The sequence below is a fragment of the Myripristis murdjan genome, chromosome 23, assembly GCF_902150065.1.
Source record: "Myripristis murdjan chromosome 23, fMyrMur1.1, whole genome shotgun sequence".
Classification (NCBI taxonomy): domain Eukaryota; kingdom Metazoa; phylum Chordata; class Actinopteri; order Holocentriformes; family Holocentridae; genus Myripristis; species Myripristis murdjan.
The window spans coordinates 6,615,603-6,903,960 of record NC_044002.1 but is presented as its reverse complement, the minus strand read 5'-3'; the positions used below and the strand labels follow the sequence as shown (position 1 = coordinate 6,903,960).

Sequence of the window (288,358 nt, the reverse complement as noted above, 5' to 3'; positions counted from 1 at the left end):
CAGTCAGATGAGGTTGTACACCTGATGTTGCTCCACTTTTCTGTGGTCCCTTCAGAGTGTCACGTGGGTGGCAGTCTGATGTTAGCAAGTGAGTCCTCAGATTTTTTGTCATTGTAGAGTAAGACAGCTGCTTTGTACAGCAAACAGTCTTATCTTTGTTAGTTACTTTGCCATGTGCGGGGTACAACCCCAAATATTTCCACAGTCTGCTATTCTATTAACTTTTTTTCCCATGTTTGAACAAAAATTTGAATTTCGAATAAAAAGTGAGAGGCTTAGTCTCAGTCCGGTTGTTTTGGTCTGCACCTGAGAGCGATTGCTAGTTTCACACCTGTCCAAACGAACCGCACCAAGGGGGAAAACGCACCACAGTTTGATTCAGTTGGACTAAACAAGGCAGGTGTGAAAACACCCTTAGGTAGACTTAAACTTTTAATTGAAATCACTCCGACACACAATGGGAACAATCATCACAGCTAATTGGAGTGCACTAAGAGGGCATAAATTGATGGTAATAAGCAATTTGTGGTTTGGACCTAATTAAACACACATTCAGTTTTCAGCTTCTATTAAATCCAAAGTGGTAAAGTGTATATTTACTTTTTATTTGTATATGTCCATGTTAATGTTTTTTGTGTCTGTTCTTGATCACTGGAAGCTTTTCTATATGAATCCAAATGTGTGTGTGTGTGTGTGTGTGTGTGTGTGTGTGTGTGTGTGTGTTACACTAACAGGGTTGGACACAACGAGGTGATTGGTGTTTGTCGCACTGGGCCAGATGCTGAAGGTCTTGGACGAGATCACTGGAATGAAATGCTGGCATACCCGCGGAAGCCCATCACACACTGGCATGCTCTTGGAGAGGTAGAGACTTATCTATTTTTTCATCCGTCAATGTGAAAGAGGGCATCTGCAGAGCTTTCCAAAGGCGCATGCACTTTTTTCTCTGAATGTGAAGAAACATGTACACATTCTGTACAATGCCGCAATGCACATGTGAGGATGGCATAATAAAGTTGTCTGAATCTAATTTCAACTCTCTGGCTTCCTAGTTGAACTGCGACCTTCTTCACTTCTTTGGAGCTTATGGTAAAGTTAGGGTACCTTTCTTGCTATTTTTATTAACAATAGCGTCTGAGCTGATAGCAAGCTTGACTTATAATAACATAATATACATACTATAATTAACTGTACTGTGGTATAAACTGCCTGTTGTTGTAAATAGTGAGACACAGTGATATGTAGAAGCATTTGTATGCCAACATAAAGCCTCCAGCTTCATTCAGAACACGTTTTGTAGTTGAGACTTGAGATCAAGATTTCTCCTTCCACAACCTTAATTTTGGCATTATAATGACAGCTTAATTGAGACTTTTCAACAGGTTTGTCCCAAAGTGCTTTGCGGTAAACTAAGGACACTCATTCAGAAAGAAACAGCATATAATCAAGTAAGCAAGAACTAGAAGGCAGTGGGCACAGCACACACTGTACCGCCACCAGCTGTAAAGCTACTTTAGTTCCACGAATTGGATTTCGACCAAAAGAATTCATTCCTTGCCCGGGTTCCAAATTGTTGCATATCAGGAGGAGCACACATTTCCGCAATTCTACAATGGAACAAAGTGGAACATGAAATTTGACTGTAGCCACTTTTAGGCATTTTAGCTGATTATTGGAACAGCCCTTGGCCAATCAGCGCTGCATTTGTTTAGTGGCCATCAGGGCTTGATCTCCACCACTGTTGTAAATGCCATTGTTGACTTCTCATTCGCCTTTTTCCAGTGATCAAAGTTAACCGCTACAGGGTCAGGATTAGAGTAAGCCTGACTCTATTATATAGATCTCAAATTTGATTTAGTTTGATGACAGCAGAAATGAGTTTTATTTATAGAAACAGTTCACAGAGATGCTCTGGAGCTGAATTAAACAAAAAACACCTTAGATTTTTTTCATGGCTAAGTAATCTGAAGCCCAATAAGAACAATTCAGGCCACAAAAGATGTTGTTAAGACTGAAACAACAGGCTAGTCATACTTAATGAAAAAAAAATCAGCTCATACAATCTGATACTATAGGTGATCACCAGTCACTTTAATTTTTGCACAACTTGACTGGTTGATCGGTAAACACATTTGTAAGGGAACTGTTATTGCATTAATAGTGTGCTTACATGGAATGATAGTGAATAGAATGCATTTACATTTAAATTTGTGCATGCATTGGTAGGCCTAGTATATTTGAAGTATACTATGTTATTCCAATATATCACACTTGACATAGACTAAATGAACACTTAATTAGATCCACCTGCAAAACCTAATATAATCCAACTGCTGTGCCACAAAGTTTATTTTTCTGCTGCCTATAATGCTCTGGTTTTCTTTTTGTCACAGTAATAGAGGTGTTCATTGAGTTCCATGCTTGGCATTGAGCTCATAGTTAGTGCTGCTGTTGTGCTGGACTGCATTTTATTGAGACGTGTTTCCACTATTCTGACCCCCTTATGTATATAAATATGGAGAAAATGGACAAAAAATTATAAACACCTGTCAATTTAATGCAGTCCAGCACAAGACCTCCGCACACTACAACCTCAATAATAAACAGAGAATTAAATTTACACATTCTCCACTGTTGTACTGTTGTACTGAGCTGCATTAGATTGTACAGGTGGACCTAACAAAGTGGACGGGAGTGTGTAATTAATGACTTTGGTGTTGTTGACTGTGTTCTTGTCACTCGCAGTGGCCTGGAAGAGCAGCAAGTTTTGAGAGCCAAGGTTCATGTCCTTCACCCAAACCTCCACAGACACCGTGAGGATCACAGGTAGAGTGGTTACATCACCCCTGCTGTAAAGCCAAGCCTTGGTGAGATTTATTGAAGTTGTACTGCCATTTGGTCTTTTGTGACAATGTTGTATGAAAACTGAGGTCACACTATCATGAATGCTCCTGAAAATTTTTCAGAAAAGTCTGAAAGTTTTTCTGATTTTTTCTTTTCTTTTCAAGTTCTTCAAGTGCTCTAAAGAGCTGGCTATGCACAGCACTTATTGTCATTAAATACATTTCAGTCACTTCGGTCTTATATTGCAACATGACAAAGTATTTGTTTTCCATACTGTATATCTATATACTTTGAAATTTCATCTTAGTAGAAATACATTTTTGCCAAACTTTTACATAGACCACAGGAATCATAGCACTCAGTGCAAGGTGTGCTCTGTGGAACACTTTCTGGTTGGAAATAAATGCCTTTCAGTATTTAGTGAAACATTTTCTGGCCTGAGACAGCTCTTTAGTCAGTTACCATTTTCATCTGAAATGGCACAATGTAAAAGGGCTAAGCCGCTCAATGTCAAGAAAACCTTTGCTTAACAAAAAAAAAAAAAAAAACAGTTGATAATCCAGCGATTCTGAGATCCAGGTTTTGATTGTAGAAAGCAGGTAATTTAGCATCTCAAAGGGCTGGGTAAATGTCTCAGAAAAATTCATCAGTCATAACCATCACATATGCATACACCCAGCCATGAGAATATTCAACAGGAATCTGTAGCTGATGCATGTAGCAAAGAATGATTATTTACTGGAAAAAAAAAAAAAAAAACTCAGTCGATAAAAAATGTCTTTGAGTCAGTAAAAAGATCCAACAATAATAATCTTTCATTAATGTATATGCCTCTAATAACCCAGATGAACCTCACTGGTGAAATGAAGGATAAACATGATCCATTGTCTAATTGCTGTCATAGTTTTATATACAGTTTGAATTAAACTATTGTTTATTCAGTACTTCATGTTGAAATGAAAAAAAAGTGACATGATGAACTGCAGATTGTGGGCTGATTCATCAAGAATATTGTATGTGCCAATGAGAAAAAAAATCTTACTATCTATTATGCCTTCTGTATCAACAAAGTGATGATTATACAGAAATAAATATAATAATATCTAGCTTAATAATAGGATCTTGATGGGGGGGAAATGCACATGAAGTTTTCTTCACCAGTTAGAAATAATTCAGGTGATTTCAATACATAAAAGAAGCTTTTGTGAGATGTCAGCAAACAGTGTCTTTCATCCTTACACACTCTTACACACACGCACCCGCTACTGCTCAAGTTACAGGACTTGCATCGAGCTCAGACTTGAGTCTTTTATATGATGCGTTTGAAATACGCTGACTCAGCTTCTGTTTACATGTGAGTAATAAGAAACCAACATAGCAAATAGAAAAAAAGGCTATGTACTGTTAACTTACTTGCACATGCGTAAACTGATCCCTCTCCCCCGCTCTGCCCTCAGTATTAAAAATGTGACTATTTTTACTTATAGCATGGCTGTCACTATATATAAAAAATACTGACTGAGGGAAAATGTAAGTATATGTTGAAGTATTTCCAATTTCTAACTGTGTTTACATTTGTACATATGCTCGTCACTGGCAATGTTTGTATATATTCACACGTGAAATTTAAAAAAAAAGTGTCGTAAAACTGCTGGAAATAGAGACAATACTATTACTATGTATTTATATTGTTTGGTGATAATTTGTACAGCTCAGACTTGTAATGGAGTGGATTTTTACACGTTCTGTACTCAATGTGAACAATTAGTCACTGAAGCCAGCTCTAGTTTCTGGAGATATTCCATGTTTAGGAATTTAGCGCTTTGAGCTGTAATTGTTTGCATATTGGTTGAATCTATATTGGGCAAAAACAGCAAATGCAACTACCGTCATGAAGTGTACAGTTTGTGATAACTTTTGTAACAATTTACAGTAAACATTTGGAATATAATTTATTGTATCTGTTTCTTATGTATTTTAACTAAATAAAATAAAGAAATTAAGACTTGCACACGTTTCTGTTTGTTTAGAAAGCTGCAATTACCATTTTCCTTCTTTAAAAAAAAATGACTATAGCTGCTTTATCTTTCAATAAGTTTTTTTTTCTTTTTTTTCTTTTTTTGCTTAAAGCATGGAATAACAGCATCTTCCATGTATGAATTTGTATTCCCTGAATATGAACAGGAAAAATAATGTTCAGGGTTTGCAGTGAAAGATATGAAGACAATGCATAAATATTAAAAAACGTGTTTATGCATTGACATATTAGTGTTAGTGTTAGTGTTTCTCAACATTAAAACCACATCTCCCTTAAAGGCACAGTTGGCCCATTTTGAAAAATGTGACATTACTTCACTTCCCCCCCAGCTGTTCTGTAGGACAGTAGTGGTGCTATCTTCCTCTCATTGTTACTGAGTGCTGGATACTGGCTGGATGGTCCAAATGCTAACTGTTAGCCTCCTGCCATTAAAGTGGACTTCCCCCCAGCTAATATTCTTAAAATAAGTACTTTATTCCACTCAAAGAAGGAGTAGCATCACTTTGCAAGCACAAAATGCACATAAAACTACCAACACCACACTGATGATAGTTTTGCTCAAATTAGTGTTTATAGCTGTATTTCTCCTCTTATCAACATCCAGAAAGATCCGGTAACTTGTGCACTTCCCATATCACTACACAGCAGAGGAGCAGCAGCCACCACAGAGACAGAAGTAGACTGCTTGACTTTGCTATGATTTGTTTTCTTGTTGGAAGACAAAAATAACAACTTTCTCCAGAGTACTAAAAGATAGCTGGCAAGTGATGTTTCAAAATGGGTGAAGTATCCCTTTAAACTCAAAGTATCCCTTAAAAGCTCTGCTGCTTCGTGCTCCAAAAGAAATGTTGCTTCTTCGGTCAAAGTTTTTCTCCTTCATCTCAATAAAGTGATATTTCACTGGTTTCATCATCTTCAACTTGTCCCACTGAGTTTCTAGTCAGGTTTCGGGAAGCCTCATTTTTTAATCAGCCACTGAACTGAGAGCTTTTGCTGTTTGCACTGCCAGAACAGCGTCCTCCTCCTGTTTTGTGGCAGAAATCGATCCCACAACAGCCGACACCCGGGCAGACAATGTAAAACACAGTGCAGAGGCGATGAGAGGCTGACAGTCTAATCGTCTCACGAGCAATGTGTTAATGATTTATTGGATGTTGAAACGCTACATACACAGCACATTTTCAGCAAGTCGTGACCTAATCAGCAGTGGGTCAGGGTCTGGGTGCACACTGAGCAGGGATTCAGGGTGTGTTTTTTCCCCATGACACATTTTTGCATGTAGCAGTGGAGAGATTACTTTTTGTTTTGTTGTGGTGGGATGTTAATCACCCATTCAGCACAGTTGTGGAAAGCAGCCCACAGAATTTTCTTATTTTATCTTTCTACTTTTAAATGTTTACAATTCTAGCTTTCTTCCATTTCCTCCAGGCTCCTTTAAAAAAGACAAATGAAATGACAGGGGGAAAAAAAACTGTGAGTCACTGTTGGATCTATTTCTTACCAGTGAGTGATTCAAATAAGTGAGTTATGGCAGTGCTGTTACATCACCATTAAAACCTGGAATACCTTCACTCTTCTGCTGAATCTGTTTCCATCAAAGCTTGCAGTTGGTATATGGTTCTCCAGTTTCATTTAAAACTGAGTGTCAGATTCTGTGATGGAGAACCATCGGGAATGCCAGTGTCTAATTTAAAGATGTAAGATGGACAATGATTAGTATTACATATCATTGCATACTTGCACAGCTATGGTTAGAAAAACTATTATCAAAGTGTTCTTTTTTGTGGACTGTACATCTGCCTTTCTATTTGAAGAACCTGCTTGTCAGACTTGCAAAGCAGTGAGCACAAAATTGTCATGAAAATACTGGAGGTTAGGTGCTTGAAATGTTCGCTGGTTGTCGAATTTGAATGCTTGAATACTTTTTCCTGATTTCTTTTGCTTTTGTAAGCGTCTATGAATGCAGCACATGCAACACATTTATATTTACACAGATACAATTTTTCATGTCGTGTGTGATCATGAGTGTTGTGTACAATCTCAAACTGAGCACAATCAAGAAAACATCAGGTATGACCTCCTGAATAATGCAAAATCAATAACATTTGAAATTCATCCTCACGTACACAGTGCTTGCTTCAAGAATTGCATCAGGGACATTTGGGGTTCCTCTGGAATTTTAGCCAGAGAAAATCACTCTCCCTGTTTGGACAGGATTATTAATACTTGAAGAGGTCTGATAATGTAGTTTTTACTGGAATCACTCAGTAATTATATTTTGTGATCAGCTTTATATGTGATTACAGCAGGTCTTCTCCCTACAGGAGATGAAATTGCAAAGCAAAAAATAAGACTACTACCACATCCTCTCTAAAAGTTTGTACCATCTCTATCAATGGTATATGATTCATAAATTACAAATAATGATGGTAGATGTATTTTGAAATCTGGCAAGAATGACACGCCCCACGGCAGTTAATGGGTAGAATATACGTGCCATCCAAATCCGACAAAAACATCAAATTGCAAATTATTAATGTTGCCAAAGGAATGTTACTAGATGGGATGCACATTATGGATGGAATAAAATTCTCCTTGACCAGTCTAGTCCAATCAAGTACTAACACCGAAGGAAATCCAGAGACGGTTCCAACTTGGGATAAATCACCAAATCCGAGGACTGTCACCTGCATCCAAACTTAACCATCTGATCTGGTGGGTCAATTGCAGCATGCATTCCAAAAATACAGTTTGTCGAAAAAACAAACTCACCCTGACATATATGTTCACCTGGAGGCGGTGATGTCACACTTCACCCTGGCTGTATTTCAGGAATAAGTGCTGTTGTTAACCCACCAAATCAGATGGGTAAGTTAGGATGCACAGGAAATCCATCCGTGGACTGTCTCCTGCATCTAAATTTAACCATCTGATTTGGTGCATCACTTGCAGCATTTATTTCAAAAACGCAGCTGGAAGGTGATGTTCACCTGGAGGCGGTGATGTTGCATGCCACCCCAGCATCCTCTCCAACACAATTTACAAAACAAGTAGGCGAGACAGTTGTGTGTGAGGGTGAAATTCCATCAGCTGGATTGAAGGCAATCCAGTAGATTTTCTGTGGAATCTTACCTGGAAACACACAATGTGAAATTCAGTGTAGAAGCTGGTACACACTTTCCTGGAGCCTGTTGAAGTGTTCTTGAGCAAGGCACTGAACCCCTAACCGCTCCTGATGAGTAGCTTGGCACCTTGCATGGTAGCGTCTGCCATGAGTGTGTGAATGTGAGGCAAAAACTGTAAAGCGTTTTGAGTGGTTGGTAGACTAGAGAAGTGCTAGAATTGCAGTCCATTTACCATTTGAAATGAAATAAGTTTTGTGGACATGAAAAATAGTCAATACCATTATCCAGTCATTATTGTAGTTCTAATATAGAACAAGACTGGGCTCTGTGAGGTAGAAACCACAATGTCACAGGTACAAAAGCTGTACCTTGGAGGATACCGCCCCAGACAAGCCATTGTATTCCTAAAGACACAATTATGTGCTTTATTTTCTGAGAGTTAATGGTAAATACGCCAATGTCTCGGGAATCATACGGTAAAGATTTATTGATGGTGTCTGAGCCCGCATGGGCTCAGGCAGCATCAAGTGTAGAGTGTGTGTGTGTCATACCAGATGCTGAAATGAATACCTCTGCCCTAATTCCTCCTTTGAAAGCTTAAATGTATGATTGTAGGTGGTGACATCAGTGAGTCACCTTGGTTGACTGTTCTCGCCCCGTCTCCTAAGCTGTGGCCCGCGGGGCAACCCCCACTCCACCCCAACCCTCGCTGTGTTTTTTCAACCCCCCCACCACCCCACCGTCCGTCGATACACAGGGCTGTCACTTTAATTGTGGCTCTGTCGCTCACGCTGGCCAGCGAGATTCCATTTATTCTCTAGTGCCGAATTCTCCTAGTGGCGTCTGACATGTGCCCCATTGTAACGCTTTCTCAACACACTGACAGGCCACTAATAACAACGACTTTTCTCTTTCCCTTGACTGGAGAGCAACATGTGTTGGCCTCAGTGGCGATGGCATAATTGCTAAGCCACTTGTGTTCCTTCGGGGAGAGTGCTTAGCAGTGTGGGAGAAAAGAAGTGGTGAAAAGAGAAAGAGGACATTTCTTACCACCCTTTCCAACAAATGCGGTCCGGTGTTTTATTTCATAAAGGTCAGCAAAATGTACAGTTCACAGAAAAACGGGGATATAAAATCTAAATTAGAAAAATGCCTGCACCTCGAGTTTGTGCAATGCTTCTCAGAGTGATATGACCGAAAAGCACATCAGAGAGCTGGCCCCCTCCTTCTCATCCTGCATCTGTTTGATGGTGAAACATTAAGTGAACATTTTGATCTCTTATGTAGTGTAAAGGACAACCTCCTTTTGATCTATGGTATGGACAGCGGTAGACTAAAAGGGGGTGTTAGTTTAGTTTCCTTGGTAATGAAAGCTTCCCACTCCCTAAACACTAAACCCATATTTAGAGTGTAGTTGTATCTTTAGCCAACATCGGCTAATAGCTCCATGTGGTGATGCATGTAATTAAAGCTTTGTCATTTCCTGAATGGTTATTTGCGGTGGGTATTTAACACCGCTGCTTTATGAAGACTTAGGAGAAGATTGGACTGGCCTCATGGCTCACGTCAACAATGCACCTGCAGGATTAGTTGTTATTTGAGGGAAATAATCGTTCCCATTTTCAATGCAAAGCACCCGCAATCATCAATGGGGCAGAAATGGATGTAAAAGGAAGAGCGGGCTATTTTCTACAGCGTGAATAGATATCTTGCTTGAATAATGGCCCTTTGCAAAAGCTTTAATTAGCCTTCACGGGCTCATTCAAGAACATCAGTGATAGTCTGATCTTTATACTCTCTCTTTAATATCTACAGTAGTAGGTCATGACATTCTCATGGTCAAAACATATTTTCCTCAACTTTATAGCTGACAGCTGGTGCCATCAAGTCTTGAAAACATGCAATATGGTGTATATATGGTGTATTTAAGAGATGGTTAGTTTTCCAGATGTGTTTAGGATAATGAGAAGAGCCAGATGTTGTTTACTTAATGATATAAAACGTTATTATCTCCTCCTACCACTGTCATTCTTATGCAATCTGCACCAGTGTGTAGTTACATGACCTGAGCTTGTTAATATATGCCTGAAATGATCATGTGAGCGCCTGATTTTTACACTGGCCATGACAGAATCATTATCCTTCTAAATCCACCCTGACAATCAGTAATGTAACTACTGTCAAATGTCAATTATTAGCCCAGGCTTCTATTTTTCTATTTGATTTAATCATCAAAAGTGATTAGCCTGTTTTTGGGACCTGTGTCTATTTGTCCCATGTCAGACCCATTTGATGTAACCCGCTTCTGTTAGGGACATTTATTTGCTTGTAGCCATACAAGTAAAAGAGACTTTTGGAATTCAATGGTGGTCGTATTACATAAGAGCCACACTTTGCAGCTCAAGCCAAGAACAGGAAGACCTTCTATATTATACTTTGATTTGCCATGACACATTGGATATGTAATGGACATGCTCTGTGCCTTAGGGTTTTGCTCCACCTTGAAATCACTCCAAACACCCTTAGTTTCCCTACCTTTAGTTACATTTTCATTTATTAGTTTGTTGTGTTTGATTTTGGTTATTTTCTGCATAGAAGTCATGCCTAACTAGCTTCCTTAGTTGTGTTATTGTTGATTTGCCTCACTGCATTTTTTTTTTTTTTTTTTTTTTTACATTGTTGTTATTGCTGGGTTTCTTCTTGTGCCATGTACAGGACGGTGGGGTTGCTATGACCTTTCAAGTGGTGGATCCCCTTGGAAATCCTGTTGAATGTGTCTTCCTAACCTGTGTGTCCCTTTTATTCGTCTTGCAGTATGAGTGTAAGCAACCGTGTTTCTCATTATACTGGTGGTGGTGAAGCACTCTTGAATTCTCCCCTCATCCACTTATCTTGTGGGCTTCCCTGGCACCCTCCCTTGTACTGGTAATGCTGTCCGTATAGTAATATTTTAAAATTTTAGAACATTTTTTCTAACCTGGCCTCTTTTGCGGCTTCTGTCAGCCAAAGCAACAACCGTTATTTGTTACTGAATTTCAATACATTTTACTTATTTCTGTTTTGGAGCTTTGACACTCACATCTCTGCTCCTTCTCTTTGCCAAAGAACTTGTGATTTCATTGAGTGAAATTCCCAGAGTGGCACTGTCGGGTTTTTGTTCTCTGGGGTTTCTCTAAGTGCCTTGATCACAGATACAAAGGGTGAAAGGTCAACTCATTAATGGTGAGGAAGAAGGGCTAGTTCTATTCCAAGGGCAATAATAGATAAATGGATGGACAGTTATATAATGCCACCCTCCATTACAGCCTAACGGCCATTTTTATGGCCTTCCATTCTCCATTAAAAACTGCATGTGGTTTCTGGCATACGCTCACTGTTAATGTGCAGATTTCACGTATCTGGTAGAAACTGCAAATGATTTACAGCGAATTCCAAACAATACGCTATTGTCATATTATATATATATATCATACAAATCATCTCCTCTTTTCTCCTTTGGATGCATTGCAACCATGAAAAACAGCCAGTATGATTGAAAGTGAGTTCCAGAGCACAGGCACACTCTAATTTTCAATCCAGTCCTCCTGAGAGATGATGCATTCACTAATACCGTCTTCATAGGTCATCTTCATTGGCTAAATGTAACCCCCTGCCACCCTGCAGCATCTGCTGAGAGTCAGACGTTGCACTGTGGTTACTGAATGATATCTCTGTCTGGCAGAGTAACAGTAGCTCATCCACAAGCCAGCATTGATTTCCCATTAATACTCCTCTCGTGTCTTGGCATGGAGGGTGACCAGCTGGATGAATAATACATTAGAGTTGAGAGGTAATGTTTAGCCTGCAGGGCGATTAATAAAAGGATTAAAGGCAAAAACTGCTATTTGATCCCAGTTATAGTCAGGTATTTTAAGATGCTTGGCACAGCTTGAATTTAAAATGAATAGGCATTTGTTGAATTTTAAATTGAATTTGCCTATTGGTTTGAATTAGCCGTGTAGCCATATTTGCTTTGAGATAGTAAAGTTCATTTTCCATCGGGTTTGCTGTAATCTTCAAAATTTGATTTACCAGCCGTCTTGTTTTGAATATACCAAGCTATAAGCATTTTACTGACCAACAAAATATATATATATATGACAGCAAGGGAACAAAACTGAGAGCATCTAAAGCTGTCAGTGTCAAGTGCTGCTGCTGGAACCAGCCGTCACCATCACTGGCAGAAAGGAGATGAAAGGTTGTGAAGCTTGCTGTTTGAAGCATTAGAGGCGACACTGAGGGAAACATATTGATGCAAGTGGCTGAAAATAGACGCTTTACCCCATGGGTAAGAGCACAGGAATCCTCTTTCATTACCCTTACTCCTTGGATTGATTTGTCTTGACAGAAGCATTCAGCTCATGAATAACCATGACGTTAATTCATAATTAGTCCAGCCGTGGAAATTTTGCACCTCAAACGTTTGCATGTTTAAATTGATTTGATCATAAAGACTGCAGACTTTTTGTGTAAGTACATGGTGAATGTGGGTATTATTTCTAATTTCATGTTGTCGAAACTGATTTTGAGGGACATGCCAACAAAGAGAAGATTTAATAAGGTGCACTTTTCAAAATTGCCAAGGGTTGATTTAACCCTTTATAGGGCAAGTGACTATTTTTGGTAATTTCAGAAATTTTACATATCAGGCCCATCCCCTGTCTCAGTTAGTTCAATAATCATTTGGTCTTCACCCAGCCAATCAGCAAAGATCGCTCTACATCCCAGGTCACATGATTGTGGCATTTGACCAATCTCATTGGCCTTGATTTTCTATTACAAAATGAAAATTTTAGAAATTTTTTTTATAGAAGTAATAAAGTCCTGTCATGTTCTCTAATAACAGTCTAGGGTTGTTTTTTTGAATTTCAAAGTATTTCAATGAGTGCCCTATAAAGGGTTAAGTAAAGACCAAGACTGAATTGTGAGTTGGAAAAATGATGAGACGAATATAGACTCAATCATCATAATTGAGTCTAAACACTCACATAAATCGACGCTGGAAAATTTCGCATAGTACACCTATAAAGGCACATTCCTTGATTTTGGTTATAAGCCGCAACAATGCCCCCAGAATCTAAACAACTGAAATATTGTGCAACTGTACAGCAAAGACAACCAACAAGGGTGCTTGTTCTTGAGTTTAAATCCAAAACATTGTTTTTGCCTCAAACAAAGGGGGAGGGAGCACGGTTGTTCTGAATATCATCAGTCTTGTGCCAGAGATAATCACAGCCTTGCTGATAATCAGTATGACAGCACGACCTTGAGTACTGCTGTTAAACAAAAGTTTTACAAACTACGGCATTTATTAGCTAATAAGTGGCAACAGAAAATAATTTATTTAATCAATTTTCAGCACCGCCAAATCATGAACAGCTCCTTCAGAATTCAAACTAGCTTGCCTGGAGGTTTGCAGCACAGTGTCTGTTCATTGTACTTTGCTGGCCAGAGAGTTGCCTGTAAGGCAGTGCTGCCACAAATGAGGCCAAAAAACGCAGGCAGCAGCCATATCCAGGCTTCTTTCCTCCCCCTTGTACTCTTCTGACAATAACTGATAATTTAACTCCAAAGCTCTTTGCAGAAAGGTGTCTTTGTGCTGTCGTGGTGTCTTACAATGTTGATTGTGGTAGTTAATGTAATTAAGAGTTACTAAAGAACGCTTGTAAAGTGGAGTGATACACATGGGTAAACTGTCAGAGTGCTGGTGCACTGAATATCTGCACTCAGGGAATGCTTCTTCGCCAATCAAATCTCTCAGGTGAATCTTGGTTGGTTATCCTAGTGGTATGTCATTGTGTAAGGTATAATCTCCATCTATGAATGATACATTTCTTTTAAATTCATATACATTATAATTTCCATCATGATATACAAATTTCACAATACAAATATTTTCAGATTTTTTCCAGATTGTAAGGGCATGACTCCTGTGGTATACTGTAACACTGCCACAGATAATGACTAACGCTTTGAAAGCCTTCTAAGGACTTTTTGTCCCATGAGAATATCCCTGCTGCTCTGTTTGCCTGTCTCACAGACTTGTGTAAAGCCTGTCTCAGAATGCATCTGAGAATGGTAATTAAGGGCACAGGCAGCAGAGCACTTTGACTAAAATGGGAAACAATAGCCTTCACTGTGGCTCCAACAGGTGTGAGCAGCGGCACTATCATCAGCGGCTCCAGGGTGGCAGGAGGACGCGGTAATAACAGGTTGGAATGAGAAGGTTCTCCGCTAACACAACGCTCCGCTTGCTTTGTTGATTTACATGGTGAGCAGATGTGGAGGAGTTGGCATGAATCACCTCAGAGACAGAGAGGACGCAGTGCAAGACGTGAGCTTGAATCTAAATGGGGCCGTTTTTCAGAGGTGATTGATTCCGTCACAGTTATGGCTCATCCAGCAGTATGGTGATTCACATCCTGAGTCATGTCACATGTCCAAATGAAACAGGTGGGCTATGCCATAAAGGAAAGCACTTGCAACCTCTATCAGGTGTACAGGAACTAGGTGATGATGCATGAGCACAAACTCAAAATAAAAAAATTCTGGCAGACAAATGCACGCAGAAATTGTCTTCGAAGGTTCTATTCTGCATGTTTTACCAGTGATATACACCAGCTACATGTCTCAGTTAATTACAACTCAATATACAACTTCAATATGCATGCAAGATTATTCCTAGCCCTAACACTAAAACAAGCATTACTTTTGAAAGAAAAGTTCTCAAAGTACACTGTTACAGAGCAAAACTGGTTCGACTAAAGATCAAACCTTAAATTCCTGATAGAATTGAACAAACGCCTCAGGCATGCCCACACTCAGCCGGTTAAATTTGAAACCACAGTTTTTTTGTGTTTCCATTTTGGCTCTTCATCCACACTAAGCTGGGACGTTCATCCCACGAGAACAGGGCTTGTCGATGTGTTTAGGTTCGAAAACACAGGTCTGCCACTGCAGTGTAGACAGAGAAGATGGAGCTTTTCAGAAACCCAGATGTAGGATTGTCATGTGATCAAAGCCCTAGTCTAGTATGAAGAATGCCTGGCCATGCATGTATGCCTGTAACGCTTTAAAATACCCGTGTACTAATAAGCATTCATTAATGTGCAATTAATGCACAGATCATCATGAGTTAATGTATGACTCATGAAGAACTAAGCCATGCATTAATGTTAACCACATTAGCAACTACTAAAGACTCCATAGTATTAACAGAATGAGTCATATATGAATTGCTATTAATTAAGTCTTTCAGTATGGATTAATTCCCTATCAACATCTAGCATTTTTAATACTGTAAATTCATGTGTTAATTACCACAATGGGTTGAGGCCATGGATTTCAACTTCCAGCCGTCTGCAGCCGTTATGCCTTTGTACCAGAGGAACTGGCATGGGTCAGGAATATTCCTGGTGGAGGCTTGTGGTCCAGGATTCAAAGGCGGGACACTGAGATTTCAGTATTAGGAGCTGTAAATCACTCAGACCTCAAATATTAGTGTGGATGTGTGGCCTATCATGCAGTATCAAAAGCAGTAACCATAATCATATGTACATAATAATGAGTTAACAGTGAATTAATAGTCGTGCCTCACCAAGTAAAGTCATAACATAATGATATCTTCACAAATCATTAGCAAATGATTGAGTAAAACAGATGCTGATCATGATCTCAGGCTTCTAACCCATAGTTTTATTGTGAATTTTGTTAGTTTTATTGTTAGTTTTGCAGTTTTATTATGAGGGGAAAGTTCAAGAGTGCTTCACCATGCACCAGTATTATGAGAAACACAGTTGCTTACACTCACGCTGGAAGATGAATAAAAGGCACACAAAGGTTAGGAAGACACAGCAAAACAGCATTCAAAAGGATTTCCGAGGGGGAAGGGAAACCCCCCTCACTCAGTGATCAACCACCTGCAACCTAGCCGTCCTGCAGCTGCACGATCCGCGATGGCAGACATGATTAATAGCAATTCATATATGACACTTTACTAATGTGGTAAACATTAACGCATGGCTTAGTTCTCCATGAGTCATATATTCACTGATGATGATCTGTGCATTAGTTAAGCAATAATGAATGCGTATAAATGCACCAATTTACTGAGTTAAGGTCTGGCACACCTTTAGAGCCACATCAGTTCTGTGAGTGGACAAACAACTCGCCGAACAACACTCATCAACTTCAAACAAATTTCACTCAAAAATCAACACATAATGACACTTGAAAATTTACTTTTGACATGGCCCAGGGGAAGCTGTTTAAAACAATCAGAAGTGTTGAATTAACTGGTAGGTTTTGCCCCTTGCATTGTATTGACTATTAACACAGTAGTGCTGTGCATGTAATGGTGCATAATGAACTACACTTGTTATAACCTGGCAAATCCTCACAAACATATCCAGCCCACAGTCGACCTCAGTCCTCTTGGAAACACGACTCATCACAAACTGCATGTTTTGAAGTCAGTGGAATACGGTAGCTGTGGCTCAGTCTTACGTCAGTGCTGGCGAGCAGATGTGTGATGTCAGGCAGGGCTGTGTTTTGTGAATGAGTGGCCTGAACTTGTGCACTGAAGTGGTGAGTCATACTTGTGACCTTTGTCCTTACAATGTGCTCGTGGGCGCCGCCACCGGGAAGCTGTTAGGTAATGGAACGGGGTTATATTTAGTGTCTCCTCACATTCCATTATAATACAAGGACACACACACTCACGCACTTCAAAGTGACTCACTGGCATTGAGTATTCTACAGAAGTCTGTCTTCCTACAATCAAATAAATCTGCTTTTCTAAGACATTAACCTTAACAAGCAGCAGGAGGACACAAACAGGAAGGGTGTCCAAGAGCATCATCATCATCATCATCATCAGAGCTGAAGCGTTCAAGTGTCCTCAGCAGCAATCACCGGGACGCCGGCCACAGACAGGACACCTCTAGATTAAGCCGCTTGATAGCTCCTCTACTACAAACCTCCACTTAAACTGGGCCAGCATCACAGCAATTAAGCAGCCATTGTCACTATTCTGATTACAACTATGTGCTAGATTCTCACAAAAGACAGACACTGAGGCAGCTTGTGAATGCGCTGTGAAAGGGTCGCAACGAGCTGTTGATTGGATGCACAGTGACATAAAATGTTTATATAGCCGGAGGGATTGGTGAACTTGGAGGATGCCGAGGAGGTGCGGAGATTAATGCCCTGTCGGATAGGCTGGATCTTCTTTATACCTCTGGCTGGTACCAAGTCCCACCTCAATTTGGAGGAAGTTGGAGATAAGCCCAAATGGCACACTCTCCAGGGCAGGCTAATTTATCCACAGGCTAACGGCATCCAGAGACCCAAAGCTCCAGCATTCCTCTTGGATAGCCCCCCTCTGGCCTTCACTGTCAGTGTGTGACTACATCGTGTGTGTGTGTGTGTGTGTGTGTGTGTGTGTGTGTGTGTGTGTGTGCGTGTGTGTGTGTGTGTGTCTGTGTGGTGTTATCATAATATGACAAGATGGGGAAATGCATCTGTCATTCATTCTAAGGGAAAATACAACCCCCCATCCAGTGAACACTATTTTCCCATGTGGTTATGTATGGACATCGAGACTCATTAGCTTTTTACTTGATTTATGTGGTGAACTTCCAGTTTTGCCTGCCATAAAATCACCCCTTGGGTCAGTTCAATTTATATACGCCATTATCTGACTAATTAATTAAGTAATTAAACAGTAATTATACTATCACTGCTGAAGTAAAGTTACCTCAGCTGAACCAATTCAAGTGCAGCTAATCAAAGATTTGCAGATTTCAGTGGCCACATGTTTCTTTGGTCACCTCTGTATTATGAGTTGATCACATTGTAGAAAAGAAGAAAGAATAAAAGTTTTTTCAAGTCTTTTCAAAATGCGGTTTGAGTCGTCAGCTCCGTTGTCCTTGCACACCAATGAAAATAGTTACCGCTGAGCTCATCAAATGCAATAAGCCACTGCCTGTTTGAAAGGGAGTGAGCATTATGCATGCGTCATACAAAGTGGTGTAATGTGATGTAAATCCCAAACCAGGGCGAAAGAGTCTGAAAATATGATTTCCTCTCATGGTAAACAGGCATAATATAATTTAGTTCTCATTAAAGGATTCTCTCCATTACCGGTGTTTTAAATAATTAATAGGGACCAAGAGCAAGTTAAATCACACAGGCTCCTGATAACCATTTTGCCTGACACTGGGAGCCATACACAAAGGCATACACAGAAATATGGGATATCTACAGCCAAGCCAAGTCATGACCGAGGCATTTGGCAGGGTTCACTAAATATTGCAAGACTACTTTGCTAAAAAATTCAAACCAGCCGGCCATTCTCTTGCTATTTCAAATTAAGTTATATTTAATGATTAATATTGCAGCAGCATAAAAAACTCCAAAGGGAGCACAGCAGCCCATGTTCAGTATTTGGATCAGATTCTCAGAGATGGGCTGTGTTTTAATTCAATGTCACCAAAATACATATGAAATTAGTAAATTGTGTTTTGATGGAATTTGGGAATTTACTGTCTAGACTAGATCAGATGTGTATAAAATTAAACAGGCTCCATGAAATGCAGTTTGGAAGTCAGTTCATGAGGCTATAGCTCAGTGATGGATATGCTGTCAAGACAAATCACTGCCAAACTCGCATGTCTCATACCCTGATGGCTGTGCAGACACAGACACCCGCCACCTGGGCCAAGTTAGCCCGAATTAACTTAGGGCTTTTCATCTTAACTTTCAAAATAAAAAAATTTTAAAAAACTAACTTAAGTGAATGAGTTGCACACTGATCTGTACTCGTTGTGACTTTTATTTATTGCAATAACTTTACAGCTATAATGGTGGCACTGCAGCTATAAAACTGGCATGATGAATAATAGTCATACACTGTGCAACTCATTTACCTCTGTTAGTTTGTAGACTATGCCTTCTGCATTATTTGAGTAAGTAAAAGTAAAAAAAAAAAAAAAATGTGCTGCTTTTTTTAATGCTAACATACATGTTGCATTCATAATCATCAGTCACTTGTCATTTTGATTGTACTTGGTGTATGATTTTGTTTAGTTCAAATGTTTTAGCATGGTGCTGTGGGATGTTGTTTTGCTTGCACATCCACTGCCTGCTGCTTGCTCTGCTAAAAGATATAATAAATGGTATTGTAATGGAAAATGAAATCAGGCCATGGAGCATTGTTTGCACAACACTCATATTTTAGATATAATTCTACATGCTATGTGGGCTGCTTTTTTTTCATCCAAACATATACATGATGGTGGTAATCTAACCTTATTTGAATAAAGTGCATGCATAACAGCCATCAAAAACTATATTGCAACAACTGCTGAGCTATTTAATTCCTATGCATACGTGGACTCATTTTGGAATGATTTATTGACATATTTACCAAGAGAAAACCATTAGAGTAATCATGTGGACTGTAAATATTAATTCAATATTAACTACATTTTTGACATAGAAATAAAAAAGTCAGAATTTCAGATTTTACAGTTTTAGTTTTGTATTTATTTATTTTACATTCTGGTGATTCTAATTGCACATATTTGCATGTATTTATGATGCAAAGCAATATTTGTGTGTTGCCATATAGCAGAGGTAATGTACAGATACTACTGTAGCATCTTTACAACTCCCCACCCGTGAAACCCACCTCCCACAGAGAGACAGAATACAGTTCAAACCCTGTGGGATCTGTTGGCATTCTGTAAAATACACATCAAAGTGACTTCTCTATTTTTACACTGTCAAGTGGCTGCCATAAAACAAAACCTGTGTCTACCCAACATGAAACTCTGCCAAGTGCAGTAGAATCACAACACTGCCATCCTTCCACTCTAAGTGGGAATGCCTGATGACCGGTTTCTTTGATGTTCCCCGCCGGAGCAGGAATCCATCTGTGGCTCTAAAATCCACACTAGAGAAAGAAATCCATTTGAGGAAATCATTTAGACCAGTAAGAATCCTTGAAATTGCATATACACTATATTACCAAAAGTATTCGCTCACCCATTCAAATGATCAGAATCAGGTGTCCTAATCACTTGGCCTGGCCACAGGTGTATAAAATCAAGCACTCAGGCATGCAGACTGTGAAACAAGACATTTGTGAAAGAATGGGCCGCTCTCAGGAGCTCAGTGAATTCCAGCGTGGAACTGTCATAGGATGCCACCTGTGCAACAAATCCAGTCGTGAAATTTCCTCGCTCCTAAATATTCCACAGTCAACTGTCAGCTCTATTATAACAAAATGGAAGCGTTTGGGAACAACAGCAACTCAGCCACGAAGTGGTAGGCCACGTAAAGTGACGGAGAGGGGTCAGCGGATGCTGAAGCGCATAGTGCAAAGAGGTCGCCGACTTTCTGCACAGTCAATTGCTACAGAGCTACAAACTTCATGTGACCTTCAGATTAGCCCAAGTACAGTACGCAGAGAGCTTCATGGAATGGGTTTCCATGGCCGAGCAGCTGCAGCCAAGCCACACATCACCAAGTGCAATGCAAAGCGTCGGATGCAATGGTGTAAAGCACGCCGCCACTGGCCTCTAGAGCAGTGGAGACGCGTTCTCTGGAGTGATGAATCACGCTTTTCCATCTGGCAATCTGATGGGCGAGTCTGGGTTTGGAGGTTGCCAGGAGAACGGTACATTTCAGACTGCATTGTGCCGACTGTGAAATTTGGTGGAGGAGGAATTATGGTGTGGGGTTGTTTTTCAGGAGCTGGGCTTGGCCCCTTAGTTCCAGTGAAAGGAACTTTGAATGCTTCAGGATACCAAAACATTTTGGACAATTCCATGCTCCCAACCTTGTGGGAACAGTTTGGAGCGGGCCCCTTCCTCTTCCAACATGACTGTGCACCAGTGCACAAAGCAAGGTCCATAAAGACATGGATGACAGAGTCTGGTGTGGATGAACTTGACTGGCCTGCACAGAGTCCTGACCTGAACCCGATAGAACACCTTTGGGATGAATTAGAGCGGAGACTGAGAGCCAGGCCTTCTCGACCAACATCAGTGTGTGACCTCACCAATGCGCTTTTGGAAGAATGGTCAAAAATTCCTATAAACACTCTCCTCAACCTTGTGGACAGTCTTCCCAGAAGAGTTGAAGCTGTAATAGCTGCAAAAGGTGGACCGACATCATATTGAACTCTATGGGTTAGGAATGGGATGGCACTTCAGTTCATAGTATGAGTAAAGGCAGGTGAGCGAATACTTTTGGTAATATAGTGTATATATATATATATATATATATATATATATATATATATATATATATTTGGGTTTAGACATCTGGTATTTGTCCACAAGTTGATATTGTCCTCAATGGGCATCATTAAGAACTTTGAAACTGTCTCATGGTACCAGAATTTTTTTTTTTTTTTTTTTTTTTTTTTTAAACTTGTTCTAAAGATTTGAAGATTTTAAGACAGAGGAGCAAATCACTTGCTGAGATGGACATATTTTGCCAACTGTTGCACTGATCAAAAAATAAATAGAATAAATCTTTGTGATGCAAAACAAAAGAACTCTCATGAACTCAGTCTCAGTATATTTATAACACACATATCCAATTAAAACCCCATCCTAATTTGGATGCACTATATGGAAACTATGACATCAAGCATGGGTGGGGTGGGCTTTTGAGTAGCAGCAGTCACTCATGCTGTGCTTAGAGTATCCTCCAGTCTCTGCTGGGCACTAATGAGCTGGCAATGCCCCCCCGTTGAACCTGCAGCTGCTGTCCCTGTTGTGCATGCACGCACGCACACACACACACAGAAACACACACACTCGCGCATATCTCGCCTCTCTGATATGACTTGACACGTTTCAGCTCCATGTGCATCATATTAAAGTACATGCTTTCTTTAAAATATTAATGGGATAAATCACACACTGGGTGAGGCTCAAAAGTGAGGATCCAGGAGAGAAGAAGTAGATGAATTTATGCACAGACGGATCACTGTCCAGTTGCTATTGATTACCTGATTTAATTAGACAAATAAAACCCTACACACCTTAATATTAGGTACGTTTTATTCCCTGATGCTGGATGGATTGATGGGAGAACAGATGAACTCACGTGCCCCGATGGTGTCTAAGCATTTGTCAGGCCAGACATTTTTTACACCATCATCAATACAACCTCCACATCTTTCAGCTGAGGTGGTGAGGTGCTGGTGTGTGTTAGTCTGGAGAGATGGCCTCCCCCAGTCTCTATGGTAACCTGTTGGCATACAGCAATGTCCCGAAGGCTTTTATGGATTCTCACGGTTGTTGAGCAAAACAGCACTCCAGCATCGACAGTCCAAGTGAAAAAAACCACAGGGGAGAGAATTTTCCCTGTCCCCTCGTCTGACATATCTTTCACTAGAGTTCATTTGATTTGTTGTTGGAAAAAGTTTTTTTTTTTGTTTTTTTGTTTTTTCCTGCTGGGTGTTTGGTGAATGCGTTGCTGGTCTCTGACAGCTGTTCAAAGATGTGTGCTTCACCACAACTAGAGCGACAACAGCAGTGCATGAACTCCTTTGTATTTTTGTACTTTGCACTTATAATAAATTATTGTTATAATAAATTCTGACTTGAGTTGCACATATGATATAAAGGCTTTCCAAATATTTCAGAAATTGAAATCAACCAAAAAACACGTGTGCAAAACCTTTGTCTTGATAAAATCACATAAATGAGCAATGAGGAAATGTATTTCATAATTAGATGACAATATAATGTAACTTTTCCCACATTCCATACTGTGCACAGTAAGCCATATGCGATAAGTTGATGTTCTAGTGCCACCTAGTGGTTAATCAAAGTAAATATCTAGAGTGCATCAACAAGTCCTGACATTTATTTGACCTGGCACAGGGTGCGATTTGGGGACTGCTGTGGATTTGCTGGTGTAAAACATATCACATCTGGCAACTCAAAGCACTGAGGCCTGAATTTAGACTTGTATTTTTATCCTTTGACTCATGAGCCCACATCAAAACTTTTCTGACAGGATTTCAGTATTCAGACAACACAAAAACTGACTGAAAACTGGGCTAATAAAACCAAATCAAGGAGATTCTCATCGCACAGATTAGGATTTGGATGGGAAATCTAATCCTACTTTTAATCGGGTTAATATGTCTATGCAGTTTTGGAAAAATCTCACAAGCAGAGATAAAATATAAAATATATGCTTCCATCTGTCTATCTATCTATACATCGAATTATAAATTTCACACTCATAAAAAAGCCCAACTGAAAGGCTGGGGATAAAGAGATACTAAACTGAAACATGAATTATATAATACACAAGTTCTCCACATATCCCTAACGACCATTAAGTTCCTGTGTGTTGTTATAAATTGCGCCAGGGCCCAGTTGTTACATATCATGTTTTATTGAGACTATTTACAAACCATATTCAGTAAGACATTATGTTAGGCCCAGTGGTGTTTTTCAGGCAGAGATCAAAAAGACTGCAGAACCTGAAGCTCCATGGCAGCAGCAGGAGTCCATCAGAGCTGCCCGAGGTGGAGCAGGCGTCCCTGTGTGTGGAACAAGGATTTCCTGTGTGCGTGAAGGCATCCGTGTGTGCGTAACCAGCAGAGTGTAGGCGCGCAGTACTGCTGGATAATGCTCCCTTAAAATAACAATGACAACTCGCCACTGGCCTCAGAGCTGGTTTTACTGGTCAATCACTCAACTGCCCCAAGATAACAATGCACCAACAGTGTGCCTGACCACACCTCATTCTAACACCAACAGGCCTGTAGCAAGTGTGCCATTATAATAGCAATCCGCCAAGGCGCAAGTGCACATGCCTTTAAAGAGAATGGGAGATGGCACTCTGATTGGTTTATTGCATGTTACGCCCAGACACACCTATGATTAATTAAGAGACTAAGTGCAACCTTTTTGAACCATGCACCTGGCGTAAATAACTGTTTTCTCTCGCAGCAGATGTGGACTTGGACAGACACTAAATGCCATGCTCTTCACACCGTGCGCTTATCAGGGGTCACCTCACCTTCAAACAGAGAGAAGGGACTAATCAGTGAAATCACCTGGTGGAGTTTTTAGTTGAGCCTCTTGCCCTCTGCGGCACATGGTTTGACACATGTGGCTTTGATCATTAAAATAGAGCCCCAAGTCTTTATGTGAAGCTAAGACAAAATGCTACCCACAGGAGCTGAACCATGGTCAGCACAGAGGTGAAAATGGTATCAAACATTTTGTCTCAGTCTGAGTAAGTCAGAAAAAGGATATTTTTCCCAATACTTTGGAGTATTCTTTTAGCCAGACATGCAGAGACCAAAAATGAATTATAAAACATCTCTTTACATTTTTATGAATTGAACTGAAACAGCTGCAGTTTATTTAAGATGTTAAGATCCGACAATATTCAAAATCACATTTCAGATATTTCTTGAAGTATTTTCAACATGCACAAGTATTGTGCATGTTGTTCTCTTTCCGTAGAGAACTCTGAACTTGTATTTGTACATTTTAAGAGTCAATGAAGTCACTGATGAACAAAAAAAGAACTGAAAGAACTGAATAATATGAACTTTGTAGATGTGTTACATGTAGTCTATATGTTGTTTCAGGTTTCCCACTCTATGCAAGAAATCATTTTCCAGGATTTTTCAAGGATATATTCAGAGACTTATATGTTTGCTGTTGCTCATAGGGCTACTAAGAATTATTCAAATTAGACAACTTGACGAAACAGGTGGTAGACTGGACAGGTCAGTCTCCTGGACCTCAAACAAACCATTCAATATATATATATTTTTGTATGCCTATATTTTGTAGCCAGAACTAAAGCAGACACCTGGCCCTGTTGTTGAGAAAATAAAAACTTAATTATCCCATTACATTGAGTTATAAGCACTATACAGCAAGGGATACAAATACAGAAAAAAAAAAAATATATATATATATATATATATATATACACACACACACACACACACATATATATATATATATATATATATATATATACACTATATTACCAAAAGTATTCGCTCACCCATTCAAATGATCAGAATCAGGTGTCCTAATCACTTGGCCTGGCCACAGGTGTATAAAATCAAGCACTCAGGCATGCAGACTGTGAAACAAGACATTTGTGAAAGAATGGGCCGCTCTCAGGAGCTCAGTGAATTCCAGCGTGGAACTGTCATAGGATGCCACCTGTGCAACAAATCCAGTCGTGAAATTTCCTCGCTCCTAAATATTCCACAGTCAACTGTCAGCTCTATTATAACAAAATGGAAGCGTTTGGGAACAACAGCAACTCAGCCACGAAGTGGTAGGCCACGTAAAGTGACGGAGAGGGGTCAGCGGATGCTGAAGTGCATAGTGCAAAGAGGTCGCCCACTTTCTGCACAGTCAATTGCTACAGAGCTACAAACTTCATGTGACCTTCAGATTAGCCCAAGTACAGTACGCAGAGAGCTTCATGGAATGGGTTTCCATGGCCGAGCAGCTGCAGCCAAGCCACACATCACCAAGTGCAATGCAAAGCGTCGGATGCAATGGTGTAAAGCACGCCGCCACTGGCCTCTAGAGCAGTGGAGACGCGTTCTCTGGAGTGATGAATCACGCTTTTCCATCTGGCAATCTGATGGACGAGTCTGGGTTTGGAGGTTGCCAGGAGAACGGTACATTTCAGACTGCATTGTGCCGACTGTGAAATTTGGTGGAGGAGGAATTATGGTGTGGGGTTGTTTTTCAGGAGCTGGGCTTGGCCCCTTAGTTCCAGTGAAAGGAACTTTGAATGCTTCAGGATACCAAAACATTTTGGACAATTCCATGCTCCCAACCTTGTGGGAACAGTTTGGAGCGGGCCCCTTCCTCTTCCAACATGACTGTGCACCAGTGCACAAAGCAAGGTCCATAAAGACATGGATGACAGAGTCTGGTGTGGATGAACTTGACTGGCCTGCACAGAGTCCTGACCTGAACCCGATAGAACACCTTTGGGATGAATTAGAGCGGAGACTGAGAGCCAGGCCTTCTCGACCAACATCAGTGTGTGACCTCACCAATGCGCTTTTGGAAGAATGGTCAAAAATTCCTATAAACACTCTCCTCAACCTTGTGGACAGTCTTCCCAGAAGAGTTGAAGCTGTAATAGCTGCAAAAGGTGGACCGACATCATATTGAACTCTATGGGTTAGGAATGGGATGGCACTTCAGTTCATAGTATGAGTAAAGGCAGGTGAGCGAATACTTTTGGTAATATAGTGTATATACACACTATATTACCAAAAGTATTCGCTCACCTGCCTTTACATGTGTACACACAGGTGTGTACATATACACACCTGTGTGTGTGTATATGTACACACACACACACACACACACACACACACACACACACACACATATATATATATTATAACTTCAGACGAATCAGAAATGTCCTCATTACTCGTGGGTTTATCCATGACCTGTGCTTCATTAAGCAGGTTCTTGACAGATTGATCAAGCACCGTTGATCACCGTTTTGTGTTGTATGTGTTATAAAATAGCTTTCTCACTGCCTTTGATACACAACAGTGCAGTTTCAGTTATTATAAAATGACACTGATGTATTTTTGTAAAGACTCATACAAAACAATGTTATCTGTTGAAGCAGAGAAAATACCAATTTCACTCTATTGTCCCAACAATTATGCATGATGCATGCTGCTCACACTGCCAGTCTAATCAGGGTTACAAATGTCCTGGAACACAATTACAGCCAACAACAACAAAGGCCAACAAATGCCACCAAATGATATTGCTAGATTAGAAGTTTCTAACCCTCTCTAGAACTTATGTGGTTGTGTGGTTTCCTCTTTACCTAAATCTGTAAGTCAGTCTAAATGGACCTCAGATAGTCTGTGTTGGATTTTCTGGCATGCCAGGGGTCCCCCCAGGGTTACTGCACAAAAACAATAAAGTGGTGATGGTCACACCAACACCAACTCAGGCTTATTTAAGAATGCCAGCTCTGCAAAATGAAAAAAACAAAAATCTACCTCATGTGGCAACACCAGCATGAGCCTACGAACTAACAGACACAAAACAGAAAACATAGTCTGAGAGGTATACAAATTAACTTCCCTGCTCAAAACTGAACTTTGATAGACTCAGCCCACACCTTCTCACAGGCGCCCTCGCTCAGCAGATAGTGAGCTGCACCTAGAACACAGAAAGATAGGACAGACACACACACAAGCAAAACAACAACCGAGTGACATGTAACACTATTATGACATATCAAACACACAATATTGCAAAAGTGTGATGCCTGTTCCTAATTCTGGTATGGTTACAGCAGTCTCATTGGGGCACTGGGCAATATGTTTCTTAAGGAAGTCCAAGTTCCTCAAAAGGCAGCTGTGTCTCTGTGTCAAACTTTCTCCCCACTCTCACTTGGATTAAGAAGTTTGGTGTTCTGGGTTCTCAGTGTTGTCGCCCCTGTCTTCACCTCCTCAACTGAATTCATACATTATACAGGGTTTAACTTTGAGAATCACTGACACTGTTTCCTCTCTTCATTCATTCAGCTGAAGAAAAGTTATTAAAACAGTAACAGATATTATCGTTTTCTATAGGAAGTCATATTCTTGCCACATATTAACAAGCCTTTCCTCCAGGACACCTTTTCAAAAGTTCTCTCCGAGTCCTTGTAGACCTGTCTCTCTCATTGGCTATTCTGGTCCAGCTCACAAAGTAGTGACATAATCATCCAGATTTTCAATCATAAATATCAAACATGCTTGAAAATTCTGCGAGCAGCTCAAGAGGTATAAGATTGGATCTGTAAACCTCTCACATCACCAGATAATCTGGGCCAAACATCAGTACCGACCATGGACCCAGTCCGGATTTCACCTCCAATGCCAGCAAAAAATCCTCATGAAAGTCTCATTTGAATGAATGCGGCCCACTACCTAACATGAGTCTGACAGCCCTGTGGTGTACTGCAAAGTGCCACTTTTTTGAGCAGTAAAGAATGGATTGATATCCGGATTGCCACTTATTTTCACAGTAAGCCTACTTTCATTTAAAGTAACTTGCCAGTGTCAGTGCGGTCACCCAGTCAAAGCAGCTGCTGCCGCTCACAGCCTTGCTGATATCTGCTGAGTCAGCAGTCCAGCAGCTTCTGGCATCACTGGACATGGGCGGGGGTGCATGTCCCTCTCACTTCTGAACACTGTCCCCTGTGTCCCCCACACTTTATTCCACCTAAAAATGGCTGAGGTTGACCCAAATGCTAGGTAGTTCTGTATCTTTGTTTTTTCTCAAGTGGTTGAATTCCAACGTTAGCTGTTGTCTGACACGGGTGATCATATTTGTTGTTTTACCTTAAAATATGGCCCAGTGTTCCTCCAGATTTGTACTATACATTCTGAGTATAGTATATTTCTGAGTTGCTGATCAAAGCAGAGGTCTGTTTGATCCCAGTCCTGCTGTAGACCACCGGCTGAGCTCAAAGCCAGCCAGACGACAACGTATTTTCATGGTTGGATAAAATTATTATTATGCTTTTATTGTGTTCTGTCTCTCACTTTCTCTCAGTCCATGTCTCCCTTTCCTCCCCTCACCCAGTAATTACAGGTAAGCCCTGGATGAAAATTAATAACAGCAACTCAGTTTTCAGGGAGCCACAAAGTGCCTATCATTGTCATGCGGTGGCCTCTTCTATTCTTCCTGTTAAACCGGATCAGTTAAGCAGATAAATATCCTCCACGGTGATTATTACACATGAAATTACACATTAGTGCAACTGAATGTCCTTGCACAGACTTTGAACAAGTATTTTTTCTATGATTTGTATTGTTATCAGGCATCATGTTGTCTAATGTAACAGCAGACAGTGTCAGCGGTTTACAGGATTTTAGTTGTTCCAGTGAGAAGTGTCAGCAGAGAGCAGTACGCCACCAAGAAGGTAAAGTTACAGCTCAGCACACAATCATCGGGCACTTCAAACAGATGTGTCAGTACTGCAGCTCACAGAGTTTACACATTTTTGTCTATTTCTGTCTAGCTGATCAGTCTTTCTAACATACAGTAAGTCATGCAGTAATTTAATTTGTAATTTGAAAGGGTCCTTTAGGCCAGAAAAGGAGAGAGATGCCTGGTGGAGAGCTGCACTCTAATGAGTGCACTGTCCTTGTTCATGTTAGAACATGCATATCTATATCTAAAAATTGATTTATTGTTATCATGATTCCTGTTCCACCCGTTTATGTCACGTGATAAACAGTGAAAATAAGTCCCATCCTGCAGGAACCTGTGACCCACAGGATCCTGAAAAAAAAATGCCAGCCTCTGCCAGGAACAGCACAGTCCAAGTGCCCCAGCTGATCCTGTCCTGCAACTGGGAAAAATTGAAATAACAATAATTATTATCAAATTATGCCCATTTTCAACTTTGAGCACCTAGTCCTGTAAAGCTCTCTGCATGGCACTCATGTTTAGTAAAACCTGCCCTAAAGTAACAATCTATTTCTGCAAAAAAAGGATATTTTGGTTGTTTCCTCATTTATAGCTGTGACCAAAATCGTAAACCTCAAATTGTCCTTTGACTGTCACTGTCCCTCACTTGCTTTGTATTACACTGTATTAAAAAAACTTTCATAAAGACCAACATTCAAAAATGATGTGATTTTCTGGAAGAGTAAAGATGTTGATGTTTTCATACTGAGCAGAGGTGATGCCACAGTGACAGAATGCATCATGTTAATTTTACTAAATGTCTATGTGTGTGTGTTTGTGTGTATGATGTTATCCCATAATTTTTACATATTATGCAATACTATTTAAAGGTGACATTTTATTAAATGAACAATTTGCAGAGAACTACATAATTCTGATGTATACGGAAAGTTTTGAAAAAGTGGTCCTGGTTAAATAAAAGTCATAGAAGGCGTCAAGCGTCTATCTATAAAACCTCGGGAATTCTGGGGCTCCATCTTTCAGTCTGCAGCTAAATCCTGTCCAAACACTGCAGGTCGGCATTCCTCGTCTTGAGGTTGAGACCGAATTAGCTCCTTAAAAAGTCAGCTGTGCCACACCTGTTAGACCTCAGCTTTTCAACTCAGTCCCACCTACATTACCAAAAATGTCATCGGGACAGTAGGAGACATTTGATGCATCCAAGACAATATACAGTATATTTTTAACTATGTCTTAAAATAAGGTATATCACTCAGTAAGTGTGCAAACAATTTATTAAAAATGAAGTACAGACAGAAGAGACATTTTTCAACTTGTTTTGTGAGAAATAGGTTCTTACGTTTCAGAACTAGATTAAATGCCATGGATTAATTATTACGGATATTTTGCAGTGCACTCCATGATAAATAATAAAATGTTTCTGGCTGTGTAACATATTCCAAACATTATTTCACAGGTGATATTACTGTGTCAATGGTTAGGATAAAATAACCACAAAGCATCCTCTCGTGGAACAGTGAACATAAAAACACCAAACATTTATTCAAATTGAACAAAGTATTCAATCCACATCTTGTGAACAGGCAACCAAATTGGTTAATACCAGCACAAAATCCTTTCATTTCAATTAACTTCACTCTACAAAAAGTAAAACCAGCAAAGACAAAGGTGATGGTCAAAGGTGTTGTGGTCTGATTTACTTCATTTTTTAGAGTCCTCTTCCAGAGTAACGGAGCACATTTGCACACAATCCACGGGGAACAACACAACACGGTTTAATAGTCCACAAACAGAGGCCGTTCACTTGATGGGACAGTTGCTATGGCCAATTTTTGACCCTCACTTCCAGGAGCCAGATTTGCCCTTGGCCCCGCGGGTGGTCTTGGATGCTTTGGAGCCTCTCTGGTGGTCACTGACTCGGTTCCGGAGCACGTAGATGTCGTACTTCTGCCTCTTGAGCTTCTCTGCCAGCTCAAACTTCTCAGCGTGCAGTTGGTGGAGCCACTGCCAGAGGTCCCGGGCCTTCTCTGCCAGCTTGTCCTGGTTCAGATGGTCAATGTTGAGGGGCTTGCGGCGTTCCAGGAGCGCCTTCTTCTTCTCCTCGCGTGCCGTCAGTTTCTTGCCCTTCTTCGGATCCACCTTCTGCAGGTAGCCACCAAAGGACTTGTTGGTGAATATCTTCTTCTTCTTGGCTTCCTCCTCGGCGCGGAGCTTGGCCGCCTCTTCCTCCCGCCTGGCCCGCTCCTCGGCCAGCCGTGCTTGGCGCTCCCGCTCCTGCTCGGTGCGAATGCGTTGCTGTTCGGCCCGGTCGGAGCGGCGGCGCTCGATGCGGTTACGCAGGGCCACCAGCTCTTCCTCCTCCTTCTGACGGTTGGAGAAATGCAGCTCGATCAGGGTCTGGAGGTCATTGAAGTCTTTTTCCACTCTCTTGCGGTGCAGGTCATCAAAGTCCACCTTTTCACCATCTGGGAGCTTGGGAGGAGCAATATTTGGCACGTAGGTTGTCTTAGGCCGTGGTCTGGACTCTTCCTCACTATGCTCACCCTCCTCCTCTTTCTCCTCTCCTTTATCAACTGTGTCTTCCCTCTCCTCTTCTTCTGCTTCTACTACTTCTTCTTCTTCTTCTTCTTCTTCTACCTCTTCTTCTTCGTCCTCATCCACAACCTCTTCCTCCTCCTGCTCGTATTCCTCCACAAATTCCTCTGTGTCTGACATGATGCTGACCCTCTCTAGCGGGCACTTGAGGGAAGAGAAACCAAGCGAGATACACCCAGACCAGCTGGTGTCTTGCGCACAAGAGAGGAGTGAGTTCCCAGACTTGCAGCTTGGGGGGTTTTTAAGGGTTTGCCTTTACCATGTGACTGCGGCCTGACCAAAGTCCCTAGTCTATAGGTCAGCAGCAGGGGAGATTTCCAGACAGATGGAATGGAGTCTATTTTCTCCTTCACAAAGTCTTGTCCTCCACCCACACCCCCACTTATTCCCTAGACCCCTGCTCTCTACTCTGACCCTGGAGCGCACTCCCTGCTCATCATTCCTTTGTAAGGACAAGATGAGTGGCTATTTCAGATACACAACAGATGCAAACACACATGTTCTTTCCAGGCACACAAAGCAACAAGCGTCCATCATATCATAGGCCATTATCCAAAACAAATTACATCCATACAGTCGCTGAATTTGACAAAAAGGAAGAAGAAAAAACAAAACAAAACAGCAGACACATAAGGCACAAACACAGAGAAATAACACAGCTCCTTGCCAGTAAAGAATAATCCATGTTGTACACAACTTGGTAAACTCACTAATCCAGCATGACAGCTGAGAAGCCCCCTTAAGCATGCATTGCATTCCTTGATGCTTACAGGACCATACCAGTGATTTTGCATGTTTAGTGTAAGAGCTACAAAATGCATACATTTCTGTTAATCTTTTCCAAAAGCAAGTGGAACTCTGATATAATTTTTCGTACCGTTTATCCAGCCATTGGTTCCCACATGACTTTCAAAATGGTTTGTTGTGATGTAAAATGTTGGTAAATTGTAGTAATCGGGCCAAACATTTAAAATCACCGGTGTGGTCCTTTAAGAACTTTATGAAAGCAAATTGCAAGCCCTAATATAACCTGGAAAATGCATGTGAAAACCTATCATAATTTTAATGATCAGTACTTTTGTCGCATTTTCTAATTTAAGGTGTTACCTTGAATAGCTTGGGCACTGCAGCATCACCGAACAAACTGAATGTAGTTATACATGAAGTTATGTTAGAGTTAGAAAAATGCAACACATTAAGCATAATTGTGTACAAAGTTTGACTGTATTCACACTTAATGCCAGAGGTTTCGGTGGGTACATTAGGCAGCCAGCCAAGACATTTGAAATATGCATTAGTGTTTTAATAGATATTTCTATAAACAACATAATGCTCAAGAAAAGATGGGCCCCAAGTTTCATTAAGGACAATGGCCTGCAAGAAGAGCTCTTGCCTTGTCTGCAATGCGGAGTATAATTACTGCAAAACATTCTTGCTATTAGAGAGTGCAGCTTCCAGCACAGAGTGGATTAAATAGTAATTGCTTCCACACAGTTTTCTCCTCAGCTCTGATGAAATTAAAATACTGATGTGGAGCACTTGTGCACCAAAGTCTTGAGTTATTTTGGTATAAAAGGAGTGGGATAACTGACAGGGACAAACAGGTGGTGTGTCTCTGACTGACGCAGAGAAGTCCCTTTAAACTGCAGTCTGCGACATGCATCTGACGTCATTCTACATTATGTGCGTGGCTGATGACAACATATTGTGTTTCTAAAGGATTAAATTTTAATCTTACTCTTTCTAGTCTTGTGGAGCTTTAACTGGGTGAAGACGGGCTAATTAGAGGAGATCAGTGTCACCACACGGAGCGTGAGTTTGCACTGCTCCGTGGGCTGCAGCTATATTTCACTGTGGCCTTAGATGATCGAGAAAGGAGGCTGAAATTCTTTGAAACAGTCCCACGCATGTCACACCCCACAACAGACTTAACTTTACTGAACTTCAGGGCTGCTTGTGCATGAAGACAACAGGTGGCTCCAGTTTAATCAAGCCACTCATTGGTTGGTGTCATGGGACAACTGTGTCTATCAGCGAAGAAAGGCAGCAAATGACCACGCCTATAAATAGCCATACTCTCTGCTGTCTTACACGGTGCAAAATAAACAAACATGATTAATTTAACATAGAAGCAAACGGTAATATTGCATTTCAGCTCTATGATTAGTTTGACTTGAACTTTACCATGACATTCTAAAGTCAGTAAAGATTCTCAAAGAGCCTCTTCATAATTGTGCAAATAAACTAAACTTAGAGGTTCACACCCTGTTATAGGATGTTCAGTCAGTGCTTTACATTGTCCCGACCAAACACTGCCTCTGATGAAGCATTCAGAAATGAAAAGTAACAACTCATTGCTGTGGTACCTTTTATATTGTCAAATAATGCAGTTCATGAAAGGTAATGTACTTCAGCAGGCCAGTCTTTCCATTCTGGTTGCATAGCGCCCTCATGTGGCAAAAATACGACAGTGCAGCAGAGAATTCCTCTTGTTGGGGCAGAAAGGCCTCTGAAAACATCTTCACCAGCTGCTAGATAGAAATAGGCCTCTAATTTTGCATTTATAACTTGGTATAAAGCTGGAGGTAAGTCACATACTTTTTTTTTTTGTCACATCTAGATTTACTGAAACTGTGAATATAAATTATGAGTTCTGTACAATGCAACATGAGACTATAGACCACACTTATTTTGTAACTGTACATGTACTGTGAATCTTTTGGAATAATTTGGCTAGTGACAGAGAGGAAGTGTCTGACAAACTTTTTTATTGAAAAAAATCTTTTCCAGACTGTCAATATGTTGTTAACATGCTTATTACCTTTCTTATATAAATACAGAAATGTAAATTCATAAAGAAGCAATTCATTGACTTCCATGGCCACACACACACTTCCTACTCCTCATATTCAACCTCATTATTCTGCAGAGTCCATATGAAGTTTATGAAGGACATAAGAACACATGATCAGGTCACTGATCACCTTCCTACTCCATATATTGATCCCCATACTCAGCTTTGGCAATCTGTTTTCCAGGGCTCCAAAAGGCCTTGCAATAATCTGTTAGGATGACTGTGCTGTGTTGTATCATTGTTCGATAAAGAGGCTGCCATGACGGTGGTACAATGTGAGGACCTATGGAGGCGATGAGTAGGCCTCTGCTGCGTCTGAAGCCAGAGCCACACTTTGTGCATGCATCAAAGGGATCCTACAAGGACATCAGCCTAACATACGTCTTCTCTATAAGTGCCTGGCAAAGTCACTGTGCCAGTTTTTCTGTTGTGGCTTGACATTTGCAGCAACGTGCCCGCACTGGAAACTCCTTGGCAGGTGACAACATAATAGTTTTCGAAAGCAGACAATCCAGAATCGCAGCACTCGCTTGCCTAATACGTTTTATAACTGCTGGCTCACACTCACTGATCAGGTGACCGATACTTATGGAGGCTGATACTGCTTCTTGTCTGGGGCAATCTTTGTCCCTCCACCTCTGCCACCATCTTTTCATTCACTTTTGAACATGGCACAGAGTGGAGCCTGGCTCTTGTCATTCCCCTGTGGTCAGACTGGGCCACAGTGGCAGCTGTGTTTTCCCAGTGTCCTCTGAGTTTCTGTGATCCTATCAGACGATATGTTGAAGAGAATGCAAGTCTGATGCAAGGCAAGGCAAGGCAGTTTATTTGATCCATATGTTATGTCTCTAAAATTGTTTAAATTGCAGATGTGATGCTCAAATACAGTGGGCTGCTAAGTGTGCTGTGAATAAAATCTATGTACAATTCAGCTTCTCTCACACACACCAATGTGATAATACCAGGCCACAGAAATGTGTGATTTTTTTTTTTTTTTTTTTTTTTTTACCCTCAGATGCAGATTAAAATACTAACCAATGAACATGCAAGTAGAGACTAATACCACTTGACCCATCAACTGTTAATGTACCATTTGATGGATAGTTTAAGTAATTGAGGTTTTATTTGTTTGTGTGTGTGTGTGTGTGTGTGTGTGTGTTGCTGTTTTATGGTCTTTTAAAATGCATGCATGGTTGCATTTAAGTGTTCAGCTGAATTTGTGACTGTATGTGTGGGTGCATGTGTCTATGTAGAATCTACTTATATATATCTACATTGTAGATATATATAAGTTTATATTTTTATGATGTATAATCATGTCTACATGTTTTTCTACTTATTATTATTGTAAATTCTGCTTTTATTCGGTCATCTGTGATCATGAATATTAATAAACTAAAATTCAAATTCAAGCTTATTTCAGTACAACGACTGCTTCCAATTTTTTCTGTGATAATGTTCAGCTTTTATGAGACTGAGGGCCCACTCACATTGGCAAGTTTGAGCCCGTATCGTGCTAAAGCCAAAATCCCCCCCTCCCCAGTCCCCGGCTGGCCTGCACTCACATTACCTTTTTCCCAAACGCGCCCAAGCACGATTGCCCCCGGTGTGCACGTCATCACGTTGAAATACGACAACAGGCATGGCCCGACGTCATTATAAATCAATATTCTTCAAATACATTCATCATGTCTTCCTTTTAACTAAAAAACGTTTTTGGTCCTTTTAATCAGACATGGGATGTTTATTTACCTTGACAGTTTCGGAGGTAACTTCCTCCTTCTTCAGAAAGGTCCAACTGACAGCTGGAGCGGCACCTGTCAGATCCGGCAGACCGGGTGACCGGGTGGCCGCACACCGCGCGGTGCTGCGGCCAGTGCCGGCCGGTGCCGACGCGGTGCCGCCCAGCACCAGGTCTGCCGGATCTCCGCACACAGACTGCTGTACTTTCATTATAAACCGACTTTTGTTTATACGCGGTTGCAGCAGCACAACGGACAATGACACAGACAACATGGTTGATTATTGATTGCGCAACGCGGCCATTCGCCGGTAATCGCGCTGTGCACATTAAACAATTTTGCAGAGGCAGGAGGAAAGTTGCATGATTTACGTTCGCGCACTGCGTGCGTGACCGTGCATGTGCTCATGTACGCGCCCATAGTTTGTGTGTTTGCACAGCTGATGGGGATTCAGACGGAATAAATAAACACCGTCTCTCACTTTGCGCGGTTTTCTCCTTCACCTCAACTGCTACATAACAAGCGGCACGCTGGTACATCTTTTCTTTTTTTTTTTTCCTAGTATGGCGAAATCGTTTTTTTGCATTTTGGGTGGTCATTGCGGCTTGTTGGTTAAAGTTGGGGTTAAGGGTAGGTCTAGGGTTATGTTAAAGTTAGGCATGAAAGGTTAGGCATGAATCGGACATGGTTAACATTAAGTAAATGCTGCATAGAATGAATGTAAGTCAATTACGTCACACCTTCGCCATCCTAGAAAAAAAAAAAAAAATCTCCACCGGTACATCCAGATGGACCAGCGCACTGTATGAATCCTGTCGGTGTGCTGCAAGGGTACGCCCACCAGCTCTGTGATTGGTCACAAATTTATCGCACTGTTGCTCATTCGCTGAAACCAGCTACATGTTCCGCCCTCAGCCAATCACAACCCGGACCTTAACCGTGTGGGCGTGTCCTTCCCAGAGCTCCGGTGGGATTCGTCGCAGCATCCGGCTCATTCATGTTATGAAATCGGTGGGTGTGGAGACGTGAAGTAGTGCTGCGGCGGAGTGCACGGGCTTGGAAAACCGGTAAACAACCCGTTTTGCTATTCATTTTCTTAAACGTGTATATAGCCTTGTATTTAGCTTCTATATAGCCTCCATTTACAGGTGTGTTTAATGCGCATTGGGCTTTGTGTGTGAGCTGCAGATGTGTAGATCCATTGTTATGAGCGCTGTAAGGAGTTGCATGTTACACAACGAAGCTCCACCACACATGACATACACCACAGCACATGCTCCTGTACCAGGACACGGTGTTCCCGGGGCTCCAGCCTCTTCTGGACGAGGACAACGTCAGTTCACTTAAGCTACGGCAAAGTCCCTGCAGCCATAGGCTATCAGGCAGGCAGAGGTCAGCTCCTGATGGCTGACAGCATAACATCTGGTTAAGTAACAGGGTGTCACAGGCTAGAGAAACTCTGAACTCAAAGCTTTAAAGAGTGTCCGGTCATGGGAACTTGAATTCCTTTGCTGATGTCCTAAATAGTGTGCTACACTGAGGGGGTTTCCCTGGAATCAGCTGAGTTAGCAGCACCCTACAGGAAACCCTGAGGAAATTGATCACATATCCTCCCTGAGGATTTGTTGCATTCATGACTTCCAAGTTATACAGCTTTGCACTTATAATCATTTTTATTTATTTGCTTTAAGTGTGGGTATTATGGGAGCCACATGTTGCCATATCCAATTTGTGAAGGTCACTTCTTTCATTGGATGGTTATTATACTAGTTAGTTACTATTAGTTAAATGCAAACTAATGTGAGGTCCCTTATGCCAGTGGTGTCCACATGCAGTGCCCAGTCATTATTTTGGTGTTTTCCACACAGGTTCACTGCAGTGTTTCTTTGTCGTCAACAATGTTTCGTGCCACCACCGCCTCCTTGTGCACCTACTGCCAGAGAATGAGGGTGTTCATCCCTCCCCCTGCTGCCTCGTCCTCCACAGTAGCCTCTCCCAGCAAGAGACCCGAGAACCAGCACACAGTGGACTCGCTCTATCACCTGTCAGTGGACATCCGAAAGATACGCAAGTTCAAGGGCTGGGTTCTGTCTGAGAGCCCCACGTACGTGACGGAAACGGCCAGCTTGCTGAGGGACATGGGTGCAGATGCCGCAGCGATTGCTCGCGTCCTGGAGACTCACCCAGAGGCCATGCTGTGTCGGCCGGAGGACGTGGCCGCCCAGCGGGACCTGTGGGTGTCTGTGTGCCCCAACAAGCGGGAACTGATGAGCATCATTGAGAAGTTCCCGGCCTCCTTCTTCACACTAACTCACCATGGCAACCAGCGAGCCAACATCCAGTACCTCCACAGCCTGCGCCTCAACAAGCGAATCATTGGCAAGCTGATGGCTAGCGCCCCGCAGAGCTTCAGCCGGCCTGTTGAACGCAACCAGGAGGTCATCCACACGCTGAGGGAGACCTACCTGGACCTGGGAGGTGATGAGGGCAACCTGCGGATCTGGCTTCAGAAGCTCCTCAGCCAGAACCCGTACATCCTGATGCGGCCTGCCGAGGCCTGGAGGGACAGCCTGGGCTTTCTACGGGAGCAGGGCTTCACCACAGAGGAGCTGCTCAGCCTGGTCTCCAGCCTCAGGGCCTCAATCGCAGAGCTGCAGCCAGAGGCCATGGCCCAGGCGCTGGCCTACATTGAGGAGGCTCTCATGTGTTCAAAGGAAGAGCTCAAGGACATCGTGATCCGCTGTCCTGCTATTTTGTACTACTCCCTGCCCACCCTGCTCGGACGGTTCCAGGGGTTGATGGACGCCGGGGTGAGCATGGAGCAAGTGAAGGAAACCCCCAATGTCCTGGAGCTCACCACGCAGATCGTGCTCTACCGCATCCAGAAGTTGGCGTCCTACGGGTATGACGTGCGCGGCGGCAGCCTGGATGTTATTGTGGGGACCAAAAAGGATTTTGAGATGAGCTACGGCAAGCTGCATCTCAGGCAGCTGCGGCCGCTCTTCAACCCTGTAGCTCCTCTCAGATCTGCAGAGGAGTGACTGTTTGGCCGATCTGCAGTGATCATGCTTTTATTGTGAAGACAAACTTTGAGCAAGCCATTGTGAGGCACAATGTGGGTGAAAGTAAGAATATGAGATTGTGTGTTTTGTGACAACTTTGAAGATATCTAAGTATTCATATGGCATACCGGAATATAATGCCATGCATCGAACCAGAGGCCTATAGAAACATCTTTTTTCATAAACTCGGATTCAATTTTCATGCACTGTACATGGAACTGTTACTACTGTTAGTAACAGAGAGATCACAGTAGCTGAACATATCAAGAGTGGAAAAATAAATTCCAGCTGAAATTTTGCTGTGTCATGATATTGCAGTGGTCAGTATTAAATCTGCATTTCTTCTCAGTAGTTTGATCTATTAAAGTCATCTAAGTACTAAATGGGAAAAAACAAGATTTCACATACTTTTGTTTGAATGAATAATGTACACTATTATTATATAATGAACAATGTCCATCCTAATCTTTATTAGGCTTGCTGGGTTATTTTCTGTATGAAAACCAAAGGATCATTCAAACTGATCTCATTTCAACTACCAATACTGTTGGACTGGAAGGCAGCCTGCCCTGGAAATATTGGTTTGCTCATTTCCACACTGCAGCTCCAAATAACAGACTGAGAGCATTTTTTTTTTATATTTAACCAAGTTTTAATTAAACAAGCACAATGAGAAGGAACAAGAAGCAAGTGAAGCGGCACACTCCAGTGGTACATTTATTGGTAATTACACAGAGGGAAACCATGAAATGAAGAGTTTGTATTCCTGTCACCTTTTTCTCAATAAAAACTGACAAGGGCAATAACTTGATAGTAACATCACACTGATGTCATCTCTACAGTGGTTAAGAATAAATTTGGTAAAACTGAGCTACATGGTTCTGAGAGAGGTGGAAAGTAAATGATCAAATCACCGTTTGATGGACGGATTGGATGGTTTAAACAAAGACAGGAGAAAATTGGGAGCAGAGATACAGATAAAGATGCAGAGGGAATAAATGAGAGGATAGGCAGCTGCATTAGCGGAGAAGCAAGGTCTCTCACTATCTAAGGACTGGACTGTCAATAAATGCTTTCACTTTTATTGAAAATTTCAAAAAAAGAAAAGATCCATCCACAATGATTCTTTATATCAAAAATATATCAATGGGTCTATGGCTACACAAAGAGAGAGAAAGCACATACAATAACAAATATGTACAAGTTGTATGTGAGCAGAAATTAGCAAATTCATTATATACACAAGGATTTTAGTCCTGGCAATATTAACTTTCACAGCAGCATAGTGTGACCGTCTATCCAGTGCCGAAACACTGCGAGGATGTCACCACTGGCTGGGCTGTTCAGTCCATATGGTAATATACAGTCCGAGACGTAAGAAACTTGCGAATGTGCTTAATGACAAGACGATCTTCTCCTCTTGATGCTATGTTCACCCATTGTGTAACAACTTGACAGTGTGATGTTGTAACAGAACTTCAGTTTTAGTGTCCGTTTTGTTGTGGCTGTCCACACAGTACGACAGCAAGTCTGAAGAAAGTCCTGCATAGAGGGGGAAAAAAAGAAAGACAAGCTGCTGTATTTACAGTGAACATGTCCCGGCTATCTGATGCAGCAGCACACAGACAAAAACAAAAACACAAAAACACCACTAATTCTTAAGACTTGCATTGGTTACTTCTTCAGATAAATATAGCATTTATACTCGACTTAACATTGTGTATACTTGGTTTCATGATCAACATAGCTTTACGTTAGTGGAGAGATTTTTGGTCAGTAAATATCTTTTCTGTTTTTGTCTAACAACAGTCAACAATTAGTTTTATGCATGTTTTGTTCATTGCAACACAACAGTGGCAGTGTGAACCTTGTGTGCATTCTGTGTTTGGTGAATGTGTGACCAATGGGAAGTAAAAAAATCCAAGACAAAACTTAAAATGTACAATGATGACCCTCTTAAGATCTTGATCTACCATCACCCTCTATGGCAGTTTTGTAGTTTGATAACCTCAGCATAATTATTAGTGTGAGGATCCTGCAGACTCCATTATAGGTGTAATTATCTTTTGTGTTTATAGTCTCCTACTATGAACCTGGAATATGATTTGTGGTATATAAATAGTTGTAGTACTACACCAGAGGTGAACTAACCTGTTCAGTGGCTGCTGTGTCTCTTGACTTTGGAGCCAGTGCCATTTCCAGACTCCTCGCTGTGGCGTTTGCCACTGGTCTGAGTGTTGGTGTGGCGTCCAAGCCCTTAAACCAAATAACAGATTTGAGATATGAGCTGAAGTTACTTTTTATATTTGATAGAAAAGAAGCAGTTAAACATAAATGTGCAAAACTATAAACTCAGTTAATGTGGGTCTAGCATGCACTGCACATCAGTACTGACCTTGCTGCATTGTCAAGCCAGGAATCTGCTGGGTGCCTTGAGTGTAGCACATGACACTGCTGTTGGTGCTTGCGTAACCTGGAATTTCATGCAAGATTTTATGATTACTAGAGAATTCTTTGAGGAATGCTGCTTGATGCAACATACAGATGAAAAGTGCAGTTTAAGGAAAATAATTTGGAGTGAGGGGGAAAAGAAGCCTAAATCATTTAGGAAATTAATGATTATTTAAATGTGCACCAGCTGAGGGTCCATACCATGCTGATGGGTGCTGATGCTGGTTTGTGGGTCACCCTGGGAGTACACCATGACACCACTTTGCCAGTCTCCCTGGGACTGTACTGGCATTTGGTAACCTAGAAAAATAAGGAAAAACAATCTCTAGCTCAAATACAACTGAATTGCCATTGACTAGAGCATGCTATAAAGGACATTAAGAAAGAAGCCAAAAGTCTGGACTGTCAGAGCACCGGGTTAGTGTGCCACCCACCGGACGGAGCTGCAGCATCTTGTGTAGCCTCTACTGAGAATCCCATCATGCCAGAGGACGCTTCACCATTACCATTACTGTTGGAGGGAACTGTCGCCAAAAGGCCTTTGGACGCCAAGACACAGACAATGAGTATTTGAACTTTCAGGTTTAAAATTTTAAAACCCAGGTGGGCATGGTGCTATGTTATATCACAGACCGTGTAACTCTTATATAAGCAGTGTTTCCTTACCAAGGCCCCTGTAACAGGACAGCTGCTGGTAGATTTGTTTCATGCGTTCAATGTTGAGACGGCTTGCCTCTGCATGGTGCACCATGGGCTTAGGGTACTGAACTCCAATAATACATTTGGCTGCCTTCTGCACACTCTCTGGAGCGTTCCAGGGATCATAAATATACTTGGCTGGAAATCCTCTCAGAATAGGGAGGTAGCGCCTGAATTTAAAACAAGAACAAAAAACATACAAAAAAGTTTGGTAAGCATAATAAATAATATAGGATAGTGTAATTTCCTTCCACAACAAAGATCTCAGGCTGTAAAATACAGTGTATTGGCCAATATATTGGCCTTTTATTAAATAACAGATGTCAGACACAAAAGCTTGTCCACCTCTTGTATGATAGAGGTTCCTCCCGGACCACAGCTACATTTAAAAAACTCCTGTGAAATTTTACTTTCTTGGCAAAGATATTAATTTAATTGATCAATTTAGTTTTGTGTAAATATTCATGTAAAGGCCTAATGTATCTCTCTGAATAGGTGCTCTAGGCCACCTTGCCTTTAAGAGCTGCTGATCCAATTTCATTGAACTACGTTTGAGAGTTTGTGTTCTATTATGATCTGAATGTGGATTCAATGCTGATTTCTATTCTACCAAGAATAACATTCTAGGGTAACCACTCCATGCCCGATATTAAATTTTGGCATAAAAACATCCAATCTTTAAGATAATGGACACTGGCACAAAAGGTGGGCTATTGACAACCTCTGTCTAAAAACACTACAGTTGGCCTTCCAGAGTGTATTAGTTAAAATCACAACACATCACAGAGTTACAGATTCCAACAGGTATTGCAGTTTGTAAAGGAAATCAGATAAACCTCAAAGTATATTAATAAATGCAAGTGCACCGTATGTAGTCTCCGTTGGGGTCCGTGCGTCGGCCGAAGCCCACAGGGCAGTAGCAGTGGAAGAACTGCTGGAAGAAGGAGCTGCAGGAGAGCCACATCCAGCTGCCCGCATTTACACTCCAATCTGCATCCAGCAGCAGCTCCTCAAACACCTCCACACACACACACACAGACACACAAAACAGGCCTCATGTTAGCTTCAAAACATAATTATTCATATTTGGTTCTGAGAGGATTAAATCCTGCACCTCGGTATAGATCAAATGAATTTGTCTTTAGGTCTTTCCTCCTTCTTGCACTTCCTCATTAGCTCCTACCACTAGATTAGATTAGATGGAACTTACATTGGTAAGTAATAGAATCAAATAGAGAAAAAACACAATAGAAGTAATTATGAGTGAGATATCTAAAAACAGGAGTAGTTAGAGGGAATTCAATCATGATGCACATTCCACAATGAGCACACTGAGATAAAAGCTTCACGTCTAAACACATAAAACCAGTACAAATACACAAAATATATGGCATAAACATGACATTAAAAGGAAATTATGTCCCTTTATCATCCCATCCCTTCTTTCATCATCTCCCCTCCAATAACCTTCATGCCCTCCTCCCAGCTGATCCACAGGTCTCCTCTGGTCAGGAAACAGGCCACAGCGTGTCGGGCCAGGTGGTGAATCCAGCCCTCCTGCCTCAGCTGGGTCATGATGGCGTCGATCCAGGGGAAGCCGGTACGTCCCTCTGCCCACTTTGCCAGTGCCTCGGGGTTGCGGTCCCAGGGGATCTGGACGCAGATTGGGTTGCTCTCCATCTTGTCAAAGCGAGGGTTGTTGGTGGCTGCTGTGTAGAAGAACTCACGCCACAACAGCTGACCATAGAGGGACAGAGGAGGGGAGCTGTTCTTCTTCACCTTTGAGGGGAACAGAGAAGTAGAGGAAGAAGTAGAAGAGTGGGATGTTGCAGCAACTTGGGGTGGTTACCTTGTCATGATGTCATCAGTGTAATGTTTATATATTAATTTATACTCATCAATAAATGAGTGCTTAGTCTTTGTCTGTATTAGTGACTAAAAATTTTTACTATTTTCAACATTGGCCGATACTCTGCCATATTTGCTATGTTGACACACTTCTGTAATTAATGACACCAACTGGGAGATATTGGAGTCTACAAAAATATCCGCTATCCTACTTTTAATTACCACTGGGAGGCTTAATGTCTTTTCCCAGTCAGCAGTTAGTATTTAAAATCAGTATTTCTCCAAAAAGTTATATATTTTTTCAACAGTAGCGAACTAATTCATGTTCCATCCTCATGAGTATAAGCTGTGATCTTTAGCTAGCGCATAAATATCTATATTAAGTGTTCACAATTGAATGTGACTCAACAAAATTGGGCTCTGTTTTAAACTGACAGATCATCTTAATGGCCTACCTTCCTGTAAAGGTCAGTGAGTTTGAAGTAGAAGAGGCGACAGGAGAGACAGCCGAAGCGCAGGTATGGGCTGAGGCCTGTGGGGCTAGCCAGCAAAGAGTTGGCGTTCATCCTGGGACGCTCAAAATTGGCTACCCATGCCTGACAGCAACACAAAAGAATAAAATGGTAAAATATGCAAATAATGCTGAAAATTGACACTGCGTTGCATTATGTGTTAATTAAAAACCAAACAACATCCCAGCAATTGCACATCTGGCTCTGTATTATTGTATTCACTGTGTCCGTTTGAACAACATACAAGATGAGTGTGACTGACCTTCCTTTCCAAATGCCTCTCCAGTCGAGTGAGGGCTTCGGTCTCTCCCCCCGGCCACACAGCAGAGGATAGACCTTCAGTGTCAAAACCTGCAGGAAGCACACAAAACAAAAACACATGAGAGACTCACCATTTTGCATTTTACTGTTTGATGTGTGTGATCATATCTATATGCTCTTTTTGCAGAGGCAGTTTGGTGTCTACATTGTCCACAAAAATCACCCTGAACCCCTAATTGCTGGTGTGGGTGATTAAGATGTGAATTAAAAGCATCTACATCAACCAATCTCTGGCCTAACTCACCCAGCTCCTCCAAGGAGGGGACACCAAACTTGTCATCGTGGTCATCAGAGAGGGGTGTGGTACATTTCCCCATGACCTCCGCAGTGATGGACTCAGCAGGCAACTCCACTGCATCCATGTGACTGATGAGGGTCTGAAAACGCTTGTAGGTGAGAGGAGACTGACCTCCATTTAGCTCTATGATCCTACAGGAGGAAAAGAGAGTGTGTGAGACAAAGAGGAACTGACAGATGCATAAGGTAAGTTTAATAATTAATCTGTACTAATGTCGCTTTCACACCAGACATGTTTTGTCTGGCTGAATCGAACTCTGCTCTCAGACCATTGTTCATACATCCACAACCTACTTTGCTGGCTGCATTCAGGTGCTATCAGAAAAAGCAGAACAGACTTTCATTGTTTAGTTTCGATTTTTTAAATAAAACACGGCTATTACGTTGACACATAAGAAAAGAACCTCTTAAACTCATCACTTTGGTCTGCATGCCTAGATCCACTTTTATCTGAGCCGTGTGAAAGCTGGCTGAGCCAAATGAAAAAAGTGATGATGTATCAAACAACATGTTAGTCTGGACCATGCAAACAGACTGTTGGGTGTGACAGTGACCTAAAATTCTTAGTTGACAGCTAATGTAGTCCAGATAAACAATAGGACAAAGGGTTTTTAGGGGGTTTTTGTCAGGTCATACAAACCATGTATTCTGGCAGGTGTTTCAAAGCATCATGTTTTACCTCACTCCTTTGTGTCAACACATCATGATGCTTTAATTTAAAAACCTGCCAGCACTGAATACTTTTTCTATGACTTGATGAAGATCTCTTACAGGATCAAGCCCTTAAAGTGGGAAGCATGAGCTGAAGCTTCTCCTTTTTATTGATTTCACTTCATCCTTTATCAAAAAGAAAGTGCATATAAATCTACTTTTCTTTTTTACATTTACACATGTTTTTTATGTAGCTATGGTCAGGAATAATACAAAACAACCCAACATAACAGTGTAACCGTACAATAAGCCATGAAGAATGAGGGATGACAACTCACTTATCCAGGTCATAGAGCGTGTGTGAGATACAGACTGTCACCTCCACGCCAGCCTCGCAGGCCAGTTTCTTAATAGCTGCATCCCGCTCTTTCCCGAAGGGCTCAGAGTCATACTCATAAGACAGACGAGTGATCTTCCACTCCTGGAGAACAGTGAGTAAAAACACAACAAACTAAACAATAGAGTACTTTGGGTTTGCACAACTGTTTTGTGCACTTTGGTAGAAAATGTAAAACTGTTAGTTTGGTGGGTAAATCAGCTCAGCGTGTCACCTTGAAAAGTCTGGGAAAAACATCTGTGGGCTGGCCTCGTATCACAAACAGACGGGAGTTGAGCTTACGAAGGCTGGCGTCCAAGTCCTCAAGACTCTGCAAGAGGAACCTAAGGGACGAGAGAGATAAAGGGGGATGGAGGAAGAAAACAAGATGATCAACACAATGACTTATAAATAGTTCAAATATTAAAAGATTTAGCACACAGTGTTGGAATAATCTCACCACCTGGCAAAAAGATTGGCCATGTGATGAAAAAGTCAAATGTGAAACTAATACCTTGCAATAAAAAGCCAGGGGACAAGACTCCATCAAAGATTTAGTGAAATAATTCCAGTGAAAACAAGCCACTGAAACACAACTATTCTCATATTATTCAATACCACAAGTCACAAGTGACTAGATCCAAATGTATGTTCTTTCCAGACCAGGTGGAATGCGTAATAAAAGGTCATGAGCAGCTGCATCTAATTTGCAAGACATACCATTACCAAATATAAGCTGCATCCTGTACGGAGGAGTCATGTGGGTATTTCTTATGTAAGGTGATGATTAAGCATGCAGAGGATGTGTATAGTTAGGGCATGACTGCAGAAATGACACTTGGAAAAAAATGTTTCCGCTACACGCCTGACAGCAGGGGACAGCAGAGGACTGGACATCAGAGAAAAACTAACACTTCAAAATGAATGGGATAGGATCATACACTTCTTACGGTTTATGTTTTTGCCTACCCTGACAATTTTACACTTCTAGGGAGCCAATAAGCCAGCCATTGATCATTAAAAGACATACAATCCAATGGAGTATCAAAAACCCAAACCCACTGTGAGATTTCAGTAGATGGCCCAGGATCAAATATCAAATCAACAGTCTATCTCATACACCACAGTATAAAGGGGCAGTGGTGGCATATGAGGAATTGCTCATCGCTGTAATGGTTGCAGTCCCAGTCCATGTGAACAGAGGTCCTGCATACTTCAGCAGTGAACACATCTTGGCACAGCCTGGGTCAGGAAATTCAATTCCCAACTAAGGGAGCAATCCAAACTGAACATGTGTAAACGTACAACAATGAGAGGTGCCCTGGACAGAGGTATCTATCTATCCATCTATCTATCTATCTACTAATTACTAATCTTATTAACATGTCAAAAAGATAAGCACATGTACTGTAAATGGATGGCCTGTTCATGCTCGTGTCTCAACACTAAAATGTCCAAGGTGCAACTGAATTCTGGTTAAGGTGGCTTTTTCAATGGCTTCAGTGTGGGAACGTCTCTTAAATTATGAAAAGCATATGCTATTACTTAGCTTAGATCATATGACAATTATTGTTAATGACTAATAATTGCTTACACCCAATCACCAACTCCCTGAATGCCCACAAGCCGCAGTACTACAGAATAAAAGGAAATAAATATCCTTTAGAAAACCAATTTCCGTCCTCATTTTTCATGCATAAATCTGAAGTAGCAGCATTTAGGCTAGCTGTCCACTTTTCATGAACAAATCAGTACGACTGTGCTAAAATGCCTGTCTGTCAGCCTGTTTCTTTGGAAAAATATATGTAATTACATATATCACCCACAGCCTACTGTCATTCTGTTGATCTGTTCTGTTGAAGAGATATGTTTTATCCTTGTTCTTCTCTGTATTTCTTTTATTCTTTTTACCCAAGGACATGACACACACACACACACACACACACACACACACACACACACACACACACACACACACACACACATGCTCACACAGAGCAGCAGTAATATGCTGCTTCCCGTGTTGTTGCTATAGGTACCACTCAAAACTCGTAGGTGGAAACTTCCTGTGTTATCGAGGCCTAATCATGTCTTCCAACAACTTAAAAGCCAGTGGAGTGCAGAAAACTTTTCTATACAGTTAGCCTGAATGAATTTAAAAAGGTTTCCCTCCTCTCCATCTTTTCCAAACAAGATCTCTTATTAGCTCCCCCTTTTGTACTACTTATTACCAAAGTCCCTCTAGTCGCTGAGGGGTGTTAATGGTTCAGTTAGTAAATAGTGGCGCACTCACTGGGATGAATTTTTCCATCCTCCTGAACAAAACGCCTGAACCCTGATTATTCTGCAACCGTGTTAATGCAGGGATTATGAAACAGAAGAAGCCATAAAATGGAATAAAATTGTGGCAAACTGGTAAATTTTGGACATAAAACACAAATGCTGGAGACTAATTATAGGCTGTCAACTGAGTTCCCCCGCATTGTTGCAAAAATCATGTTTAAGCTACAATAGATAACATTGCCGGCTAGAAGTTCTAAATGACATCAAGAGTTAACAGAAAAATTGCAATGTTAAATATCCACAAATCATATGGCATAATGTCAGTTAAATTCACGCAGCTAATTCATGTTTACCAACCTGGCCACTCTGTGATGCTTTAAATTAATGGATAACCACAGGATGGTACAAGATATGTTTGTGTTTAGCTTTCTCACTGCTGTTTAGGAGACTGTTGGTATTTTGCTGTTAAGTGTAGATTTGTCATTTCACATGGGAGCAGAAGTGTGCATACATGAAACAAGAATCTCATTTGGTCAAATTGAGCAAATCTATGGCAACTCAGCCCGTGGGGTTAGAGACACTCCTCTGTCCCACCGCCCTACTTTGTGATTAAGAAGTGATTTATTTTGGGGGTGTATTTTAACATAAACGTATTGACTAAAGTAGCTTTAACTATATTTTAAGATTGCCAATTGTTGAAAAACATTACAAATAGAGTTGCAGATACATCCTCCATAGCAACAATTTCTTTCTTGAGGCCTGTTTATGGATCACTCATGAATGCATGAAACACACATGGTCAATATCTTTCCAGCAACCAAGACTATACTCTGATGACTGCAAGCTGACACTAGATGTAGGACTAAATCCTATCTGAGCTAGGACTGCAAGAAATAGCAAAAATGAATAAATGAATAAATAAATAGAAAAATCATATTAAACTTACTTTGACAGATATTGCAATTGTGATAATATTTGTGATTTTAGTGGGCGTGGTCATTTTTTCATTTAATTTTAACTGGAAAATAACTAGTAAAATGTGGATGATGTCATCAATTTCTGCAGTCTGCACCAAATCATCTTTTTTTTTTTTTTTTTTTTTTTTTTTAAGTCTGGCACTTTTAGCCTTTATCAGAAATATGCAGCTGCTGCTAGATACGGCACTTATCCATAATGCCACTTTGGTACAATTTCGATTAACTGTGCAGGCCTAATCTGGGTCAAGGCATGTCTCTTCTGTCGAAAAGCAGGTCACTGGCGGGACAAGCTGCCTTGCTCTCCTGACCTCCCCGGTCACTCTAATGGTCCAAAGTCAAACCCAGACCATCTGACTCTAGAAGAAAAGCAGTGACCTAATATCCAGCCTTATATCCGGCAAGGATATCTTTAGAAGAGCTGTACTCCACAAGATGACAGATGAGTGGCAAATGTCTGTCTGGTTAGTGGACTTTCTCTAAGCTATTCTTGACCATGGGCACTCCTTGTTCACAAAGCGGCGATAAAACACATTTCGCAGTCAGTGTGTCACAAACAACTGTTACAAACAACCCATACAAATCACAGCCTCGAGAACTCGTTTCACTTGAATCATCAGAATAGCAGTAAGACATGCAACACCACTCAGCTTCAATCTAATGTAATTTAAAGGTCAACAACGAAGCAGTCATATTCTGTCTGTCTCTGACTTGTCAGCCTATATTGTGATTATAATGCAAGTGTGTGAAAGCTTTTGTAGTGATGAGTCCGCCTGCTAATGACACAGATCCAGCATTTGTTTCCTCAGGAGTGTAGGAGAACTAACAACTCCTCGTTCCATTCACAAGCAAATGTTAATTCACCAACCATGGATCTGAGCCCAAAGTGACTGGGTGGCAATCACAGCCAGAAAAATGTCCGAGAGTCAGATAGTTGTTTAATCCAACAAAATGACTGACTCCTACAGAGTATCTTGAAAAGCACTAAACAAAAAATACATGATACCAATGATTATTTTCATTACTGATTAATCTGTTGATTGTTTTCTCAATCAATTCGTTGTTTGGTCTATAACATGTCATAAAACGGTGACAAATGTTGCTCACAATTTCCCATAGCCCAAGGTGACATCCGCAAATGACTTGTTCTGTCCTAACCAACAGTCCACAACCGAATGATGTTTAGTTTACCGTCACAGAGGACTTAAGAAACCAGAAAGAATTCACATTTGACAAACTGGAGTTGGGGGATTTGTAAATCTTCTTCATAAATAACATTTATAAAAACAATTAATCGGTTATCAAAATAGCTCATGATAAATTTAAAAGTTGGCAACTAATTGATTATTCGACTAATCACTGCAGCTCTATATTATTATTGTTATTAGCAATAGTAGTAGTAGTGTTTACAAACCCATGAGAGTCTGTCTCCATAGCTACCATTACTTCCTCATTGGCAGTGAGGGCTTTTATCAGAAGTCAGCATACCAAAGCAACCGCTCAGTAGCTCAAACAAAAGCCTTACAATAAAAACAAAACCATCAACCCTAACACACTGCACAACACTACCTGCAACGAACCACGGGACTTTACCTCAAAACGTCATAGCAGGGTTGGTTTAACAAGACCTTACTGTGATAAAATCGGTCTACTCTTACTGTGCCAACAATTTTGGCGCAATGGAACATAATTTTAATATGAAACAGCAGGTAAATACAGGTGTTACTAATGATGCTAATTGAGGTTCTGCTCCAGTTGGGTCTAACAGAGCCAGGCTCCTGCCGTTGTTTATGCTGGCTCACTGGAAAGGCTCTGCTGCAGTTTTAAATGAAACACAAACTTAAATCATGTTATTAGTAACATCTGTATTTACCTGCTATTTCATGTCAAAATTGCAGCTGTGAAAAAGATCTCTTTTGCAAAAACAAAACAAAACAAAAATAGTGCAGTTCCTTGCCTAACTATGAAAATATCTGAAGCACTCTGAGCTGATCACAGCAGTTCTGTTAGTGGCACACAGACAAGACACATATACCCTGCTTGCCATTTAAACTGAACATTACTGAGACCAAAGCAGCAGAGAGAGCTGGGGTATCTTGCAGAATCGGTGGTGGATAGCAGAAGTAGGTCAAAAAAGGCATGGAAGACAAGAGGTTTTCTAACACACTGACCCACTTGGACCATCAGTGGAGATGTAATGGGGAAGGGAAGGTTGTTATGATTATGTCATCAGGCCTTGACCTGCCTCAATCACACCCTAGATCCTGTAGACACGGCTGACCAATAGCTCATTCCGTATGCATTTATAATTCATTTCAAATAAGAGGAAATCAAGCTGGTTGAGTAGGGAGAGTAGCACTCAGAATTACTAAGGCTGTCGGCCACAGCAACCATTTTTATACCCTTTGGCAAAACCTCCTCACCTCATTACCACAATATTGCATAACTGTGCTGGCTTTTGCTTTTAGCAATGTGCACTGTAAAGATATAGAAATGGAGACATCAGTGTTGCAGGCAAAAGTCTAATCAAAAGGCTGCACACAAACAACTCAGACTCAACACTAATACATAACAATTAGGTCTACTTTGGCTCAATCACCATCGGATACAAGTCATGTTTAATATCTGAAGCATTCAACTGTATATCACTGCACAGACCTTTTTCATAGCAGCCCTTTTGACATCAAATAGTCTTTAGATAGTAATTGTAGTGATGGTACAGCTAGGACCCTGGTGTTGTGCGTGTTGGTTCACTGTTACGGCTCTGTGGGAAATGAACCTTAATTAATCTCATCAGTAAGACCTGTGTTTCCCCTTCTATTTAATGTCAACATGGCTGCAGTGAAAAGGATTAACATTTCATCTTGCTTTGAATAAAGAAGCTTGTACTGAACATTAAATCACCATCTGAGCCTGCACAGACAAAATAAAACTCCTAGGAGAGGGAGATGTGCACAATTGCTTGACTGCACAGAGCGAGGTGAAAAAAAAAAAGAAGAAAAACATGAAAAAAGAAATCAGGGCATACTGAGCTGTGTGTGTGTGAGCTCTGCGTCACCCCGGGCTGCTGTTACATAAGAGTTGAAGCATAACATGGATGCTCCATAACAGGAACACCGCTGCTACTGCCCCACTCTTCCACTGACGGCACGGGAAGTCAAATATAAACCAGACCACACTGCAGGAGACAACCAGCACACATCTAAAATCCAACAGCTCATTCTGTCATTGAGTGACTGCAGGCTCCAGCACACATCTATGTTGGTGTTGCTGAATGGATCTCCGGGTCACTAAGCTGGAGTGAGGCTGTGATTGGTAGCAGGCTGCAGACCTTTACATATTGTATTTGTCAAAAAGAGTTTCCACAACACCTCTGAATGTGAACCCTGACTGCTGGTTTATTCGGTTAAGATGGAGGATGAAGCCAGCGCCAGATAACAGTGGCTCACAGGATGGAGAATGACTTCACAGATACAGTATCAACCACAGCGCCACTGACTTTAACAGTCCGCACGCTTATCTCTGTCACTGAGACTGAAACTTTAAACGTCCTGATTAATTTGTGTGTGACCACCTGACTAAAACTGCCTCTTCCTCTCTCACACTACACAAGCACACACACTCGCTGATGTTTGAAGTTCACAATACTGCTTGTAGGCTACAGTCATTTGTTGAACCATGAATAATCGCTTAACTGATCAACCGCAGGGATATGGGTCAAATTCAGACTTGTGTCAATATGTCATCTGAGCAAAACAGATGACGCTCCAGAAAGGGAACAGAAACACATTTAATCAGTACTGTAGATGCGTGTTAATTCACAGTGCGACTTCATTATTGACTCTGTGGTCAAAAGTGGACTTAACTGGTGATGACAATGTACGGGACATTTAAGATCATCTTTTCACTTGTGGCTGCACAATTTAGACTAAGGTTGTTTCAGATCGGACAGCCACTGAGCCTGACTCCAGAGAGACCATGTTCATTTATTACTCTCTGCTCTGGCTAACCTGGAAGCCTAAATAAGTCTGAAGACCCAGACATTTCCCTATTTCTAAATAGGGACAATGTTTCCAAACACATTAGTTACTTCGGGATGTGGAAAGACCCATGTTTGCCAAGTCTCTAATCCCAATGGAATAATGGTCTGAGTATCATTTACCCTGCCAGGACAGTATCGTAGCGGCCAGCGAGGCGAGGCGAAGGGAGGAGAATGAAGTTTTTGTTTCACTTTGTTTGTCTGTAAGGGAGGGTAAACCCGCCATAATTAATTTACCAATCTTTTTATTTGCACAAGAGTTTACCTGCATTTTTAATGTTAACAATCTTTTATAATGGAGTAGCATAAATTATCCATCTGTAATTCCACAGGAAATCTTATCAAAATGATCTAAGTTACATAAATATAAGGTTTTGATAGCAAAACGCATGGGTTCGTGTTTTTCTTTAAGTATAATTGATTTTTGGTTTCTGCTGGTTGAGTTGTTTGTTTTATGATAATAGCCGAGTCAAGGTCACATTGGACTTACTGTTTTATCTACTGCTGCATCACTGGACATCATGGAACAGTGCACACCACTAAGATAGGAAATGTCAGCCCCACTGCAGTCCGGTCCAAACACGTTTCCACTGATTTAAAATTACTTCCCTGCGTCTGGTATTATCTGCCACAAAACTTTGGCAAAAAAAAAAAAAAAAAAAAAAAAACATGCCTTGGAAGCACTTAGGCATTAACTGATAACTAGCAAGGTATTACTGTTTGCTCAGTTTCATAAATTATTAGATCTACACCATTAGATATACACCACTTATATGGAACATTGGTTCTGGATGTGTTTTTTTTTTTTTTTTTTTTTTTTTTTTTTAAGCTTACAATCTTATAACATTTGAGTGAATGCAATTATTTTATATGACAGTATAAATTTAAATAATGTATTTAGTGGAAGATTACTTAGATTGAGGTCCCTTATCGATACACACAGGAGCCTTATATCACATGCGGTGCACTAGTGAACTACATGCAAATCGATTTCTGACCAGTTTTGCTCGATTCTTGCTCTCCATTATCTTGGCATCAACTATAGGATCAAAGCTAAGTACACTTAGGGCAAGGGTGTGCCAAGTGCCTACAACCTGAAACTTAAAGTGACAGTCATCCATGTTTTACTCACCTCCACCTGCTGATCCCAACGTTGGAAGATCCTGCAAACCAAGGGTCGAGGATGTAGACGCAGCGGACAGTATCCGCTGCCTGCAGAGATTCCTTGAGCGACGGGTTGTCGTGGAGCCGCAAGCCCTTCCTGAACCAGTGGATCGTATTAACGACCATTACTTAATTGGACGAGTCCTTTCACTTTTTTAATAATAGCAACAGTCTTTGTGTATGCTGTTATTCCGATAAACTGACGCTATTTCACGATGTCCAAGAAAAAGGCTGCTGGGTAATCCAATATTAAAAAGAAAAAGTGCAGTCCTTTATTTTTTAGGTAATACAGTCCAACGTTGCCCCTAACCCTGCTCTAATAGAACTTTTTCCATTTTGTCAAAGAATTCAGAAACTGGTGACAGCTGAACCATTTGGGCACGAGACAGCGTGCGCTCCCCGGCAACTGGGACTTTAAACGGCGGGCGTTAGGACCTACTCCACTCACGAGCACCAGCCTGACTTGTTGTATAACTTGTTTTTCTGAATGGCGAAAAATGCATAAATGTCTATAAATATGTGGGCTACAAGGCTTTTGTGTGCCTGCGCTCTACAAACATCATTTAAGAAGTGTCTAACAGCAGAAAAACGAACTGGCCTGAAAACTGATGCAGTTGGTGCCGCTACCGTCCACCGGACACCGTGGCAAGACCGGCTGCTCCTCGCTCTGAATACTGGGGAAAGCTGGTTATGTAAATACAATTTCTTCAGGATATTCTCAAAGCCGCCGTCCCGAGTGTAACACGGAGAAACAGGCCTACTTAAATGGTGTTGAAGTCGTCTTAATTCCGTACAAGTCTTCTTCCCCGCTACAGAGTCGTTGTTTTGGTGTGTATCTGTGATTTTTCGCCACGGCTGTTAATAGCTGTACAACCTCCCCACCGCACCTTCAGCACTGATTCCGCCCCTACAATGACGCACACACATTCGACGTTTTCTATTGGTCAAAATTGATGTGTGGCTCATAACGTAGTCACGTTTTTGCAGCGTGCTCGCTCGAAGAGGCTGGCTTCTCCGCGTCAAGATGGTTCACGCGTGCAAGTTTCTAAAATTAGTGTAACACAAATGAATGGGTAGCTAGCACGGTGATGCCCTTGGTTCATGCCCCAGGTTCATGCTAGAGTGCTTGGATTAACCAAATAAATCTGACGTATAAAAACAAATACTTGACTGTATGTGAAACCCACAGACTCTCTGACTAACTGCCAAAAATGAACCGATCTAGTGTTTCTAACGCGATACTGACGAAAACGGAAGTGAAGAGAAGTGAATGTTCTCGCTTCAGCTGCATGCTTTTTGTTTTATTTAAACTATGTATACCAACAGGTTGGTAATTTGCAGTTAATAAAATGTGGTCAAACATCTTGCCAGTTACGAATCACATATCATTTGTGTGATAGATATTTTTTCTAAAGAAAATATACTATATTAACATGAGGTAAAGGGTCCACCTGACTGTGGTTACTACGAAAGAACCCGGATTAGCACATGAACTCTGGCATGAGCGGGCGGTGACCGTACCTGTGTGTGTGTGTGTGTGTGTGTGTGTGTGTGTGTGTGTGTGTGTGTGTGTGTGTGTGTGTGTGTGTGTGTGGGCGGGAAGGTATAATTGGTTACTCTGCTCTACCTGTGTGAATGTGTACTAAGTCGGTTATTACGTACTAAGGACGCTCAAGCTAGGCTATAGGTAGTCTTACCCATAGATATCTATAATGGTCTTACCTCCCACTATAGTAAGTTATACATATATAAAGCTAAGGATCATGATCCTTAGCTTTTAAACGTGTTAGAGCGACGAGATGATGTATAATAATATGTATAATAATAACAATAAAAGAATAAACTATTATTATTCGTACTATTTCCACCATTATTACTATTATTGTTATTATTATTATTATTATTATTATTATTGTTGTTGTTGTTGTTGTTGTTGTTATCGTTGTCGTTTTAACGTGTCGCAAAGCTTTCAGGATGTTGTCCACCTTCCACGCGCTGATTTTTCGACTTGAGTCTCTTTGATGTCAGATCATAAGAAATGCGTCACAATGTGCCATTATATAAATAGGTGTCTAATTATGCAAGAAATGATGCAGCATTGGCTTCAAGGCTGGAAGGTGTGTTGTGTTTTGGCCACGAGGTGGCAGTAGGACATCACACCAGTGTAAATAATGAGCGTGCCCTCCATGCCTGGCGATAATGATGAACAACACCCACTGGAGGGTACACTCTCTTGTTATGTTCACTGTTTGATGCAATTCAAACGGTCATATACGCTCCAAAAGTGTGTTATCTTTCAACAACAATCAGTGTGTGAGAATAAAAATAGCTAAGTAGCAGTTGTAAAAACTTTATGTGAATAGCACTTTTTAAAGCTGTTTACACAGTATTTTAACAATCAAATGAAAGCAAAACACATACTTATTAAACAAGTATAAACACCAAGGCACTGCGAGATCAAGGATAAGATGTGAAAATACTCTACAGTAAAAATAGGAGATAAAAGATATCACCCAAAAACAGGTCATTAGGAATAAAAGATGACTAGTAACATCCAAATATTTTGAGTGTAGGCCTGTGGAATGATGAAGGAAACACAATTGCATGATTACACTCGTTCTTCTGGGAAAACATACTAATAATCTATCATCTTGGCTGCAAAACCATGATCATTTTGCTGTTACCAAGCAACCAAGGCTTAACAAGTGAGGACATGCTTTAGAGGACCACAGTGCATGCACAGAACCAGCCAACAGCTGCCCACCTCCACCACTCTCACCTGAATTAGTCAGCAAGATATGCTGCATTGCATCAAGAGCTCATGGCAGACTACTGATGAACTAAGTTAATGTCCTCTTTCCTACCGAAGGAATGTCATTTCTGCAGACTTAGGTTGGAAAATAGCTAGGGCTGAGTTCAGAGAGACATCTGCATGAATACAAAATTCACATGGACAACTGTGTAGAAGTGAAGAGTTCCTGGCCGTAATACATAACATTATCTGAAATATACCACTCTGGCTCTCAAACATGGGATTTTGGGTCCCCAAGAGGGCCTTGATAGGGTTTCAGTGGGTCCTCAGCAGAGAATATGTATAGGAATGACCATAATTATATTAATTATACATTTATATCAACACTTGTAAAATTAAATACTGAATCAAACACAAAAAAATCCTATATGGGTCCCTGGGGAAACAATACTGTCTGCAGGGTGTCAGTGTACTGTTTCTTTTAGTAGGTTTATGATATAAAAAAAAAAGGTTTGAGATCATCTGCTCTAAATTAAAGATGATCTAGTTTAGTATCATTTATCATTTGCCAATGACGGACATACCATCTTCAAAACCTGGCTTGGTTCCTTGTAAATTTTTTAGGAGTGGGCGTCACGTCTCTCAAGTGGTGGCCATCTCATTTCATTTCAGTGTAGTAAGCTAAGTTTCACCAGAGATACTGCAATGTCACGCAAAGAAAGTATCACAGGCCTCTGGAATGGGAGGCTGTGTGGACAGATGGTTGGTCCAGCTCAGACGTTCAAGGAGAAGCCCCAGCAGAAGGATGAATCATCAGTGTACCAACTGTTCCTCCCTGCATGCCTCCAGAATTCAACTCACTCACACTTTGTTTTTATAACCTCTCAAAAACACTGTATAATAGAAAGTAGGGAGTTCATTATAACGATGCAGTGATGCTCAGTCTTAATCCACGAAGAGAGAACGTAGGCCTGTGTTACCGTACATCTGAAAATGCTGGACATTGGGCAAAGTTCCATCTCTGATCTTAAAAAGCTCCAAGCTATGTGCTTTGGCCATTAAAATATTAATGTGGATCTGGCATGAAAGCTTTTGGAGTTCCTCAAGAAAGCTACTTTTGCTGCTGTTGCTGCAAAAACACTTTCACTTCTCACTTAAAATTGTCTGTGAACCCCAACAAATCTATGTGTAACAACAGCCTCAGAATTACATAATAACATATAATAATGTAATTCATGTTTTCATCACCTTATGTTTTTAATGACAACACAATTGGGGTTGATTCAAAAGGTGTGCATTTAGTCATACCCCATTCCAAAACATGACCTTTAACTGAAAGTCTAACTGAACTTTAATATTAGCAGAGCAAAATGAGACAGGACTGAGATTCAGTGAACTAAAATTCAAACAGGCATATTCAGGAAACTCATTATAATGTTATCCTCACTTTTAAAGCCTCTGAAAATAAAGTGGATGGAAGAATGTCAGTGAGTTTCACTGTGAACTTCATTACATTTGGCTCCAAACCAGATTTTCCCCTCAAGAGAATATTAATTCAAGTTGCTCTTGCTGACAAGCTCACATTACACTGATTAACTGACCCCAGCACTACTTAAATGTGGGCATATGATTATGATCAGTGATGTATTGGTAAATATAAAGGTGGGTTATATGAATGATTTATAACTTGAATAATCTAGAAACTAGTATTATACTCTCAATTTAATTTGTGCCAGCCTTAAAATGTGGGTAAACTCTCTTCTGCAAATTAAAAGATGATCAAACTGAGATTGTGTAGGCTAAACAGATGACAGCTCAAGCTGCTACAAGAGCAACACATTGATTGTTTTCGCATATTGTCGAACATTTTATTCAGAATACCTTACAGTAAGCTACCATGAGTGCCTGTTTCCAGCATGGTGGTGGCTCAAGTGGGAATCAAACCTCTCTCCCCTGCCAGTGTTTAATCGCTGAGCCTCACCACCACAAAAAACAGGTTTAGATGGTATAGAAAATATGTGTCTGTAAATCTGCTGTTGTGTTTTTACACCAGCAGGTAGGCTTTGCTGAAAGGTAACCGCTTATCCGTGTCAGTCAAGACAAATGGAGCCGCGGATTGGCTCCTTCCAGCCCGCTAGGCTGCTCGCCCCTCCTCCCCAGCGAAGTGCCGTGCTGCGCTTGTTGCAGTGAGCGCTGAGAGGGTTTGTGCGCTCTCGGGTTACGCATATGAAGTTGTGGGTAAGAGCAGATCGAAGGCATCCAGTCATCCGAAGAAGAAGGAAAGTAGACGTTCACTTCCTTCATTTCATGGATCAATATTTTTTTTAGCTGGGGAAATACACTGAAGTGCTCGGGCAGCGGCTGAGGAATAGCACCGAACGACTTTGTGGTATTTAATTGAAAAGAGCCAAGCATACCTAACAGTATGCGGTGCAGTTATGGCAGGCAAGGGTAAGACAGTTGTGAGGACGCTGGAGGATTTAACGCTTGATTCTGGTTATGGTGGAGCCGCGGACTCGGTCAGGTCGTCCAGCGTGTCGCTGTGCTGCTCCGACACGCATCTGTCCTACTCGCATGGGGGCAACTGCTGGCATCTGACTGAATCCATGCACAGCAGACACAACAGCTTGGACACTGTCAACACCGTCCTGGCGGAGGACACGGAGATATTGGAGTGCTCGGGTCAGTGCGCCAAGCTGCCCGAGCTGGAGGACGTGCCATGGAGCCTCGGCGAGGTGGAGGGCGCATTGAGCAAAGACCAGGAGCTGATGGTGGGGAGCCCGTCGCCAGAGGTCCTGGCCCGGCTGTCGGCTCTCATCAGCCGCGCACTGGTGAGGGTGGCCCGGGAAGCGCAGCGGCTCAGCTTGCGCTACGCCAAGTGCACCAAACACGAGATCCAGAGCGCCATCAAGGTGGTGCTGTCCTGGACCATCTCGGTGAACTGCATCACGGCGGCTCTCAGCGCCCTGTCCCTCTACAACATGAGCACCGGGGACAAGTTCAGCCGGGGCAAGTCGGCGCGCTGCGGACTGATCTTCTCCGTGGGGAAGTTCTTCAAATGGATGGTGGATAGCCGGGTGGCCCTCAGGATCCACGAACATGCTGCCATATACCTCACCGCCTGCATGGAGAGCCTGTTCAGAGAGGTGTTCAGCCGCGTCCAGCGCAGCGCACTGGTCGAGAGGGACAACGGCGTACCCAAGTTTACGCTGGAGTCACTGGAGCAAGCCATCAACAACGACTCGGAGATCTGGGGTCTGCTGCAGCCGTACCAGCACCTCATATGTGGCAAGAATGCAAGTGGTAAGAAAAGTTGAAAATGCAAGCATATATTACTGATAATTTGCGTGATTGGATACACTTTGAACCCCGGGGGTCCGTGTTGGATGCCCGCTTGTGTTGTCCTCCACTGCAAAAACATCCACGTCAATTTGCCATGCATAGTCATATTCAGTCTTCACATATTTCCCTCCTAAAACAAATGAAAAATTCAGCCACTGGTGTGGTAATTCACTTGTTTCAGGAATCTTCCAGAAACATGTTGAAACATGGCAGGATAAGTCAGATCAGTCGACTAATATCAAGAAAATTATGTTTTTATTATGCTTGGAGCAAGTGAATTTGCATTAGATAGCACAATTATTTCATTCCATTGGCAGATTTTTTTTTTCATTTGTCTGATAAAAATATGACCTCAAATGAAACATTTCATTAAGATAGATACCCTTTGCAGTTGACAAACTGAAATATACATTAGCCAGGAAATGGAAATGATCTGCTCAGTGTTTTAGCCCAGCTGGAAAAGTAATATGAGTATAATTGGATAATTATACTGGGGAATAACCACAGCTTATCTTCCTCATCTAATTACACAACCAAACAAAAGGTTTTGACAGGGTCTTGAATATTTATCACCCTCAGGTTGAACCTCAAGGCCTACCTTGGTAACAGGAACTGCCTATCTTTGTTATCAAAAACCCAGAACAACAACAGTCCAAATAGGTATTTATCTGAAAAGATCAAACATGTTCCAACTTCTATTTCTTTGAGGCTATTGTGTGCTCAGATTTACATAGGAGACAAGAATGTAAACTCCATCTTTAGGATTCAGTATTTTATCAAATCCAAGACTCACTCAGCATACATGATATGTGTGTCTTGATTTTTCAAAAACAGGCTTTGTGTTTATATTGTGCGTTGGCCTTGTTGGTAATGCTATTGCTATCTCACTCCAGAAGGTGTAAGCTGTCAGTGTGGGCTGGCCCTCATATCCAAAGCATTGAATGAGTTGGCTCTAACTATAAAGCAGAAGGGACTGTAAATGCTATTCTCTAACTGGGTGCCAAGCAGGGCTGTACAATATTGACCAAAAAAATCATATTGCAATTCCATTGCTAAATGTTGCAATGTGGTTTGTGGTCCACATGCAGACATCTTGTTCTGTCTAAGTTTGTTTTTTTAGCACTAATTGGAGGTGAAAACAAGGTGCTAATGCATATGTATACTTGGTTTCAGTGTAATGGAAGAATTCCCTAAATTTAAAGCCTTGTTTGTAGATAAGCTACTCTGCATTCTCAGTGAAAGATCGCCCCAGAGGCGGTCTGAAACACCTCACCATCTGATGAAATATTGCTGCCTTGTGTATTTTGTCAGTTGCAGTAGTCTGTAATTAAGAGTGTGTTTTGGTTAATTGTACAACCCCTAGTGCTTAACATGAAAGTGTAAGTCCAGCGGGAAAGATTATATGGTGACATGATTTATCTTTTATGGAACAGTTCCAGTATTTGACATTTTTCTGGTTGATATGAAATTTGAATTTGAATTTTCATTTGAATTCAGTGGGGTCGGTGTTAGGCCTGAGGATATAACAGGTTTTATTTTCCTTGATCAAATCCCTCTTGTCTTTGCAACATAGTAATCAAAAACACTCGAAAATGAATAGAAAATACATAATAAACAAAGCAGGGTCAGATATCTCTTCCCAAGCCTATATTGTCAACTTTCTCATCGCCATCATTAATCTCCTGTTCCATCCTCTGACTTCCAGCTCCCAAGCTCCCACACAGCACAAGTTACCAATAGTTCTCTAAAAACTACAAGCTCAGTAGGGGTTCATTAATTGATGGCAAAGTACCTAAGGGTAACCCACTTGCAAAACATCCCTAAAGGTTTCTTCAGAGAGCAGATCATCAGTTTAATGTCAGGGTTCACGAACCCTTTATCCAGGGATTCCTCTTTGTAATAGAAAAATCTCTTTGAGCTTTCTCAAAGCCCTTTGACTGTTTTGAGTGCACTTTGATTGAATTGAGGGCCTCAAAATGTGGCGGATCAATAGCCTGTCTGTTTAACTGGGCCACACAGGTGAGACATTTTAACATTTTAACACCACTATGCCAATACTGTCTTAATTGTGCGACAAGTATAATTTCAGTAAACAACACTAGCCTCTACAGTGCAATTTTCACTGTGTGCCACTGGGTAGGATTTCATGGAAAATCTGATGGGTTACTTTATGGCACAAAACAGGAAAGGGGGTGGTTGTGTGTTCCAGCACAAAAGGAGCGAAGGCTTTTAGTGTGTCTCTCAATGGCAGATATTATAAAGACAGAGCATCATCATCAATCACCTCTACCTCGGTCTCATTCAGTTACACCGAGATATTATTATTATTAATCTGACAAAGGCATATTGATGTTTCAAAACGCCACCCGTAACTCGTTTAATGAAATGGGTGATGTTCATCTTGGAACTGTGGTTCTAAACAACAGAGTAACAGGTGCTCTGCAGACAGGAAGCACAGCCAGGCATGCATCGCCCTCCACTCCCACCCTTGGAACACATCATTTCCTGATGGTGCAGAGGAGGCTGCAATTTGCACTCACACAAAACAGTGTGACCTCATTCCATGACTTGCAGTTATGAAGGCAAAAATGTGGAGATTTAAAATTGTTGTTTTTGCAACTCTGATTCCCCCCTCCCCCCAACAAGTGTTTTGATTTCACGAGGCTGTGTTCTTGGCCTTTATCACTCATTTAGCTTGCATAAAATCTGACAACTGAGTTCTGTTCAGTTTTACAACAGCTCTCCCCTGACTGCACTAAAAGAGGAGTAATTCAGTAGAACAAGAACTTTATTGTCAGACTAGTGTCTAAATAATTAAGTATCCTCATACATATTAATGAGACACTTAAGTCTTTTCTCTTTATGCTGTGTATAGGTAAGCCTCTGCAAACAAAAGCAAACAAAAGTAATAAAAAAGAGTTACATTCAGACACAAGGGAGGTGGGACAGGGCAGGGTGGTTCCTTATGGTTAGTAACTTGGGCCCTTGTCTAAAATGTTATCTCAGGCGCCAAAGCAGTGCAGCAAATAATGACTAAATCCATGTTCCTCTGCACTCCTACTGAACGAATACACACGTGACAGCATTTACGCTGTGACTAATGAGCCAGCCTAAATGGAATCTTGTCTTCATTTCCTTTATTTTCAGTGGTATATCCTCCCTAAAATCTGAAGGAAATCTTTCAGTTTTGTTTGTTCGTTAAAAACGTACATCTGACATCCATTAACATAGAAATGCATAGTGTGTGTATATGAAAGGAGCAATTTTGGGAGGTTGCAGATTTAGTTTGGACTTGACAATGTATGACACTCCCGTCACAACCACTGTAAAAGTCATGCAAATAATACCAGTTGGCTTACTAATACCAATACTGATTCTAATCGCACCTGTGATATCTCCGCCACAAGTGACTAGACTACAAGGTTAGACACGTGTGATGAGACAGGGAGGTGCGACCATTTTGATCATCAAAGGTCGCAAAGAAACCGCCTTAGAAACTGAAACCAAGAGCAGCAAAGACAGAAAAGGTAGACTCTTTTGAGAAGTCTGAGGACAGTTCTGTCTCATGTCAGATTAATTTTATATTTACAAAAGTGTAATGCACTGTAATTTTGTGTGATATTTTACCAACTGACTGAAACAGGGATCAAAGCTGAAACAGACATGCGGTCCATGGTGCGGCTAAACTCATCTCAACTCTCGCTTTTGGTACCAGGTACTTTTGTGGATTTCGTTTGCCACTTCAGATAGTAGCCCCTCAGTGTAGATTGTCATCCTCGCGACGTCATCTTCAATGGGACGCACATAGGAACAATGGAGGATATCAAAGGGATGATGTTCTTGATTCTCGGTATGTGGCTGTTTGTCACCACAAGGAGACAAATTTTATTTCAGAAGAGGCTGAAAGCAGTAAGACAAAAGACTGATAAAAAAAAAAAACAAAAAAAAAAAACAGGAGAGCTTGGGAAATCCTACGTCAGAGATTGTGCAATGATGAGGCAGTGACACAGTGATGTAGTGATGATTCTAGTGATGATGCTCTCTGACCAGTCAGTGGTCTGCAGTGTTTTCGTGTCATATTTTTGTCCTGGCTCAGCTTGTATGGAGCCTTGACAGAGGAGATACCAAAAAAAAAAAAAGAACCAGGTAACAGGTACTTATCCCCAACTTGACCCGATGGAAAACCAGAAAAGGCAAGTAGAGTGAAGTTGAGTTGAGCTGCAGTGGAAAAGCGGCTTAAGAGGTCGGAGGTCGGGGAGAAAGTGGGTGGATGTGTACAGCGGCCTCCAGCTCTGATGACCTGGACTCAATTCCTGACTCATGGGTCATGAAGTTTCATTTAGAGTTTTTCTTAGTTGGGCATGGCCATAACCGTAACCTTATCGAACTTGTCTTAGTTGCCTAAACTTAGGGCCAGGGGAAATGGACAAAATTAAATGTCACAGTGTCTTTGACTGAGTGCCTCAATATTGAAAGTGTGACGATATTGTAAGGATGACTCCTGTTGCTTTTGAATTGACAGGTACAAGATTTCCGATAATCAAAATGTGGATGTGATTACCTAGCGGGCAGAAGCAGAAGCAGAAGCAGAAGTAATAGAGCAGCTAAAGCCCTTGTCACACTACACCAAGCCCTGGCCTATGAACATGTTACCCCAGGCTTACACCTCCATTAGCCCTGGGCTTACTAAGCCCAGTTCCAGACCAGGGTTATCCCTGATGTTTTGGGGGTCTGGGTTAAGGTCTTCAGTTTGAATCAAATGTTTGTTGTCCGATCCAAACTGTGTGCCGAAGAATTTTAACCCAGGGTTTTGAGGTTCAAATGTGAATCCTTAACCCTGGGCTCACTGTAAGGCCTGGGTTAATAAGTATGAAACTAGCCAGTAAGTTTTAGGCTAGCCCAGGGTTTTGGTTAGTCTAGGGCAAAGGGATGCAGGTGTGTAAGTGACTAATTAGTCCTGGGCTAACAGTTGTTTTCCCCCCCGAAACTCAGAAAGTGGGATATCGTGGGTTGGGGTCTGCAGTGTGGATCAAGATTAGAGCAAAAGCAGCAGAATGTACAATCAAAACAGTGCTCCAGGTGTTCTGAAGACTTTAACCCTGGGCTTTGATAGTCAAGTGTGACTCCTTAACCCTGGGCTTACTGTAATGCCTCAGTTAAGTAGGAGTGTGAGTTGAGGCCTGCCAAGGGCATAGACTAGTGCTAAGAAAAGCAAGTGTGCAAAGGGCTCAATAAGTTAAGAAAAGTGCATCGAACCCCTGTATTGCAGCCTTCAAACCAAGAAATGACAACATTTATGCCATATCATGATACAGTGTCCAATGTCTCTAATAATTATATTGAGCCCTACCTAAACCTAACATTAGCCTCACTCTTGATCAGTTTGTATGGCATGCTATAAGTACATATATCAATCAAATGCATAGGTGTAGTATGAATCAAGGGTGTATAATGTTTCTTAAAATATCTCACCCATGCTTTGACAACAAATTGCAAAAGAATATCTCAATGGTATAAACCTCAGCCAGAATGCGCAACATTAAACTCAATTCTTCACAGTCCTTGTAAGACATGCCATGCTCCTCTAAAGACAAATGATGTCAGAAACAAATAGCATGGTCATCAGCCTTTAAACCTGCCGGGGGCAATGTTTAATTTTGGAATCCCAAATGACTTGATTGTATCTGATTATGTTTGTCATTTGGTGTGACCTACCCCAAGGATCTGATCCAAGCTCTGCGGGACAGATGACACAACATAATGGAATTGCATGGCCCGCCATAGTCAGCTTATTAAATTAGCACTGAGGTATTTCTTTCCCTCCCCCGTCCTTTCCCACTCTCTGTTTTACACCATATTTTGTTGTGTCTTCAGTCGGGTGGGGGTGTGGGGGGTTGGATATTTATTTTCCACCATGGTTTAATAAGCTCAGCTCATAACCACATGACTCTGGCAAATCTACTGTTGTCCATTCTGTTATTATTTTCTGCCTGTGCCCCCCTCCCTCCCCCCTTGGGGTGGACTCGCAGATGAGCCGACAGATTGCTATCATTCCGGTGGAGATGCAAGCACCCGCATAGGCAAGCTGGTTGTAATGTATTTTTATGTCATTGTAATTTTATAAGACCAAAGGCTGCGCTGCCCTTCCCCCGTCCCACCTCACCCGACCTCCCCACTCCATCTTTATTCTCAGGGAAAAGCAGCAAGGATCAGACAACAGATTGTGAAGTTGCTTTCCAGGCTTGGTCTCTCTCTGTTCTCCTTGTAGCTTTACTCTGTATTTTAAGAGCTGCATCCATTTTCACTATTCACTGGCTTGGGATAGCACTGACTGTAATTTCACATGCCTGTCAGTAATTAAACTGGTAAGGATTCCAAAAATGCCTATAACGCTCCCCCTGGGCTGCAGAGACTGTTTTTCTGCTTCAAGTTGATAGAGTGTGGATCACCTTCCACTTGCAGAAACTGTGTGAAAGCGTTGGTTCAGAGGGAGATGGAGAGATAGGAGGTGGGAGATTGCGTTGGATGCCTAATGTTGTGAGGGAGTAAAGTGAAGGAGGAGAAACCAGGCTGAAGTGTCAGCTGGAGGAGGTGGTGAGGGGGCATTGGCACCGGTTCCTCTGAGATATAATTACCATGCAGCTCTCATTAATTAACACTTGCGCTTATCTGGTAGTCATTAAGATTAAGAATTAGCAACGGAAAACACCAGGGAGATAGAAACAACAAAGATGATAATTCCGCTCATTCATTTTTAATACCCGTTGTGCAGAAATCCATGTTGGCATGTCTGATCTGATTTGTCTGTGTGGCCAAGATTAAATGCACTTCTAGACATTCTGACCTGCGGCCTGTCGGTACCCGGGGCCACTGGGCTGGAACAGACAGGACTGGGAGTGAAACTGACAACGGATGCATGTTCCCAGGTTAAACTTCTGCAACTCTGAAAAATAAATGCAGAGCATCTGTTGCATCCATCCTTTTCCAACAGAGGTGGACAGGAAGAGCTGGAAGATGGTTTCAGTAACAGGCTACTATATACATGTACACACACACACACACACACACACACACACACACACACACACACACACACATCTATAATATCTATATCTATCCATATCTATCTATCCATCTATCTATCTATATATATGAAATCTGGATATCCCAATCATTGATTTGAAAATGTGCTTTTCAGTTACAATCAAGTATTTATCCAAGCACTGGATTAGAAATGAACGAGAGCTGATATGTCATAGCTCTTTTGGTTTTATTTTATGTATGTAGCTGTTAGTGGAAATTTCCATGAAACAATAATGCTCCATCAGTCATCGATCAAATATTGGATTGTGGACATAACAAGTAGCCTAATGTTGGATGAGCATACCTTAAATAATACCTCAAACACTTAACAATACAATACTGAGATATTTCATGTTATCAAATTAAGATTCAAGTTAATAGGAGTATGGTGATGTGTGCAGTCTTTCTGTGAGAAGCTTGGAGGTAGTCAATCACAATACATCACTGCACAGTTATTAGAGTATTTGTCATATGGCCCAACCTGTTTTGAGGGTGAATTATTATGGAAATAGCATCAGAGATTGGGCTTTTAGTGAAATTATTTAGATCCAAGATCCTCAAGGCTGTCTTTGCCATGAGTTGTGACAAATCATGTAAAAATTTGGTAACAAATTTACTGTGAGCAATATCTATCTATCTATCTATCTATCTATCTATCTATCTATTTATCTATCTATCTAGCTATCTAGCTATCTTGATATAGATATAGATAGCTATAGATATAGATATAGATATATAGTGGAACCTTAGACTCCCCTTGCTTTGACTGTCTCTGCCTTCTAAAATGAAATATGACATTGTTGTCAGCAGCAGTTACCATCAGGATACAAGTCTTTTGGCCTTCCGTGTAATGTTGTACAGAGGATATTTTAGACCATGATGGATGTTTGTGTAACCTTAAAGTCAAGATTAATTCTTCTCCAAAATGTGTCAAAATGACACATTTTGCATACAGTACCACTGGGTAAGCATGTACTCTGGACCACTGTCTGTAATATGTTTTTATTGGAGAATAAGAAATGAAGAAAATCCCACATGGTGCACACTAACCTGTGCTGCTCTCTGCACTGTTTGTGATTTACAATGGTGCATGACCTCATGTAACTCCTAAATTCAGCCAACGAACCAAGATATTATGACATCATTTTGACCATGCACATGAAATGCATGAAAGCAAAACTGAACCTCAGTAGAGTGCTGGGTGGTGTAGTTACCTGGGCAATGCTAACTACACTACCCTTATCTACACGATGGTGAAATTAGCATAGAAAAACAGCTCCCAAAGAACTCTTAGTGCATTAACGATTAGGAGCAAAGCTGATTATGCAAATATAAAAAAACAAGTTTTTCAACCCATTTTTTGAAGTGTAATTGCAATTTGTGAAAGTACTGTTTTAGTACTACGCTGACGTTACCTGTACATGCCTCCTGCCGGATCTATTTTCCAAATCAAATAGGGAAATAAAAAGCCATCAGAGCCATTTTATTTCCTCAAAAGTGGGTATTGGGATTTTTTGCTTTTTATATTAGCATAATCTGCTTTGTCTGTGTTCGTTTATGTGCTAAGAGTGTTATTTTGGACCTGTTTTGTGGCACCATGTAGAGTGCGGACCAGGCAACATATTTTTGTCTGAACCCAAGCAGCCCGACCCAAACCATCATTTTTATTTATTTTACACTGGAGTTTCACTAAAATAATGCTGACGTGACCAAACCTGACCCAAAATTTAACATAATTTCTAAATTTTTATCCAAACCTGGCCTGACCCATTGGGCCATGATGGGTCCCGACGGGCTCCGGTCAGGTATCCACACTGGAAGTGAAGGACACACACAAATACAGTACCGTGGATTAGCAGCCCTGGAGAGCACAGAGCATCTTAATAATGCTATCTCACCACCATGTGGATTCCTCATGCCTAGGTTGCTGTAAAACCCAACACTCTTACAAAAGTTCAGTTTTGCTTTAAGGCTCAGAAAGGTAAACAAAAACTTCATCATGCTAACAGGCCTACAGAGAGATTGGTAGCTGTGTTAAAAAGCACCAAGATGTCCCGTGGGTATACACAGCTCTCTCCCTTCTCTCTCCATATTTTCACACCCTGCTTACAGCCATGTTGAAAGACATGCTGGTGCTGTTGTGTGTAATCAGTTCCATCTGTTGACCCTTGAACTGTGCTACGTGTGTGATGTCAGTACAGCAGGTGGCCTATGGGTATTGGAGCCGGTTTTGATGAGGTCATCCTACGCCCACACCTCAGCGGGTGGCCGTGGGGACGGAATCAATGGGCACGATGCAGCCATGTCAAAGATGACCCAATTGTCCATAGCTTGTATCGCACACACTCTGCACCAACTGGCACTAGCCGGTGCCAGCTTGTTGAGACTGTGTGACACACACACGCTGAAAGTCTGGAGACAGCATTTCTTATTGGGCTAATTTGACATTGCCAGAACTGGTCACAGCAGCAGTCAGAAAATGCTGTGTTAAGTTAATTTGTCAATGCTTTACTGTCAGCGCTAAAAAACTTCAATCGATCGGCTATTTAACTTCTATAGACGAATCCCTGAAACAGACAGCTTCAGCTTCCTTAGTAATCAGCGCAGATTTCACTTCTGTTGTTTTACTTTTGATATAATAAAAAAATAAGATTATGTACCATCTCTCTTAAAAAGGACTTTTGCATTTGTTGATTGAGTCAAAATAAAAGCCCTAATGTTGGAGGTGAGCACGCACTTAAGCAGGAAAGTTGTGTTGGAGGATGAGGGGTAATGTAGGGTCACCAAGGTGTATTAAAAAAATCATAAAACTCTAACATACTTGGAGCGCAGCGGAAGTGAAAAAACAAAGCCTTCAGCAGTTTGTAATCAAAAGTGAGCGCGCTGCTCGGCTGCTGTGGGGATTGAATCACGTAGTCTCTGCTGTTGAGAGGTTTCAATCAGGTACCTCGCGTCCGTGTTGGAAACCGCATTTTTTTCATCCGTTGTACTGTATGTTTTCCTCCCTGCGCTTTTAGGTTGGTTTCCGTTATCACAGAATATGCATACTCTGTTGCACTGGGCCTGTGGTTGTTCTTTGAATTTTTCTCTCCTCTGATGACACTCTGTACCAACCCCAAAGCATAAAGCATCTTCTGTGTTCTTTACTTCACAAGATGTTTCCTTGCAATTTGAGAATGTTTTGTGTGTGTATGTGTGTGTGTTTGCAAAAGAGGAAATGAGCCTGCTTGATGAACAATAAAGCAGTGATGCACCAAACCACTGTGGTATGATCTTTTGCACAGTAAAGCTCACCTGAGATTTGAGTTGCTGGAATGCCCTTCGTAAACAGATAACTAGTTTTATGGGTTTCCTGACAGTACCGTGTGAGTCAAGCTTTTGACCAATTGTGAAACTGAAACAATAGCCAGGCTGTTGACTGGTTGTGAAATACTTGACTGCCTTTTTCTGTAAAACTGATGTCATTCTCATAGAGGGAATGAGGAAGCTGGTCTTTGGAAAAGATTATGTCTTCAATGCTCATTTAAAAATCTGGAAGTTTTTGTGTTCTGTGGGGGATTTTACTTGGTTGTATTTCAACCAGCACCCGGTGTCCTAATCACTTGGCCTGGCCACAGGTGTATAAAATCAAGCACTCAGGCATGCAGACTGTGAAACAAGACATTTGTGAAAGAATGGGCCGCTCTCAGGAGCTCAGTGAATTCCAGCGTGGAACTGTCATAGGATGCCACCTGTGCAACAAATCCAGTCGTGAAATTCCTCGCTCCTAAATATTCCACAGTCAACTGTCAGCTCTATTATAACAAAATGGAAGCGTTTGGGAACAACAGCAACTCAGCCACGAAGTGGTAGGCCACGTAAAGTGACGGAGAGGGGTCAGCGGATGCTGAAGCGCATAGTGCAAAGAGGTCGCCGACTTTCTGCACAGTCAATTGCTACAGAGCTACAAACTTCATGTGACCTTCAGATTAGCCCAAGTACAGTACGCAGAGAGCTTCATGGAATGGGTTTCCATGGCCGAGCAGCTGCAGCCAAGCCACACATCACCAAGTGCAATGCAAAGCGTCGGATGCAATGGTGTAAAGCACTTTTGTGTTGTTATTACTCATTTAGGCCCCTTATGTTGTTGAAGGTGAAGGGGATTTCTATAGCAAGAGCACCCAGCTAGCCCACAGGTTAACATCACACAAGCCTTACATAACACAAGCTCTGGTGAATGATTTGAGGAGAATAACATAAAGCCAAAGCCTAATCAATGCCCTCTTGAGCTTAATTATGTACTGAATACATTCTTTGATAAATCACGTAATATTTCTCGATGCATGCAACCACTTTGTCTCAAGGATATATTCTAGCCACGACTGATTGCTCACCAGTGGCTTTTTGATCTTGCTAGCTTTCCCTCACCTGTGTGCTGTTGACTTGTGGGGCATTTCTGCAGGAGGCAGATGACTTACATTGTTCCAGTAAAATGAAAAGCACCAGGCATCAATCAGCAGCTCCCCCAGAGCTTAATATCCTCCCCCTGCTATTATTTCACACACCTACCAGGCCTCTCTGGGTTGTTTGTATGTGTTGGTGCATGTGTGTGAGGGTGTGTGTGTGTGCGGAGGAGTGTGGGGATCTACACATGCCTTTATGCCAACAGAAATCTTTCTTGTATGGCAAGCCATTTTCTAGATACAAGATATGTGCAGCGCAGTTTTTATTAGTCATAATATAGCCACACTGATTTTGACTAGTCTCAATGCCAGGGCGACATGTCCGTTATGTAATTTTGACTATCGTTATATATTTTACCATCGACTTACATGGAATCTCATTCTCACTTGCAGTTCAGGTTTTCTTGGAAAAACGACAATTTAAAGATATCTGCAGTTACATTTTTACTAGTACAAATTATAATTCCAGATATCAATACTGTTATTTTGATGAGTAAAAATCACATCTATGATTTAATACTGAATAGCAAAAATACTCATTTGACATGTCTCTAATTTAGGTATGACTAGTTCTGAGAAGCATATGGGATATTTGTAGTTTCAGATCTCTAAAACAGATTTGTGGAAATCTAGAATCCAGTTTTGACTTACCAGAATATGTATTATTGATATCAAGAAGTAGCACAAACAGCCAGTCAGAATATGGCAATTGATAAGTGACAGTTCAGTTTCTTGACTGAAAATGTAATTGTAGGTATGTTTAAGCAGGCTTTGTAAGAGCTGAGCTGCAGAAGAGAGGTAATTGGATTACATGTAAGTCAACGGTAACATATGATTAGTCAAAATTGCATTATTTAGATGTCACTCTGGCATTATCGCTTGTCATAATTGCAGTGTGGATACTTAGATCTAGTATTAGGGCAAATATAAATGCCATTGCAGATATATTCAGTTGTTTTTGTGTAAAATTTGAGTCATGACTTGTACAGAAAACAGCTTGCCAATAGTCTTGTTAAAAACAAATCAAACCAGGTCAAATTGTTTTATGAAAATCCTCATAACTGCAGTCCCTCATTTGTATTCTCACTACGTGCAGTATCTGCTTATTGTAGATTTTTTTTTTGTTTTGTTTTGTTTAACTCCGGTGCACCTCCTCTCTGCTGACTGCACTTCAAAACGAACAAAAGTGACAGATGCACACATTTCCTCGACTCCTTTGCTCCCGTCTCCCCCGCTCTTCGCTGTCCTCCAACCTTTGCCTCACCTTCTCTCTACCTCTCCGCCGTTCCCTCTTTCCTCTCCTCCATTCCTCGATTCACTTCCCCTCACATCTACGTCCTGTCATCCTGTGAGCAGACACTTCTTCTTCTTTGCCGCGGCCTCCGTTTCCTGTAAATCGGTTGAAAACTTCCTACTCGCACAGGAAGGCTTTTATGTGCCTCTCCCTCACCCCCGTCAACAGTGTCTCCTACGTTATTCAAACTTAGCTGTGTCTTCCTCTCACTTCTCCGATGTTGTCTCGTAATGCCCTCTCATGGCGGGTCACATTTTTATGCAGTGTGAACGGTGATAGTAAACGCATGTCTCCCAAGAGCCTCAGCACAGCTTACTACAAACTATAACATGATTACTTGGCCTCCTCTCGTCTGCCTCTCGTGTTCGAGCAGCCATGATTAAAGGCTTTGCAAGAATCAGCGAGAAAGCTTTTGCACATTGCTTTTCATGCTTGTCCACATTGAGACAGGGCCCAATCCAGCGAAGTGCGGCAATTTCCCATTTCATGTGTCCCAACAAGTAAAGCTACAGTGTTTTTCTTTTTTATTTCACCGACTTATGACAGAAAACCAATTCCATCAAAGGGCAATAACCTTTTTTTTTTTCGGTTTACTTGTATTTGGCTGTAATTTAAGCGAGATGGAGCTGCACTAAGTTAGTTTTAGGGGATCAAAAGCGATTTAGGGCTGAATGTTCAATTCCCACAGTTGGAAGATTTCATACAACACCTCGCAGATGATGTCTTTCAGCTGGTGGCTGGTGGATTTCAGTTACACAGTCTCATCCATACGCTTAGTAAGTACACATACTGATCGCTTGCCTGTGTCTGTGTCCATGAGAGCCTATGTAATTGTATAATGCTCTGTACTTGCCAAAAAAAACTTGTAATGTCTGCACACTCGACAGTTTCTTAAATATAATACATCTCTTTTTCGAGCTCGCAGTCTGAATCTAAGCACCGATGCCAGTCTGCATAAACAAGACATATACTCTTATAATGAAAATATCATTATGATTAGGATGCGGGCCAAAGTGATTGCTTTCGTTGGTAACGAGACTGTTTTCTTTTCATCTCCTGTCTGGTACACAGATCTTCCTCAGACACAATCTATTTACTGTTAAACTGGCTGAATTCACAGCAAGCACCGTGACTGATGCTCTTATGTTAACCTTTCGGTCGTGAGTGACGTGAGATAGCCCTTCTCTACATTCTTTGGTGGCACACTTTCGCTCCTCTATATTCATCATGAGGTGGAGTGACAGGAGAGGAAGGACAGAGGGTGGGGAGGGACGCAGCCAGTCAAGTGGGCACAAATAAATGAAGCCCCTGGCGAATGTCTTCATCCTCCTGTTTCCCACGCACTGGAGTCGCCCGCAAAACACCGCTAGAGTGTTGCGTTATATCCCAACAGGCAGAAGACTATTTCATGCCATTACAGCATGCAACAGTTTAATTAATGGGGGTTGAGTGTAGGATCAGTTTCTGGCTGTTCCCAGGTGGCGATGGGAAATTAGGCTTCTTGCGCTGTGGAGAGCCATCTGGTGTCACAGTGACACGAAACAGGCCAATATTGGGGATGCTTGGCATTCTGGGGAATGAAGTCTAGGGGAAGCCCCTTGGTAATTACCGCTGCAAGGACCTACTCTTCTCTGGCACTGGAAACTCAGCCACCCCCTCCATGCATCTCATTCTCGTTCTTCCTCCCCTGTCCTCCTTTGTTACTCATCACCGCTGCCGACTGCACCACTTAATCCTGAGTTGACAAGTGTAGCGCCGACACACGGAGCCCACACACCAACAAAAGGAACGCCAACTTTCTTTCAAGAGCCCGCCGGTCCGGGAGGCGACGGCCACCGCTCACTGAGAAGCGGCGAGAGCGAGCGAGTCCCGCCTCTCCTGACATTTGGAGTCGCTCACAGCTCGACTGACATGTTCCGCTTGGGAATGTTTGCGCCGTAATTGTGACAAGACCTTTGGCGTGGCTCCCTTTTTGAGATGAAGATAAGGTCACGGAAGAACATGGGAACAAATGTAGCAATTTTGTTCCCCCTCCAATGTGTGGGCAAGGAGCATATCCTCCCACTGGATGTGAAGCGTTTCCTAACAATTACAAGACAGGACCTCAAATGTACAGCCAGGTGGAGGATTTCTTTTGTGCCGAATTGCTCAGCTGTGTTTTTCTCAGCGCATCGTCTTGCCGCGCTCGCCGCTCAGCAGCAGCTCCCCGTGGTGAACGTTCCTCCAGAGGCGTTTGCCTGCCTCTGTATCATGTGCCGAGTTCCTCATCATCACACTATGTAATTAGGCATTTGATGGCATCCCAGTACTATTGCTAGCCCTCTCCACTAATTACTGTTTTCTTTTCCGACTTTGGAGTAAAAAAAAAAAGGACAGCTTTATTGTATTGTGCCAGGCTAATGCCAGAGTGGCACAAAACAGCCATTTCAATTTCGGGGGTTCATAGCGGCAGGTAAAGGTTGCCCAGCTGGCAGCCTCTTGATAAACAACGATCTGTAAAAAGATTTCACTCGGTGTGGTGTGAGAAAAACATCAGTGCCTGCTTTTTTTGTAAGACTGTTAATGTTCTCCACTGTTTCCCTCTCCTCCATTCCCTGTTACACAATACATAACCTGTACGACCTGAAATATTACGTTACAAAATCCCGGCCTGTGAAATGCTGTATATTTCATTTGACCCATCTCATAGTAGGTTTTCCAGGTTGCACAGCCAAGTAAAAGTACTTTAGTCAGAGTGAACAAATAATACCAAGTAATACCAAGTCGTGGTGATTTCATATCATAAAAAGAGTGCATTAAGTTTGAGGGGGATCAATCAAACTGCCACCAAAATCACCCCTGTGTCCGCTCCATGCTGACATTAGGATCCATGCTAACAGTGAATTCCAAATGCTTTGGGATTCAGAAAAAGAAAAAAAAGTCACCATGGGGGTTTGACTCGATGGCAATTTATTTCTTAAAAGTTTTTATCTACACCATATAATAAAACAACTAAAACATATTCCTAAAAGGTCCTCTTAATATGGATAATGCTGTTTAGTTGCTTGCCATCAGCATTATGCTAAGCTGCTAGTAAGTATGCTGAAGTGTAAGCGGTAGTGTAAGGGATCTATTGGGGTTAAATGGATGATTTTGGTGTTTATGTTCAATGTTATATATCTGGTCCAAATAGATGGACTACCAGGAAAGGAAGAAGAAATAATGAGGGAAAGGAGGAGAATGATGAAACAGGCAGCCTCAGTGTTAGCACCGCTCTGAGAGACTGTGTTGTTTTCCCACCAAGGGCTGTCAGGCCTCCCAGACAAATCCCCAATAATCAGCTCCAGCGGCCTCGACTGCACAGACTCCAATACAGCATTTTTTTCCAAATAAGCCACTGAATGAAATATTAATTTGCCCCCTGTGTGTGTGTGTGTGTGTGTGTGTGTGTGAGCGTGTGAACTACCGTTGAGTCTTTTCACCATGCTCAGTCTTGCGCATCCTTGGTGTCATTGTACAGCTTTTAAATAGTTTCTTTGTCCAAAAAACGTGTGTCTGCAGCCATTACGTGATACTACATGATAACAGCATCGAGAATTTCTTGAATTGTGCATGTATTTATTTTGCTTTGCAATGCCACCTGTCTCGTCGAACCTGTTCTGTGTTACGCTGCGGCCTTTTGGGTGACGGGACAGACGTGCAGAGGCAGGGAGGGGTGTAGTCATGTTGCACGTAAGCTTTTGTTTACCACATCCTGATTCATTGCCAGTAACATACATGCACACACACACACGCACACTCATGTTTGAATGCCTATACTTGTGAGGACCTCCAGTGGTTCCCACAAGTATAGCAATACAGGTAGACTCACAAACACACACACACACAAACACACACACACTCGCACAGGTTGTGCCAGCTAACAGCCCCGCACTGTCACTCACCCATTACCGCTGCTGCTGCACCCAGGTGTGGCCAAGAGAGCATGTGCAAATTCATTATTCTATTTCTGTCTGTAATGTTACAATATTATCGTTTCATATCAGCTAACTCAACAGAACATATTTAATGTCAAAGCCATCGTAAAGCAGAGCTGGTGTTCTTGCATATTGAGCAGTGCCAAGTTTATTCTCCAGAGGACTCATTCACCTGTGGTAATGCACACCCACACACAGGAAAATGCATACCATCGTTACAGCTTCCGCACATTCAAACTAGATAATCCTCAGGCAACAGATTTTTTTTTTTTTTTCCCACACTCCCAAGCCAGACACCGTGTCATCGGTACCTACAATTCATCATAATATCCCGGAGGCTGCGTGGTGCACTCATCAAAATCTAGTTTGTTTTTCGCTTATTTTTCACCTGTGAATGTATCGTCGGGTGGCGGTATCGTCTCTAATCCCGACTTGTATTTTGGGCTGCCATAGTTGGAAAAGCCTGTTTTTGCAAGTATGAGTCAAACACATCAAGAGTCAGTGTGAATCCACATGAAATATACATTTTGAATGTACAAAATGGCAGCGACGTCCTCCGGATATTGTGTTGCAGTGTTGTTGTTTTTATAGCTATCTCAAAGCTTGAAAGGCCTTCTCTAACTCAAAAGCCCCTCTTTATTTACATTGTGTCCTTTGTGATTGGTACAGAATTAATAAATGCAACCAGATCGGGTTTGTAATGGCTTTTACCTGGATGGATTCACCCCATCAGTGTACTTCATGAAAAGAGTAAATATCCTTTTGTGTATTCTGTGCATATAGCTGAATAAAATGTGGGTGTGGGCCATTGAAGACGCAATTTCATGCCTGGCCGGTGGAGCTGAAACTGAGAATCAGATTCAAAGACCTTGTTAATTCCCACTGTTGGCTATTTACATCTTATTTTGTGCATTGAGAGCACTTGCAGACTTTCACAACTTTAGGTGACAGTATGGAGGAATGTGCTCTTGGTTTGGCGCTTTTACATAAGACTCACCTCACATTCATATAAGAGTTTGACTTTGTCAACAGATGACAGGTGTCCTTTTCCTCATCCCTGTATTTCACTCTGTCTGCCTCACTCTGTCTCTCTGCTGGAAGCCAAGGGCTGTGATATTGCCCAGGAAACATCAATCATGTGTTGGTTCCCCAGACAACCCCCACCCCTATCTGTGCCTCTGCTTGGCTCTCTTACAAGGGTTTTCACCCTGGCTGTTCTTATGCCGCTATCATTTTGAGTGCCTGCTCCGCTGCATAAATCCCTGTGTCCTCATGGGGGAAGAGAGGGGAGGCTGATAGAGTGCCATGCTATAAGTTGTTCCTAACAGGGACTGGGCTTGTCCATTTTCCCAGTGCAACATGTTTTGTGTATTTATGCGCTCTGAAACCTCATTCCAAAGGCTAGCCAGAGTTAGGGAGAAGAGATATGGCAGATAGCAGGGGCTTTCCCTTGCCTGAAGATGCATTGGATGGATGCAATCCCCTATCCGGCGCCATCCGTCTTTTGAAGATTGGTCACTCATTGCACGGTAGCAATAAGAGAGCGAGTTGACCCGTCTTAAATAATCCCAGCATTTACAGCTTGCTGTCAGGAAGGCTGTTGTAGAGACAAACAATCTGATGCTGCAGCGTAAATTGTACGCAGATAGTGGAAAATGATAGGGGATGTCGCCTTGATGTGCATTTGAAGTAGCCAATTAAATATTTTAGCCCATCCGTGTGAAGTGTTCATTTTTGTGTGCTATGTGTGCACGTATATGTGTGTGTGTGAGCATGCAAGCAAGAAAGAGAGTGATCTTTAGCATGACAATCAAATTGCCAGACCAGATGGGCCAGAGGATGTGCTCGTAGTCTCAGAGGGACCATTTTCTACCGTCATTGTCTTATTGTGTGTACTCCTCTGTGTGTGGGTCTTTATTTCATACAGATAAATTGCCATGTATCACCATTAATCTTTAGAATACACACCCACGAAGGGGATGATGTGTATTCAGGAAAAGGCTATGCCAGGGGATATAAACAACTTTCCTCAATAGAAAACATGACAAACACATTCTATCATAAAGCGACAGACAGCCCAGCAGTCACTCAGAAAACCAATCAGCTTTGATCACCTTTCTCAGCAGCGAGACGTAAAGAGTCAAGCATCTCAAAAAAAAAAAGTCTTTTTTCTCATCTTTTGAAACATTTCTACTAAGGGATTCATTGAGAATTCATTGCAATCCATCACATCAGTGCCTTCAAAGATTGTTAAAACTCATAGAGGCATGCAGGATTACAGTGGAAGGTTTCTGTGGCGAAACTGGAGGCTGTTCCCAAAGGCTTATTAACACCACAGATATGCCATTTAACCAAAAGCAAAAAAGATTTGTCTGCGCCTGTTGTGCATGTTTGGCATTTTGGATTTGCACATGTAATTTTTGGCATTGAACTTTTGTTTCAGCCGGTGGAGGATTATCACTGATGTGCACATTGTCCGGTGTTATTGTTTGAGCTGCATATTGTGTCTGTGTGTGCACGTGTGTGTGTTTATTTGTGTGTTTTGACCAACTGGATTGAGATCCCTGCGTCATCATGTCAACAAATGATCAGTTTTTGAGGTGTGTGCCTGCATCATTTGTCATCTGCTGAATGAGAGGCTAAATTGATTGGCGAAGAGGAAACTTAACCAACAAAGACGGCAACATAATAAACATCCGAATAACACAACAGCGTCTCATGACTCACTGCACTGTGGGCCTTTACCACATGACGGTCATCAGCACAGTCTGTCATGCATATTGAGGTTGTGGGAAATGGTTCATATACTGTGGAGAGCTGATTTAAAGGAACATTTCACCCAAAATACAAAAACAACAACAACAACAACAAAAAGATATTTTCCCAGTTGCCCCAACGTAGTCTATTCATACAGATCCAGCTTCTATGCGATTTGGTGAGGTTTCCACTTTGCTGTGGTCTTCTCTGTCTCCTGGCAGTCTGATCAGCGGTAAATTGTATCTCTCTGTGCCACAATTTGGTCAAGTCTTAGGTCCCATGGGCTGTGGATTTTGTTGGATGGAAAAAAAAAAATCATAACGTGATTATTTTGACAGATTGACCATTTCTTTACGTCTGTAAAATATGATTTGTAGGCCATGGCATCTCTGTAGCTCCATAATACTTAAGTTATTTTGCTATGCTGCCATATTTGACCTTTATCAAAAAATTGAAAATGCTGTGATTTTGATATTACACTTACCGATACTGCGATTTTGATGTGATTTCGATTAATTTTGCAGCTTTTGTATCTGTGTCTGTGTTTCTGTGCTGTTGCCTTTGAATCTGTCATATGTGCATTTTTTGATGATTTGAGCTTCACAAAACAATACGCAACCAGATCCAAATCACACACGTGTCTGGATGGATAGAATGCCCTATAGGGGGAATAGGAATTAAATATATATACTGTATATATATTAATTTATCATTATCATTCTAATTATCATTAGTGTTATTAATAATACTATTATTATTTTATATTTTAGGGAACTCTTCCTTTAAGGTTCAGATAGCTGGTACAGGTGTCATTGCTGTAGAGGGCATTTCTGAGTGTCACCAAACAGAGTTAATAGAAGAGGCTAGTAAGAATTATGTAACTTAATATACAGATCCCCAAGCAGTGACAAGGATGTAGTTCATGCATTTTTAATCCACCTCTGCATTAGCAAAACATAACAGTCACACAGCACACGCCTGCATGCACCTGCTGGCTGGCCGAACCTGGATATAAACACATTTCTAGGACATGAAGATGAGACCCACGGCATTATGAGGGAATTTCACTAGAGCTGGGTGATATATTGATATGATATATAGATATAGTGATGTGAGACTAGATATTGTCTGGCTTTTTGAGAATATTGTGATATGGCTGCATAATAGTAAAGGAATGCAATTTTCTGGATTTATTAGACTGTTTTAACTGTTATATTATTTGCCTCAACCTGCTTAGTCATCAGAGCCACATAACTAAGGACTGTTTATCAAAATCTATTGTGTGTAAATATCTTATGAAAGCACCAATAGTCATCTGTACTGTATTGTCACAGTATTGATATGGAGGTATTTGGTCAAAGGCATTGTGATATTTGATTTTGTCCGTATCACCCAGGTCTGGATCCCACCAGTCGTTCCATGTTTGCCGTTTTGTAAAATCTGCGCCGAAATGAAACTAAATGAAATACCAAAATATCCTCCTCTGCTGAGTGTTGATCCCATTTCTTTGAATAACCTCTTCATTCTGTTTATAGAGCCTGCTCTATCTTCTTGGGGAGGGGAAATGTTGTCCTTGGAGTTTCTCTCCCATTTGCTTTTCAAATCACTTTAATAAGACCCGTCTCTTCAGAGTCCCTCATTGGAAGTCTTGAAGGCAATAACCCCCAACAGTGAGAAACGGCTAGAAAAAAAAAAAAAAAACGGGACTATATAAATTGACAGCGTGTGTCAAAAAAATAATAAAACCTCAGCTGCAAAAGCTAATTAACGTGCGTCTGTGCGATGATCTTTAATTGTTAGCATGACTCATGACTCAGGGCTGTGGAGAGCAGTAATTGGGGCTAGACTAATGGGAAGGGACTATTCTGAGGTCTAGTTAAGCAGTATGTGGGACAGTATGAACATGAGCTTGCATCTTAGTTTGAGTGTCAGCTTAGGGAACTTGCAAAGCGGCCACTTATCACTGAAATAACTTCAAATGGACACACAGAGAGATGCAGAGAGAGAGAGACAGAGTTAGATTGTGTGTGTGTGTGTGTGTGTGTGTGAGAGAGAGAGAGAGAGAGAGAGAAAGAGAAAGAGAGAAAGAGAAATTGTTGGATCCACCTTCATTTATTCATTTTTGAGCGTGGGAGAGCGTTCCCTTATTGTTTGCTGAAGGATGGCCTGTGTTGTTCATATTGTTCTTTGGGATTATGCTGAGATTGTAAGGCGTGTTGTAAACAATACTACACTGATTTAGGTCATCCATAATTTATTGCCTGAATATGCTGTAGGTAAATACACAGAAATGACATCATTATTAGGGACATCTTCCTGATTTTGAGCTCCTTTTGCACAATCTGCAACTCCGTCGTCTCCGAGCTGAACGGCTCTGCTTTAACTCGTCTGCTTCTCTTTATCTGCATCTCCTCCTTTGTGATTGATGTCGATGGAATAATGGAAATCAATAGGGAATAATGGTTTTTACCTGGATTCACCTCATGACTGTAAAAGAATAAGTTCCTAATACTTTGTGCTTGGATTTATGTACAGTTAACAGTCACTTGTAGAGATCTACATTCAGGAAGGCAATTCCCTTATAGTCATACAGCTAAAGAGCCACTTCACACACATGCACACATATTTCCATTAAACACTATTCATCTCGACATTTTTTTTTTTTTTTTTGAAGCAGTTTACCTTAAAGATGTTAATGTCTGCAGGCAAAACATTCCAGTAAACTAGCATCAGTGCAGTTTCCTCCACAGAGTGGCCGGACCCTGGAGAAGGAACTCATTTCATCATCTTCTGATTGAACAACAGGCCTACACAAAGAGGCTTTGGAAGTGAAAGCAGTGTTGAAAAGCACCGCGCTTGCTGTCATACGCCCACTCAGTCACCCTCATGAAACCCACGTGTCACAGCCACAGATGATGGAGCTTGCTGCGGTTGCCGGGCTCACGCTGTTGTCATGCTGCCTTCCCGGCTTTGTGTCATGTCCCGGGTGACATGGCACTTGTCAGAGGTTCATCAAACCAACCCCGCTCTTAGAAATGACAATCCTTTTATCCCTGCATTCATGTGGTGGAGCCCCGTCTCTGGGTGAACACAATAATTTTGGCACCTAATTGTTAAAATTGGTGATTAATTGAAATAATCTGTTACTGTTCACTTACTGTACACTTAAATGAGCTAGTGGCATTGTCAGAGATGGTAAAATCCTGAACAATGAGTATCTGATGTTTTTGCTTCCAAAAGGAATATATTTTAGAACAAGACTGTATCCAACAAAAAAAATCAATACCTCGCCATCAACATTTGCCTCGTGATGTTTTTACATTGCTGCCTGGTGCCGAGTAAAATCTCCTCCTTTAATTATAATATAATTACAGAATGTGCTTCCTCTATGGTTAATTACAACTGCTAGGCTTGGACGAGGTTCCCTCTTGGCTGGGAGGAGAGTTGGTCAGGAAGAGGATGTTCAGGAGAGAATTTATGTTGAAACGACAAGAAAAATCATGCAGTTATCCTGAAAAACATCTCACTGTTGCTGCAACGTGAACGTAAATCACGGCTTGTGCCTTTTAATTCCATAGAAATTCTGTAACTGTACTGTTATAGAAAAAATATGCTTGCAGACGGTAATTTAATGCGCTGATGCATGTTTCCCCTCAATGCCTATTTGGGCCATAGACAGGCTACTGCCGTCCAAGTGCCCCAAATGACCACTGTTGCCTGCTGTTCCCATGTGTGTGTATGAAAGGCCTGTGATTTAGCTGCAGATGGGGTCATGACTTCGGCAGACATTGCGGTAAGTGCAAATGGACCACAAGGCAGTGAGGAGGAGGGCTTGCTTTAGATGATGCAGCCGCTGAGTGAGTCCTCCTCACCTCGTCTGGGGGGTGAAGATACCGCGGCTCACGGGATGGGAGGTGAAGGCTGGATGCATTTGGAGAGGAGGGGCCAGGCTAGTTCAGCCTGTTGGTTATGCAGACTGGGCTTTTAAAGTAGGCCAGCTCATGCCTGGGAGCAGCCTTGCCAAATGAACCTCCCTGGCCGCTGTGAGAGGAGGCGTTTTGGAGGAGCCTCCAGGGAGCCGGGGCTGTCAAGACAACAAGAAGCACTCTGAATACAGCAGCTCTGCTTTGAAAGGAAACTCGCTAGGTCTGCTCCTTGTTTGTGGCGGAGGAGAGCTTGTGCATTCTCCAGAAATTAGCAAAGTAAATAATAGACATTGTAGTGCGTGCCCTGCGCTCTGTGGGCAGTACGTTTTGTACATTTACTCAGCCACTGCACATTTGAGGTTTCCCCATTTTACAGAACTTTATCTCTCATTTCAGGTAAAATATCCTGCTTGTTACAATACACACTGCACAAGTATGTTTTTCTGACCCCTGCATACAAAACACAGACGTTGAAAGCCTTTGTGAAAATGTTTGACAATTGTAACAGCAAACTGTTAGAAGAAGCAACCAGAGCCATTTGAAGTGGCCAGCTAACAACTTCAGCATTAACTTAAGATCAATCAATCAAGGATGCATCATGCACGGGCATACACTTCTCTGACAAACCAAACCTCTTATAGAATATCTCTACTTTTGATATTTCCACAGTCTTAATAGAAAACATTGAAGCCGCTGTACTGGAGAGTTTTATCAGAGGCATATTCCTTTAGGATATCTTTGCTTTCACGTAAATAAAGGATTTGCGTGCATTTTTTTTGACACTGCTCACAGCAGGGACCTTGCATCCACGCTTATTTAACCGCCAAAGCCCGCCAGAATAGTCTTCAACAGTTTCTATGATGAAATGGCAATAGCTGTTAAACAGTCAGGGAATCCCATGCTGCCAGACAATAAAACTCTTTTAATGAAAATCTCATCTTTTCTCTTGTGAAACCCCGGTGTGCAAGCTTGCAGCCTGGGGGGACGCTTAGAGACTATCAGCACAGTCACATACATACCAACACACTTAGACACAGTCACACACATGAACGCTGAACGCATACTTCATGGAGGGTGATCTGTAGTGGAGCTAGGAGGGCCGAGGGGAAGAGGAAGTTGAGAGGTGACACAATGTGAGAGAAAAATGGGGGAGTGCAGTAAGTGGACTGAGTGAAGGGGGAACGGATAAGGGGAGACAGAGGAGAAGTGAGAAGAGCAAGAGGAGCAGGAGGAGGAGGGGGTGGCAAAGGCCCGAGTGGCAGGGGCCCGTTCCTGCCGAGCAGGCTGGGATAATCAGAGCAGGGAAATGAGCCGAGTCCCACGCAGTCCTCGCCAACCGCCCCGGAGCGACTGATGACAAGCCTGATGGATGACAGCGCACAGTGAGCACACTCCACTGGGAGCGAGGGAGGAGAGAGGAGACGAGGGGAGGAGTGAGAGGAAGGGAAGGAGAGAGCTGCAGGTGGTTAGGGAAGTGGCCAGACACCAGGAGACCAAAAGGGAAGATGAGGGATAAAGCAGGAAGCAGTCAAAGTGGGAGTCATATGTTTACTAATGAGGTAAACCACTGAGAACCTTACACCTGGTCAGGTAGGAGTTCTCAAAGTGACAGATTAGAGATTTAGTTTTGCAAACTTTTCATGACGAGCTTTTGAGGCAGCTGCTCTGGAGGCAGAAATAATCTTGTTGGCTGAAACTAAAGAACCACAGTCTTTCAGCATATTTTTCCAAAGTAAATGAATGGCACCAATCTGTCCTCAGCAGTTTATTGATCCAACCAGCTGCACTGGAAGATATGAACACAAGCAGGCAGAGTGATTTTGATGTGTTTTTGTCTGTTTGCTTTAAATTTGCCAGAACTCCACCGCAGTCCCATGTCCAAGTAACATGATTTTTATTAGAAAAGTGACAGTAATCAAATTACAAAACTAAAAACTTATTAAAATGTTAGTGTGTTACCGGGAAAAGTAATCTAGCTCCCAGCACTGAAAGTAACAAAGGGAAGCCTGACCGAAAAAGTAGTGCTATACCTATAGTGGATTGTACCTTGAGGAGACCTTTTTGACAGCAGCCATTTTGACATGAAATAGCAGGGTAAACACAGGTGCTACTAATGACGTTAAGGTGTGTTAGACCTAAATGGAACAGAAGCTTCATTATTATCATTAGGTAAATTATTGCCCTGCTAGGTGCATGACTAAACTGCATGATGGACAGCTTGGCAGCCGAATGAGATCAGCGGTGTAGAGGCACGGCACAGGGGGCCCATGCCAGCTACAGCAATGTCGCACTGCCTCTCCCTCAGGTTGAATACCATTTAACCATAAAATCAACCAATGAGAATGTTTCTGCCTCTTAAGCAGCCCTGCCTTAGAGAAAAGTCTGTATGTCTTAAACTGCAGTAGATCCTAAAATGGTGCCCAGGGACCTCCAGGGCTCCTTGAGGGGGCTCCACAGAGTTTCCAGCAAAATGAGGAGCGAGGAGCCTGATTGCACTATTCACTGGAAATTACCCCCAATTAGAGAAACCATGATAAAAAATAACTATTATAATCATGTGTTCATCTCTTACGTCCACTATCTCCCCACATACAGAATAATTTAGGCAATTCTACAATTCTATATTCAATCAGCTACAAAAATCATCCCATATGGGTGACCTTGGGACAGTTTTTTTTAGCAAATAGGCCTGCAGTTTAATGTGTGTCTATGTGGAGGTTCATTGGGAACTAAAGGTTTCCAGCAACACTACTGTACATGGATGAAAAAAATAAAATATAACAAAACAAAACAAAAAAACTCCTACAGTCACGTGGGCAACAGACATAACACTGCCCACCTGTGAGCAGCACCAAAACAATGATTCACAACAATCAGTATTTAATATCTTATTAGGCTATAACTAATCAAAAGCTGAATTTAGTTAAATTTTCAGGACAGGATTTGGGGTATGGGACAGCTGAATAGAAGAACACACTTAATTGTTAAAACCATAGCTTCCTTCAGGGAAGAAGGCTCCCTGCCTGCCCTACTAATCCACACACCTTGCAAAGAGGCCGTCGGCTCGACCTGTGCGGGGGCTCATCACATGAACAATGTCTGAGAACTCCTGCTCTGACCCAAACTTGATCTATTGCACTGTACCTGCTTACGGTAGCCTGCTCTTTGTAGTGCTGCCAAGAAAGCCCTTGTTGATTCAGCTGTCTAGAAAACAGACATTCTCTACCTCCTCGTCTTATTCCCTCTGACACAGGTTCCTCCATAGCACAACTGTGCCCCACTTGATGAAATGTAAGTATAGTGTAAGTGGAGACGGACCAGACTGCGAAAGGCAACCTGAGCCGTTGTTTCCAATAGGCTGGACGGTGTCCCGGGCTGAAGTACACCTTCTGGGCCCATTGCTGGGAGATCGGCAGCCCAGAGAAATAAACAAGGCAGTAAACACTAACTACTGGGAGAAGACCACAAGGGAGGGCTTATTTTTCACTCTCCGTAAAAGCATTGCCCAGTCAAAATATGTCCAGCTTCCCACAAACTCACACCAATCAATGTATGTCTTGGAGTTTAAAAGGATGTGTGACAGCTCTGCCTATTTAGAAATTTAGTGTCACCCGCATAGCAGGTTTAAGGAGGGAGGAGGTTAGAGAAAATAGGTTGTTCCTCGCTTTTGTACAGATGTTGCAGTCTCGGATGTTGTTTAAATGAAACTGAAAAATAGTTTTGCTGTCTAATGACGTTCTGCAGCATGAATTTTGCAGCCAGAAAAACAAGCCAATCAGAACTGGCCCCAGCTGTTTTGCTACAACTGGGCCTCATCAAAGATCAATCAGTCACTTAGAATCTTAAATTTGCATCGGCCCACCCGTGCCTCAGCAGCCTTATGGGGCAGCAGCCATTGTTAATGCAAGGGAGGAGGGCGGAGCCGCCGATGCTACCAGCCGGTCAGCAGCCACTGGCTCATTAATAAGGACTGACTGGCTCCAAAACGACCTGTTGGAGCCCAAGACAATAAGTTGTTCAAATTATTTCCTTGCAGTTTTCTTTCATTTTAACTTAACAGTTATTTTTTTTAGAAAATAATTTGTTGTATAAATTCACCTCATCTCCTTTTAAGGCTAAAGTAGGAAACTTCTTTTCTGTAAGGATGTCTTTTCCCAAATGAAATTCTGGTTTTGCTGCAATTTGTGGCTGCTAAATGGGAAGCTACCTGGTGCAGTTTTAATGTGTCACATTATACAGGCAAGGGGCTTAAAATGTTTTGTTAGCGTGTTAAGGTGTGTGTGTGTGTGTGTATGTTTGTGAGTGTGTAAGGACACTCTGGGCACCGCTTGATGTCAGGTAGCACGTGTGTGTGTGTGTGTGTGTGTGTAGGAGGCCAGTGACATTAAATACAGCTCATATTGAGTGTGAAGTGTGTTGACTCATTAGAGAGTGTGATGCAGATTGCAAATGGAGGGACTTGCCAGTGCTGAGTGCAGCAGCGGATGGCAGCACGGCGCCGGAGCGCTAGGCGGCACCTCCATCGACAGAAGCAGCTCCGCAATGTCAGAAAGAACGCGTCTTGGCTGATGAAAAGTGACTGATGAGCATATCAAGAGTTCAATTTAAAGTTTCAGCAGGGGTTCAGCAGGAGCCGCCCACTACAGAGAGGTACATTAGCTTGTGTCACATGTCTGCTGTAATAAGACAAATAGTATCTGACAATGAAACCTTGACATGATGCTTTGTCTGTAAGCAGACTGACAGTGTGTGTACTCCCCTGGCATGCTGAAGTTCACTGCTTCATTCATTATGCTATCCCTGACACCGATGCATAGATTTAATTGTTATTGATTTGTTAGATTCACAGACTCTTGAGATAAGCCGGTTTATGCAGTGCACATATTAACAGCGCTGTATAAGAAATGATTCAGCGCTCTGACATGTCAAGGACTCGGGTGAGAGGAACTGTGGGAGTTGTAAAAATTTCAATGTGCTTCCCATTTGGGACCTCACGCTGCATCTGTGTGCTGCAATGTGAGAGTCAAGGGGAACCCGTCCATCACCCTGTTTCCTTCCCCCAAGGTCTTAAGCTGGTGTGTCATTCAGAGACAATGTGTTTTATGTGCATGTGTGTGCTCTTGTGTGTTACATTTCAGTTTGGGAAAAGTTGAAAAAAAAAAAGAAAAAAGAAAACCTGGGGAAAGCACCAGAAATAAGTTTTCTATCTGTGGAAATACTGAAAGTCACAAGCTCCTGGGATTTTGAAGATAAAAATAAGAAATGTTTTAAGGAAATGCTGCATGTTTTAGGCACAATACTCTTTTTCTGACTTACCCAGACTGAGACAAGATTTTTGATATCATTTTCACATCTGTATGCCCAGTGGTTCAGTTCCTATGGGTGGCATTTTGTGTTAGCTTAGCATAAAGACTTGAAGTCTATGGGAGTCATTAGCCTAGCTCCATCAAAGTGAAAAAACAAACCTTATAGCAACTCCGAAGCTGTCTTATTTACTCAGTGTATCATGTGTATTTGAAATACATGTTTTTTTTTGGTTTTTTTTTTAAATTCCAAGACGTGTATTTCAGACACACTGTGTAAATAAGACAGCATGAGAGTTGCTGAAAGGTTTATTTTTTCACTTTTATGCAGCTAGACTAATGACTCTCAAGACTTCAAGTTTTTATGCAAAGCAAACACAACACACTGCCCAGTGGATCCGAACCAGTGGACTACAGAGATGAAAATATTATCGAACATCTTGTCTCAGTCAGAAAAAAAGCATTTTGCCCAAAACATGGAGTATTTTTTTTAACATAACCTAGTAGAACAATTCAAATACTTCATGTTTAGAAGTACCTGGTTGAAAGAGCATTAAGTTACTTGTCCGTGCTACTGTACCTAGATGATGAAAATGGAGCATTGTGTGGTGAAGTGGCCGACTCACTGGTGAGAACAGCACCGGTGGGGACTCAGAGCTGAGAGGCTCTTTCTGAGGATGATAGGACTGGAGTGTGGCGGTCAGTGCACTAGCCTCAGAGAATACCCTTCCAGACCAGCAGTTAGACCGAGACGACAAGTGCCTTTGCCAGCCTTCCTGTGGAATAAGTGTGTGTGAAGGAGATATAAAAGTCAACAGCGGCCACTGCCAAAGGCCCCATGGACCGGAGACAGGCTCCAAAGAGTCATATGAATAAATGAGCACGGCAAAATGGCCTTGCCTGACATCTCTAATTCTCTAATTGACCACAACATGGGCCCCAAGGCCTGTTCTTGAGATGATGTGGCCTCTGTGTTTGGTGATACTCACACCTGACCAGGCATGCATGTGATCTTTACTGTAAATGGCAAGCACAGCCCTCAGCTGGGTCAGTCCCAGCCACCCTCCACATTTAAACTCAGTGATCAAGTGGATGTGGAATTATATGGACGCACATGTTCATTATTTCGGGCAGGTCACAGAGGTGAACATTTTCATTTGAATTCCAATTTCATATTTACCAAAAAAAAAAAAAAAAAGGGTCTACAACTGAAATGAACATGCACACGAAATAAACATGGAAAGCAGGAGAGCTGAAATGAGGCAAACTGCAGAAATATGAATCACATGAATTATGTAAATCCAAATAATGGCAAAACAGCACAAAGAGATGCAGCCATATGTTGTAAGCATAACCCATGCAGATTGTTCCCCTTACCTGCCATGTGGCTCTGGTGTACTGCGCCCTGAAAGCTGCCCGAAGTGGTGCAGATGGTACTTGGTATGCTGTGCAGAATCCCCGTTTCCAGCTTCATCTACCCTCATTCCAACATGAGACTGGCCCCTTTTGGAAGAACTTGCAGCTGTATGTATCCTCTGTGTGTGTGTGTGTGTGTGTGTGTGTGTGTGTGAGCAAGAGCCCTTTTACCCATGTACTTTTTTGTTCCTTGCCCTTCCAACAAAATGTGACTTTTACGTTTACTAGCCCCTTGCTCATCACCACATGGAGCCATTAGCTTTACCAGTAGCCAACAAGCCACTGCAGTGACATAAATCTGTGCCTAATGAGGTGATCTTGTATGCCATCCATGCTATCTGTCTGATTAACAACAAGAGAGCGCCGCTGCTTAGGCCTCTCCAGCATGGCTTGATGCAACACTTGAAAAGTTTCAGCCATAACAAGCAAATGAAAGGTCGTTTATAAGGTCAGTCGCCTGATTGGGAATATTTCCTCAGGAATGTGATTTGCTGCCTCGCTCACAGCCTCCAGGTGGATTACAGTCATATTTGCGTTGAAGCAATCAACCAAGCATCCCATAATCACAGCCTGCATCAGGTGCAGTAGAGCCTGCCCAAGGGCTCATAAGAGATACCTCGCTTATTTGCAGAGGTAACCTTGAACATCTGTTTAATTGTGTTGAAGTTGGCAATGCCTTTTAGAAAAATTTCATGTATTCTTCATAATATGAATAAAGATAAGTGTGTGTTTAAAAATGCATTGGAAAAAACAATTAAATATCTGTGTGTGTGTTCATAAAAAATATGTTTTGGCTTGTTAAAGGACCATACCAGTGATTATGTGTATTCATGTTTCTGTTAATCTTTTCCCAAAGCAAACAGTTTTAGAACTCCCATTTCTTGTATCCAGCCATTTGTTTCCTTCAAACTTCAGACTTCAAACTTTCTTCTCATCAGTATTTCATCACTGTAATTAAAGTCGACCACACTAGTCTTTCTAAAGGCAGCTGCACTGTTGTGTTTTGGTGATGTGAAATTGGGCGGAGGGAAACGATACCAGAAAATAGTCCCCTGAGAAACATTTGCTTTCCAAAGGGAATCATCAGTTCTGTGATTTATGGATGTTCACGCCTTTGTTAGCTGCAGAAGCAGAACATTATAAGGTGTGTGCTTCAGCCACAAATTCATCAAGAGATTTTGATTCTTTAGTGCCCCTGCACAATTTGCAAAATGGCTAAATTGTTGGGCCAAACTGGTATGGTCCTTTAACATCAACTGCATCTAAATGTATTCCTTAGTGAACACACTTTATTTTGTTTTCCTCATGGGATCTAAGATTTTTTTTTTCCTCTTACATTCCAGTTCCTCACTAGCCTCAGACAAACAGGATTTGGAGGGAAAATAAGATAATGTGGCAGTCTTGTGAACTCCTTCCCTTTTCCAGATCCACAGGCATTAAACAGAAGTTGTGCGCCAGATCCTCCCCTCCCTCCTCTCTCTCCCTCTCTCTCTCTTTCCGCTCTCCCTTGGTTCCACCATGCAAACTATAAGCAATGCAGAGGCTTTTGTACCTTGGGGACTGACATCGCTGTGGAGGAACGTTGCCAAGCTGGTACAGTAAGATAGGCTTGTAACGCTGTGCAAGTCATAGGAGATAAACCGCTGATAGACACCAGAGAGGAAGCAGGCAAGAGATGGAGTCTAGCATACTACAGGGGTCAGCGGCTCGATTATCTCCCCACTCTGAGGCCCTCCATTGTTGCCTAGGACCCATCTTATCTCAAGGCACTAGATCTCTGACACAAATGAATAATCACGTCTCGTATGAGCTTGTGGGTTCACTTCCATCCCGGGGTTGCAGTGCTTCATGGGAACAGGGAGAACAGCCTCAGCCCTTAATCTCTGGTAGAGTATAAATGTGTGTGTCTGCGTGCATCAGTGTGTGTGTGTGTGTGTGTGTGTGTGTGTGAGAGAGAGAGAATGTGTGGGGAGGCCTTTTGGAGAGTTAGAGAGAATGATTACAGTGTGATGGACATTTGTTAAGCTAACAGTAATGACCTTATTGCCCTGAGCAGGCCACCAGTGTAATTTTCCTGCTAGTCTTTTATTGACTGACTGTCATCGTGGCCTGCAACTATAAAGGGCCGCAACCATCTCTCCTATCGCACATCTAGTTATACTTACAGTACTGCAGCCCAGTTCAATTGACACATCTACTGTGCAGCCACTGGAGTGGCCTTTGCTGGCCGGGCAGAGAGTAAATTTTTAGTCCTAAGTAGCACTTTAGCAAGATTCCGTGTTTTTGATTGCCTCTACTGTTGCAGAAGCTATTTCACTGCACATTGCATTAGCTGAACTAACCCCGTCACCCCTGCTGGTCCCATCAGTGGGTTCATTACAAATGCATGCTGCGTGGCTGAGCTTTCCTCAGACCTATACAGAACTTTATTTGAAATTCAAGTGAGAGGGAGAAGGGAGTAGAAAATGATCCACAAAACATGGAGATGTTTTCTGTGTGATGTAATGCTGTAGCCATTAAAAAAGGCATATTAGATTTGAATATTTCATGTATTAATAATGTAAGTGTGATGTAGCTTTAGTGGAGGGTTGCAACCAGCAGACATTTTCTTACAATATGGATTTTTGTTTTCCAACTTTGAACATACTTAAGGGGAAATCTAACTAATATTTGAAGTTCAAGGGGTTAAAATGCATAATATGTAGAATCTCTTGGTGGCCACTAAATAACTGTCGATACATCAAACACCATAGTCGGCTTCGAGTGTGCATTGGTTCCAAAAAAGGTGGGGAAAACAGCAGAGAGGAAATAATTTCACACACTTCCAAAAATCATTGCACATCAGTGAGAAAACAAAACAGTGATCAGAAGACAGCCTCCGTTGCAAAGAGGTAAAATGAGTCTGCTCTCATCCTTTCGTCACTGGTGAATATTTTTAACTATGTTTAGCTACACAAATGTAAGAATGTCACCAAAAAAATCTCACTCAGCTTCACGGGAAAGAAAAAGTGCCTGTTGCTTTGCACAACAGTATCGACAAATAAGAGGCATTACACATTTGGTCACATAATTTTTTATTGCCAGCTAGATGGCAAGAAGATTGGCGAGCAAGGCATGAGCATGACTGTAGGGCGTATATGCCACTTCCCTAAACTTTGATCGCAATGGCTATTTTTTGTTAATATCATTCACACTCTATTTTAATGAGTGTGAAAGGAATTTAAGGAAAACTGAAGTTCTTATAAATTCACTGCTAATGATTTTTATCAGTCAAGTTTCTTATTTATTCCTTAAGCTTCTCCAGTGGGCTTTCTACTAGGGGAATTTCAAATAAAGTGATGAGATGCTTTTAGAGCAAATCCAGTCATATCTGTGGTTAAAAAACCTGGCAAAACTCTGTTTACATATCATTGTGATGCCAGATGCAGCAGCTGCTACACTCCTCTCTCCAATGTTGTCTATTTTTCCAAGTTTCTTGGCACCAAACCTTGCTTTAGAGCAGTGAATCCGACTTTTATTGCTCATTTTACGTTATATTTGTGTGCCTATATTGTGTTTGTCTCATTTCAGTGTTGAATCCTCTTGCTTTTGCTGCTAATTTCCTCATGGGGAGCATTACAGCTTCATCAGATCTAATCTAAAAAGTGATGCTGCTGAACCCCACCAGTACTTACACAGCTTTTGTAATCCAGATGCTGTGTGTAAATTGCCTCATGGGATGGAACACTCAATGTTGATTTGAACAGGGGTAAAATTACCCCAGGACGTACCCATACACTACAGTGGGTAGTTTCAGCTGGAATTTTTGCTGTGGTAGCCAGAGAAAGCCATTGTCCCTGTCCAGATGGCATCATTATTACTATAGAAGGCCTGCTAAAGTAGTTTTTACTGGAATGACTCAGTAATTTCAATCCCATGTGGATCAGTGTCAATTGTGATTACAGTTGTGAAAACAATTGTGTGTCCCTGTGGGAGCGATAGTTACCATGCAAATAACCTACTCTTTCTCAGCAAACTCCCACGTCCATTGCCAATTTTAATACAATCTCTATTGATGGCATACGATTCATTAAGTATAAATACTTTGAGGTTAGCATATTCTGGAATCGAATTTTTCCACTTTCGTTACAAAGATGAAGAAGAGCCTTAGGAGGTGAAAAGGAAATATCGAGAGAGGGAAGGTAGATATTAGGAAGAAAGGCAGAAGGAGAGGCAGGGCTGGTCGCTGGAATGAAAAATAGAGCTGCGAGAGGGGAAAAGCACCCTGTTGAATGTGCCTGCTGAGCTGCAGAATGGATTCTGCCATAATGAAACTATTACCTGCACAAAGGAGCGAGTATGACAAAAAGAAAAGCAATTATGTTGAAAAAGAAAGGTCAATTCTACCACATATCTGCAGTTAACCCGGCCAACCGCCAACAACAGCCGCGGCGATGCTGTTCCATCAGTTTTTACAAATGTTTCAAAGAAAAACATGTAGCATGGTGCCATATATGTAGACACAGGCTAATGGAATTGTTTAACGTACATGTACTTCTGTCAAAAATATCATTTGACTCAATGCATGTGGATTTGTGCATGTTTCAAAGCCATATTGTCATGGCAAACTCAAGAGGAGTGCGCTTGAATGTGACTCACCTTTTCCCCTGAGTATGCACCGATGAAGCACGTGGCTTTTTTGTCCTACTTTGGTGCTTGGGGATGGATTTTTATCTCATCACTGAGAATGGCAACATCCCTTATGGCGCATCTTATCCTCTGGGTCTATCCCTCATCTCTCAGTGTTCCTTGGATGTGATGGAAAAGGAGCACAGATGGAAGGTGGGAAGGAAGTGACAGCTCAGGGGCGCCTCCCCCTTCTTGTTTGCCTGTTTACCCCGTTTCCCTCTGTGTAAGCGCTCCAAAGGCCCCGACTTTTATTACTTCAAAGCAATAAGCCATGGCATTATCATATAAATAAGTGCTTGTTTTCCTTGTATCATCGAGCACTAGTTCAAACTCCAGCACGGGGAGCGAATGAAATTTTTACATTTGCTGTTCTAAAAAGTTGTTGCCTTTCTCCAGAATAAAAAAAAAAAAAAAAAAAATTTCTTGTTTCCTGAGGTCAGCGTGTGAAAGGAGAGCTGCTGTCTTGTTAAGATTGATATTTTTTCCGAGGCGTCAGGCATCATCTGTCAACAGCATGTTCGATCAGTGGGCAGCGTTCAGACGCTTTACAGCTCCCGATGGTGTTGAATTAAGTCAGGACCTATTAAACCAAAATGTTGATAGAATTTAATTTGTCTGCGGTGTTTGGCGGCAAAGCAGCATTTAATAAAGACAGCGAAACTTGATCAAAACCCTGTAGCAAACTTCAGCAGTGATAAGTGCTCCTCTGTTTCTCTTTGCGACAGTAAATGAGGGCTCATAGACAGCCGCCGGTGATGCTATCTGCTCGCTCCTGAACACCGCGGGATCGCTTGGCAATATTATAATAATAGATAGCGCCGTGAAGACTTAATGAATTATTGATTAACAAGGTTATCTATTTCAGTCAGGGACTGTTGAGGTTGTTCAAGCAAATTATGTTGTTTTTTCAGTGACTTTAAACAATGCAAACCTCAAATAAAAAATACCATGAGAGCATAATATGTGTTCATATTCTATTGAAGCACAATATGCTTTGATAGAAACAGTATAATATGAACTGGGGTTGACACCATATATTTATATGGAAAGCTATGTTCAAATTTCTCTTTATTGTTGTTATACATGATAATAATAACCCTAACCCTAACACAAATGAAACTAACCTATCAAAATAAAACTTAACATGGGTTATATAAGTTCACCATGCATAGACATACATACTCCCACTGTAATCTTGGCATATATGTAATTTTTCCATTGTATAAATAGCTCTAAGGATTGTTAACTATTCAGCATAGGTGGGTTTACATTTGCTTGTGATTTACTTGTCAGTGCAAGCTTGAGAGTGATAGAAGCAGCAGGAGAAAGGGGCTCACACACACACGAAGACTCACAGGATCAGTCGGCGATACACCTTATGTACATGTAAAACTTGCATTTCGCCTCGTGCTCCACAGAGTGCAGCTGTTGCCAGTCTAATTGCGCTCCCAGGCAGATCAATAAGCCACGACCTTAAATCTACAGGCTGGAAGGGGGAGCCTCAACAGCTCTGTCCTGTAGGGGCAGGAAGTCATTGGTCAACCGTGACACATACACACTCAAGTTAGCTGACTAAGCAAACTGTCAGCGCGGAGCCACACACAAACAAACACAAAACCTGCGGAAACATGCCCTCGTGTGCTTCCCCCCGGCTTTACACGAGCACCTCTCCTGTTCTTGTGAGCCCGACAGCACCGGGCGATGTCGGGCAGCCGTCATCATTTTAACCACTCGTGTTGGTTTAGCGGCAGGCAGATGTAAACAGTGTTTCCAAGCTCTGTGTATACAATTGATGGGGTCAAATCGCAGTGATTGACAACATCCCCTCCGGGCCATCCAGTGCAGCGGTATATTGTTTGTGGACTTTATGTTTGCTTGTGCTCTTGGGGCAAATCAATAACAACCTAAGTGGAAAAATCATTCTGACACCGAGTCGGACCGGCAGTGATTGCTTGGTCCCAGAGTCGACATCGCACCGCGTCTGAAGGGATACAGCGAGCGGGGTTTCATTTGTAAACAGAATACTTGGGTGATAGTCTTTTGCAGTGAGGTTGGCTTGGTCTGTATTTTATCATGTTGCCATGGTGACTGCATTAGTGATAAGATTCAGCACAATCAAAGGAATGTTACCTTCAACACTGACAGTGGGAGTAGTCATGCTCAGTTTGGGCTGTCAGGTTATTACGCTGTCAGAGGGGATCAGCTTGAAGCAAGAAATAGTAAGATTACATAGTCTTTAGTTGTGAGATTTTCTTGTACTGACTGATGTGCATGGCAGGAATCTTGGCTTTAGAGCTGGCTAAAGTACCCGTGAAGACATATATGTTGCAACCGGAGATGCTTTCAAGATCAATCTTTGCTCATACCCTTGTTTCTCTGTCTGTTCTTCTCACCGTTCTCAGCAAATTCCCCCTTAAATTTATGGGCGTGTTATGGCTCCTTAATTTGAGATGCAGTCAGTTCTGCTAGCCACAGCGCAGTGCCCGTGGAGGAGGCTATTACAGCGGCGCTCTGGTTTTAGAGATGACCTCGGTCATGGATGACATCAGTAAGTCTCGGTGCCTGCTAGAGACTGCCAGACTGCAGCACCACAATGAGGTGGCAGAGCTGGCAGGGAGCATGTACAGTATATATACGCTTTTTCCACCATCATTTTCTTTACAGCTGAATAGTTCTTTAAAAAGGATTTTTTTTTTTTTTGGGTGGGGGTTGGGGGCAGAAACTTTATTGATAAAAACTTCCCCTAATTCAATTACAGAATAGAGAGGAAATCAAACATGCAAAATCAATTATCAGTTATAGAGCAAAATAAGTTGTTCTTTTGCCGGCCGGTGTAGAATAATGTACATTTTAAAGAGCACACATAATACTTGCAGAAACATATTTTAATAGGAAGACCACTGACGGCTTTGTTTTATCATTTCTGGGCTAAATTAAACTCTATGTTATCTGTGGTTATTATCTGTTGCTCAGCCTTAGGAAATAGACTCACAAGGAAGAAGAGGCGGGTTTAATCCCTGTGGTCAAATTGGGGATTTAAACTCAACATAACCTCATATTACCTCCACTGTGTAAAACACATTTTTCCAAAGTATATCTACACACACATACACATACACACACACACACACATATGGATACACACAATTGTGCGCTACCCCCTGCCTTCCCCACACCCTGCACCTCTCATCGCTTGCCATTACATCATGCAATTAAAGTTGAACATAGGAACTCTGGCTGGGCTTCTATCCAAACACAGTGTAACGCAAAATTGATTCCCCCCCTCCAGCACAGCCTCTCACTGGCATAAAAACAACCTTGTAGATTTTGTGATTAATGTTGCAGAACAGATATCACTGGCGCCTCACCACACTTGCTCCATATGCAGATAGAGCGCTCACCTCGTCACACGAGCTCAGTCATCATAATCAACTGAGTCGCAACAATGATGAATTACTGGTAATTATCAGGCTACTCTAACCCATCCAGGGAACACTCAGTATCAAGTCTCTATTTATGACCATTTCATGAATATTAATTGTTTTGTCCATGAATCAGAGGAATATCTAGGTGAAGGACATAATAAGTGGTGTGATGCTTAGATACTTTATAATATCACTATATTGTGATGTTACATAGCAATGCATGTTTGCAGAAGTTATGTCTCTGTACTATTCAGCAGGTTGCTGTTTTTGTTATATAAAGCTTTGCCAGAGGCAGAGCTACTCTCAAGGCTGAAGTAATGTGCATGGCTTAGTTAAGCCTGGGGCGGGGGGAAATGTAACCTGTTCTATAAAGGAAGCCGGTGCACTTTGGTGTAAATGCGTAATAGCCAAAGCTGAGCCTCTTTGTTCCACTCCCTGACAAGGAGGACAAACACTGCTCCGATAGAGTGGGAGCCAATGGAGGAGATGCCTTTTGCACCCTGAACTAACTGCACTGTCATGGAGATAGATTGTTAAATGATAAATTGTCTGCCTGTTTGATCGTCTCCAACATGTTTGTCATTACGTAATTAATTTTTAGTGAGTTGTAGTGCATGTACAACCAAAAAAAGAGCTTTTATGAGATTATGTGATCACAGCTGGTCATTACTAGCCATTACTGTTCCCCAATGATTAGGAATAAAAGTGAGCAGTCTCCTTATATCTTAGACCATTTCTGGATTTACTCTGGGGTTTTTTTCCCCCAACATGCACACACTATTTTACATTTTATAAATTTATACTTTATTTTATACTTTATACTGTAGCTTTTATGATTGTCTGCCTTGCAATGGGTTGTCGAACTGTCCAGGGTGTTTCCCTGCCTTCTGCCCAGTGAGTACTGGGATTGGCTCCAGCACCCCATGATCATAATTAGAACAGGTGGTTTGGAAAATAAATGAATGAATGAATGTTATGATTTTATTTGTTGTTACTAATGTCCTCCCTGTTGTTGGATAAGTATTGTTGTGGTTAAACATTTTGCAGCAGAGAGATGCTATTAGTGCTGGGCGATATAGAGAAAATCAAATATCACAATATTGTTGACTGAATACCCCAACATCAATATTTTTACAATATTGTGGGGATGACTGTGCTTTCACAAACTATTTACACAATGACATTTTTGATAAACAGTCTAATAAGTTCAGGAAATTGCATTCCTTTACTGTTGTGCAACCTTTAAAACCAGGAAAGGACAAAACTCATGTCATATCACAATGTTACAATAACCACAATCCCAGGTGATATCTAGTCTACATCACAATATATCAGAGTATCAATATAATATTGATATATTGCTCAACTGCCCTATAGGTGCTATAGACATAAAATTAGAAATAATAATACAAGCAAAGTATTTTTACATGATTACTTGATGTCACGTACCATATAATGCAGGAGTAGGCGATGTAAGACACTCACTGGGCTCGGCTCCTTGGCCTTTTCTCACTTATTAGGATGGCTGGCTGAGCAGGCAGACACCCTCAGGGAAGATGATGATGTTGAGGTGGTGGGCGGTGCTGGTCTGAATGAGACACACGAGTATTCCTGAGGATAGATTCTGGAGGACTTTGCTCGTCTAGGTGAGCGGGGTCAGCGGTGATGTATTTTGCATGCTTCCTTGCCTCAGCGTCGCGGACGGCCTCGTCGGAGGTCAGTTCTCCAGTCAGGGCTGCTGTCAGCACACCGCAGACTGCAGGTTTTCCTCAGAACAAGTTAATGAAACGAGGCTGTGGCGGAGGAGGCGCGGATGCTTTTCAGAGGAAACTCTCAAATCGGACGAGGGTGCTTTTGGTGAATTTGAGCCGGTTTCGGCCAGTGAAGGAAGAGCACCCTTTGTTAGGCATTCACTGTTAGAGTGGAGATTCTCATCCTGCTGAAGGACTCTGGAGGTGGAGGTCACCCTGGATTTGTGCAGCTTTATCACACTGCCAGCTGTGCATTTCTTGGCCAGCCTTCTTTCTGCTCTTAACCTTTTCTCCCATTTCACTTTTTTTCATCTCCTCACCGATTTTCTCTATTTTTCTGTCCTGCCAGTCATCATCCCCTGTTCCTCCCCAACATGAATAGTCAATTGAATTTTACCACTTGTGAACGGCATGTGTATAACACTAAATTAAGGTCAATAACTATTTGTCCTCATCCGGTGTCAAGTGAGCAAAGACAGTGTTTGCCATGTGGTAGTCAGTTCAAAAGCTCTGCCCTTGAAACCTGGCTAGCCCAGCCTGGTTACTATGTATGAAGCTCTAAGACTTGGTAATCATAGCGCCATAAATTTTAATAGAGACTCAGTGAGCAGCTAGTGATATTATCTGTGTGAAATAAAGATAATAATCATGCTGGTAGCCAGCTGCACACAGTTCTTCCCTCAAGCCTTCATGTGAACTGCATCATTGATCCAACAAGTGTTAGTGCACAGGCCGTCCATGATCAATGTCCCATGTGAGTGATTGTTACATTACTACCTCTGGGCAACAGACAGAGCTGGCACGGGCCCACTGCAGCAGGAATGATCCACTTTGCACAGAGGCATCATGACCACTGTTAGAGCTGATTGTGTTCGGGATCAGGCATGTTAATAACAAATGCACGTAGGAGGATACAATATACACGAGATGCTATTTTAACAGTGGATATAATCCAACAATTGCTGTGAATGGGAACGTGCAGAACATCAGTTTCACGTTGGTTGATGTTTGTGTGAGTTTTTTGTAGTGCCTGGTGTACGTGGACGTGCTGTGTTTCCTTTATTGGGCTGTGTACAATCTCATAAGCATTGAGCATGGCACAACAGCATTATAGAGGCATGCACTCTCATAGAGCTGCTCCTCCAGGGCACCTATAAAAATGTGATAGTATAAACAGGAATGGGCAGGTGGTCAGAGCAGTGTGGTCCACGTGCACGAGGGGGGAAGCAGGTTCCTGCTGATGGGCAGTGGCACTTGTTCTCATAAAAAAAAAAAAAAAACTTGGCAAGAGAAGCAAAACACGCCTGGAGTTTTGAATCATTGAAGCTTTTACTTTTTTTTATTTATTTGGACTCTCTGTGGACTCTGCCGTGCACTTCAACCAACTAACTCACCATTAGAGCGCGGTCGAGTGTGAGTCTGGTTCAAAAGACAGGAATTTCAGGATCCAGCATCCATGATGCAAAAATGTGGCCACTGAAGTTTAATTTACCTTTTTCTGTTTCATTAGTTTTTACCCTGAAATAGTTTGTGAAATAGTTTTTTCTTTCAATTTCAGTTTACATGATAAACCAAACCAAAGAAATACTGTGGACTAAAAAAAAAAAAAAGGGTGGGGGGGGGGGGTGGGGGGGGGGGGGGGGGGTTGTTGGGGCACATTGGCATAAGTGCAATTGCAAAAGCATCATAGGAAGGCAAGAGCAGGACTCGTCATGTTGTGGATGTCAAATCCACTTCTATTCTTTCTACCCGATTTGTTGCTACTTTCCTGCATCTCCATCTCAGAGAATGTCGAGTGAGCATGCAAGGCAGGCTCCGCTCGCTTGTTCTGCTGTGATATATTTTAAGATCGATACTCTGTTTTGTTTTATATCCACATCATATCAGTGACCTAACTGAAAAGGAAAGCTGTTTGTTTTGCTACAGTTCTAGACAATACCGGACTGAAGAGTGGAGGTTGCCTAAAGGTTTTCACACAGTTGGAGGGAAATCTGCCACATTCGCTCATCATAAACATATATATTTTTTTATCCTTTTATCTTTTTATTTGTTTATTTATTTTTTGCTTCAAACGGCAGCTAGTGTTGCAAAAAATCCCGCTGTATATATAGAGTTAGAGGATACACAGATAACAATACAGGAACAGATAGGAATTTGGCTTTTGTGTTTGGTTCACAGAGCCAAACAGGTTGCAGCTGATCATGAATTATGTGTTTATGTAGAATAATTTGTAACTTAATTGGACTGCCAGAGTAGAGAAAGGCAGGGTTAGGAATACTGGGGAGCAGAGAGGGAAACATACAGGGAAAAAAAAGCCAGATTCATACCTAAGATGTCACCCATCCATCCTTGCATCCATCTGTTTCCTAACCATTTATCCTAAGTGGCCACAAATCACTTTGTGGGGGCAACAAGGCAAACAAACCTGCACAGATGTCGTTTTCTCCAGCTCCCAGGAGATCCTCAGGTCACCCTGGACCAGCTGGGACATGTAGTCCCTCAGGCATGTCCTGGCTCTACCCTGAGGTTTTCCCCCCAGTTGGTCATGCCGGTAGACCTCTGAAAGGAGGTGATCATTGGGGCGTCCCTACCAAGCCCCATGTCCACCTCAACCTGGTCCTCTCACTTATTGTAGACTAATATCCCATTGTGTTTGTCCTTTAACCAGTTTTGTATTAAATTATCCGGGGTAGCTGTACCCAAAAGATGAGAGTTCATGCTCATATGCAGTGTCAATGCAGCAAAAATATTTTTCTTTCCATCCTCCCTCATCCTCTGTGGTTTAGCCACTTTTACTCAACTTCACAGGCAAGACAACATGACATTTCAACCTTCCTCATGTCCCCTGAGGAGGGCACAGATCCCTCCACTGGTCCCTGTGGTTATTTAAAAGCTTTGCTCCCCAGTCCTAGTTTAAAGCTGAACCAAGTTTTGCTCCACCTGACCTCCTCAACCACACTTTGTACAAGCGGATCTATGACCTTCCCGAGATTTATTAAGATGCTACCTCGCTGTTTTCATTTGTACTCAGTATTCAAGTCTCCTCGCAGGCCTGTCTCCTTGGGTATTCGATATCTGTAGGGAGGAAGTAAATGCCATTTTTTTTCTGGGGAGATAATTGGATGTAGAAACATAGCGGGAGGGATTTTCTGCGCGCTTCACTCTGACAGTCTGACATGCAGGCCAACGTCTGTTCGTACTGGCACTCACGCACCAGGAAATTCTGGGCCTGACATGGACGATCTGACATGCCTGGTTTTTGCATGCCTAAGCAATGTGCTTTCTGTCCTTTCGGTCAATTTACACATTAAAATTCAGAGGTGGTGAATGTTACAGAGGTGAGCTGGTAAACATCTCCTTAGGCCTTTCATTTGGGATTGATTTTGAATTATTGTGTTTAGATAGACGTGTTTACAGTTAGTCCTCTAGAAGTCCTCTCACATACGCTCTTTACAAGTGTTAAGCAGTTTAAGTCATTTAAATATGCATAAAAAATCAAACAGTGAATGACTATTGGTAGGCAAGCGAAGTATACATGGGTGCTGAAATGGTTCCTCTAGAAACTCAAATAATTTGTTTACTAAAAATCCTTGATTCAAATTCTCCAGCTCAAAGCTTCGTTTCACCTGCAGAGCTCTCTCCAGCAGGCTGATTTCACTGTGCAAGTTGCCAACTGTGGTAGTGAGATGGAGGAAGGGAGAGAAGACACAAGTGAAGCCTGAGAAGAGGCAGATTCATCAACAACATGCCAGAAAGTGTGTAAAAATTGGAGCGTATAGCAGCTCCAACCCGTGTTTTCCACTGCAGAGACTGACTACAACTGAGCGTCTCGTCTCTTGCTGTTACTGCTGGTAATCACCGGCTTTCCCGTTTAGTTGACTGAGACGCGAGACCCATGAAAAATATAATGATTGTGAAATGTTCCTGCGGTACCGACCGTTTCCCCTGTGAAGTGAGCCACACGTTGCGCTGTTTAACCCTTTGAAAATTTCGCAAATTGGCTTTGTTCCTTTGAAAAACATGGTAAAAAGGCATTTTCTTGTAACAAGTTGCAAGAAAATGGCCTAGAAATTAAAAAAAGAAATAAAAACAAAAACAAGGAAATGACTTAAACTTGCAGCTGTGAATGCAGCTGTGGAAATTAAATAAAAAAAAAAAAAAAAAAAATACCAAGACCAAGATGAGCAAAAAGAAAAAAATATTTTTTCCTATAACATAATTTTATACATTTATAATAATTACAAATACAGTTTTCTGGATATTTGTTCCCTAGGTTTTTTTTTTTTTCTTGGATAATTTCCTAATAATTTTCTGTCTTTCTATCTTTTTTTATTTATTTATTTATTTTTTTGGCAATTTTCAACTTATTTTCTCTCTTTTTTTTTTCTTGCAAATTTTCGGTTCATTTCTTACTGCCTGACCTCTACCTGTTTGGTCATCATAGTCACATTACTAATGATCGTTTATCAGAAACTTCTTGTGTCAGAGCACCGGTAGTTATCCCTACATCAATGTGGCAATATCAGTGTCAAGGTATTCAAGATATTGTGTTATTTGATTTTGTCCATATCACCCAGCCCGAGTGGAAAGATTCAGCGCTGTCATTTTGGACATGAATGCACTGTTGAATTTGTTTCGCTGTGTGTATGGAGGCATTATCGTCTTGGAATATCACACAGGAGCACGGCAGTCTGATGAGCTCCTCGTCCCGGAACTGTGAACGCCTCCTTTGTCTTTCCCCAAATATGAACCAGTGAAGTAAAAAGAATGAAAGACTCATCAGAGCAGATTACTGTTTTCCATTGCTCAAGGCTCCAGCGTTTGTTGACTTTACATCAAGTTTTGAGCCTTTGCACACTGGCCTTGGATGCGAGCAGTGTCCAAATGGCAGCCTCTCCGCGTCTCCGAGAGATTCAGTTTTTGGTCTGAGGAGAGTAGATTCAAGCCCATGTCAATATTTTGAGGCCGTATTCAGAAACTATCCTGTCAAGTGTCCATCTGTCCCTGTTGATGAGCTTTGGCTTGGGACCGCTGTTTGCCTTCGCCGATGCTCTTTTCCCGTGTTTGGTATGCGCTGTCATCATTTTTCAGAGGGTTTTCGTCACCATGCCGGATCACTTTGTGGCTTCTGTGACCGCCACACCGGCGCAATTTTGAGCACCAATTATTTTGCGCCTTTGAAACTCTGTTACTTGCTTCGCGTCGCTTTGAAAACCTAAAACTGGTGCTTGTCCTTGAGTTCCCCCTTTGAAAACTTACATGTAGTGTAAATTGGCATTCAGCCTGTGTAGCAGCCTTTATAGTTATAACCCAGCTACTTCAAAGTTAAAGCCGTTTTCATGTGATGTTTCCATTTTTTTGTCTACCCTTTTCATTACTTAGATTAATGACTTTACCTTCAAGGTGTCAGTACAAGGCATGTTAATGAACCTTGCATGTCTGTTTCCCTATCGCACATTTTTCCTCTGCTCTCCCAAATCATATGGCCATTTGACTGACAGGCAGGCTGTTTTTTTTTTTTTTTTTTTTTTTTTTTTTTGTCCCTCAGTGGATAGTGGGTTACATAATGTGAAGACTCGATGGAAGGACGATTACCCCTGTGTGCTGCTTCTTCCTTGTAGTGCTGTTGCCTTGTGTATCTAAAGGCTGGGAGTAATGCATTATACTCACACGCCAACACACTACTATCACAACTTTCGATATGGCAAGGTCAGAAGAGAGTCTGGGGTTTAGAGCTGGCTTCCTCCTACACTAAGAAATATCCTAAAAGTCATTTAAAAAGTCTTAAAATGCTACATTCCTAAGAAATATAATGTTGCAAAGTGTCATTTTCTTCTACCTCGTTTCAAGATGCTGAGACTTGCCTATAGAAAATTCTGTTCAGGAGACTCCATTGGTTGGAATATAATGAAAAATAAGATTTCAAGACTTGAATATGAGAGCAAATGACTTGTTAAGATTGACATTTCTCGCAGTGCGCCGCGACAGCCATTTGCCCTGTCACTCTAGACGGCAACCGAGCAGGAACACGGTGTGTACCAAAAATGGCTCGAGTGTCACTGGGAACCCTTGGGATTCTTCTGCATACATATCAGCGAGAAAATTAAAAAACACTGCAACTCAAACTGGGAAAGTGGGATCATTCATTGACATGGTTTGGTGTTGCTTTGGCCAGATTATGAACAATAACTGTTTCCTTGGGGCGGTCTTAAATAGAAAACTGCGACACACACACACACACACACACACACACACACACACACACCAGATCTTAATGCTCCTGTTATCAGTGAATAGATAATTACTTCTAGGTCATTTATGTGCAATCGTCTGGGAACAATAATTGAGCTACTGGAGTAAATGTAGTTGATTTATGAGATGTGTCTTAACATTTAAGGACTGAACCACTGTGCCGGCTGCAGGTCTCAGTGCTCTTTCACGTACCGATTACAGGAAAAATCCAGATTTCCAAGCCTGATGTGAAGTGTGTGGATTCTCAGCTGGATTAACAGGTATAATCCTTGCTAACATAATTATCTCTCTTCTTCTTTCCATGGTGTCGGGCCCGATCTCCCTGCCGTCCACTACAGGTAAGCCTCTTTGTGCTACACCAACAGTGGGCTTAGCGCTTTGTATTGTATTGTGTTTGTCTCCATGTTACACACAATGTAATAGTTCAGGCCGCTTGCCAACCATGAAAACAATTTACCCCAGCCTAACAAGTTGTGAAATTGGAACCTGTATATTGTCCAACTGTAGTGCAGCCAGTAGATGTACTGGCTTGCTTTCACTGCTCGGAGGCTGGCAGCGTTAAAAGCGAAAACGTTATGTTGCTGGTATGTTGTGTTAGGGACGACGGGGAAGCGAGGAGGAAATCCTCTGCACATGCGACGTCTTCGAAACAATTCAATATGTGTGACATCTTATTACCAGACTTCTGTTGTTAGGTGATAATTGCTTTTCATATGTTTTGGTCTTTTGAATATTAAAAAAGCGTGATATCTCATTACAAGGCTTTTTTTTTTTTTTTTTTTTTTTTTTTTTTTGCTAGTTGGTCATTTGTTTTTTGTTTTTTTGTTTGTTTTTTAATCTGTGACTAGGAGGGTTCTGATTTGAAATTCATGCTTGAGCGAAGAGCTGCACACAGCACGCTTTGCTTTTTGTTCTGCATTGTTCCCAAAGCATCTGCCTTGTTTCAAACCATTGTCTTTTTAATCTCCGTCCCAGTATTATCTGCGGGTGCGCATATCAAATTTGTCACAGAGTCTATGCGCTTGTGTCTCCCATAGAATATTTTGGCAAATTAGAACCCAGTGAATCGTGCATCAGATGGGCGAACGCAATTAGTCAGGTCCTTGAATAATTCTTGGAGATAACTTTGAACTCTCAGCAGCTTACAGTGCACGGCCTGTTCTTAGCAAAAAAAAAAAAAAAAAAAAAAAAAAAAAAAAAAAAAGAAAGGCTGGACCACCTGTGTGCTCTAAATCAGGGATTTTAAGGCGGCACCGCAATCATGAGAGCACGTTTCAAGGAAATGACGGCGGCTGGAGCTAGTGGGGAACAGCTGGCCGTGCATTTTAGTCGTGAGCTATCAATCCATTAGGCGCTCAGAGCTTTCAGTGGGTCCGCTGTGATGCAAACTTTTTTTGGGCATTAGTATTGTGGTTAGGTTCTGTGATGGAGTGTGTGGCTCTCGGCGCATTTTGCTGTGTTCGAGAGCCTTTTTAAAACATTCGGTGGGAAAGAATAAACTACACCACAGTACTGCATGTTGCATTTCTGCGAGGTTGTTTTTTTTTTTTTTTAATCATATTGCTGTTGTCCGCCGTATTCTAGAAACTGGAGTACATATGTTGCACAACAGTCTTTCAGCATCATAGGTGTTAGTAATCTGCCTGAAACACTATTTTCTCTAGTCTTGTGAGCTGGATAGGTACCAGGGATTATTACTTGTGTTCCCTCCCTTGGCTGTTTTGCTTTCCTGCCATTACAGTGTGAATCTTGGTGCTGTGTCATGTATTTGCAATACTGTGTCTTCCAGGGGGGATTATAAGCTTTGATCCTGCAGCTCCTCTGTGCTCAGACTGAGGGGCATCATGTCCTGACAGAGGCATGCATGCATCAGTCAGCCGGAATTAGTGTGCAGTGACTATAAATCCGGCAGCAGGGGCATTCATCATGGCTATAGGCTCTCTATCACAATACAATTACCCTGCCGTCACTGATAGTAGAGTGCTCTTAATACACATAAAAAAAGGGAAAAAAAACACAAATTCACAATCTTGAACTCCTCCAGCACACACCTGCGTGATGAGATATCCACGCTCTGTGGCCAAGATGCTGCATAATGACTCATGTTTGTTGTTTTTGAGTGACCCACAGTTCAGTCTGGAAGGAGAATGACTGTGCGAGCCCGTAAGGAGAAACATTGCAGAAACAAAAAAAAAACAACAACAGCATCTTAAAGCGGCGATATGCGTTAACATCTTTGACATCACGATGACAGTAAATAAATAGGCGATGCGCGTTATCAGCCTGCGACCGCCTGTGACCCGATGCGTTCACGCCTCAAATCCCGAAATGTGCCTGAAATTGGCTTTTCAGCGATACTGGGGAAGCGGGGAAACCGTCTGGTGTGGGTGTGGCCGGGAGAGAGCTGGAGGCAAACAGCCACAGTGCAGCCGTACTTCAGAACAACAACAACGGATCAACAGAGGAGAAAAGAAAGAACAGCAAAACTAAATGTTCAAAAAAGCTCTTTTCATTGCAGATGCAATAAAAAGCATCTCCTTATTTGCCACCCAGTAGATGACAGCTCGTCAGGAGAAGCGACAAGTGTTGGGGTGGGAACTTGAGGAGGGCAGAAGTAACAATACAGTCATGCCTTAAGACATAAAGTGACATATTATCACCACAACAAATAAATATTACTTGTTGGAATGTTTGTGAATGAATGAAGCTGCAATAAGTTAAAGATCACTGGTGTCACACCCACACTCATTTGCTTGTGTTCAATAATAACCGAGAGGAAGAATATCTTGCACTGCTTGGTTTATCTCTAGGATGTATCGAGGCTGTTTTGTCTCTATTAACAACATATTTTTTTCGAGGAGGGCTCCAAATCCCATTAAAGTCCTCCTATAGCTAGATGTAATTATATACAGTAGAATGGATTTTCAGCAAGTTCTTCTGGGCAAATACAGCTCTATAGCATTTTAGTGCAATGGGAAAATATGTAAGGAAATAGTCCACCTACTGCACCATGATGTATAGTTGTGGGAGAATTATAAATCATGCTTAACTTGCTGTAAAGTCGATTTTTTTTTTTTTGCCGTCATAAATAAACCACCAATTTCACACTATGTTTGTCTCGACCTACCACTTAAAATCGAATTAAGATAGACCGAGGGCGCCCGATGTCAACTGCATTAACAAGTGATGTAATACGACCAAACAAAAACTGAAAAAAAAAAAAAAAAAAAAAAAACTGCAACTTAAATAAATTATGCCACACAGGCCTGGTGGAAATGTATTCCTATTGACACAAAGGTGGCACAGTGTATTCATCTTTTCAATTGCAACTGTTTTGCGCAAATTTCAAGAATTTGTGTGATAAAGACGTCTGATAAAGAAGCGAAGATTACTGCATCTTTAAAATAATATCTAGTACGTTAGGAATACAATTGCACACTAAACAGTGGTGCAGAAAAACAACTCTGAAAATGAAGATGCATGGTTTTTGCCTGCTCCCCCATTTTTCTAGCATAGCGCGGGAGCTGCTGCCGTCGCACCTGTATCCCAGGTGTACTGGTATTTAAACCAATGATAGCTGGAGCTCTGTAACCTTGTACAATTGGAGTCATGGCTGAAATGCTGCAGCTGGAGGAGCGTGTAATGTTCCAGTGAAAGTGATTTATCACCCGACCTTACAGGAATTGAGGCAGGTTAAAGTTCGCCCAGATAAAAGACGACATCAGGGGATTGAGGCGTGCTCGCTCCGACTCCTCAACCGTTCATTATTTTCATTTTGTCTGAATCCCGCCCAGTTAATCACATTCACACAGCGCAGCTTTGTGCAAGGGGGGGAAACCTCTCTCCCTGTCTCTCTTACCCCGCTTTCAATATTGGTTGTTAAGGACTTCCGTTGTAACTTTTATAACTTTATGGCAAAATCTTAGCTGCCTTTTATAATTCATGTGGAGGCCGCCCTCTGACGTCTGCATTTGTCATTTAAAGGGATATAATTAGCTAATGGAGTGTGTCTGACTCAGGTCAGTTACTCTGAGGCAGAGTTCTAGTCAAAGGATTCAACCAGCCCCTCAATTCCATTTAGCCTGAATATGATTTAACGGGATGGATCTTGGCTGCAGTTGCTTTTAAAGAGCCCCTTGAATAAATGAATGCCAGCGCGTGGGTAAGAAAACCACTATAAATGATACAATGAAAACTATAATATGTGTTAGGGCTGAATACACTTTATTCAAGTGAACGTTCTGGATTCTTTCTCTAAAATTCATGTAAAGTCCCTCTGATTTTTCTCCCAGGCAAACCACACCAGTTAAATAAATGACTCAATCCCAGCTGATGAACATCCAGTGTCTGCTTTCGATCAGTGTTTATTGTTTCCCCCCACCTGTTGACCTAAATTGCACAGCGAGTCTTGAGTTGCCGGCGTTTGCCTGCTGTGCGGCACTGCAGCTCACGGACCACAATGCTTTGCACTTGTAAACAAAGTTACATAACATGTCAGGGTGCAACGGAGGGAGCCAAAATTCTGCAGAGCATTTTCGAGGCGTCATGGTCTCTGAAGCCGGCTTACTGAATAATGCAGAGCTGTTGCCATGAAGACGTATAAGCCGGTGCCCATCTCTTAAGTGTTTCCTGTCACATTTTCTCGTGAAGGACAAATATAGGTTGGCCACCAGGAGTTCATTGAGAGATTCCCCGGGATTACACAGGCTATTTGGCTACAGAGAAAGCAGACTTAATCAGCTGGATATTGTTGGACGGGTGCCTTTTGAGGGTCAGCGGTCAAAGTCATGAAAGAGGCCTGGTAGAAGAAACGCGCCTTTTTTCCTTTTTTGTTACACTGTGTTTGGCTTGTGCAGATCTCTGAGCACATTTAGAGAAGGCATTTATTATTCTCCTCATACATCATTTAATCCTTTCAAGTGGAATTGCAGAGATAAGTGTCCTGTTTATTTTTCAAATGTTTATTCCCTATGGGCTGAATTATGCATTCAAATTGCTCTCGTTTGTGACACTGTAATACAGTATTGGTTACAAATTTCAGTGAATGTGTCTCGATGTGAGGTTTTTCTGAGACGTCTTTATTCAAAGAGATCTAAAGAGCTCGGTAGTCCATTTTCCCCGGCATACCGGTTGACTGGAGCACTCAGAGAGAGGTTGGTCCCCTCCCAGAATGCCCCTGTGGCCTCGCTGTGGCCCTGTGCTGGGCCAGGCTGTCATCCCTCCTCACATCAGCGGGGTGAGGCAGGCTGAGCTGAGAGGTCACGGCTGGACAATCTACTGCCTGCGTGTCTCTGGGACGCCGCCTCCCTCCCAGTGCCTGTCAGAGAGAAAAGATTAACTGAGTTGTGTGTCGGTGTGTGTGGCGGAATCAGGTTGATACCATTGTACAACGATGAGCACCGTGTCCTGATCCCTAGCCTGAACCAGTCCCTCGTGCCGAAAAAAAAAGGAAGGGAAAGAAAGTCTGACAGTGAGGTGAGATAATCTCACTTGCCTGTGATGCAGAGCAAAAAAAAAATTCTTAAATGAAATTTGATCTGCCCTTATTCTGCCTAGACCCTGACATTAGTTTCTAGAAAAGTCCTTAGACACGTCAAACTGCATTGGAAACAAGTGGAAGTATCTCATCTAGTTAGGATTTCTTGAACTTAGATCAAGGAAAATAAGAAATTTGAAAAGAATAGTTGCCCCAAAAATGAAAATGTTGTCATTATCTATTCACTGCAGTGCCAGATGAAACACAGGTGAGGTGTCTTCGTCCATAAAATATAAGGGAGGTCGCTCCAGGGCAACCTCAGCTGTTTTAACTGAGGTTGAAAGGTGTTTTTGAGCTCCAGAATGTGATTGAACCAGCGACCAGAACGTGGACACGCGTTAGCACGTTAGCACGTTAGCACGTTGCATTAACTGTCTGCTGTCAAAAGCTATGGTGATGTTTTGTACTTAACAACAGTGTAAATATAATCTCCTCTCAGAATATCATTTGCTTCATCCTTGCTTAGATCTTGGCTAGACGATGAAGCCTGGCAATTCTGGTGACCTCATGATCTTCCCTCTAGCGCCACCAGCAGGCCCAGTGCGGCAGGGCATATCTCCAGATGTGTCCGGTGGATCGCCATCATATTTTGGGACAACATTCATGTTGGCTAGAGGATTAAATCTTCCCATTTTGGTGACCCTGTGACCTTCCCTCCAGTGTCACCAACAGGGCAAATTCTTAATATTGCACAGTAATATCTCAAAATTTTTTTTTTTTTTTTTTTTTTTTTTTTTTTGCATTGCCATGAAATTTGGTGACAGCATTCATGTGGCCTAGAGGATGAAACCTGGCAGTTTTGGTAACCCCATGACCTTCTCTCTAGCGCCACCAGCAGGCCTAGCAGGGCATCTGCAGTGGAAGTTACAGGCTTGTTGGGCTAGCTGTTCCTTTAAAGATTAAATATGAGACTAAGTGGTTTGCCCGAATCACTGATCTATGATAGACCTCACCAAAATCTGATGTAACCAAAAGTAAACTGACTGAAGATCTCTCCGATTTTCCACACTGACAGACAAAAGCATCTTTCAGAATCAAACACGCAGATGCTCTGAATATATTATTCGCTACGAGGGATATCAACAGTTGTTTTTTTGCCTCCCCTAACAAGACCTTTTTCCCCTGATAACATAAACCTTCTATTTTATCTCCTTTGGACTTCCAATCTTTTAATCATCCTCTGTTGCTAAGGCTTCTTCTCTTTTTTTCTTCAGACAAGTGATCCAACAGATAAGGCAGGCCAGGGATAAAAGATCGATTGGAGTGAACTGCTGCTGCAGGGGCTGAATTAGAATTTGTCGCAGTCCCTCCCTCTCTTTCACTTCACAGCAGATCATCTGACACGCACACACACACACACACACACACATACACAGAGAGAGAGAGAGAAAAGGATTGAGTGAGAGAGAGACTTTGAGAAGGGGATAGACAGACAGACTAGAAAGAATAGAGAGGAAAATTGAGTGCAAAGAAGGAGAGGGAAAGAAGCTCATTTCCCCTGCTCCCTGTCTGTGTCTCTTTACAGCGACATATAAGTGAGCTAGGCATTGCTGATATGGTTCCTCAGAACAGTGAGTCAGGGATAATTCTGTATACATTTATGTGGCAGTGAATCAGACGGCTGTTGCCCGTCCGGCAGAGTTATTAATCAGGAACCGCTGCCTTGTCGGGCTTCACTGAGTCAGGATTCACTTTCCCTAAGGGGATCAATCGAATCAGCTGTGACTCCCAAGGTCTCATATTGCAGTGATCGGGGAGTCGGTGTAGCTTGACTCATGGTCTTAGAGTGGGAATTGCAGCAGCTCTTTGGAGGATAGCCACGGATATAGCGAGGAGAATTGGGCTTTGCAAAGAGATTTGAATCTGCTGTGAACATTTTCATTTCCCTGGTCTGAAATTTGCTCCGTTAAGCTCTCACATTGATCTCCTCCAGCAAGAAGACAAGACAAGGACAGTGTCATTTTAGCAATGACACTGAACAATGGGCTTTATCAAAGGAATCACAATTAAGGCCCTTTGATATCCTTTTAGCCCAGCAGTCAATGAGCTGCTTTTAGTTGACTTTATGGATTATTTAAGGGCGTTTTGTTTGCCCAGAAAGCAGCAGTTGATCAACAGTTTGCTGTAGGCTTTGCCCTGTACATTACGGTTATGTAATACAAGTATACATTGATTAAAACATTTTGTGGGGAAATTGTGCCTTATTTGACCGCACACATTAGAGACAAATAGGCCTTTTCGACCAACAAGTGGCTGCTTCTTTTCTGGTTCATGACCCCCAATTTTGAACCATTCTGAACATTTTGACCAAAACATAAATGGGTTTGGAGCACAAAAAGTTGGCTCCCAGCTGGAAACGAAAAACTAGCAGGACCTGACGTGGGAGCCGTGACCACAATAGGAGTGGGAGTGTATTGCTCTGCCGGGAAAGATGAAGATGTCAGAGAGATCAAAGAGTGTGCATCGGTAGTACAAAAGAAATAAAACTATTGCTTTCAATTTCGACATCTCCTGAATTTCAAGAAAAGACGGAGGGACTCAAAAGAAGGAAATTGCATCTCGAAATTGCTGAAGAGTTGGCCATGACCAAATTATCAACAAAGTAAAAAGTTGGGCTGTACCTCCTCTTCAGTTTTTTAAATTGTTGATAATTTGGTCTCCAAGAAGGACGTGGCAAACAGTGGCACTGGACGTGGTACAGGACATATACAGGACATATAATACAGGACAGTACTATGAACTCTTTGACTACATGTTGGGTTTTACAGCAGCAAATAGCAGACGGCGGCCGAATACACCTCCATTGCTCGTGAGCACCTTGGTTCCAGGAATCCTTAAAGGAACAGATTCAAAAACCAGAACTGTTGTCGAAAATTGTTAAGAGCGATGATGTGACAGAGGACCACAGCTGGATTTGACCCCAAGACATTATGGTATCACAGTTTTGGCACAACTGAGCCACCCGAATGCTCAACGTGCAGTTTTCAAAACTCGCTATCAACTTGCCTTCCAGTCTCCAATTACGATGAGCTCCACCCAGGGGCAGACAAAACAGCTTACCCGTTAATCAAGAGAGAGAATTTATCTCAACAGCCTCTGTGATGACGAGCGAGGCAGAAGGAGTGATTATTGATCTTGCGAGGGTTGAGATGGCAAAAATCATTCAAGCCATCCAGGCAGAGTGGGCACTGCCCGGAGGCAAAGCCACATCGATCTTCCTGCGCGAACATATCTCTGTTTTCAGGAATATTATGTCAAAATCACAGCCTCTGTCAAAGGAGCTCCTTGGGCCATTTTTCTTCATTTAGTAGACACCCTTCACAACATCAGATTACAGCTATTGACAACCTCTTTTAGTGTAATTCTAATAAACAGAGCAATTCCTGTGATTCAAACACAAAATGAGTAAGCCGAGGTTTTTCCATTGACGCAGGTATGGTTTCGCAGATTACACTGAAATGAGCCTAAGTCTAAACGAGTTGCTCCTTCAATGCCATCGTCGGCACTTGAGTCAAACTGTGTAATAGTCTAAGTGAAAACATCTCTGTCAGGCTTTGATCAGTGGTGCAATTAGAGCATAGAATAAAAACCCAGCATAAAGGTCTCTTTGGAGCAGATGGCTTCCTGTTTACATTACTGAGACGATTTCAGTTCAGTTTTGGTCAGGATGTCTGCCAGTGACGGCAGACTCTATCATCAACCTAAGCTGACTCTAGCGCACATGCATACGCACAGGAACATATATAGTGTTTTTCCATACGCATGTGCTGGCCCGGCTCTGCTCGGTTTGACTCGGTTTGAGTGTCAGCCCGATTTGCATTTCATTTCATTTCATTTCATTTATTCGTTTCACACAAATCAGTACAAAAAAAAAAAAAAAAAAGAGAAAGGTGGGGAATCACATAAACAACAACAACAACAACAAAAAACAAGAAAAATATGTGTGAGGTGTGGTCAGAAACCTATAGAGGCTTATATGAAAACCGCACCCCTGAAAAAATACTAATGTTAAGATACACACAATACAAAAATCACAAGTACATATTAAATGTTCAAGCTGAAAATATCATGTAAAAAGAAAAAAAAAGTAAAATCATTAATACAAATAGACAATGATTTATATCTAAAAAAGAAAAAAATAATTTAGAGTGGTTCTATTTTTCTAAATCAATAAACTTCGACATAAGAGCATTTTTAAGTTTCTTTTTGTATATGGACAGTGACAAAGAAGAATCAGTTAAATGTACATAGTTATTCCACATAATAACACCACGATATTTAATAGAGAATTGACCACGGGATGTTTTATACATCCCAACAGCGCTACCCGCTTGAAGGTCTGTCTTTAAGCAGTATCAGTGCTTTATTTAAAAAAAAAAAAAGACCAACTTGAAAATGGCTGCTGCCCATAAACAGTATTCATGTAATGTAGAGGTGTAGGGATTTTTTTTTTTTTTTTTTACATGGGTAGATTATCATCAATGATACAAGTTTCACAAGTCTGGCTTTGGTATTTCCTGGTTGTAAGCGGCTTGAGGGCACTTTGACCTTGCTACTGGAGATGGTCCATCTTGGGCAGAGCTTTGCACAACTTGGATCCCTTAAATTGGTAATGGAAATGCAAATCAGCACAGTGCAGTTTGACTCGGCATGGCCAAAGTGCCAATAGACACAACCCAATACTGTATATACTGTACTGTAGCAGTGGCTGTCCTATCATTGAATTTCCACGGTAGGATCACTCAGCCTTAAGGAGCAGTGCCAACCCACCTGAAACAATTTTATTACGTTAGGTTCCAGTGGAGAGTTTCAGTGCCCCATGACAGCCTAAATGTTGTTTCAGACTCTTTTCCACCATGACAAGAGGAGAATTTGGGGGGGAAATAGTGCACCGTAGGCACACAGAAATATTTAAAGCCGCCTTCACCTAAACCATATGATGACCTATTAGACTAGCTGATGCATTTCCTGGCTCCTGGCCAAGGGGAAAGCATGATCTTTATAACCCTCAAGTACTCTTTGAAGCATTGCCCCAGCGACAGTGGCTCCTGTCAGGCAGACTTATGGGACGGGGTATCCCTGCACTTTGGCCAGACCCCAGCTCCCCCCGCCAGTATGCCTTAGATCAGCCTGTGTCTTTATGAGCTGTCTGTGCTCTGTCTACCTCCCTTAATCTCACAGCAGCTATTAAGAGGGGCAAACTCTGGCTCCAGCCCTGCATGGCAACATTACTGTCTAATCCTGCTGCTGTTTGGAGAGATGAGGCCGACTGCTGACGCACGACACAGATAGCGGGAGAGCGAGGGAGACACGGTCACTCTGCCTGCAGAAAAGACATGAAATGATAGTTGTTGGGGTTTGTTTTTATAATGAAAAAATAGTTGTTTTTGTAGGATGTGCATTGAGTCTTAATGATGCATCAAGACAGACACCCACACTTTCATAGAGTGCCTCAGAATCAATAAAATAGTAGGAAAATTTACATTATTTGAACATTTTTTTGTGTGTGTGTGTGTGTTTTCCCAGAATTGAAGAAGCATGATGATGGCATTCTGCACTAGAAGCATCCTCTACATCAACTTTTTCACCTCTATCTTTTCGCAAAGGCTTTTTTTCTGCTGTAGGTCGGAAGGGAAACTTAAATACAAGCTTGAAAATGTCAAAACAATTACAGCCCACATAATTGAATATTTGGCTGAATTTGGAGCACTCTGTATATCTGGTCAGCGTGTGTGCATTTATGGCATAGTGGCGTGATAAAAAGCTCCCATAATCGGATTATTATACAAAAGCATTTACTGGTGGAAGCAGAGCTTGGTAATTAGCAGAATTTTCCACTCTGCACAAATTAATCAGCCAGCAAGCATGTCAATGGCCCATTAAATATGCCTGTCAGTCAGCCTGTAGTATCTGTATGTGCAATCCAGAGATGGCTAAAAGCCAAGCAGAAAAAGATAGCAATTTAGCAAGCCAGACAGTTCTGCATTTTCTGAATTTAATTTGGTTAATTGGAGTTTGGTGATCAGCGGAGATTGCTCGGCTTCTGTGTGATTTCCAAGACTTTACTGCTGTAGGTCCCGCGCTCTGTCAGTACACACTCGCTGGGGACTCTGTGGCTCCACTTTCATCAGCTGCAGAATATGAGCCAATGTGTTTCTCATTTGAACTGTTCTCAACCGAAAAATTTTTAAAAAATTAGCAGGATCTCTCAGTGCACGGCGCCGAGGTGCAGGCCTCGCTCGTTTCTTCCCACGATTGTACTCCGTTCTGCCACAGCACTTCCTATGGATTTGTTATCGCACTCTGCTGTTTTGCACCTGCCACCCTAACTGTTAATTATTCATGTTAAATAACCACCTGCGTCGATTTCATTTTGGCCCTGACACTTCATTACCTTATATCGGATACCATCATTTGTTTGCTGTAATCACAAGTCGGGGTATTAAGTTGCTTGACATTACCTCCCACTTGCTCACTGCAAACAATCTGATGGGCCTCGCAAATGACAAATCATATAACGTTTCACCCACTGGAAATCAAACATTGTATGTATTGTATTTCTTGCTTTGTAGTGTTTTTTTTTTTGTTTTTTGGCTCGCCGCCTCTTCAGTGTGTATTTGTGTTGTGATGTAGTGTGTGTGAGGAGGTTTTCTGTTGGAAAGGGGGGCTTACTGAGGGCTGTCCTCGTGGCCCTGTTGCTGGCCTGTAGCTGTCAGCTGAACCGGGCTGAACTGTTATCATCTGGACCCCAGATGTGCTGATGAGCCCTCAGGTAAAGTCAGAGGATTGGTGGATGGAGAGAGAGAGAGAGAGAGAGAGAGAGAGAGAGAGAGAAGATGAAAGTAAAGAGGAGGGGGAAAAAGAGCTCAGGATTTTTACTGAACCACACAGGCTTGTTGGGAGTTTGGTCCATCAGTCTGACAATGGGATTAGCACCAAAATCATCCCAGTTACTTCCAACACGGGCCTTGTTGTGCCATTGTGATAAGTAATTGTTTTCAGTCATCATCACTTACTCCACTTACTTCAAAGAGCATCACTCCCCAGTACAGAATGAAAAGACTTAAGCGAGTTCCAGCACTGAATTGGGATTTGCCCACATCAGACTTCGAGTTACCCATGGCCTCAAACCTGAGAATATCCCAGTATGAGAAGTTACTCAACCAGAACAGGCTAGTTGGCAAGTAGTGTGTTCCAGCACTATAAGGCTCCTTTCAGGTCATAGTGGATTTGCTGTAAATATGAACTACCAACTGGGACAAACCATTCAATCAACCTCCTACTAGTTATTACAAATAGAATATGTGGGAATTTTTCAATATCTCCCTCCTGGCATTATACATTGCATAAGTGTGAACACGAGCAATAAACATGTAGGCTGACCATGGTATTAAAAATCAATTTTATGGTAGAATTTAAATTCATAAATACAAATGATTTCGGATGTGGGCGTTGCAAGTACAACATGTCAAGAACGCTTTCTGAACGCAGCACAGGACTGGCAGCCAGCAAAGTAGGCAAGGACGTGTGTGAGCAAGGCTAAAAACACATCAAGTGCAGTGTAATTTATACTAATGTAAATGATGTGTGATAATTCTCCAGTCACAGTTACTTAAAGGCATGTTTATCTGCAGTTTGGGTGACATGCTTTTATTAATTTTTGGGTTCTTTTTTTTTTTTTTTTGGAGGTCGCTGCGGCCTCTCAGCGTGTACTGGCAGCGCTTCCAGCAAACTGGAAATGCATGAGGCACTGCAGGGAAAAAAGTTACAGAATTTTGAACATCATGATGGCATGAACTAAGAAAACAAGACCCCGGTTAAACATTGACCTCAGAGTGATTTGGATTGCAAACCTTCATCAAAATATCTAATTCTGGATTAGGCGTGTTTTCTCTTGGGGGAAAATTCATGCAGTTTTCACATCATCATCGCAGTCAAAATCTGTGAGTTCGCAGTTAAATGGAACCGGACCCACTGAATAATGCATGCTTCCCAGTTGAAGTAATTATTTTGCCAGCAAAAAGTTGCCACTGCTAAATATCACAGCTAGTTAGCTCTTCTATAAATGGTGTCAAGCTAACAATAGCCGAAATGTATGTATGCCACCGCAGCGTGACGTCAGGCTGCTTTGCTGCAAAAGTTGCAGACAAAACAAACTCCCCCCATTTAAAATGAATGAGATTCCTTGTATTTTCATGGGAATGCCTGATCCTGTCTGATTGCGGCCGGGACAGCACTGTGCTAAAGTGTTCAGATGTGCGGCAGACAGAGGTATCTGCCAGAGACAGAAAACATTTTGGTGCCAAACCTCTGGCCGCATATTGGCTGGGGTGATAAATGGACCACACTGGCAAAAAGTCAGTGAAGTCTTTAAAGTGTGAAAACGGACATCCTCGGAGTTAACTGAACTCCTCTGTTGTGGATAACCTCCCCACACGCACACACACACACACACACACACACGAACACACTTTCTACCTGCCCCCTGCTGGTTAAGTAGCAGTCAATATCAGCCATTCCAGCTGAACAAACATCGTCATTGCTGCGGGGTATCAGATCAATCTGCTCATTCTATGGCGCGCGTGTCCCACTGAGCCTCTGATATGATGAAGCGCATTTTGCCGCACATTTCCTGTCATGAGCACGGCGATCCACGGCGAGAGCCTGAAAAGAGGGGGGGAAAGGAAGCGTCTCTCTGATTAAAGTACGCTCCCTGTGAGTTGTGACCCAGCCTGACAGTGGCAGCGCTCCAAATCTGCTGATGAGGACGCCTCGATGCACCAGGCAGCCAGGCAGCCTCTCTCTGGGCCAACATGGGGGTTTTCTGTGGGAGGCGTAGCTCCTCTTGTCTATAAACATTTTCCCCGTCAAGAGCAGGCTGCTAATTCACCTGGCAGCGCACTCAGCATTATATAAGACATCTCAGTGTTTTTACTGTAAAACTGTAAAGCATAACCCAGGGTGCTTTAGGCACTTATGAATCAAACTAGGCAGAAAAAAAAGGAATCACAAAAAAAAAAAAAAAAAAAAACAACATCAGCAGCACTCTGCACCCCATACTGCCATTTAAAAATATCCAGATGTACTTATGTTAAGACACCAATGCTGAAGAGGATGCCAAAAATGAATGCATTCACCGGATGTATTCTCAAACACGGCTCCCTGACCGAAACGGTCTCTGAAGAGGGCAGACTTTGTTTGACTTTGCTTGGAGGGAGAGAGAGCTTGAAATATTTCAATTAATTAAGAAATGAATTAATACAAGATTTCAGGGTGTCCTTGTCCAGTAATGTAATAACACGCATGAATACCTGCCAGTCAATTTGCCCGGACTAATTTGGATTTGGCATTGGGAGGCCACGCTCAATTTTGAGACGGGAAGTTGAGGAGTTTCCCTGTGCAGTTTTGAAACTTGATTAAAGCTCCATGGTCAAAATACGGCACATCAGTGTGCTGGATATGGCCTAGTGATAACATGTTTCTCTTTATATGCCGTAACAGCTTTATTTACATTTGCATATCATTTAGAGGGAGACTGCATTACATTTTGAGATGTTATTATGATCTGTTGCTGCAACATCGGACAGCATGTCTTTGTTCAACTACCCTCCCAAGCCATATATATTTTATTCTTTACCAGTTAACAGGTGTCAGGGCAAGTATTTCATTTTAATATAACCTCAGGGAACGTTTGGCATTATTCACAAGATATTGACCTGCGCTTGACTTCAGCTCCATTCAGTGCACATCCACTAACGCTGTGGTGTGACCCGCATGTCTAGCGTGTGTTGCCAAGACAACCGACACACTCCTCTTTATTCTGACACCTGTAAAACCGCATTGGATTTGCTGTTTCAGCTGCTGTTTCTGCACAATCGCCGCGTGTTGATATGACGGGCAGCTCTTCCGGCCGGCCGCCCCCGCCGTTTTGATCCGTCCTTATCTGTTTGGGCAGAGAAACGCTTTAAGTCAGAGGCGGCTGATAACAAAGAGGGTCCTTTCTGAGGAGGGGATCCAGTCAGTGATCAGACACTTTGCTGGCAAGTTGGCCGCACTGTGATGGAGCAGCTTGTGTGGGCATTAGCTGGCTCATCTCGCTGCAAGGAACCACTGCTTGCAGGGCTGCGGTACTTGAGTCCAGTCTCAGTCATGAAGCTAATCTTGAGACAGCTTTTATTAGTGGGAAGGGTTTAGTGTAAAGCTCTGCAGACAAATCTACATCTCAGAACCTATAGGTATTTTTTTTATATTGTTGATCATCTGTTGTGCTCTTGGTCTTTAATAGCTCCTCTGGTTTTGACCTCCTTATGGCCCTATGCTTGTGACTCGAACTGGATCTGATCCTGGAATTGCCGTGCACTCGACTGTGGTGGTCCTCACTACAGCTGCACATCTCCAAATCACAGCTCTTTCATTTGGTGAACTTAAATCATGCCCCTATGAAAATTACAGCTGTGACTCATAAATATTCCACAAGTTGAGAGGCCTTCATTGCACATACATGAGGTCGGACTGCACTTGTTAGTAGTCGATAGGGATTCATAACAACCAGCGTCAAACCAGTATACGGGCCTTTCTGGAGCAGAGAAATCCTTCCAGTGTGGTGCTGGAGGATTTCTCTCAGCAGCTGCAGTGTGGCAGTCAGTAAATGCTACAGTGAGAGCTGCCTCGCTCTGCCTTAAGGAGCTGCAAAGCCACTTAAAAGAATTTTATTTGAATAAGGATTCAGTACTGTCTAAATACTTTTTTCAGAGGCTTTTGCACTTTCCAAGACTAAACGTCTGGGGGAGAACTGAATTCTTTTTGAGACGTTTTTTTGTGGTAAGAAAATAGAGGACTTTAAAAATACTGAACATCAGTGCAAAATATTGGCATTGTCATTCCATAAATATCCCCGAAAACTGACTGTGGCCCTTTAAAAGCTAGAATACTTCTGAACAACCTCATGAAAATGAACGTCATTTTTTTTTTATTGCCATCTTTGGCTCCAAATGTTTGTTTTTCTTATGTGCAACCACATGGGCAAACAGAAAGACAGACTCCGTGCTAAACTCTGCTATTCTGTCCTTTAAGGGAGGGACTCTTTCCACTCTGAATAGTAAAAAAAGTATGCGATCACTTAATTTACTTAAATTTTTCATACAGAAAAGTGCTGAAAGGGCTTTTCACTCTCAATTTGAATTCAGATATGATGTCTGTTTCAAAAGCCCTTGTCGGGGGGGAGCAAGTCTGAGGAGTTCATTATTTCACAGAGTGGCTTTTTCTACTATGAAGCCAGAATTAAAGCATAACAGCAATTACATTTCATATCACCTGTGCTTAATGATACTATTCCACAAAGTCTCTTTCAATTACGTTCAATGTGTTTTTCATAAAAGTGGGTGCCAAAACCACAGGGATGGTGAGCGTAAGTGTGGTCAGGACCCCTCTTTTCATTCTGCATATTCCACCAGCACACAATTTGGACTGGCTTTTTTTTTCCCATGCAGGGAGGAAATGCATCTGGCTCTCTTTCTTCCAGGAAGGAGATTTTCTTGCTAACTTGATTCCTCTCCGACTCTGAAAGTGCTTAATTACTTTGATTTGATCAAGCGCAAGCTAATGTGGACTGAATATGACCAGCATTAAAATTACAAGCTGTATCACTGTCCCCCGGCAAGCAAATCTGGATCATTCTCGCTCTGTTCAGCGGCTTGTTTGTCTCTCCGTCAAAAACACAGCAGATCAGATTTTTTTTTTTTTTTTTTTTTTCAAAACACGGACAAATGATGATGCATCTCAGCACTGGAGATGTTTGTTTGTCCACCAGTCACTTGTAATATCTCAACCAGCACTGATGGTGGATGAAACTTGGAGGAACGGTGCCTCTCAGCCGTGCATTTCTGCATTTTTTACATCACAATGGGGCTACATCACTTATTCATTTACTTGTCCATATGTGATTGGATTTTCATTAAATTTCCATTTTGGGGAGGCCCTAACAGCGCCCTGTGTCTTATTCCGCAGCATCGATTTTTTGATATGAAATGGCAGGTTAAACACAGGTGTTACCAATGACATTAATGCATTAATGCAGTGTTGCAGAGTCTCTCCAGTGAGGCAGCAGGAACAGCAGCAGGAGCCCGGCTCTGCTCGACCTGCATTATTGTCATCAGTAACACCTGTGTTTATCCTGCTATCTCATGTCAACACGGCCGCTGTTAAAAAGGTCTAAGAAAACAAGGTGGATAATGTGCCGAATTTGTTTCTGATTGGTTGCGAGGGGAGGACAGTATATTTACTGTTGCCTCGTAGCCTAATCCAGCCCCCCTCAGCGTGTGTGTAAACAACAATGATGTAGGCAAGCTGCACACACATTTTAGAAGCAGAAATGGCAGAAATCACACTGAGTGACTATGCTAAAAAAAAAAAAAAAACAGGGCCACAGACACGAATGTTTTTTATCACCTCCACTGTCCAGTCCAGACCCTGTTTGTCATCCGCCGCCACTGGTTTCTCCTGATGCTTTGAAAAAAAGATTTGAAAGGGATTGGAAAAGGAGTTCCTGTTGCAATCCGGGAGAGTTTCTCATCTTTTGTCGGCTGAATGCTGATTCTGACAGCCGTGCGCGCATAAAGAAGATAGTTTCTCATCTAAAAGTTTGCGAAAATAAAATGTGACAGTGCTCTTTTTAATGATACCGATGTGGAACCCATATATTAGTTTTCCTTTTTCACTCACAGCAAAGAGCCTACATTACCATCCGATCAGGGTGTGTGATTGTAAATAAGTGTATGACCTTAGATAGACGTTTGACTCGGGTGATCATATTAGTAATCCTCTCAGCTTCATCCAAGTGTTGCTTTTGCTTTGCTTTCCTATCGCGGCTGTAAATAATCATATCAGGCAGGACAGAGGAAGTCCAGACTCATTCAAAATTAAGCAGGCAAAGCACCGCCTGGGTCAATTCAACTGATTTCAAGTAGCGTCCCTGAAAGCGGCGCTGAATGAATGAGGTGCTTCACAGCTTTCACGATATAGTACCTGCTTGATAAATGGAGGGGGGAAAAAATACTGAGAAAATGCGCTTGTGAGCATTACAACAAAGGAACAGTAGGTTATTTTTTTGACTATAAAGAAACACACACACAAACACGCAGCAAACCTCGAGGGTCTTTATTCATTAGGGCTTAGACTGCCGCGAACCAGCGTGCCAACAAATTGGATTAGCACGGCATTTAGAGAATTAAAACACATTCTGTGGAAAATTGATCAGGGTGAAATTGGACACTGAAAGACCCCAACTGCACAGCAACACACGCCTCCACCTTTTCTTTCATCTCTGCACTCAGATTCACTGACGGATAGTTCATGCCTGCGGGGCTCGATCTCTGTTTATCTGATTATCTGAAAATAATCTCTTCTTCAGGCTACTTGATAACCCTCCGACCATCATCATGTGGTGGGATTTCCGAGAAACACACTTTGCAAATGCTAAAGAGGGAAAGACAGAACACAAACCACAGGGGCTCCGGCTCTTCCAGGTGGTTGATTGTGGAATCTGCCAAGACGGAGCCTTCTTTTAGTCCAAATAAAAAATACCTTGGGTCATCTGAGGGATTCCTCCTATTTGGGCCAGTGGTACATTTGTAGCTGTTTTCAAGCTGGTGTGCCTGCTTTTATGGAGAGAGTGTGCGTTATGTAAGGCCTCCACCCATTCGGGGTATGCAGGGGCCGATCAGTAAAAGCAGTGGATTGAGGACAAGAGAGAGAGATGCAGGACGAGATCCTCACGGAGCAAAGATGCAAAACCTGCTTCAAAGCAAATTATTTCAAGTTTTGCACCAGGAAAGCCAGTCGAGTGATATAATTTATTTTCCTTTCCTGCACAGCTTTGCAGCCAACTAGCAATATGTGTAGAGCATCATTTAAAACACAGCGGTGAACGGGGATCTGCACCGCACGCTGTTCCAATATAGATGCAGCCGGCTATAGTTTGCACTCTCTAACTTCAGGAAGCGTGCTGTCAGCTCTGAAACACGCCGGGGCCGTGTTGCACAGTAGGTGGTGGTGATGTGTTAAGGCGCTGGAATCCTAATGCCACTTTGTGCAAATGCACATAAAAGGTCTCATTAAGTCACAACTGGGAATATACTTTATAGACAGAGATGGGGGGGGGGGATAGTGCTCATTAGAAGATGTACCTGTCTAAGGCTTCCATTGGCAATTCGAGGGAATTTACTCTGCATTTTGTGAATAATGAGGTGAGGCGGTGGCTGCGAATTCATCGCAGAGCCAGCCTACAGCAACACTAATGGAGCTTTTTGTTTCTCGCTGGAACTCCCTGACCTCAATAAGAAAAACAACTCAAAAAGTAAGTAGGGCCTGTGTTTTGAAATTGAAATGCGATACCAAAATCCAGGAAAGGCTACAGAATGATTTCCTTTTTTTTTCTTTTTTTTTTTTGAGGTTGAAGTCAGTAATATCACTGCTTCATTCACTTTTATTGGACAGTAGTGACATTGTGGTTCAGCAACCAATAAAACAGGCAGAATTGTACACATAAATGCATTTGCGGTAGATTATTCTTTCAAATGCCTTCCCCCCAGCTTGGCCAACCCCTTTTCCCTCTCCTGGACTTCCACACTGTATATTTGTGGATCATCTATGTATATCTTATGCTAAATTAATCCAGTGGGTGAGGTCAGGCTTGTGCCGCCAGAGCAGCCGGACTGCCTTTCCTGTCTGCTGCGGCCGGCTCTGCGACTTGTGCCAGGCTCTGCTCAGCTGGCGAGGTGAAGGGAGTAAAAAAGGGGGTAAAAAGGGTGACCGCACCCTGAGAGGGGAACCGCTCTTCCGACTGACCCAGCAACCTAATTGGATGGTGTTACATGGGGAAGACTACCGTCTGTGCGCTCTTGAGGAGACGGAAGAGTGAGAGAGAAGCTAAGGTGGTGCATCCATGTTTTTTTTTTCCCTAAATAAGTGGGATGAGGCATTCCCTTGTTTCCATTGCAGTATAAATATGTTGAAACAAAGCCGAGTAATGCAGATCGGCCTGCTAGTGTCAGGTGAATGATACTTGAATGAAGAAAATTCTGAAAATTACTTGATTAGCGTTGGAATTAAAATGGGATTATGTCATCCTGCTGGTAGATTTCCCCCCTTGTTTTATGAAAAACAAGATTTTTGAGATTGAACAATTTGTTAAGGTGAATATTTTTTGGAGTGCAAAGATTGCACAGCCAGCCGACATTGTTGTTTTCCAGAAATATTGTCTGCAAAGAGATTGCAAGAGGAACTTGCAATAATGACAATGCAGCTGCGTCAGAGTGCACTTTGCTAAAAATAAAAATAAAGCTTAAAAATGAAAGTTATTTTTAACCGTCGAGTCTGATTGCATCTGACTTGTAACGGGCAGCAGTAATTCCCTCGGGGAGAGAATATCCCCCTCGACCAGCGAGTTTATGCAGAGAATCCACAGATACAATAACATCTAATAATGAGCTCTGCTGTGTAGTTGGGATGTTTACATTGAATTCAGGCATCGTAAGCCCACCGTGAAAATGAATGTCAAGCTTGTGCGCATTCGTTTGACCAACATGCTGCAACCTTCCAGCTACAGTCTGCTCACAGGCGGAGTGCTGTCCTTCCCCACTGCTTAATCTAATAAGAAACCATCAGGAGAGTCTGAATTATTATTAGCCATTGCGGCGCTAATTTTAGCCGAAGGTAATATTTTTTTTACGAGATGGAAAGTGCCCTATGTTTTACAAAAACCTCAAGATGAGTCTGACCAAACGATTATTTATGCTTTGGAGCCGTGTGTGCACACAGGATGTATTGGTATTTGTGGGGTGTTTATTGCTTATATTTGTAGAAGCCCATTTTCTGCCGTTTTAATTGGTGAGTATTTTTTTTCTTCTGCTGCTTGTAACCTATCAAGCTCCAATCTTAATTGGCCCATGGTTTGGTATCAACACAACCACCTCCATCACTAATGCCAGGCAGACCGTTTCAAATTGACTTGAAAATGCTACAGCAAATTATTCTCTCTGGTAATGATTTATAGCTTTCGCATATCAAAAGAGGCAAAGATGCTCAACACAGACGGCGCCGTCTCCCGCACTCCGTTCGGGACGGGCAGCAGCCACACAGACAGCCAGCCCAGAGGTCATAATCCTGTTAATCATCTGCTTTAAACCCTGGTTGCCGCTCTGCCTCGTCTTTATCCTCCAGATGTGACGGGAGGCCCTGTCGCTCCGGCTGACATCGCTGCCTCTGTTCTGGACCGGAAAGCTGAGCATAATGCCGTTAGAGGATACTATGGATCTCAAAAGGACACCAAAGTTATTTACTTGTTGTTATTTGCCCTTGAATTGACAGGCTTTTGAAGATGAAAAAGCCTTGGGGAATTTTGGCAAAGCCACTGCCATGGTGCAGGCATCGCGGGAATAAGAGGCTTTAAGCTTTACGCCTTTGTGACTAAATTCTCTTTTTAAGGAGCGTTCAATTACTCCCTCAGCTAGTTATTTGAGGATGCTTGAATGGACAAATTCATCCTGCTACAACTTTATCCTTCACAACTTTAATGCTGCCTCTGCTGGCTGTAAAGATCAGTTGTGTGATGATACACGTCCGCTGGGTGTTGGCAGCACAAGCACAAACACATAAAAAGACATTGAAAAAAGACACAAAATAAAATACAGAACATTGTAAAAATGCAACTTTCATATGTGAAAATGGTGATTAGAGGACAGAAGGTTGCATGTGTTTGCAATTTCGGGCGCCAGAACAACATGTGGAGAGCGGGCAGCATGGCAAACCACTTAACCCAGTCATGACTGTGCAGGAAAACAAAAGGACACAAAGGCAGCAGCGAATATTGTGTTCGAAACTGAGCCGAAAATTTCGCTCGGCAAAAGTCCTCCCATTTAACCAAATGAGGCGCGGATTTTAAGTGTGAACAGAACGCCGTGTGCGTGTTCAGAAAATGACAACAAAGATGAGGTGCCCGCTCAAGCACTGCGGTAACATCCTGTTGGAGTCAAAGAGAAAGCAACGCAGGATATTCTGGCACTGCAGTGAAAGAGAGATTATCCCCAGTTGTTCCTTTCAGCTCTCCTAAGCTGTCCTGATTTACTTTGAAATCAAATCATTTCATTTTGCGGGCTCGTCGTCGTACACCTAGTTTGAAAAGGTATCACAAGAGGGGGGGTCTGGATCTCTCAAGTTATTGTGTTATAAGAGCAGATCGAGTATTTTACAGTCTGGCTGCCTCCGAGGCACCAGGCTAGCTCACGCCCTGCCTTTGGCCCGGGGTGCTCAGCAAAGGGAAGCACGAAGCTATAGTAGCTCTGCCAGGCTTAGTTATTAGAGCTGTACTTCTTGTGGAATTATGGTGTATGAAATAGGTCATCAATTTTCATGCTCGGTAAATTCTTTTCATCTCGGGGCCACGAAAATAAACACAATAACGGAGGATGGTACAATGGTGCAGCAGCAGATGCCAAAAGGCCCCTTGAGTCAAAAAAAAAAAAAAAAGTGAACTTCTTCGAGGTTGAATGACGGAGGGTGCGTGGGGAGGTTAACACGAGGGGGGGTTCCCCTGGGCTTAGTCAAATCTCAGGCCTCAGAGGGACAAACCGAGCCAATCAATCCAGCCCCCTCCTGCCAATCCACACACTGTCTAGACAGATTAAAGAGGCTACAGGCAACTGGCAAGACTCTGCCATCCCCTTGTCTACAAAATGTGAGCCTTTGTCTTGGACAGAAAAATCCTCTTTGTTGGTCTTTTTTTTTTTTTTTTCCCTTTTCCAACATTAAAAAAAAAAAAAAAAAATTGAAAAATGCTGTTTACAAATGCCGCCTCATGTTTATGCATGCACATGAAACGCACCACATCCTTTCTTCCAGATGTGTTGACTTCTTATAATTTGTGGCCACTTCCTTGTCCGTCCTGACGGGCTGTGCCACGTCGAGGCTCACAGCGATGCATCTCCCCCCGGCTGGAATGAAAACCGGGCAAAACTGGTCCAAAAAATAAAGTTAAAAAAAAAAAAAAAAAGTTAAGTTGAGAAAGGAATAACTATAATCACAGTTAGCCGGCTGTTCTTATTGTCCCAGTTCATGCTAAAAAAAAATAAAATAAAATAAATATTAATAGCACCCATTATTTTTGAATTTAGTGATTGAGTACAGTCATTATTTTCAAATCTTGACAGACTTGGGCCAGCTGGGTAATTGATGGGAATGCGATGCCGACCATACACACCCACAGCCGTGATGAATGTAGCTGATGGAGATAAGGCGCACGACTGTTTAACTTAAACTACCTTTTCATGTGCCGCCGTGATGCCAAGGGCGTGGCGTTATTCTCCAGCTTTATTTCATCCCTAAAACGAAACCCAACGCCGACCTCCGGCAGCGGGCCGCGACACACACTGCTCAGAATGATGAAAACCCACCTCGTAATGACAACGCCAGCAGAGGCGGCGTGAGGCGCATTGCCTTGTTAACATCGTCTCGGCATGGGCTTCTGTTTAAACACAAGCGAGCTGCCGACAGCCAGAAAGACAGTATAAGCGGGGTAATAATCACGACTGAATACAACAGCGCTCTGGGACTGCAAACTCCCTTAAGAGGTGTCATATTGGATCATGTAATATGCAGCCCGCATTGTTTGCCAGGGTTATTATCAATAGCAATTCAACTCACTGCGCAGGCTTGTTTTGATTGGATGACTGCACCAATCTCCACTGAGACCTTGAACAACCTCAAATCATCCAGTTAACTACATGTGTCAGTTATGTACATAAACAACCGATTTTGTACACTGAGTCAATGCAATTATGTTCTGTTGCTCCTCTGATTATTATGGGGCTTCCTCCTCACAGAAAGGCACACTCACAGGGTGTGTGTGTGCAATGGTGTGTTTCTTATTTGCATAGTATTTGCATTTCCTCTTTGGGAAAAGTACAACTTGACATACAGTAGTTCCTCTCTCCCTCGTGGAAACACTGTAGGTGTAGGCAGTGAAGTGGTCCCCGTGTTGGCCCACAATGCCTCACTGCACCTCTGCAGAGGCAGGTAACTAGGCAACTGCTGGTTGATGGAGGCGCGTCTGCAGAGACGCTGCAGGGAAATTTTGACTTTTGAAATCCTTATATTGTGTCACTGTCAATGTAAGACACCGTGCGGAGGAAGGTGGACTTTGTGCAATGCTGGGTCACACAGCCTGGGATTTCTTGCGAGGGGAATTTCCATTCCGACGAATTCTATTGGAAATCTGTGCAGATTGAGGCTTGCCGTTTCTTGGCTGTCCCCAACTCCCACCTCATACGGATTCGGGCTGCCTGCCATATGGTGCGGGACATGGTTGAAAAGAAATGTGCTGAAAGAGTTTCTGCATATAATTGGGTCAGTAAGCTTGGAGCCTTAGGAGCAGGGGATGAGGTGGAGGCTAAACCCACCTAAACCCAGTTTATCCACCTTTTCATTTGTGGAATAGAGTTTACCACCTTTTGAGGCTGACTTGAATATTAACAGGGGTTCTGTTAGTCTAAATTAACAGATGTATGCATTCGATTTTTGATTATATTGGTGTTCTGATTCATGATGATTAGTGGTTGTATTTTACCCAATTTTTATGTATTATTTCATCACAGCTTAGTAGCAGTGAGGCGATGGAGCAGTCATTTGCCTGTTTCTTCATCTGTTTGTTTCTGTCATTACTCACAGTGTCTCAGAAAACACTGTGCTTGGATTTGGAGGAAACTTGAGGGAATGAGGCATCTCACCATGATGGTTTTGCAATTTCCTGATTAGCCCGTGGGGGCTGTTGCAAATACAGGCCCAAGTTAAGAACTTTCATAACTCATTTTGCCCACAGTGGAAGTTGGAACGGCATGAAATTTGGTGCACATATGCAGCCATCCTTGCTCTGCAAATTTGCCTCCAGGACCATCAATGGGCATCATATTGGATTTTCCACCATTTGGGTTTCCTTGAAAAGCGGTTTTCTCCCCTCAGGCTTTTATATTTATTTATTTTCTGACAGGCCCACAGGGGGGACTGCATCATTTGTGGGGGGGTGACACGTTCACTGTCGCTGCGTTTGTCTTTTTACTTTGCGATTGTCACCGTGCTCTTCATGTCATCCGTCTTCTGTCACGTGCTCTGCGTGTGTGTATGCCTGTGTCTTTGTTGTGCGTGTGTTTATGTTTCACAGGGTGCGCATAGAGTTCCTGGAATTGTCTCCATGTTTAATTCATACAGGAATCCATGAAGAGTCGGGCTGTCTTTGTCAAAGACGGCCCGACTCTTGCCCTTCCTGTCCCCGCCTGGCGCTGATAGCAGGATGTGTGACCAGCCCAGTCACTTTGATGTACGATGTGGCCCTGCCCCACCTCGTGCCTCACAACTTGTTAGAGTTTACCTGTCAACCGCAACTGTCACTCATGAAGGCGAGTGAGCTATCCTCTCTGCTGGCAAGATAGATGGTTCACAACTCGATAGTACTGCCTCTGAGCATGAATGTTGCTTAGAGGGACGGTAAAGATGTTGTCTGGACTCTGGTAAGACCAAACAACTGTCCCACTTGTTGGAGGATATCAGGTCCAGTTGAGGAGTCAGTTAAACAAAAACTGAGGTTGCGTTCTGATTGGATCACTCCACTCTTATATGTGACTTCACTCTTATAAGTAACTTTTAATCGCCGCTAAAGGCTGGTTTGAAATCATCTTCCTCTCTCTGCGTGGAAAGGACCTCAGATTCTCACAGTTTCATGACTGTTTTTACACCAGTGACTACAGTAAAAAATAGCTTGATGAAAAATTACATATTTAATTCCCTATCCCTTTAAAGCTGCACAAGGTAACTAGGCACTTTGGTGGCAACAAGAGATAGATTTCAGGAAGTTACCCAGGAGGCCATGGAATATGACATCAGTGCAGGACAGTCACCTTAGACATGAAGCTCTTCTTCTTGGCGGCTCGTGGGGTAAAAGATGGCGAAAATAAATCTTTTTGCAGCAGGTTGAGCCATCGCTAGTGAGTCCAGCTTTCTCTCCATGGGATACTGAGTGATGATGCAGTTTTGTTTTTCAGTCTTTTAATTCTTTACTTCATGTAGGTGGAAACAATTTCCCACCGGCGGCTATACCAGATGCCAGAACTTGATTTGGGCGCACAGAGTATATTTCTGGTACCTGAAGTAGAGGAGGTGGGACTGGGATTTGTAATAAGAAGGATGGCTGTTTACATAAAACTTTTTCCTAGTGCCTAGTTTTGCCTAGAAAGGGCTTCCCTTGAATGTGTAGCTGCTTCATCACCACTCCACATTCCTTCAAAAAAAAAAAAAAAAAAAAAAGACCCAAAACAAAACATAGTGCTTTGAAAAAAATATTGGCACCTTTATCTTCTTTAGTCTTTGATTTTGTCCTCCGCAGCAATGGTTATATTCCATCACAGTAAATAAATCGAAACAGTCTCAAAACCCAGGGACAGATGAAGACAAATGAAGTCACGGTGTCCTTTTCTGATTGTTTTTCTCTTTTCAATTTAGAGATTTCACGGTTGACGGCCGATGCACCTGCCACTATGCAGTCACGGGCTGCCATTTTTGCACCGTAATTGTCTCATTTTGTGGTGATGACATCCAGGTAATCTGGTCTGATGGCACCAGGACCCTAAAACACAAAGTAACCTCGGGAGGTGAGAGATTTGGGTTTGTTGCGGTGCTGAGAGTTGCAACCTTTCATATCCAGGTCAGATTTGTACAGTGGGGTGTTATTTCATAAGGACATGGCAGGTGGGGTTGTTATCTTGGAGTTTTACGCGACACCTCCATTAATAGGTGACAGTGGAGGTCAAGGGTGACACGTCCGCTTTCCTCCGAGCTGCAGAGACACCGCTGACAGCATGCCCTGTCGCCCACAATCCCCCTGGGTGGCACGGCGGTGACAGTAAGTGACGGACGGAGATGATGCCCAGATGCGACACCCGCTGTAGCCCTGATCCAGGTTCTTGGCTGGCCCCTGGCCACCCCTGCACGAGTCAGCACAACCCATCACCATCTGCCGTCACCAGACAGCCTGACAGGCAGGTCGGCCTGCTCCTGCTCTCCGGTCTCCATGCTGCATAGTCATAACGCCGTCGCTCTGATTGCAGCTGCACCGAAAATAAGAGGATTCCCTGCGATGAAGATTTCAGAACTGGCAGGATTCTTTAAAATTCAAATCAGTGAGCAGTTTTTTTTTTTTTTATGAACACATCACTCAATCTTGTTTCCTTTCCTTGTGGATTTCGTCCCCTTTGCTTTTTGGAAATCATTTGTAATTAGTAGCTATGCAGAAGAGTTTTCATTTGCACTGCCTCTGTTCAACTAATCTTCGCCCCCTCTGTTTCCGTAGCAGCCAGCTGCTTGGCGCTTGGTGGAATAATAATGTATTTTTCTCTTGTAATCATGGTCAAAGGTGGCTCTTTTCATCAGCAAGAAAATACTCTTGTTGTTTTCTAGAATAGCAAGCTCACGCGCCTGCTAAAGACACCTCGAGGCAGGATCAGGCATCCAGGGGCCTTATTAGTGTTCCGCTGGGAGCTGATCCTGAGCAGGGAGCCTGTAACCATGTAACTCCACTCCTTCCATCATGTTCATGAAGAGCCAATCCCCATCTTCACGGCTGCCTCAGAACCCGACACTAAGCTCCTCATCTCTCCTTCTCTGCCACCCATCAAGGATTTATCTCCTTTCAAACAGACCGCAAGCTGCATGTCAGCACTGCAAAGTCACGCAAGGGCAGTCTTTTCCTCGCCGAGAGGAGGGGGTAGCGTGATTTCCGATTTCAAGCGCACAATATTCTCGCCAAATCGTCTTGTCTCCGCCTACTATGCTAATCTGACATGTGATACACTCAGGGGGCTATTTTTACCAAATTCCCATGTCATGCGGCCGACAGCCCCACCTCCTGTGGCGGCAGAGCTGCTGCTTGATTGTTTGTTGCGAGCGTGCTCAGCTAATTCTCCACCGAGGAGAGGTGTGAGGGGATGGGCTGTTCCTACTACTGCTTTCCTGAGGTATAATTATACCGTCAGAGCTCAGCCTCCATGGCAGTAGCTGCCCCTGTGTTTCTTGTGTCACTTGGCTTTTGGCTCTCACTCTGAAATGATGACATGGAGGCTTACAATAGAGAAGGAGAAGACCAAGGGCTACCACAGGACCTAATTCCACCAACACAGATGTTATAAGTCACCCCATGTGAAAATGCAGGCACCCTGATTCCGTTTATTGCTCTGCTTCTATAAATTTAGATGTTTTTCTTGAACTGTAGCTTCTTGCACAGACACTTAAAGTAATCTGCAGCATCTTCATACGCATAAATGTCCACTCTGCTACGACTGATAACACTGTGACTGAACCTATAGCCGGTGTATTTGCTGTTCTAGCATTTAGTGTCTGGTGATTCTTTTCTGAGAAAAAAAGCCTCTGGAGTCCAGAACAGGAAGGGGGCTATAATTTATTGATTTTTGTTTTCTGTCATTGTCAAGAAATTCTTGTGCCGCTTAGGCTTACAAGACACCATTATGCTACACCAAAACTGCAACAGAAATAAATAATCCAAAATCCAGAGGACGAGTGCTTAGCAACAATAGATATTCAAAGAAAGATACTCAAAGAAAAAGCCGAGTCTGCATTCCCTTCCATTCCTTAGATATAAAGTGGGTCGTCTTGAGTACCTCATTTTTAAATAATCACAGTAGTTCCTCGCTATTATCAGCCCAAAACAGTTCAGGTTTTGCTTTTTGATTCCATTAAATGAGTTTCTCAGATAATCATACAAAGTGTAATGGAACACAAAAATGAAAGTCTTTTTCAACATAATTTTAATCAGACAAACCATAGAGCCTGTTTTCCTCAGGCACAAGAGTATGCCTTCTTCTTCAGTCTGCTTCAGTACTATTTCAACAATGTATTTTCCATTTTCTGGCAACTGAAGTAGTGGCTTGTTAGGAATGAATAGAAGGAGAGCTGAGTTGTTGGCATGAGCGGTGATGTCCACCAGGGCTGAGCAGACAAAGAAAAGAAACTTCATCTTTGGAAAATCTAAGGAAACAGATGACACAATGCGGAACACGCTTTGATTGACAGGTGGGAAGTGCAGCATCAAAGATGGAGGCAAAATGAAACACGCAAGGCTCTCCTACACTGTCACTTTGAGTTACACCTCAGAAAAATAATCAAATTTTGTTTGCAAGGGGGAAAAAAAAATGTGCAAGTGTAGTGAGATTGGTGTCGCAATCTGTTGAGAACTTGCACGGTGACACAGCACAACACTGACACATGGCACAAAGCCCATAACATGCAACACATGGTGAGTGCAATATCTGGGACGTTCAGTTGAGAATAATTGCACATAATTGAAGTGTGAAAGTAGCGCGGAGGTATTAAACAATCTGAAACTTTTAGCAATATCATCTCCCTCCCTCGCTGAAGGAAGTGAGCCGTAATAATAAGACCACACCTGAGCCCCAGAGGAGACATCGTGTAACAGGCAGTTGGGGGGGGGGGAGTTGGGTCGCGGTTTGGTGGTTTGTTACCTGAGTCTCGCACGGAAGCCGCAGACAAAGGCGTTTCCTCAGTCTCAGTGTGTATGTGTGTGTGTGCATATTTGTGTGTGTGTGTGTGTGTGCACTGCGAGACAAATCCATCTAACCAAGTCATTTAGTCAGGTAATGAATCTTAACGTCCTCTTTCTTCTTAGAACGAGTTAAAAGTGAGAAAATAAATGGGGTGAGGTAATCTGACTTATTACCCAGGGCAGATCAGCCTGTGTTAAGAGGAAAACATGTCACTGTCTTGAAACTGATGTGCCTTACATTATGGCATTATCACTTCTTTCCAAAAAAAAAAAAATTCTCAAAACAGGTTGAACAGTATCTGAAACAAGTGAAGTCATTCCACATGCAGCTTTTTGGTTTTTATCTGTGTTATTAAAAACAGTTTAAGACTCAGTATGTGACTTGCTAAGATGGAAATTTTCCGTGAGTGTGTGTGCGTGCACGTGAGTCCATGTGTCTGTGTGTGTGTGTGTGTGTGCACGTGTGCGACTTGATCAGACCTGCTGCGATGACGCTTCATCAGGTGTTGGTGTCTCTCTGTGGCACAAAGCCGTGCGAGTTAAGTGTCACCAAGACAGTAATTGCGGCAAAAGCTGCCAGCTCATATCCATGTGCTGAGGCATGTTCTGTCATGTTCCCCTGACACTGATAATTCCAACGCACAAGACTTCTCTGTGTACGACAGCAGCACCCACCCCCCCCACCCCTCCCTCCATCTGTACAAAAAACAATTTTAGCCTTCGAGTCCATATTGACCATGTGGATTTGTTTACTTCCTAATTAAACTGATGGTTGTCTCATATTCACATTTCCTGAGACAAGATCTGATTGTTTTCATTTCTTTTCTACATTTTCACTTTGACAGAGAGACATGTCGACTGTGCTCGGCTCTGTTTGTTTCTCTCCTCCTGTGTTTCACATTCATACTTCACCTGCCCACCTGCTATCTTAATATGCAGAATGATATGTATTCTCCCATCGATTTCTGCAGGCAGCTGCTACCTGTACACTGACTGGAGGGCAGAGATAGGTCAAGGTCTTCTGCGCATGTGTGTGTGTGTGTGTGTGTGTGTGAGAGAGAGAGAGAGAGAGAGAGAGAATGATGTGCGCATGTTTGTGTGGGGCAGTGGATTGTAGGTGAGTTGATGTGGGTGAGAGTTTGTGTTTGCGCTGTGTAGGCGCATGCATGGCTCGAGATAAGTATATAGAGAGTGTGTGTGTGTGTGTGTGTGTGTGTGTCATTAAATAACTTTTCGTATTAACAAGCTGCGGAGCAAATTACTATTTCAGCGTCAGTCATAGAAAGACAGCGACGACTCCGAAAATGAGTCATTACCTGTGTTATCGCCCCATCTTCACACTGAATGGACTGGAATCATCAAAGCACTGTGATCTGATGAAATGAAAAAAAAAAAAAAAAAAAAAAAAAACGGCTGTAAAGTTAATTTCCCCCAAACGGAAGTGTGTTTTCAGCAAAAGAACGGCAAGAACATTGGACATCAACACTATTTTGTTGCTCTGATCATTCACAGGCGTGGTAAAGAAGTTATCCGGCTATCCGAAGGCGAGAGATGATGTAATTTGCAGTTCCGGTGGCGCGGCAGAGAAATTAATATATCAAGTATTGTTGTTCCCATGCGGGGAGTGATGATAAGCAAAGCAATGATATTACTTTTGAAATGTGTAACAAGCAACAAGTGGTAGATCCGTTTTGTGAGGACGGAGCCCACCGCCGTTTCCTGCTCTGCTGCAGTTATTCATGTTATTTGCACATAATATCAGATGTTGGCACTACAGATGCTTCGTCGGATGAACACATCACAAATACCAGAGGGGCACGTGGGTAAACAAACCGTGGCTCTTGGAAATGGCGCCTTCCTCTCCCCCCTGTCTGCGCTGGTGTGTTCCCGGCTCGCTGTACGTGGCCCTCGGACATATGGTGACCATCTGGGCAGGTCCAGGGATGTCAGAGCGCTGTGATTGGGTGATATTCAGGGGGGCCGCAGGTTAACCCCCTCGGAGACGAGCGGTGTTTCAGTGAGAGTGGAGAGGACAGACGGCTGACTGTTAATGCAAGCCATCGCCAGACCACACAGCCTGGGAATGGCAATGTGAGAGGAGCCACAGCCTGGCTGACATACAAAACTACTCTCTGCCGCTCAGTCTGCCCCTCTTCAGTCCCTCTCTCCCTATACACACACACACACACACACACACACACACACACTGATAATCAAGCATGCAGACTTGCACTTTCAGCTGACCCGGTTAAAGCTACGTTAAGCAACACTGCATGCATTTCGTGCATTTTTGTGAGGGCTGTGACGGTGGGTCTCTCCTCGCAGTGCAGTTTACACGGCTGAGCTTTCCGAATGTCATTATCAGCCCGACCTGAAGCTCCTCCTCTGCCCTCCTCCTCACCCCTTCACCGGTCCAACTTCATCGACAGCATCTCTGAACCCGCACATCCCGCAGATAAAGGTATCCATATTTCACGTCAGTTGTGCAAGTGTCCCACAAGTCAGCGGTTCAGTGGCAGGAAAAAAAAAGTTCATGCTGAGCTTCAAAGCTTACCTTGTAGCTGAAAGTGTGCAGCCTCGCCACATTTACAAATCGAAGCTCAGAGAAAAAGTAATCCAATACGAGGCTCGCGAGGGTAAATGTGTCGTCCCTCATTTCCATAAAGGACACTCTTTACTTTCAATTTCTGCAAGCAATCTGACAGCATGGAGGTTATGCTCTCAGCACCATTTAACAGTCAGAAAATCACTTAGTACAGCTTTAATTGATATTATGGAGCTTTCAGTTCATTCAAATGATTGCAAACAAAATATACAGCGGATTGCCTGAAAAACAGTCTGCCTCTTCACTGCCCTTCATGCACTTTCACGTGTTTGTGTGTTAGAGCTGCACTGTCCCCATTGGAAAGGTAATCTAACACTAAGCAGACAATCATCATAGACTCTCACCTTGCAGGATTTGTCGATATTTCGATCCTTTTTTCGTGTGTGTGTGTGTGTGTGTGTGTGGGGGGGGGGGGGGGGGGGGGGGGGGGGCATAGCCAATAATGCTGGTTTATCACTACAAAGCAGTAGGCTCTTTGGGTCAATTTTGTTCAGCCTCCATGGCATGCAAGAGAGGATGGCTCCTCCGAGAGTGTTTGATGTGAGGCTGGCAGATAAAAACCTCACTTCCTGCCTCACTGTGCCTTTCCTGTGCACCACAGCCTCACTCCTTCAATATCCTCACATCAATCATCCTTGTTCTTTTCAGGGTTTTTTTTTTTTTTTTTTTTCTCGGCGTGTGCGTCCTTTCCTTCCTTTGTGTCCTGCAGGCTCATTGTGCTTCATTTCCATTGTTCTTGCACTCCTCTTGATCATTCTCCTGTCTTTCCTTTCTCTCTCTCTCTCTCCTCTTTCATTCTGTGAATCAGAGAGCTGCAGCGCTATTGCGATGTGCAAAATAATTCAATGCAGGCCTTGGGCTTCAGCCAGTCAGAGCCGTGTAACCTCAGCCACCTCCCAACCTCGTCTGACTGGCTGCGATGCCCCGCAGCCCAGGGACCTGCGAGCACGCTGCACGGCCATATCAGCCATGTCGCTAACCTTAACATCAAGACCGGCCCAGTCATGCCGCCCCCAAATTTAGACCTGCCACTCCAAATCTGTATGAAGTCCTTGTCTTATGTCACTGTCATTGCCACTATTCAAAGTGGTGTACTTTTTGATGTCTTCTCCTGTTGAAATGTGGATTTTATGAATACCAGCCAGAAGCCACCAACTGTTGCAGTTTTAAGTGGCACCAAGTAGGTTTTTAACAGCCCCATAACACGAAATAGCCCTAATATATCTGCAGGGGTTGACAGGGCTGTTGGTCAGTACCAGTGACTCAGTGTGTATGACTCAACTTTTGATAGCTGGTCTCTGAGATTTATGGCTATCAAAATTCACTTTCCAGTTATTGTACCCTGTCTAAAAAAATCCCCACCTACTGGAGCTAAAAGACTACCAAATCACCACCATTTTCAACTCTGCAGTAGAGGTCAGTGGCACGCGTGACATGGATATAAGACACCTCTCAAGCCAAGCCAAAAAAGCAAATGCCAAATTATTATTATTAGTATTTAGCATGGTGATATTTTACCTTTTCAGCAGATGTTTCTGTTGAATCTCTGCTATAAATAGCTAGGTTACTCCTTTCTGTCAAGAATATGTGACTAAATTGTTTAAGTCAGTCAAAATGATGCTACCTACTTGTGTAGGTGGAGACAGCCTCTGCTGATGTTACTCAAAAGTCACAGTGAAATGAAAAATGACTTTTTCGTCTTGTTAGCTACTTTTCCATGCTAGAATATTCAGCTATATAAAAATGAATGGCACTGTCTTTACAGCATGACACGCCCACTTTACAACCCGACACACCCCTTGAGATAACTTCATGGATTAACGGGTTAGAAATGCATAACATTGGCCACAGTTCATCGATTTATGCATCAACCACTTGGTTAAGGTTAGAAAAAGGTTATGGTTTAGTTTAAAATAGTTCATTATTGCATCACATGGCAATCAAACTCCAATCTCCCATCTGAAAGTCCAATCTGTTATTGGCCCAACCACAGTCTTGCAGACCCACTTGCACGGTTCTGAATGTTCACCGGCCTCCTAATTTGCTTTTTGGGCTTTTGTTGCAGAACCTCTAGCTGTTAACTTGCATCATCCTCATACTAATCAATCCAGTTACCTCAGGGGTGTGTTGCATTCTACTGAAGAGGGCTCTCAGAATGCTGTTTCATTGTGACTTTAATTCCTACTGGTCCTATGGTGGTCATGGATTTCTTAATAACTCTTTAAAGTCTTAAGGTTTTGATTGAACATACTTTAATGGCACCACTGTAGCCGGCATAGCCTCAGTATTTTGCTTAAAGGCCTGCAACAGGTTTGGCTGCAGGAAAGGATCAAACCTAAGCCCCCTGGTCGGGGGACAACCTCAGTAACTACTAAGCTGCCAATTTTATTCTGCTGCCTGATTGCATTAGGAAACCCCTTCAGAGTTTCCACTCTCGCTTCAGATTGATTTTTGGAAGATTTACCAAATCAGTCGTGCTTTTTCTAGGACAGCAATATTGTTGCTTTGTATGTTTTTTTTTTCTTTTTTATTTTCATTACACAGATTGATACATTGTGGGAGCATCCTGTTTAATACAGAGGATGGATCAGGTGCGTCGTGGTGGCTGCATCACGGTTTGAGGTCATTACCCTTTCCACGAGGCAGAGGAACCAAATGTCAACATCAGCCTTGCCAAATTAGTAATGTGTTCTATTTGGGTACACATGGCACCGTGGGAGAGGATGAGGGACTGAATGGCATCAGTCCATCTTCATGCACCTGGTCCACTGTGGAGTTTGTCGTGTGTGAAATACCCAAACTAGGTAGCAGAGCAGGCCAAAGGCTGTTTCAAGGACTGCACGTGGAAGACCAGGTGTTCAGCCCAGAGGAAAAAGCAGCTTCCACACCATTAGAAAAGGTGTAAATATGTGCACAGTTGTCTACCTTGAAGCCTGTCATGAGGTCAACGTATGTACTATTTATAGCTGTGATATAACATACCTGTTTCTGTTGGCAGGAGGATCAGCCAAGAGGTGGGAGAAATGGCTTCATTCCACTAGGGATTATAGCACATAAGAGTCCCACTGTCATCAGATTATTTTGAGATATTATCTATATCAAACTGTGTGTGGGTTTGTTACATACTCCATCTTATTATATTCGCTGCATGGTTCTTCCAGCATATGTGTCTAATATTCATGCTTCTTGTTCTGTATGTTGAATTGTTGAGCAATTTTAGAGCTGGGAAAGTGTAAAAAAAAAAAAAAATCATTTTCATTTTTATTATAGTTAGTCTTCATGAAGCAAATGGCAAAGCCTTGAAAATGAATGCAAACGGCCACATCCAAAGGGATTCACAGTATCTAAAATTCTCTTCTCTATTCAGTAACTCAAGCCGTGTTGGTTCAGTACATTTAAATCCAGTATTTCTGCTAGATAAACCAGACTAAACTCATAATATGAACAGGTTGCTGTGGCCTGTAAACATCTTAGTCCTTTCACTTTTAACAAACTCATGCAGCTCTTTGGTAGATTTTGATGTCAACAAAAAAACACGGTGGCAGCAGTACTTAATATTGGGATCATCTTATTTATTTTATGTATTTTTTTTTTACTCTAACCCACTCAGTCAAAGATGGAAAGGGCAGCTGGCAGCCAAGTGTTTTCCTACATTTTTTTTTTTTTTTTCCTCTTGGACTGCTATCAGTGGGTGAGAAACCACAATCAGACTTGAATATCCTGTTAATTGGTTTATTCACAGCAACAGGGATACTCACCGGATATCAAAGGTACATGTAAACAGCTTGATCCAAAAAAGACCTTAACCAGAGTATGGCCAATTAGTCCGGCCACAAAAACATAGCCGAGATGTGCGACGGTAAAATGAGCTTAAACTCTTAAGAGCCACCAACGGTACAAACAAGCCACAATAATGAGCACAAGGGCCAGAGCCACAAATTAGTATTTTATCCATAGGATGGTCATGTGTGACAGAAAAGGGCGAGGTGGAAGCAAGAGGAGAAGGAAGACTTTTTCAGGTAGCTGCAGCTACATTCCACAAAAAGACACTTTCCTCCTGCATTTGCTGCCACCCACGTTGTATGTGTACTCCAGGTTGTGTACTCCTGAGCTGTACAAACATATGAATATGTATGAGTTTAATTGTTTTCCATCCACTTAATGCTGACCCTCTTTGCCGTCGCTGTTTTTCCGATCATCCTCTTTGCTCATTAAACACGGGCTGATATTTGTGTTGCGTCTGATTGCATTACGCTGCCTCCCTGTCTCGTCGCCCCCGGTGACTGGGATGAGTCAGGTGGCTCTATTGAGAACACAGACCGAACCTAACAGAGCATCTCAGCAGGGGAAAGCAGACCTGTGATTCTGAATTTGTAATATCTCTATATGCAAACAAAAAAAAACTGACAGACGCAGGTACAGTAGAAGCACAAAGAGGACGGCTGTTTGCTAGTTTAATTTGCACCACAATACGGCCCCGCGGTCTACATGGAGCCTTTAAATATAGTAAGGCATCTGGCGTGGCACCTGCAATCCATCTGGCTTGGCATGATAAAGGTACCCGAACGATGAGGGATTAAGCTTCTCATAATGCTAATGACTTAACCAGCAAGAGTCTATGGCTATATTAAGCCACAAACAACCTACTCTGGTACAAACAGATGACATGCTACAGTCATGTATTAATAACACTGAGTTTTGTTGTGGAATACTGCCGTGTAAATGGTGATACGTGTGGCCAGAAATGTGTAACAGAAAATACGCCAAAGCTTAGGATTTGCCCTTTTTAAATCCAAATAAAGATGTTGCTGATGTACTGCTTGTTTGCCAGGGATTGGGCACAGCACCAGGAAGTTGTTGGGAAGGCCATCTGGTGGAACACCTTTCACTCTGATCAAAATTTGTGTCGTGTGATGGGTAATGAAATCGGTACTTGCTTGGAGAGGGGCCTGCAATAGCCTTTGCCATATGTTTACCAGTAGTTTTAAGGTGCCTTCACATGCAAGGGTCATAATTTAATCCACTCTCCTAACAGGCTCTGTGTTACCTTCCTGCCGTTTGCAGCCTGTGGGTATGACAGCTACTCTGTGCTAACTCACATTTTGCCCAGAATAGAGACCCGGGCAGCCGACACTTGCACCTCTGTGAAAGGGAGCTGCTCGCTGTGATTGCCATGGAAATTGAGACCTCAGTTTGAGGGGAGGGAAATTGAGCATTATCTGAGCGCTGGAGGCGAAAAGAGGCTGAAAGCCATGTGAAATTATTCGGCATCGCACACAAACGTAGCAGGAGGCAGCCTAAAGGACAGCACATAGCCGCTATGTATGAAGCTGACACACAACTTAAAGGATGGCGTGCTGTATAACACACACTCCACCTTCTAATGATGTTTTGTTGTATCGTGTTGACTGCTGATTATAGTGGTGAAATCCTCTTCAAACAGGCCATCTGTTTGTGGCTAATTTCCTTTAAGAACTTTAAGAGAAACTTTTTGTAAGCAGAGAAGGTTGTAGTGCCTGAGATAGTCGAGCAAGGACACACACACATATACACACACACGCACGCTCACACTAACAAAAAGACTGCAATGCTGCAACTCCCTAAATGCAAATATGCTTGAAAACACATCGAGAGAGAGAGTCAGAGGAAGGAAGCGGTTTTAATCGAAGCGAAAAAGAAGCAGCCCAACAACTTCTCGGTTTGCAGCGGACGGGCAGACGCTGCAGAATCATCCCGAGCAAACACATCTGCATGTATTTGCATTACATGGCCAGATACATTTGTCTGCGGTGATTTATTTATGAGGAGGTCCGGGCCTCCTTTCGCTGGATGATATGACAAGGCAGGAAGATTTCGCCTGGCACTGAATGTGATGGAACAGAGAGCATCATTTGGACGAGGGGGTTTGAATGCCAGTGACTGGATGGAGCCAAGTTGAGGGCAACATTTTGAATAAAAGAGATGCAACTGGGCGACATCACAATTTGGCGGCATCAAGTGGCAGCAGGAGATGATTGTTAGATTTTTTTTTTTTTTTTTTTTTTTTTTTAAGCTTGAAGCACTTGGTTACCCAGGAATCATCTAATTTGATATCAGTAAGCTGCACATTCTTCAGACCTACTCTAAATTCCTCCTTATTTATGGTTTGCAGGATGGAGATCAGATACCAGGCACCTGAATTTAAACTGGGAAAATAGGGTGACTCATCAGTGTCTCAATCAGTAGGGATGGAGCACTCTTCTCTGATGCAGCCCTAATTTCTGATTTAGACCGATGATGCTTTTCTTTTTACATAAATATCTTGCCTGCTGTAGCTTTAAAACTTTGTATGTGGGGCAGCAGAAATATGTGCAGCCTTGATCTTCCATGAGCTCTATTTTAGAATAACTCTAGGTCCTTGCGGTCATTCCTTTCAGGCACAAGAGTGCAGGGACCTCCATTAGGTGCTACTCTCGCAGTGTGTGCGAGTGAGATGTCACACTATCGGGGCTACTGGATAATAGTGCTACTATACCATGCCCATTCTGTGTTTTCCGACCATGTGTGTGCAGAGCAAACAGGCACACACCTGCCTTTTGAAGCCAGTGAAAGTAACATTTATAGAAGGACTCCCTCAAAATATGGCATCCACCCGAACCTGAGGTATTTTCCGTGATGTTGCCGGTGATAACAACCTCGGTGTTGTCACCATTAGGTTGTGCAGGTCGGGGTTTCAGGCGGACGGACATTTGCTGGGAGGCAGAGCTGCTCTCGCTGGTCGAGCCGCTCTAGGTAAAGCCAAACCAAACAGCCCATGAGAAATGTTTGTGTACTGAAACATCTCCCTGCTGGCAGCGTATAGGTGAGTCTGCCAGGCATGAGACACACTATCAAAGTTCACGCTCCGCAGCACTTGATGATCCATAAATCATGGGTGTGTTTGAGAATTCACTCTGATGCTCTTGCTTTGGAATCACAGAGCTCCCTTCAGAGCGTGGGAGGGCACAGGATTATTTTGGAATTTACGAAGGAGAAATCCGTTATCCGGAGTGTCAAGACGGCAAGCAGAGACACTGATGCCTTGCTGGGAATTTAACTCCGATACCGATTTTCTAGACAGCAACGAGAACTAACCATGTAAATGAGAGGGTTACTTTGTAATATAGGCTATTTTTTTGTATTATACAAAATGTAATGGCTATATTTTGTGGGATACGAAGTAATTTCAGATTAAAAAGCTGCCACACATGACCTAACTGACTCATTCTCAGCCATTTGATCAATGTGAGCATACAAGTTCATGTCAATTGCATCCAAAATTCATAGTTCATCATTTCCAGTCATTGTATATGCATAGGTAATGCATAAAATGTACACAAACAAATGCATGTATATTGAATTTTAATTCCCGGTGGCTTCCTTTAAGATAGTGAGGGCCGTGTGCAGTTGAGTCGGGTAGAGAGCTGCGTCAGGCACAGCAAATTTTTCTAGCTCTGTGACAATGTAATGTCAACCTTTTTTCAGGAAACGTCTCACAAACTGGATTATATCTCCTGTCATTCGCTTCAGACTGGAGTTACTGTGCCGGCAGCTCGTTAGTGGCTTTTTGGGACCCAGACGGGATGCCACTGCTCCGTCCTTTAAGCCAGAGTGGTCAGCACTGAACCACCGCATTTCCGAATGGCATAAGAGCGGCACTAACACCACCAGAATAAATTTACCAAGCTACCACATCTGTGCCTTATCAGGATCTAGACAGTAAAAGGAAGCAAAAGTTGTAGTGTCCTCAGACGTATGAATCTTCCCATCTGAGCTGCAGATTTTCACTGAAGTAATTCTCATACATGCTGCTGCTATAAACTGCTGAGTCTTTTTATGATTGTGACACAATATTTGCTCTTGCACTTTTTTTTTGTATAAGCAGTTTAGTTGCTACCAACTGACCAGGTTCCATGCCAAGTCTCGTGTTACTGTACTCCCCATAGAGGTGATTAGGCTGATTAGAACATCGACAGCTAATTAGGTCTATGAATCATTGCCACAAATGCGACATGGGACTATGTAGACTGCGGTTCGGTTCTATGTCCATTCAAAGCAACATCCCTCGTCTGGTACTGCTGTGAGCCCCTACAAACAGCTGGGTTGTGGATCTATGGCTGACATTTGCAGTTAGCCAGTTGGGTGGGATGTTTGATCATCTTGGCCATTTCATCGCTAATGTGGTTTGAGTCCCAGCTGCATTCATTCATTATTGATGAGAGAATAAATGTCTCTTTCGTGTAGATGCTGCAGCTACCCAACTGAATCATCCCCTCTGATGCGATACTTTTGCAAAATGTCTGGTCATTCATGTGTACATGGGGGCTTTGGGGCTTCAGACTCAACAAAGCTATATCAGGTGGAGTTTCCTGTATGTGTGCTTTGTTACAGTAAAAAACGATGGTTTTCCAGCACAGCCAATCACCAAGCTGTTAGGCAGCACTTGCCTGTTGCCATGGCAACTACCTGTTAATATTCTGGGTGAGTTTTCTCTGACAAGAGAGAGCACCACTTCTTGCTACACAGAAATCGATTGGACATTCCTGTAGAAAATAAGGAGGTGTGCACTGCAGCGGTTCAAGAGCGTTACCGCGATACCTGGGCACCAAGCAGAAGCTGCATGCTTGGAGAGTGACCCAAATGACCTTGACTTGACATTTAGAAGAGCCCAGGACAAGTGCGTTTGGCAGAATAATTACTGTAAATCAAAATGTCATCCTATCAGCGCCACCCGCATCTTTGAAAGGGGGATAAAAGCCTTAGTTCTTTCATAGGCACGGAATTTCTCAGAAGTGTTTTTCTTCCTGCATGAGGAGCAAAGACTTTTCTTGTGAAGACGTTTCAAAGGTCAGGCATTGAGGGATTGAGTTGTCTGAGCTCTGAGTGGTGAGGTCATTCAGAGAGGAGTAACCTCTCCATCATTCCAAGGAATGGTGTTGATCACGAATCTCATTATGCCACAGGCTTGATCACACAGATCAAACAGACCGGACAGTCCCGTCTCTCTCCCTTTTTGCCCCCCGAGAAGACCTTTCTCAAAGGGTGCTCTTCTCATGCAAGAGAAACAGGGCTATCCATGTAATGAGCTGTTAATTAAGATTGGCTTGGACACATACACACACACACACACACACACACACACACACACACACTCACATACATATAAAGATGTACTCATGTTCTCATGCTTGGCTACATAACATTTCTTCATGCATGTATGCACACTGATGAGACCTAAATGCTCAAGAAACGTTGCTTTTTGTTGTTTATCATTTGGTTTGACTTCACACTGCACTAAATCAACTGTGGCCAAAGTGAGGGCCAAGCCTAAACTCCATCATATTAAGTCATTTAGTCTCAAAATTGAGTTTTTCTTAAATCAAGTTAAAAAAAAAAAAAAAAAAAAAAAAAAAGATAAATCTGCTGCTGGGATGAGATAATCCCACTTTCTTCCAATACTAATCAACTTATTTCCAGAATTTTCTTGAACCAAGTGCCATTCCCCTGATGATCTGACTTATTAAACAAATGTTTACTTTAATTTATACTACACCAGACATATTCCTGAGACAAGTGAAACTACAATGAAAAAAGAAGGATTATCTCATCCCACTGGCATCTTTTTTTTCAGTTGTTTTAAGAAAAACAAGATTTTAACACTCAGTACGACTTAATGACTTGGCAAGATGGAGATTTTTTGCAGCGCTGCTTCAATTGCAAAGATTCATATACACCATATTTTTGTAATATACAGCAGTATTGTCAAATGCAGGATGTCAGCGATTGTTATAAAGTTACTGAAAGCTTACAGTGACATTGGTAAAGAAGGCTGGTGGAGGAGAAAAAAGTAGCAAGGCAAACAAGACACTTTTTGACTAATGCACAAATATAGAACCCCCACCCCGCCGTTCCCAACATTTTCAATGCAACAAGTGCCTGGTGGAGGAAAAATAGCTAGAATTCAAAATGTCAAGGTGTCCCATCAAAACAGCAATGTTTTTCTCGCAAGCCTTGTGCTGGAAAGAGACGAAAAAAACATAACACTGTGGCGCAAGTATTGTCACTTGCAAACTGGTGTGCAGTTTGCCTTAAGTTGGAATAACAGGCTCTGCGGGGCGTCTTGGACTTCAGATTCATCTCCCTCAGTGGATCTGGGTTATCTCCCTAAAGAAAACACAATAAATTACCAGGAGCAAAACACAGAATATGAGATAGTCATGATGATAAACACATGGGTGAAAGCTATTTTAAGACTGCCATCGTGCCATTACTGGGCCTGTGAAGCCCCAGAGGTGGAACAGTCAGGGTAAAAGCGCCGTGCCGTTGTCATGTGGAAAGCTCGTAACGACACCTTCGGCACCTCTCTGACCTTTGTGACGAGCAGAAAACAAGGCTGCTGTTCTTCCTTCCTGAAAAGTTGTCAGTTTTTTTTTTTTTTTTTTTTTTTTTTTTTTGCATTTGTTCATTTTTTTTTTTTTTTTCGCCAAAAAAAGTCAGTACAGTCAAGTATGTTCCCCATGCGAGGGGTATACCTTTGTGTTCTTCTCTGCAAATTCTGGTGTATTTTTAGTTCATCTTTTTTTTCCCTTCTTTGCTGAATCTCTTTTGCTTGCAATAAAACAAGAGCAAAGGGAAGCCATGTTTGTGAGCAGGCACTTGGCATCATGGCGTGTGTGAGTTGCATCTTTCAGAACGGTTTTCAACCCAGCAGACTCATGTGAACATCAAAAAGTTTGCAGCTCCTCACTCTTGGCTGGAAACTCTTTCCATTATCAATGCAGCAGCTCCGGGGTTTAAACTCTAATAATATTAAAGAGTAGCGACTTTTTTCAACATTGTTTCAAACTGTGAGAATATTCACTGTATTAATTGCTCTGTTCTAAGCCATCGGCGTGTGAATTCTAGCGAACCTTTTCTCCCATGATCTATTCCAGCTCAGGCGGCCTGGCAAAGATGGGATGCTCAATATTCTCTACATTATTTATGACTGCTTGCGTGAGCAGCAATATTTCTGTTGAAACGACTCTGGGGAGTTTTGTACACAGCTCCGTGCTCTAAAGTAGTCTTGTCCCCCTGACCCAGTCTCCATCTTCTCCCATCTACCCGACAGCAATGGAGACGAAGAGTGCCCCAGAATAGAAAATGCAGGTCATATCTGTTTATCTGGGATTAGACTTTCTCAAAATATACATGTCGCCGAGGTCATGCAATTGCTTTGAGGTTGCGGGAATATGCAGTTGAAAAATGACTCAGAAATATGGGGTTAACGAAAAAAAAAAAAAACAGCACTGCAACAGTTCCCCATTCCGGGGGATTTCATGCTGCTTGTCATTTTTTAATCAGACTTTTGTGTAGGTATCCCCCCCTCGGTCCTCCCACCCTGCCTGTTCCTGGTCTTGTCTCTAAGGGGCCAGACTGGCTTCTCTTTCACCTCAGATGTTTAGAGCGCAAACATCACCCAGGATCAAACATCGGTGCTGTTTTTTCTTCCATCCAAGTGTTAGCGAGAGATAACATGGAGGGGAGGGCGGAAGAGGGGCGAGCGAGGTGGGGGAGAGAACTGCAGACTTGTTTATACGTCTTGATCTGATGGGATGAATAATGCAGCAAAGAGCTTCCCCGACACCCCAGGATCACATTAAAAGAATAGTTTGGGCGACGGAGAGTTGGGGAAGACACAGGGCAAGGGCTAAGAAGGGGAGCCTTGATTATCAAGAAGATCATGAATTATTCAAATGTGTTTTCCCAAAACCATACAAGTACAATCTCCAGCAGTGGAACTTGTGAATCCTAATATGATTAGAAGAAGTCCACAGGATTCCTCCGCCTCAATCTGTGACTTGGAGATGAGGAGAAAATGACAGCGTGCTTTGAACCTCAGGTCGGAGATGCAATCCTGCTTCTCTGTTTGCCACCAGGCACTTTGAAGCTTTCTTTCAGAATTTGGAGTCATTTTTTTCCCTTTTTTTTGTCTTTGCTCACCCCAGACATTTGCAAAATTCAACATATTGCAGTGGCACAACATTGTTATGTTTGTTGCTATGTATATCCTGTCATTGCTGATTCACAGGCTATTCTTAAAGCTCCGTATTTACCTCCTGATCCGTGACTATTAGTTTAGGAAAATGAGCATTGATTACAATTTTGCATTATAACTCTTTGAACTGATGAATTCAGTCTTGGAAATTAGTATTTACTTTTGGAGGTGTAATTATTTAATTTCTTTAGGCCTTACACATGCAAGCCTGCAAAGATGCACATACATATTTTTGTTGCTGCATGTGGGGAACTTAACATACTCAACCATGACTAATCCTACACTGCAAAAAAAAATCTCATTTTAACAAGTTTTTCAGTGTTGTGTATAGTGATAAAATTTTGTTTTTCCTCAAAAAAGTGAAAAGAAATCTGCCTTTGGGATGAGATAATCCCGCTTGTTTCCACTGCTAATCAACTTGTTTCCAGACTTTTCCTGAATCAAGTGTCTTTGTCTTGATCCTAGTGAGCTCATTCTGACTCCATGTTTCAACAGATTTATGCTTGTTCCCAGAAAAAAAAACACAAGTGGAACTCCATCAGAAACAAGTGGGATTATCTCATCCCCTTGGAGATTTTTTTTTTTTTTTTTTAAGAAAAAACAAGATTGTTACACTGAATATGACACGACATAGCTTGTTAAAATTGAGATGTTTTTTTTCTGTGCATTGTAATTTGAATCCAAAACCCAATAACCCTAAAACCCTATATGGACTTGAGCTAAGCATCCTCACTTTGCAGGATTTTCTTCGCCTTTCCGTCCATGTGAGGACATTTGGAACACAGAAGTCCAAGAAGACGGCAAGCCAGAACCACCCACCAACAGTCCGATCCCTTTCCGCTTGAAGAATTCCTTTTGAGACACACCCAACAGAGGCAGTTCTGTCAATACTGGTCAATGGTCAGGCAAACATGGAAAAAGCTTTTAGATAAATTATTTGGGACTCTAAATAAAACTGACCCTTAGGAAAGGCTGTGGGAGGATGCGGGAACGGGACCCTGGCTGGGGAATAGTGGAATTCCTGGGCTGGATGCTCTCGGTTTAGGATGGGGTGGGAGGAATCTGGAGCTGGAGGAGCCTGAACTCCCTGCTCTAGGAAAGCTGCTTCCCCGAGTGGCGATCTGCGAGTCATGAGATCAGTCCACTATGTGCCTGTGTGTACATGTGAGTGAGACAGTGTCTATTGTCTTATGTGCTGGCATCGCATGCAGACAAATCGACTAAGTTCCTCCATGTTGTAATTACTGTTTGTTGAGAAACAGCATATCCCTCTGCGCCGTGTCATTAGGATTAGCACTCGGCAGGGTGTTGCTTTCCATTCTCCTGTAGCAAAAGCTCGATATCCCATCTGTCACAACCCATTCTCAGCAGCCAAACAAAGCCTGGCGAGAGTAGCAGGACCTAAATGGATTAATCCTCTCCAGCCAACATTGTCTCCTACACCTTGTTTGCAGAAAATGCACACTACCCACCTGTGAACACAGCCAGATATAATACAAAAGGAAAACTACACATTCCAGGGTTGCCTAGTTTCGCTGTCACTCTTTGAATTCAGAACTAAAATAGTGGCCACAAGCTGTATCCAGTGAATAAAATCAAAAGTTATGGTCATAATAACTAGCTCATTTATAATTAAACACATACAAAGATGAAACTGACGCTTTGTTGTTTTGACTGTAAGGAACTTTTGTGTGAAAGAAGTGCCATACTTCATTGGAGACAAAATGAATCAGCATGCCATTGTTAAGTTTGGGCTTATTCATTATGTTAACATGATGCTGGCTGTGGCTCTCGCACAAAAAAATACAAGCTGTATTTACCCATGACTTTGTGTCTATATTCAGTCATTTAAACTAATGCTTGCTCACTAGCAGCTGAATGGGCAAAAAAAAAATGTGGGTCTTATAATTTAGCTGCTCAACTCTGTTTGAGCTCTTAACTGAAACTGCTTATTTTTTGTGATCCGTCCTGCCCCTCAAGACTTCTCGCAGTGTTAGAGATTTACTGAAAACCAGCAAAAAGACATGAAGTAGGATACTTAAATGTTGATGAAACTGATTTCACTAAAAGATGATGCGTCAGTGTTATCTTCTTTTACTGTGACCCTTGACCTATGCCTTGACCTCTTGCCTTCTGTCTCCAGGTGTGCTGAGCCTGCCAGAGAGTTTGAACCTCCATCGGGACCAGCAGCGTTCGGGAAGGGCAGGTGAGGGCCATGCCTACACCCAGGCCGAGCTCCGCACCCTGGAACAATCCCTGCTGGCAACCCGAGTGGGCAGCATCGCCGAGCTGAGTGAGTGAACCTTTCCTATCCATAAACACCCAGCTCATGAATATGCATACACAAACACAAGTGTGCACACGTACAAAGAGAAATGACCCAGACTTGCATGCTGAGATGGGTGCAGCATGCAAATACCGTAACAACCTGCTCACTCCCCCTCTGAACATTGTGAAAGCTTCTGTTTATCAGTAAGATATCCTCCCCTTGTCAATGCTGCACAGTCTGTAATACAGCCTCCCCTATTCTGAGCTCCTTTGACCACATTTCCTTGACTGATCTGGATAAATCGGTGTGGTGTATTATAAAATCCCCTTCTTCTCCTTTAGATGTTGTGCCGGCCAGACCCCTCAAAGATGTTTCTACCATTTTGTCCCCTGGCATTTTAGCTGTTCTTACCAGTTCCTTGGACACAGGGGCTACAGCCTTACGCTTTAAAAAGGCTGTTGTTCAGCTGCTACTTTAAAAGCCTAATTTGGGCCCAAATGTCATGAGCATTTGGGCCCAATTTCAGAACTCCCATTCCTGTCTACGGCTTTGAGAAAATGGTTTACTCACAGTTGACTGCTTTCTGATACAATCCTCTATTAAAAAATTCAATCTGGTTTCTGAGTCCATTGTACAGTAGCGCTCAAACTGCTCTGCTAGAAGTTTCTAATGACATTGGCCTGAACTCTGATAACTGTACCACTTTAGTTTGGTTAGACCTCTCTGCTGCTGTGGACAAAGCAGACCAGTGGACCACTCTATTTAAAGTAACTGTTTCTCCAAATGGGTGAAACATACAGTAATGGGACCTTTTTAGTTTGACACTGTGATCCTGAAGTGTCTTTCAGTGACTCTGTTTCTAAGCCCACACCAATGACATGCAGGCTCCCACCAGACTCTGTTTTGGGCCCTGTCCTGTTCTCTTTTTTGCTGAGAGAGCTTTTCAGCAGGCACAGTGTATGCAGACAATTTGCAGGTCTACCTGGCTGTCAGCTCCAACGAGTTCCCTTCCATCAGCATGTTCCTTATGTGTAACACTGAGGTCTGGATATCAAATTAATTTCTAATTATCAGCAACGATAAAAAAGAAGTAATCCTTGAATTCAGGTCTTTCATTCAGCCCCATTGCCACAGGTGTATAAAAACCAGCAGCTAGGCATGCAGTCTGCCTTTACAAACATTTGTGAAAGAATGCCTCGTTCTAAAGAGCTCACTGAATTCCAGCGTGGTGCTGTAATAGTAATGTAACAGGATGCCACCGCTGCAACAAGCCAGTTTGTGAAGTTTCTTCCCCCCTAGATATTCCACCGTCAGCTGGAAGTGGGATTATTGCAAAGTGGAAGCATTTAGGAACCACAGCAACTCAGCCACCAGGGGGCAGCACCACGTAAAGTTACAGAGTGAGGTCGGCGAGCGCTGAGGTGCTGAGGTGCGTAAAAGTGGCCAATGCTCTGCTGACTCAATAACTGCAGAGCTCCAAACCTCCTCTGGCATCAACATCAGCACAAAACCTGAGCGCCGGGAGCTTCATGGCATGGGTTTCCATGGCCGAGCAACTGCATGCAAGCCTTACATCACTGAGGATGAGTATGCGTATGGATGAGTTTTGGTTTGGTGAATGCAAGAATGTTCCCTGGCTGACTGCATTGTGCCAGCTGTAAAGTTTGCTAGAGGAGGGATAATGCTATGGGCTTGTTTTTCTGGCCTCGGCCTTGGCTCCTTAGTTCCAGTGAGGAGAAATCTTAATGCTTCAACTCACCAAGACATTTTGGACAATTCTCTGCCTCCAACTTTGTGGGAACACTTTGGGGAAGGCTCTTTTCTGTTCCAGCATGACTGAGCCCCAGTGCACAAAGCAGCTCAGTAAAGGCATGGCTGGGTGAGTTTGGTGTGGAAGAACTTGACTAGCCCGCACAGAGCCCTGACCTCAACCCCATCCAACACCTTTGGGATCAACTAGAACAGAGATTGCGAGCCTAGCCCTCTCGTCCAGCATCAGTGTCTGACCTCACAAATGCTCTTCTGGATGAACGGGCAAATATTCCCACAGACACACTCCAAAATCTTGTAGAAAGCCTTCCCAGAAGAGTGGAAGCTGTTCTAGCTGCAAAGGGACCAAATCCATATTAATGCCCATGGATTTAGAATGGGATGTTATAAAAGCTCCCGTTGGTGTAATGTGCAGGTGGTCCAATACCTTTGTCCATGGAGTGTAGCTCCTCTAGGACTGTGCTGTTATCAGCAGGCAAGAAATTTGGGACGGCCTTTGATTTTGAACTCAGGTTTTCGTTTCACTCTACCAGTACAGGAATATTGCCAGAGTTAGACTTATTCTTGCCTTGTCCGATGCTGAAAAACTCATGCAAGCCTTTGAGTCAAGTAGACTGGATCATTGTAACGCTCTTTTCGCTGGTCTCACAAAGAAATCAATCAACCTATTACAACCTTTTCAAAATGCTGCATTCTTACGAGAACCAAGAAATCTTAGCCTCTCTGAATTGGGTGTCAGTGAGGTGTAGGATTGATTTCAAAATTTTGTGTCTGGTCTCCACTCTTAACCCCCTATGAGCCATCGCACAACCTTCTGCTTTTGTAATGTTCTGTTTATGTTCAATTTTTATTCAATAATTTATTTATACTTCAGATTATTCGAATCTTGTTATAATCTGCTTGTTTGTAATCTCCTATCCTATGATTCTTTTATTGGCTTACTTTTCTGTTGCTTTGGTTTTTCATTACCATGCTGTCCTTTTATCTGGAGAGCAGCTTTATAAATTCTGTTTTGAAAAGTGCTACAAAAATAAAGATTATTATCACTGTTATTCCTACGGTAATTCACACAATACAGCAGCTCACAATATGCTTATCTACAACTATGAATTAGAGACTAATATATCAGTTGGCTGACATATTGGACCTGTTTTAGCCTTTTAATAAGAATCAGATATCAGCAAGTCAATTTTGTCCATTGCCAAGAGAGACATTAGGTTATGATTTTACTTAACCGCTTCAGGGCAGGCAGTTTAAAACCTGCAATGAATCCTGCCTCACCCTGCCTTTGGGAGCTGCTTATACACCTATAAAATAATTCATTAGCCTCTCTTTCAGCGTTGAGTTAGACTTTCCAGTTGTGTAAATGCTGATTCAGAGGCTTTTCCACCCTGACAAAAATAAAATTCTACAGGAAACGATGAATCCTCGTAAATTCTGTTGGTTTTATTGCATTAAAATTGTGTGTTAAAAAAAAAAAAACTACTGCTTTGGTTTAAATATATTAATATCAACCCTAAAAAAACTCATTATTGTCAAACCCGACTATGGATAAAATATTGAGTTTCAGCATATGGAGTTTAAGGATGGAGTATGTTAAAAGTGCAAAGGCTATTGTTATGCACATTAAAACTGATATGCTCAAGCACTCATTTCCATAGCCGTTCGCCAAATGGCCCCATTAGAGTGAAGGAATGCACACTCCCTGTCCCTGTGGGCTGTCATGGTGGTCTGCGGCCAACACACTGCTTCTCTACTGTCCTTACACATCTCACTTCTATCCACTTCTCTCTCTCTCTCTCTCTCTCTCTCTCTCTCACACACACACACCCCCACACACTCCATCCAGGATCTGTTCTATTACAGCTGTTCTAACACCTGTTTATGAGCCTTACCCCGGGGGGTTTAAATGCAAGGTCACTGCCTCAAAGGCTTTTAACCTCATCTTGAAAAGATGAGCTCCACCTTTAACTGTGACCCTTCCTGTCCTCTCCACATTCACATGTTAGATCATCATGTCCCTCCCAGACATTTGCTCTATCTATGTGTGTGTGTGTGTGTGTGTGTGTGTGTGTGTGTATTAGAGTGTGTGCTGTTTGGACCCCTTTGCATATTATAAACCAATAATTCCTTATGCATCGTAAACACTCTCTATCACTGACTGATACAACACAGCTGTGATTCAGCCTATAGCCAGAGCATGGAAGCTTTTACATTTGCTGTTCTGAATACTCAGTGTCTGGTAATCCTTTCCTGGAAAAAATTACTCTGATTCACAGGAAGTTATGCATTTTGATTTCCAGATGGTTTATAGTAAATAGAAGAAGCATGAGAACACCGATAGCCACCATGGCTGAATGGACAAAGAAAAGACCACCACCTACAGAAAGTCTTAATCAATAGAAAATCCAAGGACAAAGACATCACAGTGCTGGACCCTGTTTGATTCAAATGTGATCTGTGGGGAGTGCAGTGCAGAAACACCGCAGCAATGAGCACACGGCAGAGATGGAGACAAAATAAAATCAAATAAAAATAGCAGAACTCGGACATTTTCTCTTTAAACAGAGCTAAAAAGGATGCAAGATGCATGAGACATGAAAAGCTTATTTAAATGCTGAAAAGGCTGCAGCCAGTCCTGAGTGCATTACAATTATCCCTCACAGTCTTGCAGAGTGGTCCAGCGTGCGGTTGTACTTTATTGCAGTGTTTAACAAAACAGACAAGAGCATCTCCAGAATTATGGACCTTTGTGGGTAAATATCAGAGTTGTTGACAGGCCATTATTACTGGGATCTGGCGAGAGGAATTTTTTTGTTTTATCCGCTGAATGCATTATTTGGGTGTACTTTATGATGAACACAATGACAAAAGTCTCATTAGTTTCAACGCGGACAGCTCATTATAATCACTCAACATCAGAAAGTGAACCTCACTTGAATGATGGCAGCGGTAATCTTTGAGACTATGACAAAACCATAAAGTGAGTAGAAGTTGTGAGGAAAAATACAGGCTGTGTTGGAAATAGGTTGGAAATGTAGGCATAGGTTTCAGGATGGGGGAGCTGGTGGGGGGTGGGGGGCATCAACCCATTCTTGGTAGGAAGCACATTTTTTTTTTCATGTCCTATCAGTTTTTCTGAGAATTCTCCCTAAAGAGCACAAATTACAGCCAAGGATAAGAGAAGATATCTAAGTCCATCTCCTAAAGTAGCTGATGGAATTGCCAATGAGTATTTTAAAGCACCTCTCCTGAGTCTGTGTTTGAACCTTGTCCCGAGTATGGAAGACATTCTCCTCACGCATACGGTTCATCCGGGCGAGCGCAGCAGCACCTGGCCGCCGAGTGACTCCTGATTGATGCGGCGTGCGTTTGACTCCCAGCAGCGCCCTGCCTCACCTCCAGGGTCGGCCAGATGAGCGCTGCCAGAGGTAGACATGTGGCCCGTAAGATGATCTCCGCCGAGTGCTCGCAGTCATTCGGTGGACTTCAGTGATTCTGCGACACGCTCCCCTCCTCATGTCGTGTTACATGAGCAGACTGTGTTGAGTGTTGTTGTGTAATCTACGCTACGTGAGTCACCGAGGCGCATGAGTGTGTCTGTTTATCAAGTGTAAGAAGATTGCATTAAAGGTGCTACGTGTAGCATGTTGCACCATCTGCCATTGTTAACAACCCTGACAGGTCTAGCTCCCGGAAGTGCCCTCCTCCTGTTCTGTGTCGTAAAGCGGGCCGCCTTCGAGCCATAAAGCAGTCCAGCAGATTTCCCCCTAAAAGCCAAGCTGGTGACACACAGTTTAAAAAGCAACGGCTGGCAGAGAGTCTTCTCAGGGGTGATCGTGTTTACACAGATGTTTCAAAGTTAATGTGGTGATGATTGATGGCGTTTAATATCTCAAAAGAGACCTGGAACGACTCAAGTCCTCACTGATAGATGGAAAGCTCACAAACAGAGCGAAATGATACAACAGACACAGATCGATCACGATATAAACACGGGAAGCGGCGTTTTCTTTAATTATAAGAGCATATCTCTGCTTGTATTGGTGGCTAGACGCCGTGTCCCCACATAAACCGGCAGATATCTGTCTCATATCAAGATATAACGTGTGCAAATTGCAAACAATTTTAAGTTATTAGCTGAATAATTGAACAATAGATAAGATAACTGAAAAGTAAACTGGCCATGCAGTGCCAGTTGTCGGGGCAATTTCACACCCGACTTGTTCAATAATTAACGGATAATAAAAGAGGCTGTTAAAGAATAACATTCATCCTTATATCAATAATTTCATTCCCTTGAGGTGGAATAACAAGTCTTATATTTCTGAGGTCAACATTATCCTGTTATGCTCTCTGATTTCTCGTCTTTGTCCTTGCCAGCAGAACAGATTGCCAGTGGCAGATCTTTGCAGTTTGCCTCAGCTCCCATGACGCCCTCTCGTGAAGAATAACTCCGGAATCTCCCTCTGTTTTCTTCCTCGACGTTGTGTGTGGCGCGCCTGTGGAATCCATAGGCGGTGTGTGTGTGTGTCGGAGCGGGGCTGTCGGTGGCTGACATATTGTGACCAGGTGTGACAGAGAGAGAGAGGATGTTCATCTGTCAGCGGAGTCAGTGCCTGTGGGTTGCCGTGGTCAGGGTGCAGCCACTAGGCAAATAAACGGTGTAATGTAATACACTGCAGGCATTTAACAATGGGGCCCACCATTCCTAAGGCTGGGTGTGCCTCCACCACAGAGGGTGGCGAGTATCCAGAGCCATGCACACATTGTCGACTTAGAATGGAGCAAGTGGTCTTAGCCGGGTGTTTAATTTGTACCTTTGCATCTGAGCGACCAAATCCATCCTTATCAGCTGGACTTGTTAGACTGTTGCCATGATAAGTCGCTGTAACGCTCATCGCAGGTTGCTTGCTGTCGGCTTTCAGGCAGCTCCGGCCCTCTTCGTATATTCCCCGGCTGACAATAGTCATTGAAAAATGAGTCATCACTTCTTCTACTGTGCATAGGTGGAGGAAAGTGCTTATTCTTCAGGGCTGAGTGGGTTTCATAAATAGAGGAATCCCTCTTCCCAACAAAGCTGCTGGAGTTGTGTGCTAGTTTAAAAGGGTACAGAAAATTGCACAGCGCCAGTGTGCGATGTTAGGTCTCTTTTTTGAGGCAGTGATTCAGCTTAGTGAATGCCTGACTAAATATGACTGAGGACTGTGTGCATGTGAGTGTAAGGGTGTCTGAGTGTGTGTGTGTGTGAGAGAGAGAGAGAGAGAGAGACAGAGAAAGAGAGCATGCACACGTGAATATTCTACAAATGTCTATACATGAATAGGCATTTTTTATTCAAGGATATTGAAGATCAGAGCCTTTCTGTTTCTTTCCGCCGACCTACATTTTGGAATGAACGACCTGGTTTTATTCTTTTCACCATTTTCAAAACATGTGACTCACTACTAAGTTCACATCATCTCAGTTCCATTATCCCACACTCACGCAGCGGGCACACGACAAAGGAGATTCATGGCGAGGTGTTACATTTCATCTTGAGACCATCCATGCCTGTTCTCATTTTTCATAATATTACAGTTAAAATACTTTTTTTTTTTTCCCCCATTTTGTCATGCATCATCTCTCACCTTCTCCTTATCCCTCCCTCTCTTCAGACAGTAGCTGACCCAATTCAGAGCAGAGATGAAGAAAAAAAAAAAAAAGAATGAGTCATTCATCGTCATTTTCTCATAAGATTATAAAAGCTCATAAGAGGCTCCATCCTGTCGGTGAAGGTGTACGGCGGTCTGAGTCAGGGTTGCACCCCCCACTCTTTGAACCACCGGACACCCGTTTGACCACTTCAGCCGCTGCAGATAACGTCACGCTCATGTCCTTTTCACCGTGTCTCTAATGGACATGTCAAGGTGGAGCCGTCTCTTAATCTGCCGGTAAAGGTTCTCCCTGTCATTTTTCTCTTTTTCACTTCACTTTCTGACACATTTCCCATCCTCTCAGACATCCACAGTGCCCTTCAGTGCCTCTCCCCCTCATGTCCGTCCACCAGTCATCCCAACTTCGAGACACCGCAGTGAAAATTGTCATCCGGGCTCCGCTGAGGACAGCTGGGCACATTCAGTCACTGTAGCATGGAGCGGCCATTTTCCTTATCTGTCTTCCAACACCTTTAGGAGGATAGCAAGGGCACGCCGACACAAACAGCCCTCCCTCCCCAGTTCCTCACCTCCACCTACTTCCAACCACATACACACACACACACACACACACGCCATATACTTGCCACCCCTCTGTCTCACACAAAGGACACACGCTGGAAAATCTTGTAGGCTGTTGCCGCATGCTGCAGTAATTACCTGAGGCTGAGATTCATTATTGTATAATGGCTTAACGTCCCTCGGTACCTGGCATAGGATCCGGCTCGCTCTATGGAGCTCAGCGCTTGGAAAAAAGGTTAGAACGGTGCTGAAAAAGCTGCGGCTGTGTGGATCTGTGCAGAGGAAGTACCCCAAGCAGTCCCCCCCCCCCCAAAGGAAGATGTAAGACCTCATTTTCTAGGCTGCCTCGTCCAAACACCAGGCAGTATGTCCTCCATGACACAAGGAACATTTGTCGTAATGGCCCCCATGCAATTTCAAAGCCAAACAACACAAGGGCAGAACATGGATTCCTAGAGGTTTAAGGGACCAGAAAATATTTTGAGTCATCATGAGGGGCCGCAATGCATATTCAAAGCCACACCCAACCTAGTACCCACTCTCTGTCTCTCCACCAGACTATGTCTTTTTGGCTTTTCCTAGCTCCATCTCCGCTTGGTGAGATGCATCAAGAGATTTTTTTGAAATTCCTTTGAAAAGGCTCTGCTGCTTACTTACTTTTCTTTTAAGATGCTTAATGATGGCAAGTCTTGCAGCACCGCTTTATTTTTCACATTTGTCATCGTGGGTGCTGTTATAGCGCCGGTTATAGTCTTTCATCACTGTTGCAGTCTGCAAACACACCAAACATCGTGATCCACCTTAAACTCTGCAAACAGGTAGTCGGTCTCCCGTTTGTGTTGAAACACACAGTCCCATTATCAATTTCTCTTTTGCTCATGGCGTCTTTGGCTCTCTACATCACCAGGTGGTGGGCGATGCAGCGCTATGACCTCCAACCTTGGCTGACAACACGTAGGTAGTAATGTTACATAAGCACCCGCTGGTTGAGACTGACCTACATGCAGCGCCATCAACCTACATGGCTCCCCGCTCGTCGCCAAAATGGATGCAGCCGCCATTAAAGTAAATGAGAGTCAAAGTCAATCATTTCTGTTCAAATTTTGAATTTCAAACAACATTATAGACCAGGGGTTTCCAGCGGGTGGTCCATGAGGGTCATGCAGGTGGTCCCAAAGGTTTAAGGTTTAAGGTTATCTCTGTTGTCCCATGAGGGGAAGTTTGTTTTGCAGGGTTCTCATTGAAACAAAATACAAAAGGACAGCATCAGTGACAGCATCAACACAATAAATCACAGAAACAGTGCAAAGAAATGGAAATTCATACCAAATACAAATGTGCAAGAATGCCATTAAGCATATCAATGACATTCGGGATAAAGGATGCATGGTGTCCTTTTAGTCCCACAAACAGGTGCCTAACCTTGCATTCAGTGATGGAGTTTGAATACTGGAAACATTGAAAAAAAAACAAAAAAAAAAACACATTTCCCTTTATTACTTCTTGTTTAGGAATAAACAAATTCATTCAAATTCAAATATATGAAATTTAGAAAGCCAAGGTGACAGTTACAAATATACCAGCTCACTGACTAGCATCTAAAAAGAAGGTAATTATTCCACTAAAAAAAAAAAAAAAAAAAAAAAAAGCCTTTTTGCAAGTTTCGGTGAAAAGTGAAAGCATGTTATTGGCTGGGGAGTTGGGTTAGATGTTGGAGGGGCCTCCTGCTACACTGTTAGCCCCATTTAACCTATCTATTATGATAAATTACCAATAAATCACCTGTAGGATTGGACTCGAGTGACTTATATATTGTAGTTATAGCAGGAGACTGTTGGGGGGAACGCTGTGTTTCAGTCAGGTGGGAAGATTGTGACTCCACTTAACCTTGAGGTGAAATATCCAATCGGGGACTTGTGTTTATGTAAATGATGCCGCTCTCTCTCTCTCCCTCTCTCTTTTTAGTCCCAAGTTTTAAAAAAAAGAACAGCACACTCAAATACTTGGTGCAAAAGTGGTATTAGACAACTTAAAGAGCATTCTCCACAAGGACACAAGTATTAACTTCTTGGCATGCTTGCATTTGATAATCACCAACTTGCTGTTACATGGAGATTAAGGAGGGATTAGTTTGCTCCCTGTTCATGTGTAAGGTCACTGGCCCTTGTTTAAGTCTCTTGTCGATGGTTAGATGTGATCGCGCTGTGGCTACGTCGCCGCCGAGTCCCAGTGATGGATTCTAATTAAAGCGTATCGAATGAATTGCACTTCCGAGGGCCGAATGCGTGTGTGCACATGCCTGTATCAGCATGTGTAAGCATTCAAGTGTGTGGCACCTCTCCTGAGAGGTACAACACCCACAGGCAGATGTTCCTCATTAATAATTATTACCCATCAGCCTGACATCTGAGAGTTGATGATACTGTAGCCTGCCCCTCTTAGCTCCTCGACTACTACTTTAGTGACTTGGGGACGGGCTGAGTTTAACAGTGCTTAATGCTTAGAGTCCACTTCACGCTCTCTTTGAAATTCTACTGCAGCAAGATGGACATCCCCCCACCGCAGATCTAAATTGTGTGCCTGTTGTAAACCGCACACAGAGATAATACAGACTCACTAATTGAGTGTTTTGGAGGGAGCCCAGAAGGCTAATGGAAGTTTGGGGTAATAAGGCGGCGAATTGAACAGGCCGCTCCGAGTTCTCACCTCGCTGTTTTCTAAAAAAGACATGGCAGCCGGTTCGGAGACAAATACCGGCAGCTGTTTGCAGCCTTGCTTTGATGAAAGGGGAACTTCACAGAAGTGCCTAATAGCTGTTGGCATTTTGAGTGAGTTTCTATCATCAAGAACTGTATTATTCTCCCATTTTATACACGGCTGATTTATTTTTCCCTCTCGTAGTCGTCTAACAAGGCACCTCCAACTTGCTTTTTATTTACCCACAGTCACAGAGCGCTCTGCAGCCGTGAACTGCAGAGTTGCAGGATTACAAGGCCATTTTCGAGGGCTTACAGTGCAGTTTGTCTTCAGTGACTGTCACGCTATGAAAGATTTGTGAAGGGTTGCAGCAGTTATTGTTAATATTTATGTGTGAAAATATATACAGTAACAGCCTGTTTAGGTGTAACATAACTTTACAGCCCACATATAGTTGTACCTTGGTTCCTCAAATAGTGGGCCGTCAAGTATAATTTTTTTTCCTGCTGGTTTAGCCCATTGTTGATTTTCTTTTTTTTTTTTTTGCACAGTCTGCCATGAAGAGTGGCGATGAAAGAGCCTTTGTTCATAACTTAATACAAAATTAAAAATGAATTGTTTTGACCCGTCGTCGTCTGGATGCTGAATTCTTATGTGAACATTTCTGCGAATGGCATGAAGGAGGACCAAGGACAGGAGACAGTTTGGATGAAAAGAGTAGCTTTGATGAAATCCATTTTGAAATAGTTATCTTAAACAGTGTACGCCTGTAACACATTTTTGAATTTCTTATCACTAAGTAAGTCTTTTATTTCTTTCTATCTTTCTTTCTGTCAGTTTTTCAGGATCCCTCCTGTTCTGACTCAATGCGTGTATGCTTGCATATGGGTTGTGCATGATGGACTATATGAAAATGATAATTTAAACTTTGAAATTGCTTTGATATGCACATGAAGTGACAGCACTGATTACTACTCCTGTCATCCCATGCACATAAGAATACACTTATGACAAAAGTAACCCACAAATGAAACTATCCATGCTATATGATCATTTCTTTGATACTGTATCTATAGTTGAGGTATTTCTGTTACATATTGCCAACAGTTGGTAATCAAGCTTACATAGAACAAACTTATTGTAATTATATACTAAGTATACATTCTGAGAGTGTTTCTCCAAATGTACACAGAGGAGCCATTAAAGACTCTAGAAGGACCATTAGACAGAATAAAGTGGCATCCATTTAGAAGTCCCCTCCTGTGAGTTGCAGAAAAGATGATGATAATAGTGTGAGAGAGATTGTATGTTTAATCTCCTGCTCCATTTCCACTGACTGAAAAAATGTGGGGGAAAAAAAAAAAAAAAAAAAAAAAACGAGATAGGATGATGAGGCAAAATGAAGCCATGGTTCAGAAATCTCTTTAGACAGAGTGAAGTCATTATCAAAAAAAGGGTTTTCTTGTAATTTTCCACTGTTTCATAATGTTGCTGTTAATGAACAATCCCAGGGATGCCTGGGACTTTAACAAATGAACCGTCCCGGCTTGTTTCAGTACACTGGGCTGCGCCAATACAGCCTAGTGTCGTTTCACTGACAGCTCATCAGTTCAGGAGTGCTCTGGACTTGAGGAGAAAGGGCCTTTTGTGGGACATTGTACTGACCAGTGTCAATGAATCATGATGGACACCGCAGCACCGACACCAGCAGCTATCATGCAGGAATAGCAACTTGCAACACCTTGCATCATGGACACTTCAGTGTTCATCTGTAGTCAAAAGGGCACCCAGGAACAGTCTGCGATAAAAAAAAAAAAAAAAAAATGTCCCTGGACGTTTGACTCAGGTTGGCCCATCACGACCCACGCAGAGCTCCTCCAACCCATACCTGCCCTGCGCGACACACACGTCTACAAAACAAAGCATCACTGAGAGATAGACTCTTTTTATAGGCTTTTTAAAATTAATTTTGCATTTTAGATATGGCATATTAATTTCTCATTTTAAACTCGACCTTTAAATGAATTGTTCTCTATCCCATCAACCACGGATTCTAAAAAAGAAGTTGTCATGCTGCCTTCAAGTGCTCCTTGTCAGCACCTACTTCCAGAAATACTTTGTGATGCAGAATGGAAATTGCACATCAGATATGTAATCTGTGTTTTAATGGGTTTATTAGCCCAGTTGCTTTTTATGTGTGTGCAATTTAAAATGTGAACAAAGACTGAAAATAGAAAACACTGCAGTTTATTTGCATAAAACGGCAAGCAATAATCACTTTAACATAAATTCTTGGCATGGCTTCCATGCTCTCTGTCATATTTCCCAGACTCCCAGTCATATTGACTGCTTTGTTGGGTTGTTCATGTGCACTCACCATGTAATTGCAATACTTTAAGCAGCACTTGAAGGCAGCACAATAACAAGAACACAAAGTGGCAGCTTTATGCTGCGGCACATTAATGTTAGCATAACTGGTACTGATTTCTAATGCTACCAAACCAATGAATCAATTTGTGGTGTTTGGTTGCATCTTCCTCAAGGGACTTTGTTCTCTCTGTGTTGTCAGCCCCGCCTTGGCAGTTTTTGGTCTGCTGCTTTGTTGTGTTAATTTGCTACATAACTCTATCGTGACGGATACGCAACACAATGAATGTGTCAGTGTGAGCTTGGCATATGAAAGATAGAGTGGAAGATGGACCAGTGATGCATTTACGACCAAGCCTCCCTCTCCCTCTCTGTGGAGCTGGCTTGCAAGGGCCAGACAGACGGCCAGGGATTTTTCCTCTTTTTAATCTTTTTGTTTTGAACTCGGCGCTGGTCCACAGGTTGACTCCCAGACACTCCCCAGATGTCAGCATGTGGAGTGATAAAGCGTGGTTTCTGACAATGAAAGTAAAATCAACTGAGCCGGGAGTTTTTATACATTTTTGACAACAGTTTCTGCTACATCATCTGTATAATGATCCCCAATCTATTCAAACACAGCTGCTTAACCTTGACCTTGCTTCATTTTCTCACCCGGTGATGCCTCGTATAACATATTGAATGTGTCTACTGGTGATTAATTTCCTCATGATCAGCAGTCGTAAATGTATCTGCTAGTCCTCTGTTGATGATGACATGACTTGTAATTGACTGTGATTAATAGTTGCCAGGGAATTGCTAATGTGGCCCCAAGGCAGGGCTTCCAGTCGGTCATATTACCAAGTGATGATTAAATGTCCTCCATTCAGCCCCCAGGGAGCCATAGACAATGACATTGTGTCAGGGGACGACGGAGGAATCTTCCATCTCCGTCCTCCACAAGGGGACCCAGCAGTTTTTTGTTTCTGAGATAATCTTGGGTCACATTTGATGAGCAGTTGGCTCGGTGCGCCTCACCTCCTCCAGAAGTCAGCTCGCCCATTTTTGCTACTTCGGTTACAGATCCTCGTGCCGGCGATTGTCTCATTTCCTGGCGCTTTCCGCTAAAAAAACACTCAAATCACATCTAGTCAGCTGTCTCTTCAATTTGTTACAATGCATTTCACGGTGTGATATTTTTTTTTTCATAGCAAGCTTTCATAGAATATGCTTACATGCCCAGAGGAAATGTAACTGTAATGAGATTAAAGCTGCACTCGGTGAGATTCTGTCTGTTTTAGCGGTCGACAAAACAAAGTGGAGCTGCAACAAATAAAAGCATCCCACCCCCTTTAACTGAGGCCCCTGCCGCAATCTAAGAGGAAAAATGGAGATAAGAAGAGTGTGCAGTTTACCGACATCACTTGGATCCAGAAGTTTCACAGTTCAAACAGTGACTTCCTGCAGCTTTGAGACGTTAAATCAAATAAGGCATGTGAACACCGCTCTGGTGTCTGACGCCTGATAATCACAGTAGCATATGTGGCATAAACCAAATCTGTTCATATTAATAGGGACTAGTTGGAACAAATTACACTTCTGATTAAGTATTAGTGAAACTGCTAAATCGCACTGTAGTCTCACTCGGACTGTTTGCATTATTGTGTGAGTATTGATGTGGCCGTGCTCAAATGTTTAATTGTTTTACACAATGCATTATAAGACTTGTAATTTGTTCTAAAAAAAACCCGTGGAGTGTTTTTTTCTGCCCATGTGCTGCAGGAAAAACTTGTCAAAAGTAAATTACGTCCCCCCTCAAAGTGAACGCAGTGTTAGAGGTTCAATAACTCAAACCACATTCCCTGAGGTTTCTGTTAATGAGAACATAATTACATTGTGCCTTTATTGTACCTGTTGCCGGCATTACATTTATGGATTGTGAAGGACTGTATGTAATAACAGGAATTATGTCCTAAACAGATGCTGTACCCGAGCCTCGCTCGCTGGTATCAGCTAAAAATCACAACCACCAGCCTTTATGTCCAAACTATTCAGAGTTATTGAAGAGAAACAGCAGCTCAGGCCAGTTTTACCGCTCAAGTGCCTCGCCTGTTTCACCGAGGCAACAGGTTTTTCCATCTTCGGCCTTCGTGCCTTGTTAAAGGTGCACTGTGGAAAAGTGAGTGTTGCACTGGAAACATTTTCATCTCAACAAGCCATTTAGTTACATATTCGGTCTTAAAATCTTATTCTCTCTTAAAACAAGGTAAAAAAAAAAAAAAAAAATCTGCCAGTTGGATGAGGTAATCCCACTTGTTTCCAATGCAGTTTCACTTGATTTAAGAATTTTTCTGCAAACAAGTACAAATATGTGGAAACAAGGTAGACTAAGGCAGTTCAGCCCACTACAATTAAAAAAAAAATGTTGTTTATCTCAACCCACTGGCAGATTTATTACCTTGTTCGAAGAAAAACAAGATTTTAACCCTGAGTATGAGACTAAATGGCTTGTCAAGATTGAGATTTTTTGCAGTATGATTGTGGTGAGGATTGTTTAAGAGTGACAAAAAATATGGGATAAGCACAAAATCCCCGCCATAACATTTTGTGCTTATTCCACCGTTTTTTTTGTCAGTCGAGTCTAAAGCGCTGTCTCTTCAGTGCAGTTTTACATAGAGCACCTTCAAGTGGATAAGTGTGTGTGAAACCATCCAACCCTCAACTTGACCACCATTGATACTTCAAGTTAATTCACCCAGGGGACGTGCAAGAGAAGGGAAAGGCAGGGAAAGCACTGATTCCCTAACTGCTGTATGACAGAATTTTAATGCTGTGACATTTTATTGTAGTGAGGAGCGCAGTGCTCTGTGCTGTGTCACCATTTTTACACTGGGAACCAGGGAACAAAGTTTTGCTCTGTAATGAGTCCCTGCAAGAGGAGAGGGCTAGGCTGAGGGGAAGAGAGACACTAAGTCATCCCCTATGATTAATTCAAATGAGATGAAGCATGAACCCCATGGCAGCGCTGCCTGGATAATTACAGTAAAGGAGACGGGCGCAAATGTTGTCCTGCTGACAACGCCAAAGTCGCCAGAACAATTAACGAAGGACAGGGAAGCCTGATTATCTATCGCTATACACCCGCTCGAGCTCTCAGGGGGGAAAGTAAGACAAAGTAACGCGTGACCTTTGTGACCTTTTGCCTGCTCGCTGCCTCTGTTGTTTCAAAGCCAGCCTCGCTCGCTTGTCCTGGTAAAAACCTAGAAGGTGGTCTATTATTAATGCACATTGTGTGTTTTGGGTTCTGTACTTGCCTTGCTGTGGAGCACCAGGGGGACGGCTGTCAGTTTTTTGAGTTATTACTTCTCTGTTGTATCTGTTTTATGGGCTGCTTATATTGCATGCTACTGAGCAGGCTGTTTTATAATGTAAATCCATGCCTCACTCCTCTGTATTTATCTGCTTAATCTTTATTAATTCCTTTCCTCTCGCTATCCGAGCCAACAGTACACAGCGTCAACATAAACCAAGTTGCATGGGAACTTCCTGGGTACCTGGAGTGGAAAAGGTTTTGAGGTTTCGAGCCAAGTGCTACTGACTGCCAAATATGCATGGCAGGCAGACTGCAAGCTACAGTGGAGTGCGGCACATCCAAGTAGGCACTCCGGGAAGCCTGCTCCCATATCAAATTTGTACTTATAGTTGCGAAACGTAATGCAATGCCATTTCACACTGGATTTGGATGAAGTGAGTGAAACGGTAGGCAGAGTTCATGTGACTGAGACCGGAAATTGAAACGGCGCTATGGTTGCGGAGAGACGTTTGGTTCCTGACTCATGCAAGACGTTTTGAGCTTTTAAGTTTTGAGAAACACTGATCTGATCGATAACACTGCCCGCAGCCCCGGACATTAGTGGCTCTCTGTGGAGGTCCAACAAAGACCTCATGCCACTTTTTTTTTTGAAGAACTAGTTCAAAATTAGGCACTTGCTCCGAGCCAGCCCTCCAATCAGCTTGGAGGAAAACGGGTTACCTTAACCATAACCAAACTGTTTACTTTGTGCGAATCTAACCCTAACCTATTTAAGTTGACCATTAACTTAAACTAGTGGGTTTCTAAAAGGGGCTCTCAGGGGTCTTCAGCACATGGAGGAATAGATTCATTTTCTGGAATTTAATTCACTAGGAATTGGAATGTGAGTGGTTCTTTTAACATTATGTTTTAATCTCACCACTTTCAATATATTTTGACATGACATATCAGGGTCTCTAGGGCTAAATAACTTCAAATGAGAGGGTTTAATAAAGGTTAGCTTGAGGATCTGGAACATGAGAATCCCTGTCTTAATCTATACCCTTAACCTCAACATAAGTTGTATTGATCAATTATGCTGCTGCCCATGTGCAGTGTGAATCAAATGCGTACGTGCACACCCCCCTCAGTGTGACGGCTGGTGCAGTCATGCTTTGCTCAGACACTATGGTGACAATAATGTCAACTAAGTGGCCGTGCCTGGCTAGCTGTGATTAACCAATATGCCACAACTAAAGATGGGAGACATGCCACCACATTCTCAATCAGTTCATGACTTGCCTTCTTTTTATTTACTCAATTTTTTTTTTCTCAATAACAGTTTTTCAAGCTCCTGGGAGCTGGGGTGCAAACTTTGCTGTGAGCTGCGTGTGCTGTTTATGTCTGACTGTTTGTGAACTCATGCAGGGGCCTTTAGTCAGACAGATGGAGAACCTAGGGCGTCGACTCACTGTGTCATCCTGTCTCAGAGATGAGGTTTCGAGACAGGCCAAGTTTCCTCATCCCGGATATTTTTGGCATGAACAATCAACTGAGTTCAGAGGAGTGTTGCACTGTGATGTGTTTACTGCTGCATTTCTACTCAGTGTTGCTGGCTTTAAACACTGACACATATTGTTATATTCTCATATTACTGAGGCATTCATGTTTCTATGCGTGTGAGTGTGTGTATGTGAATGCTCTCTGTGGGTGTGTACACGCATACAGGTAGCAAGCACAAACTCAAGCAAAAACATGGCTTTAGCACTCAGGATTCAAAAAATAGTGTACTCTCCTCTGCAAGTTTTCCGAAGCCTGCAGCCCCCAGCGTGTCAATAAGTCAAATAAATAATTAGATCGATAGGCGTATTAGTTTTTTTCTGAGAAATCGACCCTGCAGGCCCAGACTGCAGTATTTTCTTTCTGAGAACGGCATCGTTACTCTAAAATGCATCATTAATGACCGCATCAATAAGCTCTTGTAAAGCTGCCAAATCTTAGATCAAGGAATTATTGCTTTTCTAAATGTCAGCACTAAATATGTGGCCCCAGCTAGAGATTGAATTTCATACCTCCTTTAGGGGTTAACAATTATAAATGTAAAAGCTCTCCCCCTGTTCCTGCTGAATACAGAGGAGGTTTTGAACTAAAGGCCACAGATTTCATTTATCATGCATGTTACCAGAAAATTGAACTGTCCAGAGAAAACTTTGTGGCATGTATAGCAATTTTTCAGGTTTGCATTTCATTCATGTATTTAATTATGTATGTATTTATTTATCTATTCTTTTTTTGTGGGGGTGGCTGGGGGGGATTTTCACATATCTCTAGACTTTCTGAAAAACATGTATCATTTTCTCAGGTGTGACTAGAGGAGATTAAACCCACGTTTTGCTTTACTTGACATGACGACACTTATTTTAGGCATCCATAAGGGTTACCGTGCTGGCCAATTCAAACTTTGACATATAAAAGTTTGATAAAAGTCCGCCCCAAACACACACACACACACACACACACACACACACACGCACATGCATACACACACACATCCTGTGCATATTTCATGCACCTATCCTCTCCATGCCTACAGCCACACCTTCCTTTCCAAAGGCAGGAGGACCAAAATGATTAAAAATGCAAAGATTTTAGTACAACTTCATTTTACATTTTGTGTGTATGTGTGTGTGTGTGTGTGTGTGTGTGTGTGTGTGTGTGTGTGTGTGTGTGTGTGTGTGTGTGTGTGTGTGTGTGTAGGCTGATCATCATAAGCAAAAAGTGCTAGGCGGAGATATGAGGAAAAATAAGAGCCATGGCTAAAATAAGGATTGGAATAAGAGCTCAGACAAAGTGAATTACTGAAAGAGGCCCAATGTGTGTAAGGTTGATTTCATTTTAAGGCAGCAATTTCCCACACAGCAAGGATTGTGTGGGCTTGTGTATGACTAACTGTCCTCTGAGGAGGTGCGTGAATGAGGAATCATTTCAATGAGGGAGTGAGACTCGGCTTAATCACGGAAGTGCTGGAGAGTACTCTTGTCAAAGCCATGACATATGAAATGGATGTGGGCTCTGAGAGTGACACGTAGGAAGCTATAATGGCTAATAGATCCCTGCTCTGTGTAGTATACACTATGTTTTAGTGTATGTATCGCTCATGAATTCCTATTTGTGTCACAATAGACCCTGTACCTGCATCACATCATATGGCAAATCCAACCAGTGTTCCCTGCTCTCATATATACCATCCCCCCCGCCTCCAGGTGACTTGGTATCTCGAGCCATGCACCACCTCCAGCCGCTGCACATCCGGAACCCCAGCAACGGGACACCAGTCCACCAGAAGACCAACACCTCAGTGCACTGGGAGCCTGAGGCCCTCTACACCCTCTGCTACTTCATGCACTGCCCACAGATGGAATGGGAGAACCCAAATGTTGAACCCTCCAAAGTCACCCTGCACACTGAGAGGTGAGTCAACACTTCTCGCCAGCACTGGAAATAATAGACATTCTGTAGCAGGGTGTAATGTTTTGAATCACCAGATACAGGCTGCAGAGAGGAATTTTGCAAACATTTCTCTTTGGCAGAGCTACTCTGGAGGAATGAAAAAAAAAAAAAAATCATGTTGCTTGAGTTGAATTTCTGCAGCCAAGAGCCTGAGACCACAATTTTTCTGGCTAACTTAGATGGGAGTTTATCGATATTCCCAGGGTCCTGTCTTCCCAGGGTCCTAAGTTCTCAAGGTCCTATGTTCCCCATTTCAAAACTTCGCAAACACACATTTACTCTAACCCTTAAATTAATTTTAACCCTAACCCTAACCCACATAGGACCCTGGGAACAAAGGGCATTGGGAACATAGGACCCTTTATCATATTCCCGTCATATACCGTAGAAATCTGGGGAACACAGGAGTGCCTCCAGTAAAGGCCTCGGTTGTGAAGCCTAACACTCCTGCTACTAAGTGAAAAAAATGCAGTTTAACCAAACTAAGGTTGCGTCTCAAACCGCACCCTTGTTCAGGAGTGACTCAGCATGTAATGAAGTGGCAGTCACTGTTTTGACTACCAAGTTGATGAACACTGGAGACACGAGTGATTCACCAACACGCAATACGAATCCATGCTAAAGTCACACCTGGCAGTGGTGATCAACACACTAATGGTCGCACATGATAATTTACACTAACATGGTGGTTTATAGTGGGATTTTCAATGCCCGTCCCACTGTCATATTTCATATTACTTTCATATTACATGTGGTACCAAAGCAAATCAGAGTCAGAATCAGTTAGAAATACTCGCATGTGTTCAAATTCTCATAAGAAGACTATATTATAAGCATACATGAAATTATCAGCCATAGAAAAATATCTGCATTAGAAATTTAGGAAAAAAGTATATGCATAATGTATAAACATGTGCATTACTCCTATTTGTGGAGAAATCCGAGTTATAAAAATGCATGTTCAATAAGTGCATTGTGCATAACTATTTCCATTAATCCCACAAAATATTACAGCAATAAATGCAGAAATAAGAATTTTAGCTTATGTAAAAAGTATACCTATATGCACCATATATATAAATACAAGGGTATTGCAGCGTTGAATTATTGTAAAGTTCTGCAGATAAATATTATTGCACCAGTGAAATAGTTAAATAAACAGTTAGACAGCGCCAAGTTATGCAGTCAATCTGGAATGCTGTTGCTGTGGTGAAACGTCCTGTCCCTCCTTTAAACATTCCTTGGATAAATTGCGGTACTTAAGTCCCACCCACTGAGCTTTAAATCAGCCAATGAGAATATGCTGCCCTGAGAGCAAGTTCTGGCTCTGAGAAAATGTTTGTATAAGTAAAACTGCAATCTGCCCAAACGTCAGTCATCCAACTTTCTGGCACAATGAGCACGCAGAAAAACCATTACATTCAATAAGAGCACGATTTCCAAATGTGCCCACTCTCTCCTGATAAATCTACGCTCAAGTATCCTCTCTAATCGAATTGCCACTGTCAGCCTGTGACACCCCATCACTAGAATAATTTCAGCTGTCTAAAGGTTAGTGCAGACCTTCTACTTTTCTTTCAAAAGTTTTTCAGAGCCACCAGCGAGCCCATAAGATGCTGCGTGAGCTGGTCAGTCCTGACACTTCCCTAGGCATGGAGCAGATTGATTGGAAGCTGTGGGACTTTGTAGACGGATGGACAGATATTCCAACATCTTTCCCCACTCTGAAGAGATAAAACGCCATCCTGACGACCCTGGGGAGCAAAAGGAATGTCAGACAGAGTGACATGTCAGCGGGCTCTCCAGTCCCTAGAGAACAAATGCTCTATTTAGCATTCTGCTGAAAGGTTGAAGAAAAGTAGACTGAATAACAGAGTGGGATGAGAGGGAGATAGCATACGATTACATGAGATACACTGTCCTTTAGGGTTGTTTCATGAAACTCAAGATAAGCCTCCGACTGAAATTACAGAATGGGAAAAAAAACAAAAAAAAACATGGAACTCACTTCTCCACCTAATTACCTGAGCTTTAAATAACTTGTTTTTGAAGTTGAATACTTTCATTTCTCCCTCTCCAAATTTTAAAGTTTTGCAGGAAGACGAAGAATGAGCAAGCAACACCTCATGGTTCGCAGCGTAAAGTCAAAGAACATGTGGCTTCTTTAAAGACTCAATTGTTTGACCCAGATATTTACTCCTGAGGAGGAATTTTCACACTGGCAGATCTGTGCTGGCTGTCGCTGCAGGCCCACCGCCTTTATCGATGGATAACATTACCGACAGTGTTTTCATTCCGGGCTGGGCCTCTTTCTCTCGCAAGCCTAGAATGGTAAATATGTCTTTACAGCAGCACACATCAGTTTTATCACAAGATCTGAGAATAGGGAGGAGGTCAGGAGTGTCACATTAGTCAGCCGAGTGCTAACCAGCTGGAAGACCTCGCCGTTTTGTTTTTTTCCAGAGTTCAAATTCCTGGCAGACCGTAGGTGTAGGCCGAAGTATAGCTGGTTGTGGTACGAGAAAACCACAAATGCCCACGAAATGTAGGCCAGCCATCCAAACTGCACCAGTAATTTACACTCAGACGAGGCATCTCTATACGCACTAAAAATAAGGATTCTCTTAGTTAGGTGCATGGCTCTGCTTAGAGGATTATGTTGAGGGTTATGTGGGCAGGAGAATCTGAAAGGACATTTTGTGAAGGATTCCTGGAGAGGCTGAGTAAAAGCTAAATCGGTCCGTTTGAACTCTTGATCTATGTTTTATTTCAACCTTTTAAAAATACCCGACATGCATTTGAAACTAGTTGAATGGTTGAAAATGGTGAGTTATAATATTCCTTACGTTTCTATAAATTTTCTCGCAGAATAAGGACATCCTGAATAGTCAAGTTCATGAAAAGGGCAGAGTGATGGTGATTAAATGCAAGTGACAAAAAAGAAAAAGCACATGTTCTTAGGTATAATAAGAACTATCTCAAGGGTTTCTCCTATATCTGCATTGCCTTACAGGGATAGATCATATACCACAAAAAGCTCAAATTAGCCGTTCCCCAAGGTTGCTCCGCTTGACAGTCGCAACTTAAGCCCCTGTTTGCCGTTAGTTCACTGAGTAGTGCTAAGGATCATTTTTTACTGTGAGAGGATAATCGTTTTGGATTAGGTGGATTGGATTTATTGAGAGCACCCTGTCACTGGATTGACTCATAAGAGTTTCTTAGACCTTGACAAGAGTGTGCACTTTATCCCGTCCAGAAAAAAACAAAAAGCAGTGAGCCCATTTATAACTTTTTTTGTTTGCCTCTAGGAATATTCTTAGTGCATTGTAGGCCAAAAAAAATGAGGTGTCTGATGAGGCAGTTAATTATAAAACCGAGTCTGATTGGCTGAATCATGTCTGGAAGCCATTGTATAATACCCAATAATACCACACTCGTGACTGCATGACAGTTTAAAAATGTACAGTGTAAACTCACACCCGGGACAATTTGACAGCTTTATATTGATTCTCTGACAAAAATAACCTTTGCCACCACTTATGAGTGGCCTGTGGCTCAGCAGTCACATCGTCCAGCTACTGTTCAAGACCTAGGCTTCATTGCTAGGCAGAGGAATAACACTTAATTATTATAGAATGAAAAAAAATAAGATCCTCTACACCAGAATGCACCACTAGCAATACAGAAGCAGTTTAGAACAGAAACTCCTGTAATTTATATGTGAAATGTATTATTTTTTTCCATATGGGGAAGGATCCTTAAAACTTGGGTCTTCATGGTAGAAAATATTGCCAGATGCCAAGGAAGGGTGCACAGGCATCCACCCAGAGCCCTTAGAAAAAGGATTTTGTTTTTAAATTTCCATCCTGGACACACACAGGTGAGACAGCTGAAGAGGATAATAGCAGCGTCACGATTTTTTTCTTTCTACATTCATTAAATGAGAGATCGTGATATCAAGTTACAGCAAGGTGACTTAACCAAAACTTGACAGCACAGCAAAAACTTGCAGGAATGCTGCAGTATTTTACCAAGCAAACAACAAGATGGATTTTTTTTTTTCTTTTTTCAAAGTTTTCTCAGAGCTATTTTTCATGATAAAATAGTTGTCATGCATTTATCTTAAAGAGCTGGTTTACATTTGTCCAGCAGCTCTGGCAGTTAAAAGTGTCAGTGCGCCCCAGCAGAGCTCAGCACTGATTGCTGGTAGATGCGAGGCTTTAGACGACTTTGTAATGCAGCTCTCTGAGGATGGTGTAAACGCTCTGCGCAGCGGGATTGCTGTAACCTCAGCCCCCCCGGAGCTGAGGTTGAACAAGCACAGATGCTGTCCAGTCCCTCGGCGCCTGGCTGGGTGTGCAGCATCAACTGGTGCTGTGGTTGAGGCTGCTGCAGTCCTGGAGTAATCAGTGTAACCACAGTATTAACCCAAATGCAGCATCAAGAAGAACGGATCCTCTCTGCCATGTAGCCGCTCTATTATGTCGCTGTCTTTCTGCTGTGCCAAAATATTCAGTCAGTGTTGCCCACTACTTAATTAATTCATTTCAGTTCAACACCTGTTGTTACACAAAAGCTGCTTTTCTCGCTCAATCTAGTCAGTGAGTACAAACTGCTTCTCAAGTAGAAATATTGTGACTTTGCTGGTATTTTACTTAAGTAGAAGTTAGGCTGTGTAAATCTAGTTAAGTAAGTAAAAGTAAAAAATAGCTCATTTAAAATGTACCAGGATTAAAAGTTACTGTGTTTTTTTTCCATATTTTTCCCAGTTGAGTCTAAATGGCCCACGCTTCCATCGACAGTCTGCAGTTTTTCATCATGCAGCATTTAGTGTAAATTTGGAAATGGCAAAAAGTAGAACCACCAAAGTAGAAGCAGACTCCTCTTCCTATCTTTGCTGACTGAGCATTTATTGTGAAATTTTCCACAATCTGTCATGGATCATTTGTTCTCTGCAATGGATGTGATTTATAATGTAACGAAGGACAATACTCAAGCAAAAATGTACTCAAGTAAAAGTCAAATTAATGACTTTAAACTACTCAAAATAGTTCAAGTAACACAGTAACATGGGGGAATGTAATCTAATCTAAGTTACTTCCAACTCTGAATGCAGTTTAATTAGAATTGCGGTGCAGCAAACTGTCCAATGCATAATTTCAGTGGATTGGTGATAAGATCATACCATTACTGTAAACTATTCAATATTCAAGTCAAGTCAAGCGTAAAGTATTCAGTCAAAGATTGATTGCACTTCTGGAGAAGGGAAGGCAGCAAATAAACAGGGGAGTGAGCTGTGGAGGCCGGCCAGATTATCCTCTTGCATTGTGGAACGCTCCATAAGAATTCCATGATTTTGTGAATATTCAAACCTATGTTACAAGTTCACAATAAGTCAGATGCCACTTTCATCTCAATGAGCCATAGTACAAAAAGAGAAACTGTATATTCAATTTCAAGTAGCATGAATCAATCAGATGCTGTGCTGGTATATGGAGGTTGTGTCAACACTTTATTGAACTGAATGCGGCTCCTGATGCCAGAGGAGAAAGAGAGAAAAGGAGGAGAACAATAAGGAGTATGTGTGTGTGTGTGTGTGTGTGTGTGTGTGTGTGAAGCAGAGAAGAGAGGCAGAGAAAGAGCCAAAGAGAAGGAGATTAGGTGATTTACAGGATATGTGATCAGAGATTATACGGGCGCTCCAGCCCCAGAAATAAATGATGAGATATGAACACGTCAACCATGGAAGACCTATTACTGATTTTGATTAAAGGAGGTAATAACAGTATTTAGGGGGTTCATCTGCAGCATCTAGAGCTCTCTCTCCCCGCTCTAGACTAGCTGAATCACAGATTATGAATATTGATTTGATGGAAATTACCGTCTCAGTTATCTGGAAGGGCATCTTTAATTAGAAAGTTTGTGGCTATCAATATTGGGCTTGTGTTTTTATGAAGTGATTGCATATAAAGGAGTGTGTAAAGCACCCTGAGCATTATGAAACTTGTTTGAAAGGATTATGCGATATTATCAGTTTGAAAAATTCATTGCGACATAAAAGTCACATTTTTCATGCTATATTTATAAGGCCTATTTTCTCCTGCACGTTCTGTACCTATGTTATCTACATTTGTAAGTGGATTTTATGAGGTGGCCCATTTTTTACTGCTTTTTTCTGCATCCTTCTGCAGACCTGTCACTGCAAATATATGATGCACACTCTGCATATATTCTGTACATTCACATGACTTTCCTTCATATTATTATATACTGCATGTTCTTATTAGGTCTCATGATATTTAATGGGTTTTGAGTCGCATAATTTTCATTCACTTTACTGCCATACATAATTTGATATTTTTGTTTATCTTAATGTCATACATATTTTTCATTAGTATGAATAAGTAGTAGTACTAGTAGTAGTTCCAGTGTTACATCAGTCAATGGATAGTGTTCTATTCGATATATCTATAAATTTATATATATTTTGTGTCTTTATTTCTTTATTTTTTTAACTTGTCCTGTTATTTAATGGCGCAACACAGTGGGGTTCCCTCATGTTTCATCTGATCGATTCTGTTTCCCCCTGCAGGCCGTTCCTGGTACTTCCTCCGCTGATGGAGTGGATCCGGGTGGCGATCGCCCACACTGAGCACCGGAGGAGCTTCTCTGTGGACAGCGACGATGTGAGGCAGGCCGCCAGGCTGCTCCTGCCCGGCGTGGACTGTGAGCCGCGGCAGCTCAAGTATGGATATCATATGTGCAGTTATTGGTATAGAAACATTTCTCAGAGGCAGAGGTGTTTAGATAAACCTCAAGGGATAGGGTCAAATTTCCCTGGCCAAGTAACATCAGAGCGAAGTCCAGTGAGCAAGGAAAGGGATAAGTGATGAGGCAGCTCATCTTACAAAGCCCGGTACTCTTGCTACTCACTGAAAAAAATGCAGTGAGGCCATATATCTAAACTTCGTCCATCCATCTCTTGCTCTCTCTCTCTCTCTCTCTCGTGCTTTTTCTCTGTCTCTCTGTTTTTCTTCCTCTCTCTGCTTCCCCCTCTTTGTCTTCGTCTCACACACACACAGTCACACACTATGTACAGTAGTTACCCAGCCATGTTCCTCATTTGGCAGCTCAGGCAGTGATTGTGCTAACGGGTTAAGAGTGCCCTCACATTAATTATCTTTGGCTTGACAGCTAGGTCCCCATTTTGAAGTGTGGGATTGTGAAATGCTAAAATGGAGAGACTGTCAGGCACCTTTGTTGATTCCATTTCCGACGCCGAGATGTATGAATGCAGAGCCAATTAACAACTAGTACATGCATCAGCTGAAACTCTCACATAACATGGACAAACATGAGGGAGAGGTTCTGCTGTGACCTTGTGGGAACTTCACCATGACAGCTGGCTGCAGCGTGGATTAAGTGGCTTTACATGGCACATGAATAAGTAATAATGACTCACAGGAAAATCCTTGACTCGAGAAAAGCTACTTTGGGAAATGAACAAAGCAGAAGTTCGAAATGAACTGATAAAGTTGCAGTTTTTCCTTGCATATGAAGATCCCTTGGATATGCTTTTTTTGTGTAGGAGGTGAAGAGAAGAGTAGCAATCATTTATTTCCTGTCAGTGTGCAGTACAGATGTGTGTCCAGAGATTTAAAAAATTCATTTGTGAGATAAGCATCCAATCATAGTAATGGATCTGCTGTTTCCTTCTCCAGGGCGGACGATTGTTTCTGTGCAACCAGAAAGTTGGACGCAGCCTCCACAGAGGCAAAGTTCCTGCAGGATCTGGGTTTCAGGATGCTGAACTGCGGACGGACCGACTTGGTCAAGCAGGCCGTGAACCTGCTGGGGCCTGATGGGATCAACAGCATGAGCGAACAGGTCCGACACTTAACACAAACACCTACACGCGCACAGCATTAACGTCACACACCTACACAGGCATAGTGGAGAATTATACACATCGCTGGCATTGTGCATTCCCAACACTCATTACCTAGCAACCCATCCCAATTCACACACACACGCTGTGCACAGGCTGCTCCCTATGACTAATGCAGTGCACTCTATCTTTTTTTTTTCCATGACAGAATTTCTAAAATCCTCATTATGCAAGATATTGTCGTGGAAGATGTGCAAGATATTGTCACCTTTCTTTGTGCCTGCTGATTTAAGAAGTAGAGATGAGGGTTAAAAAAAAAAATGGCAGTGTCATTTACACTCGGTACTGCAGTGCTTTTCGCGGAGTCAGCATGGATGGGTTGGGTTTGACCCAGCCTCTGTGAATCCAAGTGTTAATGTCATTCGGGATTTTCAGCCTTCCCCAGTCGATGGAAACATGGGTTATTCTTTCTGCTGCTAAGTGGAGAAGCTTATGGTGCAATCTGATTTTCCGTGGTCAGAAAGCTGTGCCTGTTTAAGTTCAATGAAGAGACCTTGGCAGTTCTTTACAAAATCGACTTCCAAATCTGTACGATTATCTTAACCCCGTGTTTCTGCGCAGCCCTTTATTTGGCCGCACATGTTTCTAATGTAAACCTGTATGTTGGGCTGATTTCATGCTCGCCAGTCAGCAGTGTGGTGCTGGCAGGCTGATTCATGCCACATTCAATGAGAGACCGAATTACAAACTGTTTGACTGGAACAGAGCAGAATTAGCGCTCAGTATTTACAGGCCCTTGTGAATATGATAAATAGTATTGACGGACATTTCCCTCTTAACATCACCGCCAACATAAATAACAAAGCAATGGCGGCACACTGGGTTTTTATTTCCTTATAAAACCAGCTAAATGGTGCAAAGGAACAGACAGCATTACGGCGGTAATAAAGTAAAAGCTGTGGTCTGTCATCATGGCTGTCATTTGGACTGTGCACATTTCATTTTGGGCCATCATCAGGGTCCACTATTGCCCTTTAGCTGTCTGCTGATGAAGTAGATTGGTGTCCAGGAAATATTAAAGAATGAATCACCACAGAGGGATATCACTCTGAAGTATAAAGTGCTTCGGTGTGTTATGAGCAAGTCGTAAAAGGGCCTCCATTGAGCGTAATAGCCCAGATCAGACATATGATTGAAGTCTGTTTTATGGAGGCTCGTCCCAAATGCCTTTTATTTCCCTGTAAACGTGCAACGCCATAGCCTAGAATGTACAGACATTTTCGCCTGGTTTGCATTCATGTTCTTTGCTATTCTCTTACACGCCGCCATTGTGGCAACACAATAGGTGAAGTATTGGTACAGCGGCTTCAACTTGCAGCTTGGAGCATAATGTGTGTAGGTGTGTTGAACTCAATATAGCGCTCTGTGCATATGCCGGTGTGTTGGGCTGTAAAATATTATGCTGGGAGTTTCACATCCCACCTATGGTGTTGCTCTCATTGTATAGACATGTCTGTTTTGAGCCAGTGATTAAGAGTGTAATGTCTTGAAAATTAGAGCCACGTTGCAATTACTACCTTATTCTTGTATAGATGTTTTTCAGTTCATGGCAGAAATGGGCTTAACTGCATGCTGTGTATGAATGCTGTGAATAAACAAGTGCATTTCACTGACCAATAGCCAGCGATTAATTAACCAAATGCATATGGTGCTCCAAAAATTCTTTGTGGGATAATGGTGCTTTATAAAAGAACAATTGTCTAGATGTTTTGGTTCTGTGTAGAGCTAATATCTGGTGTGGTTCTTCAGTATTTACTTGATAGTGTTGAATTCCTCCAGACCAAGAGAATCTGCCTTTGTCATTTAATTAGGTGAATGAAAGTCCAGATTTTATCGTAAAGAGATGCCAAGTGTTAAGTGTTTTATTCTCTTCATTTTTAATGTATAATACATTTAGTTGCAGAAGTTACAGTACAAAGGTGAGCGAACATCGAGCAAAAATTTCCAGGAGTCTGTTTGGAAGCCATGTAACTACATGTCAAATGATTCGCCTCATTAATTGAATGAAAAAAAAAAGGCTGCTCTTTAGCAAATTTGACAGGAAGGCGGTGCCTTAAAAGTGTCATTTCCATGCAGGTGGCCTTGGTTCTGCACCAAGGTTATCTGTGCCACACTGAGCAAGGAATTCAATTCATTAAACCTCAAGCTATGGCAAGGTCACTGCATCTAATGTAATCTGCCACCAACTTCCAAACCTGCTCATACAGACTAAATTTTCAGGGCCAAGTGGAGAAACAACTGGTGACTGACGAGACTGTTTTATTTGGTTAGGTTGCTAAATTACTCCCGGCTATAACCTCAGAGGGAGCTCTGGTCCTGAATGCTCCCTTGGTGTAAATTTTGTTTAATGTTATGGTGGCTTTGAATAACTCTGGAGCATAGATTCCATATAACAGCAAAAGCAAATCCCCAAAGTAATTAATATTTGATACAATGTGTAAATGAGTAGTCCACACTGAAGCCTGTGACATCCCCCCTGTCTCTCTGTCTCCAGGGAATGACCCCCCTCATGTACGCCTGTGTTCGCGGTGATGAGGCCATGGTCCAGATGCTGCTGGACGCCGGAGCCGACATCAATAGCGAGGTCAGTGTTGACGAGACACCACATCAGTCACTGTGAAATGGCTCCACACTTTTTTTTTGTTTTTTTTTTTGTGTCCAAAATGTTCATTTGCATTTGTAGAGGTGTATGTCTTACAATACAGTGCTAGTGAAAGCCAAAACCCTGCTTTGTGTCGCTCCCTTCCCTCGCTGTCTTCATTTTCTTAGCTGTTCTTGGCATGCTTTCCGTTGGATTGGTAGCTCATTACATAAAGTGCACTGGTTAACCATAAAAACGCACCATTTGCACAATAATAAAGATAGTATAGACTGATATATAATAATAATTCACTAATACTCCCTCAGTATAGTTATTTAATTACATTTTATGCTCTAGAAGTTTAACCACAAGTGCTTCATCACACATCAATAATGTATTTTTATTGTGTGCACTTAGTGTAATGTGCTACCATGGGCTACACATGAAGCATGAGCTTCATTGCATTTATTTATGTAAATTGTGGAGAGCTCTTTGAAAACCCTAACAGTGGCGGTGAGGCAATATTAAAATAAACCCTGCTTTTCTCTCATTTAGAGTTTAGCTTGTCTTGTGTGTGTGAAGTAGTTGCTTTAATCTTAGTATGTAACAAGAGTAGGTAAGAGGAGAAATGCTTGATGGTTGCAACTCCACCATAGTGGCCCCATTGTTGACTGACTGTGATTGCTCCATTGGTAAAGTGCCTGTATTTGGCACGGGTGTGTTAACTCAAAAGCAAAGCGGTGTAAAGCCTACGTCTAATTTGTGTGAAAACATATATTGTTGCAAGTCACTGATTCAGTGTTTCACCCTCAACTTCCGAGATATACCACTCATTTTCGTTCATAATGTCATAATTCAGCGCCGTCAACATAGCAACATGAATACTCCCACCAGCGAAATATAATGTGCTAAAATATAGCGTGACATTTGATTAGCCTTTTGTTGATGGACACTCCCTCCAGGCGACATTCATGCATAATTTCTATAACTGGCTTTGTGATGAAGCAACGTAAGGTTTCACAGAACAATATCGGTCTGTATGGCTTTTTTAATTTGATTCTGCCCTTGCTTTGTTCATGAGTCAGCACCACCCGTCTTGACAGTATTTGTAGTCTTTGCCAATTCTTTGTTTTCTCTCTGATTTCCATCTCCTTTGAAATGAAACACTGTTTAAAGATGGAGCGAGGAAGATAGCGCAGACTGTGGTTAGAGCCTTGCCAAGACAGAGGTATACTAGTCTCACGTTTAGAGTGAGGAGTGTGAAAATGGATGCTGAGGATTGAGATGTGAAGAAGAATACCGCTCAGGATTTTCTGTGAAACTCAAGAGGGAAATCTCCCTCTGCCATCCTGCCCTCCTTTGCTTACACTTCTTCATATTGCTTTTCGCTCCTTCCCCCCCATGTCCCGCCCTGAGCTGTGAATGTTAATGGCTGTATATCTCTCTCCCTGAACTTCACCTATGACTTCCCAGGTGCCAAGCACAGTAAACAAGCACCCCTCAGTTTATCCTGAAACGCGCCAGGGGACGCCTCTCACTTTCGCCGTGTTACACGGACACGTCCCTGTCGTGCAGGTAGTGACGTTTATGACCTGTAACCATTAACCTGTGGCCCTTGCCCTGACCTTTGCACCAAAATAAAGATTATGATTATTATTATGGTGCATCATAATAATAATGGTACCATATGTCCTTTCTATTTTTCCTTCTTGATCCTATCTGTACAGTAATTATCTCAGTTGTGTGGAGTGCTTGTGGAGAGGAATTGGCTTAACTGTATCCAGTCAAGGCAAGCTCTCCAGATTAACTTTGTTTTTAATAATGTATGCTCTGTAGATGTGTGGATGATTGACTCTATCCCTATCTTTCACCATAACTGAGTCTAAAGATTGGTCTTGTAGCAACAGTGAGAAAATCCAGTGGCAAACTGAACAGAGCAGAGCTCAACCAACCTGATATACAGCCTCAGGGATGCCAAGTGTTCAGTTTTATTCTCTTCATTTTTTTCATTTTTAATATATAATACATTTAGTTGCAGAAGTTACAGTATAAACTGACACTGGCTAAAAGCCTGGTGAACATCGTCGCCTGCGGGATTTTTTTTTTTTTCAATTATTTATCTGCACCACCACAATCAACTTTAGCAGTGATTTCAGAGATTGTGGGGGATAGAAAGAGAAGCAGCCACCATTTTGTTTCTTCCTCAACGCAGGAAGTGTTATCCCAGTGCAGGCAAGCCAACAGCAGCAATAAGCTCCTCAGAAAAAAACAACTAAGCTTTAGTAGAGTGAGTGTAGCTAGGATTTTGTTCAGTGGCCCAAAGTGAGGACAGTCTCAAAAGTGAGGTCTCCTACAGTTGAGGCTTTTCCTCTTGTCAAGCCGGACGGTAAGATAAGGTCTCCCTGGCCTGCTTTCTCTCTGTGCCTTCCTCCCTTCCTCATTCCCCCGTCCCTGCCACAGTTGTTGCTGGATAATAGAGCCAACGTGGAGGGCGCCCTGCAGGATGGGGCGGAGAACTACACAGAGACCCCGCTACAGCTGGCCGCCGCCGCAGGTACACAAGCGCACACAAGAAATATGTGGATTCTCTTCAAGGGGGCTTGGTTTAATTGCCTGTCAAAACAGAGCCAAATGTTAAATACACTCCAAAGTGCAGGCAGTGCTCTGTACGTTTGACCCATATCTTCTAATGGGTGATACAGCGCATCAGGGATTAGCTGTGACTCATTTTGTCCTCAGCCCACCAGAAGGCACTCTCTCTGCTTTAGTCATCCGAGCTATCAATTTAAATTACTATCTAGAATATGGAGATTGTGAAATGCTATTTTTGATTAGTTAGTGCTTCAATGCTGCAGAGATGTGCGGCATATCTCAAAGAACCTGTGAGAAATTCTGCATGTGTCTTCCTCTCGAATGAATTGTTGAACTGCCTGAGCTTTGCTGTAAAAACACCCAAATGTAAATTTCATCGCATTTCACATTTGACCCATGATTTTTTTTTTTTTTTTTATAATGATACATGCATTTTTAATGTTTACTTATTGTTCTGCCAACTTTGCATAATGTGCCTGTGGCAGTACACGACCCTAGTAAGGTACAGGCAGCTGTGTTGCCATGGTAATGGCTGGTTAGCACACAGTCATGGATAATGAATACTATTAACAGCCTACTTATTAAATAATAAATAATGTAAGTGTAATAAAGAGTACAGTAGCAGTGCTGCTCCTTTGTTAGTGCATAGAAGAGGGACTTTAAGAGTTCAGGATACTTTTATAAGGGCAAGGGCACATTCTCTGGCTCCTGCTTATTTGTTCTACTATCACATAAAAATTACAGACACATAAAAGCTTGAATAAACACCGCTTGTGTCCACAAAGTCACATCACCCTCCATTTCATTTTATAAGGAGCAGCTTCAGGTTGTGGCTGAGAGTTGTTTGGCTGTTAGCTGTAATAGAGTTTTACATATTTGCGCACACTGAGGCGTCTCAGCATACTTCTAAGATCGAGCCTATTTCATATTTTTCTAATGGGTGATACAGTGCATCGGGGATTAGTTGTGACTTGTTTTGGTACCAACTTATCGGAGGACACTCTCTGCTTTAGCCGTCCAATTTCATTTATCACTTTAAATTACTATCTGGAATTCAGTGGATGTGAAAAGCTATTTTTCTTCTTCATTGCTGCATATTTATAGAGCCACTTCTAAACAACCCAGGTCCGATTATTCATTGAAAATCCTACCCAGACCTCCTTCTGAAACTTGACATTTTCAGCGATAAATTGTTTGTTGCGAAGTATTAAAATGTAAGTCGCGTCCTTGGTAACTCCATGGTTTGAGTATATTCATCATTTACTCAACTGCATTGCTTGTTGCTCTAATTAGGGAACTTTGAGTTGGTGAGCCTGCTTTTGGAAAGAGGGGCAGACCCCATGATCGGGACCATGTGTCGAAACGGCATCTCCTCCGCCCCGCTGGGAGACATGAACTCATACAGCCTGGCAGCAGCACATGGTCACAGGTAATGCAAGCATTCACACACATGCTGATACACAAGTGCCAGGGACTTTACATAAATAGATAGATAGTGTCTGGGAGGTTACTTTGAAATGTAACAAGTAATAGGTAATGTAACATATTACTTTTGATTACTTTTTATTACTTTTCTAACAAAACTTTTTGTTGGTAAACTAGCTTTACACTGTGCAATAATGTCAGAGCCCCAGACGCTGGTCACAGGCTGGTCACACGACTGGTCGCTTAGAGCGACGGGCATTGATTTGAATGGCAGATGAGAGGCGGTGCAAATTCAAACGAGAGAACCACTCCAAAACAACACGCAAACTTTGAGCACGTACGGCAAATGAGCAGAGTCTGGCGAGACATTGAGACGCTCAACTTCGTCCCAGCGGCTTTGCTGACCAGTGTTGTCCGGAAATCTGACAAAAAAAGACATTTTTGCATGGAGAAAAGATGCAAAGCAAATGAGTGCTATAGTCTACATGTAAGGTTTTTTACCAAAAAGGATATATTCACATGTAACCCTTTTGTAACCACTAACATAGTACCTAGTAGTAACTCAGTAACTAATTACAATTACATTTATTTTGTCATTTAATTGCATGCAACTAGTTACTCCCAACACTACATAGATTCATATATTTACATATGTGTGTATATATAATATATAAATATGTGTATATTTATTAGCAGTGTGTGTTGATGCGTTTACACACACCGCCCCGGTCACAAAACACCACAATATGCGAGACTGAAACGTCTTGGTCCCCCTCTTTAGCAGCAGGTGACGGTGAGCCGGCTGCTGTCTATTCAGCGGTGCTCATTCCTTCAGTTTCAACATCATTTCCTTGCAGCTGAGCAAGATAAAGTCCATTAACATTCCGGGCATTGAGAGCTGTCAGGAAATGGAGTAGAGTGGAAAGCCAACAACACAATGCAGCATTATTAGGACAATCAATTATATGATGAGCAAGCTGCAGCATGGCGTAAGCCTACAATTATAAGCTTCAAAATGCTTTCAGAAGAGTTGTGAGGTGAGTTGGTGGAGGAGTTTTGACAGACTATAAAGTGAAGCTTATATATAGAACCTTTTTCAGGTTGTACTTTATAGTTACAACTGAAGCAGCATTCAAAGACCCTGTTTGTGGAGCTACATATTAAAATGTCTGTGTTTTGCATATGAAGTGTTATCTGGAACCTCAGAGCTCTCCGGGCACAACAGGAGAAAATACAGCCCTTTCACATGTGGAATTCTGCACATGCTTAGATATACTGTTGTCCAACCCAAAGGACCGTTCGAGGAGATCAAACGAAATATTATGAAAGGCTAGTCTCAGCTTCAAAGTGATGACTGTGGGCCGTCCAATGACCCATCAAATAAACAGGCAGTGATCAAATGATTTCACCAACAGGATATGTGATTTTGCACTTGGCCTCTGAAAGCTCCTCCTCGGTAAGGCATATGGTGCAGCGGTGCCGGCCTCAGCTGGGATCACACGTCTTCACGTTGAATGTGTTACCAGATGAAGCCCAGTCATCCCAAACTACAGAGTCTTTCACTGTAACATCATCCTGTGGCAGATGTGTTGTGCTGCTAGGTTAGGTGTTGCATTAGATTTGTTCTGTTTATGTGTTGAGACGGTGTGCATTAACTAAAACAAATGTTGTTTTGCATCCTTATTTATTAGCTCCCGGAATTTGTCTTGAGAAAAACAATTTAGGCGGTGAATCAGAGTTACATTAATTTGCGTTGTGTTTTGCTACACACTATGACTAATCAGTTTCTGTACCACAGAGTTAGAAATCCGGTTTATAGAAATATAAATACATTATGGATTCAGTATGATCCTGGCATTAACTCTAGACTTACTGGCTCACAAGAGTCAAAGTACTAGTATTATATGTATTAGCATGTATATATGTATGTATATGTATGTATTATATATATGTGTGTGTGTGTGTGTGTGTGTGTGTGTGTGTGTGTATGTATGTATTTATATATTTTTTTTAATTTTTTTCCTCTCTCTTCTACTTTCTTTTCTTTTTTTTATAATTGTTATTATTGTTATTGGTTCTGTGATGGCCTATGTATATGTTGAATTATCTTTAGCACCTCTATCATTACAGCTATTATTACTATTATTGTTATTCTTCTTCTTATTATTATTACTATTGTTATTATTATGATTATTATTAATGTTATTATGATGATTATTACATCATTGGCATTGTTGTCGCTAATACTATTATTATTATATACTAGACTATAGGCCCATTATTAATTTTGTATGAATTTGATGATTATTACCACCTTATCATTATTCCTTTTTTTTTTCTCTGTCTTTCTTTCTTTCTTTCTCTGAGGTCTCGTTTCTTGCCTCGTACTGTTGTGTTTTCACTTTGTTGTTATTTGCTTGTTTGTGATTCTGTCCACTACACGATGTCACTTGTCTGGTTTAACCACACAATAAAAAAAAAGTACTAGCATTATTAATGTGTCATGGAAAAAAAATGAAATATCATGATATTTTGAATACCTCATCATTAATATTGCAATGATACTATAGGGATGACTGTTGGCACTTTCACAAAATATTTACACAATGACCATTTTGATAAACAGTCATTAGTAATGTGAATATGATGACCAAACAGGTAGAAACAAATAACAGAACAGCCTGCACAGTCTAATATGTCCAGAAAACTACAAGTCTTTACTGGAATTCAACCTGTAACCAGGAAAAGACAGCACTTTTACCATATCATCGATATTATGACACCCAAAATCCCAATCGATATCTTGTCTCATATCACAATATCAATATAATACTGATATATCACCCAGCAATATTCTGTAACAGTTCCAACTTCACATGCTGTGACTCTGCATACCAGTAGTGCTGCAGTTTAGAGAGTCCATGCAGAGTCAAGTAGAAATGAATTTTAATCACCCGTCATCAGAGCTGTAGACCTTCATGGGCTTTGTGTTGATAGATGCAGCATCTACAGGCCTGATTCAGAGCCACTCTCCTGTCTAATATCATACTCTTCACTGCTTCTCTTCCTCTCATTTCTGGCCACTTTGAGCTCAAACCGTATTTTGCAGCTTCCCAGTCCCTCTTCCCATGACCTCACCACCATCTTTTGTTGCGTCTTTTCCACAGGCTTTCCCTTCATCTTCCTCTCAAAGTCCTTTCTCTTTTATCTCTCCCCCTCCACAGGAATGTGTTTCGGAAGCTCTTGTCACAGGTGGAGAAGGAGAAAGGGGACGTCCTGTCCCTGGAGGAGATCTTGGCCGAGGGAACGGACAGTACGGAGCGGAGGTCGACTCTGCAGGCCAACGGCGGAGGGACCCTGCGAACAGGAAAGGCCAAACTGAGGGCCCTGAGAGAGGCCATGTACCATAGCGCAGAGCATGGCCATGTGGACATCACCATAGACATCCGCAGCTTAGGTCAGAGTTACTTATACATGCTTTATTGGCACACATGGCACACCTGGCACACCTCATTCTCTGGTGCCACCTGCTGTCCTGGAGCTGTGTTTATGCTGTAGCTGTAGCTATACCTGTCCTGTGCTGTCTCGTCCTGTCCTGTCCTGTCCTATATACACACATAATCGCCAATCACCTCTGGTCATCCAACCATGAAAGAGTCTCGGAAATGGAGTTTTATATATCTGAGGCAATAATAGCGTGGGTCAAAGGTGTAAACGTGACAATGAAACAGTGTCCTCAAGGTGTGCTGATTCTGTAGCTGTGCCAATCATCAGTTTTCCCCCCAGACGTTATACAGTTCACTGAGTGCACAGCCTTATGTGGGTGTTGGCAGAGCATATATCCATAGTAACACACTGCCTTCGCTGTCCACATCGCCCAGTAGTACTGTGTGTTCATTTCATCTGCACACCAATCATCAGTGACCGTCACATCATTGCATAACATCATTACAGCTATCTTTTCTTTAATCATATCCAAGTGCTGCACGCTTTCACCCAGATATTCCACCATGGCCTCAGACATTTCTGCTTATTTAACACTAACCACGCAAGTGTCCTCCACCTCACACTAACGCAAAAGTGATGGAGACATGGTCGGTTCTGTCGTCCTTGAAATCACTCTGTCATTTAATTTACTCCGCTCCGTGCAAGTGTATTCATTGGCCGTGTGGTGGTGTTCCCAGGCGTTCCCTGGACGCTGCATACCTGGCTGGAGTCCCTGCGTACCTGCTATATCCAGCACCGCCGACCGCTCATCCAGGGTCTGCTCAAAGACTTCAGCTGCATCCAGGAGGAGGAGTACACAGAGGAGCTCATCACACACGGCCTGCCACTCATGTTCCAGATCCTCCGATCCAGCAAGGTCGCCGCGGTTTTCTTTCATGTGCATGTAAACAAAACGCTTGTTAGGGAGACATCAGAAGTTATCCTGCTTTGCTCAGAATACAAAACTGCCCCGCACTCATGTGCTTGGATGACATTAGCACTCATATTTGCATCTGTTTGGATGCACTATAACGACATTATCATACATTTGCATAGAATTTGTCCCAGATAACTCATGGAACAGAGGCCACATAACTCTCTCTAATTGTGTACGTTTCTCTCCCCCACATCTGCTCTTACTTGTGTCTGTGTCTGTGTCTGGTTTGCAGAACGAGGTGATTAGCCAGCAGCTTTCAGTCATTTTCACGCAGTGCTACGGGCCCTTTCCCATTCCAAAGCTGACGGAGATCAAGAAGAAACAGACCTCGCGCTTAGGTAAGAGAAGGCGCTTGGAGTTGAAAGTAATGGCTGCTCCTCACCTGTTCCCACTGTCTTGTACAGAGACTGAGGGCGGCTGTTGCCACAGTGACAACAGGGTAAGGATTAAAGTGGTAGGCTTGTGTGTTTGCTCTTTGGTGTTAAACACTCATTGCTGTGGTGTTTCTGCCACTTCCCAGAGATCACCTGTCAATCAAACAGCGTGTCCAGCACTGTGACGTCTTTTTCCTTGGGTTTTCAGTCGAGGACGGTTGGGTTTCTTTGTCTGCTCAGCCATGGAGGCTATCATCACTCATACTAACTACAAAATTCTTCATTCAAACATCACAAACTAAACATCCCTTTGCATGACTATAGCCAACATATCACTTCCTGTACACCAGAGGGTTTTTGAGAGGAGCCAATAAGCTGCCATGACCTGACTATAGATTAAATCACTTTTACTTTGATGATACAGAATAGTGAAAATAAGGTTATGTAGGTAAGAATTTCACAGATTATTACATGGATACTACTTTATTTCGCCAACATAACCCAATTCTGTTTAGTAAAGTCTAGTCCCTACCTCACTGTCTGTTGTTCTGATAATCCTATCAGAGCATATCCTCCTCACAGTCCATAGCACAATTTTGACTGAACATGTATGCTGTTTAAAAACAGATGTTGTAACTCACTTGATGCAAGTAATGGTGTAATTTCACCATCTAAACCTAAGCTTTTTTTTTTTTTTTTTTTTGGACTTGAAATAAACTTGAACTTGAATTTGAACTTGCGGTCTGGAATGTCACCGTGACAACTTACCCATTTTGACAAGTCACTTTTTTTTCCCCCCAAGAGCTGCTTTTAATCAGAGCATGTGAAGGCAGGGGAGGATTCAAAGGCAGCGCTGTAGCACCACCTAGTGCTTATTCAGCGACAAGGCTTAGAGGAAAATGAAAACAAGCTTGGAATTTTGTGTGAGGCGAGCTAATGCTTCACAAACCTTTAGACCTGACACCATCAATTCATTTATCAGAGTCCTCCAGAATGCTCTTAAGGAATCAGAATGAGGAGAATATCAAAATCAATCAACTGCCTTTTAGCCAAGTAATGAAATGAGAATTGCTGTATAATTCTGTGTTGATAGCTGAGTGATGGATTGTCCTTGGCATTATTAATGACCACATTAGCTTAATCTTGTGCCGCTTTGGTTCCGTATTCATACTCCGGCGGCTATGAATAATGATGTATCGGCAGGGTGTTTTCACAGAATCTTATTGTCGTCTTCTCTCAGACCCTCACTTCCTTAACAACAAGGAGATGTCTGATGTCACCTTCCTGGTGGAGGGGAAACCATTTTATGCACATAAAGTTCTGCTGTTTACTGCTTCGCCCAGGTAAAGCAGAAATTTCAAGTCATTAATGATTTATGTCTTCGTTTTTTGTGAGTAATTGTGTATAAATGCAACATACAATACAGCTTTAACACGTACATGATTCCGGTTTATGTATTCATTTGTTTTTCAGGTTCAAGTCCTTGCTCCAGAACCGACCAGCAGCAGAGAACACCTGTATTGAGATCAGTCATGTCAAGTACAATATATTCCATGTGAGAAATGCACTGAGTTATCTTTCACTTCTCCATTCCATTGCACATTGCATTCTTAAATAATGCAGGAGCATCGTATTTATGAAGCTTTTGAAGGTCAATAACAGTATGTTGAACATGGGTCATATGCTATTCTTACCTTTTGTGGTATTAAGTAAAACTGCCTTTCTTTTGTCATCATTGACATACAGGGTATTCATTTTGTGCAGATTCATCATGAAAAATTTACCGTATTCCAACTTGGAAAGTAAATCAATAAGTTTCTGCCATTCATGCTCAACTATACTGCGCTGTGTTACAGTTGGTCATGCAGTATCTGTACTATGGAGGCACTGAGTCCTTGCACATACGCAACACTGAAATTATGGAGGTAAGAGACACTCAACCAAAGCCAGCAACAGTGCAAGCATTATTATTTCGGACTGCTAAGTCTGGAATTCCAGTCATGTGCTTCACTCTGTTTGGATTTACTGTTCTCTGCAGCTCTTGTCTGCAGCCAAATTCTTCCAACTAGAGGCCCTTCAGAGACACTGTGAGATCATCTGCTCCAAGAATATCACCACCGAAACATGTGTGGACTTCTACAAACATGCCAAGGTGAGAAGCAGCCTCTAGCTTCTGGCAGAGTAATAAATAACTAAATAAATAATGAATAGGCAATAAATAAATGCAATACCCTTTCAAAATGTAATACAATGCCCTTGCAAACGTAATAAAATCCTGTTCATGTAATAAATTCCTGGATAATGTAGTAATGTAGTAACAGCACACATCAGGGTTCTAAAGTTTGTTTGTTTTTCAGATGATCTCATAATAACATTAAATATATTATACTATTTATTTATATTTGTACTTTTATTTAACAAGGCACATCCCATTGAGATGACATTTTTTTAAGGTCTGGGATGGCGGAAGCATGGATAGTTGGAGGTAGACAGAGTAGCAAATACCAAGAATATATCAAATACGAAAAAATGTATCTCTGTCTCTGAGTATAAACAATATGAAAGTAATTTGGAAGATTAAGAACAATGTAAAAACTCAACGTATTATTGTTATTATTATTAGTGGATGTAACAATTGCAACATCACAGAATTTTGGAATTTTGAATTCACAGACGCAAATTTTAATCATCAATCCAGAAGTATTGATATTGATGTCTTTTGAAGTTTACTGAGTGTTTGTCTGAAAACATTTGCTCCGCCTCCCTCTCGCTCTTTCTGGTTCAGTTCCTCGGTGCCACTGAACTCACCGCTTTCATCGAGGGCTATTTCCTGAAGAACATGGTGCTGCTGATCGAACTCGATGCCTTCAAGCAGCTGCTGTACGACCCCGCTCCGGCCGAGAGCCCCGCGTCCAGCCCCGGCATGTGCTCCGACATCCTTCACGACCTGGAGAAAACCCTCGCCACGCGCATCCACTCCATCCACCTCTCCACCTCCAAGGGCTCCGTCGTGTGACCCCCGCCCCCTCCTCCGCGGCCCCTCCGACTCACTCACAGCAACATCACTTTGACATGCAGTATTCCGCTATACAGTCTGTCCACCTGTCCTGGCCCCCGCTGCTCAGGAGGAGCGGTGGGGTTTTATGTCAGGGATTCCCTTTTGCCTCCGTGTACCCGCCTGTCGCAGCGCCCGCCCCAGGGGCCCGCTGGTGTTGGCATATGTGACACTGTTAGCGAAAAAGAACATTCTCACCTTGTCAGAGGCCTAAACCTTTCTTCGTCGTCCTCACCCCTCCCAACGATCACTTCAGCATCCATCAGCGAAGAGCGAAGGACTGACTTAACATAGATGCTGTAGCATCAACTAGACCTAACCATGATTATGAATTGTATTTCATATAGGATACATGCATGGAATACATAACACCTTTTTGCTTAAAAAGGCTGATTAGAATTTTAACTCTTTAACTTTTCCTTCGGTTACTCACCTCTGAAATGAGACTTTGGTTTACAAATGTGTACTGTCACTTTACCGGACCGGATGCCATTGAAGTAGATCAGTATTAACATAAATATTATTCTACCATGCACATTGATATTATCGCACCATATACCACAATAAATTCTGATAATAAAAGTAACAATAGGACAGAGTAGTAGCAATGCCAGCAGAAGGACCTTTGGTGGGGATGAACACACTTGCAATTCATTCTATGTCATTTCTACAGTTTGTTGGATGTGCTTCACTGTGCTCTCTACTGTGTGTTGAGGCCAAACCGATCACAGGAACTTCCATCATGACCGACACTCCAGCGCTCATGAAACCTGTATGACTGTCCACTCAGTGAATCCTTACTGACGTATGCTTGAAATATGGATGTCCAACTGGAAACTGACTTGTGATAACCCCATGAACACTGTAGACTTTTGCATGACACCTCCTCCACTGAGCTGCCCCAATGTCGCTTTTTATGCAGAGCTTACTTCATTGACTACTTTTGGAGAGAAGCGAGGAATCCGTCGCTTGTTGCCTTCTCTCTGCTGCAGAACAGATGGAGCGGGCTTTCAGATGGATTTGGATGGAGGGGGAGGGGGGGACTTTCTTCAAAGCTATTTGAAGCAGTGTAAATATATCCCGGAAGTCATTGTGCTGGTCATTCTTTTTTTTTTTCTTCCTTTTTCTTTTTGTAAACTAATGTACAGTATTCCCCCAAACTCACTTGGCTGATGACACCAATCTCATTGAATGTGCTCCCTGAACAGACTTTGTTCTAGCTGTATGTTTCTGTTTATGCAAAAGTTGCATGTTTAATCTGTCCGTACGATTCCTCCGTTTTGCTTTCTGTGTGTTCGTCTGTATGCCTATGTTCTTAGATCTGTGTTTCAGGTAGATTGGTAGGGCTAGAGTGGTGTTCAGGAACCTGTGGAAGTCCAAGCAAAGGATTTTTCCCCCCCACAGCTTTGTTTTTTCTAATATATTCCAAGTTAGGCTTAATCATGCAAACAAATCCGGTGGACACTGGTCACTTTTTATTTGTTTTAGCCTTACGTTAATTGGATCTCTCAGCGTAAATCTATGGACCAAATGAAAACACAGACCCTGATTTGTACGATAATGATACTGATTAGCATCAGCCTAACAGTGTCAGCAGCCCTCCTGTTTAAATGACACAATAGACCCTTTTCACAGCAGCCATTTTGCCATGAAACAGCAGGGTAAAGCCGGGTGTTACCAATAATGTTAATTAAGGTTCCATTCCATTTAAAAGGCCCGGAGCCTTTCGTACCAGGGCCCTGGCTCTGTTAAACCTAAATGGCGCAGAACATTAAGTAATGACATTAAAAACACCTGTGTTTACCCTGCTATTTCATGTCAAAATGGCTGCTGTGAAAACGGGTTATTTTAGCAGGTAGAAGTTCATGCATGCTCCCATCCAAACGTCCCCGGCTTCGGTGGAAATTGTTGAAATTTCACAAGGTGTAACAATGCAACAGAATTTTAATGTTTACAAAATGTACAACGTGTCCGGTGCAGCGCCAAACCAATATAATGCTTCCATTTGATAAGATCGCTATTTTGTTTCCAATGGCTTAAAAATGTAGATGTCTATAAAGTGTAAACATATTTTGTGCTGGTTGTCTCTAACAGTCCAGTAATTGGATTGCATCATCAGTACGATAGAGATAAAAGAGACAAATCTTACGATAGTATGAACAATGTTGTAGCACAATCAAAAGTACGTAAAGATTAGTTTTGGGCCAAACACACTTTAGGTGACCATATAGGCAGATGATTTAAAATCTGTAAATAGTTACAGAAAAAGAAATATATTAGCCTTCTACTTTATTTTCTTACCTACATACATAGCACTATATATTTTATTTTACATTTCCACAGCTATTTTGTTTTACAAAAGTGAAAAAGATTGTATAAAAACACGCTTTAGAGTTAAGCAATATTTCAATAAGGTTGTATTACTTGGGGTAATAAAATGAACAACATGCCACGGAACAAATTGAGCTATAAATGTGAATTGAAAGATCCATAAAATAATGAAAAGGTCGGTCACTGAAAAAGCCTGCTTCTACTATTCTTGTTTATTTTGTTAATGTAACAACATACCGTTTTGTATTTTCTTTAGAGCATATTTCACTCATTTCAAAAGAATATTCCTTACTTAAAGGCTTACGTTTATCCTAATAGTCTTAATGAAGCTGATCTGAAGTTATTCAAAATAACTTTAGCTAGGATTGTGATCTTTCTGCTACATATAAAACGCTTTATTACATTTGGCATTATACTCAATCCTACTTCTACATTCCCACATTTGAATTGACTCAATCTGCTATTTAAATGTGCAATGTATCTTAATCAAAATACCAGACCAGTGACTATTTGTCTTTACAGAAGCAAAGAGGTTCATAAAGATGTCATGCACTTTTCGTGCTAGTGTTACTATAGCCTCATAGAAAATCAAAAGCATCAGTATTTTAATAGTGAGCCTAAGTTTGTCTCTTTGTGACTGGCTCGTCCATCAGTTTAATATGGCTTTATAACATTAGAAGATAGATAGAAGCCAAAAGCAAAGCTTATCTTTTTATTAGTCTCAATGTTATGCCACGAGCAGAGCAGACTAACTTTAGCTTTCCCCTGTACTTGCACTTTTGATTCTAAACTGGGTCAAAGCTGTAGAGTAAATGTCAGTGAGCATGGCTGTTTTTGTTTAATGTTGTTGAGAATGTGCTGTGGACACCAGCTTTGTCTAATCAGACTCCCTCCCCTTAATTTGTCCGAGCATTTATTTGCCTGCGTATTTGTTCCTGGTAACCAACAACATGTCTCCTAGATGCAGTTGAAACATGCATGGGATATTTACTAGATCTGGAATACGGGGTTGGGCGGGGGCACTTTTGCTATTTTTTTCCTTCGATGAGAACATGTATATTGTACAAAATATATATATATATATGAAATATAAATTATACATGGTGTTAATAGCAGGGATGTGGTTGAGTATAACAACAAAAAAGGAATGTTACACTCGTGCTACAGTTCAATTGTTCCATGACATGCTTTTGTGTACAGCCAATAAAATGATCACAGTTTAAACTCTGCCTTTTTTTTTCTTGCTTTACCTCTGCTTTTATAGTGTTATCGACCTGCTTAGTAGGCTAACTTATTGTACAGAAAATCCATCCATTCTGCCTGTAGATTGCATCTAGTTGCTGTCTGCCAAGTCCAACTAAGATACCCACAATTCAAGTTTGCTTTAAGTACAAGGACGCGGCAGCATCCCCTGAATAGAAATGTGACAAATTTGGCTCGCACTCAGCATCAGCGTGTTTTATTGAGCGCTTTACTTCCACTGAGCAAATGACTCAAGGTACTTAGAGTCCTGACAGCTCCCACACAAAGCCAATGGACTGTCTGCAGGTTTTGGAGGTACAAGAGAAATACAGGGCTGTAAAAAGTCTGCAGGAAGGTTCGGGTTGGCCGTGACTCCCAAGTTTGGGGGTTTCCACATGCGGTGCATCCAACCCCCCCGCCGTCACTCTGCAGCCATCCAACCGTCACGGATCAATAGCGATCAAAAGCGGTTGAAATCGAGCCGTTTGCAGCCGAAACATTTCCTCCCTTTTCCGCCATTAGATCGGTCTGTGTAAGCAGGCAAAAAAAAAAAAAAACTGTGGTAGAGCACAAGTAAGAACACACTGAGGAAATGTGACTATTTCATTTTTCTGTCATTTCACGCCTATAACTCAAACTTTCAGTTCTGTTGACCTCAGTCCAGAATCCAAACCGCCGGGCCAGAGCAAGTCTTCCCTCACATTAGATGAAGGGTAGATTTTACATAGCGTTGTCTGTGGCTGAGATTCCACTACTCCACGGGGGCTGGCAGTAAACAGACCACAACCTTGGAGGTGAACCTGCACATGGCAGATTCAAGCGCTGGTTACAAATTGATCCCACTATGTGGTCGGGGCAGCAGGGTTCACGTGCTGCTAGCAGGCCCTCGGTAGCAAAATCCCTCATGTGGGGGGGGAGACTGCAATCAAAATGAGATTGTATCCATCTGTGTCACTTCGCCCCACTGTGAGGGCTATTCGGGACTCTCCTCAGTAACAGCTGGGAGCCACAGACCTCAGACAGCTTCCATTGCACTGAACACACAGAATACACAGCTAGCAGTCCAGCTGTTCCCTCTGCACAAAACTGGCAAGCCACCAATCTCAAAGGGCCGACAATCAAGACAGTCACCTGTGTTAGGGCAGAAATAAACCGGGAAATGAGACGAAACAGCAATGCTATCCAAAGAAATGCCAAAGATAATAAAAAAAAGACGGGGAAAACAAAATGTGAGCATACCCTTAAGCTGAAATAACCGAACACACATTTTCCTAATCTCATCAATAAAAAGTAAATGTGTTTCCATTTGCGGTGCAGCGGGACACATGATCCCTATAAAACTGGAACACAGGCAGTCTTAAATACACATTGCCTTTACATGCTATGATATTCCTTTAAAATGCGAAATATCTGAGACATCGCTTACAGCTCTACATCAGTGCAGTTTGAGATTTCATTTAAATGGTGGAAAGCTTCCTGGAATAAATTTGACTAATTCCTCCATATGTCTCCATGTTTGCCTCCATCAGCTGGATGGAACAGATCTCACTGGACTGGAGCTCCCAACATGATCACCACTCGCTTTGAGTTTTTACTGACTTCTGTTCCCATTCTTCTCCATATTTGTTTACCCCGTTGCCCATGACATGATACCATTTATGACATTTGGCACAATGGACTCATAACTCAAGACTTATGACCCCAGTCGGCCACATGGTGCTATAATTGAAGGTTTTACATCGACACCAAACCCATGCAACTGGTCTCGCCGCCATGATAGATTTACTGCCATGTTGAATCTTTTTTGGAGAATGCCTGCAAATTCGAAAGAATAACACCGCCAACATAAACAAAGACTTTTACAATACATATCTCAGTTGAAGCCAGATACAATGCTGGCCACCAACGAGGCGGGTTTGTGGCTGTTGCTGTTGTAATTGATCGCTTGCTGTGACCAGCGGTTAAAAGTTAAGGACAATGACTATAATTTACATCTGTTCCATTCCCTAATAATTCAAATATATGTTAATATCTATGGTATAATTGCTATAACATCCTTGCCTCCCATGACACTTTCCATCAATGTCCATACATTTTTCTTAAATTTTGCCGTTTGGACTAAATCTCTCAGTGTATTCATCTTGTACCCTGGCCTGCCCTACTCTAGAACAGAATAGTGTATTCTATATTCCTCAGTAGTGCCACCGTGACCATGGTCATTCAAAAATACAAGCTTATTAACAGCTTTAATATTAGTTCAGCAGGCTTTCAATTACACCTAAGCCTATCTGGCGGTTTAAGTGGTGGCACATGTGATTACTGCACTTAATTGTGTCATTTTATGTCCCTTCAGTCCCTGCAGATTCAAAACCTTGACATTGCTGTTGCCTGACTCATGAGCAGATCTGTTAGGGCAGTGGATCTCAACCTTTTTGGGGTCAAGGACCCCCAAGTTGGTACCCATCAGGCTGCACATCTGTATTTGATAAGATGTATTCTCAGGGATTCCCATCTGATAAGTTATTCCACATATATGCTGTAGATGGCAGGTTAACAGTCCCCGGACCCCAGGTTTAAAAACAGGAGATAAACACTTCCAGGTTCAAAGTGATTTATTTAAATGCTTAAAAGAAACAAGTTTACTTTCCAGAAAATAACGTCTTTATAATGTCAAGTTGTTGCACACTTTAGTCCAGTAGGTGGCGACGTGCACCTTTAACATTGGTTCGTGTTCCGCTAGTAAAATGAATGAAGAAGAAGAGGAAGCCGACTCCAATCGCCTGCGCACTCACAACACAATATCGAGCCGCCCTTCCTCCCCGCCAAGTTGCACCGCAGGGTCGGGCGGACGTCGGCTCACAACGACTATTAGTAAAACCGAATTGATTTCCCTCGCACATTGAACGTTTTTCGAGTCAAGATGGAAAGTCCGCATCGTACTGGAGACGGTAAGGCGCGGAGAATTTAAAAATAAATCAGTCACTGCGAGCTATCAAGTTTCCTTTAGGATTGTGTGCGCCCGTTTTTCAACATGGCGTACCCCGCTCTGACATGGCGGTGGCTTAGCGTACGGCGCCAGCGAGTTAAGCCCAGCTAGCGGGCTAGCTAACATCCTGGTGGAGTTAATCATCACAGACCAACAGTCTGACATCCGATAAGATGAGATTTATTGGTTGCAGCCGCTGAATACCCCGGCTTGCTACTAATAACAGTTTGAAAATGACAAGAGAAATGTACAGTCCTAGCTGGCACTGATGCTGCCTTCACGGTCTCTAAGTGAAAACGCATTGTTGTTTTCGTCGGTTGAAACAAAGATACATGGCAATCAAAATAAAGGTTAAAACAAGGAACTCATACAAATGCTGTCTGTCTAAATGGCAAATAAAATAATATTATGGCACTAATAACTTGTCACTTACTTCATGCCCCCGCCACTAAACGTCTCCCAGCAACTTGACTAGCATTGAAATTTCCAGTTTTCCCAGCCATATTTAACCCTTTCGCGGGGTGCTGATGAGCAATGAAGCTGTATTCACTCACTATTCCCGACAGCACCTGAAGGTAGCAAACGCCAGCTTGGACGTGGTGGTGTGCCAGTGTGTAAGTCCAACAACAAGCACTTCAGGCGGTAACTGCTGGGATTGACTCACCAATGTCATATGAAAATAAGTTAGTTTAATAACAATTAGACCAGTACTGACACGCCGGTCTGACTGTGTGGTCTGAATATTCTTCACTTTAAGCTGAACTTGTGTCATATTCATTTCCTAGATGTGCCTCTTTTATTGCCGTCTCTGCGCCTCTTCATACCCCCACTGAGACTGGTGTCTGCAGCCATGTGGCAAGTCGTCCAGAGGGGAGATGTACAGGACTACGGGATGTTAGAGGAGTTCATCAGCACAGTGACAGAAATTGTCCCCGAGCTCCTGAACCCGGATCAGAAGGCCCAGCTGCTCTTGGGACTTAGAGCAAGGGTAAGACTGATATGCACTTGTCCCATGTGCTTATATACCCCTTTTCCACCAAAGAGGTTCCAGTGCTGGTTCGGAACCAGTGCCTGACTTAGCACCGGTTCTTTGTTTTTCCACCGCCCAAGCACCGGCCAAACTGGTTCCAAACCGGTTTCAGGCAAGCACAAACTTCGAGCAGGGGCTAAACAGGGGCCAGAGAAAGAACCGATGATGCGACCCACCACGTCATTGGCGGGCGGGGTTACAGACCCAAACAGGAACAGCGAACGCTATGAACTGCCATTTTCAAAACAAAAATCAGCTGGACGCATTCTTAGCAATGGTTGGCCAGCAGTAATTGTGTTTTTCCCCTCTGGATCACAGTGTAGGCTTGTAAAGTAACGAGTAGCACTTGCATCGCTATGATGAGGTCGTCCGTGTTGGTTATTGTGATTATGAGTGAGCGTCTCGCACACCCACACCCACACATACAGTCACGTCATTACGTTTTACGCTGACGTAATGACGTGGGTCTGACTTGGCTCCACTTGGCTCTTGGCCGATGGAAAAGCAAACCGGTTCTTTGTTGGAACCAGTTAAGCACTGGCTCTAGCACCAGCACCGAACTAGCACCAGGTTCTTTTTGGTGGAAAAGGGGCAATAGAGGAGTTATTCAACTAAAGTACCTTGCAGAGTTACAAAGAAACAGAGCCACACAGGTAATGTGTCACTCTGACAGCAGTTTGTTTTGTCTGTAGTCTGGCTGGCAGAATAAAGTGTAAAAACCCTACAGCAATATAGCTGTCACCTGAGTTATTGCCTGATTGAAAGTACAGATACTTTAGAGTATGTTGTGTATGTTCCAACAACAGAAACTGTGCATGTTATCTACTAGACCTGCTGTTATGTCTCTCACCTGAAAGCAGTTATTAAAGATCTTACTTTTCCACCGGTGAACCCCATGAACCGGCTGTGGGAGAATAAGATTTCCAGGCTGTTTACCATCCACTGTATTCCCCCTGAGGCACAACCTTCTTGTTGCAGGTGGTTCTTGACTTGTGTCGGGCTGAGCAGATAACAGAAATGGAAACAATTGAGATGCACCTGGAAAGGATCAGGACCCTCGTATCCACTTGGGCAGCACAGGTGAGTTTCTATCATGGTGATGTCCTTGTCAGCACTGTTTTCAGTGTTTTCAGTCATGCCCGATTACATTTTTATTCCATCAGTTGCACTCAAAACGCTTTTGTTAGTGAAGTGAAAATCATAGCCCGCAAAAAGGACAGTTAACGTTTTTCCATTACACCAGAGCTAATCACTGACTCTTTATTATGATTGCACTGATCATCTAAGAGGCATAGTTCTTCAAAATATAATCATGATGGGCTCAATATGAGTAATTGGGATATTTGAAAGCCCTTATTGTGACTGTGCTTCACAACAACTGCCTGTGCTGCATGTTGTCTGTTGCTCACACCTCAGTATGAGAGAATGAAATCTTTGGCCACAGTTAAATAAACCGATACAACCATCTAATGAACAATAGGTATATAAAGTAAGCACTGGAGAGTTTTTCCAACCACTGATGAAAACATTTCATAGTATCCATTTTAATTAGAGCTGGGAAGTCAGCAATAGCATTTGAGACCATGAAGTCACTGATCCCCTGACAATATGAAGTAGAAGCCTGAATAAGCTATGGACTCTGGCACAGATGGTGGTGGTTTGGGTGGCATTATTTTCACATAGGGCCATGTGTTCTGGGCCACAAGGCTTTAATAGGCTAGACCTGTTGTTAATTGATGAGCTGTTTTCTAGGTATATAAGCTATAATATGTAGTATTTTATGCATACTCACTGAATCACAGTGCATGACTCGTAATGTGCCACCTTCCATTTTTTTTGTCCAACTAGCAGCTAAAAGTACTCATGGACTGTGAGGGATGGGACACACTGCCATGTGTTGGACTGTTTGTGTCTTGTGATTTGCACAAGATTAACCAGAATAGGAGGGAAGTGAATATGAAAATATACTTTATATTGATAATGGGAACTGGGAATGAGCACTCTACAACTGGAGAAGAAAAATGACACACTGTAACAGATGGATGAGGAATTAATTCACAACTAATTTTTCAGCACAATGTCATCACTAAATTATTGAGTAGGCAGTGCTTATTTAGGACTCTGAATGCAGTTTGCCATGATTTTACTGCTCTGGCATAAACAAAAAGTTAGCTCAAATTTGGGAAATGAGCTGCAGATAATTTGCCTATGATGCATCGAGAGTAAATAGAAAGCTGCATGCTGAGATGATTTGAAATGCATGTTTCCCCTTTTCTACTCTTGCAATTATCTCTTCCAACCCATTTGTTGCCCACGCATCATAATCGTAAGGATTCTTGGCTGCTGCTCCACCCACCTGCCTTGTGGTTATAACCAGTCAACCCACACATTAGTACAAGATGAACATGTTAACAATTACCATCATTTTGGTAGATCACATGTTTTTCTCTTCAGGAATTATAATTGTACATATTTTGTGCCAGCCATGTTTTGCAGAGGTCGAGTTTCCAGAATCGAACTTTGTGGATCAAATCGAATTACTGTTGAAAGACCCTGAAGAGAGGGAGAAGTTTTTCCAGGTTTGTGCATTTTTTCAGGCTTTTGTCTCTTTGAATTGGTGATATTCTGTTGAAGCTATGGTAAAGCTTTGGTTATTGTGCTTTGAGCTTAAGCGGACGTGGCATTCTGGCTCATAATATCCTTTTTATTGTTGTAACTGGGGGGAAATTTGCAATAAGACTGAAGCAAAATGTGAATGGGAATTATTTTTTCTAGGATGTGTTCCCTACGGATTTTGGGCCTGAGTATGACAACGCTCTGCAGGTGCTTATGCTGGATTTCCTGTCCAAATTGGAGAGGCTCCTTCCTGTACCAGACCTTCAGCAGGTACTGAACCCCAAGTGGGAAACTAAGCTTCAGGCAGCCAGCCACAATGCAAAATTCAGTAGCTCTTTATTTTACAAGCCAAATTGGTTTTATGAATAACGGTGAACCTTTTTAAATAATGATTAGCCACCATTGGGTGGTAAACACACAGTTTACCCACAGATAATACCAACGTATAGATTGTGGCTCATATGTCACTGTTATTTGATTTGACTGTCACCTTCTCTCTGTGACAGACTGCATCCATGCTCAATGCTGTCCCATCTGCCCTGGCGGAATGTGTGCAGTCTGTTCCTGACCTGCAGCAGCTGAAAACTGTGCTCCAGTACCACACCACCCTTGGACATTTGGATTTAATTGGTAAGGCTCTTCTGGGCTGCATGTATTTAATCTAACTCTGTCAAAACCTCTTGTAGCTGGTTAGACATCTAAGACATTAAGACAAGCACTGTGGTGGTCTTACTGTGATCTTTTTGTGGGAACTATTTTGTGTGTTTTCAGTTAAATAATAGTTGTAACAGCAATGGTATTATGCCTTTTTGTTGCAGATGAATCACAGACCATTCCATCTTCCTTTGGGAACTGCATCCTCTCTTCTTTGTCTCTCCCTCAGTTGGAGAAGGTTGTCATCGATGCTGACCAAATACAGTTACAGCCTCCATCAGAGCAGATGCATGGCTGTATGACTGTCCAGGTGGAGGGTGAAACTGTCACACTGTTGGACTACATACAGATTGAGCAACCATCAGGTTTGGTTGATGAACAGGACTCTGTTAAGTTTGAGCCTGAAGATCAAGAAGGATCTGGAAATGATGAGGAACATCCTGTAACTGTTGGTCCAAGTGAAGGAGATGTAACTAATCAAGACCTCACAAACAGCCTGAAGCCAGCATCCTTTCAACCGCTGAAGCAAAGTAAAAGGCTTCAGTTGAAGAGAAAAGCTTTAAAAGACAAAGACTCATCTGCATCCACAACTAAAAGATCAAGAAAAAAGTACTCAAATTGCAAGACTTGTCCTGTGTGTAGTAAGACTTTTCCACGAGCCACAGCAATGAGAAGACACCAAGAAATTCATTCCTCAAATCGGGATCTCAGGTACAAGTGCCCCAACTGTGACAAACGATTCAGGGACCAGTATGACATGAATCGGCACAAAATGCGTGTTCATGAAAAGGAAGAGACAAACGATGCTAAAATGGATGACTTAGGGGATCCCAAGACACCAGAAAGCAAAAATTGCTTTCTATGTGGGAAGTATTTTGCTCGCAGAGTAGATATGGAGAGGCACATGAAGTCCCACTCCGAGGATCGTCCATACAAGTGTGCTTTCTGTGAAAAAAAATTCAAGCATCCTTATGTTTTAAAGAGACATCAGAAGGAGATATGCAAGAGTAAATACCTGAAAAAACCTGTCCTGGTGGGTAATATTACAGAGGCACAGGGCACAGACTCACAGGGAACAGATTCCCAGCTATCTTTAGAGGGGCTAACAGATGGCAAACTCTGTCCCATCTGCAGCAGGATATTGCCTTGCACTGCAGACATAACCAAACATTTACGATCTCACACGGAGGACCGTCCCTTTATCTGTGTCACTTGTGAGAAGGGTTTTAAGTACAAAGACACGTTAAAGAAACATCAGATTATCCATGGGCATGAGGGTATCCGGGAGGAAGAAAGCAAGAGTGTGGCACAGATTTTGGCTGAAGCTGAACAACAAAACTGTAGTGGTACCATTACCAAAAAAGAAAATAATCCAGATACACCTGCTGCCACTTCAGGAGAATCCCCACCTCCTCCTCTAGAACAACCTAGCAAAAAAGTCCTTAAAGTGTGCACTGTCTGTGCCCGGGCATTTGATAGTGTGAAAACACTGAATAAACACATGCAGTGTCATACAGATGATCGGCCTTACCATTGCATCCATTGTAAGAGGCGCTTCAAACACATGCATGGGCTGAAAAGACACCAGATTTATGCCATTTGTCACAAGAAGATAGTGCGATTCTCCTCATTGAGGAAGGAGCCCAGAGCAGGGGCTGGCCAAGGTGAGCCAACCAGCGATCACCAACAGGAGCCACCCCTCAAGATACCTGTGTGGTGTTCCAATTGCGGTAAACACTTTGAATACCCGTCAGATTTGAAAGAACACCAGGAAAACGTTTGCAAAGTGGATGTCATGGAAATCATGAAATGTGACGATTGTGGAAAAGAGTTCAAAACCATGCCCCTGCTCAAAGTGCACCAGAGAATTCACAATCCCCTCTATTGCAAAGAGTGCGGGAAGATACTCGCAAATGACGCTGCCTTTGAAAGACACAAACTGATGCATAGACCAATCCAGTGCACAATGTGTGACAAGACCTTCACCCTGCTGAGGCGCTTGAGAGAACACTATGAGAAGCAGCACAACTTCACAGGACCATATCCTTGTGCACAGTGTGAGAAAACCTTCACTCAGCTGTCTTACCTTGCCATCCATGAGAGAGTCCACAATGGAGAGTTCCCTTACTCTTGTAATGTGTGTCCAGAGAAGTTCAGATCTTCCAACTGTCTGACAGTGCACCTCCGCAAACACACCGGAGAGAAACCATTCCTGTGCTGGCAGTGCGGGAAGTGCTACCGCTCGGCCTCTGAGCTAACAGTGCACATGGGAACCCATTCAGAGGAGAAGCCCTGGGCCTGTACGCAGTGTGATATGGCTTACAGGACCAAGCTGCAGCTGACAAACCATGTTGAGCAAATCCACATAGGTGTGAGGTATCCCTGCAATAGCTGTGGAAAGCAGTTCATGAAAGAAGTGTCACTGAGGAGACATGAACTCATCCACACAGGCGAGAGGCCGCATCAGTGCACAGAATGCGGCAAGACCTTCCTCACGGCTAATGAGCTGCGGCTCCATAATAGGTATCACACTGGGGAGCGGCCTTACAAGTGTGAGGTTTGTGGAAAGGCCTTCATCCAGTCAGGATATCTCAAGTCACACATGCGTATCCACACAGGAGAGAAGCCATTTAAATGTGACATATGTGACAAAGCCTTCAGGCTGTCCTACCACATGAAAAAACACAGGCGTACACACAGTGGAAAGTCTAAAAGTCACATGTGTGAGGAATGCGGGTTAGCATTCACCCATAAAAAATCCCTGTGCGCACACTACACGCTCTCTCATAATGTGAAAATTGAACCATCATTCACTCAGGAAGTGAGAATAGAATTTCAGTAGTGATCCTGTTCCTCTTATGTAGGATCTTTTCATTGAAGATGTCTGATTTTTCTGGGCTTGTAGTTCATTCAATTCACCAAAAGACTGGAGTCTTAATTCATAATATTGATTTTGGCTTATTTGTAAGTCAGTGGTCTTTATCTGTTGCATTGTTATATTGCTGATTCACATGATCAGTACAGGATGTATATATTAAACTCCAATTAATTATTTTTGCTTACAGTGCTTTTGAAATAAATTAATGTTGAATCTAATGTTTCATCTTTGTTCATTTTTTGAGATGCGTAAAGTAACTTAAATGTAAGTATACTTCTCAGATATAGAAAAGAATTTAACCATAATACTTTCTTACACACCTTGGGGAATCTTATTAAAGTGTGACTTGGAGCTGCACTAATTAGTCAAATAATCAATTGAATAATTGCCAATTATTAATTGCAAACTTTTTTGATAATAGATTAATTGTCTTAAAATCGTATCTAAGAAGAAAATTTGCAAATACTCTATCCCAGCTTCTTGATTAAATATCATTGGGCTGTGGACTGCTGGGACAAAACAAGACATTTGAGGACATCAATTTGGGCTGTAGGAAAGTGTAATCAACATTTTTCACCATTTTCATACAGTTATGTACTCAACAACTGATTAATTGAGAAAAGACAGATTAATCAATAATGGAAATAACTGTTAGCTGCTCCTCTAGCATGACTAGACAAATAAGATATAGAAGCCAGAATTAGTATTGCATTTTATTGTGTCCTTTCATAGACATAAGCTCTTTAAGTTAACTACAGGCCTGGTTGAGGTTTAACCATGTTTCCTTCAGCCACCAATGCAGTAATCTTTTCCAGCCATAAGATGGCAGTATAGTAGTGATGATGGGGTTGATGTTCAACAGGCAGCACTTCACAGGGGAGGTGAAGTGAATATTGCTGTGAGCTACTAAAGGGTCTTGACTCCTCTGCAGGCCCTCTGATACATAAATAATAAGCAGCACATATTGAGGCATCCATATATACATGTCAAATCTCACAAAAGAGGCATGGAACATTGACAGCAATACCATCTGTATCTATTTTCGTGGTTACTTGCAATGAATATTTTGCAGTATTTCTAGTGATTCAACAATGGTTTTCCCGGCAACTGCACTGACAGGCTTTGTCTGGAATCAATATTTACTACTCTACTCTTCTCCAGCCTGAAACTGAAGCCACATTCCTTGTCACCTGATTGTAACCTCAGTCTGAGTGACCTGCTAAACCTCAGCACAGCAGCTCGAGCAGCATCTCTGCCCAGTTCCCGGGAAACTGCTCTCATCTCTCAGAAATCAAAGGCGGACTGAGTCAGAGCCTCTCCAGAGTGTTGGGAGCAGATCACTTTTTAAACCCAAAGCATATTGATTTATATGGGGCTGTAATTGCTTCAGTGTGTCCTGGATTATTCCCCCCGTAATTGAGGCCTGGCAAAGTTTTCTCTTCCTAGACATAGGCTACCCTGTGCCAGGCGGTGGGCAGAGGAGCACCGCACCCACTCCCCGGCCCCACCAAACAGCCAAACAGCCAGCCAGAGAGCAGTGGCCCTTACCCCCAAACCACTCTTCATCGTGGGATAAGTAAACAGCCCAAACAGAACACATCCCTCAATGCTTTGTCCAGTAACTATAAGATGTGCCTCATCCAGGACCTTGTCCAACTCTAATTGCAGTATGAGGGAGCACATTTTGGAGTAAAGCTGAGTAGGATAGACAGCTTGCTACAATATCGCTAACGCTAAAAAGTACCGAATCTGTAAATTCTTTGATATTTGGCTTGCATGTGTGGTTTTGTCTCCAGCATCAGTTATGTTTACTGAAACCCACATATTAAGACCATAATTGCTGTACATGCTATTGTTCAAGTATTTGTTTTGTGTTTTTGTTACTGACTCAGGGGCATTCCTAGATTTGGTAAGAGAGGGAATGTTTGCACGCTCTGACAGGTCTCAAGACCGCCATAGTGTCACTAAAACCTAGTGGTGTTACTTTATCAGTGTTGTGGGGAGATACCTCTGTCACTGAACACCACAAATGATAGTATGCATACAGGGCATGATTACGATTACGCAAAACTAAACAGCACATTGGTAATTCAGAGTTATTGTGCATATACAGTAAATAACAAGCAGTGGCCGCAGCACTGGGAGTCCAGGCTGATAATCTGGGTCCGATCCATTATCTTCTGGTGGAAATACAGGGGCCATGACCTGCAAGTTAACTTTCTTGAGAAACTGATGTAGTAGTGTAAAGCTCATTGAAAATCTCCTGATGAACTTCAGCTCTCTCCCTTGCAATAATGGGGCAGGTTGAGCGATCACAAACAGTTAAACTGTCTCTGAGATGTTTTGAAAATTGGGTTTGATCATCAGCAGGCACCACGGAATTTCCTGGCCTTTTTTTGCCAAAATAATGTGACCCCGACGAGTTACCAAGGAAACATAGCGTATCAAAACAAGCACCCCATTTCTCGCTCTGTTCCATGACGCACCTTTATTTCTTCCATATGAACACCGTATGGCACAGCTATGGGCTCTGATAACAAATCTGCACCAAAAACATCAAGACATCAGTACCACACACGAACTCACATGCACCAGTACCACACCCTGTTCCGTTTAACCACTAAGCTTGGGAAAGTAATATACAAAAAAAAAAAAAAAAAAAAAACACAAATTACCCCTACAATCACTTGCAATAGATACCCTGCTTTCATTGTTTTTGCAAAGCTTTTTTGTTTAAATCAATGGATAGAGAAGGAAATATAACACAGAGGACCCATTGAGCTGGAAAAAACCTCAGACTAATCAAGAGAATAGAGAAGGATTGCTCTCCTAATCAAGTGTGCGTGTATATGTGCATGTGTGTGTATGTCCTCATGTGAACCTCTGTGTGTGCCCAGACATATCCCCAGCCTCACACATTCCCTCCCATCTTGGGTACCAGCCCTGCAATCCCCACACACGGCCCTCCATCCTGCCTCGCCACTGTAATGTACATGAACCCGTGTGGGTCCGCAAAAGCAGGCTTTATCTTGCCCTTTCATCCACACTAATTCTGTATCTGTCTCTATTTCATTCACTCTCACTCATTTGTATTCTGAGCTGCTGTCTGTATCTCTGTTTCCCTTTGACTTGGACATTTGTTTGGCAGGGCAGACTAGACGGGATGCTGTCAACACTGCAAAAAATGTTCATCTTCACAAGTTACTTCATGTCATAATCAGTCTTAAAATCTTTTATTAAACACTTGAAAATCCTCTTGTTTAAGCAACCTTTTCCCCAATGCAGTTTTATTGGTTTCAGGAACTGTTTACAGCCGAGTGTCAGTATCTTGAAACAAGGCAGAGTGAGGCAAATTGCTCCTTTAGTATCAAGAAAATGACATTTCACCCAAGAGGATTCGTGAAACAATTTGATTTGCCTTCGACACAAGTAAAACTATCCCGCTATATGATATTTTCCCTGAGAACATACGATTTCAAGGCTCAATGCAAAACCAAAGGACTTGCTGAGATGGACATTTTTTGCAGTGAACACTTTCTCATTCCTACACCAGAAGCCCTGGGAGTGAAAACAAGCCCTTTCCTGGTCAATGAGTTCACTGGGGCGGACGTCTCCTTAGACGAGGCTGCGGGGGGGTTGGTGGGGGCAAAAGTCTTGCAACCAAAGAGAAAAGAGTCAGAGAGGGGGGGGGAGAAAACTGGCAGCAAGACAGTTCTGTGCACTGGGCATTAGAGAAGGTCAGCCCCCCTGCCTACTACCGCATCAGCAGATGTACTGCATCAGCAGACTCCCATCATCAGTACTGCCTGTACACAGCAATAGTGATAGCAGGGAACTTTGTGATAAAGCATTTACAACAGTAGCTTGTTTTTATAAAGTGTAATCATCGAGGGGCAAGGAAAGCTGAGATAATTTTACTTTAGAGAACAGCTACTGACAGAGAGGCTTATTGGCATCAGTGATCGACCGTGTCCCTGATCTGATGCAAACAAGGTCATCCTCTGGTTTGAAAGCAGCTTTGTCCCTCTAATCAGAGAAGCATCATCATATTCCATGTTGTATCAGCAGCTCCTGACAATGACGCAATTCATCGGGGAGTGAAAATAGAGACAAACGGTGCTCAGAGTGCATCTTGCCTCCGCGCCGCAATCCTGACAATAAGATAAGTCAGATAAGTCAGATGTTCAAACGCACACACACTCACACATTGAGGTCAGGGAGCTGCATTCTTGACAGTGAACTCAAAAGCTGGGAGCTGCATATATGCTATAGTGAAGCCATACCTTTGAAACTGAACATTTTTGAGTTGTGATTCTGGCTGCAGGTCTCGTTTTAGTGAACTGGGCTGACACCTTTGGAATTTGGTACGAGATTCTGCTAAATGCTCGACACTATGCTTTCCACATGTATGTGGTAGAGACGTGCCATTCTAAACCACAAGATAACTTAGATGTGGATTAAACTACGTCATTCGTTTGGCTTTAATTCACTTATGATTCTAATGGCATGTGTTGTCTGTAGGGAGTTATTACCGCCCATGTCATATGGGGACATTTGGTTGTGCTTATGTTTTGACCCACTTTAATCCAACTAGGTGTTGTTGCGTGTCTTAAGCATCGGTTCCCTTTGGATCTGGCCCTGCTTGTGATGCACTGCCCATGCAGGCTGGGATATGTGCTGATGTCCTGTTTTATGATTGGGTCAGCACTGATCTCCTGTTTAGCGAGTGGATCAGTGTTGATATCCCTGGCTCTGCTGAAAACAACTCTCCTTAAGCCCTTGCATGAGGCAGTGGTCTAGCAGGGCTATTTTCCTTCTATCACAATGGGATCACCAGGCCCATATTGGCATGACGTAGATGCGTCCCACCACAGAATGGGTGCCATTAAATGTTTGTCCAGCCACCTGTGAAACATCTGGCTAAGCATCTTAGGACCACATTGACTCAAAATAGGTGTGCAGAGGGAATGAAACTGTATGTCAGATATCCCATGTGAAATAAATGCATTTAAATCATAAATAACTAACAGGCGTGTTTTTATATATCTTGTTATGCTATTTTCATCAGTTCACTAAAGCCCATCAGTGTGCTTGTTAGGATGTGGCACAGTCCCTGCTCTAATATCATGTGCCATGCAAACTTCCAAACCCGCTTTAAAATGACTGAATTTCAGGGGAAAACTGGAGCAATGATGACAGATGAATGAAGGGATATAATTATTAGATTTTTGGGACAAGTTGCAGGACATCAAGCATTCCTGCACACAGCCACACAGCTTGGAGGGAACATTGGTCCTGAATGCTCCCTGGTGTGAATTTCTTCTCAAATATGACTTTCAAATAAATGTATGGGTATTTTTTTTCATCTGATTTTTGCTTTCCCTTATGATTTAAAGCTGTTCTCTTCAGTTAAGGTATGGCAAGTGCCACACCTTGCCATACCCAATTCCCCCCCATGCTGATAGTATTATTTTAAATGCGCACAAAATGTGCTTTTTTTTATGATTATGTCATTGATTGAAGTGTATATGCTCAAGTTACAAGAGCATTGATGATTGATGGTTAATTTTTTTTAATGATCGACTTTACCTTTAATCAACTGCGACTTTATCGAGATTGGTTGCTGTATGTGAGGTCAGTCAGTGTCTCGGGCAGCCAAATAACGCACAAGAAACCGACATATCATAACTGCCAGTGTTAAACTTCACCTTCCTGAGCTTTCAGCACATAAAATGTAGTGTGAGCTGCGCCGGTGGGGCAGCACCGCTTATTCTATCTTGATTTGAACTACTAACCAAGTCTTAAAGAGATCAAAATTCAATCCCGTTCTTAGAAAAAAAAGAGAAATGACGTTATTTGAATATGTGCCCAAAATCCTTAATGAATAACTTAGGACGAGTAGGAGGCAAATGCTGCCCCAGCTGTTTCCTGTTGAAAATGTCTGTGTAATGTAGATAAATGTGAGGGATTTTCTCTCTAAATCCGTCTCCTGTTCGCTAAATCTCACTTCTCCAAAACGAGCCTGCGCAATGGAACAAAGTCGGAATATTGAGATGTGACATTGCCCGCATCTCATCCTCTTTCTCCCCGTTTTTTAATGACTTCAAACAAGTTCATTTTCGCCGGGCTTTATCGTGCGGAGACCCGTGGGGATGCCTTGCGCTCATTCCTTTCAGTGGCATTTATGTGATGTCTTCAAGGTAACTTACCTGATTTCCTTTGACACTATAGATTATCACTTTAGTTCTTCACTTGCTCACCATTTGCACAGAGCATCCTTATCTAGATTAGACCGGACCAATAAATATTTAGCGCTTGTTTAGACTTTTACTCAGTTTAAATGTATGATGAATGTGCATTTTAAGCAGATTTTTTTTTTTTTTTTTTAAAACCTCCTATCCATATTTAGTCAGAGAGTGCATGACTGTGCTGCATGCCCTGGTGATTTTCTCCATAGAAATATACAGCCTGTCCCCCCCTCTTGCTTTAATTGACTTTTTGAGGATCTTGACATGTGTCGTGCATGAGTTTCACTCCCTGGATGAATGGGTTTCCATGCTCGCAGCCTGTGTGCGCCATGCGCTCTTTTTCATTGTAAAGCCCCAACGCAGCTCTGCAACTTTCAAAGTAATAATTGCTGAGTCTGCATATTAGGTGCTAAATATCTAACCTGAGCCCGGGGTTAAGAGGGGAGAGCTTAAGAGAGTCTAACAGGAGTACTTTGGGGCGTACGGACCGTGTGGTTGGGGTTGTGATGTAGATGGATCATGTCCTGTGTTTATTCTCTTTATTATGTATATTTGGCCCACTGAGCTTCCTCTGCTGGGTTTGGCGGGAGAGCCGTTTTCCATCTCACATTTTGGATAGGCAAGATCCCTGGCCCATCTGCATCTTTTATTCTCCTTTTTGACTTTGAGGCACCTTTGCTTTAGTTCAAATGTTCTCGGCGAAATAATGCGCTAACAGTGGTTTTTGGCACAGGTAAAATTTTGGGAGTCATTAGCGGTGCCCATTAATGATGGATTTTAATGTGGAGTGATTTTATTTATTATTCTGGAACATCATTAACGTACTGGAACACATGCAAGGGCTGAGTAGCGAAATGAAAAGGTGAAAAGTATGTTTTCAATTTGAACGCACACATCCCCCTTTTGCGCACCGCTCCGGAGCATCCAAGCTTGGAGGTGCCGTTCCTCCTCCTGTTTGACTGGCACTGAGTGGAAGTTTGGATTTAATATTTTTTTTCCTCCACATCTTCATACCCCATAAAGTTACCATCTGTGGCCACTTTGTGATTTTTACTCTGGGGTGTTGGCGGGAGCCTGGAAGTTAGAGACGCAGGCTTGTGACTGGAAGGTCTCTGGGTCGGATCCGCTCGTAAAAGGTCGGGACACTTTCGGTTGGGGAAGGTGAGTGACTAACGCTCCCCGCTCTCCTCCAGTAACCAGGAGCCTCTGAGCAAGGCACTTAACCCGCAGATGTTCCAGAGGAGCTGCTCTGCGCCCAACAATAGAGGTCTGTGGTAATACCGGGCAGCTCCCAGGTGTGAATGCGCGTAAAGGTGTGAAAGACTCTCCCTAGGGAAAATTATGGTTAAATAAAAATTGTATTTTCTCTGATGGCGCACAATCAATATCACCAGTGAGGATGTTAACGCTAACCTGCTCTCTCTCTCTCTCTCTCTCTCTCTCTCTCTCTCTCTCTCTCTCTCTCTCTCTCTCTCTCTCTCTGTGCGTGTGTGCGCGTGCGTGCCTGCGTGTGCGCAGTGTGCGATGTGCTGTATCTCCTGTAGCCACACCCTCTCACTACTGCTGTGCGTCCTCACCCTGACTCCGACGGCAACAGGGGCGGGGCCAGAGACCCTGTGCGGGGCGGAGCTGGTCGACACGCTGCAGTTTGTGTGTGGAGACAGAGGCTTTTATTTCAGTAAGTGCACCTTTTTATTTATTCATAAAGGTTGGCTGTATCTGTCCCAGAGCTCTAATGCGCACCTCTAGCTAGCTCATAAATAAAAAAGCAGCCGGCTTCAAATCTTGTCTTGACTTTCCCTGCATAAATGTTATTCCTCTCTCGCCTTCCTTCATTCATCCTCCTTCCACTGTTGCACTGTATATTTTTTCTTGTAGAGTTAATGCTCATCCCTGTACATTTGTCTTAATTTGTTAATTCATAACTCTCACTGACTAATACAGAGTTATGCCAGGATTTGAATAAGATCAACATGTGCAAGCTACATGGGCATCTATCTATCTCTCTATAAATCTATCAATCTATCCACACACACACACACACACACACACACACACACAGACACACACACACACACACACACACACACACACACACACACACACACACACACACACACACATATACACACACACACACACACACACACACACACATATATGTATAGTATGTATTATGAAGCAAATCACAGCTCTGCCCATGGGGATAGGGCTTTAAGTGGAATTTGGCTGACTATCTTCAAGAAAGGGGAGGGGGAGAGAGTAAATGTTGCAGTGAAGTTTTTTTTCCACCAGAGTAGGGAAAGCTACCCAAAGAAAACCCTCCACCAAGAATCTAGGATTTAAATCTCTTATTTTCCATTAAGGGTACTAAAGCCAGCCCAGAACAGCAAAGGATATATGGAGCTACCGAGGTTAGGTGCAATGTTCTTCCAGCAGCTGGTGTTGCCTGAGACATGTGCCCTGGCCTCTGTGTCAGAGAGGAACATGTATAACTATCCATTAGTGCTATATAGCTGGTCCTGACACAAGAACTCATTTACAACCATATTACATACGTGACTTTGGCTGAGACCCACATCAGTTGAGCCAATTTTCATCAACTAACCTGCAACCTTTTATCTCCAAAAAAGAGACATTTTATCTCCTATCCTCTTATTTTGGACATTGCAATCTATTATTAATGGCTTGGCTCAGACCCAAGGTCATGAAACATTTTCCATATATGGTAGACAATGCCAGCTGTCAATTGCTGCTGCAAAAATGGAGATACAAGATTTCTGTGGGAAATCAGCAACATCTATAGTGCACTGACAGCAATTCCTTTTTCAAATAATTGATTGCTTTAGCCCAACGCTGAACCTAGACTGGTTTGTAGATACACCTTCTGATGCACTTGGATACACGATGAGTGATGTAACCTCAGGGGCCAGGAAGGGGGCCTGTCTTTGAATCCAAGTCTCAGCACAGCAGGGGAATGCTGCGGTATAGTGGCCAGACCCAGCGCACAGTAATACAAATCTAAAGCCAGTAAAAGCACAAAGTGGTGAGCTGATCGTCTCAGTTGTAATTTTTAAAATTTTGGCTATAAGATACTTAGATTTTTTCTTTTTTTTAAATTTGGGGTTTTATATTTCATTCTCTCAATGAAATAACGGTTCAAATAATTCATAATTCATGAATATTCACTTGTGCACTGTCATCTGAAACTTATTTATAAATCTACTTGTTAAAAAGGTATCATAAAAAAATTAAACAGTATAATAGTGGTGGTATAGCATAGTATCTACTTTGAAGTTGTTAAGTCAATTTTTCACTTCAATACAAGCGTTAGAGCGTCACAGTTTATGTCTGCATGTGATCCTCAGCTGTGTCACTGAGGGATACATGAGAGTTGGACAGTATCCACAAAGGTTGCCCTCTGTCTTAAGGTTTTATTCTATCTGGTCCTTTCATCATAGCATTTAATAACTTTTGTTATTATTACTATCTTGGCCCAGGCCTGCTACATTGGGATTAACTCTCATATTAATATGTTGCCTCTAATTGGCAATGCCAAATATAAGTGACAAATTTTGCTTCAGGTTGCACTTTAGGAAGACGTAACAGAGGTGGCATCTCTTTGCTGTGTACATCAGTGTGTAACCTTGAGTTACTCACTTTCCACATTAGATGCCCTTACCCAGGTGACCCAGCCAGGATTTATCAGTCCATAGCTTCAGTCCATGCAACATTCATAGTCAAGATTACTCCGCTTGATCCATAGCCATCTTGAGGCCTATTGTGCAACTTCTACGGTGGTTTTGATGGCCTGAAGCCTGGCAAGGTCCATAGAATTTAAAATTAGGCCTGCAAATCCTCTGCAGCCCATCTTGTTGGACGCATTGCACATGGCATGTGCCTGCTACACTCATCCACAAGTTTCTCATACTTGGCCATCTTCCTCTGATTGGCTCCTCCATCTGACATTCCAGTGAACATCCAGCTCCAACAGGACCACCTGTCTTGTTGTTTCAGACAGCAGCACAATACCTGGTTTGAGTGTGATCGCTGCAATAGCTTCTGAGAACTGAGATGCTTCTCTTGCAAAGCTCCAAGAACCCCAAATGAAAGTCTTCACTGGGACTTTTTTCCCTGCTTTGACAAAATCAATGACCTGTTTTGCTTGGTAGAGAATTTTGCTTTTGGTGATGCTTCAGTGCCTGCTTCAACCTTTAGCACCCGGCTGTGGTGCCAATAATGGTATCCCTCTCCCAAGACTTTTGGGCAAGAGCTGAGAATGAACTCCAGCATTCCTTTCCTGAGGTACACAGGACGTGATGAAGACTCCTCTTTGCTCCAGAGGAGGCCTGATGGGCTCAGGAGGGCACCGTCGCCTCATCAAATCATGAACTTGATATGCCAGGCCTCAGTGTGCCAGAGCTCAGACTCATCAAATAATGAACTTGATATGCTAGGGCTCAGCCTGCCAGAGCTCAGACCAAGAGATCTCACAGTCCTTTGCCTGCTCCCATGTTGTGTACGCACCTTGCTGCTGCATCCCCGTCATCCTGCTGGAACACAGTTCCTCCACCCCTGCTTGTACCTCCTCCAGGACCAGTCAACATTGTTCCTTGCCTTAGGTTCTCTTGTAAGAAATTTGTCGGAAAGTTATTGGAAAGCTACCTAGCTTTTGGAAAGCTACAAGTCTTGCCTCTCCAGATGCTGCTGGCCCCACCCACATGCTGTGATGCTGTTGTGACTCAGACTGTTTAATTGTACCCTGTGCGTTCCACTTCCTCACAGTCCTCTCTTCTATGCTGCTTACCCAGACTTTTGAGGCCCTGAATTCCCAATACAGCAGCACTTCTCTTGTATAAATGAACATGTCCTTCTCATTCATGACCTTGTTGGGGAGCTTCAGCTTCTTCTGCCTGTGCAAAGGGATGCTGCCCCAGCTTTGTGGTAGGCTAGCAGGGGCCACAGGATCCAAGGTAGCATGCCGTGATAATAAATCCAGGCCTTGAATTTTCCCAGTAATCTCGTCCATAGCCACCAGCCATGATTGTTATTAATCATTTACAACATGTCCTTGTGTGCAATCAAAGTTCTTGTCTGCCCCCCTGATAGATTGCTGCGTGAAACCATCTATAAAAACTCCTTTTTTTAGATGGTCATAACCATTGAGTTTGGTTGACTTTTATTCAAAACCCTTCATTGCTATATCCCATCTTAAAGTTTTCATTGTGGGGTTTGGAGATTTGTGATATGAGGATATGAAAGGGCTACAGATGTATTTTAAAGTTGATGAAATGTTAAACGTGTAAAGATTTTGATGAGGTGTGAGCGTGTCCAGAGATTGGATGATGTGTGACTGTGATGATGTGTTAGCTACTGATAGTGGAGTTTTGTTACATTTTATAAATGTTTCTCACAGGCTTTAGCAGTACAACACTGTAGACCGTGTTCATCTCATGAGAAGGGCTTGAATGGAGGCCAAAGTAAGTCATGAATCCCTATGCAGGATACGCTTATACGGGAACAGACCTTAACTGACCTTTCTGTGGTACGGAGAATGAATTTGTCTTTCCCTCAGTACCTTATACCGAGCAGTCACTGAACTGCACAACATCAATCTATCAATGCCACATTTTCCTGTGTTGAAAAAAGAAGCAGATTTCATGAACACTCCATCCTTTTTCTGAACAGACGATGAGGTTTGAGCAGCAGGGTGCTGTGCCGTGGAAAATATGCTTCTCCCTTTCTTTTTCAGTTTCTCTTGCTTTCTCATATCCTCTCTCTCTCTCTCTCTCTCTCTCTCTCTCTCTCTCTCTCTCTCTCTCTCTCTCTCTCTCTCTCTCTCTCTCTTTCTTTCTCCTCCCCCTCTCCTTCACTCAGGGGGACCCAATGTCTGTTTGCGTAAAATATCTGGAGAATCCATTCAGGCTCTGTCATCTATAGCACCCGGTAGTGTGACAGCTGGGCCAAGAAGGGCATGCTCCCTCCCTGAACTCTTCCCCTCCAGTCTGGCCATGTTTAACTTGGCAGCCCTCAGATTGATGATGTGTCCTGAGAAAGTGTTACAGTGACATTGGGCTTTCAGTGGCAGGAATGCATTGCCAATCCACCTTACGCATGTTGCTGCTTAAGTAGCTTAACTTGCATTTCGGGACTACAGATGTCCTCCCCCTGACAGAAATGTGAAATACAAGTTGGTGGAATTTTTTTCTTTCTTTCTTTCTTTCTTTTTACTTTTTTTTTTTTTTTGGTAATGAAAAAAATCCACAACCACAGTCAGTTTTTCCAATTATTAGCCTGACCTAGAAATCCTCAGTTGTCTTTGTAATGCTTTAGCAGGCAGGATCATGGGGTGATTTGAATGGGATGTGAAGATCGTGATTTGGTGATTAAGATCTAGTGTGGGAGTCTTTTGACTGAAGTTGAACGTTCTCTGTAACTTTCTGTACCAAGTCACCTTTATGTCCTTCTGAAATGTTGATTCTACAGTGAACATTCAAGACTCTTTCCATCCAAGATCTTGAATCTAGAACAAACATTTTAGGCTACATCTACATGGAGAAAATATTTTTGACAACACAATGTTTTTTGTTCGTGTTGTTTTGTTTTTCAGTTTCCGCATATTGGTCACACTGAAAACGCAACTTTTGGAAAATGCTCTCCAGAGTGGATTTTTTATTGATAATGCTGTTTTCCTTTCATGTAAATGGTAAAAAATGAAAATAGTGACTTCACACAGTTGTGACAGTTTTTTAATAATGTATTTTTTGACTCACAATTGTGACTTTCATCATGCAGTTATTTTCAAAAACGTCCATTGTGACTTTTTAAGAGATCCTCAACCTTCTCCTCTGTAAACAACTCACTTTTGTTTTTTCATTTGACTTTGTTTACTGTACAATTTTAGAATCTTGATCTTTTGATCCAATTTCTAGAAGCTAGACCGAGCATTCTAGAGTCTTTTGAACCAATGTCCGGAATCTAGACAGAGCATTCAAGAGTCTTTTGCACTAATGTCCAGAATCTAGGCCAAGCATTCTAGAGTCTTTTGCACTAATGTCCAGAATCTAGGCCGAGCATTCTAGAGTCTTTTGAACCAATGTTCAGAATTTAGACCGAGCATTCAAGAGTCTTTTGCACTAATGTCCAGAATCTAGGCCGAGCATTCTAGAGTCTTTTGCACTAATGTTCAGAATCTAGACCGAGCATTCAAGAGTCTTTTGCATTTATGTCCAGAATCTAGGCCAAGCATTCTAGAGTCTTTTGAACCAATGCCCAGAATCTAGGCCAAGCATTCTAGAGTCTTTTGAACCAATGCCCAGAATCTGGATTGAGCATTCTAGACACTTTTGAACCAATGTCCAGAATCTAGATTGAACATTTTAGAATGTTTCGATTCTGTGTCCAAAATCTAGAGTCTTTTCATTCAGTGTCTGCATCATAGTGGATGATTCACAAATTCTCTTGATAGACAGTTTGTAATGAATTATTACTAATAATTAAAACTGAATGATGGTCTTTAAGCAACAGGTCTCTTTAGTAGTTCCATTCCCAGTTAGTTAATGGAGACTGGACTGGAACCAATGTTTTTGCTTGTCAGTGAGGTACACTTGTCAAGCATGAAATTTTAATATTTTCAGGTAAACATTGCATTCAGAAATATAAGTACTCAAATTATTATTACCTTGCCTATGTTTAAAATAATGAGGATCTTCATTTAAGTCCCAGTGGTAATGTGCATTACTGTAGATGGATATCTAATTAAAAGAAAGAGAGACATACATGAGAGTCATTAATGTTTTGGAATTATTTTGGCTTGTACCATCCTCAGCTAATGGCATGTGAAATGCCCAAGGTGGAGAGGAGAGTGGATAAGATGAGAGGGGAGGAAATTGCTTTTAGCAGCCATTGATGAGACTTCCTTTTCAGTGTTTGTCCATGTCAATTTTATTCAAAGCCGCTGGAGCTGGAGAGAGGTAGAACGCGTAAACAGCACATCACATGCATGCACGCACACATGCACACATGCACACACACACACAGACACACACACACACACACACATAGCTAGGCCTTGTCCCTGAGCAGCAGGGGATTATGTGGATTACAGGATGATCAGGACACCCCCCCTCCTCCCTAGTTTTACACTGGACCTGAACACACAGCGGAAGGCACTGAGCTCTGAAGAAAGACCTCCTGTGTCCTCTCCATCACTGCAAAAAGGTGTCGTTTTCCCATTTAGACCTGAACTAAAATCTCTGACCCGCCTGTGAATTACTGCTCAGAGAAACAAAGAGCCAACTCATGAAAAGGACAGAGAGGCCTCCTCCAGATTTAGATCTGAACATTAGGTGAAGTTGAGACATGAGGGATTTGAGGACACTTGGTAGCTAAAAACAGTACTTTATCTTTGAATCTCTTCATCAGCTCAGTACCTTTACTCCAAGATTGCCAAATGCATCTCAAAATTTAGGTGATGCACTCGATCTGTTTGGCTTATGTCCTCTACTTGGACATGTTGTATCATAAAATCCTGAATTCAGTTTCATTCTGGATTTTAATTGTGTCACAAAAGAAGATGAACTTCAGTTGAAAATGTGAAGGAAACTGAGTTTTGCCATAAACTCTTTGTGGTACCAGTGATAAAGAGGTAGTTTCCAGTTCTTTAGCAGCTTTCGGAGTCCCTGCCCAGCCATAAACTGCCTGACACTTTGCAGGGAGAGCACTGCACTGGCTCCAAGAATCCACTGGTTTTTATTGACCACGACCAAGCTGTAAAACTTAGATCCTTGCTGTACCACTCTGGAATGGGGGAATCCAGCCATCTTTCTCCAGCGCTGCTCCTTAGAGGAATGAACACTATGTGGGTTGCATCTGTCAAGGAGCAAACCCAAGATTTTAGATGAACCATGTGGCCTGATCAGGATAGCGGCATCAGATGGAACAGTTATTAAAAATTAAAATCAGACAGACTAAAGTTTATAGCTTCATGACTTGCAGTTGGTACCACAGCATACTTAGCATTTAGAAGGATGCTGATGTAGTGCTATCCTATTTTAATGATTTAAGAGTATGAACGTTTGCCAGTCAGGCAAGTTCCATATATAGTAAATGCGCTCCCCCTTCATTTATAATTTGAAATGAAGCTTGCTCTGCTCAGCTAACAAGTGTTACACACCTCATACAGCCAAAAATCAAAGTGTGCACTGTCATCCTCTCAGTTGTAGATGTGTAAATAAGAGACGGTGGTGTTGACAAACGGCACACAGACACAGATGCACCCTAATCTGTCATGATGACCGACACAGAGCACGTGCTCCCTAATCTGACCTGAAGGGCCGGGCCCAAACTCAAAAACCAAGGGTGCTTCGTGATGGATGATCTCTGCATCCTCCGGAGCAGGGGCTGTGAGGCGGGTAGTCCTGGCAGGAGAGGTTGTTTACCCTATTTGTTTAACAACAGTCATAGAAAACAACTCTTTGTTTATGAGGGATTACGGCAGTTATCCCTGGAACTGAAGCATTTAAAACCTTCCAAACCTTTTAGACCTGATTATTATATGCGTGTTTTCCCCAACCTGCCCTAGCTGATTATCCTACATGTTACAACCGGTGCCAGCTGATTTTTCTCTCCCTTCCAGCTGTTTGTTCAGCAGGGTTGCAAGCTATTTTCAGAATAATAGCGGATGTTAATTTGTAAGGCTTTATTGGGAGGGATTGGAAAACAAGCCAGAACTAGGCACAGTCCCTCTTTTGGCTTTCAGCAACCATTATATAATCACAAGCCAGGGCTCAACATCATATTTCTCCTCTCCGAAATGTCTTGACATCAGGTGTTAATATAACAGCCCAGGCTGGTCCTGCTGAATCACACTGCACATGAGAGCTAGCCAATTTTGTTTGTTCAGATGAATGAAATTACTGAAAAGTATGGATGACTAAAATCCATTAAAATATCTGCCTAAAACAAGGTGCAGCTTTAAATAGGAAATTCGTTTGCACTTATATTCCAAAACACCCACACAGTCAAATTAGCTTTCGAAACACTTAAACGTGCAGATGTCGAAAAGTGAATTCAAACTTAAATGATTTTTGTCTTTGTTCATTTCATTTAACAGTCCAGTGTGGAAGTCTGAGGTCTGGGTAAATTAGGCTGCTCACAGTGCAGTCTGTGGTGTATTTTTAGCATCATTCCACCTGATGTGCACATGGAAGTGTCCCTATCGTTCCTATAGGTTGCTTTCTTCACTCTGCCATTCACACCTCCATTCAGCTTCCTCTGTACCTTGTGCCTGGGGGTCTGAGGAGAAAGATGCTTCTGTTTCTGAATGAAAGCTGCACTCGGTCCAAAACAACATTGTCAGGACAAGGCAGACAGAGAGCAGAAGTTAATGCACTTTGTCAGCACTGGCAGGCTTCCGAGCCAAGAGCTATTAACTCTGAGAGGGAAAGGCATTTCCTCCTTGTAAATGCCATATTAAATTATTATTATTTCATTTGGTAACAGGGAAAAGCCCATCAGGGCTATATTGCCCAAGGTGAGCAGGGAATTGTAAATGGAGAGTCAGAGTTTTTCTAAAGGCCACCGAGTTTTTCGAAAGGCCACTGAAAGAGTAAAGAGTGTTTTTTTTTTTTTTTTTTGGTGGGCAGGGGGGGCTCATAGGTGTCATGGTAGCTTGATGTGGTAAATGAGTCACAAGTCTGAGCATCAGAAGTTTTGAAACACTCCTTTGCCCTTTTAACTGTTCAGTGATATAATCAGGACTACCACAATTCACTTTCCACCATACAGCTGCAAACCCTGTCTTCCTCCCTTCGCCCTCCTTTACAGTCATTTCTTGGCGTAAAAGGTGCGTCATACCTCCATGTCTTCAACAACCATGTTCTCTGAGTAAGCCGTAAGGGTGCTTAGGTTTTTGCCAAGAGAAAATGTGAATGAAAGGTGGGGCATAGCCAACGGAGGTGTGGCCTCAAAGCCTGCCTGGTTTTTCTGCAGGTTGACTGGACCCAGAGGGCTTGTGGTTTGGCCTCACCAGCCGGGCCTCTGGGTAACAGATACCTGGGCCAAAACGGTCAAGCGTGATTTTCTCAACTTTTGGGTGACTACGACCCCCTTTTTACAAGAGGACCACTGCCAAAAAGGGTCCATACTGTGCAATGTGATACGCTGTAAATTTTACACTGAAGAAATCCATGTCATTAAGGCTGTTCATATATCAGAGAAATCAGACCCGTGACCTTGCTGTTACCACTCGGCTATTACAGACGTAGTGTCTGGACACCAGCCATAATTTGTTTGATTAATTCTGCACACAGATATAAGGCCTTGGAGAAGAGTTTTATTGAAGTTGGTTGCTGTCCAGCTCTTAAATGGCCCATGTGTCTGATTTGTGACGCAAAGATCCCAGCGATTCGTCAGCAACAACCGACCACCTTTGCAGAATCCGTGCAGAAATGTCTCCCTTCATCTTCAGGCATTCATGAAGTTAACTAATTCCTCCTGTTGTTCCGTTCATCCAGGTAAACCAGTAGGCTATGGCAACACACGGCGATCACATAACCGTGGCATTGTGGACGAGTGCTGCTTCCAAAGCTGTGAGCTGCGGCGCCTGGAGATGTACTGTGCACCTGCCAAGACTAGCAAGGCAGCTCGCTCTGTGCGTGCACAGCGCCACACAGACATGCCGAGAACACCTAAGGTTAGTACTGCAGGGCACAAAGTGGACAAGAGCACAGAGCGTAGGACAGCACAGCAGCCAGACAAGACAAAAAACAAGGTGAGCACGGCACCAAACAGATACACTCATCAGGAAAATATGGAAGAACAACAGAGGATAGACATGTAGATTATGCAATATGCAGACCTCTGCATTGTTATCAGAGCATGCACACATCCTGAGAATGTTAAGGGCAAAAGGATTAATAGTAGGCTTAGTTGGTAATATGTGTCACCTTACTGTACAGCAACATCAGTCTAAGTGTTTTCCTCTCCCCCCACAGAGACCTTTATCTGGACATAGTCACTCATCCTGCAAGGTACGTCTGCCCACAATGACAAAGCCACAGCATGCAGCAATGTGTTCCTATAACTGGAGTTAATGCATGCCAGCGAATACTGCTCATTTCAATTATTGCGTACATACATACATTTGCACGGTGTACAAAACACAGTCCAGCACTGGATCATGCTACAAGCACCTTTAACCATGCAGCCTCCACTTTGAGATTTTCATAGCTGCAAAAGCAGTATGAAGTTTATTTTGAAATGAGAGAGATTTGTTTAAAAAATCGAAGTCGACCGTAGCTCTGAAATCTTAAACACTTGGCCAAAGAAAGAAACCATGAAGTCTAAATGCAGACTCGGTCTCATCCCTCAGTTGCCAACCTGCGGGAGAGTGTGATCCTTTTAAGATTCGACTGTGTGCCTTTTACCCTTCTCTCAAAAAAGAAAACCATTAGCAAGAGAAGGAACTAAGTGGTTTTTGTGGTAGACCCGCTGGCACTCTCGCTCCCCAGGCAGAATCTCTACTCTCTTACTGTACATCATGTGCTGAAATTCTGGCATCTTACTATAACAGATTGATGCATGCAAGGTCCAGAAATGAAGCATGCATATCACATTCACTGTATCTATGGGTGCAGTGGCTTCCACATCACTTATCTATTCATTAATTTGTGGGCTGTGGTGCACTGCAAATGGCGGTATTGCCGTATGAATCCTCTCCTTGTTTTTCTGTTAAGGGAATAATGCCTGTGCCTGCAAGACCAGGTTTTATTTTCACCACCTCATGAAATCATCTATCCACAGTACAGCTGTGTTTTTTTGGGCTCAGGTGCAGATTTCAGACCCAAAGTGCCCCCCCCGCACCCCACCCCCCCACAACTCGCCTTATCCCTATCTCTGGTGTACGTCTGAAATTTGTTTCGCTTTCATTTCAGGAGGTGCATCAGAAGAACTCAAGTCGAGGGAACACAGGGGGGAGAAATTACCGAATGTAGGGAAGGAGCGAATGGACAAATGCCCAGCGACGTGGGAAGAGAGAAGGGAGTGGCCTTACCTGGTACCCCTGTGGAATGGTTCACTGTAAATCAAAACAAAGAGGATGCTAACAATGGTCCGATAAGCTCTGCAAAATGATAGAAACCTGGCAGTTAAAGTGCTGTTTAAGGGTTTGATGAGGGATATTCTGATTACTTTATACACTGCACCATTCCATATTGGGAGGAATTCTTTGTTAATGCAATTTAACAGACTAGTTTAGCTGCTGAGACACGAACAAGAGCTTATTATACCTCCATGTGTGAGCTGCAGCATCCCCTGGCTCCAGGAAGGTGGGAACGCATCTGGGCTTCAGCCAATCAGAGAGCAGCAGGCTGTGTATGAGAATCAGTGGTCCATCCTGTCCCCTGAATTTTGAGGAGGTAAATCCTACACTGAGAGGTTTGTCTGTGCTTGGCCATTCACTCCTTCGGTAAGACAGGATACATTTTCACCGAGTCACATGTAACGATTACGATCCCAATTAAATCTGATTAGACCTCATGTCGAAAGAGTTTTCTTTGGCAATTGTGACAAAAATGATGGCTACAACGGTGTTATGCATCATGCATTACTGAGGATATTTAAAAAAAATAAGAAGAAGAAGAAAAAGGAAAAAAAAGTAAGTTCTGCTTTAACAGACAAGGACTTAAATGCAGCCAGGCAGTTCATCATCAGAGCTTAAACACACACAGTGTTTTAGTCAAGTCATTTTACCTTGGGTCCAAGTCCAATCCCCAGTTCTCGGTGACTGAATCCAAGTCAAAGTCACGATGGAAATGTTCAAGGTCAGTCTAAGTGGAGTCCCTGAAAGGTTTGAGTCTGGTCCAAATCCCTCCTAAGCCTCAGGAAGTGGTGAGAACCTGAGGACCATGTCTACAATCCAAACAGATCAAACAACAGATCAAGCACCATTAGAGGGGATTTTAAGGAAGGGGGTGGAGGGGTGCGGGGTAGTAGAGTAATAGAGAAAATTAACATTATATTTTTGTCAGTTTCCAAAAACAAAAACATCAAACTAACCAGGAGCTAAATTGAGCAGAAGTTGTCTGGCCGGTCAGCCGTGCTTGTTAGCTTGTCAGAAGTGGGTCACTCAGTGGATTCAAAGTGCATTTGGCATTAGCCATTGGAATAAGATAAGTTAAATAACTGAAATGAGGCAAAAGGTATTCTTTCAGCATCTTTGTGCACGCCGCTAAGCCTGATTTTTGTCACCAGTGATCAACGTTTGACTCCACGCAAGTCTGAGTCGAGGGCTGTTAGGTTCATGATGAAGTGCACATCATAAAAAAAAACTGAGTCACAACAAAGTTAGAGAGTCCTGAAGTGAGCGCTATAAAACCTGCCAGAATCAACTAGAGCGACTCGCACGCCATCTTGATAAAATCCTTTTCTTGTTCTCTTGGAGAACTGACAGTTTAAACGAATTAATGATTGATTTATCTTGGCCTGTGTTATTTTGTTAGTTTAGAGAGGCCGAGAACTTTGCTACTTCGGAAGTCACTTGGACTGCGTTACTTTCCGTCATGGTGAGAGTGCAACAAAACTTGACAGTATCCATGACGTAGTACATTTCAAGAAAACACCTAGATTAAATGATTCGGTGAATGCCGCGAGCCAAAACGACACTCGAGAACAATTCCCTCACAATTGTTAAACGACCGAGAGCTCTGAGATATGACACACATGCTAACACAGTGCACACACAAACATCCGCAGTGTAAATGAGAGTTGTGCAACTGTGAGCAAGGACACACACACATGTAAACACACACAAGCTCCATGAAAAGCCAGTTCTGAGAAGTCCTTGCATGGAGTTAGACAGTAATGGCTGTTTGTACAAGCCTCCATGTGGATGACGGTCAAATTGTCCTAATAACCATCCAAGACATCTCATCTCTGGCTCTGCCTCCTCTGCCTGTGTATAATCAAGCAGTACTCCCATTTATGTTATCCTATGCATCCTTCTACTATCATTCATTGTACATGATGGTTTCATATAACAAAACTGTATTAAGAAAATCCTATCCACTGTATAATGGTGCTATTTTGTAGTTTGTTAATTGCAAGAGATGGCTAAGACAGAGAGATGGCAGGGCTTACATTGGAGGTCTTCCCTTTTGCACAGCCTTGTGGCCACCATTTTAATAGTGTTTTTATTTGTAAGCTGTTTCAATAAGGTAGTCGTGTAAGCGAGTAAATGTATCTGTGTGAAATCTGTGAATGCATGGAAAAAAAAAAATTATCATGTTGTGGTCCCAAGAAGGCAAAATGCTATTTTTTCTACTGTTTTTAAATTATTTTCTCAATATAGATCCCTATGCCAAATAACTTGACAAAAGTACTGTGAACTGTGATCTTCCAGTTGTGTTCAGATTGTTAAAAGTCATGGTGTGCTTTTGTCTGCGAGGAGACGCGTGTGCACATGCACGTCACTGAAAGCCATGGTAATATTGACTATTGCAAACATTTTACGAAGAAGCCAGGAGTTTAATTTATTTTGTCCGAAACCATGCATTCGTTAGCAACACAGTCTATTCAGTCATTTAAATTCATTTAAAAGTGCTTTTTATCTATTATGATCAGCGGTTCTCGAATGGGAATTAGTGCATGTGCTTTGATATCCATTCCTTACAAATCCTCTTATCGGTTGACCTGGCGACTGAAATGAGAAAAGGAAAAAAAAAAAGAAAAAAGAAAAAGAAGCTGGTTGGCAAACATCTCTGGTTCTCCCAAGTCTTCAGATATATGGTACATACCAAAGACTTTTTGATGAAAATGAAGCCTCACTCAGCATAGCTATATTGTCAGCCAAACTGTTGACCAGATATATTGTATGAATTGAAGCCATCCCCATTTGAGCTGCAATCCAGCTGCAGTATGTCCATCAGTCACTGTCTCTGGTCCCTGAAATACTGCTTGTGTTATAAACGGAAATCAAAAGTGAGCCAGGTGAAAGTCCCTCTATATGTCTGGTATCTTTGGAGCACCAATGAAGAAAACCTACAGCAACCAACTCTCTGAATCTTCCGAACCTCTGTTTCACACTTGTTCAATATAATCAATCAACAGTCTCAAATGATGTAAGAATCTAAAATGTGGGAGTTAATGATAATTCCATGAAGTGTTCAATGAGAAAATGTCATCTCCATATGCTCACCTGTCCAAAAAACTGTTTGATTAAAGCGCTGTTATTTATGGTGCTCTGTTGCCTTCTGTAGAAAACGTTTAAAATACTGACAAATTGTTCACCATTCCTGCTGAATAAACCACTTGTCAACATCATAGAAGCGGACTGGAGTGTTCTTTCATGCAGTGCACTCATACTCTCATGAAGGTCTCTGGGGAAACATCATCATCTTGTAAAGACATTATTCTCCCTATTACACAATGTCGCACTGGTAAACTCTCCTCAGAATAAGACATGCTTTATGAGAAACCCTGTGGATTCAGACACATAAACAGCGGATAATTACAAAGCAGAGTTTTGTCTCTCTTAAGCATGTGCAAATCTTATAAGGCATGGATGACTGTCTTGGCGAGGGATGAAGCCATAACTCACGCTGAGGCTTTATGCACCAGAATGAAACTGAACATACTGTACGCTGAATGACAGAGTGATACTTTCTAAAAGGTGGCAGGCTCTGCCAAGGCAAACAGAGAGGGGCGTGGTGTTCCCTGAGGAGAGAGCTGCGTGTTCAGCTCTTTGGAGGATGCTCGCAGTGACAGCGCTGAGCTCTCACTCACTGTCAGCACTTTTTAATGGATATATAGGATGACAATCAAACCCTTTTGCACTGATAAATTGGCCCTCTGGCCGGTGTTCAGCAGACGTTAGAGATTGAAATGAGGAGCAGCGTGGTTGGCAAAGTCCCGGCCCAGCCATCCTGGATGTTATTCCATCCGTCTTGATGACTAATACAGGATCAATTATCTCTCCCTAATGGTCCAATTGCAGTGTGCAACCTTGCAAGATTTAGAGTTCAAATAAATCAGGGAGAAATTGTGTGCAAAGGAACTTGGGCAGCGGTGGGTAACCAAGCCATAACAAATAAGCCAATTATCAGTGCCTATACGGATGTATCATATAATTGCAATTATTATTACAACATTAACCACAGGATACATTTAATTCACTCTTCATCATATTAGCTGCGCAGCCTAATTTGGGATTACACAGTGACAATAAAACAGAAAAGTGCAACATAAAGATGTTTGAATAACCTCAGGAACCAGGAAGGCTCTGGAAAGAACACACTTTTTTTTTGTCACTGATTTCTATGCACTCAGGATTCAGTGCATCTAAGGACGCAGATTTTGGACCCAGCTCTGAAATACAATCTGTGCACACTCTTCAACTCCTCAGCTTAAGCGCACAATTGTCTTTTGAATGACCTTGTGGTCTATTTTACTACACTCACCAATTTCACTAGTTACTCTCTTGGTTTCTTGTGGAGGAAAAAGTGGGTGGGAGGCTCCGTCAGTCTCGGTCTACTCTTTTTTTTTTTTTTTTTTTTTTTTTTTCATAAGGACACACCGGATTTCAGTTTCCTGCTAAGAGAGGGAATTGTATTCCTGTATTGTCAGCTCAGCATTACTGATCACCATGGCTGTTTCTAATCCTGAATAATCTCATATCTCTGGGAAAATGAAAAGAAACCAGGTAATATCCAGCATTTGTGATGATAGGCTGATCATTACAAATTTACAAGCAGTGGTCACACATACCACAGCCATTTTATCAGTGTGAGACAACATCAGCCAGAGCCTTGCACCACAAAGAAAATATTACCAGATAGATTAAAGGATGTAAAAAAAAAAAAAAAAAAGTGTCTAAACCCATTGGAGGAGATTCTCCTTCTTCCCCAATTTCAGTCGACAGTGGAAATTCACTGAGCCTTGATTATAGCAGGAGAGAGTGTTGGCTCAGCTGTGTGCTTTAAGAACCCATGATGTCAGAGCCTTATTTTCCTTGGAGAGCCTCTCATCAGCTGCATTGTTCCAGGAAACCATGGTCTGTTCTCTGGGCAACAAAAAGACCTGCCCAATTGCGGTCCCCCCTACACCCGCATCTCTGCTGAATGCAGTACACCAGGCTCCTGCCCAACTGAAGTCCCTGCCTGCACCCCATGTTATCCAGCACATACACACACACACATATTGGGGGAGGGGGGGATCATGCATGAAGCATCAGTGCATCACATTTCCCTGGAACTTCCTCTCTGGTGTGACACAGTCTGTGTTTGTTTTGTTTTTCTTTTTATTTTTTTTTTTCCCTTTTTGTTTTTTTACCCCAGAAGTTGAGCGTCAGTGATGAAAGGCAGTGTGTTAACACAGGACAAGGAAATAATGTGTTGGCCCTTGGAGGATTATAAAACGATGTTGCTACTGATGTCATATGGCCTGGACTTCTGAGGGCTTTTCACTTTTCACAAAGCTGTGGGCGGTGTGATAGAATTACAACATTGGCGACTGACAGGTGATGCAACCAGTTGATAGAGTTGATGAAAAAATGATTCCACTGCCTGCTCTGTTATGGGAGAGGAACTCAACATATAAAACATGCTGAGAAGTGAATGAAATCTTGATAGAATTATGACCGCCCGCCTACAAACGAGAACTCTTTAAAACAATGACAGCCCAATCAGTGGCTGCACAAATTTTACTGGCACCAGTTTATGATTTGACATCTGCTGTGTTGTGGAAACTCCGTGGAGTAAACATACTGTATAAAGATTTTGTGTGAATGCAATGCGGCCAAAAGGAGATTTTGTAAATATGTTAATGGATGCCCACCGATTCACATCTGGTCTTTATAAGATTATTTAACTCTTGGCTTTTATGCTAATGTTCTTTGTTGCCGACTTATGGAAATGTTTTCCTAGAAAAGCAAGGGCAAAAATAAAAACACAGAATTACCAGATGAAGCCCTTCACCTCGGCTAAGAGTTCATCGGATCGGGGAAGTTGATAGAGCAGAGAAGGCTGGAATCGGAGGCTGAGCGATGGGTTTGGCATGTGTGGATCTGAGTTTTCACAATCCATACATGAAGTCAAGAATAATGCAAAGATTCAAGGTTCCCTCGTATGGACTGAGCAGCACAGTGAGATAAAGGCGAAATTTGAGATTATCAGAGAGGGAGAGGGAAAGAAAGAAAGGTTAGAACAACAGAGCATGAAGCTCACAAGTTCAATTGTGCTTCTGCTGGAACGGCCGTACCCCTGTGGACAAGTTCAGTCCTTCAGTAGAAGTCCTCACCCTCCAACAAAAATACTTACAAAATAAAGGCTGACCGCTCCAAGTAAAATCACTTCAGCTGGGTTCAATAACTATTATTCATGTCCCATCTCTCCATCCCTGCAGTATGGCTTCTGTGATGTTAATAAGGTAAGCCTTCTTTTGTTTTCCTTTGAGCCGAGAAGGAGTCTTGGAGAAGCTAGATCAACAGGGCCCTCGGTTTTTATTTGTAAAACTCCCCTGCAGTTTTTTCATCAGCTGATGGCGGATGCTCGGTGGTCAAATAATCACAGTGGCTCAAACGTGGACTTCTCCGGGCAAACATGATCAAATTCTCCTTTAAAATTATTCGTCATCATCGGCTGAACTGCTTGGCTGGAGTTTGAAGGGCTAATTACGTGTAAATGACCTTGGTGGACGGTCCGTGAATAGGAGCCCTGCCATGTGAAGCCACTGATGCCATTCAGAGATAATAACTCACTATGGGCATTCAATGGGCGTCTTTTATGTTGCACTGTTGGTCTCCGTCCCGTCTCCTGCGGCCTTCATTTCAGCTTTTGGATTTGGAGGGAAGAGATGTGCTAATTCAGACTGTTAATTCCTGCCCTGTGACCTGCTGTGGGCTGGGATGACCTCACTGTGCAGTGCGGAGGGAATTACAGCCCACCACGTGGCCCCATTTGAATTTGTCAGATCTCTAAACAGAATTAATAGAGTTATTGACTCCCCGTCTTACTATTCAACCCGCACAATGGGAAAACACGCAGTTGTGTGACAAATTTGGTGTGACCTTTAAACTAACCTGTGACCTTCTACCGGGGAGATGGACACATTCCCTGCAGGAGACTCGATACCTCATTACATTTAGCTACTTTAAAGTGCAACAAGAACACTCTCTCCCTCATATTCACCTGTATAAAAGAGAGCTGAGAGCAGAGTCATCACCTGAGGGAAGATCAGCCGGTCCACTTTTGCTTTCTGAATCAAGACTGTAGGCCCTACATAGACACCATGATCTCAGTGTACTCCGTCTTATTTGCTCTAGTGCTCCTCTCTGGGCTGAGCGGCCGCTCTGTTACTGTAGGCGTACCTGCAAGCAAACTAGACGATGGCAGGACAGAGCAAGAGAGCTTGGGTTCGTTACTGGATGACGAGGCCATGAAGGAGGACAGCATGGGTCCTCCCTTGTTCAGGCGAAGCCTCATCGTAGAAAGCAAAGTTGGGGATGAAGATGGGAAGCCCAAATTCATCATCTTCTCAGTAAGTAACACTTCACTATCATCGCCGTATTGCTGTCTTTCCACTCAATGCAATTAGTCAACTAAGATTAATTTAGATATTGTCGAGATTTGATCACTAGATTTTAACCAATTGGATCTTTTTCTTATTGGATGTATTCAATCCTCCAAATGAACTAATTGTTCAGACATTGATTTGGAGGAACTGGCACCATTTTGCTACTCAAGTTCAATGACAGGCTATTCTGTGTTCAACATACATTTCAAACACATTGTCTTCAACCTGAGGCAGTGAAATTGAATACCCCTTGGAATTGGCTACCACTCCTTATGTGCTTTGACAAAACCAGAAACAATATTAGATGAGAAGTTCAAATGATCACAAGTATGAAGAGAGTTATTGGATTCACGCAGTGGGAGGAATGATATATCGCTGCTCCCTCAAACGTTTGGCTGGGATGTGTAGATTTGATCTGGCAGCCGTGCCTCTAGTATGTCATGAACATATGGATCTCCATCTCCAGAAACTGATCAGGCACCACGCTGCATGAACCCCACATGGAAAAATGTGTCAAACTGACACATTTTCCCATGCCTCACCTAACCAGTCTTTACTCTATTGCAGCCGACCTTTTCCTTCCAAAGCCCCCTCTTATCCAAATTGCTTTGTTCCCCTCATCATGGCTGCCTGTTCCATTACTGCAGAGATAACCACCATGTTTTGTGCTGCAAGTGAAAAGTTAATTTTTCAAAGCTGTTGCAGACAGGCGACTTGACTAACCACAGTTGAGTGAGTGACCCTTAAGCCTCTTTTTGTACCTCCCCACATTTAGTCACTGGTAAATAATGTGCCACAGGACACAGGCCTGGAAGGGCCCAGCATGCGTGGGCTGAACCCAGCTTTCACCCGGGGCCTTCCTCCACTCATGGACCAAAGATCAGGTCACACACCTGCTGAATACAATTTAAAGGTAGACCGCCGAGATACCGACATTGACGGTAAGCGCAATGATTTTTTTCATCATGTCTTGATTATCATACATGGATCAGCATGGCTCATTTACATCAGTGTTGTTTATGTTCTTTGTTTTGTCCCTTTTCATAGTGCTGCGATGTATGATAGGAAGAGTCTACCGACCCTGCTGGCAGTCATAAAAGTGTGGACCACGCTGTCGTCCCCTCATCTGCTGTAAAATTTCTCGTGTTAAACTGAAAAATGTTTCCTTGTAGAAAATGAGCACACAAATGTGTAAAAATCAAAATAAAAGTTTATTAAAATGAAAGGTCTGCACAATATTTACAGATTGGATTTGATTGTGGAAGTTTACAGGTTGAGAATATACAAATATGACACTCATCAAAAATATTTAAAGGAGAGAGTAGAGGTTATTGGCAGCATGTCTTGGAGCAAGATAAACTCTGCTGACTGAATCCAGGCTCCCAAAGATCTGCTACCAAACTGATCTACTTAAGTTTCAAGCACTCACTTTTTCCACATTGCCTAATGGGTAACAATGGCCAGTGCCACTGGAGCACTCACACATGCACACCATTTTTTTCAGTGACTAGAGAAAACAACAAACATTCAGCAGTCTCGCACTTCTGAGGCTGATGAATGAAATCAAGTCTATGTGACAGTAAGTCCATATTTCATCACACATCCAATATAAAAATCATGTGCAATTAAGAATTAGACTCTGAAGAAGCTGGTTAGCTTGCCCTGTCCAGCTATCAGCCTCTTGCTTTTGGCCTTGCTGACATTCTTACCAGGCATTTTGCCACCAGTAGGCGGTTTCTTTTTGGGAGGCTGGTTCTCTGATCCGCCATGTTGATCGTCATCCACTTGTTTCCTCTTGCTGCCTTTGTCCTGTGTCTGGATGCCACTCTTCTTTCTATTGCACAGACCTGCTTCATTGCTCTTGGCATTTCCACATCTTGGCCCAAGAGCAGCCCTGTGCTGCACAGCGCTCTGCTCCTGACTTAAAGATTCGGTGGTAGGGTTTGCTGAAAAGTTCAGAACAAAGTAAAAGCAAGCTGGTAAGGGAAAAAAAATCCAGTATGGCAAGTGTGCAGGAAGTAGAGGAAAAGGTTGTGATGAAATTGCTGACGTTAGCCCCCAGTTTAAGCAGCCCGTGTGTTTATTCTACCAAGCTGAAATTGAACATTTGTCATGTAACCTGATGGAGCGGAGCCTGAATTCCCACAGAAAGAAAGAAAGACAGAAGGGGAAATAGGTGAACAAAAAGTGTATGTGTGTGCTTTTTGGTTTTTACTACAGATGTGGGGGTGAGCAGGTTTTATAGAATGGGGAATCATTTAATGGATGATGGTAAGTACCAGTCCCAAGGCTGGGACTGAGAAGGGTTCAAGGCTGGGGCTGGGAAGGTGGGACTGGGCCTCAGTCCAGTTGTGTGGCGTCAGAGGGAATAGAAGCCTATCCCAGCAGAAGGGGGGCTGGGAGAGAGTACGCTGCACTGCTTGTGATGAAATTTTGAGCTGTTCTCAGCAAGCACCCGAGTACACACAGTCTGTGGTAAAAATGAAGATGAATGTAACACAAGCAGAATATGTACCTGTAGCAGAGGGGCACTCTGGCTCCAAGTCCAAATCAATTGCTGGGTTGATTGTGTGTTTGGGAGCAGGGTGCACACAGGTCGGGAGCTGGCTGGAGCTTGGGAACTCCAGCACACGGTTGAGAGGCAGTTCATCATCCTGGTATGTGCAGGCAAACTGGGACCGGATGACACGTTCTCTGGCCTGGAATAAACAGGAAAAAATGTTTGTAAATGCACAAGCATATCTTATAGTTACAGGTAAAATGAGTCAAGCTTTAGCATCCTATGCCATAAAGTGACTAATATGTTTGGGGAAGGGTAGTCTTTCATTACCAGTGACTCAAAATTAGCTATCAACATTTCTGGCTTTCAAAGCTCACTCTGTTCTGTATTCTGTTTTGGGGAAAAATAATAATAATAATAATAACTGCCCACGGGAATTTTGAAGTACTTTCAGCCCCCATTTTCAAATAATCATTGCAAGAAATTTCATTTACAAACCAAAAATATGACAGATGACAGAGCCATATTAAGATAATCCAGTAATTTGCATTACAATATATGACCTCTTCATCTCTGTTGTGAAAATGTGACTGGTGATGTTGACCTGTCAATGCTGTTCACCAACACAGATAGGTAAAAGTCACAGATCAAACTTTCAAATGTTGAAATAGTTGTCCTCAATCTTCTCACAATAACATGCCTATTAGACAGTAGTGTAGCAGCTCATTAAAAGTGTTTTTGGACAGCCTAGTTATAGTAAAGTAAATCATATCAGAGGACCTCAATCCTAGCCCTGGGGCACAGAGATCCACCGCTTTCATCCGCTGTTTGATCTATGCCTGCTTGGGATTATCAGAATCCAAGGATTTCACCCTTCAGGCTAGTGGGCCGCAGTAGGGAAGAGGAATCCAAGGGTAAAAAAATACAGTGTGCAAAGCTGGGTGGGTCTGTAAAGCACAAAGGGATCAAAGCCTAGGAGAGAGGCTCTTCAAAAGAACTTCTCAAAAGAGCACCTAAAACAACAGTAACCCTAAGACCAAGGCACGCTTCAATAATGGAGCTAAAAATGTAGGCTGCCCTCGTTGCATGCTAATAAAACATATCTGGAGCGCCCCAGAATAATGGGAGGGGATGGAAGAATGAACACAGCCAAACTATGACTGACTGAGAACATCTAATCCAATTACAACAGGTGGGAGCCCAACGTGGCACTGTGTGGTCAGACGGCCCTCATTCCTCTGGAGGAGGCTGTCCTGAAATAAGCCCTGCACACTGCCTGACCCAACTCTGGAGACACCTGACCAAGAAATTCCAGATAATGCATTCAAGAGCAGGTGCAAGCAATTTCTGCTGCACTGTGTTTCAATTTGCGTGGACACACACACGCACACAGCCAGGTGATAGAAGTGAGAACGGGTAGCAGGTGTGGCGTTACTATCTGCATATGCATATGAGTTATTTTCAAATAAATTACATAGCAATCATGAGTTGCTATTCACAAACATCATCATGAATAAGATCAAAGAGCACCACTAAATTGGCATTAAAAGTTTTACTACACTGTTTGGATCCTTTTTAGCATTGGAAAACGAATTGGAAAGATCCCAAATGCAGAAACTAAATCTGTCCATCTCTGTGTGTGCCAGTTGACGTCAGTGCATGATGAAACTGTTGGAGAAGTCTGGGATAAAGTCATTCAGCAGACAACAGGAAACAATAACCTTTCAAGTTTCCCTTGCTAGTCGAGTTACGCGACTGATATGGCATCTTCAAAGTGAAATTGATGCAGAAAGCTTCCGCTCACCGAGTTCAGGAAGCGGTGAGCTGCCCAGGGACCATTACAGCGCACTCAAACAGGAAGGCAGCCAGATTGTGGGGAGCTAAAATGACATCTGCTAGCACAATCAAATAAAGGAGCCATTTCACAAAATGTGTTTAGCATACATGTTTGAAAGGGGTTCACACAGTTTATTTCATGTTAAAATATCAGTCCTACCTTTACATCTAAAGCTGGTCTTGGAGCTTTTGAGTGACTCAGCAGTCGTGGATACATATAATACATAGTTCAGTAGGAACTGATTTTTCCTAAATGCAACTGCTAGGGCAAGATTTTAATGACAAGTTTCTCTTTGCAACACAGGCTAAACTGCAAAAACAAAATCCCCACACAGTAAACATTGTACAAGCACAATGTGACTGTTACTGACATTTGTCTCTCTCACTGACCCACTTAAAAAAAAGATGACAGGGCAGAGCACCTAAAGTCATAGCCAGCGGCAAGGGCAGAGAGATATACTGACATCAGATACACTGAGACTGTAATACTGCAGTGAGCAAATCGAGGAACTGAACTTTGACAACACGAGGACTTATTGTCAGGATTGGTTGATGGTTTGAATCCCCCATAGATAAGTAGTTTTACACCATGGATTCAACAACACCCTAAAACTAACACTAAGAGCTAAAACACAGCTGTGCAAACGGGGATGGTGGAAGTCAGTTAAGATGAGAGCTTCAGCTAAGCAAATAAATAATATAATACCAGGGAGAAATTACAGGATGTAAAGACATTATTTTCAATGTTTGTACATCTGATTCAATTTGAAGTAACTGATGGTTTGGATTTGGTTTCTTGGATGAAGGGGCCCATGTTACCTTGGGTTTGAGCAGGTCTTGCCGGCTCTGGACTCGGTTCCTTAGGGGCTCTGGAGAACATCCAGCAGACACTTCAGGGGATCTGAAGACCAAGCCACAACAAGAGGTTTATAAAATTATAAAAGCACTAACCAAGGAATCTGCCCACTTTCAAAAAAAAAACAAAAAAAAACTGTGCTCTCAGTGCAATTTTACTAAGAGATTCAGAACATCCTCTGTTTGTATTCTGTCAATACTGGTCTTTTATTAAAAAATGGACTCTCTGATGTGAGGAGGGATCCTGCCCAACCACAGCTAGTGAATATTTTTATTGTTATTTACATTTCAAATGTCTAACCAGAGAAATCGTTTCATTGTGGTGTGAGAAGATTTTACTCAGACAGCTTCAGGGGTGTCAGTTTGCAAAACCTGTGGGGAAACCTGCCTCACCCTTACTCCAGGAGCTGCCAAACTGCCTAAGGGAATTAATCAGTATTTATTTCAAGGGACAATTTTAGCCTTGTATGCTGCTCTTGATGCTGTTTCAGAGGCTTTCCTGCCCAGACAAGAAAACTTTTGGGGAAACCCAGAATCCTTCTTATTTGAAGAAACTTTGGGCTTGAGAAATTGAATTTATATTGGATATTAGCACAAACTATCAGGATCAGGTTTCTAAAAGCCATATTGATCAAACCGACAAAAGGTGCATACCTGAACAATGTAAGGACAGAGGTCCCCTCTGCTCCACTGAGGGTGGGCTGGTCCTCAGACAGCAGGTCTGCCTTGTTCCGACAGGGAGGAGCCAGGGCCTCTTCGTCCAGAAGTCCCATCAAAAGCTTCACTGTCTCACGACCTCCATATGCTGTGGCATGATTTATGGCATATGCTTTTGGCTGGAAAAAAAAACAACAACCAAAACAAACTGTTATGTCATACTGCTAGCAGTGGGGAAAAAAGTGTAGTTTGGGCATGAAAATAAAGACTCAAGGGAAGCCAGTGTAATCACCTGCAACACAATACAACAAATCAAAAAGTATTTCTCATTAGCAGAAAATCAGATCATACATTACCCTCGCAGGGCTGATCCCCGTCTCTGTACTATTAGATATCGGTTTCTGGTTCTGGTGTAGGTCACAGATCCTCTCCTTCAGGTCACTTGCAGTCTCTTCTGCTGCAGTGCACACTGCATCTCCACTGCTGTGTCCCTTCACCAGTGCTGCCCTTATAATGGTGACCAGTTTGGCGCTGCATACACTGAGAATTAAGTAAAATGTTTGTCACAATGTCATCCAAGGTTATAGTTGTATTATACCCTACGTAGAATAAAAGCTGCATTTGGTTTAGAAAGGAATGGAATCTTTCTGTTGGAGAATAGACAGGTTTTCATCTGGGTGGAATTAATAATCTTCAAGATTTCAGCCAATATTTGCCAACATGAATAACTCTCTCCTAAAACTGGAAACCAGAAATCCGAGGGCCTTAGTCTGAATGTCTTCAGAAGATATAATGCAGCTTCACTTTCAATTAATTGGACACTGACTTTGTGGGCTTAGAGTAATTGTTCAGACGTTAACATTCAGCTGAACTTTATTTCACTACAATGCAGCATTGCCAAGGCTAGCAGTTATGAAGCAGAAAATATGCTCCAAATTGTTTGATCACCAAAATATTATCAGTTGAGGAATCCCAGGATTTGCACCTTGATGAAAGCAATGATCTCTATTCTTATCTCTAGTTTTGGGAGGATTTTCATCCATGCTCACATATCTTCTTGACTAAACTGCCGAAAAATCATAGCAAAAACATTTGCAAATTTTCTTTCAGATGGATTTTCTCCTTCAGGTCCCATCACAAGCATGGCGTCATTAGAACCAATGTATCAAAACTTTAGTGAGTCATTGTAGTCAAAAAGAAGCCAGTCCACCATGCCAGGCAAAAAAGGTTAATGCTTTAACCAGTGAATTGGCACACAAGTTCAATCTTGTCACTTTTGTATATTGCTAATGGTACAGTGCACTGCAGCGCTCCATGTTAAAAAGATCAGAAAATGTAAACACAGTAAGGTGGAGAGGCAGCGGTCCAACTCTGACCTAGCTCTGATGTGAGCAAGCAAAGCTCAGTAACTGAATCATTTGGGAAAACAGATGTTAGTTGAACAAAGGGCCCTGAACTCTCCATAGAAGGTGTTTGTATGAGGAAATACAGTACTCCACTGAGGGTGTAAAGGCACAGACTGTTGAAAGACCCGTTTTGGCTCAGTTCAAACAGTGTCTAATCACAAGTGTACTACTCCGACCAGACTCTGTGTGAACTGAAAACCTTCACGGTCATTAACACTCACTAAAGAGGAACTGGAGTAGTAAGATTCAAATCCACTATACAGCCATTACAATGTGTTCCAGCATGACTACGTGTGGCTATGGTCGCTACTGGGACTGGTACAAAAGATGACGTCTTCAACAGTTTTACCTCAAAGCACAGTCCTCAAATGATTGAATGGATATACCATTTCTGATAACCATTTTTGTTGCATTGCCAAAGGTTTGTTGAAGAACATCCAAAACAATCTGTAATGGTATAGGAGGGCAATCTGAAAAGCTCAAGGTTTGATGATAGTTCATCTAAGTAAGCATACCAAAGGAGGAACAAGTTATCATTTAACATTTAGAAAGATAGGCTTTGATGTAGCAAAGATAAACATGCTTTAGCAATCCAAATGTTATCATGAGAAGCTGAGATGGAAGTCATTAGAGGGTTTTGAAGGAAATCATAACAATCTGTACTCTGTAGTGGGACAGGTGGGATTTGATGGCATGGTTAAAGAGATCATGGGTGTCTGCCAGGCCTATACACCAGACCATAAATACACCTACCAGTGGGCTTCCATACATTTACAGATGACCCCTATTCAAGAGGCAATAGGTTACCTCATAAGCCTGGATTAAGTTGTACTGTTTACCTGGGGTCAGGAATTTCTCCAAGTACTTCTTGTAGGTTGTCTAAAAATTGGACATAGTCAGACAGGCCTTTGACATGTTTTCTCAGTGGGTCAGCCTCAGCTGGAGCATATCCCTTTCCTCCAAGCTGGATGGCCCTTACAAAAGATGTTACGGCCTGCAACAGGCAAGACAAGTAAATGCATGAGGGAGGGTTACTTAACTCCAATGTTTAAGTCCAAGCATTGGTTCTTTTATTATGCAACAAAGTAAAATTGCTTAAGCATGAGTGTATGTTCAGTGTGACTGATTTTCTCACCAAGAAGAGTGATGTGTTGCTGTTACGTGCGGCGTGCTTTAGGTCGGTAAACGCTGCTTGTCCAAGTGCACGACTAGGGACGTCCAGGGTCAGTGCTAAAGCCAAGTCATTCTTTGAGTTCACAAGCAAAGTCAGATAGGAGCAGAAAACCTTTCTCATCAGCACTTTCACCTGCCAATAACAACAAGAATGCACATTATTAAAGTAGATAATGTGAACTTGCCAGGTGAATTAAAGTGAATACATACAAGTTTTATCAGGGTTCCCACATTGACATCAAATTCAAATTTAAACAGGACTTTCAAGGCATGTTTGGGGGGAAACATAACACTGGTCAAAATTTAAAACTACAGAGGCCTAATTTTAACATAATCATTACAAGAAACCATGGTCAAATCATTTTATGACAGCTGCTATGATCAAACCAAATGTCCATCCAAGGTTTTTCCTCAGGCTGAGAAGTGGATGGATTTGGGTTCTGCAAAAAACTACTTGAAAGACTGTCCATTCATTTTCAAAACTTTTGAGGCCTATTTTTTTGTGATATCCACAAACTTTTAAGGATTCAAGGCGTGGATGAACTCTGTTTTAATCGGTTATTACTGTTTATCAACAAGCAATGAGGACAGTAGTTTTATGAGCTAAGTAAAATCACTGAAAACAGCAGCTGACAGCCGAGACTGTGTGTTTGAACACAAACTCGAAAAAATTTCATCACCCTAGCTGGTAGTGCAGTAGCAAGCCACTACTAACCACTCATAAATCAGCAAGTGACAGAGAGCAACTGGAGGAGAGAGACTGCTACAGAAGCCCTTGTCCAGCCACACATTGTGTTGTGTTTTAAAACATCTGCCTGGTAATTGAATTCACATTGCACTCTTAAATCTAAGTGATATGATTTAAAGTTCCTGTTAATAAGAACGGGGTGCATTCCAGAACGAAAACGAGTACAGTGAGGAACGGAAAAAAGATGAACAGATTCTTGCCAGTAGGAGAAAAATGAAAAGGAACAGTCAAGTTCCTACTGCCCATTGACACGAGCCAACAGAGCATTTCATATTCCTAACAAAACCTTTATATGAGGGGAGAAAGGGCAAAGTGGAGAGAGGGGCTGTCTCACAGACAATTGTGAAATAATTTACACTTTTTTATTGCAGCATGAAAGACTGGAAACAGAAGTAGGCCTACCTGTGAGCTGCAGGGCCTGCATTTACTGGACGGTGTTGAGGGAACTGAGGAATCCATCAGCTCTGAGACCTCCATGTTGCCTGATAGAAATTCAAACAGCTGGACCTTGGCAAAGGAATAAAAAAATAGATTCAGAGATAAAGTGGTTGGCCCCCTCTCTAACACAGTAGCCTATCTAATCATCCGCAATCAACGTCATCAGTCTGGTTTCAATCGGGTCCTGCTCACCGGGCTCACAGGCTCCTCTGGGTCCGAGTCCACTCTCAGCTGTTTGTACATAGAGTGGATATCAACCAGGTCCACAGTGTTGGAGCATTTCAGGAAGGATTCGTATGCTTCCAGGATGAGATCATAGTTCTCCGGGCGTACAGAGTTGTGGGGTGGCAGGTGAAGTTTGTCTAACAGTAAGTGTTTCCAGGCCATCAGGACATCACTCAGAGCCACTTTGAACTCTCCACCCTGCTGTCACAGGAAGAGAGAAAGCAGTGAAGGCAGCAGCCATAATTACTGACTGCCTGGAACCAATCACAGTTTAAACGGCAGAAAGAAACTCTTTCACAGTCCAAAAATGGGCCATGAGCGGTCTCAACAGGAAATCTGTGGTAATGTCATCAGTTATGAACGTGATGACAGCAGGCCTGATGGTTCAACTGAACTATGCCATCATGATGATATGGATTTGGCTCATACAGCTTCACTTGCAGGCGGTTGGACGGCCTCTAGCTAGAGCTTTATGAGGACCAGGGCAGCAGTTTGATGCTTGTAGAGATGAATTTAATTCTTACCTGTTTATTAACCTCTGCAATGGCCAACTGGAGGACCATAAGCATGCCATCGGGCCCGTGAATGGTGGTCCTCTCAGACTGTAAAACCCTGTGACACTCTCTCCTGAAGGTTTTCACCATTGTCTTCAGACCATCCTCTAACGTGGCCATTGTTCCCTATGTAGCACAAAAGAAACATTTTGTGAGGAACTTGTGTACAAATGGCTATGGGTTATAGGTTAGAAGCAAAGGGTGTAACAAAGGCAATCAAGAGTGACATCATTTCAAAAACTAATTTTGATCATTCACTCAAACCAACTCTGTAACTCACACCCAGACTCAGATGTATGTAGGCACATTTTAAACAGAGCCAAATACAGTGACGTGGTGGTATATGTCTCTATATCTAGGGTAATTTCTGACCCCCACAGTAACGCAGACAGCCACTGAAAAAATATCCTCACAAACTACCAGTAAAAACGTAATTTACGGCTAGTTATTTCCATAAAAAAATGGCTGCTGCAGCATACGGATTTATGCCAGAAAAGGAAGTATCTCAGGCTAAATGAGTTCAGGGTAGTTACCCTCTGCTCCTTCGGTCAATTCAACAGGCGTGCTGGGGTTTTGCAATAATAGTTTTTTCAAGAATAAATCACAGACAAAGTTCACCGTAGCTGTAGCCAAGAACACAACACATGAACACGAAAAAAGCAGCTGTTTCAAATTTTTAAATTGCCTGCGACGTTTACTGCCTTGGCCAATGAGCTCGTGGCAGCCAACCGTGGGTGTTGCGTACAACCAAAATATACCTCTGCTACAAAAAAAACAAGTTTCACGAAAGTTAACGAATAAGTATACTTTGTATTAACGTGAAATACACATTTAAGCGTTATCCAGTGAATGCTATTTCTTTAGCTGTATTATTATAATTAATATTGCCTGAAAGCTCCCCTTACCATTGGCACGGAATGGTATATCCCATTGCGTACCCGGAAGAAGACTGAAAACAACCCTGACCCGCGCACCGTTTGATTCGACAAGGTAGTTTTAAATAAGCTGGTACAAGTATATCAGCTAATGTCGTTTTTCTTTGAGTTTGAATAGACCTCAGTGTGTGGCTGGTATTGACAGAGTTCACCAGCGGACGGGTAAACGCTAGAGCAAGACAAGATAAAGTTTAATGCGTGGCTAATTGCTAACTAGCGGCGCAGTCACGTTAGCACCTTGCCAAATGACAGCTTTCCTGTGACACGATGATATAGACATTTGTATACACGTGTGTGCTGCGGATATGGCCAGCTCATATTCATGCATAGCTCCGTCATTATGTTTGCTGGCCAGAGTATAACCCTGATAGGTGCCAAATTAATTGTTGCTGCATGGCTTGTAACGTTAGTGACCCACTGTCGTCCGTAACGTGGCTGGCGTTACAAGCTTTAACGTAGGCTGCACGAATGAAATGTCACACAGTGTTATCAATCAAAGTAATGCAACTTGGATGTCATTCATCAGCGGCCATGTATTTGTGGCACTTTGTTATCACCACCTGTCCTTGGGAATGTCACAAATCTCTAAATCGGTTACAGCAGTGAGGTGTGGCAACAACAAGCGTCAGAGACAGTATTTCCATATTTCCAATCACTTCAAAGCTTCCATCTTTGTTGTGGACACAGAGGCTTCAGGCTAAGCTATTTGGCTCTCACTGGAGACTAGCTTCATACAAAATAAGTAGCACCTTTTGTTTATGTTAAGTCCTGCCTGGCCTAAATGTTGTTTATATCTATGTTTTCATTAAAATTCAGGACTAGACGTTGTAGATACTTTGCTGTAGGCCTCAGCAGTCGAAAGCTTTACAAAGACCCCAGAGATGATAGAAGGACAAGTCTCTCAACCAGGAATCCCTCTCATTAAATATCATTGATGCACCAGACTTTTCACCATCAGGCTCATCTGTCACAGTTTTATCTGGCATTGGCTCTTTTATATGGCAATGAGTTTGTAAAGAGATTAACTCTTTCTGCTAGAGTATGCATTGCTCTGTTTATTTTCTTTGGTAGTGATAATTTGATTTATTGATCATGTTGAACATGAGATTAATGGTCGTTTTTCTTTATCGTTTTGGTGCGAATGTCACAGTGAAGCCCCTGATCCAAAGCCAGCTGTAGCAGGACACGAAGCATGCAGGACGAATCGAGCCGGTCCGCCAGCTACACCGTGGCCTGCGAGGACTATGTGCATGTGGTAGAATTCAGCCCTTTCAGCTGTGGTACTCCTGTGTCTCTCCTGGCCTATGGAGGAAACCAGTATGTAGTAGTGGGCACCTGCCTCTTCCAGGTAAGAGATGTTTTTTTGACACCCATATTCAGGTGCCTTGTTTACATGACAGCATTTCCTTTGCGATATGAATACAGAGCGTTGTTCCCACAGGAGGAGGACATGGAGGTAGAAGGAGTTGAATTCACTGTGCTTCGTGCTTTCCATCATGAATTGCGTGTTGATGCTCTTGCCTGGAGCCCTGAGTCCCGGCTGGACAGAATACCCACTATCAGGTACTGCTGCTTTATTTCAGGCCACGCCTCTGCATAACACTGCTACATGTGTATTACTATGTTCCTTCACTGTGGCTCATGGTGTGTGGGACATTTATGTTGCCACTGTGGATGCATGTCTGTCTCTGTGAAGACACATTTTTATGAATACAATAACTCAAGGTCAGTAGTACAGACTTGATACTTGCATTACAAGCTCCTTAAATACTGTAGATGAGCTGGGGAGATTTTGGTGCTCCTTAGTGCATAGCTTTGAAGATTTATGCAGGTATTAGTCAGAGGTTTCCAAACTTTTTTTATATCAATGGCCCCCTGTATAGATGCACATCACAGACCCCAAGTTGGAAGTATTTTATCCCACGGTTTGGTGGTAACAAAGGTCAGTATAGGCAAACCATGATCAGACTAGGATCACTATAAATTATGATCAGTACAGTCATCCTCATATATTTCGTTGCTGTTCTAACTTTCAGATAATGTCATAAAAGTTCATTAGTATGTTCCTCCTTTTGCTGTGTCTCCCTTAAACCCTATCAAAAACCCCCCGAGGAACAGTGCAGATTAAGCAGTTTCAAATTGAAGGGGACCCCACCTTGTTATGATACGATAAATAATCATAATTGAATCTCATTTATCAGAAGAATATAACAAAGAAATGCCTCAGGAGTTCAGGACAACTCACCATAACCCCAAATAAGAGCATTTGGCTCCATTATATATGCTTTTTGTGTACATTTGACATCAAAACACTAGAAACACTAGACTGAAGACAGACATTTAAAGTCATACATTAATTCTGTGGGTTATTATTCTTGGCATCAACCTGAGGGGATTTATCCTTCCTCAGCCTCCACCTTAACATTAGTAAACAAAGTGGTGCACCCTCCCATTTGAAACTGCATAGTCTGCCTTGAAGTCACTGAGTTCATCTTAATAGTTGGTTGATGTAGAGATATTTGATAATTAATGATTGCATTGATTGACTTAATTAATTAGTGCATTAGCATAACTGGTTATATTTCATATATCATGGTGATCATGGTGGGGCATCAGTCAGTTCAAGTGCCTCTTGTTATGTAATGGGTTGATCTATCATTGTAATAGGATTAAAAGGTGGCCAGGCATAATTCACTCCCACATTAGTAACCTGACATCCATGTCCTTTAGCGCAACAGGATAATTATTCAATAACATTCTTTTTTTGACCTGAACAAGAGGCAGTTATAGAGAAAGCAGAGCAGCCATGCTGTGTGAGTCTAGCCATCCCTGCCTCCCAGTGTCACACTGCAGCTGCCAGGATGTGAGCCAAGTTATTTCAGGTGGCCTTGGACAGGAGGGAAGTAGCCTAACTGTGGGTTGTTAGAAAGCAAGAGTTTCCTCCTAATTGGAATAGTGGATGGGAAGGTCTGCGGTCCCTGTGGAGGTGTTTAGGCTTGCTGTAATTGAAAGGGAAAGGCAGCGATAATTCCTGGCCTTCTGTGGTTAACTCTGCAGGACCCTCGAGGCAGCCCTGTGACGTGCACACATGTTATTGCGCTGATGGCTGCCCACTCAGGTTCCATCCCTCCCATCGTTTTGCACGTAGCCATGCCTTCCAGGAAAAGTACAATGTTCTCACGGGCGTGCCTGGAGCAGGGGCCTCGAGAAGGGGAGAGGGAGGGAGGGAGGGAGGTTGGGTGGGTGGGGGGCTGAGCTGGGAGGCTGCCACCATCTACCAGGCCAGTAGCCTATGTGATGTCCAGTCAGCAGCCACTTGGATGGAGCCTCTCCTGCAGTCACTCTTCTTCTTCTCTCCTTTCCAACATCAGCTCACAGAAGCTCTTGAAGAGGAGGACACTCTCTAGTTGGTCCTGTTTAAAGAGAGAGTCTCACTCCTCACCTGTTGTTTCGGTGTTCATTTAAAACTCCTCAAGGTTCAAGAGGAGGAACACTCCAACAATCCTCACTCTCATATCTCAAAGCTAGAAACTTTGAAGCCGGTGATGAAGAGGGTGACGTGCTGACTGCAGCAGCTACATTGGCAATAAATGGGTGTGTTTTTGGACACGTAAAAATTTTGCTTGACTTTAAAATCCAAATGACCTTTATGTGTTCCAAACTTGAAAATGTGCCCTCTCTCCAGAGAATTGTCCTGGCTTTTCTGAACAGTTCCATTCTGAGTCAACTTTTCCTTTTGTGTTTTCACTTTATTCTCTGTGGAGTTGTACAGTGGTTGTTACAGTGGTAGGGATAAACTCTTGTCTCCAGTTTCTGGCTATGTGATGAATGCTCCATTTAAGGTCCATTGTTTCAGGGTAACAAAGCTGATATTTAGTGGCATCTTCCTTTTTAATTTTGAGTTATAGATTGTTTTGTATAGGATTATTAGAAATCAGCGAAGAACATCATTTTGACAGAAAAAAGTGTTCCATGCCTTACTCCAATGTGCAAAGCTTATTTGTAGGGTTAGAAGGCCTATCCTAATATAATCTAATCTACTGTAACAGTAATACCCTGAAGCACGTTAAGGGTGTTTGTAGTGACATCATGCCAAATCCATCTGTGCCTGCGACTGAAAACGTGTGAACTGCTGTCTGTTTATTCTGGTGATATGTGTGTGTTTTTCTTGTCATAAGTGAGTTAGTGTAATTGTGTGAATAATTGCAGGCACTGGTATATACTAGGGCTGATTAGAGGGAAAGTCCTCTGCTTGGCTCCGCACAGGTTTTGAACAGAGAAATGCGTAAATGGCGTGAGGAATCTTGTTTTTCTCCATGTTTATCTTAGCGTGCAATTAGAATCTCCCTGGCAGTGTTTCTACAGATCACTGTCCAAGTTTCTACCACACACACTGACACATTCATACAAAAGTGTCAGTCTAGGCAGTTGCAGGCATGTAAGTAGAAAGAGATGTCATCTGTCATTGGATCAATACCCTCTTGCTCTGTTTTGATGTTCTTTCTTTGTTTATTTTTATTCTCTCACTGTCATTCTCTTTTCCTCTCCTCTCTTTCCCCAGATTTTGCACTGCTGCAGCTGACAGAAAACTGCGCCTGTTGACTTCTGATCTTCAGGATAGGCATGAAGTCAAGGTAGTGGAACATCTGGACCACATTGGCCAGAATTGCTCTTGTCAGTTGGCATCAAACTTTCTCTACTTAGCGCTGATATTTGGTACTTAGTGATACAGGAAATGTAGCCGCACAGCTCACAGAGCAGCAGCCAGGGTATTAAGCCTAAGTTTACAATAAGGCAACAGGAAACCAGCACTAAACAGTTTGTTGATCATATGCTTTCCTGTATTTGTTTACATATTGTTTTTGTATGCTGTTGCCTAGGTGATGGAGGGCCACGCCAGCTACATTAACCACTTGGTGTTCGAGCCCACAGAGGGGAAACAAATTGCTTCCGTCAGTGATGACCACACTTGCAGGTCCAAACCATTTTATCCCTGTGTGTGTGTGTGTGTGTGTGTGTGTGTGTGTGTGTGTGTGTTCCCCGCTCCTGATTCTGAGTTCTGTTCTCTGTTAATGGTGCAGAAAGGCCTGACTGTGTTTCCACAGTGAAACCTGATGCTAAGCACAACATGCTCCGGTGTGACTGTGCGTAAGCACACAGCCGCTTTGTAGCTTTTCTAGCTAATTGGTTAAATATGGAAATCCAATTAACTGCAGAGAGATTTTCCTCTCTGTGGGGGCGCTCCTAACAAGGTCCCCAAATTTTCCTTTTCAGTTACAGGTTGAGCAGGGAAAAACTGTGTCAGTAGCCAGGGTCACCTCAGGGACACCCCTCTGCATCAGTGGACTGGGTTCTTGAACAACATACAAACCTGTTTTGCATTACAGGCTCCTGCTGTCTTTTTTTTTTTTTTTTTTTTTATAGAGCAGTCAGCGCCCTCCCATGCTTCACTTTTACAATAGTAAAATGATTTTGAGACTTCTTTCAGAGACTTTAAAAACGTAATTTAAAATTTGATCCAAAGTAGCAAGTAGATGAAGATAGTGGATTCAGTGCTTCTGAGGTTCGGTGAAAGCAGTGCCAATCTGGATTGCTTCAGTGTTTTGTGAAACCTGACAACTGGTTTATTTATCAAGTAATTTTTTCATGTCTGGTGTTTTGCACTTTTGCAGTGTGTCCTTTGCTCAAGACTCTCCTAATCTGTTCAATACCCTGTCCTGCCACAATGCTCTGACATCAAGTCACAGAGAGTGCCTAGAGGCGATCGAGGCCGGAACAGAGGCTGAGACTCTTCCCCTCATATCCACTCTCTTCTCACCCCTCACCGTGCCGTCCAGCCAGAAAAAACAGGGGTGCGCTCCATCTGCTGAAAGATTTAAATTCTGTCATGTTGAGAAAATATGGGACGCCGGAGGAAGACATAGGCAGAACAAGAGGTAGATCAAGTTAGCAGGAGAGGACCTTCCAGTCAGCCCACACAAACTGAACCTCTGATATGAGAGGGGGAAATTGGTCCTGCAAAGAGAGAGTGGGCTTAGTGTGTGGGCACTGGATGCATGCATATGTTTGTCTGTGACCTCCGTGTCATTTGGCTGCATGGTTCTGCAGCAGTTTTATTGAGCTGTCTGTCATCTCTGTCCCCTCCATTTGTGGGAACTCCTCTGCTGTTGTAGCATGTAGCAGAGAGAACAAACCTCACTTTGTCTCTGTTGTCCATCCTCGGGAGTTTACATTTGTCTTACATTCAGTCTTCTGACCAGCTCTTGATATCATGTCATCAGTGTAGCTGTGTGTCTGTGGGGCAATGTGCCACCTAGAGACCACACAGGAGAATTGCAGGTTTCTGAGGGGATTTGGGGTTGACTGAGTTCACCGATGAACTCAGGGCAACACACACCTGCTGTTGCTGCGTTATGTATATGCTTTTAAGTATTTTGTCCTGTTCTCAGTGTTAATCCGATAAAGGCTATATATAATATACACTGTGTTTTCTTGCTCCGTGGTGTTGTGGAATGGAAACGAATTATAGCAGCTAGATATTTTATCTGTACCGCTAACCTATCTTTTATGCCATAAACCAAGCTTGAGTTACTTTTTTTTGTTTTGTTCTCTTTTTTTTTGTTAGGCAGTGCAAGGAGATCTCCACATTGGCCTGAACTGTGGGGAAACATGCCAATCCAATAAAAATGACAAATGACTTTAATAATTGTTTCAACAGTTCAACTGTGTGATTTTTAAAGATGTTAAAACTAAAATGTTGAGCAGGTCGAGTTAGGAGAGTTGCTGATGCGGTGGTGATGAAGGTCGGAGGAAGGACATTGTGCACCTCAACCTGGACTGCCCTGTGAGGTGCAGGGATAGGATTATTGTTTGACTTGTCCAGTTCTCGCTCTCCGGAGAGTCACCACGATTATTTACTCTGCTCTCCACAATAAACCAGATCACACGGTGCTAATGGCATTTCCCGTTTCCTTCACTTTTGGGAAAACATTGACAAACCGTAACGCTCCAGCCTCACTGTTTTCTCACTTAGTTAATACAGTAGAGGACTTCAAATGCCCTCTCTCCTTTCAACTCTGTTGTACATGGAAGCGGAGTGTTATTGCTCGATGTAGTGTTATGCAATTACACGGTGCTTTATCAGAGGCGGTCGCTCGTGTTTTTGTGTCTCATGCCTTTCACCTCGTTCGGCAAAGGTTATGTTTTGTTGGGGAGTCGCTGCTCTCCATTTGAAGGGCAGAGTGGTTGACCACAGTTTGGCCGATGGTGGTGTAGCGTGCAATTGAGCTCTGCTTGGCTAGTGGTCTGAAAGAAGAGGGTTTAGTCGTTGTTTTGCTGGTGTGGTCTGAGGGTTTTTTTTTTTCTCTTCAGCCTCACTCTTGCTCCATGGTGGAGGCTCTGGCTGAGTCTGCACATAGGCAAAGGAAAGAAGTCCAGAGAGCTTCGACAGGGCTCTATCTCCTGCAGGAGGCAGGAAAAGTTGAGTGTTTACTGAGGTCTTCATCTGAGAACGGGCATATTCTCCCCAACATTGCAATGCTGATGACATTAATCTGTCCAACAACACACTTTGATGGTCTGCGAAGATCCTCTTTTGGCTTTATTACGTGATGTCTCCTGCATGACCTCATCAGTCAGCGCCCTCCCATGCTTCACAATCATTTGTATTATTCCCAGAAACACTTGCAGCCCCGTCATCCCCACCTTTGCTTTTGGTTCAGTGGATCGTTAGGGTTGTGTGCAAAGGTATTCAAGTTCAGATGTGGTTAACCATAGATCCTGGTCTCAGGAGCCACAGTTCTCTACATCTATGTGATTTATTACATCCGCGTGCATGTTTGCACAGTGTTTCTCAGCTGCTTTTGCTATCATAGGTCATATGTAGTTGTAGAATTGACCATTATTTTAGGAAAGAAGTGATTACACCGAAAAAACATATAATTATTTGATTGGTCATGCCCAATGCATCACCCCTGCACAAAGCACGTGTGAGTAGAGCTTTGATTGTTGACTGGTGTTCTGCAACCCTTCTGTTTCATTTGCATAAAACAGGATGCTGTGCAACTCCTCTCTGTTGCTCTTCCTGCTTTCCACTGCTCTTCCTGATGTGCATTCTGCTGCCCTCCCTGTACTCTACAGAAAATGAATGGCAGCGGGCCGCCCACAGTGAAACATTTGCTGTAATGTGAGTGGAGCGTAACGCCTGACTCAGGCTCGGGTGATGTTTCCCCACTGCCTCTGCTATCATAGCTCACTGTAATGTGAGTCTGGCGTTTTCCCCGGAATAAGAGTCCAGCATAAGCCTGTCTGTCTTCACAGCTCAGGGCCCAGATCCGAGAAACGAGCCCTTTTCCCTGGAAGTGAATGAAGATTCTGTATATCACTTACTCACAACTGGCACAAGTGGGATAAATTAGGGACAAACATGAACTTGGATGAAAATGCATCGTCTGTCATTACCCCATTCTGTGCTACAGGACTCCATTAATAGGGTGTCCTGTATTGAACTGCAAGCTTGAGGAAAAGTTAAGCCAGAATTCTGTGCATGTGGAGGAAGCGTCAGAGACAGATGTCTTAGTGCCTCCAGCTTTCAGTAGTTGGTAAGCGTTTGACCTTATGTCTATTAGCATTAAGACATCCAATATGCTACCTTCTGCCTCTTGGATTGTGGACTGTGTAGGTTGTTCTTGGTTTTGTACTACCATCAAAGAAACACTGGGAGGCCACATATTTCAGGTATGAAGGTGGTAGCAAGATGTCTTTACTGTGTGCACTCAGATGGTGTCTAGACTGATGCTATTTTTAGAGCAGTGCTTGCCAACCCTATATATGTAGAAGATTTAGAGGTCATTCAATTTATCTTGGTTTTAAAAACAAAAGAGGTTCATGTACTAAGTTGAATGAGTCTGTGACTTTTTGTTAGCCCCGCCACAATAATCATACCAGTTTGATGCAGAGATGCACAGAGCTCGAAAATAATTTCACAGATTCTGAGCAAAAAGTTCTCACAAGAGCTATAAGCTTATATTCCTTATTTTTCTATTTGTATTTGTTTATTTATAAGGATCCCTGTTAGCTTTACATGTCAGACATTTTCGTGCGGTCCCAGGTATCGTTAACAAAAAAATAATAACTTTTGCATATTGCAGATATTCCACTAATACTGCTAAATTTAGAGTAAAATGTAGTCAAACTAGACTACTAGAACTTTTCCCCCTATATTGCAGATGGCACGGCCCTCACATAAAAAATGTGCTGTTAGTGTCTCTGACAGCTTATTTCTTTTAAAGGCGTCTACAGGTCTTGGTTTCTAACACAGCCTTCCTTTCTTATGTGGACATGTTATCAAAGCTGACATTTAAGAGAAAACATAGCCCTAACTTCTGCCATTTTTTTTTCTTCTCCACCTGTCTGATCAACCATACTTTGATGTGTTGCTGTCAATTTCCATTCTCATCTTAATTCATACATCTTATGTTATGTGTGTTTACAGGGTCTGGGATCTGGATGGCAATGAAAACACCACACTCAGACTTCGCTCCCCTGGTGTCAGCGTGTGCTGGCATCCAGAGGAGGTCTTTAAGGTGAGAGGAGGGTTCATCACAACATCAAGTATGTTTACTGCACATGTGCTGTTTATTTCAGGTACCAGCTCATAGCTTCAAAAGAGGAGTTTATATGTAACTATGTAACATATTCCAGTCACAAATATCACTGTGTATATAACTTGACAGATTACTAATGCCATAGCAACATAGCTACAAGAAGAAGTAAACAGGATCCAAAAACCAACGGAAATGGTACAAAGATGTTTATAGTTCTTCTGTTGCTATCTTGGCAAAGTGTCATATGCCAACTTTCACATTTGGTTTCTTAAAATTTCCTCTTGTAAACAGCATATGGAGCTAATTGTGTCAACTCTTAAATGGGATAACATAATGACATGCATGTAAATGCACTTATTGTAGCAATAACATTATTGCAAACCCTATATATAACTCACTGTATTGATGCTAAATATGAACACCCGCTCTCTTCTCTAGTTAATGGTGGCAGAGAAGAAGGGGACAATTCGCTTCTATGACCTGGTTACCCAGCAGGCCATTCTGTCTCTGGACTGTGGCCAGTCACCTCTCATGTCGGCTGACTGGTGCCTCACCAATACTATCAAAGTCGGTGCTGTGGCAGGCAACAACTGGCTCATCTGGGACATTACCCGCTCCAGGTGACTGGGGGAGAAGTGGTGCAGTGCTGGTGCTGCTTGACGTGTTGAGTTGGGTTGTTGGCACACAATAGGGTGGGTTGCATTAAAACTTGTTTTTATCCTCCGCAGTTACCCTCAAGAAAAAAGACCAGCCCACATAGACAAAGCACGGTTGTTCAAGTAAGAAAATCTTCAAAACAACTGTCCTTAATTATAAATGGTTGTAGCGTGTAAGAGTTGCAGTTGAAGAGATGTTGTTATTCACTCAGGTGGTCTCGAGCCAATGAAAACCTCTTCTCCACCACTGGATGTCCAGGGAAGATCAGTAGTCAGTTACTCATCCACCATCTTGGTCACCCACAGGTCAGCCTGTTGCCTGCGTCAGAACTTGAACATTTTCTTGTGAATTTTCTCGATTGCTTGCGTCTGATGTCATATGCTGATGTCATTGCAGCCAGTGATGCTTGGATCAGCCTCAGTGGGAGCGGGACTCAGCTGGCACAGGACACTCCCTCTCTGTGTGATTGGCGGCGACAGGAAGCTTTTATTTTGGATGACTGAAATGTAGTCATCTTGTACAGTACTTTCCATGATGTGTAAGAGTTGTACAGATTTTCAACACCAGGTCCTCTATTTCTATTCTAGTGCACAATAAAATATTTTTGTGAGTATCTGCTGAGTTTGCACGTACTTTAATGGAAACTGGCTGCATGCTTGAAGTTTGTTCTTTTTATTTTTGAGTGCCACCTCAGGCCAAAGGGAGATAAACAGCAAGTGGGTCTGGTTTCTCTGAAGAGCCCGTTTTTCTTTTCTCTGAAGAGTTATATCAGTCGTTTATAATGATGTCCTGCCAAGAGAGCTGTAGTTCAAAGGAATGTGTCATCCCAGTGGTGCCAACATACCACCCCACCAGTCAACGTGATCATTCTACAGGTGCTTTCTCTCCATCTGTCTCTGACTTTCTCACCATCCATGACAGACAATGAATCATACAATGCATGTATCTTCATAGCTTGTATTCCAACTGCAGTGCAGTACAGAAAGCCGCACAGGATCTGTAGAATGAGGAGCAGTAGGAGCTCTGGCCACTTTCCAGTTATTGGATAAACCCTGACAATGAGGTGCGGGGAAATGATCTGTGTGTAATCATAGAATAAGCTGTTGAGAGTGGGGCATTTCAGGCCAGAACCAAGTGCATGGCAGGCCAAATGAGTTGTTAGCCAGGATGCAGTCTGATAAAGAGATGTGCATCACCTTGCTGTATACATGAATAATTGTGAATGGCCTACAGACCAAACATGGAAGACGAGGAATCGTTTGCCGGAAGCTTGTAGTGGCCTAAGGCAAAACAAGGACTCATTGTGCTGTCACAGAATGCTGTGTGTTAGAAAACCACCATCTCCATTTCAAGCCAGTTATACACTCACTAAGCTACAGAAGGCACTCATTTAATTAACTTGATCATGAATCATTCTAGATGACAGCCGATCACTTGTTTACACAGATGTACTTAATCTTCAGGGGTGCAGTGTTGAAAAGAGATGCATTCATATCCAGAGACATTGTGCTTTATTAATGTATGTGTTAACTGAAATACTACAATGTAATGTACAGGGATGGCTGTGAGAGAGTGGGGCAGGTACAGGGCATACAGACCTCTACTCTTTCAGAGCGGTTTGTCAACCCTGTATATGTCTTGGACGGGACACACAAACCACCATCCACAATCATAACATGCTACCGCTCTCCTTGTCCACTCATTTTGTTTGAACAAGTCCAATGTGGTCTCTACTCTGCGTTTGCTGTGCTAGGAACAAGTGGTGCTGGAGCAGCTGCATAGAACAGAGGACATCACTGTCAGAGTAAGGAGCTGCCATTTTCATCTTTACACACACGGAACAGTTTCCAAAGGGTATAAAAAGCTCTTAGAGGGCATTAGAATTGCTAACTGAGACAACACGTTCTCAGAAACATGAGTCATGACTCTCTTGATCAACAGTGTCTCTGCAAATCACAGTGACTCAAGGACACCACCTGATGGTCAATGAATAGAATAGCATCAAGATTTAGTTCCATCATATCTGTGAAAACACTGGCATAATTGCTTCATCATATGATCCTCTTTGGAGGGTTTTTTTTTTTTTTTTTTTAAACCATTGTTTGCCCATTTTTCCTGGAAACACCACCTCAGATGTCATTGCTGCAGACCCTCATGTTACCTTTGATATAAACTGAATGGAGCCATTGTGCCTTGCAAACAGTTTGATCTCTTGTGGTGGTGTGATAACAAACTGTGAAATGGATGAAAGGGAGATCAGACAGTCTTAAACTCTTCACCACTTTCTCCTAATCTCCTCCTTTTCGGCTAATTCTTCTACAGCCCTGCCAACTAAAGCCAGGGCTCAAGAAAAGGAGAGCAAATAAAAATAATGAGGAGCATGATATGAGGGGAAACAAAGACAGAGATTAGAGCTCTTTGAGGCTGGACTTTGATTTAATCTCATGGCTGTTTTGTTGTGCGGGGCTTTCCCAGAATGAAGTGATTATGTTGATGCTGATGAGTACAAAGAGTCCGTCAAAAAGTACTCCCATCACCACTGACTGAGTGCAATTCATTGATCATCTTGATATGCCTGACACATGCTTTGGCAGCTGTAAATTGGATTCAGCATATTTTCAGAGCCCACAGTGTTATAAATCACCTGATTTCACTTACATCTTCTGGATCTTTCTCTTTTGAGTCCTCAGGCCCGAGGACACAGTGAACTTCATGACCCTGCTTCCAGCCAGCAGGACATTTCCAAGCCAAGGTAGGGATGGCCATGACATCAACAAAGGAAACACTTATGGTTGGAGGCAGGATGATACAGCGTTTGGGATTTGCGGCGAGTATTGCAAAGCACAAGAATCTAGCTGGATCCCTTACTAGTCATCTTGTTGCCATGGCAACCTGCTTTTGTTTAGGGCTCAGCAGATTTGGGTCCTGGCAGTGGTTTCACGGGGATTTGTGGATTTGAGTGTGCTGGATGTAGAATGAGATACTAGAAATTATTAAGTGTGTGACTTCTGGTTGGAGAGAGTGGATGTGTGTGTGTGTGTGTTTCTGCACACAAGTCAAGCAGTAGATCACTCTTTCCCCCGCTCACTTTCTCCCTCTCTCCTCCACACTCTCCACACACAATTTTCTCTACTCTGCAAACAGAGAGGCTTGGGTTTCCCTGGGAGGCCGGAGCAGGCTTGATTTACTGTACAGTGGAATTATGGGAAGGGAAGGATTCCCACACAAGGTGGCCGAACGGAGGCTTTGCCAGCCACCGTGTTCATCGTGAAGCTTTATGAGTCCTGCAGATGGGGGTGATTTGTCTGTTCAAGGGAAAGGCTTTGACAAATACACTTCTGACGTGCACTGTCACATTGATGTGGAGCTCAAGCGCTGGACATCCCTCAAAACCGTGAAGGCCAAACATGAACAAAAAAGAAACAGAAAGAGAAATACAGAAGAGCATCTGTCAGCAGTGCAGCCTTACTGACCGTGCTGTGGTCTACTGTGAGGTCCCAGTGACCTGGCCCTACTGATGTGCTGGGCCTCAGTGCTGGCTCCGGCCTTGACCAGCAAAGGGAACATGATACTTAAATCATTCATAATTAGCTCCTTCCCTTTGCTTAATAACACATGAAGATAAATGGGTTCCAAGAATTTTCCAAATGGAAATACTTGGTTTGGAATTAGAAGCTAGAAGGTGGCCTGCAGGCCCTACATTGTAGTGGTCCAGTCTCTCTCCCTTTCCTTCTGGTTGCTTGTTGTGGCACGCATGGCAAAACAACACCTTATATGCATCACACATGCACTCTTCTGTGTCGTTAAAACACCAAAAACAGCGCATTCTCACTGTTTTGCACCTTTATATGCAGTATGGCTGTATGTTTTTCTGTAATTTCCCATGCTATATTAATGATTCATTCACCCAATCACTCATTTTCCATGACATGCAGTGATGTCCTTGTGAAAACTTCTTGAAAATAAAACCTTTATTTTTTTTTATATTCTCTTCACATTACAATATACAAACCAATGAATGGTCCTACGATACAACGTGAACCTCATAGGCCTAAATATATCTATCTTGTGATTTTTCTGTGTTTTTCAAGTCAGTCATCAGAGTGTTTCCCAAAGAGTGTTTACGTAGGCCAGATGTTCAACCTTGTGCTTTCACGTCTCAGTCTGCATGACTTCCTCGGAAGAAAATCTGTTTATGGCCTGAAAATCACCCCAGCTTCTCCAAAGCACTGTGAAGGATCTTCAGGTCTTCTCTCATTTGGCTCAGGGCGTTCTGGATCTTGCTGGACTGATCCAAGACCTCTATGCTGCAGGTATACGGGTCATAGCGCACAGAGAAGGGGCGCTTGATTGTTGCAGAGTACCTCCTGTGGGAGTGAATGGAGGTACAGGCTTAGTATGCATGAGGTTGTGCACTTCGGTAGTGGACGGATGCACATATACAAACACAGAGACAGACAATGTGTAAGACAGTAAGTTCTATGATTAGATATCCAACATTTAGGAAAAGTGACACTTTTAAAAAAAGAGTGAGAATTAAAGGACATTTTCATTCGTTTGAAAGGCATAGGGCATCTAAAAACACTGTCTAACTTCATTTGAAGGATGACTATAGGTTGAGAACATTCTATGATCCGTGGCCTATGTAACCCTTTCAAAACCCCACTATAAAAATGCAGAAATATATCGTGGTCAATCTAATAAAGTTATTCATTCTGTTCTTAGTTCCCAAAAAGTTTTGTGTGATGCAGGATTTCAGCTCAACATTGATACACTCTTCATAAAGTATATACCTCAGCTTAATCTTGGCATCCTCAAAGCTCTCAGACACAAAGTAAACAGGCTGGTAGGCCTGGTCCTGATAGGGCTGGACGGCAGTCTCCTCCGGGTTGAATGGCTTGTACTCTGGCTCATTAGACAGAGCATACTAGAAGAAAAGACAAAGACTGTTGCTATAACATACTAAATGTGATAATATGATCAAGATCTCTGCCTGTGTGATGAGAGAAAAACTCACAACAAGCTCTCCATAGGAGGACAGGAGTCCAGCACCGTAAGCTTTCACTGTCCCATTCTGCTTACAGAGTCCAAACTCCACAGTGAACCAGTACAACTGTGAGGGAGAGGACAACAGGAGAGGAGGTGACCATCATGTTCAAAGCCTCCGGCAGGGAAGACAGTTAAACACCATGTGTAATCATTTACTTTTGTCACTAGATGGCATTAAAGATCCATTTTCTGCACAGATAAACAAGAGCCTGCGATTCCCTTTTAGGTTAGTAATAAATTAAAATAAGTATTCTTCTGACATTTGAGTTGAAATTGTTTTATTTTCCCTCTTTTTCAGCTCTGTGCATGTCTTCTCATTTTCAATCCACTTCAATAACATTTGCAGAATTTTCACCAGGTCTTACTGACAGCTGGGGGTGTCTAATTTTGACAACACAAACATGACTCTTACTGTTGACAGTTTCTCAATGTCCTCATCTGATGCTCCAAGTGAGGCAAGGCCAATCTCCTGTGAATGTTAAAACTGGTGAGTGTTACAGGTGCCACTTATTTAAACTCCAGCTATGCTAAATCAATGGAAAAAATAAAAACATGCAGTAAAGTTACCTGGGAAAACTGGGCAAATTCTTTATCTGCCAGCATGGGGATATGGCCCAGTAGTTCATGACAGCAATCACTGTTGGGATACATTCAGTAGAAAGTGAATAACGGGTAAAGTTGCTGAATGCAAAGCAAAGTAAACGGCGATTGATCCCAAGTGTTGCGGTGACTCACGGCTCGGGGGAGTGCATGGGTGCCGAAGAATGGCGGATGTACTGGGTGCACTGAAACACCCGAAAGGCCAGACTCGCTAGGAAGTCTCTGGCTGACAGCAGGCCGGCTACTGGACGCAGCTGGAAGCCTGTTTTCCCTGGAGACGGACAGAGAGAGGGGAGCAACACTGTCAAACATAATAAAATAGAGTTCAAAGAAAGCGGGATTTTGCACTGTATGGGATCACACTGATTTGCTACTCATTTGTGTGCATAAACAGATACATAGGATCCTTGTGATACAGTTAGTAGTGAATCTCTCATTCATTTGGATGTTTTCTTGATCTGTAAGGGCCTCATTCTGCTTCATCTGTCCCTCTCACCTTTTAGGAAGGCAGAAACCTCTCGGAGCTGAGGGATCTTCTCCTCTCCGTAGCCACACTCCCTCTCCAGCTGCTGCAGAGCATCCAGGAACTGCCTGCAGGCCAGGCTCGGGTAGATACTCCGCAATGTCTTGTAAACTTCCCTCCTTATAACAAGACAAGACAACACTGTCACATTTTCCAGATTTTTGGTGGAATCATCCATTATGCATCTACCATCATGTATGATATGTAGGACTGCTGAGTTCAGTCTCACCATGTGGATATTTCTTCTGCCGTGTACTCCACTATGGGCAGTGGGTCCCCCCTGCGACAAACACAGTTCATGTTATTAAAAAAAAATTGTGATGTTGCTTAAGGTTGCATGAACGTGAAGGCAGATGGACTTGCCAAGATTTATTTTGTAAAATGACTCACTGTTTGTAGTTAAAGGCAAGCTCAGTGATGAAAGCCCTCCTTTTTCTGTATTCTGGATCACTGAAGCCCTGCAAAAGAGATGTACGGGAAAAAACTTGAATACTAATCTACCAAGTATGATAAAGTAGCAGATAGTTAAACCATGAAGTTTTGTAAGAAAAATGGAAATACTCACTGGGTGTTCCTCGTCCATGTCTGGATCAAATTTTGTTATTAAAAGGTTGCATCTGTCCAGATCTTTTATCTGTCTGGGAAACCAGGGAACTGTGATGTGGACACAAGAAAAAAAAAAATAGTTTTTTTTTTTTTTTTTTTTTTTCATAATAGGCCTCCTTGAATACCATGGTAATAATATGCCTAATGAAAAATGGAAAGACCATTCACTGACTGAATGAATGTTAGGCCTGGAGGCACCATGCATTTTTATTATTTTAGATGTGAAGCACCTCTATGAGCTCTGTGAGCTCTAGCTCACTCACTCACTCAGAGATTACATTAGCCATATGTGTGCTCCGCTTGGACACTGTAGTGGCTGCTGGCTATTATGGGAATCGTACAACTGTGGTGGAAAATAACAAGAAAAGAGTTGTTTGATTTCCTCCAAAAAGGTTGCATGACTTCTTGTTCATATTGGCATAATCCACTTTGTTGGCATTGGTTAATGTGTGAAAGTGTTATTTTGGGAGCTGTTTTGCTATGGAAGTGAATGAAGAGATAGAAATACAGCATTGTGGATTAGCAGGCCAGGGGAGCACAGAGCAACTAATGAGGAGATTTCACCAGCATGTGGACTCATAATCACACCCAGGAAACTATCCAACCCAACTCCCACTCATAGGTGCTTCACATCTTGTGACAAGCTTTACACTTGGTATTGATGCATTTAAGACAGATTGTGATCCATCGCCTCCTCCCTGAGGTGGTCAAGGTCGCATTGTGACCACTTTGAACATACACTCAGTGTCCATTTTATCAGGTCCATCTGTACAGTCTAATGCAGCCCAATACAATAACTCTACCATAAATTCTACCTTTTAACAAAGTTTGTAACGTTCAGGTTGTGTTGACATTGTGGAGTGTAAATTTAATTCTCTGTTTATTATTTAGGTTGTAGTTTGCAGAGGTCTTGTACTGGACTACATTATATTTAAGTGTGTTTCTAATTTTTTGTCCTCCCTATTTATATACATGCGGGGGGACAGAATAGTGGAAACACCTCTCAATAAAATGTAGTCTGTACAACAGCAACACTAACTATGATGCCAAACAGAACTGAATGAACACCTCTATTACTGTGACAAAGAGAAAACCTGGGTTCACGTTGTATTGTCTCACGTTGTTGAGACAATACAACAGTTTATTATTATCGTTATTGTTATGTTTGATATAGCGGTGTGACCATGTTTCCCCTCCATCTCTCTCTGCTGCCACATCAAAACACACCATTGCGTGCTCCATAGAAATTGGTGGTATAGAATTGGTGGTAATTGATCTCTCGCATTATCTTATATTCTGTCCAAGAGCAGTGCCTTCTAAATTATGAAAATGCAAACAAGAGTGAAACTTTCATCTCATCTACAGTTTGCTCTTTGTCACTCAAAGTGTCCTACGAGTCTTAATCTGATAATGAGTCTGAATATGAGACTATTTTCATATAATTGCCTTTCTCCTCTGGGACAGTGCGAACATCGTCGGCCACTCTCTTCAGGGAGTTGATGAAGATGTCCAGGTCGGAGCTGTGCACCTCACACCTCATGAAGAAGTCCAGCTCCGTCGTGCTGTTTTTGGACCTCTTCCCCGGCCGACTCTCCACATGTAGGAGTTTAGCCTCAAACGTCTGAGAGGAGACGGGCCAACAAGCAATGAAGCAAGTAATCCATAAACAAACAAACAAACAAACAAATAAAACAGACACACAATAAAACTTCATTCTAATGCACGCTTTGCGATTTATTGGTCTAGCTATTTGTTTGACATCGTGGATTTTATTTAGGTGGGCTATGGCAAAGTGTGGTGCTTTTATACTGACGTATTTCATTTTTAATTAAAACAATAATAATTTTGCTTGAAAGTAGCATTTCAATGGGAGAATGAGTGACAGTCGCATCAGGACCAGGCTTCCCATCTGTGCGCGTTTGGACTGAATGGACTCAATTACATCCTATCCAATACGTTATCAGCAAAATTTAGTTTCTTTATTTTCTTTATTAACAGATTTCGACGTTTTTCTGACAACTGATGTCAGAGATGTGAGCATCACCCTTTAATTATTATTCATTGTTATTTTATGTAGCCTATCTATTTTGGACAAAACAGACTCTTTTTGCTTACCTCAAATATTTTCCCAGTTTTGAAGAATCCCACATTCTTCTCATTGCTAAGGGCGAACAGGATATTGACTGTGACTCTGCCGTCCCGCTCCTCGAACACGAAGCCGTCTCCGCACCTGGAGGGCCCCGGGGACGAGCAGGGGCCGCTGCTGCGCTCCCGCCGGGCGTCCTCGATCAGACTCTGCTTCCTTCCAGTGAGCGGCCCATTCTGCAGCCCGCTGTCTGTCTTCATGGATGGTCCGTGTCGGATGCGCACTGACTTGAGGCTGTCTGGGGAGCGAGCTGGACGTGCCAGCGGCGCGGCGCACAGGTTTAAATACCGTGCCATCTGAATTATTTATGGAAATGAGTTTGCGCAAATCCGTGCGTCTGTTTCTTTTAGGGTTGTTTTGCGTCATGATATGAGCCTTCATGCTCTTTATGGAACAAAAATAGCATGGTGTTATGTGGCAGAAAAAAACGCCAATTTCGGTCGTGATTCCATGGAACCCAACTTTTGCCATATCAGAGATCAATGAAAACATTTAAAAATATATATATTTAGAACAAATAAGCAAACAATTTAACTTACTAAATAAATAAACAAACATGCATTTTAAAAGGCCGTGCCTTTTAACCAGTTTTTTTTTTTTTTTTTTTCAACTGCATGCATGCATATAGGCCTACTTACAGTGCTCTTCAGTGTTTACAAAAATGTTTTCTTTTTTGTTTTTTTTGTCTCCTAGCCAATGAAATTTCAGATGATTGTGTTAAAATAGGAAATGATTACCCAGGTTAATTTATATATAGCCATTTTTTCTCTATAATAGTAGTAGGCCTATAGATAATGAAATGCAAGAGAAGTCAATCCCATGCAGGGAAGCTTTTAGGTAAACAAACACATCAGCATCTAAGCATTTATTTAGGACATCAAATTCAACATTCCATGCATTCAAAATGTTTAATTTGGCTAAGTGCTGCTGAAATTAAGGATAGTGAGGGGAAAAAAAGATATATTGATTTTAAAAGGCTAGAAAAATGCAGACTGCATTTGCTCCCCTTGTTGTTCCTATGAGTGGAGTTAGATGCTCTCTTTGATGGTTTATTTAATATTTCAGTAACCTAACAATGAGATTCGACATTTAAATAAATTTATAGGTTAACAAAGACAAGCTGGTGATTGACAAACATACTCCTTTTTGAAAATGTGTTTTTAAAAGTTTAACACTTGCAGTAATGTCATGAGTAACATTTTCAGATATTTCACAGAGCAGTGGTTATCATGTATACTTCCTTTTTCATTTCATTTCATTTTTTTTTTCTGTCTCTCTTTCTTATTGGGGCATTTTTAATTTGCATAAACCTGCATGTGTATACGTGCAAATTGTGAATTTCAAAATGCTCAGTATTACAGTTATTGTATATATGGTAGCCAGTCTCTGTTAACACCATAGTGTGTTAACTACAACGATTGACTTAATAGTTAGGCATTTGGGCCTACATGGAACATCCATTCAAATTTTAAATTTCCAAATCAAATGCTCATCACCTGTTTATGAGCCTATAATTATAACATTCAGTTTTCAGTTTGTGTTAGGAACTACACAGCTCTATTCCACTGTATTTTTTACTTTACTTTACTTCAACATGCAAATTAAGTATGATGGACAATATCATGGTGAAATGATACTTATGAGGTGCATTAAAGACAGTTATCACATTTACATGCACACAAGCAAACCAGGTTACCAGGTTATGGAAGGAAATCAGCTGATAGCACGTTGACATGTGTTATCTTATTCTTATTACTCAAAAACCCTGTATACTCTGGCTGAGCCGCAGGTGGGTCCCCCCGCCCCGACAGCGGTGCTGCAGCCTGCCCGCAGCCGGCAAAGTGCACCGGGCAGCAGCTAGCCTCTTGGGGTGCTCACCTCCCAGATATGTTCCTCCAACTTCCCCCGGAGGGATGAGGCAGGTGGCAGCAGATGTGTTTTTCATTTCCTTACATTTTCATCAGGTTGACATACAGTTACAAAGCATTCTTTGACTACCATGTAGAAAAAAGTGTATTATTGTATTAATAGTAATATTATGTTGTTATTATGGTGTTTATCAAGTTGGTTTCCTTATCTGCTCTCTTTTTCTGCATGTGGACACGCAAAATTGATCGACCAGAATTTGAATAAGAGTTTATATGGCCCAATAATCAGATTTCTACTTCTGTGGACTGGAGTTTTTCATAATCCCTTACCCTGATCATGAGAACTGTCTTTCTCCTTCCTTTACATGATATTTGAGAATTCATACAACTACCTGTACATGGTGAATAATCTGATTACTAAAGTGCATGTAAGCAGAGTGAATGAACCGCATTCAAATGAGTATAACTCAGCCAAAATTTATACTACACTGGCCTCTTCAAATCACAACAAAAGCAAACTACTGAGCTTGTCACATGCATTTTCAGGAAATGCTCCTTCTGTAGAGTTTTTTTTTTTTTCCATACTTATTCAGAGAAACAGATTACATATCATTCACTGTACTAAAATACAATTTCCTACTAAGGGCAAAGTAATATTACCATTATATGGGTTACATTTTTTAATACAAAAGAAGCTAATTGACAAGCATGCTAAGTGTAAGAGTACAGCAGCCTAATAAACAAATGACAGCTTCTATGAAGAGATGAGAGATTCTGTGTTTTGTGCAGCAACTCAAACATCATGTGCAGTTATTCCAGTTTCCGCAGGGCGTTACACAATATCCCCATCTCACCTGGAATACAAACAACAAAGAAAACCACATATCAGATTTTGAAAGCAAAGAAATTCATAAGTCAGAATCTTAAGTTACTAAAATGCATGTCAAGTCTTTTGCTCCATTCCAAATGAGCAACATATTAATAAAATGTGACCAGTAATAGATGACAATAGCTGTGATGTCTTGGTGCCTTGTTTGTATTTAACATGGTTATGAAGTCACACTATAGAGCAAACTCATAAGTGTTAATTAAAAAAAAAAAAAAAAAAATGTAGCTCTAGAAATTTAGCTATGTGTGCTCTCTCACACCTTAATCTTAGAATATTTCATCAGTATCAGATAGATAACTCTGTCCGGTATGAATGCTGACATTGTATCATAGTATGTTGAGTAACTATGCAACTAGCACTATCCTAAAAGTGTAAAAATAAACCTGTTAGCAGAGAGAGTTTTAAATTATTACACGTTGTTATTATTTTTTCTTCTTAATCTTACTCTTATCATCATTATTACACATTATTAGCATTTGTGACTAGTATTTGTAAGCTGGTAATGTGTTTTTATAAGACCTGTAGTATCATTACTTCTGATTTCAAAACATCAGTCTTTATCATTAGTGAAGTGTAAACAACACAGATTCATGTCCAAAAGGAGAGCACCTATAGCTAACTGTGATCCTTTTAGTGAGTAAGTGAGTGAATTTCATCAGAGCTGGGGGTGCTTTGCATCTAAAAATCCCTCCAGGTGTACTGATCTACAGGTGATCTTGTGCAGGGGCCACATACTACTGATGCTGTCGGCCAGGTTTCGGAGCTGCTGAGTGTTATCCAGCACTTCGATGCTCTGGGTGTAGGCGTTGTAGCGCACTGTGAAAGGCCTGGGGATCGTGGCTGCAAATTTTCTGTGGGCAGACAAACATAAATGTGATCAAGTTTTGTATAATGCAAGTGAACACAACTGTGTGGCTGTGTGCTGCAGGAGAAACTCATACAGGTTCAAAAGTTTGTTACCTCACTTTCTCTTTAGCATCTTCAAAGCTGTCAGCAACAAAGTAAACCGGCTGGAATTCTGTGATTGGGTATTTCTGCATGCTGGTCTTCTCCGGGTCAAAGGGCATGATCCTGGGCTTGTCTGTCAAGCAGTACTGCAAAACAGCACAAACAGATAATCATAATGCCTTTTTACTGACAGATTTCAATTTTTCAATGAGATTCTCTATTCCAGGCACGCATGTCCGTAAACAGGAAGTGCAGCATGACTCATGGCTGAGTTTGAACTGCTGCTGCTGATGTGAGCAGGTGAGTGCACATCCTCTGCTGGCAGCAGCTGATGTAACTTGTGACCTTGGGAGTGTTACTGCTCATCTTGTCTGCCCCCAGTTCCCCAGTGAACCACTTATGCACCCCCCGCCGGCCAGACTCCCCTAGTGACACATTTAATCTGAGTGGACCACTAACCCACTGCCTGCTCAGTCGTGGTTGTGCAACAAGGTGAATGTGTTATAACAGCAGATGGCTGGTCAGCAGGAGGCGAGTGAGGCGATGACTTTGAATGGTGGGCAAAAAGCGACAAAATGCTCTGCTTTGGTGGAACACATTAACCGAAGTGGTTTGAATGAGCGATCAGAGGCTTATTTTTTTAATATATGTATTTATAACCCAAACACTTGAATTTTATCCATCTTACCTGCAACTCTCCAAATGATGAGAGCAAGCCAGCTCCGTAAGCCTTTATTTCAGAGCCCTGCTTGCACAGGCCAAACTCCACAGTGAACCAGTAGACCTGAAGACAGACGGCAAGGTTTAAAACAACATTTAATTCATCTGCCTTCTCTAGTGCAGTTAAATAGGTACATTAAAATGCTGATCCCTATCATTTATAACTGTACATAGCACAACCTCACTGCTAGCTTTAGCAACTTGGATTATGAACACAAGCAGAAAAAACTGTGTATTTTCCTGGAATACCAAAAAGCATCAACTTTTCATAAGTGAATTAGCAGCAGTATGCAATGCATTATTGTAAATGCAAAATGAGAGTTAACCGAAAGCACAATTTGCAGTCATTTTTGGAGAGGACAATTTGATATATTTGTGCAGTGAACTTTTTTTTCCCAAATTTACATTAGTAAAGTCTTTTTGAGGCTGGTAACGAGCATGCTGTTGGTTTGTGTCGAAGGCTAGCAAGAAGCTGGTGGTAAGTTGGTCATCACTAAAGCTAGTGGTGAGGCTGTGCTACTTGCAGGTATAAATGATGGATATCAACATCTTAATATGGCCTGTGTTAAAAAATACCAAACCAATCCTTTAAATCATATAACAGCAGGTGGGATCCCTGAGTCAAAGAAATTGGCATCTCCTGCTCTAGTGTCTAGTGTGCCTTAGTCAGACTGAAATAAAATAAATAATGTAGGTCTATTGGCTATTGTTTATTACTTCATCAAATAATCTTGTTTATCTTGTAGACAGTACTTACAGTAGCAAGTTTCTCAATGTACTCATCAGGGGCGCCAAGGGAAGCCAGTCCGATTTCCTGTGTAGAGCAGAATCACAGCAAATGAACCAGAGGACAAAAGGTCATCGAAGTCATAGAAATCTGTGACTGAAGCTGAAGTTCTCCTAATAGTGAGCTTGGAGTTAATATGGCCATGAGACAATTCTGACATACAACTAGACTGTAACTAGACATGTAATTTGATAGTAGAGTCCATATGGTTCACATCATTACACCAACTCACTGATATCAGGAATACTCAAGTAGTTCATAAATAAATAAATAAATAAATGGATAAATAAAAAAAATACAGGACAATGACTGTAAACTTAGAAAGAAAAAAAAATATAATGATTATGATAGTATATTTAAAATCATTGTGCGAGAAAATCACCATCAGTTGGTAAAATAACAAAGCTCTACTATCTACAAGCTCCTGGGATTCAAAGGGTTAAAGGGAAACCCCAGGATTGCAGTTACTTCTGCACAAATTTGATTGGCTTTGGGTGGGCCACCATCAATTTCCTGGCAAGCCCGCAGTACAGTGTACCTTTAAACTGCTCCACTACAGCTCTATAGTAAAATATAATATTGTTTAGTTTGTATGCTGCAGTATTAGATAAAGCAGACACTGAATTACCTGTGAGAACTGGGCAAAACTAGGGTCGGCAAACAGAGGAACATGTCCCAGGAGTTCATGGCAGATATCCCTGCAGGGAAGACAGAAATTAGTTTATCCTCATATCCTCACACACACTGTGTATTTCTTTCTCTTCTACAGATCGAGGTTTAGACATCACACTCACGGCTCGGGTGTGTACATGGGCCGGGAGCCGTGGCGAATGTACTGTGTGGAATGGAAGACCCGGAAGGCGAGCCCAGCCAGGAAGTCACGGGACGAGAGCAGGCCGGCCACAGGGCGAAGCCGGAAGCCCGTGCATGCTGCAGCAGAGGGAGGGACACATGAATGAAGGTGAGTGTGTCATCTTGTTGAATATGAGTGGATAGAGACAAATAGGAAGTAGGCTGTTTGAACAAGCCTCGTTTCCCACTGTCATGAACACACCAAGCGGCTCCCAAAATGGAATGAATGAGGATGGGGATGCCTTATATAATGCATGATGTCACATCTATACATAAGTCAGTCGACAGGTACTTTGTAATGATAGTAAAAACTTTTTCTATAGCACTTGATTTTACAAAATACAACAATTAAAGTAACACTCATTGTAATCAAATGAATGAAAATCACAAAGTAAAAATAATAGGAAAAAATACATCAAATAAAATGTAAGGACATTTTAAGATTTTAAAGGCAAAGTTGTTTTGGTTAACTTAAGCCCCTTTGGTCTAAAGCAAAGAGTTTAAAACAGCCACAGGGCTCATGACAAATGATCAGAGGCAAAACGCCCTTCATAAAAGGTTAAAGGGACTGTGATACAGCTTGCCAGGCCATGACAGGTGGGGATACTGATGATGCAACAGTAACAGAGTTGCTGCATCCTCCCCTCCACTTACACTGCAGGAAGCGGGAGATGTCCTCCAGCTGCGGGATGTTGTCCTGCCTGTAGCCACAGTACTTCTCCAGCAGGGGGAAAACCCGGTTGTGCTCGCGGCAGGCGTGCGTCGGGTACAGGGTCTTCAGCTCCTTGAACACCGTGCCCCATGTGGCCTTTTCCGCCTCTGTGTACTCCACCCTGGGAATAACTTGACCACTGGGACAGAGACAGATGCCTGGTTACAACACATGCATGCATAGTCGCATAGAGGATATGCTGATGATAAAACAAGTGCACATCCTGCAAAAACGCAGGTATGCATCAAGGTGCATGTGTATTTCCCAGAAAGTTATTTTGTCAAAGCTCCTGAGACAGCATGTAGAGCACAATGGGACATTAAAACAAAAGGGGTAGATAAGGACTTCAGTCCATTCATCTATGATAAACTGATGAGCTTGTGAGGTCTTTTGTGCCGAAAGCCAACACACTGTACAATGCTTCTTCTCCAAAACAGCCCCAGTCTCAGCCAGCAGGCAGGGAGCTGAGGCAGGCACCTGCACTGTCTGTACCTGGTTTACTTTTTGTATTATTTTCACCATATCTGGATTAACCTATACATAAACATTAACTATGCTGTTTCTCAGACCAGTGTGTATTTTTGTACATTTGCTGCATGAATCAGAACATATGACACACTTTCTGCAACTGCTTTCTCCTTCCATATTCTGAGAATGAAATAGATTGAATGGATGATAATGTACATGTAGGTGGGATTATTGGCCCATGTTTAAGCACATACAGTATCACCAGTTGGAGTTCTGCAAACAGCCTGGGACAGCTCGTAAGGTGCATGGGCAAATCAACACATTCTGTTCTTTTTTCCAGTTTATATGCACATGCATTGTACACTACCTGTGCATATGTACGGTCTTCTCTTGGCTCTATCCTTCTTTTATGCCACTCATATTTTGCCTCAGTAAGTTTCGATATAAACAAATTGCCCCTCAGGGTCAATAAAGATTTTCCAATCCAATCGATATTGTTTGCATGCATTAATAATATGTCAACCCACTCTTTATCCCATATTTCATGCTCATACATTCTGGTTAATGTATTCAGCATCTTAATATAACATGTCAGTTGCATTTGTGTATATTAGTCCAATTTGGTCTATTCGTTAACTTTTTTTCTATTCTATTTTGTTATCTTTTCCTAAAATGATCAAATTTCCATATGGGAATTGAGAAATTGCCTCTATACACACACAGAAGTACATACTGGTAAGGAAGTTAAATGGGTGGTGGGAAATCACATTATTTGTCGGTATCACAGTATTGCACAGCAATGTAAATGTGCAGCTCCTCGGTGGGCGTTTCATTGGGCTTGGTGCTCTTTGTACTGCTTGTGAATAATACATCTCAATTGTGCACACAGAGACAGCAGCTTTAAATCCACCAACGCTCCCTATAATTTGTTTCTGATCATTTTCACTAAAAGACAACGTGGAGAAAGAAATGAGCTGGAATAATCCTTTGCATATAACACAAGTAGGTGTTACTCATCCATAAGACTTCTCTAAACTTGAAGGACAGAGAAGCACAGAGGAAGGAGTTCATAAAAAAACATTTTGAGGGTAGTTACTGTCTGTAATTGTAGGCAATGTCGGCAAACTCCTTCCGGCGGGCTCTGTACACGGTATCTGTGAAGCCCTGAGCAGGAACACAAAGGGAAGCCATGTTAGAGCTCATGATCGAAGCCTGGCCACTCACAACTAAATCAAAGAGTGGAAATCCTCTGCTAAGGCTAGACCCTGTGGCCTTTGACAACATTATGCACTCCGTTTCTAATAAGAGCATGCAAATACATATTCAAATGAAGCCTTTGTAGAGTGTTTTTCAGCTGATGATGAATACATTTTGCTTTAATGGCGGTGGCAAAAGGGAGCAATTATCTATAATTATAGGGGCTCAATTAAAGCAATGACATCAATTTGTGTGTCGAGATAGTTTCCATTAGAATAGGTGGCAGAGTGGGGCCTGTCATCTCTGCATCTCGTCTTTCATAACAGATGTGGGCAGGAGTGGACACATATTCATACAAATGTACACACAAACACAGGGGCAGGATGTTGCAAACACACAGTGATGGATGAGTCAGTCCTTACAGGGTGATCAGCATCCAGCTCAGAGCCGTAACTCAGAATCTGGTTGGCGAAGCGGTCCAGGTCCTGGATGTCGTTAGGGAACCACGGCACTGGCAAGGAAAAATAAGTAGATCATCATTCAGTATCATTCAATAAATTTATTTAACCAAGCAAATGAGTTAAGAATAAATTCTCACAAATCTATGATAAGACTGTACACAGTTTTACCATCGATGGAACAGTTAATTCTTTGTGGAGCATCTGGCACTTTCATGGCTATGCTTGCTCTCCTGTATCTTTATCTCTGTGCCCCTGTACAATCCTTTGTGTTGGTGTACAGTGATAATTCTAGACTGATGTCAATAAGTATGGCACAAATTGTTACTGATGTGGATGATGGAGGCTGGCCTATAGGATTTTTTTGTGCCAGAGTGGTGGACATGGCATTTTGACACTCTCCAGAACAGTGAGACGGGGTCATCTGCTTGTTCATGTGGATTTATGACAGTTGAAAACACTGGGGTCCTATCATTAATCTACATTTGTGCAGTGTGGTCCAGCCTGGGGCATGGAGGAACAATAGGGCCCTACCAGGCTCCTCTATAAACAGGCCATTTTCAAAACTGGCCATAAATATCCCATCGTCCACTTGACCCTGACCAGTAGTCCACAATGGCTACACCGGGGTCAAAGGAGGATCCATGGTGGCCCTGTCTGTCTCAGGCTGCCATGACCTTGGCATGGTCTGTTTGCCAGTGTTAGTCTGGCACTGGGACACAGAGCCCCTCTGTTCCTGCTAGGCCTGTTGGTCCTCAGTAACTAAACTAATGTCATTCTGGAAACAACTAATAAAGGCTCAAGTTGTGGGAGACAGGCCATCAGTCTCAGCGGCGACGCTGATCGTCCATTACACAGTCTGGTGGGGCCAATACATAACGCACCACCCGACACTCTGCTCACATGATAAATGGACTGTGTCGTCTTCATTTGTCTGCATATCACATGAGGGTTATCAGTTCACTAAACCCTGTCATATCGCAAAGTTCCTGCATCTAACATTTGATACTCAATCTTCAAGATCCACTTATCTCAACTATGAAATGATATGACTGAGGCTAACAAATTGCACGTCACATTTTTCATATTTGATCATCGATATCGGTGATAATACAACCAATTAACTGTGTGATCACTGACATCAGTTTGGAGCTGATGTCAGTGATCATACATGTGTCTGTCTTAATCATTTACACACATTTCATGTTTCCTAATTTTGAGGATTCATGCTTATCTTTTTCAGGGTAATGTCCTTTCATTACAAAACCACACACACACACACACACACATACACACCTGTGTCCTTCTGTTTGTTGCGTGAGAGCTCATGCACGTGGCCACTGATTTGTGTACGTAAGCCATCAATGACCTCATCCAGGACCTGGGAGCAGGTGGAGTCAACACTGATGAAGAACTCAAACTCCTCTTTATTCATTCGCGATGGACGGGACTCAATGTGCGTCAGGTTGATGCCCTTCTCCTGCAATTCACAAGGGAGCAGACAAGACCATGATGAGACATGAGCTGGGATACCTTTGTTGGGATTTTAAAGGGGAAATCTTCCGTTTGTCTGTCTTAATCAATATTCAACATGCTCCTTGTCATCTTAGAAAAACAGGTCTGCAACAAACAAAGTCAAGCATGAACATACATCTACATAAGGTAAGCATCTGTGTGGCAAGCAACTGAGAATGCTTTTGGACAGTATTTTATAAGTGCAACATTGCCTTCGTTCCACCACTAGAGGGTATTCTATGGTCACTGAACTGATGGCTATTTGTCAGACGTCATGGAGTTCACCAGGACATCTGGCCAGGGCTGCCTTGAACTCTCTCTCAGCAAACACACAGATAACCAGAACACACTGGCATAAAGCATTTGTATAAATAACCACATATAGTGGTGGTTTGGTGCAAAACTGTCAAATCAATCATTCTGTCAATATTTTGGCATTTGTCAGTCGGGTCATGAAAAGAAAAATGCTGGAATGTTTCCAGGATCCAGATTTGTTTTGGGGTTTTTTTTTTTTTGTTGTTGTTGTTGTTTTTTGTAGTTCACCACTTTAAACAACGATGACAGGCTCCTGGTGCCAGAGGGCATGACTCTATCTAATGGGTGATTATGATGTGTTGTTTTTTTATGCAACTTTGAAAAGTGAGATGGAGCAGCGTGTTGTTTCTCTGCCATAGACCAAGTGCATTTTTCTTTCATATGGATCCTATTCTACCCACTGCAGCTCTCTGGGGGCCATGTGGTCCACCACCCTCCCCCTTCCCAACATTTATGACAACAAAAACAATGGCCCATTTCTAGCTGGCATCTGAATGGATGCCTGAATGACTGCCTTACCATCAAACGATGCGCTATCATCTGTTCACCGTCAGCAAGTTCACTGAATGTTTCAGTCTCTACACATTAAAGACAATACCGTTTAGTTTCACAACGCAAATCCTGAATGATCCAGTTGACTCTTTTTTGTGTTATGATATTAAACACCCAATTATCTGTATAATGAATATGAAAAGATTATTTCCATTGTGAGAAACTAGAGAGCCAAGACTCTGTAAGGTCATATGAACGTGTAGCCTCTTTGCCAACATTGAGTAGAAGGCTGAAGAACTCATGCTAAATTTAAATCCAAATAAGTTTCTACATGAAAATAAGTTTTATTATATGGCAAGGCCATTAGATCTAAAACACCCTTAAAAACACCCTTTGAAATTCAACTACATTCAGTTGTTTATCCGACATAGAGAGCTTATTTCACATATTGTATTAACGAGTGAATTTGGCTCAGTTTAACTAGTCAATCACGGTCCTAATTTTGCATGGATGGATGTCAATCAACCTTTAGGGTGGGTGACAAAAATTCTGTTGCCATGACAAGTGTGCCATGTCGTGGCCGGGCCATGACAGGCTTATAGATGGCAGGAACCGACTCCTCACATGACAGCCACACTGCCACATCACATGTGCTTGGGTCCCGAGGCGGATAACCGGAGAAACCATTTTAGAATGTGACTTTGCAGGACCTACAGAATCACAAATACCAAGATTAGACATTCTAGCAGGGATCAATTCGACATTTCAACTTGAAAGTGGTTTCAAAACAGGGAGTCAGATATGAGAGGATTGTGTTTGAACTGGTCTCCAAATGTGCAAGACTACAAGTTGAAAACGAGCATGTGATCCCATTACTCAACTAAATGTTTGCACATGGCTCTACAGAGTAGCCATTTTTTGCTCTTTGTTTATTTTTTCAGTTTTTTGGATCTCCATGAAAGACAGCAGAACAACTGAATGGGAAGCATGTAACCTTTGAAGGCATATTTTGTGAGTCGGTGTGACCATTTCTCACTCGGGGAACCAGCATTTATCCATTCACAGTCATTCTAAATGAGGGGGAAGTGTTGACAATTTGGAGGTTAGTTGGTCTGTTTTATAGAAAACTTGGAGAGAGGGGAGTTGTGACTGGACCAGGGTGGGGGGTGGAGCAGGGGGTGGATCCACAAAGTGGGAGCTCATAGGTTCAGACAAGATCTTGATGTTTACAGCTGGAAATGGAATGACACTTGGGATTAATCAGAGGATCCCACCCACACTTCCACCCACCGAAATTCTCAAGACAGAAAGACTTTTGGTTGAGTATTCCTGTTAAAAAGTCACAGTGCGACACATAACCAGCTGTTTTGCATGCACGGACATCAAACTCGAACTTTGATATCACATTGGCATTGAAGGTTAAACTGCTGCCAGTCACTGTCGACTCCATGCAGCGGCGCACGTAGTCACTTTAGATCAATAAAAGGCAATACAAACAGCATGTACGTTGATACGCTGACCCTCTTGTTGGGAAAAATAACCAGTGGACAAGCATTTCACTACACACGACATAATTTGGGTTAGGCTGAGTCATGTCCAGTCCAGTGTTTGACTATTTCACAAGCAGAAAAGCAGGCCTGGAGCTGGGTTAGCAGATCAAAGAGCCAACTGTCAGGTTTGCACACAACTGATACACAGACATCCAAGATAAGGACGTCAGTGTGTAAGTTCAGTTTGGGTAGATTCTTTCTATAAAAGAGTCATTAAAACCAGCTGTAGATAATATCAGCAAGTAGACACTTCCTCTGATTCCCCCCAAGCCTGTTAATGAAGCAACTGCTTGGACTCTGTGTTAACTCCCTGAAGCCTGACTTGGATTCCCTTTAGTTCTTGTATCAAAAGGTGTATTTTCCCCCATTTTCGTTCCCTTTTTGCCACTTTTCAAAATACTTTAACATTTTCTATTGCTTCCCAGTTAAACAATTTTCCTAAGTTCCTAGGTTTTTTATTTTTTTTCCAAGACAAGAGTCTCTGTTGTCTATTTTCACGTTCCAGATTGTTCATACTTTGTGCAACCTTCATACTTCTGCAACGTTTTGGTCTAATGTTAATCAGTAACTCTTAAAGTTTGGTCCTCGTCATATCACGTCCACCTGTTTGGATCAAACCACAAACCACACTGTTTTACATTTTCAGCCCATTTATAGTTACGACACTTTACATTTGGGATGTGGTTGTGCTGTGGAGCCCTTGGACCCAAACACAGTTCAATGGGTACCTCTAAAGAAAAAGCCATTATTTCAACCACACAGTCAGGGAGTAGTTTGTCCAAGTAGAACAGAGCTCACTACCGCTGCATTAACATTCCTCCATCCTGTTTTTCATTGCTAGAGACTTGTGTGTGTGGTAAGCCCCGATGTATAATATGCTCCCACAAGCAACAAGTCCAGATCTCTCTTGGCAACAAGATTTCTCATCTCAAAGAGATTTACCTGGTGATATGAAGATTAAAATAAGTCCCTCACCATCCTGAACAATAATGATTGGGGGCATTTCATCTGGGGTTAAATCAGACTGCGTTATGCAATGTGTTACATGCCTTTGCAAATTCCTCCCTGGACTGGGAGGAGAAAGAGTCAAAGAGTCTCCCTCGTGTGGGGTGCAAGACTATATGTTGCTTTTATGTGTCCTCTGGCACTGATAAATGACAGGTAATAAACATCTCTCTGACTTCTTTTTCGTATTGTAGTCTTTAGCTCTAATGAGCAGCTGGCTCATGGCAACCAGCATGTGTGAGAGGCTTCATTAGGGTTCTGAGATTAGTTGCCTCTTGTAAAGAACATGAAAAAGAGCCGAAATTGGAGGAGTGTGTGTGTATGTGTGTGAGGAAGAGAGGATTACCTCAAACAACCTAAGGGCCTTGGCTAAAGCTCCCACTTCCTCTTTCAGGGAGAAGATGCAGGAGAGAACTCCTGGCTTGTTGCTGGTTTCCTCCTCCAAGTACATGGAGCCCCTTCGCCTCTGCAACAGATATGGGAAATTAAAAAGACACATTTTTTGGAAACAACATGAAACATGAACACACAGAGTCATGCACAACTCTCTCCTTTCTCTTTACCATTTATTTGTGAGGGCTGATCCATTTTTGCCGTTGCATTACCACAGGGAGATGTTTTTGCTTTGCTTCTGCACTCAGGGCAATTTTATAAACCCAGCAGAGTAAAGGCTCATATCCTGTTGCTTCTGTCCCATTTTAGTGAAACAGTGCATGTCAAGGACTGTGCTCTCCTAAAATGAACCATGTGGTGACCTGTGCTGCAGCTACACGGCTATCGATCTGAGTGTGAATCTGTGACCTTCTGATAACCGTGAATGACAAACACATGTTCCTCCCTGCTCTTCTTCACAGCCGAATCATCGTTACACAATCTGTTTAACGACTGATCTTGAGGTGTGTGTGTGTGTGTGTGTGTATCAATAGACATCATTTACATAAGTGTGCAAAATGTGCTTTAAAGCCATGGCATTCTATATTCCAGATGTCTAATCTTAAAGCTCCAGTCCGTCTCACTTTTAACCTTTTCTGTCTGAGCCATGCAGTGACCTGACACCTCACCTCTTTCCAGCAGTTTTTTTTTTTTTTTTTTTTTAAAGAGGGCTTGAAATCTGCACAAATATCATGCACACTTTATTAATCTAACCGTTTTGTCTGTAATTTCATTCCACCTTGCAGCTTGATGTCTTGAAACTGCCTTTTGAGAGGTTTTGCAGGACCATGATCACATTTTCCAGAAATCATGACAATACTTACTGTCCACTATTTAACGTTAGCTGCAGTTGCCCTCTATTCACCAGAGGATCTTTACAACTCCCAGCTTTGTGTCATGTTGTAGAAAATTCCAGTCATGGCACCAAGCACAATGCCTGCCACTCTGTTGTTACATTAATCTGAATGACTTGAATTACAGGATGAAATAATACATAGCCTACACATGCTGATATATTTGCTGATGCAAATAAATAAAGTTGATGGAATAGCCAAACCAGTTTGAAATGTTAAGTCTCATGCAGCAGATGTCATACCAAACAGAAAGTTGTCACAGTGGTACACCATTGCCAAAAATTTGCTTTACCCTTGTGCCCTCTTTCTCTGCGTCTGGGCCATGGTCCCCATTGATTCTCTTGTATGCCGCGTCCATCCTCTGGTTTTAAGGTGAGTCTGCCGCTTCTGATGCTGAACTCTGAGCTTTGGCAGGGCTTGTTTGACCAACTCTTCTTAAAACCTCACCGATTTCACGTCGGACCACGTGACACCACACCCCCTCGGCCTGTGTGGGTCACGGGACGGGTTGTTGTGAAACAGAAACATAATAGCACATCTGGTTCTCATTGTTCACTGCTGGCTTAGAGTTGCCGGTGGATATGTAGGCTTTCATTGAAAATTCGTTTGTTAGTTTGTTTGATTTTTAAAGTCACCCTGAATAAGTGAATGATTGAATCCGATGCAAAATATCAAAATGCGCATTAATTTGCCCTCAGCCCTCGGGAAAGTAGGCGCCACATATTTTACGTTTGGTCCATTGTTTGTTTGTTTATTCATAAGCCTGCATACTACACATGCCATGTCATGCGGGCTACTTCTTTCGCATTTACACCAGGGCTTCCGAAATTAATAACACACGCCATAGACATAGACAACATATACCAAGGTCGTTAAGAGCCTATTTGGGTGAGGGGTGTCACTCCTAAGTTGAAAAGTTGTCCACCCCTGTCGGTCAGGTCTATCATCTCCTCAGAGAGAGGACAAGAACATCGTATTATATACAAATGTATAAGCCTATAACATGTAGTAAAATGTGTAACGTATCTGAGAGGAAGGCCTGGAAACATGAAAACTCCACCTGCAATGGCACCGCGCTAGTTGGCGTCGTCACCTATGAAGTTTACTTTTTTGCCACTAGATGTCGCCAAAATCCTGTAAACCTATAAGTTCCAGCAACAGGTATGCCAAAGGAAACCTACAGTATATCTCAAGGACTAGTTCTGAGCTCTTTTCTCAGCAGTCCCTTTTCCACAGCAGCAAACAGGTGTTACTATATCCTGCCTCACTGCAAAGGCTCTGAAATTGTCTGTTTTTCCTTGTATCCATTATTCTTTGCTTTATTTAGTGATTACATATTGCCTGTCCTAAGAGGGACATTGACTGGGCAGGATGTGATACTGGCATACTTTAGCAGAAAAGTCCTGGTTGACCTTGTAGGTTTTTATAATTATATTATAATGGAAAACAATCTGCTATTGCTACTATATATATATATATATGAACAAACAAATAAACAAACGAAGAAAACATATTTCATCTGGAGTAGCCTTTATTTTATTTGCCAAGCTTGGGTCTGTAATTTTGTAATGAAATGAAATGAGATGTTTGCACACTTCAGCTGCAATTTTGGTGTCTTGTAAACCCATGAGGGTTGGGCACTTTTAGTGCATGAGAAGTAAATAAAAGAAATCAAATCAAATTGAAAACTGTTGTCAGAGTTGCAGGCTTGCCAGCAGCAAAATGTATTCAGTGGCATCCAAAATGCCCCCCTCAACAGCCCATCAGCCAATTAGATGCCAGTATTTAAAAAAAAAAAAAAAAAAAATCCTTTAAATACCATAAATATCACCTGCCATCCCACATCTCTAAGGATAGAGGCCTGGTTCAGAGGTAAGACCACCTCTTGGGACAAAATGTAGTATCGCATCGCTTTTACAACAAGAGGAGGAAGACACAGGAGGATGCTAATGCCTGACATTAGTATAACACAGTTTTGGTTTTACAGATAATGAAGCTCTTCCATGTCTTCCCGCTGAATGGGTGCTGATAATTTTTTTGTATGCTGACATAACACAATTCTCATGTTAAATTAACACAATTCTCATGTTAAATTCCTTACTGTGGCTGTGTGGCAATAAGCATATTTACTTGGACTGCGCAGGACAAGCCTTAAACTGTTGGATTTTGTGAGGACAAAAATTGATATAGAATCAGGGTTTTATAGCATACAGATGCAGAGACCTTGATGTGTCTGAGGATGTAGGGAGAGGCTCCTTAACTTCACCTAGCAAAAAGAAAACTGCTTACATCATCACACCTGATGCTGGGGAATGCACAGATGCCACTGGAGGGCAGTGTGGGCTCACAGCTGGCCCACACAGCCACATCAATAATCAAATTATGGAGTTTAAACACCCAAGAGGCTGTGTCCCACAGTACCATACAATGAGAGCATACTTTTTTTTTTGGTTTGGGTGGCCCCAGTGGAAATTGAACCTCCAAGCCTGATAGTATTAATGCCATGCTCAGCTCACTACGTTAAAGGACCACTATTATCTAGACTGACATCATGTCCATTGATGCAGTTTGATGAGCTCAACAGTAACATGGCGAAAAAAGTGTCATTTAATAGACTGGCATAACCCTCTAGGCTATGTGAGTAAGCAGTGGCAGATAATCTGTATATTTTGGCTACATTTGTATGTTTTATGTGTTTGTGGGGTGGGTTAGGGTTTTACTCTTAGAAAATGCTGTACCTGCAACTAGCATGTGTTTCCCTGCAGCAGCCCCTTTTCCCTGTTAGTGAGGACTGACAATGGACCACTGTGTGTGTCATCCACTTCATTCCAATGGTGCGCAATTTGCAGATGAACCCATACGGATGTGTACATGTGTGTCTACAATGATGTCATGTAAAACTCCTCAGTGTCCTCTTCAGATTGTACAGTGGGCACAGAGCTCCCCACTGCGTCATACACCGTCATTTAATGGTGATGGGGACAATTGCTCGTTTATCATGAGAAGTGGTACAGTGTGTGTCTACAATGGTCTGCTCCGTAGCCTTAGTCAGACACTGAGGATCCATTCTCACGCTAATGACTGGCCAGATGTGAGTCAGTGGTGCAGCCTTACAGGAGGGATTGCAAGGAATGAGCTTTTTAACATGCTGTAGCCATCCTTGTCTCTTACTGTGGATCTTTTTTTTTTTTTTTAGCTCATTTTGCTCATCATTATGCAATATTCATATTTGTCTGTAATTTTCCAGCTCCAACTCTGTATAATTATTGTGATGGAAATGTGGCAAAACCACACGAGTGGGTCCAGCTGACCAATTTCAGTACAAACCAGTGCTGTGTAGAATGAGTTGCAGGGGGGCTAAGAGATGATAATTAGTATTATAGAGTTGCGAGATGTTGTTGATTAATGGACTGGTTGACAGACATCCTGTGAATGTTGTCCACATGTGCACAGTCCACAGGGGTGCTGAAGAATCCACTCCAGCCTTCCACCAGCATTGTAGAAGCTCTTTTCTGAGCGAGAGACCGAGCAGGACAGGGAGTGCGATTGGAGGAGAGGGAGGAGGAGGAGGAAGAAAGAATGAAACTTCAAGGCTTTCAGCAGTGCTGTTGTGAGGGGAGTGAAAGAGAGCGGGGGCCGTGCGGCCAGCCACATGGGCCGTTCTCACTCTGGATAATGGAGGCTTTTCTGTGGTACTTAACCCCCTCGTCGCACGCTGGGAACGGGCAGCCGTCCGCCTGCCGCTCACAACAGACACGCTCACCCGCTGTATAATTGAATTTTACACCCAGGAAAGTCACCCCCTTCCCTGGCCACCTCCCTGCTACACGTGGCCCTGACAGCAACTCTCCCAGGATCACCATCTCATCCAAGAAGAGGCTCCACTATAGGCCCAATGTAAAAGTAATAGAGGAAAGTATTCAGAGACAAATGGCTCTTGGTCATGACGATAATGCAAGAGCCTTTAGGTTTTTTTGAGGGAAATATACTGAATGCACAAAATATTAGGGCATCTTCCTGGTCTTGACTTGTAGTCTGGACTATAAGATCCACATGGGAATTAACTTTGAGCTTTGAAAAAAAGTTCTCAAACTTGTCTGCTTCTCTTCATCAAGACCTCAACCACTGATATTGGTAAAGATTTAATAAAGGAAATCAACCTGGATTCAGTGCAGTGTGCTTGATTTGATGGGATACACTGCACTCTTGTTAAGATCAGTATGGACAAAAAGTTTCCATTGGGCTTTACAACAGTGTTTTCTCACTTTTGTCAAATTTGCAACAGATTATAGAAAGCATAGAAGCATAGAAATCCCTGCAGGTGGAAACTGTTCTCCAACAGCTGTTTTGTCCAACTTAGTCAATAAAACATTAATGTGGTAAAAAGTGACATAAGATTAGATAGCATTGGTCTTTTATTTTGCAATGCAAAAGGGGAATGAGCTGAGGTCTCTAACCAAGTGGGGTGGGGGTGTCACGCTAAGGTGGCCCAAGGGGGAGGGCATTGATGATGTGAAGAGAGAGTGAGTCAGACCCGCCTTCGACTCCGCACTCAGAGGCCCCGGGGGGCTGTGGAGCCACCAGCAGCCTGACGATCATGTCTGCAGGGGGACGCGGGTCACTGAGCCAGCCATATCTCTCTACCCGTTCCAGCTCTCTGCCCTGCCCTCTTGACCAAACACAAAAGGTGTTTCCTCCCCACAGCCTCCGGTCACTTTCACCTGTCACTCAGACTTTCTGTGTCTGTGTCACCCAGGACGGCTCCAGGTGAGCGTTCAAGTGTGGCTGACTGCTCCTCCTCTGCACTGAGAGTGTACAAAAGCCCCAAAGAGTCTCCAAGTCCCCAGCATGCCACACATCACCCTGGGGTGTCAGGGTCACTAAACCCTAAGGTATAGCAAAGTCCCAGCATCTAATATCATGCATCATCAAAACTTCCAATCCCACTGATATCTACTGAAATTCTGGAAACAAAGTAGAGCACTGATTGATGACTTACAAGATGTTATTCTGTCATTGCAATAATTCAGTTTTGCTTGGTCCTTCCTCTCCATTACACTTACCAAGAACCACAAGATCATATTTAGACCGGCATGTTGAGTGCAAAATGTTACCATAACCCAAATGATGTCTATGAAGTCACCTCTATTCCAGCATTCTGGTGGGAAAAAAAAAAAAAAAAAAAAAGAGCAATATTCTTATCTAGATCTTATTCCCTGCTGCAATGAACCTGAACTTTTTGGATGCCTCAGAAGAGTCATGATGCATACTAATTTCTTTCTTTCTTTCTTTCTTTCTTTCTTTCTTTCTTTCTTTCTTCAGATAAGGGTTTTGTCAAGCATGCATGCACTTTTACAGCACCTCTCTGTTTCATAATGTTAGCTGAATGTGTGGTTCAAGGACATGTTGATGTTTTTTTTTTTTTTTTTTTTTTTTCTGTGACTTCTCAGAGTTACCGTTTTTCTCTGCTTGCTTAGATCCCAGGGATGTGGATTTGAACCAGCAGCCCTTTAGTCACAGGCATGCTGTGATCCCATCATCACTACTCTTGGTAAATGACAAACTGTGAAACATTCAGTCTAAAGGTTTACATGTGGTGAAGCGAATACAGACCCGATACCCACTGTACTGAGCGATGCTGTGC

At 42.3% G+C, this 288,358-nt stretch overlaps 12 protein-coding genes across 14 annotated transcripts in view; 7 read left to right on the top strand and 5 right to left on the bottom strand.

The window, feature by feature from the left end:
- Positions 1-3,129, top strand: part of syt10 (synaptotagmin X) — an 11,370-nt gene extending 8,241 nt beyond the window's left edge. Inside the window, exons 6-7 of the mRNA XM_030045849.1 lie at positions 735-864; positions 2,746-3,129. Of these exons, the coding sequence (XP_029901709.1) occupies positions 735-864; positions 2,746-2,817 (202 nt within the window). The 3' untranslated portion in view covers positions 2,818-3,129. The remainder of the gene's footprint in view (positions 1-734; positions 865-2,745) is intronic.
- A 27,749-nt stretch (positions 3,130-30,878) lies between these two features.
- Positions 30,879-31,754, bottom strand: LOC115355175 (troponin T, cardiac muscle isoforms). Its single transcript, XM_074933707.1, has one exon. It carries the CDS (start codon positions 31,752-31,754, stop codon positions 30,879-30,881), a length of 876 nt encoding a protein of 291 aa, XP_074789808.1.
- A 5,479-nt stretch (positions 31,755-37,233) lies between these two features.
- LOC115355049 (transcription termination factor 2, mitochondrial-like) lies at positions 37,234-39,926 on the top strand. Its single transcript, XM_030045682.1, has 2 exons — positions 37,234-37,297; positions 38,099-39,926. The coding sequence occupies exon 2, from the start codon at positions 38,129-38,131 to the stop codon at positions 39,269-39,271; it is 1,143 nt and encodes a 380-aa protein (XP_029901542.1). The 5' UTR covers positions 37,234-37,297; positions 38,099-38,128; the 3' UTR covers positions 39,272-39,926.
- Positions 39,920-55,807, bottom strand: cry1a (cryptochrome circadian regulator 1a). The gene is made up of 14 exons (XM_030045681.1): positions 54,876-55,807; positions 46,683-46,791; positions 46,410-46,552; positions 45,368-45,552; positions 45,065-45,153; positions 44,746-44,886; positions 43,910-44,221; positions 43,309-43,460; positions 42,410-42,612; positions 42,178-42,282; positions 41,945-42,043; positions 41,688-41,765; positions 41,444-41,548; positions 39,920-40,834 (listed from the first exon to the last, which is right to left on the bottom strand). The coding sequence occupies exons 1-13, from the start codon at positions 55,031-55,033 to the stop codon at positions 41,448-41,450; spliced, it is 1,875 nt and encodes a 624-aa protein (XP_029901541.1). The 5' UTR covers positions 55,034-55,807; the 3' UTR covers positions 39,920-40,834; positions 41,444-41,447.
- A 4,063-nt stretch (positions 55,808-59,870) lies between these two features.
- Positions 59,871-200,120, top strand: btbd11a (BTB (POZ) domain containing 11a). Its single transcript, XM_030045748.1, has 17 exons — positions 59,871-60,962; positions 154,230-154,379; positions 173,942-174,149; positions 180,781-180,933; positions 181,910-182,075; positions 184,631-184,720; positions 186,191-186,292; positions 187,178-187,271; positions 188,603-188,738; positions 191,959-192,191; positions 192,919-193,097; positions 193,390-193,495; positions 194,772-194,874; positions 195,005-195,086; positions 195,388-195,456; positions 195,570-195,683; positions 196,317-200,120. The coding sequence occupies exons 1-17, from the start codon at positions 60,098-60,100 to the stop codon at positions 196,545-196,547; spliced, it is 3,081 nt and encodes a 1,026-aa protein (XP_029901608.1). The 5' UTR covers positions 59,871-60,097; the 3' UTR covers positions 196,548-200,120.
- Positions 200,121-202,940: 2,820 nt separating this feature from the next.
- LOC115355259 (zinc finger protein 814-like) lies at positions 202,941-210,541 on the top strand. The gene is made up of 7 exons (XM_030045979.1): positions 202,941-203,107; positions 203,931-204,133; positions 205,154-205,255; positions 206,659-206,754; positions 206,951-207,061; positions 207,298-207,421; positions 207,610-210,541. Exons 1-7 carry the CDS (start codon positions 203,080-203,082, stop codon positions 210,285-210,287), a joined length of 3,342 nt encoding a protein of 1,113 aa, XP_029901839.1. The 5' UTR covers positions 202,941-203,079; the 3' UTR covers positions 210,288-210,541.
- A 5,704-nt stretch (positions 210,542-216,245) lies between these two features.
- igf1 (insulin-like growth factor 1) lies at positions 216,246-230,188 on the top strand. The gene is made up of 5 exons (XM_030045930.1): positions 216,246-216,523; positions 218,090-218,249; positions 228,088-228,344; positions 228,568-228,603; positions 229,507-230,188. Exons 1-5 carry the CDS (start codon positions 216,476-216,478, stop codon positions 229,564-229,566), a joined length of 561 nt encoding a protein of 186 aa, XP_029901790.1. The 5' UTR covers positions 216,246-216,475; the 3' UTR covers positions 229,567-230,188.
- Positions 230,189-236,854: 6,666 nt separating this feature from the next.
- pmch (pro-melanin-concentrating hormone) lies at positions 236,855-238,236 on the top strand. Its single transcript, XM_030046416.1, has 3 exons — positions 236,855-237,103; positions 237,915-238,080; positions 238,187-238,236. The coding sequence occupies exons 1-3, from the start codon at positions 236,855-236,857 to the stop codon at positions 238,234-238,236; spliced, it is 465 nt and encodes a 154-aa protein (XP_029902276.1).
- A 93-nt stretch (positions 238,237-238,329) lies between these two features.
- Positions 238,330-248,216, bottom strand: parpbp (PARP1 binding protein). Of its 2 annotated transcripts, none has more exons than XM_030046242.1 (11): positions 248,065-248,216; positions 247,502-247,657; positions 246,945-247,178; positions 246,717-246,821; positions 245,529-245,699; positions 245,233-245,387; positions 243,344-243,527; positions 242,985-243,166; positions 242,295-242,376; positions 239,655-239,838; positions 238,330-239,085 (listed from the first exon to the last, which is right to left on the bottom strand). In XM_030046242.1, exons 2-11 carry the CDS (start codon positions 247,649-247,651, stop codon positions 238,772-238,774), a joined length of 1,761 nt encoding a protein of 586 aa, XP_029902102.1. In that variant the 5' UTR covers positions 247,652-247,657; positions 248,065-248,216; the 3' UTR covers positions 238,330-238,771. The 2 variants fall into 2 exon arrangements, with proteins under 2 accessions (XP_029902102.1, XP_029902103.1); XM_030046243.1 differs by having other exon boundaries at positions 246,945-247,175.
- Positions 248,217-248,323: 107 nt separating this feature from the next.
- Positions 248,324-259,341, top strand: nup37 (nucleoporin 37). 2 transcript variants are annotated; one of them, XM_030046244.1, is made up of 10 exons: positions 248,324-248,521; positions 249,617-249,814; positions 249,908-250,029; positions 253,028-253,100; positions 253,347-253,441; positions 257,960-258,050; positions 258,510-258,691; positions 258,800-258,850; positions 258,940-259,033; positions 259,125-259,341. In XM_030046244.1, exons 2-10 carry the CDS (start codon positions 249,659-249,661, stop codon positions 259,236-259,238), a joined length of 978 nt encoding a protein of 325 aa, XP_029902104.1. In that variant the 5' UTR covers positions 248,324-248,521; positions 249,617-249,658; the 3' UTR covers positions 259,239-259,341. The 2 variants fall into 2 exon arrangements, with proteins under 2 accessions (XP_029902104.1, XP_029902105.1); XM_030046245.1 differs by having other exon boundaries at positions 248,507-248,628.
- A 3,594-nt stretch (positions 259,342-262,935) lies between these two features.
- On the bottom strand, positions 262,936-267,852 carry th2 (tyrosine hydroxylase 2). Its single transcript, XM_030045834.1, has 12 exons — positions 267,622-267,852; positions 266,953-267,127; positions 265,466-265,554; positions 265,291-265,358; positions 265,130-265,180; positions 264,874-265,019; positions 264,513-264,648; positions 264,345-264,414; positions 264,190-264,246; positions 263,746-263,841; positions 263,522-263,655; positions 262,936-263,095 (listed from the first exon to the last, which is right to left on the bottom strand). The coding sequence occupies exons 1-12, from the start codon at positions 267,850-267,852 to the stop codon at positions 262,936-262,938; spliced, it is 1,413 nt and encodes a 470-aa protein (XP_029901694.1).
- A 1,418-nt stretch (positions 267,853-269,270) lies between these two features.
- pah (phenylalanine hydroxylase) lies at positions 269,271-283,072 on the bottom strand. The gene is made up of 13 exons (XM_030046415.1): positions 283,007-283,072; positions 281,775-281,894; positions 277,848-278,031; positions 276,516-276,604; positions 275,993-276,060; positions 274,371-274,567; positions 273,659-273,794; positions 273,493-273,562; positions 272,835-272,891; positions 272,046-272,141; positions 271,370-271,503; positions 271,145-271,260; positions 269,271-270,374 (listed from the first exon to the last, which is right to left on the bottom strand). The coding sequence occupies exons 1-13, from the start codon at positions 283,070-283,072 to the stop codon at positions 270,331-270,333; spliced, it is 1,377 nt and encodes a 458-aa protein (XP_029902275.1). The 3' UTR covers positions 269,271-270,330.
- Positions 283,073-288,358: the final 5,286 nt, after the last annotated feature.

Coding starts and splice junctions, on each gene's coding strand:
- LOC115355175 (XM_074933707.1), bottom strand. CDS start 31,754: ATGTCAGACACAGAGGAATTTGTGGAGGAATACGAGCAGGAGGAGGAA.
- LOC115355049 (XM_030045682.1), top strand. CDS start 38,129: ATGTTTCGTGCCACCACCGCCTCCTTGTGCACCTACTGCCAGAGAATG.
- cry1a (XM_030045681.1), bottom strand. CDS start 55,033: ATGGTCGTTAATACGATCCACTGGTTCAGGAAGGGCTTGCGGCTCCAC. Junction 42,283..42,409: donor GTCCTGTTACAGGGGCCTTG/GTAAGGAAACAC, acceptor TGGCGTCCAAAG/GCCTTTTGGCGACAGTTCCC. Junction 41,766..41,944: donor CATCAGCACCCATCAGCATG/GTATGGACCCTC, acceptor ATGAAATTCCAG/GTTACGCAAGCACCAACAGC.
- btbd11a (XM_030045748.1), top strand. CDS start 60,098: ATGGCAGGCAAGGGTAAGACAGTTGTGAGGACGCTGGAGGATTTAACG. Junction 184,721..186,190: donor GAGCCGACATCAATAGCGAG/GTCAGTGTTGAC, acceptor ATGACTTCCCAG/GTGCCAAGCACAGTAAACAA. Junction 186,293..187,177: donor GACACGTCCCTGTCGTGCAG/GTAGTGACGTTT, acceptor TCCCTGCCACAG/TTGTTGCTGGATAATAGAGC.
- LOC115355259 (XM_030045979.1), top strand. CDS start 203,080: ATGGAAAGTCCGCATCGTACTGGAGACG. Junction 206,755..206,950: donor AGAGGGAGAAGTTTTTCCAG/GTTTGTGCATTT, acceptor TATTTTTTCTAG/GATGTGTTCCCTACGGATTT. Junction 207,062..207,297: donor CTGTACCAGACCTTCAGCAG/GTACTGAACCCC, acceptor TCTCTGTGACAG/ACTGCATCCATGCTCAATGC.
- igf1 (XM_030045930.1), top strand. CDS start 216,476: ATGCCTTGCGCTCATTCCTTTCAGTGGCATTTATGTGATGTCTTCAAG. Junction 216,524..218,089: donor ATTTATGTGATGTCTTCAAG/GTAACTTACCTG, acceptor GCGTGTGCGCAG/TGTGCGATGTGCTGTATCTC. Junction 228,345..228,567: donor CAGACAAGACAAAAAACAAG/GTGAGCACGGCA, acceptor CTCCCCCCACAG/AGACCTTTATCTGGACATAG.
- pmch (XM_030046416.1), top strand. CDS start 236,855: ATGATCTCAGTGTACTCCGTCTTATTTGCTCTAGTGCTCCTCTCTGGG. Junction 237,104..237,914: donor CCAAATTCATCATCTTCTCA/GTAAGTAACACT, acceptor CCCCACATTTAG/TCACTGGTAAATAATGTGCC. Junction 238,081..238,186: donor CCGAGATACCGACATTGACG/GTAAGCGCAATG, acceptor CCCTTTTCATAG/TGCTGCGATGTATGATAGGA.
- parpbp (XM_030046242.1), bottom strand. CDS start 247,651: ATGGCCACGTTAGAGGATGGTCTGAAGACAATGGTGAAAACCTTCAGG. Junction 247,179..247,501: donor TTGCAGAGGTTAATAAACAG/GTAAGAATTAAA, acceptor TTCCTGTGACAG/CAGGGTGGAGAGTTCAAAGT. Junction 243,167..243,343: donor CGGGGATCAGCCCTGCGAGG/GTAATGTATGAT, acceptor TTTTTTTTCCAG/CCAAAAGCATATGCCATAAA.
- nup37 (XM_030046244.1), top strand. CDS start 249,659: ATGCAGGACGAATCGAGCCGGTCCGCCAGCTACACCGTGGCCTGCGAG. Junction 253,442..257,959: donor AGTGATGACCACACTTGCAG/GTCCAAACCATT, acceptor GTGTGTTTACAG/GGTCTGGGATCTGGATGGCA. Junction 258,692..258,799: donor TGGGACATTACCCGCTCCAG/GTGACTGGGGGA, acceptor TATCCTCCGCAG/TTACCCTCAAGAAAAAAGAC.
- th2 (XM_030045834.1), bottom strand. CDS start 267,852: ATGAAGACAGACAGCGGGCTGCAGAATGGGCCGCTCACTGGAAGGAAG. Junction 265,181..265,290: donor CTTGCCTTTAACTACAAACA/GTGAGTCATTTT, acceptor TGTTTGTCGCAG/GGGGGACCCACTGCCCATAG. Junction 264,415..264,512: donor CCCATGCACTCCCCCGAGCC/GTGAGTCACCGC, acceptor GTATCCCAACAG/TGATTGCTGTCATGAACTAC.
- pah (XM_030046415.1), bottom strand. CDS start 283,072: ATGGACGCGGCATACAAGAGAATCAATGGGGACCATGGCCCAGACGCA. Junction 281,895..283,006: donor CAGAGAAAGAGGGCACAAGG/GTAAAGCAAATT, acceptor TATCTGTTGCAG/AGGCGAAGGGGCTCCATGTA. Junction 278,032..281,774: donor AGGCCCTTAGGTTGTTTGAG/GTAATCCTCTCT, acceptor TGTGAATTGCAG/GAGAAGGGCATCAACCTGAC.